General features: G+C 37.5%; 1 protein-coding gene and 1 non-coding gene across 2 annotated transcripts; one reads left to right on the top strand and one right to left on the bottom strand.

Annotated features, from left to right (window-relative positions):
- The first annotated feature begins 49,587 nt into the window (after window positions 1–49,587).
- On the top strand, window positions 49,588–267,216 carry PRDM5 (PR/SET domain 5). The gene is made up of 16 exons (XM_004747989.3): window positions 49,588–49,712; window positions 75,806–75,889; window positions 128,724–128,846; window positions 154,249–154,423; window positions 156,705–156,879; window positions 158,518–158,610; window positions 158,879–159,000; window positions 162,662–162,741; window positions 167,914–167,998; window positions 169,405–169,562; window positions 188,891–188,984; window positions 193,364–193,524; window positions 196,597–196,690; window positions 222,203–222,288; window positions 255,720–255,824; window positions 266,457–267,216. The coding sequence occupies exons 1-16, from the start codon at window positions 49,620–49,622 to the stop codon at window positions 266,619–266,621; spliced, it is 1,893 nt and encodes a 630-aa protein (XP_004748046.1). The 5' UTR covers window positions 49,588–49,619; the 3' UTR covers window positions 266,622–267,216.
- LOC123393044 lies at window positions 163,971–164,074 on the bottom strand. The gene has a single exon (XR_006607746.1). It is a non-coding gene; the product is annotated as a U6 spliceosomal RNA (small nuclear RNA).
- Window positions 267,217–282,805: the final 15,589 nt, after the last annotated feature.

Below are 282,805 nucleotides of genomic sequence, written 5' to 3'. Positions count from 1 at the left end.
GGAACCTCCTACTAATGGCCTGGGAAAATCAAATAAATTCAAACATTTTTTGAAAGAAGCAGCACAGATCCTATGAATTATACTATAAAGGCAACTGAAGCAAAGAGGCTCAATTTTTTCCCATAGATAATGAAGATTCTCCTAAAAGTATTGTCACAAAACTGATGGACATTGTAACCCACTGTCCTACAGAAATTTTGAAAACTGATAGAAGACCACACAGAACATATATACCATAACTGAGGGAGGAGACAGACACATGAAGGCATTAGACTACAACTGAAGTGGACCTGGAGACTACAGGTGATTTAGAAAATGCAGGAACTCAAGAAACCACTAGAATGAAAACACAAAGTTTCTAAGACTTGATACTATATTTTTTACAAGAACAAAGAGGGTCGCTGAGGTGGCTCAGTTGGTAAAGTGTCCAACTCTTGATTTCAGCTCAGGTCATGATCTCAGGGTTGTGAAATTGAGCCCCATGGTGGGTTTTGCACTGGGCATGGAACCTACCCAAGATTCTCTCTCTACTTCTCCCTCTGCCCCTCTCCTTCCATTCTGTCTCTCCCCTCTCTCATTAATAAATAAATAAATAAATAAATAAGCAAAGAGTTCACATAGTGAAAAACATTTATTGACAGAGAAAGTAATACAAAACTAAGGGCACCTGGGTGGCTCAGTGGATTAAGCCTCTGCCCTCAGCTCAGGTCATGATCCCAGGGTCCTGGGATCTAGCCCCTCATTGGGCTCTCTGCTCAGCAGGGAGCCTTCTTCCCCCTCTCTCTCTGCCTGCCTCTCTGCCCGCTTGTGATCTCTCTTTCTCTGTCACCTAAATAAACAAAATTTAACAAAAAAGACTAAGATGAGACATATAAGTATAAATGTTTATTCTCACTTTTTTTTTTTAGTATTTAACAACTGATTTAGAAAAACTAAACAATATCAGCAAAGGTTAAAAAGGTAAATACAAATCAAAATAAATTAAGAGTTAAGATACTGTTATTTGAAGAAAGCTTTACAAGACTCTTGAAGGACACAAAGTAGATCTGAATAAGTGAAAAGACATGTGTTTTTGAGTAAGAAATTTTAATGGTATAAATATGTGATTTTTTCCTTTGGTTAATTTATAAAGTCAGTGAAACCTCAATTAAGTTACAAATGTTTGCAACCAAATAAGTTAATCCTGAAGTTATTCTGTAAGAATAAGTGAAAATATCTCAGAAAACTGAAAAATAAGTAAGTGTAACAAGAATGGACTAGACCTGTTAGTCATTTAAATGAAGTATAATGTCTTAATAAATAAAGTAACATGAGACTGGGGCCAAGATGGTGGAGGAGTGGCAGACTGAAATGATATCAGGTCCCAGAAGTTCAGCTAGATAGTTATCAAACCATTCCAAACACCTACAAACTCAACAGGAGGTAGAAGAGAAGAAGAGCAGCAATTCCAGAAACAGAAAATCAATCACTTTCGGAGAAGGAACTCCGAAGTGAGCAAAGATAAACCAAGAGGGGAAAGAAAGTTTTTCTTTCTTTAAAATTTTGGGAGGTAGTCTCGTCTAAGAGACCAGAATACACCCAAAATCAAGTGGATGGCTCAGCTCTATTCATCAATCTAATACATATATTTTTTAAAATTTTATTTCTTTTTCCCCATTCTTCTACCCCTGTTTTGGGTCTCCTCTGAACTGGTTAGCACACATTGTTCTGGGGTCTTTGCACCCTTTAAGTATTTTATTCTTTCCTTCATATATTCTTATCTGGATAAAATGACAAAGCAGAAAAACTCACACAAAAAAAAAAAAAAGAACAAGAGGCAGTACCAATGGCAAGGGACCTAATCAATATGGACATTGATGTCAGAACTAGAGTTCAGAATGATGATTCTCAAGGTTCTAACTGGGCTTGGAAAAAAGCATGGAAAATATGAGAGAATCCTTTTCTGGAGAAATAAAATCCCTTTCTAGAAAACCAAAAAAATGAAAATCTAACCACGTCAAAATAAAAAAAAGCTATTAATGAGGTTCAATAAAAAAATGGAGGCTCTTACTGATAGGATAAATGAGGTAAAAGAGAGAATTAGTGATATAGAAGACCAAATGATGGAGAATAAAGAAACTGAGCAAAAGAGAGACAAACAACTACTGGACCATGAGGGGAGAATTCGAGAGATAAGTGATACCATAAGACAAAACAATATTAGAATCATTGGGATTCCAGAAGAAGAAAAAAGAGAGAGAGGGGCAGAAGGTATACTGGAGTGAATTATAGTAGAGAATTTCCCTAATATGGCAAAGGGAACAAGCATCAAAATCCAGGAGGCCCAGAGAACCCCCCTCAAAATCAATAAAATATATCCACACCCCATCATCTAATAGTAATACTTACAAGTCTTAATGACAAAGAGAAAATCATGCAAGAAGCTTAGGATAGAAGTCTATAACATACAATGGTAGAAATATTAGATTGGCTGCAGACTTATCCACAGAGACCTGGAAGGCCAGAAAGAACTGGCCTGATATATTCAGAGCACTAAATGAGAAAAATATGCAGCCGTGAATACTATATCCAGCTAGGCTATCATTGAACATAGAAGGAGAGATAAAAAGCTTTCAGGACAAACAAAAACTGAGGGTTACTGGGGGGAGGGGTTATGGAGAGGGTGGTTGGGTTATGGTCATTGGGGAGGGTATGTGGTATGGTGAGTGCTGTGACATGTAAGCCTAACTATTCACAGATCTGTAACCCTGGGGAAAATAATGCATTATATGTTAATAAATGTAATTAACAATAAAATAAAATAATAAAGTAACATGACACTTGGGCAGGAACAGATGGACAGAACAATACTGCAAAGTAGAAAAACCCAAAATAGACTCAGATATGTACAGATGTTTAGGATGTGTCAAAGGACGTATCTTTAATTAATGGCATAAAGAGAGACATGGTTTGGAACAACTGGGTAACCATCTGAAAAAAAAAAAAGCAAGATTTAATTTTCTTCATAGGATTCTATGGAATAAATTTCACATGGATTTTAAGCGTAAAATATGAAACTTGAAAGTATCCTATATAGTAAAAAATAGGAGAATTGGAGAGAACAGAGGAAAGGAGGGGAGGGGAGGGAAGAGGAGAGGAGAGACAGGAGAGAAAAGAGAGGAGTATGGTCACTTGCTTTTTACAGATATGGAAAGATTTCTAAGATATATTGTTAAGTGAAAAGAGTAAGATAAGGAACCGAGCACTAGTGTGCTACCTTTTGTATAGGAAAGAGGGAAAATAAGAATATATATGCACAACTACTAAAAGGATATATAGAACATATAAGTAACCAAAAATGATTAGCACTAGGGAATTATGTGAACTGAGAGCATGGAAGATAGACTTATCCACGTAAATCTTTTTATAGCATTCTGATTTTGAAACTTGTGAATATAGTATCTGTTCATAAAATAAATGAAAATTGTTAAAAGAATAGGGAAAACACTCATTGGTGTCATCTATAAAACACCAGGCTATACAAATCTTCCAAATTTACTCTAGATCCCAATTCATACAAAGAAGGAAAGAACTCATGGTCATTCTCTACAAATAGTCAGTGCTAGCCAGGAGGATTATTTAAGTAATGTATATGCAAAGAAAACCAATATTTCAGGCGTCTGGGTGGCTCAGAGGGTTAAGCCTCTGCCTTTGGCTCAGGTCATGATCTCAGGGTCCTGGGATCAAGCCCCACATCAGGCTCTCTGCTAAGCGGGGAGCCTGCTTCTCCCTCTCTCTGCCTACTCATGTTTTCTGTCAAATAAATAAATAAAATCTTTCAAAAAAAAAAGAAAGAAAGAAAAAGAAATCCAATATTTCAAGAGAAAACAACCAAGTTGAATTTATTTTTTAAATACTTATTTATTTAGAAAGAGAACACAAGTGGGTGAGGGGCTGAGGGAGAGGGAGAGAGAGAATTTTAAGCAGACTCCATGCTTGCACTCCCAACAAGACGCTCAGTCTCACGACCCTGAGATTACCACCTGAGCTGAAATCAAGAGTCAGACACTTTGACCGACTGAGCCACCAAAGCAGCCCTCAAACTGAATTTTATAATTATGCCCTGAGGACCTGCTGTATGGAATTGTCTGTGGTGCATTGAAATAGAACTAAAGGTGTTCTCTTGGTGAGGAAGAAAATTTAATATACCGAAACATACATACCAAATCTCACCTCCCATAGAAAGGCAGCAAGGGGATTGAAGTATTATACCTACTGAACAGGAATAAAAATGGTAGGCAAATCAGTCCAAATCAACTTAGAGACAATCATAAGATAGTTTCATGATTAACTATGAAGGGAAGCTAGAGTCTATGGGTCACAGAAAACCCTGAGTTGGGAGTCAGGCTTGAAGAGAAATTCACACTTAATCTACTTCACTCTTTTATATCTGAAGAATTTGTAAGTTAAATTTGACTGGAAAGAATGACTAATATTATCAATCTTAGAAGAGAAAGAGACCTCCAAAGAGGATGAGTCAGAAGGGCAGCCCCCCATCTAAGAAGGGTAGGAGACATAGACAAAGCTTTGTAAATGGGACACTTTATGTTTTATGTGCTGATTGCATGGACATCAGTCCCTAAGGTCTTCTGTTAACACCAGCTGCTTGATCACTTACTTTCTTCCCATGTAGTGTCTGGCTGGTTTCTATAGCAGCCTTGCTTCCCTTGTCTAGCAAAGAGTATATGACCCTGGGAAGTTGCCCCAATTTATCAAACCGTAAGCACAGAGCTATCTAAGTAAATCTTGAACCTTTCATGAACACCCTAAGAAGAAACTTGGCCTTCTGGGGCATACCCATTGTTTCTTCTCTAAGGAATGGGATAAAATATTAGCTGCAGCATTTTCAAAATGGTTTTATGTTCTTTATAAGTCAAAACAGCATCTTGTGTATCTCAGAAATTTGGATGCCATCAATGTATATGTGAAAATGTATCATTTTGCTGTGGGTATAGATGCCAGAGACATAATTTCCAAAGAGGGACCAGATTTCAGCATCAAGTAATTGGCTTTTGCTGAGATATGGTAGCTTCTTGGACACAATCTCACGTGAGAGGGCAGTAGAGAACCCAGGGATTAATACCATTAATGATGAAATGATTTAAGATAACATTCCACCCTGATTTGGAAAGGGGATTGTGTACCTGTTTCATGTTTGTTTTAATTCTGATCTCCTCAAATGGACTTCCACAAAGGGGGACCTTCTGTTTTCCAGATCTTACAGCAAAGGAGATCTGGTCATCATCCTTCTTCTTCTCCTTCTTCTCCTTCTCCTTCTCCTCCTCCTCCTTCTACTAATAAAGATTGTTTAAAATAAACTATTTTGGCTGCAGTGCTAGGTCTGGCTGTGAAAGATTTTCAAAAACTGCAAATTAGCACCAATTTCCTAGCCCAAAGCCCAAAGGCATCTCACCTCTGAAAAACCTAAAAATTTATAGTCATTGCAGGGATGAGGCCCACTCAGCCTGGCACCATTGGGTTCTTCTATACTAGATCTGTTCTAGGTCCTTGGGAAGGTAATGTTCTTTCTGGGTGAGGAAGGGGATGAAACTTTATGTAGAGCCATCCAGAAGTAACTTTTCAAAAAGGGCCATTCAAATGCCTATATATAATTAATTACATACATGTGTGAAGCAGGCCAAATGTGAGAGAAGAATGGTAACCATATGTATTTTAGAATGAGGAAGATAAGAAAGTGTTTCAGGCATGGACACAGCAATGTGATCAAAGATCCTGGGGTAGGAAAATCTTCAATTTAATGAAGGTGCTGAAAGAAGGCCAGTATGAGCTAGAGCAGGGATTGGCTAGGGAATGACTTTGCACTTTGACTGAAGAGTGAGCAATTGCAAAGGAGACTGTATGGCCTGGAAAGCCTAAAATATTTATTATCTGGCCCTTTAGAGAAAAAGCGTGCTGACTCTTGACATAGAGAATGGAGAGGCCATAGCTAGGACATGACTGGTAAACTAGAACCTGAATCTGAATTAAACTATTTGATTTTAGGCCATGGGAAGCCACTGATGTGTTTTAAACAGAGAGTACAATAACCAGGTAAATGTTTTTTTGTTTTTTTTTTTTTTTTTTTTTTCAGGTAAATATTTTCAAAAGAGCACACTGGCTCTTTTGGGAGAGGTAGACAGAGACAGAAATGGGAATGAGGAGACTGGCTAGGCAGCTTTTGTGGTAAGGCAGAGATGAGGGTACACTGGGCTGGGGTGGTATCAGTGGAATGTAGTCTAAGAATAACTAAAGGGGTGTCTGGGTGGCTCAGTCAGTCACACATCTGCCTTCAGCTCAGGTCATGATCTCAGGATCCTGGGATCAAACCCCATATCAGGTTCCCTGCTCAAGTGGAAGTCCACTTCTTCCTCTCTGTCTGCCCCTCCTCCCTCCACACCCCCTCCCATTTGTGCTTGCTCCTCTCTCTCAAAATAAATAAAATCTTGAGGAGGAAGAGGAGGAGGGGGAGGGGGAGGAGGAGGAGCAACAACAACTAAGGGAACTCATACATACAGAGAACGAACTGGTGGGTGCCAGAGAGGAGGAGGATGGGACAACAGGTGGAAGGGGTGAGGGGGATTAAAAGATACGAACTTCCAGTTACAAAATAAATGTTATGGAGATAAAAAGCACAGCACAGGGAATATAGTCAATAATATTGTAAAAGGTTGCATGGTAACAAATCATAACTACTCTTATCATGGTGAACATCTCATAATATATAGAAATGTCAATTCACTATGTTGTACACCTGAAAGTAATGTAACATCTTATGTTGACTATATTTCAAAATTTAAGAAGATGGGAGGGGCACCTGCCTGACTCAGTCGGAAGAGCATGCAACTCTTGATCTCATGGTTTTGAGTTCAATTCCCATTTTGAATGTAGAATTACTTAAATAAATAAATAAACTTTAAAAAATAAAAGTTGGGAAGGAAAAAGTATTAAGGGGGTAGGATATCCAGAATTTAGGGATTTATTTGATGTGAGGATGGGGTTAGAAAGAGATATAAAATTTTTTTTCCTCTTCTCAGTTATCTTGCCTCAAGAATGTCAACTGAAATTAGGAAAAATGGAACTGCAGATCCTTGAGGTCTCAGTTCCAAATGTTCTACTTTTGAGGTTTTAGGTTTACACACTGCTAACTTTGTTAGTTCTGGTTATTATTATTATTTTGAACTTACAATTTAGGGTATGTTAAATATAATTATCAGTTTACAATTATACTCTTAGTCAAACATAAAATGAACATGTATCAAATATATTATTTAACTCATTAATAAATGAAGGACCAATAAAGAGTTGTTATTGGCTCAAAGGACATTTAAGAAATATCTATCTGAAATTTCACAAAGAAATGTTGGAAGAAAATTGCTACACTAGATACTCAACTGGTGATTATCTTACAGGGTAATTAATGTCTGTGGTTATCAGTTCCAGCAGACAGAAACTGTTTGTATCTCTAATGGACAAAAATCTGTAAATTCACCTTTGCTTCTACAGAGTTGTAATATACCCCAGACAATCAAACATATCAAGCCCAGTACTACAACAAAAGAACACTCAATAATCTCTTTTCAAGTCTCATATAACTTTTCTGTTATGTACATTATGTTGTTCATGGTGAAATAAATGGCATTGCTCCTTTCAACATAATTTAGATTCAGAATAATTCTACTTCTGCTCGGATTTCTGTCATATTCAGATCCAAGTAAAGGATAATCAAGACATCTTGACCATAAGAACAATAGCAGGTGAAAAGTGAGCTTTATGTAGAATGATGGTTAGAAGACTTCTTTCTGACTTTAAGTACAAGTTTTCCATTTCTGGGATAGTCACTAAAATCTTAAATCCAAGAGTCTAACTTCAAGTACATAAACTTGAATTTGTAGTAAGGAAAAAAAACAAAACAAAACACCAAACCTCTTCTTAAAACTTAGAGCAAAATTAATGATAACTGATTGCAGCCAAAAACAAGATTTAAGGATATTTTCTTTACTTGTTTCATATGACCTTGGCTTGCCTCATTGGCAACTTCATAAATTGAACATGGCTGACTGTGAACCAAAAAACTGACCAGAGGTTTTTGAAGAGAAGATTATCAGGATTGCAGTTTCTAATACGTATATGGAAGCTTCCTGTTCTCATCTAATACTTATGGAATGATTTTCCTTCATAGGACTAATTATGAAGCATATATAACTAAATGCTTTAGTACTCCTCCATATTTATTTTAATCCTGTATGTTTTCTCAAAGCAAATCTTTATGGACAGTAACTTGTATCATTATTCATCTCACTTGCCAGTGGGAAGTCTGAGCCATGAGAAGGAACCGTCATGCCTGTGATGTCCCACTAAACAATTTGGAGAAACTAAGAATGTGTTTTCCTGGGAAGTTGAAGGAATCAAATCATGAGGATTTAGAATTGGCCTGGAAATGTATTTTGAATGTCAAAAATAAAAATTCTTAGATGAATAATTTTATAGAGGAATTCTAAGAATCTTTGGCTTTTTAATAGGTGTTGTTCATGACTTATGAGGTGTTCTATTGTGAACTTGGATAAGGTAACTCCCAAAGGTGCTTTCATGCAATAAGGTGGGAAGGAGGCCATATCACTTGTAGGATCAGACTTGGGAAATGAAAATGGAATTGCTCCCAGGGCTAGGATTTGTCTGTCATTTAGTACTAAGTAAGCTCAAAGGCCCAATTCCCTTTCTATTCTTGGTAAACCTAATGCAAAAGGCAGGAGAAAATTAGCTGTGTCTTACTGAAGTCAGACAGTTCTAGAAATAATCCAAATGGTCGTATGATTTCTTTAGCTTGTGGCATGTGTATCAGTTGCCTTCACAAGTTCATTCATTGGGTTATAGTCCTATGTCTTCCTCATTTTCCACTGGCCATTTAGGAAAACAAAATGGGGCTTTTTCACAAGTGCTTGGGAGACCAGGCAATTTGGAGCAATCCTATACTGACCAGGATTCGTGCTGCTTTAATATCTATCACAAAGGTAAAAAGTAGAGTTTTCAGTAAAAAGCATTTCCATTATCTAAAGCTAATTTAAATTCTTCATTCAAATGTAGAAGGTGCTGATTAAATAAATAAGACACCTTCAAAACAATTTGTTTTAAAATGCCATGGATTTTTTTCAAAGACTAGAGATACCTATGGAATTCAATTTCACATCTAAGGAGGAACTTCAAAAGCAACTTCACTTTCTTCAACAATATTCATACCACATATATGTAAATATTTCAGCATTAAGGCATGCATACTTTTAGACAACAGTCACACGTGTTAACTTGACTTCATTTTCCTGGATATATTTACTAGGGAAAGTTCTCTTTACTGTTCTGAGGGGTTAAGAGAATACATACTTGGATCTTTCCAAGTTTCCAAGATATACCACCTATTGTGATATAGTAAATTCCTACTTACTCCCATTTTCTTCATCTTAGACAGTTGTGAGGTATTCTAAGAAGTGAATAGCAAATCTCAAAGAGAATGGAAACTTCCCTCAAAGGAGACAGAGGAATGACCAAATCTAACATGCTAAAATCTGCCTTGGAATTACTTTTTTCTACTTTGAGAAATCAGCAAAGATGATGATGATGATGATGATAAAATTAATAGTAGTAACAGCAACAGTGACTAAACTTAACCAGGTACAGTACTAAATACTAAGCATTACCTCATTTATTCTTTACTCTTTATTCTACATAAAAGAACACTCTGGTAAGCACAAGTTATCAAACACAAAAACAAGTTATCAAAAACAAACAAACAAACAAACAAACATGTTAGGGAGACTTACGGACATACTCCAAAGTGGTTCATTATGTTACAAAAAAATTTTTATGTCCTGTTTCATCATAATCATATAGGTTAATTTTACATTCTACTTCATAATATATATGCTTTTTTTTTACTATTAAAGTAATACATTTTTAAAAGTTAACAATAGAATATTTACATATGTAAGTATATATATAAAGAGAAGATTTATATATATATATAACCTATAATCAATATTGCTTATTTGATATTTGAACCTCACTTTCTTTGAAGCAGTCTTGCTTCATGAAGTTAAATATCATCAGAGATTTTTTTTAATGATGTTACATCAGCTTAATAAGTTAGCCATTTTTGTTCAGACAACAGCAAATTAATTCACCTGATCCAAGATTTTTGTCCTTTTCTTCTACCCTTGAAGCTTTCCCCATTAGCTCAAAAACTTTTGATCAGTATTTTCCACAGCTGAATCAAGAGAGTAGCCCAAGGCTAACAAAGCAGCAAAGGATTTAAGGCCAGTTCTCCATCTTCTTCCAAGTACAGTTCTTCAGGTCATCTACTGTCTGAGTTCGTTTGGTTAATTCCTCTCTTAGGCCTTGCAAATAGAGTCATCCTGGACGCGAAATAATTTTGGTCATTCTGACATTCACCTTTTATTGCCCTCAATTTAGATGAGTGGAAGGAAAGTGAGACTGCAAGACAAAGGCTGTGCACATCCAATTTTAAAGTTCATTGTCTTCATTTACGTATTCACAAAAGTAAGTCTTCAGGTTCACGCCGCAGAGCCCAGGAAGGGAAAATATGTAGATGTGCTTGTACTAAAATTTCTTGGGAAGTCTCTAACATCAAAACAGTTTTTCTTCAAACCTTTCAATGAAAGTGACACTACAGAAGGATCTGGAATGTTCCATTGACTTCTAGTATCCCAGTGCATCGCTGCAGTGTCTTGAAGGTTCTAACATGCAAATTAAGAAGTCTTAGTCCAAATTCTGTTCAGAAAATTGTCAAAAACAGCTGCCAAGCCTGGGTCAGTTGGAAGGTAAGGATATGTAGTATTTAGCCTATGGCCATACCACCCTGAACGCACCCAATCTCATCTGATCTCGAAAGCTAAGCATGGTCAAGCCTGGTTAGTACTCGGATGGGAGAATGTGTAGTATTTAAGAAAGAAAGGAAGGAAGGAAGGAAGGAAGGAAGGAAGGAAGGAAGGAAGGAAGAAAAGAAAAGAAAAGAAAAGAAAAGAAACAAAAGAAAAGAAAAAAAAGAAAAGAAAAGAAGAAAGAAAAGAAAAGAAGAAGGTAAACAAGGTACTTTAGGAGAATTCAATGGAATAAGAGCACTTACATTGTTGAACTATTTCTTCCTAGGACTTGGGACAAACTCAGCCACTTAACAAAGTGAGGACCTTAGAAATGGCCACCTTAAAGCCTTTCATCCTCTTGCAGCTGTTATGCTGTAGAGGACTATCAGAGGATCTTACACTATGTTGACTTGTTGTCATATGTGAACTTCCTGCCTTCAGAGACAGATCAGATAATAATTAGTGAGGTGACAGCCCCTGGAGTGCTTTGGAAAAAGTGGTTCTAGTAAAGAAGAGTAGAAGGAAAGACAGAGTAGGGTGTCCTGTAAAAGACCCCTACATGATCAGTCAGGGTCAATGACCTCTCAGTCAGGTCACAGCAGAAGGAACCTATGTGAGATGAGAAACATTGCCATTCCATCAAGATGATTTTCCATTGTTTTGAAACATTCCTAGTCTTCTTGGTGGGTGAAAAATTTTCCCTGTTGTCATGGAAAGAGGGAGAAGAATGACCCAAGGAAAATAGAGGCAATGTGACTTTAAGCTGTGCTTGGTCCTTGATCAAGTTTGTGAGCAAAGCTAGAGCAGAATATAACTATTTCCCCAGTCTCTCCTTTCTCCTCACTCCTCCTCCCATTGACTGACAATTTTGAAGTCTGTGCTCCAAGCACATGGACCGGACATCCTGGTCAAAGGATTCATTACAACTAGTTTTGCTGGCATAATGCATCAGTCCCTGCCACTGTATGTTTGTTTTGTTACCTCTGTCTTTTGAACTTTATAAATAATGAATAAGACATGCACGAGATGGTTTAGAGGAAAATTGCAGAATAAATTTGTGTAGCCACAGGTTTTAAGGCACACCATCCCAGCTGAAGACGTATTCCATGCAGATCCAGAACAATGAAAAGCTGTCCTCAACCCTGTGCAACTGATAAGCTTCCTTTTCAGTTTCAATTCTTTTTAGAATTAACAACCACTGCAAGGTTGATATGGAGATATGTACTGTGTTTTCAAAGAATTTCATTTTGTCAGGATGCAGTAACTCTTACACTTCATCTATCATCAGGAGAAATCTGTCTTGGGGTCAATTTTGCATGATACTCTTCATCATGTATAGACAGGAATGCAAAGTTGTGAGGTAATTTTTTTTTATATAGAGTACATCCTTGAAATATTTCTCCCAGTGTACTGTTAGTTCTGAAAACACTCAGAATGTGTCCATTCTTCTGCCAGTAAGAATATTACCTCCCTGGCAATTACTGACTATAGTCTCTTAAGAGTTCTAGCTATCCTCTGTAGCTATCCATCAACATTCAAATATAATTTAATAAATGTTGTGTTGATTGAAATACTTAACACTTCACATCGAACATAGGTCAATTGGCAATTACCCATTAGGAAAGCTTTAGTTATAAGATCAACCCACTTCTCCGGGAAATTACCAGCATGGAATTTAAACTTCCATGTCCTGTTCAACAGCATTACAAAAACACTCATGAGTGTTAAAGCTCTTTCAAGAGCTCATAATTAATTTATTGTACAGTTATGCTGCTAAAAGTAGAGAGTTAATTGATAGACCAAAGTAGTCCCTACATCAGAACCTAATTTATAGAGTTTTGCAAAAGGACACTCCCTGCATAGGGGGAAATAAACCAAGGCTTCAAAGACACTGGAGTTACTTAATCACTTGGTTAACTCTCCTACACGGTGAATAACTTCTGTGACTTTCAAGATCGCATGAGCTCTTCTTGTGACTTTTATCCCCTTGCCTGCACCTGCACTTCTGTTGTGCTTGGATGACAGAGCGGACAGCTCTGATTCAAATCATCAAGAGCTCTGTGCAGTTTGGAGTTCTCTTGTTTTCTTTTCTACTCAGTTTTGTTTGGCCTCAGTGACCCAGATGTAAGGTAACACCAGATTTAACGTACTTTATTAAAATTCAGTTCAACTGAAAGAATAACCCTGCTAAGCTTGACTCCTACAGATGTATTAAGAATTTGAATAACCTCTGATCATTGCTCATCATCCTCAAAGTTATTGTATGGGAACTGTTCATTTTTAAAAATATTTTATTTATTTTTTTAACAAAGAGAGAGCACAGGCAGAGGGAGAGGGAGAAGCAGGCTCCCCTGCTGAGCAGGGTCCCTGATGTGGGGCTCCATCCCAGGACCCTGGGATCATGACCTGAGCCGAAGGCAGATGCTTAACCCACTGAGCCACCCAGGCACGCCTATATGGGAACTATTAGAGCCTCTGTTAGAGCACTTGCTTTCAAATCTCATTCTAAAATACTATCCATCCATTTATCCCTCTATCCATCCATCATACATTGGTGAGGCATTGCTTCTGTTTAAGCCATGGTGTTAAGTGTTATGGGTTTTACTATAATGTGGAAGATAACCGAAGAGAGTATGAGTCTCAGTTCACAAACTCAAGTAAGCAAAATACAAAATTTTATTTCTTTATTTTCTTTAAAGCCCTCATCCCGTCAAACTGGAAGATAATTCAGCTTCAGTCATTACTAGGTTCCCTGTGCAAAGGTCCTGGAGTTTTATAGATGCTCTGATATCTCAGAGAGGTCCTTTGGTTACAGCGGGTTATCTTTTCACACTGGTCACTGAGAAGACACTGACGGTTATGGCCTAAATAGACCCAAAAGGACTGCTCGTTCTGACGCTCCTATTCTACCCTTGGCCATGGACAGTCTAGTGGCTCAAAACTGACCTCTTTCAGCGTACCACGCACACATTGCTTTCAAGGGCTATGTCAGGGAGCAAGTGCTGTTCCCCCGTGCCCCATAGATCCCCATTTTCCTTCAGTCTAGAAGGATCACTTGCTCTACTCTCCACCTCTCCAAGACACTGTTTGTTGGCTTAGGCTTTAGGAAAGCGGAGCCACAAAAGGAAGCATGGAGTGGACATCTGTTTTTTTGCCTTATGACATCAATCACAGTCCCCAGGCAAGGAGAAATGCCAGAATCCCCAGAAATTTTCCTGACTTTTGTGCCGATGAGACCATCTTTGAAATAATCTCCAGAGTCAGGCAAATGTCCCACATTCAGCTGAACTGAACACAAGTTACCTGCTCTATGGCAAAAGAGATCGGGAATCAGCCTGATTGATTTAGAAATTAGGATTCACTGCTGGAGTTTGAAGGTAAGCCCCTCCAAACTGAACATCTACTCCGTAGAGAAGTTGTGGAGGGTATCTTAATGTGTTTCATTACATGGTTTAACAAATTATTTTTATCCTCAAACTTCAGATTATTTTCTGGTGACTCTGTATATAGAACATTTAAATGTCAGTTTCAAATTTGGTAGTTATCCCAGGATACTGAATGAAGTGCAGGAGACAGCAGACCTAAAAATCAAACATCTGATTACCAACTGCTCCATTACTGACCATGCCCATTGCATTTATTCGCCATTCACTGGACACCCCACCGGTGCCATGTTCTGTGCTGGACAGAGAAAATAAAAAAATAAAATAAATAATCCCTGCCTTCAAAAAGCCCGAGGTTGTTTTCTTCTCACTGATGGCCTCATATTTAGCATACTGATTAAAAATATTCCCTACGTACCTCTCTCTGAGTCTCTTGCACTTGAAGCAAATAAAAATGTGAAAAGGGTAGTACAATTGAAGACTAGGAGGATATTTAAAAGCTTGCATAACATCCTTAACATAACTTCTGGCAAATGGATTTTCAAATCCCTTTATTCTCAGTGCTTAAAAGCACAGCATTGCAACAGTGCTGACCACTTATTAAAAGAATTCGAATGTCTGTTTCTTAGTCCTCATCTCTGATTCTTGTTAGGCATTTGGATCTTTGGACCACTTGGACTTTCTTGAAATTTTTCGTGCCTTGCCTTGGCTTCCAGTTCTCACCATCTGAATTTCTCCTTGTCATCATTCTTGGTCTTCTCTCCTCTTTACTGACACTTCCTCCCCACCGTTGCCAGCTCTGGTTCTGCCTCCCATCCTGGCTTTGTACCCTCTCATACCCGGAAACATATCTCCATCTTTCTGGAACCTCCCAAATTTGATGAGCTCAGCTAATTGCAGGGGTTCAACCATTATTTATTCACATAATTCCTAAATGAATATCACATTTCCTGTTCTTAGCCTATATTCCAGGTCCCTAGTTCCTGAGCACTGATGGGACATCTCTCCCGAATAGTTTCAGTATTGCCCGGACATCACCGCAGCCCGAGAGCTGACAACTACTCTTACCATTTGATAATTTTGAATAGGTCATTCCACCTTCTAAGTCTCAGTATCCCTCCACTGCAGCCTGAGGAGGTTGGACCAGATGATCTCAAATGCTTCATGCAATTCCAAAGACATAATGCAAATTCATTTTTGAATCTCTACCTCAAATTGATCTCTACCTCAAAAAGCACGTTTTTTTATCCCACTGTCTAGTTGCTGTCCATTTTACTTTTGAATTCTTTTCTGCCTTTCATATCAACTATCAACAACATTTTTCTCTCTTCAAAATGTGTCTTTCTTTTGACTCCTACTGTCCTCTCCTCTGCCACTTCAACTACGCTTTCATTTAGCCTTGTTTTTTTCCCCAAACTTCTTTAAGCCTTTCCTAAAACAATATTTTTTATAGATTTTACTTATTTATTTATTTGACAGAGAGAGAGAGAGAGAACAAGAGTGAGGATGCACAAGCAGGAGGAGCAGCAGGCAGAGAGAGAGGGAGAAGCAGACTCCCAGCAGAGCAAGGAGCCTGATGCAGGACTGGATCCCAGGACCCCGGGATCATGACCTGAGCCGAAGGCAGATGCTTAACAACTGAACCACCCAAGAGCCCTTCCTAAAGCAGTATTTTTATCATGTCATTCCCTGTGCAAAAATCCTCAGTGCTTTTAGAGTCAATGTCCAGTTCCATAGATAAAAATAGTGTGTGCTTACCATTTACAAGAGATCTAAGCTCCAACTCTAAGCATTCTCTGCAAGTACAAAAATTCTTTTAAAATATTTTAAAGTGGATTTGTGGTTTACTTCATAATATTTCCACATAATAACCATGTATGACATAAGAATATTGTGTGTGGTGGTTGCTGCTGAAGGTGTCAAGTGTGTGGATTCTATAGAGAGACACACATTTAAATCCCACTCCACTTCTTACCAGCTGGGAGGCCTTGGACAGATGACAATCTCGTTGCTTCTTGATTATCCCCATCTGCCAAATGGGGATAATAGCAATACCTATAATATAATCTTGTTCTGAGGATTAAGTAGTGAATGTAAGTGCTTGGTGTAGCTCCTGGCCCATGATGAACTGTCAGTTTTGTGTTTGAGCTCCACACTCAACAATTAGGATTAAATTCTGGTTCTGCTTCTTGCTAGCTCTGTGACTCTGTGCAAGTTTCTTCATCTTTCTGAATTCCCTCATCTGGAGGGAATGATAGTACTTACTCTGTAGGACTGGCCTATAGATAAATAATCTGAGGTGGATTTACCATGAAACTAATGAAGCTTAAGCTTCAGAGCCTCTTATGTTCCCAGGTTCCTTCCAAAACCCTAATACTTTTTGCAGGGTACATAGGGGTTGGTGGGGAGGGTTGGTGGCTAGAAATCTACTTGTATGGTTATATGCTCTTATAAAATTTACAAAAATAAGATGTTGCATCCACACTTGGTTATGACTTGTGGTGCTTTCTACTTCAGCTTCACTTCCATCACAGTTCCCTTCTGGGTGGGTCAGGTTGGAGCCACCAATGGCATTTTGGGAATGTAGCCAAGGTAAAACTGAGTTGGGGATTTGTTTAGTCTAGGTTTATGGGGATATTTTTGTTTGATTCACACAACTTCTTGTATAGTGAAGTTACTTCTAGTTAAGTTACTTCATGTAGACGTGATTTCTGAAAACACTGTTGTCTCAACCTGTGGCATGACTAAACACTGTAGGGTCAGAGGTCATGGTCTGAGCATGCTCAACTGTGTCCAGTGCTGACGTGTGTGGATAATGGTGGAGAAACTAGATGCAAAATGCACAGAGCCAGGAACCGATGCTTACGTTTTGTTTCTGATGCCTATGGCATACTCAATGAAGTTCTAATATATCATTTTAGCTGTACGTTGGAAAGACACTTCAGAATATTTCAATAGAATAAGCGAAAAATTGTAGACTTTTGATTTGGTCATATCTTTTGTTGTCTTTAAATCTACTTATTAAGGAACTCAGTGAAAATTCTGTAAAAATTAATGAAATTCGAAGGGAAAGTATTAAGTTGAGTGATGAAATCAATGGAGATTATTTTGCTGTTAGAAGAAAATTATAATAAAAAACAGATTATTTCAAAGGCTGCAATTAAAAGGAAGAGACAAGGTTTGAAAACAACAATAAATAGGCTCTTGGATTGTTTGATAATCAGTTCATGAAGAGAAGTGAATCATTTCCATGCTAGAAAAAGATTTGTGTATTTTTTTTAAGATTTTATTTATTTATTTCAGAGAGAGAGAAAGAGAGAGCATGAGGAAGGGGGAGGGAGAGAGGGAGAAGCAGACTCCTCACCGAGCAGGGAGTCTGACACAGATCAATCCCAGGAACCCTGGGACCATGATGCTTGTGAAGGCAGTTGCTTAACCCACTGAGCCACCCAGGTGCCCCAATATTTGCATTTCTTCATGATTGCATGTTAAATAAGGACAGTGACAGATATATATAAAACACTCATAACCACCGTGGCAACCAAAGATAGCAATTAAAAACTATCAATTTAATGAGTGTGATCTCTCCCTGCATGCACACCCACCCCCACCACACGCATAGAATTTGAAATGCCCCAATGTCTTACAGTTTATTAAAAGAAAAAAAAAATAGTAGGATCCTTTACTGAACTTGACAAAAATCTGGACTATTTCTGTAACTTTACCATTAATGATCTGTGAAGCTACAAAATGCTTTTGTAAACTGTTAGTAATAAAAATAAATCTTAAGTAGGGCTAAATTTAAATTAACTTCCTCTTCTCTATGGAAAATGATATCACTAAATCTTTATCATCGGAAATGCAATCAAAAGGAATACACCAAAAATGAGGCAACAAAGCTATTACAGAAGTGTGTCCAGCATATTATGTATTTCTCCCCTGGATTTTGGAATGGATTGTGGTTTCATTAGCTTTTCAAAATTTGTTTTGGGGTCTAATTTATATACTGCATAATGCACCTATCTGTTTCTCAGCTATTAAAAATTTATAATCTATTATGTATTTTTTTTTATTCTAAGCAAATTTTTGCTTTCATATTCAGTCTTGTGTCTTTTTATTCTTTTTCTTTCATGTATCACCAACCCCCACCCCTGCCAAAACACACACACAAACAACTGCCTAAGCTCGATATCCCACAAACCTGGATCCTCTTCTGGCATTTTTTGGAGGAGTGCCTGACAAAGAGGAAGTGCTCAGTCAGTGTTCACTGTGATTGCTGTCTCTCGTGTTTTTCCTTCTGAGCTTTGGGAGAACTCATGCACTAAAGGATGGGGGCATTCAGGTTTGTGAGTGAAGTTTCACTTATCAAACTCAAATTCCTTTGCCCTATATTCAAAGCCTTCATCTCCTTGGTTCTAGACTATCTCTTATGAAAACATTTGCTATTGTCCTCAGGTTGTATCCTTGGTTCTATCATGATTATTTTCTGTTCATTAATGACACTTTGCTTTGCTTTAATTGAGGAAAAAATTAAGCTGACATGAAAATGTTGTGTATATACTGTATATTTTAGTGAAAAATCATTTTAAATCTCAACTCAAGCATACTTGTAACTGTGAAATGAAAGTAAATTAATGTACAGAAAACATACACCTACACACAATTATACTACTGGCTATCTCTGAGTTATATGTGGTTATTATTTTATTCTTTATATATTTCTGTAAATGCTGACTGTTCTATTATAAACATTTATTCAGAAAGACTTACTTAAAATGAAGTGAATGAAATAGATTTTATTCAGTTATTTTTAAAGGGAAGAAAGTGTCTTGAGTAAAATGTGCCTTTATTCAGACTTTTCAATAGGCCATTCTTATGAACGTGCTATTCTAATTGGAGCTTAAAGGCAGGAACCTGGCATTCCTGTGATCTACTCCCAGAAATGGTATTAACTTATTCAGTAGCCTTAAGCTCTTCACTTAACCTTTTAGTTTACCCCTTTATGAAGAGAGGATAATAGCCATTCTTGGCGAATTACAATGGCAAATTAGCTTAGGTTTGTAAAGGGTTTTAAAGACGAGTCTCTGTATTAAATTGCTTTGTAATTTTTGGAATTAGTCAAAGAAATAATGATGATGGTAATTAATTATCTTAAGTGTCTACGTTCCCATAGTAAAAGAAAACAGAACTTTATAATAATGTATAGCGTAAAAGCTTGGGATGGAGGCAAAATGGCTTGCGGAATGAAAGCAGGCAGTCTGGACAATAAAAGTCAGGCGAAAGCATTAATGTGTGTCCTTTCTCCAGGACCCACAGAATTGGTTCTTTTTAAAATTTTATTTATTTATGTACCTTTGAGTCTGAGTGGTAATCAGGAAATCTGCGTCGAAAGACAAAATTCTTGGCAATATTATTTTGATATATGAATAGAATGGAGGGAAAAAAACTCTATAAATTTGAGAAATGAATTTAAAGAAAGCCTCTTCCATGTGAGGTAGAAAACTGAGAGCATAATGTCACTTTCCTAAGCTGCTTTCTGCTGATCAAAAATAAAATTCTTCAAAGCTTACTCAACCTAAACTTAACTTAGTGGGGGGTGATGATACTCCTGTAATTTCTGAGGTTTAAGAAATTAATGGACTAGATTGAAATACTGATTAAAGTCAAACGGTTTTGAAATAACTTATAGAGGCAAATGTTACCAATTTTTATCTTTATAAATCATTTGCTCATAGCAATACGTTAGAGGAGAAAAAACATGTTTTTTTACATCGAAAGTGTAGGCAAAGAAAACAACATTACAGAATTGGGGAGGAGGAGGGGTAGCATTTTCCCTAAGGGTGGAAGGGCCTTCTTAAATACTGACAAAAGGCCTGTTTAATTGTTTAAGAAAGTAGATTATGTCTTTGATTTCTTTTGAGGAACACAAGTTTGAAATCAGTAGTGAACATGTGGTTTGTGTTGAGTTCATGTCAATGCGATTTGTTCCAGGTCTTATATCTCTAACTGTCCTGGTCCTATCAACACCAGACTGTGAAGGGAAAAAGGAGTCATGAGGCTAGATCTTTCAGAAGCAGAACGTAGTACAGGAGACATTATATGACCTTGCCCAATCCCCTGCAGTGAGACCACATCCTCGCCTTAATCCTTGTCCCTCCCACCAGTGTTGCAAGGGGAGGCCTCCCACCGCCCCCCACCCTCCCACTGGCCCGCCCTGTGCGAAGCTTTGCTGTGCAAGTACAAAAGCTGTCAAAGGCAATTTTTATAAAGTAAGGTGTCACCTTCCAGACCCGAATCCTAAGACCCAGCCAAAAACTGGCCCAGCCGTTTTCCATACTCTCAGCAGCACCCAGGGAAACTTGTCGCCTATTATAAAAGCTTAGTGGGGGTTGGTCTTCCAAGTTCTGGCTCAAAGTTTGTTCTTTTGAACATTATCTCAAACCTTCCAGGAGTTCCTTGCAGGTTTACAGTTTTCTGATTTTATTTGCTTTGCAGTTCTGACAAACATGAGTAAAAACCTAACTCAGCGCTGGGAAGTATTATTCATGGATTTGTTGAAGTCATTATTTACGTTGTTCTTTTAGGTGTCGGGAAAGAACAGTGTTTCAAAAGTCATGGACTTTTTGTTGTGTTGTGAAAGAAACACACATATCCAAGGGTCTCTGCCTCTGTTTCAAGAATATGAATCAGATACTCCTTGTCTGATTTTCCGTCTGTAACGTCTCAATCACTAAAATAAAAGGAAAACGTAAGGTATGGAAGAAAGGTTTGATTCTGAAATTTCTTATGGCTCCTGCCACTAAATGCTTTGTCTCTGGGGTAGATTTGTGGTGATTCAACAAAGAGTCATTATTATATAAGGAATATTAATAGTAGTAAAAGATTACATGTTGTAAGTTAAGATGTATATTTTAACAACCTAACATCTTCCACAGTTTGGCATTTACAGTAAAGATCTTCATCTGAGATTTTGATATTATCATTTTCAGAGTAATTTTTATGTGTTTTGCATAAACAAATAAATTTGAATAGCAATTTAAAATTGAAGTGAACTCTGGAAATGCTTCACAGTTTTCTTTCATCACTAATTTGCATTTACTAATAGACTCCCTAAGAATTGGTTGGGAAGTTAAGGAATTAGAATGATTCAGTTGCCCGAATAGAATTCAGCAAGAGAGGGCATCAAGAGACCTTGGTTTTAACATGAACTTCCTCAGTTTACTTTTGAAGCAGGGGGGTTGGGTCTGACAACCCACGGGAGGGTCCCATAGGACCAGCTCAAGGGTCTTTGGCTTCTTGCAGGAAAGAAATCAAACATGAGCTGGAGAAAGTGAAAACAGAGTTTATTTAATAGCATGAGTGACAGACAGAATAGCAGGCAGAGTGCCTGGGAGACTCGGAAAGGAGAATGAGTCTCACCATCATTTGGGGCTAGGAGTGTATATTAGAAAGAGATCTAGGGTTTGTATTCCTTCAGGAGTCCAGGGTAGGGTCCAATCACAAGTGAGTGTCCGGTGAACAGTGAATATTAATGCATAATTTACCCAAGGCAGGGATATTGATGAGAGCATCCGTTTTGTTTGAAGCTGAGTTTTGTTTGAGGCTAATGTCCTGGAATATGTTCGGAATCTGGCTCTTCTTAGGTGATAGCAGGTGTTTGAAGCCTAAAACAGAACTCAGAGAAGGATTAACTTTCTCACTCTCTTCTTGAAGTGGGAACACAGCTCCTTTGGCTTATTCAGGGGCAAACTATGGGACATGAGGAATTGGGGCCTAGCAGAAAAGCAGTAGAGATGGAGCCCTTCTAAAATGAAGTCCTTTCGGCTTCCCCATCTCACTTTCCCTGGCTCGAAGATGACATCTTGAGACTCTTCTCTGTACCTTATTAATTCCCATAATGTCATCGTCGCATATACATATAAATGGACTCCATTGACCATAGATCCTAAAAGGAGCAAGAAAGTTGAGATTTCAGAAGTTTTCATTTAATTCAGCTTCCAGAAACATCTTTTGAAGACAGGCATTAAGTATTGTGCCTTATTGATCTGGAGCACACTTTTCAAAGTGTTGACCGCAAATTTGGAGACCATATGCTTCTTCTAATTGTCTTCTGCAAAAGAGGGATCAGCATATACCCATCACACTTTCATCCACACCTAAGTCAAGCTGGACTTTCCAAGGGAAAATTACACATAGTTTTACATTTTTCATTTTGTTTCTCATTTACCTAGGTAGGGTATTAATGATTACCCATATCTCCGTTGAGCTCTAGCCAGTCACTCTCCTGTCCCCTTCCCTGTGTAACTTGCAGTGGACAATGTAAGTAAAACAATAGGCCACTCATGATTAAAGTCCTTGAGATTTTTCTCAAGTAAATAATATAAATCACTTTTGAAAAGAGTACAACGCTGTCACAGTCATATATTCTTAGCTGAAATACAAATCTTGGCCATTGATTTGCCTTATACTTATAAGTGTTCCTTGGGTAACAGTATTTTAGGAAATAATAATAAATAGCATTTATTGAACACTTAGTACATACTAAGCTCTTCCTCTCTGTTTCATATTCGTCATCTCAAATGCTTTCTACCACAACCTCAATAAGTAAAACTTAGGTTAAACAGTTTAACATTCTACTTGAGAATCAGAGTTTACTATGAAGTAAAACAATAATATGGAAACTCCCAGCAATAACAAGATTTTAAGGCAAAATTTTGTATTTTATTACTATTTTGTACTTTATTAAATTGTAGATGCATGCGTATACCTTTAGAAGTGTTTAGATCATTCAGGTAGTGTTCTGGTTTAATTTTTTGTATCTGAAGAGCTTTTTCTAAGTAATCTAAAAGTTTCTTGCCTTCGTTAGGATTAATGAGAAAGTCCCTGTGGGAATTCAACCAGTGTTTTTCTATTAAGTGCTTCATAAATATTAGACTCTCTTGTTGCTGTTGTTTTGTTATTCATTCACAAACTTATTCAATAGTACTTAGGGAGGACTTTTATGTACCAAATACTGTTCTAAGCAGTAAGAGTACAACAGCAAGCAAAACAAACAAAAATTCCTGTCTGGCCATGAATAATGAGAAAAAATTTTGTAAGATAGGACTAGGCTGGAACTGAGTTTTATAATAATAGCAACTTCTAAATAATGCTTATTGTTATTTCTTACTATTATATTCCTCTCCTGGGCATTGTGATAGTTACTGAGATGTCTGTAATTTTAGTCAATTTGACATTCCTTTTAAAATTTTTACTTTAAAAAAAAATTCATTTGGCTATGGGTGCCTGGCTATGGGTTAAGCATCTGCCTTCTGCTCAGGCCATGATCCCAGGGTTCTAGGATCACCCCCATGTCAGGCTCCCTGCTTGGCAGGGAGTCTGCTTCTCCCTCTCCGACTCTCCCTACTTGTGCTCGCTCGCTCTCTCTCACTGTGTTTCTCTGTGTCAAATAAATAAATAAAATCTTTAAGATTTTATTTATTGTGCAGAGATCACAAATAGGAGAGAGGCAGGCAAAGGCGGGGTGGTGGCGGGGAGCAGGCTCCCTGCTGAGCAGAGAGCCCCATGTGGGGCTCCATCCCAGGACCCTGAGATCATGACCTGAGCCAAAGGCAGAGGCTTAACCCACTGATCCACCCAGGTGCCCCAATAAGTAAAACCTTTAAAAATATATTCATTTGGCTATATTTATAGAGTGCCTCCTATGAGATAGCTATTCCTCTGAAAAGGTAACTAAGAGATATTTAGTACTGAAGTGCTAAAGTTTTGCATTCTCCATTATTAAATACAGAAAAATCTTGCAGACACACAAGTGAAATATTTAGTAAGGGGAAAGTATCCAAAATGTTAATACTAACAAGTAACCATCAAAGACAGAGATGGTGACAGCTTTTCACACTTGTCACCTATCGTGGGTGGGATAATAGCTTAGGTCAGGTATTTATCCATCCAGGAATTGTAAGGAGTTGAGCAGAACTCCTGGGGAATCTGTGGTGCTGCCTTCTTTTGGATCACTGAGCAATGCCTCTTGACCCCCATCCTTCTGTTCTTGAAGGAGTGAAGTTCAGAAAAGGCATCTTACAGATTTTGACAAAGACTCCGAGCCTAAATACCTTGATATCTCAGCAATTGTTTTGATATTAAAATAACTTGTGTGTAAGGAAGGGGATGTGGTATGATGAACTAAGGAAACTTCAATGTTTGGACTGGCACAAAGAAATGGACAGATTGTTCCAGATGGATGGATTTAAATGAACAAGGGCAAGAAGAAAAGAAGGAATACATACATGACCATAAGAAGATGGGTTTAAGAAAGACAAGAGAAGAAATGGCAAGTGGGTTGTTGAGAATCAATTATAGGAGGGCTATACCTTTTATCATATTAATGTATGAATCCTTCAAAGTATTAATATTTAATATTTATAATTACTGTTTGTAAGGGTTTAATTGAAGAAGGATGGATTGAGTACTCACCATTGATTGAATAAAAAGGTTCATATAACAGATGAATTCACTTTTGCAGTTAATTTTCTGCAAAATTCTTATACTCGACTATAGTGGAAGCTGTGCTCTCCTCAGGTTCTGGGAAGTTTATTGATATTACTGAGTATGAAAGCAATGTACAGTTCCAGAAGACCTGTGCTTCCTAGGGGAAATAACCTAGAATGGTACACCATGATGTGAGCCTTAAGGAGAATCTTTGGGGTGAATGCTTAGACACACAGCCATTAAGTCCTGTATTTACTGAAATTGTTTCCTTTTGCCTGGAAGGAAAATGAGGAAGAATTTAGCTTTAAAATGATAAAATCTTGTGTAAATCTAGTCTAAATGACCTAACCTAATGAGTAATTTACTTCTAAAAGAAGACCTTTTATATTTGCTCACTGTAAAATCAAATGTAACAAAAATTTAATCACTGCTTTTGTACATTACCAAGTAATATTTATTTTATTGAAGTAAATATAGAACAACACATATCTATAAACAGTTACTATAAACATATCTAGAAACAGTTACTCTCTGCAGTGTACCATTTCATCTAGGGGTGGGCAGTTTCTGTAGTTGAATAGTAAGAAAAAGTTGACTTGTGTTCTTCCGGAAGGGGAAGGTACAATTTTGTGTTTTACCACTTCTAGTAATAAGAAGAAAAGAAGTTTGAAGATGAGTAGAAGAGAAAGCGAGAAAAATTATGAGTAGATTTACATGTAATTAATAGAATTGGCAATCACATTTAAGTCCTCTCTTTACCAATGCAGAATGGAAATGAATTTTAAAACTGTTACGCATTATGTATTTTGCAAGGTTTTAATTAGCAAAGAAAATCAGCCTTAAACTTGTCTTCAGCAAGTTAAGTGTATCATTAATTAACCACTTGAAAATAGATTTGGACAATGATCTTTAAAAGTCTAGTTGATACATCTCACGAATACTGAGATTTTTATAATTTAATATTAAAATAAAATACATTTGCTGGAAATACAGCAATTTGAAAAAAAGCATGTGTTTTGTTTTGCTTTATGATTTTATTTATTTATTTGACAGAGAGACAGAGAAAAAGCAACAAGCAGGGGGAGTGGCAGGCAAAGGGAGAAGCAGGCTTCCTGCTGAGCAGGGAGCCTGATGTGGGGCTTGATCTCAGGACCCTAGGATCAGGACCTGAGCAGAAGGCAGAGGCGTAACCGACTGAGCCTTCCAAATGCCGCAAAAGCCTATGCCTTTTTACATTTTTAGTTACTCCAAGTAATGGGCCACTTTTACACCATTTCAAAAGATCAATACATATTTAGATGTTTTATGAAATCTTTGAATCCAGGGCAAAATGATTTAATAAGGACAGCCTGAAGGAATACTGACATCTTGGCCAACCAGCGAGAGGATAGAGTTCTATCTAACTTGTGTGGAATTTGGCAAGAAAGCACCTCTTCGTTTTCTGTGGGAAAGTACAGAATGGGGGTGGGAGGTAGGTGGGGTGTGTGATGAGGGGCAGGATTCAAGGAAAGCGCAACCCTGAGTCACAGGTTAGACCATCGAGGTCTGGACCCATGCTAGTCCATATTTGTGGAACCCAGCAACCTCTCACTGGTCTTATCTAGTCTCTCTGGCACCTCAGAATTCCTGAGGAATTTTTAGAATTGGACTATTTGATTCAGAATGCAGATTCCGCCCCCCCCCCCTAGGAAATACAGGCAAGCTGTGCAGGCTTCAGTAAGAGTTTCATGCCACTTCCTGAATTTGACATCAGAATGTGCCCGTGTTGTTACAAAGGTTGAGGGCTGTAGGAGCGCTGGCAGACACCGGTATGAGTCTTGACTAGGTTTCTCTAGATTTAGAACTTAATGTGGATTTATTAAATCCGCCATCTCAGAGATAGGCTTGAATGATTTAGGAAGGAGATGAAAGACAGAAACCATAGTATTCTGACAATAAGTTTATTAAAAATCCATCAATGTTACATTTATTACATGAGAAATGTACTTTATATTTGGTTTAAACCCACTTTCCAATCTTCATCACCAGATTAGCTCCAAAAGATATTGCATTTTACAAATTCCAAGAGATTAAAAGGGGCCAATCAACTTGGAAAGAGAAATGCAATAACTTGACACTTGCTTTTCATAGAGGATCAGATTTTCAAAGGGATTTTGATATTAAGTATCATTAGGGTTAGGCTTAATATCAGGATCCATATAACGAGCCCATGTTACATGCACATTATTATGGTCTGAAAGAGCCAATATGTTTTTGAAATGTTAATAGTTTTTCTCCTATTTATTGGTAGGGCCTGATAAATAGCCCCCAATGTGCTTTAAAATCTTTATTATATTGTTTTCATGACATTTTCTTGAGTCGAGAGATTACGTCCAACTGTCAATTATACTTAGGTGATAGAAGGCAAAGGTAGCAGAAAATTGTGGTACATTGTTATGTTAGCCCTACTAACTTAAATACAATGAGTAAAGAATATGAAATCAGGAAATAAAAACTTACAGAGTCAGGTATCAATATTTAGAATTCAAAGGTATTTTAGAGATTCATGAGCCCAATTCCCTTGGTCTGCAACTGAAGAAATTGAGTTACAGAGAAAACTTTGTAGCTCCTAGAATGTGAATAAGACAGACTCCTTCCATAAGACCCCCATTCCTGGTCCTCTTCTCGCAATTGCTTGCTCTGCTTGGAGAGAAAGGACCTATAACCAAAGTCCAAAAAGCTGAAGGAAAAGAGACCACAGGGACGAGTGCGCCTGATGTTCAGATTACACAAACATCATTTCTTCTGGGACCATCAAGGAGGGTCTCAAAGAGGAGGTGAGGGATATATGTGTGCGTACCTGCCTGTAGTGTTGTCTGTGTTTGTTTTTTTTTTTTTTTTTTTTGTTTTGTTTTTTTTTTTTAGGTTTGAAAGATAAACAAACTGGAAGGCAGGGCGGTGAATGGAGAAGTTGCAGTCAAAGCAAGTAGGCGCACCCTGGATGTATGTAGCATGAATGCAGTGGGTGTGTTTGGACAAGGTGAAGGATAAGTTTGATTGTTGGAATTCAAAAAAAAGTAGAACAAGGGCTCCTGTGGAGGTTTAGTAGTAAATAAAATTAGAAAGGTGGCAGAGGCCACGCAGCCAAGAGTCAGCATGGCGAAGGAAGGCCATTCTGTAGGGACAGTGACATTAGGCCTTGCTGGGTGAGGGAATTTGCTTTGATTCGGGGCCCAGGTGTCCCATCTGTCAGGATTCATTACTCTTCTCCCTGGCAGGAGGTCCTTGCCGATGGGTAATTCAGATCTGATTATAACAGCATCTGGAAACTACTATAATTTTCTTCCTGCTTTTGTTTCCTCAAACTTGGTCATTTGAGTAAATGCATGTGTGCTTTCTGTATATATGCACAATAGAGGGACCCCCAGTTGAAGCCCCAAACTATTACACATTTGTTCAAAAAGCAGCAGTCGGGACGCCTGGGTGGCTCAGTTGGTTAAGCAGCTGCCTTCGGCTCAGGTCATGATCCCAGCGTCCTGGGATCGAGTCCCACATCGGGCTCCTTGCTCCACGGGGAGCCTGCTTCTCCCTCTGACTCTGCCTTCCACTCTGTCTGCCTGTGCTCGCTTTCGCTCACGCTCTATCTCTGACAAATAAATAAATAAGATCTTTAAAAAAAAAAATAAATAAAATAAAAAAATAAATTAAAAAAAAAAAAAAAAAAAAAAAAAAAGCAGCAGTCTATTCTAGCTGATCTCATGCTTCTTGGGCATTAGAATGCCATGAAAATCCCCACAAGAAAGTGAACCAAAGCCCTTAAGGCCATATGTATTTTGAGATAGAAGGTTTGTAACTTGCACTATTCTCAAGACGTAGAGTGTGTCTTGAGGGGGATTAAATCTATTTATCCCTGTACTTCTCTGAGGGGAAAAGTGTTAAAAGAAATTTTATATTGTGCAAATACTCATTAATTACCATTTTTATTACATATGTATTCTGAATTCTTGCAATGTCAATAGACAAATTTGTATATTTAGTGTACTATTCTTGCAAACATTCCTTAAAAGCCATTTACATCATGTGCCAGTTACTGCAGAAAGATGGTACCTTATTTTTTCATTTGTATAGGTTGTCACAGGTGAAGTGTTAATGACTTTATGATACCTTAAGTTGTTGTATAAGGCAAATGACTAATTCTTGAATCAAGGACAAAGCAAATTCAAGGTGATACAATAACACTTCATCTTTATAAGTAACACCACTATCCCGCTTCCTCCCTCTGACCCCAAATTGTTAAAGATTTTACAAATATCACCTTATGCTCATTCTTTTCAGACTATTATCCTTTTGTAAAAAAAAAATATACAGGTTGACTTAAACCATTTTTTTTTTTTAAATCTTGCTACAGTAATTGCATTTGGACATACAGTTCTTAAGGTCAAGTATTTTTTTTAGACATATTATCACCATTGCTACTTGGGCACTGGCACATTATATTTTAAAGGTAGATTTTATTACTCTGTGGAATTAGGCACCTCTGTGTTTACATCTAATTCAACTTAAAATAGGTCACAAATAACTAAGAATCCATTTAGTCCCAAATGTTTATTTCTGAGTTACAGATGTTTTCTTTCTTCATTATTCTACATTAGGTGCATTAGATTCCTTTTTAACTTCATAAACGAAGTTAAATAAATAAATGTTTCCATTGGGAAAATTGGAGAAAAGAATTTCATCAGCTGCAAGCTTCATTGCATTGGTAAATTTATGTTTATTCTGTAGTAAAACAATAATGCATGGCCCTGGCCTGAATTCACAGCTAAAATTTAATCTGTTTAATTGGGTGAGTTCAGTCTGAGGTCCTTCTGTCCTTCATAAAACTGTACTCTGGCAGTTTACGATTCTAACAAACCTCGAAGAGTGAGTTATAGTTTGGTGCTCAAACTGGGAATATCCACAGGATTATTCGGAAAGTAATATCCCAATTGGGGGCACTTTATCTTTTTACAATGGGATATTTAATTTTACTGTGCCCAGAAATATTTGTCAAAGAGGCAAAAAAAAAAAAAAAAAAAAATTTTTTTTTTCAAAGACCTTTGGTTCTTTTCCCTCATTTTCTAAAGTAATTAGTGTAATAATGTTTTAGTTCCTTTGGGGAAAATAAAGTGTTTCAAAGCTGTCGAATGAGTTTTAAAAAGAAGTCAAGGCTGTATACAGGTTAATGAATCATGTGTGAATTTAGGGCTTGAGTTCTCTCCCAACCCCTTGGTCAAGTGTTTTTCAGATAGATTAAATATGGACTGTGAGCCCACAAATTAGGTGCACCCTTATGAAAAACTAGCACCATGTGTATGCTCCGTTGTCATTTAATGGAAAGAAAATTGGCATTTTTTGAGTACCGACTATAAACACAGTGCTCTGCATGTTATAAACATTAAATCATCCAATAGCCCTCATGCATATATCTCTATAGACTTTACATGTGCATATATATATATAGTAGTATCCCCTTTTAGTTAAAAAGGAAACTGATTTTCAGACATTATATAATTTTTCCACATGGACCTGGAAACTAAAGCATCATTTTTCAGTCTCCAAAGTGTATTCTCCTTTTAGCTTCATTTTTATTTTTGAAAATTAAGTATTTCAAAGATCAATTTTCTTTGTAAAAAACTAGAACACTGTGTTTAAAACTAAAATACCTTTAAAAACCACCTCTGATCCCAGTTTCCCCGACTCTGCTGAGACAAGCCATTTTATGCATTTGTAATGCGTGTTGTTAAGAACCTCAGTATCTTTTACTTACATATAAGTATCCGTAAAAATGTATAGCATAGCTTAGTATGTTGTTATTTTTATGTAAATAATACGGCATAAAAGTTATACAGGTTGCTTTTATTGCTGAAAATTATGTATTTGAGACCCACCCATCTTGAGACACACAGATCTAGCTGATTCACTGTAACTGCTCTGTGACTGTATCATATTTGAATTTATCATTGCAATTACAATGAATATTGTGACAACAGTCTTTTGCAACTCTCCCTGAACATATGGGCTAGTATTTCTGTAAGAGTGGGAACTTCCTTAGAAGTAGCATTGCTGAGTAACAGAGTATGTACATACTTAGGTTTAACACATACTACTCAATTTCTCCCCAAAGTGGATTTCACACTTTATCTTTGTACTGTGGTGAGAGCACCCATTTCCCCATACCTTGCCAACTTTGGGGGCCTTGTTCAGCCTTTAGAGCTTTGCCTCACTGATGGGACTAAAAATATGATCTCACGGTGGCTTCAATTTGTCTTTCCCTGAGGACTATTGAAGTTCACCATCTTTTCAATGGCCATGTACATTTTCACTTGTATTTACTTTTTCATTTCTGCCCACTTTTCCTTTAGGTATTTGTCTTTTTCTGCCAGTATGTTGTGTTGCCTGTATTGCAAATGTTTTTCTGAGTCCACAGCCTTTGACTTTGAACATTATAATGGTTTCTTGAATGGTTCAGAAGTTTTACATTCTGATGTGCTCCATTGTTCCAGTGTTTTACATTAAAAAAATATTCTTTCAGAAGTTTTCTCCACTTTAAAGTCATGGAGATAGTCTTCTATTTTTTCCTCTTGCAATGTTAATGTTTCCATTTTTATGCATAGTTATGTTAGATGATTAAAATCTATCCTGTCTCGCTGAGGGTTTCCAAGTAGTGTAAGGCTACAGTGGAGACAGAGCTCTATGGAGAACAAAGTTACTAATTTCTCCAAGGTCAAGTTCAAAGGGATCCTTGGCAGAAGATTCCCAGTCTGACCCTAGATGCCAGTAAGGTTACCCTGCTTTGACAGTCTTTACCAATGAGAGAAATAAGGAATTTGGAAACAAAGGGTACTTGTTAGAAAGTGTTTCATATGCTTACAAGTCCACCATTCTGTTCTCATTCCTAAAGGTTGGGGATAGTGAAAGGGATGTACATCTTTAGAAATGTAAGTGTGTGCTTAAACATAAAGATTAGAGCCAGATTTTTGTCTGAAGATTTCTGAAAAGGGGATAGCTATAGTAGTAACTCATCCTTGCTGGTCATGAGGGGACCAGAGTTAATCTGTATGAGTCCAAGGTTATATTCTAGAAAAGCCACACTAACACCCTATTTCCCTATAAGCCTTTGAGTATCTGGAAGAGGACTCCAGGCGTTCCCTGTGACTTCACCTAGAAGAGCATGGAGAATAGCAAAGGGAAACTGAGGCCCTGGGACTGTCCAGCTGGTCCTTCAGCTGAGCTGTTGAGCATTACACCTGGGGATCTCTATTGGCATGTGAGAGCTGCAGGGCATAAAATTGCCCCTCAGTAGGGAGGGGTTTGTCTGCGATAGAGGTAACTCAGGTAAAGAAGAATTAGTCTTTGAAAAAACCAACCCCCAAACAGACAAATCAGAGTACAGACACATGGATGGAATTTCTGCTCTCTCCTCTCCTCATTTGCTATATGGAAAGAAGCTATTGTGAAAATTTAGAGTGAGGGTAGGGAGAAAAGAAGTGTATTCAACTAGAGAAAGAAAAGGGGAGAGTAAGGAAGATGATCACATCCATTGTTTACCTCCCTGATGTCCAAGATGCAAATCCAACGGCTAGGAAGTGGGGCTGTTGGGTTCAAATTCCAGTAGGCAGACTTCAACATTGACCTCTTCATGACTCTGCTAATGTTTCTTCTCAGGTATGGTATTTGCTCCTAATTTCTGGTTTATGTCCATTTTTAGATTCTGGACTTTTCTTTTGAATTCTAATTTGCCAATAATTTTCTTTTTTAGAGATTAATAGATGGGACACCTGGGTGGCTTAGTCATTTAAGCAGCTGCTTTCAGTTCAGGTCATCATCCCAGGGTCCTGGGATCTAGCCCCACATGGGCTCCCTGCTCAGTGAGGAACCTGCTTCTCCCTCTGCCTCTGTTGCTCCCCCTGCTTGTGCTCTCTCTCTCTCTCTCTCTCCGACAGATAAATAAAATATTTTTTTTAAAGATTAATATATGTAAAACTATTTGAAAACTTCAGGCCAAGTGTTAAATTATTTTTCTGTTAACTTGATAATATAGGGAATCAAAACAATAGGTTTTCTAATACTGAATCTGATCTAATACTGAATCACCCTTGCAGCCTATTTTAAATCTGGCATGTTTTTAGATATTTTCTTAGTACACTGTGGAATTTTATTTGCTAATGTATTAACATATCATGAAAGCCTTTTTAATTCATGTTCAAAAGTGAAATAAAACTATTCTTTTCTTGTGGCATTATTTGTTCACTTTTTAATTCAGAGTATTATAGACTATAAGATTAGATGACTAGATTTAGACTTAGACTAAATTATGTATCTGTTCATGCAAATGAAGGATTGTGGGCTCCCTGATCTTAAATTTGTCTGGAGCCAGGTGCCTTTTGTAATTTATCTATTGAGCTTATGTTATTGTTGTTCTATTGGGTTTTCCATTATTTCCAGTTTAGGTGATTTATAGCTTCCCAGAAAAATGATCCAATCCATGTAGAGGATGTCCGAATTCGCTGGTGCAAGATTACTGATGGTAGTAACTACAATCTGGTAATTTTATAAAACTCTTTGAATCCCTAATGGTCCCTTTTATGGCCCAATTATTATTAGTTGCATCCTCACATCTTTCTTGATTATAATTGCCCTTAATTTGTCTTTTTTATTAGTTTTTTCAAATACCACTTTTTGTTTTAATCAATTTATTCATTCTTTTGTTGTTTTCTTTTTTATTAATTTATTGTTTTACTATAGTTGTATCTGTCCTTCCACTTCTTTGGACTTGTTTTGCTTTTTCCACCCCATTGTTTTTTGATTAAAAGATATAGTTCATTTATTTTTAATACTTCTTATTTTTTTTATATAGTCAAGGCTGTATATCTTTTCAGTTAAGTACCACTGTGTTTATACCCTGTGGGTTTTTGTTGTGTAGGGCTTCCTTTCTTGTTGGCAATTTCTAAATACTTGGTTATTACTCATTTTTAATTTTATTGTTCTATTCAGTATGTTTAGTCTTTGTGACATAATTTCAATTTTGGTTTTTTTTCTTAATTAGTATACATTCTAATCAACTTAGCTTGTGTGTCCTTGCAAGAGGGATTCTGGGAAGTTGTGCTGTAGAGGACTCTGCTTTGGATTTTACTTTTTGAGTCCAATCAGTGCCTTTATCTCATAGTTTTTTCTTCTTTTTAATAATTAAAAAAATTAATTGTGATAAAAACACGTAACATAAAGTTTACCATCTTAATTGTTTATAAATCTATAGTTCAGTAATGTTAAGAATATTTACATTATTGTACAACAAATCTGTTGAATTTTTTGGTTTTTGCAAAATGAAATCCTATACCTATTGAACAAAAACTTCCCATTTCTCCCTCCTCCTAGTCCCTGACAACTGCCTTCCATCTCTAGAATTCAATTATTTTAGTTAGGTCGTATGAGTAGAATCATATAGTATCAATCTTCCTGTGACTGGAGTATTTCATTTAACATAATGTCCTCAAGGTTCATCTATGTAGCAGTTGTCAGAATGCCTTTCCTTTTTAAGGCTGCATCGTATTCCATTTTATGTTTATACCACATTTTGTTTAAACATCATCTTTTGGACATCTGTGTTGCTTCCACATCTTACAGTTAATTTAAACCCATTTATATTGATGGTGATTATGTCTGTGTTTTGACTTTTTCCTCTTATTTTGTGTTTTCTCCTTATTATTATTCTCTCCTTCTTTATTATTATTATTTTTTTACTTTATACTTCTTCAAAATAACCTGAAAATTTTAACACATTACTTAGCTTTTTCTCTGACAATATCTAGAGCCAATTAATCAAAATTAGGTCCAAACCTTAACATGCTGTCACTCACCTCTGCTTTCTTCTGCATTCTCCCCATGCCTATGTATACTTCTTATTTGCTGTGTCAACAATGTTGAGAATTATGGGTCTAGGTTGATATATTAACTGATTTTTGAAGTTTTATAGTCCAAAATGATGTAAATTTACTTATTTTTTGCTCATTACTATTAATTATATCATTGACTCCACTTATTTTCATTTCCCTTCTTGCTGGATCACATCTTTCAGAGTCTTTCAGTTTTGGAGGCAACCAATGTTGTGAATCCATCTGTATTTGAAAATGTTGTTATTTGCCTTTAGGTTTGAATGGCAACTTGGTTGGCTATACAATTCTAGGTTTGGTTCTCTTTTAATCTTTTCCTTCATTAGTTACATGTTTTAAGGTTTTGATCATTATTTTGCTGTGTGTGATATTAATAAGAGGACTCATGAGAATCTGATTCTTGTTCCTTCTTGAGCTTTGTATTCTGTTCCTTTTTTAAGTATTATTTCTTCATTCACTTCCTTCTGAATTTAACTATGATTGATGGTTGCAGGTACTCAGAGGACCCTTTTGATGTGAGATTCTGTGGCATTTACAAGATCATCCTGTTAGCTACTGACAAAATCAACTCTCTCAACTCAGCCGTATGCTTTTTCTAAGAGTCATATAAGGGTGGAGATCTTATAGATTTCATTTAAAAATTTTAGTTATCAGACAGGTACAATAATAAAAAATACTCACTAGTTTATAAATAAAGAATAATTAGATCCAAATTGTGTTTCAGGCAAATTAATTAAATTGAAATTACCTGCTCAGATGACTAAAGCTTTTTACAGTATTTGTGGAGACCTTGATTTTCCATTTATTTAGTTTCCAAATAGCCCTTTCCTCTTTTTCCCTTCCAATGTGAACCATCTCCCTAAAGTTTGCATTTCCTAGAGATGGTTCTCAAGTCCTAGAGAAGACAGTAGGGAATTTATTTCAAAGGCACAGAGAAAGGATGTCGTTTCCTCCAAAAAAGGAGTTTTGGGGCATATTAGCCCATTATCTGAGGTTTGGGTAATTACTATGTAAATTTTCCTTCTTTTTTTCACATGTTGGACAGTTCTATTTCCAGTGTCCCGTTCTTCTACAATATCTGCAGTCTGAATAATATCAAAGGACTGACTCACCCACTCAACTACATTTTCTTCAGTTTCCTTCTTTTATAAGGCCAAAGATTTCCAACTAAGATGGAAATCAAAAGATTCTTATTGTAGGGACCTATTTTATATTTTTATATTTTAGCAAGAAGCTTTCATTGAGGTTAAACAAAAACCTTGTTGTTTAACCCTTAAACTGTCCCTGCTCCCCTTCCCCCTGGGGATTCACTTAAAAACAAGTCCCTGAAACAAGCCTCAGGTAACAAAGCCCAGATACAAGGGTGGGTCAGGCCAGGTGGAGACATCAATCAGTGGGGGGATGCATACTGTCTCCCTCTTTGGGAGCCTTTTGGGTGCCAATCCCAACCAAGGTGATAGGCTGGGTCAAATGTCTACTAGGGTAAATTGTAACTCAGTTGGTCACCTAGCATCACTGTGGAGTTTCAATCTCATTGGTCACCTGTGTGTGGCCACGCCCGACCGCATGGCCTTTACCCTTAAAAGCTAGACTGTGAAACAGAGAAGGGTCGCCCTCTCTTGTAAGAGGTGTGTCCCCGAATGTTTGGTTAGATTCTTGATGCTTGGCGTGAAACAAATCTTTGCTTGACCTTCGCTTTGTATCAGTCTCGCTCCTTTAATCATGGACCTGTTATTGGGGCATAACACTTATGTTTTAGATTTAGAATTGCAAATTGCGTGTCTTTGAAATATTTCAATAAATCATTCCACAAGAACTTCAGACTGTTCTCTTTCCTTCAGTTTCATTTCCACTTGTAAGAGAAGCCCCCTTCCTACTTCCCCAAAAATTCCTATCAGGCTCTAGTTAGGCCAACTTCTAACCATAGAGCTTCTTATAAAAAATCCTTTCAAACATTTTATTATCAATAAATAGGGCCCCTGGGTGGCTCAATAGGTCAAGCATCTGCCTTTGGCTCAGGATGTGATCTAGGGTCCTGGGATGGAGTCCCGTATCAGGCTCTCTGCTCAGCAGGGGGCCTGCTTCCCTCTCTCTGTGCCTGTCTCTCTGCCTACTTATGATTTCTGTCAAATAAATAAATAAAATCTTTTTAAAAAACAATAAATATTACTGATTAGCCAAGACCAACAATAAATATTCCTGATAGCACTGAACCCCTTTTGAAAGTTTTTTTTTCCTTTTATCTTTTAAAACAGAACTCAAAATCAAAACCAATAATCTTTTTTTTTTTAAGATTTTTTTTTTTTTTTTTAATTTGTCAGAGAGCGAGCGAGCGAGAGCGAGCACAGGCAGAGTGGAAGGCAGAGTCAGAGGGAGAAGCAGGCTCCCCGCAGAGCAAGGAGCCCGATGCGGGACTCGATCCCAGGACGCTGGGATCATGACCTGAGCCGAAGGCAGCTGCTTAACCAACTGAGCCACTCAGGTGTCCCAAAACCAATAATCTTTTTATGAATTAACCATGGATGCAAGAGGCCTTCCCAAAGAAGGTACAAAAGATGCAGTCCTCCCATGATCCAGGGCTACTCTCAAGGACAGCCAGAAGAAAGCAAAAAAATTTCTGAGCTGGTAACAGTTGGGAGGACACAAACCTAGACAAACAGGAAACCAATAGCCATCCCTGGGAGAGAAAGGAGCAATAGCCACTGGTCACCCCAAAACCAAATTCAGAAGACTCACAATTCACAGAGCTAATTCTTACACATGTTTTTCTCCTGCTAATTAGAATTTGAAAAAGAAAATTCAAAATTAAATGTAACCTTTCTCTGGGGACAGCACCCTAAGACAGTGATCTCCAAGAGCTGACTTTGGTAAGAATTCTTATCCTTCACGGACTTCTGCTCATTTCCCAGGATCGCATTGTTAAATTAGTTAAACAAGGAGATCATTAGACTTATGTGGCTCCAGTGCTGTGGTGGCCTCCATACAAACCAAACTCTAAGTCTGTAAATGCCTCAAGCTTATGAAGTCAAAACACCGAAGACAAGCAATCATGAACAGCCAAATGGGCTTTAAGTTATTGCCAATCAATGATTTCTTTACTTTGGATCCACCTTTTCTCCATAAAAAGTTTCTCTCCACCTCCCACCATTGAAGAGCTGCTCATTACTTCCCATTAGAGGCTGCCCAATTTGAATCGATTTTTGGCCAAATAATGTCTTAATAATTTTAGTATGTTTCAGTTTATTTTTAATACTATCTCGAGGCTTTGGAACAAGTGGGCTATACCCTTCCTTGTCACCAGAATTATAGTGGAGGAAAAACAATATTTTTCTGAGTTCTTGCTCTAGACTCCTCAGTAATAAAAGACAGGACAGATTAATAAAAGAAAAATAAAAAGAAGTTTATTAACATAGAAGTATCTCACATGTGCATGTGGCCCAAGCCACCGTCTTTTTATTTTTTAATTCTTTTTTATTTTTTCTATTTTTATTTTTTCCAAGCCACCATCTTAAATACCATCTTCAGCTTAAGACAGAATATGTTGAGGGAAGAGGGAAGAAGCCAGTTAAATGGGAGGTTAGCAGGAAAAGCACGTTAAAGAGTAAGGTTCCTTATGTGGATTTTAGTCACTGCTTCTTCATAAATGAGCTTCCTGTGATTTAAAATTATCTTTGTCCTCCTGCACCTAAAAGGAGACATCTTACAAATGAAGATTTCCTTTATAAATGTCAATTTCCCTTGTAGAGAATAACTTCTCTATTTTCAGATCTTCTTCTGGGTCTGCTGTTTCTCAAAAACTATCAGCTCTTAATAATTTTTTATGCCCAAAACACATATTTTGAGATTACTTATTCTGCTATTCCTCAATAGTAAGAAGTCAAAGGAGTCCATCAACTCTTGAGAAACTTTTGTTATAAAGAATTAGAGAAATGACACAAGAAAGGTAGAAAAACATGTGTAAAGCTTACATGTATTCTGTATACCCACCAGTTGTTGTTCATAGCCACGCAAGTTGCGCAAGACACAACCCCAAAGGGAGCCATTGTCACCGACTCTGCTCCAATCGAAGCCCTTAGAGGCATGTCATGTATGATGTGGCTCCTCTTATGCTAGCACTACCTTTAAAGTAGGTGTGCCTGGGTGGGTGGTTCAGTTGATTGGGCTTTGGCTCCTGTGGTGGTCCTGGAGTCCCAGGATTGAGCTCTGCTTCCAGGCATCCAGCTCCCTGCTTGGTGGAGAGTCTGCTTCTCCCTCTCCCCTCTCATGCTCTCTCTCTCTTAAATAAATACATAAAAACCTTAAAGGAAAAATAAGTGGGATGCTAGACAAATAAGGATAGAAAATGTAAGACATGGTATCCCCCTTTGGAGAACTTAAAAAATTGGATTAGGTAGATATGAGAAAGAACCCCCCCCACACACACACACCATACACACCTAACGATGTAAGATAGTGATTTTTAAATGCCAAATTGAAAATGAACAGACAGCAAAAACTATGGCTCTATAAAAGTAGGAGAGATCACTTCCAATCTGGGTGATCAGAGATGGTTTCATGGAGAAGATGAAACATAAATTGGACAGGGAAGGATGGCTGAAGTTAAACAAGAAGTTTATAATGAAAGAACATTTCAGGCGATAGAAAAAAGGTAAGCACAGCATTGAGCTAGGGGTGATAAAATTTGAGGAAAGAGACAATAAGTGAAATTAATTGAATGAGGAGTCTAAAAGATTAATGGGAGTTCATGTTGGAAGGATGAGACAGAACAAGGCTGTGGACAACCTTTTGACTTCAGGATAAGGATTTTTGGAATATCCAGTTGGTATGTGGAACTATTCAAGTTATTGAAGAAAGAGAACTTCAAGATAATATTTAAGGAATATAGCAGTGATGTCTACAAGGCATTCAATCAAAGAGAGTAGCAAAATCAAATGTAGGGCTTTGAGGGTCTAAACTGTGGATAGTTCCAGCCCTATGGGAAGAGGCAAGACAAGAAAGAATGAAATGAATCTGAATCAAAAGCATGTGTTCATCAGGGAGTCAGTATTTCAAGTGCAGATGCTGGCAGAACTGCTTCCAGAGTAGGAAAATCAGTGATAAACATATTGAGGTCATGTCACTAAAGGTCTAAAACAAACAAGCAAGCAAACAAAAATAAAGCCAGTTTGTTTTGGTTATTTAGTTATTTTAGCTATGTACTGTTTGTCACTTTCTATTCTTCCAAGAACCAGTGTTTGACTCCTATGATTGCAACTAAATATCTTACATGGATCAAAAAGTTTCTTTCTTAATAAAGTCAGTACTTAGAAATTTTTCAGATTTTACATTAAAGCTAATTGTCATATGTAATATTATTGGGATAAGAAATATTTATTCTTTGAAAGAGGTGATGGTATGAATGAATTTCTTTTTAAAAGATTTTTAAAATTTATTTATTTGACAGACAGAGATCACAAGCAGGCAGAGAGACAAGCAGAGAGAGGGAGAAGCAGGCTCCCTGCCGAACAGAGAGCCCGATGTGGAGCTTGATCCCAGGACCCTGGGATCATGACCTGAGCCGAAGGCAGAGGCTTTATAATCCATTAAGCCACCCAGGTACCCCTGAATGAATATTTTTAAATGAATGAAAAAGCCCTCTTTATTCAGTGCGTTCTTTAAAATAAGTTAAAACTCTTCAAAGCTAGTTAAATTAACAATTTTTTTTTTCAAGTAGGCTCCACACCCAGCATGGAGCTCAATGCAGGACTTGAACACATGACCCTGAGATTGAGACCTGAGCTGAGATGGAGTCAGATACTTAAGCAACTGAGCCACCCAACAACTTATTAATTAAATTGCTGTATTATGCTATATTTTTAGTTAAATTTATTTAATTATATTATGCTATGTAGTTAATATAAAATTGCTATGTTTTAAATTAAATTTGTTATATTATAGATTTTTAATGTCTTCCTTTTGGAAGTTCCACAGCTACTATATAACCATAAGCATAAGAAATATTGTACTTACCCTACAATCATTTTAAGTTTCCTGGGCCAAATTCTTCTTTCAGATGTACTTTTTATAACTCACCCTGAAGTGAGTGGAAATTTAGTTAGACTATCTGAGGGCAAAATTTGGAATCACATTTGCAAAGATATTGACTTTTCCTGATTCATGTTTTATTGAGAAATTGGACATTTAAATTGGCTAGGATTATCTGTAATAAAGGATTTGAACTTGATGCCATTTAGACATATTGGGAAAAGAAGAAAAATAGTGTTTTACTGCAAGTTGCTACTTTTCAGATTTTGACTTTCATTTCCCATGAAAAAAATATATAAAACTGGAGAATTAAACACCTCCATATTTTTCCCTACTGAGCTTGAAAGTTAGAAAGCATTGCAATTGCATGAGTAAAATATTTTTTATAGCATACAATAACACTGGAGCTGCAGGAGACTGTCAGGAAAAGGGAAAGGAAATAGAAGCGTGGAAGAGGAGCATACATGTGCAATATTGGACCCAGGAATCCAGATAAGTGAACCAAAGAGCTTTAAGATTAACTTATATTATTTCATCTCGTAGATGCTGGCAGAACTGCTTCCAGAGTAGTTCTCATTGTGCGATCATTACAAAGATCTCATATGGTTCCGGTTTTTTGGGTGTTGACCTTAATTATCTTGGCTAAATATTAGAGGGATGCAGTATACCCAGACAAAATCAGTCCAGTGTAGACAGAATTCTGCCAGGGACTGGCTTCTTGTGCCTTTGCCCACTCTGGGCACCAGACTTTTGAGGGCAAAGCACAGAGAGAAGTCATTCAGTTCTACCATTGATATTTAGTTAATTTGTGAGTAACTTTTTCAGTTCTTAATGAAAGATTTGTTTAAGATGATCATGATCATCCCTTTTATGGGAACAACCTGCAGTTTAGTCCTCACACCAATTTATAATTTGCTATGTGCACAGTTTACTACATGTACTCTCTGCATGTGTTGGGTGTCACTATTTGGGCTGTGTCTCTCCATTTCCCAACCTTGTGTGTAAAGAATCACTTCAGGCCTTGCAAATCCTCTTCTGTGTCTACCATGTTTAATATGTCCCCACAATTGTTCTTCCAGGTTAAAAGGTCATATCAAGTTGTACCTTCAGGAACCTTGATGCTGGGGTTCATATTCACTTATGCACTTCCTCAAACATTTTGTCCATAGATTATCAACTGTCATCAGATGATGTCTAGAAGAGGCTTTCTTTTCTCCCGTGAGCTCAGCAAGATGATTTGTGTGTTCGTGCAGGGCCATAGCACTCTGTCTCTAAAGGGACTGCTTCATATCTCTGTTCCCTTCCTATTTGTAATATAGATGCTAGCATGACAGAAATACGATTAAGTCCTCCTTGTAAGAAATACTTCATTTTTTTTTAAAAAAAGAAAGAAATACTTCATTTCTCCACAAATTACACAGCCTCCAACTGGGCAAAAACACAGGTTGTATGGGACAACCTTCGAAATGCATTAAATAAGACTCTTTTTCTATTCTTCCCATCCCAAAGTAGTAGTATTGGCTACTACATTATTTTCATGTGCTGCTGAGTTTTCAAAGTCCCATCGCTTGTACTGCTTATTCTTTGTGCTTGACACATCATGAGTTCTATAAACCCTTCTTGCCAGGAGTCTGTATTTTGAGTTAAAAATTGAAGACCTTCTACAAAGTTTTAAGTAAATGGGAAGTATAATCAAGGACTTCAAACTGATAAAATTAATATCCTGTAACTTCTGGAAGGTTTATTTCCTCCCCCATTGGGAGACACAAGTGGTCTATGAGCCCAGAGAAGAACTGTTTCCTTCAAGTTCTCACTGGAAAATTTTAGTATCCTGCTTATCTCTATGGAAGTATCCTTGTCCTATAGTCAGTATCATGCAGACATTAAGGACACTCTTCTTGTCCTGGAAGGCTGATCGGGGGCTGCCACGTGCCATGTTGCAGATAATAGACTCACTTCTGGGTAATTAGAGCAAAGCCTAGAATGCTTGGTGAAAACACTAGAGTACAGCAATGAGACATAGTCCTAATCCAAGATAATAATAACAGTAACAATAATTTCTGTTGCTTTTGAACCTGTCGTGTGTCCAGGGTTCTGCAAACTTGGCAGTGTGATCCTCACTATAGTTGTAGAGTGACTACTAACCTTTCCTATGGTCTCATGTTAATACTTCTCAGCTCTGTGACTCAAACTCAAACTCTGATTCCCAGATCCTTACTGTTTTCATGACTCCCTACTACTCCAGCAGAGACTGGGAAGCACTCCTAACAGAAAGGAGTTCTCCATGGTAGAAACAAAGGAGGGAGACTATTTTGGCAGTTGTGTCTGAGGAAAAGATTTCCAGAAGCTATTTTTGTGGGTAGCCTATATAATTTACCACAGACTTTAATATGGTCTGTGGGATTTTTTTTTTTTTTAAACTCTTTTTGCTTCCTTCAGGCCTAAGATTTCTTATGGTGAAATTTTGCAGAAATATTCAGAACTGATGACTTGAAGAATCAGCATAATGCCATTTTTTTTTCCAAACTGCATAGTGACTTTCAATAAAGAGAGACTTATAATAACTGAATTCCTCAGGCGAAGAGAAGAGCAGGGCAAAGTCTGGCTGGATTATAATTCACAGAGGAAACATTGGACCCAATGGTATAAGAGGATGTGTTATTTTTGCCATATTATGGTTTTTTGGTATCTTCTCTCCAGAGAATATGTCTGTCACATAGCCAGAAGTCTTCCAATTTGGTTTTCCATATGTTGACAAGTTTCCTAAAACAATAGGTTTAAGTTACCTTCAGGGCAAGCAGTATTGGTAACTTTCAGAATAATATATTGTTTCTTATTTCTGTCATGTATACAACTTAAATACTTCTCAAATTAAGTTTGGATATAAAAGCTTAAGAGCTATAGACCCACTTTAGCACAGAAAATTTTGTTGGTGTTTTAGAAATAAGTGACATTAATATACTGTGGACTAATTACAAAGACTTTTTAAAACACAGGAAAATAATGTTAATGAACTCTACTGTCTTGAACTCGCCTGTTGGACTAAATAAAGAACAATATTCTTTGTCCGCATGTAAAATATGTTAATATAGTCCTTGGTTACAATTAGAAACAACTGAATTTTTTTTTTTTTTTAAGATTTTATTTATCTATTTGTCATAGAGAGAGAAGCAAGAGTGAGCACAGGCAGACAGAGTGGCAGGCAGAGGCAGAGGGAGAAGCAGGCTCCCTGCCAAGCAAGGAGCCCAATGTGGGACTCGATCCCAGGACGGTGGGATCATGACCTGAGCCGAAGGCAGCCGCTTAACCAACTGAGCCACCCGGCGTCCCAAAAGAAACTTTAATATTAGTGATAGCCAGTGTTACTTCGCTATGATCACACACTCAGCCAGAGAGGATGGAGTTAGATTACCTTTCTAATGATGAAATACTATGTGAAACTTCAAGCTGTTGAGCATGAGAAAGAAGCCGTAGAGAGGAGGCCAGATGGAGACCCCGATTCAGTGGGAATTACATCATTGGTTGTGTATGTGCCCCTTGTGATAGAGAGATCACCAAGATATTAGCACTCAACTGTGATGTTTATTTGAAATAACATTTTCTAAGGAAAAGGATGGTTCATGCCTCTCTGTGATAAATAATTGGTAAGATATTACTACAATAATTATTGTTTCACTCTCTATATAGTTTTAGAGAGTTCATAGAAAATGATTACTTTAAGATTTCTCATGTCTCGTTTTGAATGGTATGCTATGAGGTGCCCCCCCGCAACAACCCATTGCCCCCTTCATAATACTTCAGCTCTGAAATCACCATGTTATTTCAATAAGGGAAAAGGGAAATCAGAACAAACTGTGAGGTTCTGACGAACATGGGAGCATTGGTATTGTTTTTTGGTAATTACTGATTCTTCTTAAAATTATCACTTCTGTGGATTAGAAATGTATGGATAAGCTAGGCTATGTTTTTAAATAGGCCAAGCCTCAAAATATGTATCAGGTTCAGGGAAACTTTCTTTAAAACCAGTGTCTTATCTTACAGTCATTCTCTGCAGAAGAAATGTCCTTGGAGAATCACAGGACTTGATCTTCTCTTCAACACAGTTGATTGAACCCAACTGGAGCATCTGACTACAGAGAAAGTATTTTATGGACTTTGGCCAATCAGATTTTCTGCCCAGTTCTAAGGGAGGAGCTGGATGGGGCACTGGGGAGGTGGGGTGAGATGAAAGAGGGAAAGAGAGAGAGAGGTAAGTGGAGTGTTCCTTCTCTCCTAAAGCCTCATAGGAAGTGTAACTGGAAAGTGAACCCGACTGAATCAGCAGGAGGCAGAATCAAGGACATAGGAATCAGCCAGTCCTGGTTTTGAATTACCTCCAGCACTTCACGGATGTGTGAAATTGATTTATGATTGATCACTTCTCTGGGTTTCAGTTTCCTGGTGTGTAAAATGGGGCTAAGAAAATTTACTTTGCCAGACTGTTGACAGTAGGACTGTTAGGGCTTTAAAATAGTGGATACCAAGAACCTAGTCTCACTTCTGGCATATACTAAGCTCAATGCATGGAAACCATTATCCTTGGTTTCCTTGCCTTACTTTCCTTCTGCTTCCTTCTACCCTTCCACATGCCGCTCCATGAACAGCATTGACTTTTGAGGCTATGACCACTGATTTATCCTTTGGCTTACCTTTTTACAACATTACTCACTCTAGTCCCAATAGCTTCTAGGTTTTTCATGGTTTTTGTTTTTTTTTGTTGTTGTTTGTTGTTTGTTTCTTTTGTAAACTCTACACCTATGTGGGGCTCAAACTCATGACCCTGAAATTAAGCATTGCATGCTGTACCGACTGAGCCAGCCAGATGTCCCTAGGTTTTTTCTGGTTAAAGGATTTTATGATGATGTTCTGGTACTGCATCCAAGTCTTTGCTATCATCACTTAAAACCAAGAGATTAAAGAAAATTAAATATGCAGACTTTTTCAAGTTTCAAGGTCATCTTTTCATGGTGCTGTTGCTATTGTAGAATCTAAGGATAAATGATTCTAGAGCAAGAATCCAACAACCACACTATAGATTTTATTTTCAGAATTATTATTATTATTATTTTTTTTTTTTGAGTCACACCAAGTAAATCTTTATTCTTTTCTTCTCAGGAAACTTGGCTTCATATTCGTTCACTACAAAATCCTTCTGACTCTAAAGAAACTAAAGACAAATAACCCTCAGTGATTTTTTTTTTCCTATCAGGCTTTTATTCTATGATGGTAGTTGGAAACGTCATTAATAACCAAGACACAATCAGAAGAATTCTGGTAAAATAATTAATTAATATGGAATCATCATTCAGGTCTTTCCTTGTAATAAAAAACAAAGCCTGCACCAGCACAGAAGTTTGAATTCAATAAGTAGAGTTTGCTTTAGGCATATCAATTAAAAGAATTTCCTCTAGAAGCAAATTTGAAAATAAGGAGAAATGTTTATAGAGTCATTTCTCTTGCATCAAAATAGTGCAAAATTTTCTGGAATAAGTAAATCAGGTGCATGGTAGTACTTTGATGTCAATATTTTGATTTTCTTACTTATTTTTTTTTAAAGACTGGATTTAAACTCATGATATAAAGCAGACTTTTAATTTCCCGTTTTTCAAAGTTAATATTGAAAGGTCACTTTCTAGCTTTTAAAGTTCTAAGAAGTGACTCATTGTACAACTACTGTCTTACAGGCTTCAAAATCAAATTTCCGGTCAGTATTATGCATTTTGATTTGGCAAACATGTATCCTTTTTTATGTGTTGTAATAGGGATTATTATTAAGAGCTTTTTATTACTGTTTTCCATCTTTTAGGCAGATCTTCTGAACATTCCCATCATATAGGTAAAAAGAACATTGTAGTCTTTGATGAAATCTACTGTTTGTGCCAGTTGTAACAAAACCCCTGACAGAGATTCATAAAAGATCTGGAAAGTTTCTCATTTTATTACTTTTAGACTTATCTTTACAAACTTTTTTTTTAAAACTATTTATTAATAAAGATACGTACATTCAGAAAGATGAGCATTCTCAAGCTGACAACTTTGCTCCCCAGAAACATAACATGCAACAAAAAGGGAGATATGCCAAGGGAGATATGGTCATCAGTGAATGAGGGTTGTGTCAGACCAAAACCAGAAAACATTTCTTTTCTAATAATCAAAAGCTGTGGAAACTTCTGTGCCCAAACAGACATGGCAGAGCATTTGACTGAAAAGCCAGTGTGCCTTCAGGGCCAGAACTGAAAGGCTGTGTCTGACAAAGGACTGAGTGCTCTGGGGTAAACACTATGGTCACCCTCTGGATTGTGATCTGGTTCTATTTGCACTTAGGGGATCTGGTCTGGCTTGGGTATAGCACTGGCTTAAAGGACCCCAGGAAAACTGATTTAGTCCAGATTCTTTGGGGGCACTAGTGAAATTAAGGCATATCATTTAGTCAGTGGTTTGAAAACCTCAGATTAGCCTCAGAATTGACTTTTAATCAAGAAATATTTGCTAAACACCTATATTATGTAGATTTACATAGTACGTATTACATAGATGTTATGATTGAATGGAATTCCATTCAAATAAACTGTACTTATTACTTAGAAAATTGTATTTATTTATTTTAGAGACAGAGAGACACTGTGTGCATGCATGTGAGCAGGGGAGCAGCAAAGGGATAAGCAGACTCCACGCTGAGAACGGAGCCCAACAACAGGCTTGATTTCAAGACCATGAGATCACAAACTGAGCTGAAACTAAGAGTCTGATGCTTAACTGTTTGAGCCACCCAGGTGCCCCAAACTGTATTTATTGATTCATTTCTTCTCTATAGAAGGTTAAATAGTATTTTCAGTGATGGGTTAAAGCGATGGAAACTCCCAAGAATAATTAAGGCATCGTCTTGTCACACCTGACAAAGCTGCCCTTACATTTTCCAAAAAGAGAATAATTTATTCTATTCTTTGAAATCTCCAAATATTGTTATTATGTGATTTTAATAAAATTTTTCTACTTAAGAAACGAGGAGCTATTTTCATTCCAAGGCTTCTCTAAGTCAAGAAATAGAAATCATTTCCATGATGTGTGTGTGTTGCTGAAAGCAAGACAACAGGCTCAAAATGGAGTCACTTATGCTAAGCTCCATGTTACCAAACTGAGATTCAACTTAATTTCTTTTGGCTCTTGTAGAAATGTAATTTTAAACCAGTCAATCAGAGTTGCCTGATGAGCACTAGACAGGTAATCTGCCAGATGGATACCTGCCATCCCCTAAAAGAAAGTAACCTTCAACAGCCAATCTGCTTTTTTGTCGAGTATAATTTCCTTGTTTCTGCTATTTTCTGCCCCAAAGTCTTTCATTTAGTGCAGCTCCTCAATGCTCTTTTCTCTTTGCCAGATTGAATGCTGCCCCATTCATGGATTGTTGAACGCAGCCAATAAAATCTTTAAAATTTATTTAGTTGAATTATATTTTTTAAGTGTGGTCTTTAATGTTGTCAGAATTACTATTTTTTAATGGTTTATAAGGAACATCAAATGTTTATAGGACCATCAAATGAATTCCAAAAGACCTCAGAGTAGAAAATTATCAAGAATATCAGGAGACATGAATAGAAAGCTCCTAGCTTGTCTTAAAGGAGAAAACAGCCTTTTAAAATTTATTCTGAGGGGCGCCTGGGTGGCTCAGTGGGTTAAGCCGCTGCCTTCGGCTCAGGTCATGATCTCAGGGTCCTGGGATCAAGCCCCATATGGGGCTCTCTGCTCAGCAGGGAGCCTGCTTTCCTCCTTCTCTCTCTGCCTGCTTCTCTGCCTCCTTGTGATTTCTGTCTGTCAAATAAATAAATAAAATCTTTAAAAAAAAATAAATAAAATTTATTCTGAGCAGTACCAAACTTTATTAAAACGACTAAAACAAGACTTCTGTTGTTTCATTGCTGTGATAGAAGATTCTATTGTTCGGGCGTTCCCTCCCAACTCCCCCACCTCTCCTGCTTATGTCTGGTGATCTATGACAGGTCTGGTCATTTCCAAGCAAAAGAGAACTCAGAAATGGTGTTATCTTGGGAACTGTAAGATCTTTCCCTGGGTTACAGCACCATCCAAAACCTAGTTTCTGCTGGATTTAAATAATAAATTGTTAGCGACAAGTTTTGAATTAAAACGGATTAGTTGCAGACTGTGTACACCCCCTTTCACTGATTCCTATGAATTCAAATCCCTGAAACAAGCATTGTTAAACAAAAAAAACGCAGAACTTAGATGTGAGAAGCACCCAAAGTTCCGAAATCTCAGGGTTGGCTTTCAGTGGCGGGGCAGTAAAAATACTTTCAGAGTCTGGAATTCCATAAGATTGTTTTGGAGGATGCCCCCAGCTATGTCATGGCCCATTTCGTTTTGCATCTAAAAAGAGTAAAATTCCCCGCCTAGGAATACTGCTGGTTTAGTGGGCCAAAATCCCAAGCGGGACTAGGGCGGGTTCGTAAGCTGCCGCGCGGAGCACGGGGAGCAGGCGGGTCCTCTCCTCTCACCGGCCTCTAGGTTTGAGGCTCCGAGGTCACTCCGAGGTCCGAGCCGCCAACTTCGGGCCAATCAGAGCGCGGCGTCTCTGCGCCCGCAGCGCCCCGGCCCGCGCCCCCCGCGCCCCCGCGGCAGCAATGGCAGCAGCGGCCGCCGCGGCTCCGGGTTGAGCCAGACCCGGGACTAGGAGGGGCTGAGCCGCGGGGGATCCTGGAATCGCCGGGGAGGTGGGGATTCTGGGAGGAAAACTCCATTTCCTCCTTTCCCGCCGGCCTCTCCCCTTCACCCAGCACCCCAAATTTCGATGTGTCGCCGCCCGGGCGCAGGGAGCTGGTGCTGAGCAAGCGGCGGCGGCCGCGGCGGGGAAAATGCTGGGCATGTACGTGCCGGACAGGTTCTCCCTGAAGTCCTCCCGGGTTCAGGACGGGATGGGGCTCTACACAGCCCGCAGAGTGAGAAAGGTGGGTGACCCGGTGGCAGCCTGCGCGCCCCTGCTCCTACCGCGCTCTGTGCGCCTCCCGGGGTCGCCCTTCCGCCGGGCCGGGGGCTACGCGGGCGTCGCCCTTAGCCGGGGTTGGCCGGGGGTCCCGCGGGGAGGCCGGGGCTGGCGGGGCGGCCTTCGCCTGCCCGCGCCTCCCGAGCGGGCTGCGCCACGTAAGTGCCTGCGGGGCGCGCTCCGCTGCCGGCTGGTCCGGGGGCGGAACTGCCTCGGGCCGCCCTGCGGCAAGATGTCTTTCCTTTCCCCTGCAGGAAGTGAGTCCGGATGGAGCCTCCCTCTTCCTCGGTTCCGGGAGGGAGCTGCGTCTTTGCGTTGGCGGAGCCGCGTGGGCGGGTGTCTTCCTAGGCGCGCACGCAGCCCCGTCGCCGCTTTTCTTCCTTTAGGATGAGGAAATGTGGCCAGAAGCGCCTCGCTCTCCCTGTAGGGATTGGAGGCGGCGCCCGGAGCGCAGTTCTGCACAGGCCTTAGGATCTCATTCAGGCATGCAGAACTGCTTTCCCTCCTTTCAGAATGTGTTTTGTGGATTCTGGGAGGTGCCAACTAGACAATCTTAGACTCTCTAATCTTTTTTCTCTGCCATAGGATTTTCTCTTGCTAGATCGCTCCTTCCAGAAATTTAGCGGCAAATGAGCAAGGCAGGCACATTGCACTGTACATACGGAAAGGACCAGGAAATGTTGGATGTTGAAAGCAAAGGCCTAGGAGGAGAGATTGCTGGAAAATTCCAGACCTTTGGAGTTGATGAGACCTGTGTTACAGCTGCGTCACAGGATATGTAAAATTTGGAACCATGAAGGCAATGGTGAAATGCTCAGGGTAGTGAGAGCCACCGTTTATTGAGCAGATACTTTGGGCCAAGGTCAGTACTTGGAGCTTGACCTACATTAAGAAATGTCACCCCTGCAACTCCCTTGAGAACAGTAATCCTCCTGTAAGAGATGAAAAAACAGAAGTACTGCAAGGTTGAATATCCTGCCGAGTTAGTGAGTTAGGCTTCAAATCCATGGCTTCTGGTTCCAAAGCTCATGTTCTTTTCAGATCTATTTCTGCTGGGTACTCCCTCCTCGGGCCCTCCCCCGCCCTTTCCCGGCAACAGGGATTTTGAAAAATGGAAGTTTGGCGGCTAGAGCAGGCTTGTTTAGGAGAGGTATGCTAGCAAGAGGTTCACAATGCACTCAGAGACTCTAGGATGCCTTTCCTCTGTGTATAAATCTCCGTCCACCCCCTCACCTGAAGAGCAGAGGGAGGAAGATCGACAGGTGCTGCGGGACTACCTTGACAGCATGACCCACTCTAGGTTAAGAGTGGAAAAAGCAAACCCCGTATTTACCTTTTCAAATGGGAGTTTGGACGAATGCTCAAAGGTGAAAACAGGGAATAAACAATTTATCTGAATTTGAGATAAACCTATGAATAGGTGTTTTGCCAAAGAAGTAAATGTCAAAGTCAACATTCCTTTAAAGTAGAAGTTGAAATTCTGCTACTCACAAAAGAGAAATCTTTTCTCACAGGATATGAAAACTCCCAGATGGGTTTTCTTGAAAGTCTCAGGTCTAAGTGTACTACTTAAAAAGCAAGCACAGTTCTTAAGCACAGTTCTTAATTTTTTATTGTTATTAATAGTTATAATTAAAAAGTTATACAGCTATTAGAATTATTACATAATCCCTAGTTTTGGTCTTATATTACTGTCAAGGTTTTTAGAAACAGCTGGCCAATGTACTTTCTTTTGATACGTTTATGAATTCAACTAATTTTTCCATGTACTTGTTTATTTGGAAGTTCTAAAATTATTTTAGGTATAGAATGAACTGCTTCCAAAATCACCCTATATTATTCTGTTTTATTATTGCAGTACTAAATAGACACTTATCTTTTCCTGGCTCTTGTAACTTCAACATATAGAACACATAGAGATTTTAATCCAGAATGCTTACTTATACTTAAGATGAATATGTAGATATTTGCATTGAATTCAGATGACACACTAGTAGTGACATAATTTAGTTATGATCACAGGATACTCAGTCATTAGGTTATTGATCATGGAGAGGTTCATTGATGCCAGAACGACCTGGGGTTAGGCTTTAGCTCCTTTGCCTTCCAAAGGCCAAGGTCCATGCTGAAGATGAGGAATAGATTTTACCTGAGTGGTCAGCCTGAAACTAAATGTACATGCATCCCTTACCTGTTTGCATGTAGTTTCTTGATTCTTAAATATTTTCCAAGTTACCTTTAATAGGCCTACTGGGATCAAGGGGGCTGAGAAGACAGTATTTCAGCAGTTAAAGACCTTACTTTAAAGTTTTCATATTTTCTATTCTAAATAATTTTGGAAAATATCATGTTATATATACACACACACACACACACATTGGAATTACAAATTTTTGTCACACTTTAACACATAATCTCATATAACATTTCTGTTTTTTAAAAAATAATTGCAATGCAAATCATCTATTGATTTCAAATTCAGAGAATCTAATCCAGACTGGTACTGATCTTTCTAGATACTCCACTCCCACTATATTGATCAGGTCCATTTGAGATGTCCTTAACAACGGGACTCCTTAATTCTTTTTTTCATCCACGTCCTCGCCCTTTTTTTGCAGTGATTCCTAGAGTGGATTCCCTGCAGCAGAATCACCTAATGTCCTGGCTCCACCTCAGCCCTACTAGGTTTTTCTTTGGCCATTATCCTTTTTTTTTTGCAGGCCTGGTGCCTCTCTTGTGTTCTCTCTCTCTCTCTCTCTTTCTTCTTCTTCTTTTTTTTTTTTTTTTGGTAGAAAGTCTGCATAGTGACAATAAAGTGAAAAGGAAATGATCTCCTTTCCTTTTCTTGCCATTATAAAAATTAGAGGTTAGATGAGGAGAAGGTCCTTTGGTAGCGATTTCTGTGTAAGCCATGAACTGTCCTTGGAGAAAGAATGGATGAGACTGTTGGAAGGCCCTTGAGTAGAAGGACGCCTGAGTTTCTTCATGGTTGTATTCATTGCGGTGCTAATGATGAGGATAGGGTGGACACTTGCCTGCCATGTGTCAGACCTGTTCTAAGTGTCTCCTATGTGTTATCTCATGAGCACAGTTTTTTTTTTTTTATAATTTTTTTAAAAAGATTTTATTTATTTGTTTGACAGAGATTACAAGTAGACAGAGAGGCAGGCAGAGAGAGAGAGAGGAGGAAGCAGGCTCCCCGCTGAGCAGGGAGCCAGATGCTGGGCTCCATCCCAGGACCCTGAGCCGAAGGCAGAGGCTTTAACCCACTGAGCCACCCAGGTGCCCCTCATGAGCACAGTTCTAATGCTTTAATGAAGATGTGGAATTTTAGATTATAAAGTACTATACAGATCAAAATTAATATTATTACTCAAAGGGTAATACATTAAATATGCATACAAAAAAAATTAAGCAAATACCTTATGACATTACATTTTTTATATCATGACCATTATTTATTTCCCCTCATGGCTAATGAGATTAATCAGTGAGTGGTGGTGGTTGACATGCTTGGAACCCAAAATGTGGAAAGGTGAACCACCTGGTAGCTTCAAGCTCTCAAATTCTCTGGTTTTATGGAAAGGATTAAGGCAGGAAATACAGTACTGCCAGTCTTCCTTTCCTTTAGGTCTGTTGCAGGCAGCTGGTTTTTCTTCTCAGACTTAGCCCTTTAGCCATTCATATGTAGCAGGCACTGTGCTAGGCTCTGAGGGTACACAGGTGAGCAAGACAGACATGGTCGTCTTCTCCTTGTGCAGGGAGATAAGCAGTAAACAAGTAAAAAAGTACAAATTATCATGAAGATTATTACGATAATTTTAGCCTGTTTCTCTGGATTGATTCTCCCAGACATTATATTAGGCAATGGAATTGCTCAATCAGAGTAGTTTTTAGTCTGGTCAAGGAGACAGTGAAGGAAATAGTTTCCATCCGATCTGGCGCTATGATAGTCAACCAAATGAGGCTTGAAACTCTGGGTAAGAGGTTCTGCAAAAGTTCAGAAGGACAGACCTACCCTGCCCTCCCCCCGCCCCCCCTTCCCCTGCCACTTCATCATTACAGTAAAGTGATCAGAAAATGCAGAGAGAATCAAAGAGGGCTTTATGGAGCGGTTGAATTTCTTGGAGTCAGTCAAATTATTATTGTTAAAATATCTGTATTACTGAGCATTTTAACTTCACACATCTGTTGCTGTGACTCCTCCAGTATTACCTGGGTGACACCAGACTAAGAGGTGGACCCATGATATACTGATTGCTGTGAGTCTGATCAGATTTTGTGCTCTTAATCCATTTGGATGCAGTTGAACAGTTTGTAGGTAGACTTGTTGGGAGTAAAACAGAAGTGGTGTGTTAAGGGCTAGTAACCCTTGTGACAGACTGTATTGCAGACGAAAGGAGTTGTTGAAACATTTCCACTGAAGTACCGTCTTGGAAACTGCAGCATCCTGAAAGGGTCGCACACAATCACCCCTTAGGAAGTCTGGGTTTTCTGTTCACTGTGTACTTGTATACGTTTTCTCATTTTATTGTACAGTGGTCTTCGAAGGTTTATTATTATCCCCATTTTGCAGATTAAATACTTGCTGGATCATTACTTTTTGTCAGAAAATTTGCATTTGTCTTTTAGGCTGACCTTTAAAAGTTTTTTTCCTTTCCAATTCATTCTTTACTAGCAGGCTTAAAGCCTTACCTGATTAGATGTGTAGTTATTTTCCCTTCTGTCTAGAAGTTCTTTAACTTGCCCAAGCTGAGCTGGGTTTGTATTTTTATTTTTTATTTATTTTTTATTTTTTAAAGATTTTATTTATTTATTTGACAGAGATCACAAGTAGGCAGAGCGGCAGGCAGGGGTGGGGGGAGGGGAAGCAGGCCCCCTGCTGAGCAGAGAGCCCAGTGATGTGGGGCTTGATCCCCCAACCCTGGGATCACGACCTGAGCCGAAAGTAGAGGCCTTAACCCACTGAGCCACCCAGGTGCCCCTGGGTTTGTATTTTAAAAATAACCAAAGACTAGCAGGAACGCTGAAGCTGAAAAGGAAATAACTAAGTCTAAATGAAATAAAATTATGTCTCTCCCAGATTTTTGGTCCCCCAGTTCCAGAAGAAGCAGTAAAGAGCATTGCCGAGGCCTACTTCTACACCACCTGTAGTGAATTGGCCCCACTGGGGTAGTGCTATTCCTGGCCCCCTTCCCTCTCAGCCTTGTGCTTTATTGCCCAAGTGGCCCCTAAGAGGCATCCTGTGCCCATGAACCCTAGGGCAGTGTCCCACTCTACTTTGCCTTTCTCATGGACAAACGTAGGTTCCTAGTTCAAACTTTGTCCAGATGTCCTGGGATTTTATACACAGCTACTTGTCAGGGCAAAATTTATTAACAGTGCGGGTTATGAGTTTCTGTTACTACTGTGACAAATTATCACACACTTCGTGGCTTAAAGCAATACAAGTTTATTATCTTATGGTTCTGGAATATATAAATCTAAAATGAGTGGGCAGAGCTGATACCTCCTGGAGGCTCTAGAGTCTACCTCCTTGTCTTCTGCAGTTTTCCAGAGGCTGCCCACGTTCCTGTGCTCATTCCTTCACCCCATATCATTCTGACCTCTGGTTTTGTGGTCATATTTCCTTCTCTGACTCTGACGCTTCTTGCTTCTCTTATAAGGACCAAGTGGTTAGATCGGCAGACCCAGGTAATTCAGGGTAATCTCCCCATCTCAAGATGCCTAATGTAATTACATCTGCACAGTCTCTTTTTATCAGGTAAAGTACCATACAGATTCTGGGGATGAGGATGTAAACATTTTTGGTGAGCCATTTTTATCCAATCTGGGCTCCAAAGTATAATTGTTCCTTGCCTAGTTTATGTGGAACATTATATGATGGCTAGTGAATGGGTCCTTCCCCACATACTGGTCCTGATTGCAAATCTGCCACATTGATGAATATTCTGCTGCCTCTTTTCAGTATTGATTCTGGAGAAGATCTTTGGAATTGCCATTCTTGTAATAAAACCTGGATGAGTGGTTTTCTTATAAGGGGGAGGAAAAAGTATATTCATATTAGTAGAAAAGGAACTTCAGAAGTAATTAAATTTATCCATTCTTATTTTACAAATAATGACACCGGAGCCCAGAGAAGCTTTGCACGGAGGCTTGCAGCTAACAGCTTCCTCTCAAGCTCCTGTGCCTTCTGTAATGCCAACTCCCTCTCTTCCAAATGAAGGCAAACACCTTGCTTCTCTTTGAGGGATTTGCAGTAAAGACATTTAGTGAGGTCAAATCCCAAGTGAAAAATACCTGAAAAAAAGGTTCAAATCTGAGTTTATGAAAAGAAAATAAGCAGAAAAAAAAAGTGCAAGTTGTGTAGAGTTAGAAAAACATATGGGAGAGAGGTACCAGAAAAACATATGGGAGAGAGGTACCCTGAAAAGAAAAATAAGTAAAAGCATAGGAAAAATCACCATGCATAAATGTTAATATAAAAAGACTGGATTTTGTGGAATAAAGTGTTTTGTTGATCAGCTTGGAAGGTGAATCTAGTGAAGAAACAATGGATCTTATTGCTAGGGCTAAAATTCTGCCAATGAACGTTTGCTTAGATTTCCTGGTGGCTGATGATAACTAATCTGGAAACATAATCAGTGGGAAAATCATCACCATTGATGCCTGCCATATGTGCTATCTCTTTTTTATGTTTGCACATTGACCCTCTAGGATAGTGACTCAGTGCAGCTTTGTATTCCCTGGTGTTATTATAGATTTTAAACTTTGTAACTAATCCACTTAAAATGTTTTTTTTTTTTCTCAGAAACTTCATATTTTGTTTTGTTGTATGTGATAATAATAGCAACTGTTAATTTTTTCAACAAATATTTATTGAGCATCTGAAGTTGTTAGGCACGGGCCTAGTTGCTAGTGACAGAAGGGAGAATGACTGACCCCACAGTCACTGAATGCGTCCCTTAGTTCATATGCAAGTCCTACAACAAGCCTGCAAAGTGGCCATTATTATCCTTGTTTTATAGTTGAGGGAATGGATTTTGAGAAAGGCTGTATCAATAATAAGTGCATTAATCAGAATTTGAACTCAGATCATTCCATATATCCTTCTCACTGAAAAAAAAAGTTTTTTTTCCCCTATACTGATAAACTTTGTCCATGCTCATAAAACACAATATGGACACACATCCACTTGTACACTTTCAAAAAATTACGTTTTTTACAAAATGAGGACATTTTTTGAGTTTTGAACAAAAATGGGAAAAGAGTAAACTAATTTCATCATGGAACATTTCCTGTCCAATAGTATCTTATGGGAGTCCCTTCAAATCATCTACTTTGGCTGTAATTTATTATTTTTAATGACTGAATATATTTTATGCTCGCAATATGCCATAATTTCCATTTATGCAGATCGTATTTTATATAGTTAATTGTGATCAAAGTCTGTACTGGCCATTATGAGTACAGTAGTGGATAAAATAGAAATTATGGCTCTTGTGGAGCCTGCATTCTACTGAGAAGAGAAACTAAACAGTGAACATATTAGATGAATTTTATACTACGTTACAATGTGATAAGTGCTATGGAAAAAAGAAAAGGTAGACTTGGCAGGAAGACTTGGCAGAGTGCATGAATATGGGTTTGGGGATGTTAGTATGAATAGGTGGTCCAGTGAGTCCTCACTAAGCAAGGGAGGTTTGGTTAGTGACTTAGAGGATGGGAGAAAAGTAGACTTCTAGGGGAAGTGCATTCTAGGCAGCAGCCAGAGCAAAGGCCATGAGGTGGGATTTTGCTTGTTGACAAGGAGGCCAGTGAGGCCAATGAGGCTGGAAGGGAGTGAGCAGAGACCACGTACTAGGGGGAGGTCAGAGAATTAGTGAAGGAAGGTATAATAAGCCACGTTTCTTTCTTTCAGCCATCATGACGATGTCAACTTTTCTTTGAGTGAAAACAGTGAGCCCCTGCAGACCTTTGAGCAGAGGAGTGACATGATCTGGCTTGAGTTTATCAGGAGTCCCTCTGACTGCTATGTTGAGAATAGCCGGCCACAGGGCAAGTGTGTACCTGCAAGACTTGCTAGGATTCTGCTGCAGTGATCTGGCTGAGAGAAGATGGTGGCTTAGACCAAGATAGTGCCTGTTCTGGGAGGGTAGTTTGAAGATAGCAGTGACAGAATATGCTGATGAGTGAGGGAGACAGAAAGGGCAAGATCGAAGATGAGTCTAAGAATTTTATTTTATTTCTTTTCAGCATAACAGAATTCATTGTGCTCCATGCAATACGTGCCCTCCCTAATACCAACCCCTTCCCACACCCCGCCCCTTCAAAACCCTCAGATTGTTTTTCAGAGTCCATAGTCTCTCATGGTTCACCTCCCCTTCCAATTTCCCTCAACTCCATTCTCCTCTCCATCTCCCTATGTCCTCCATGTTATTTGTTATGCTCCGCAAATAAGTGAAACCATATGATACTTGGACTCTCTCTCCTTGATGTATTTCACTCAGTATAATCCCTTCCAGTCCTGTCCATGTTGCTGCAAAAGTTGGGTATTCATCCTTTCTGATGGAGGCATTATACTCCATAGTGTATATGGACCACATCTTCCTTATCCATTCGTCTGTTGATGGGCATCTTGGTTCTTTCCACAGTTTGGCGACTGTGGCCATTGCTGCTATAAACATTGGAGTACAGATGGCCCTTCTTTTCACTACGTCTGTATCTTTGGGGTAAATACCCAGTAGTGCAATTGCAGGGTCATAGGGAAGCTCTATTTTTAATTTCTTGAGGAATCTCCACACTGTTCTTCAAAGTGGCTACACCAACTTGCATTCCCACCAACAGTGTATAAGGGTTCCCCTTTCTCTGCATCTTCTCCAAAACATGTTGTTCCCTGTCTTGCTAATTTTGGCCATTCTAACTGGTGTAAGGTGGTATCTCAATGTGGTTTTAATTTGAATCTCCCTGATGGCTAGTGATGATGAACATTTTTTCATGTGTCTGATAGCCATTTGTATGTCTTCATTGGAGAAGTGTCTGTTCATATCTTCTGCCCATTTTTTGATATGATTATCTGTTTTGTGTGTGTTGAGTTTGAGAAGTTCTTTATATATCCTGGAAATCAGCCTTTTGTCTGTACTGTCATTTGCAAATATCTTCTCCCATTCTGTGGGTTGCCTCTTTGTTTACTGCTTCCTTTGCTGTGCAGAAGATTTTGATCTTGATGAAGTCCCAAAAGTTCATTTTCGCTTTTGTTTCCTTTGCCTTTGGAGACATATCTTGAAAGAAGTTGCTGTGGCTGATATCGAAGAGGTTACTGCCTATGTTCTCCTCTAGGATTCTGATGGATTCCTGTCTCACGTTGAGTTCTTTTATCCATTTTGAGTTTATCTTTTTGTGTATGGTGTAAGAGAATGGTTGAGTTTCATTCTTCTACATAGAGCTGTCCAATTTTCCCAGCACCATTTATTGAAGAGACTGTCTTTTTTCCACTGTATATTTTTTCCTGCTTTGTTGAAGATTATTTGACCATAGCATTGAGGGTGCATATCTGGGCTCTCTACTCTGTTCCACTGGTCTATGTGTCTGTTTTTATGCCAGTACCATGCTGTCTTGGTGATTACAGCTTTGTAGTAAAGCTTGGAATCAGGTAACGTGATGCTGCCAGTTTTATTTCTGTTTTTCAACATTTCCTTAGCAACTCGGGGTCTCTTTTGATTCCATACAAATTTTAGGTTTATTTGCTCCAGCTCTTTGAAAAATACTGGTGGAATTTTGATTGGAATGGCATTAAAAGTGTAGATTGCTCTATGCAGTATATAGACATTTTAACAATGTTTATTCTTCTGATCCAAGAGCATTGAATGGTTTTCCATCTTTTTTTGTCTTCTTCAATTTCTTTCATGAGTGTTCTGTAGTTCCTCGAGTACAGATCCTTTACCTCTTTGGTTAGGTTTATTCCCAGGTATCTTATGGTTTTTGGTGCTATAGTAAATGGAATCGATTCTCTCATTTCCCTTTCTGTATGTTCATTGTTAGTATATAAGAAAGCCACTGATTTTTGTACATTGACTTTGTATCCTGTCATGTTACTGAATTGCTGTATGAGTTCTAGTAGTTTGGGGGTGGAGTCTTTTGGGTTTTCCATAGAAGTATCCTGTCATTTGTGAAGAGAGAGAGTTTGACTTCTTCATTGCCAATTTGGATACCTTTTATTTCTCTTTGTTGTCTGTTTGCTGTTGCTAGGACTTCTAATACTATGTTGAACAAGAGTGGTGAGAGTGGGCATCCTTGTCGTGTTCCTGATCTCAACAGAAAGGCTGTGAGCTTTTTCCCATGGAGGATGATATTTGCTGTGGGTCTTTCATAGATAGATTTTATGAAGTTCAGGAATGTTCCCTCTATCCCTATACTTTGAAGCGTTTTAATCAGGAACGGATGCTGGATTTTGTCAAATGCTTTTTCTGCATCAATTGAGAGGACCATGTGGTTTTTCTCTCTTCTCTTATTGATCTGTTCTATCACAATGGTTGATTTGCGAATGTTGAACCATCCTTGTAACGCAGGGATGAATCCTACCTGGTCATGGTGGATAATCTTTTTAATGTGCTGTTGGATCCTGTTTGCTAGGATCTTGTTGAGAATCTTAGCATTCATATTCATCGGTGATATTGGTCTGAAATTCTCCTTTTTGGTGTGGTGATCCCCTGGTTTGGGGATCAGGGTAATGCTGGCTTCATAAAAAGAGTCTGGAAGTTTTCCTTCTGCTTCAATTTTTTGAAACAGCTTCAGGAGAATGGGCCCTATTTCTTCTTTGAAAGTTTGGTAGAATTCCCCAGGGAATCCTTCAGGTCCTGGGATCTTGTGTTTTGGGAGGTTTTTGATCACTGCTTCAATCTCATTACTAGATATTGGTTATTGAGGTTGTCAGTTTCTTCCTTGTTCAATTTTGGGAGTTTATAGTTTTCCAGGAATGCATCCATTTCTTCTATATTGCTTAACTTATTTTCATATAACTGTTGATACTAACTTCTGGTGATTGTTTCTACTTCCTTGGTGTTAGATGTGATCTCTCCCTTTTCATTCATAATTTTATTAATTTGAGCTTTCTCTCTTTTCTTTTGGATTAGTGTGGCCAATCGTTTATCAATCTTATTCTTTGAAAAAACCGGCTTCTAGTTTCATTGATACATTCTACTGTATCTCTAGTTTCTATCTCATTGATCTCTGCTCTAATCTTGATTATTTCTCTTATGTGTGGAGTTGGTTTAATTTGTTGTTGATTCTCCAGTTCTTTAAGGTGTAGAGACAGCTGGTGTATTCTGGCTTTTTCAATTTTTTTGAGGGAGGCTTGGATGACTATGTATTCCCCCCTTAGGACCGCCTTTGCAGTATCCACTTTGGACCAAAGTGACTTCATTCTCTTTGGTTTCCCTGAATTGTTTAAGTTCTTCTTTGATCTCCTGGTTGATCCAAGCATTCTTAAGCAAAGTGATCTTTAGTTTCCAGGTGTTTGAATTCCTTCTGAACTTTTCCTTGTGATTGAGCTCCAGTTTCAAAGCATTGTGATCTGAGAATATTCAGGGAATAATCTCAGTCTTTTGGTATGGGTTGAGTCCTGATTTTTGACCCAGTATGTGGTCTGTTCTGGAGAAGGTTCCATGTGTGCTTGAGAAGAATGAGTATTTTGTTGTTTTAGGGTGGAATGTTCTGTATATATCTATGAGGCCCATATGGTCCAATGTGTCATTCAATTCTCTTGTTTCTTTATTGATTTTCTGCTTGGATGATCTGTCTATTACTGAGAGAGGCATGTTAAGATCTCCTACTATTAATGTATTCATATCAATATGACTCTTTGTCTTGATTAATAGTTTTCTTATATAATTGGCTGCTCCCATATTGGGGGCATACATATTTACAATCATTAGATCATCTTGGTGGATAGTCCCTTTAAGGATTATGTAGTGTCCTTCTGTATCTCTGATTACAGTCTTTAGTTTAAAATCTAATTTATCTGAGGGGCGCCTGGGTGGCTCAGTGGGTTAAGCCTCTGCCTTCAGCTCAGGTCATGATCCCAGAGTCCTGGGATTGAGCCCTGCATCGGGCTCTCTGCTCAGCGGGGAGCCTGCTTCCTTCTCTCTCTCTCTCTCTCTCTCTCTCTTCCTACTTGTGATCTCTGTCTGTCAAATAAATAAATAAAATCTTTAAAAAAAAATCTAATTTATCTGATATTAGAATAGCTACCCTGGCCTTCTTTTGAGTCCCATTGGCATGAAAGATGCTCTCCATCCCTTCACTTTCAGTCTGGGTGTATCCTTAGGTTCAAAATGGGTCTCTTGTAGACAACATGTGGATGGGTCCTGTCGTTTTATCCAGTCTGCAACCCTGTGTCGTTTTATGGGCGCATTTAGGCTATTCACATTGAGAGTGATTATTGATAGATAAGTTTTTATTGACCTAGTGTTACCTTTGGAGTCTTTCTTTCTGTAGATTGTATCTATATTTCTGTTCAATGATATTCTTAGGATTTTTCCTCTTTTATAGACCCCCCCCCCTTAATATTTCCTGCAGTGTCGGCTTGGTGGTAGCATACCCTTTTAAGCCTTGCCGGTCTTGGAAACTATCTCTCCATCTATTTTGAATGTCAGTCTTGCTGGATAAAGTATTCTTGGCTGCATGTTCTTCTCATGTAATGCCCTGAATATATCTCTCCAGCCCTTTCTGGCTTGCCAGGTTTCTGTGGACAGGTCTGATGTTATTCTGATGGGCTTTCCTCTGTATGTAAGGAGCTTCTTTGTCCTAGCTGCCTTCAGAAGGGCTTGTCTACAATTGTAATTCTTCATTCTTACTATTAGGTGTCTCGAGGACTTTTGAGAATCTATAATCTTGGGGGGAGACCGTTCTGCCTCTAGTACATGAACGCGGGTTCCATTCGTGAGATTGGGAAAATTTTCATGGAGAACTTGTTCTGCTATATCTTCTAGACTTCTTTCTTTCTCCTCCCTTTCAGGGATTCCAATAATTCTGACGTTGGAACGTTTCATGGCATCATTTATTTCCCTGATCCTGTTTTTGTGGATTCTAAGCTGTTTGTTCCAGGCTTCCTCCTGATCCTTTCTCTCTATCTGTTTGTTCTCCAGATCACTAATTCTATCTTCTGTCTCAGTTACCCTAGCTTTTAGAGAATTTAGACTAGTTTGGAACTCATTGAGAGCATTGTGAATATCATCCCTGGTGGCTTTCAGGTCTGCCCTAAACAATTCCGTTTGGTCATCCATGGCTTTCTCCAACCTAGCCATTGCCTGGATAATTGTTAGCCTGCATTGCCTTTCCGACATATTGTCTATGTCGATAGCCATTAGCTCTGTTGCAGAAGGCCTATCCTCTGTATTTTTCTTCTGTTGGCATTCCTCCTCTTAATCATTTTGGTGAGAGATGGCTGAACAGATGTAGCTGGGTGTATTGACCGTGGTGCAGTCAAGGTGCACCCTGGAACGCTTCTGAGCAAACAGGAGTCCCCACCCAAACGAAAGAAAAAAGAAAGAAATAAGTAAAGAAAAAGAAAGAGAGAGGAAAATAAAAAGAAAGATAAAAGAGAAGGCTCAGCCCAAATGGGCCCCAAAGTAAGATTTATGATGTATACAAACAAAAAAGACTGATAAAATTATATGACAAGAGGAATATATATATATATATATATATATATATATATATATATATATACAAAAAAAAAACAAAAGAATCTGGTCAAAAAGAACCCTAAGTATAAGATTTATATACTATCAGGACAAACACAAATACACAGAAACACAGGCGGAAGAAAAAGGTGGGAGAGTGGTTATAAATTCTCACTGTGGGCGAGGAAGGTTATTTTGATTCTTCCTGGATGTATCTTGATATCTTTGTTGAAGGACTCAACTTTCCTAAGTTAAAGGAGGATTAAAAATTGCTTTTCCTATAGGGGTAGCATTGATTGGGGAAAGGGGATTATCTTGAAGTTTAACTCTATATGAATATTAAAAAATAAAAATAAAAAAGAATAAACTAAACTGAACTAAAATTTTAAAAAAATTAAAAAATAGAAAAACAAAAGAAAAACATGGGTATATGTATTCAGATTAAAAGGTTATTATGGAATTTGATGTACTGGACATCTCACTGTGATGGTAAATAGGTTAAAAAATTATCTAGGGGTGCCTGGGTGGCTCAGTGGGTTGAGCCGCTGCCTTCGGCTCAGGTCATGATCTCGGGGTGCTGGGATCGAGTCCCGCATCGGGCTCTCTGCTCAGCGGGGAGCCTGCTTCCCTTCCTCTCTCTCTCTCTGCCTGCTTCTCTGCCTACTTGTGATCTCTGTCTGTCAAATAAATAAATAAATAAAATAAAAAAAATTATCTATATATATAAAAAAAATGAACCAGAATAGTGGGAAGGAATTAAAAATAAAAGTTGCATCTATGAAGTAGTGATGGTGGTTCTCTTGTCATCTCTTTTTTTTTTCTTCTTTTTTTTTCCTGGTTGGCTTTCTGGGGGAGGGGCCTGCCACAGGGGTTTTCAGGCAATGTTCCCTGAGTTAAGTACTCCTGCTCTCCTCAAGGGGGTGGGCTCTGAGGAAACCAGTTTTTCAGGCTTTTGTTCTCTGAAGGTTTTTTTTTTTTTTTTTAATTATATTTATTTATTTGACAGAGGAAGATCATAAGTAGGCAGAGAGGCAGGCAGAGAGAGAAAGAGAGATAGAGAGAGAGAGAAGCAGGCTCCCTGCTGAGCAAAGAAGCCGATGCGGGGCTTGATCCCAGGACCCCGAGATCATGACCTGAGCTGAAGGCAGGGGCTTAACCCAGTGAGCCACCCAGGCGCCCCTCTCTGGAGGTTTTTTTGTTGTTGTTGTTTAAAGATTTTATTTATTTATTTTACAGACAGAGATCACAAGTAGGCAGAGAGGTAGGCAGAGGGGGCACGGGGAAGCAGGCTCCCAGATGAGAAGAGAGCCCGATGTGGGGGCCCGATCCCAGGACCCCGGGGATCATGACCTGAGCCGAAGGCAGAGGCTTTAACCCACTGAGCCACCCAGGTGCCCCCTCTCTGGAGGTTTTTATGTTTGTTTGTTCGTGTTTTTTTTTTTTTTTTCTCTCTTGCCTTGGCAGCTTTTGATGTTTTTTGGAGGTTTAGAGGAAAGCAAACTGCACCCTGACCTCCCTCTCAGAGAGAAGCATCAGTCTGTTGCCCTCTGGGTGCTGCAGAGCACATAAATTCCCCCTCGGTTGCTGGCAGAGCACATTCCGAGTCGTGGACCCTGGGGACACAGGAACTCCTGCTTGTACCCAAAACCACAACAGCGGTGGCTGTCTGGGCAGCTCCGGACTGCCAGAGAGGTTCCAAGCAGTGATCGCACACTGTGATTTTCCCTCTGGCCTGGGGCTGGGAGTGCCTGGTCTTTCTGGATCCGAGAGCGCTGGGCTGGTGCCTCTCTCAGGGGAGGGTGCACGGTGTGACTCGGACTCTGATAGCGTGGCTCAGAACTCGCGTGGGGACTGCAAAACGGCTGTGTTTCTGCTGGCTGGCGAGGCTCCCATACCCTCAAGGGAGCCGGACCCCAGGCGCTCTCAGGCTCTCAGACACGCCGGCGGCTCAGGGACTAAGACCTGGTTTCTCAGCCGCACTCTCTCTGGCTCAGTGCCAGGGGTGGCTGTCCTGAGTCCCGGGACTTAAACCCCTGTCCCTGTCCCTAACCTCCCCGGAACCGATTCCCACAATCCCCCCCCACCCCCCCACCCCCCCCACCCCCCCGCCAAATCCTTTGCTCTTTTTGAGTGCTTTCAACCAGACTCCAAGTTAATGCTGGTCCCCAGACGCAGGGCATTCTTGTATTGGGGTATTACTTTCCAATTGGTCGCCTCAGGTGGCTCCCTCCTCCTTTTGTTTATCTTCTGATATCAGTCCGATGTTCCCACTCCACTTTACCTGCCTACGGGTGTCTTCTGCCCACATACAGATCCAGAAGTGTATAATTCTGATCTCAGGCTGATTTCATGGGTGATCGGAGTTCTTTGGTAGGTAATCATCTCACTTTAGGGTACAGGTTGAACCGGTGCCTCCTCCTACTTCCCCGCCATCTTTAAGGATTTTAACTTGAGAAGTTGGAAGGGTTGGATTGTCTGTCAGCAGCTGAGACTGATCTAGATTGTGGGTGGAGCAGACTTGAAGGGGGCGGATCAGGAACTCAGATGAAGGCAAATGGATTTTAAGGTTTCTGTCATCAGTTGACTTTCAGAGCAATTAAAAAATAAGAGGAATTGTTTTCCTTACTTATCTATATATAAATTCTAACATTTCTGGAGCTCTTAACTATTTTGTTTTGAAATAAGTTTCTGTCTGGTATCATATTCTTTATGCCTGAGCCATATTCTTTGAACATTTCTAATATCACAGTTTGTTGGCAATTAATTTTCTGAGTTTTCAGTTGTCTGAAAAAGTATTTTCCTATGTTCCCAAGGTTGACAGTTTATTTTTTTCCCCGTTACATTATAGATGTTGCTTATTTGTTTTTGGCTTACATAGTGTTTGATTAGAATTCTGCTCAAGTCTTACTTTGTACATAATGTCTTTTTTTTTCCCTCACTTTCAAGATTTTTCTAGTTTTCTTTGTATTTTAGAAGTTTAAATATGATGTGTCTGTGATTAAAAAAACTTTCTTAATATGTGGTTTGATGTCTTTTATCATTTATTGGCCTTTTGTATTATAGTTTAGGAATGATACTCTTTTTAAATTCTTGGGGGATATTTAACTTAAAATAGTTTTCAAATGACTGGCTTTTTTTTTTTTTTTAAGATTTATTTTTAAATAAATAAGAGGGAGAGGGAGAGAGAATCTTAAGCAGGCTATGCACTGAGCATTGAGATACACATGGTGCTCGATCCCACCACCCTGAGATCATGACCTGAGCTGAAACCAAGAGCTGGAGGTTTACCCACCTTTGTCACCCAGGTGCTCTAAAATTAATGGTATTTAAAAAATAGTCTTACTTTTATTTTTATTTTATTTTGTTTTATTTCAAGTTCTTACTTAAATTCTAGTTAGTGAACATGTGGTAAAATTGGTTTCAGGTGTAGAACTTGATAATTCATCACTTATATATAATACCCAGTGCTCTACACAAGTGCCCTCTGTAACAGCCATCACCCATTTAGGCTCTCTCCTGCCCATCTCCCCCCATTAACCCTCAGTTTTTTCTCCATAATTAAGAATCTCTTATGGTTTGATTCCCTCTATCTCTCTTTTCTTTTCCCTTCCCTTATGTACATCTGTTTTGCTTCTTAAATTCCACAGTAAGTGACATCATATAGTGTTTGTCTTTCTCTGACTTATTTCACTTACCATAGTGCCTTCTGCTTCCGTCCATGCCGTTGCAAAATGGCAAGATTTCATTCTTTTTGGTGATGGAGTAATATTCTGCTGTGTATATATGTTTATACATATATGTATATATACACATATATATACCACGTCTTCTTTATCTATTCATCAATTGATGGAAATTTGGGCTCTTTCCATAGTTTGGCTATTGTTAATAAGGGTGCTGTAAATATCAGGATGCATGTTCCCCTTGAATGTTGAAAACCCAAAAGACTCCACCTACTATTTTTATTACTTAATCTGTCCAGTTTTGAAAGAGAGATTTTAAAGTCTTCCACTTTAGTTCTTCATATGTATATAATATACGTATGTATTATATAGTAGATATGTATCTTTTTTGGTGAAAAGTTGGCTAATTTTTAAATTATTTTGATAAAATATACATAGCTTAAAACTGGCCATTTTAACCATTTTTTTATTGAACTATAATTAACATACAATCTTTTATTGGTTTAAGGTATACAACAGATTGATTCAGCCACTCTGTACATTACTCAGTACACACCACAATAAGTGTTATCATGTCAATACATCATTATTACAATATTATTGACTGTATTACCCATGCTGTATTTTTTACCTTCATGACTTATTTTATAACTGAAAGTTTGCACATATTTAGTATTCTTATACTTCTGTTTTCTTACTCTTATATCTTCTTCATAAATAATGTTTTTTTGTTACTGTATAATGATTACTATATAATTCTGTTTACTGCATTCAGCAATTAACTTAATTCTTGTCTGAAAACGACACTGTTGCCTTTGTTTGTATCTCTATTCATTTAAATTCGCTTTTATCATTTTCTTTTATATTTTATAATCGTGTAGCTAGATTATATTTCATAATGCAGTATTACAGTCTCATTTAATAAGAGAATTTAACTCCATATTTAGGTTAATGGCTGCAATAGTTGATTTCATTCTTGTCATCTTTATGCTCATTGCTTATTTTATATTGTTAACTTATAATTTTCCTTATTTTGCTATCTGTTCAAGTCACTGTTCATTCTTTTTTCCCCTCTAATTACTTTGTTAGTTCTACTTTTTCTTTAGTGATTTACTTACTCTTTCCCTCTTTCACAGTCAGATGGATGATTTTTTTTTTGGTCTGATAGGTAGAGCTTAGATATTTTTCCCACAAAAACACACAATTTCTTCAAAGAGATGTTCTGTTTCCCTCTCTCTTCCCTCTTCTTCTTCCCTCCCCTGCTACCACACATGGTGTGCAACTTTTGGGATGGTTTTGCCTTCTTGCTGTTCTTCCCAAACAATCCTTAGGTTCTCATGAAATGGTGTGTTACTTAATAAAATATCTTTGAAAAGTACATCCCTGTTGTTTCAGGAGTTGTTAGTTAACCCTACATAGTCTAAATACTCTCTTGTCATTTATTTGTATGCCTATGCCAGCTACTCATATATATTTTTTTCCTTGTCATTTTCTTTCCTTTGTTCTGGTTCATTTGTTTATTTGGAGACTTTTTGTGATTCTTTTTCTCATCATCATGTGGCTAATATTCTCTCTGAATCTGTGTATATCATCAAGTAGCTCTTCCTCCACCTGACTGTAAAGGATTTCCTGACTGGGTGAGTGATTTTCAGGTTAGTCTATTTCTCTTTCAGCTCATTCTCTAAAAATATTTGGCTGGAAAATCATTGTTTTTGTTTGTTTTCCCACTCTTAAAAGTGTGCATGTGTGTGTGTTTGAATACTCTACTTGAATTTCTTTAAATTCCCTTCTTCTCTTGAGGTATTCTTATTTTTTTTTTTAAGATTTTATTTATTTATTTGACAGAGATCACAAGTAGACAGAGGGGCGGGCAGAGAGAGAGGAGGAAGCAGGCTCCCTGCTGAGCAGAGAGCCCCATTTGGGTCTGGACCCCAGGACCCTGGGATCATGACGAGCTGAAGGCAGAGGCTTTAACCCACTGAGCCACCCAGGCGCCCCTTGAGGTATTCCTTTTAATTAAAGTATTCTGTCTCCTGAAGAAGTTCTATTTTACAGAGTGTGGTTCTCATTCTCCTCCCTGATCTTTCTCTCTCAGGCAGCTGGGCTTCTTTGTATAGGCAGTCTGCCTCGGTTTTTTTACTGAAGCCCAAGATCAGGTGTTAGAAAACCCTCTGTGGTGTCAGTCCTTCCTTATATGCAAAGGGGTCTGTATGACCATGAACCTGCTCTGGCAGACAGGCTGTCTGGTCTTCTTGTACTTTCCTGCACTGCAAGCCTAGAGAAGACTGGGCTGTGGCCCCCTCTCCCATCTCTGGCTTTCCAAAATTTTCTCTGCATTCTCTAGTTTCCAGCCCTCAGTGCTGGCTCTTCTGCTGTTTTCCAGTTTATTATTAGTCTACTGGAGAAAATGCCTCACACATGTTCTTTGCCGGAACCAAGACTTCACTTAGGTTCGGTTGACCAGACATGCTAGTAGCAGTTGTTTTGCTCAGGAGAAGCCAGTAGCTTAGGGTTGGAGTTAACAGGAAGGTGCTCTATGCAGGGCACCATATACCCAGGATCTTCCCTTCCTCACAATTCTCTGGCATTTCCCATTTCATTTTTATTTTATAAGGGACTCGTTTCATAAAGAATGATTCTGTTATGTCTTGGGCATTTCTTTTCCTTGACATTTGTTCTATCAGCTGAGAGTGATAGAGACAACTTAAGTAATCTAAACCTTGGGGTTATGTTCTCCCTGTAACAAGAAGTTGGCATGTAGGCATTTACTGCTATCAGTTCATAATATGTTGGGGTGGAACTGTTTGCATTCTCTTGGCCTCCAGGTGGCTGCTTTAGCTTCAGCTATCGTGCTTTTATTCCAGGTGGGGAGAAAGAGGTAGGAGCCATGGCCCTAAGGTATCCTTGCCAGCTGACTTAGCTCTCCTGTTAAGAGCTTTTGTGGTAGTTCATATAATGATTTCTGCTTGCATGTTGTTAGCTCTCTTCCCTATTTAAGTGGAAGCGGGTAAATGTAGTTTTTCTACCTGTATACATTAGTACCTTCAACAAGGTCAGCATTCCCATACTAAGGATATAGTGAAGCGATTTGTCTCTGCCCCGATAGTCATAGTAGAGAAAAAAGATTGGATATTTTTCATACTGAACTTTTTAGAAACACACTTTGCTGAAGGGCTAATTGTACTGCAAGAGTAACACATGCATAGTAGTTTAACATTGAAATATAATTATGTTCCAAGTGGGACCCTAGACTTCTTCTGTGAAAAATTACCGTTATTTCACATATGAATGATTCAACTGCAATTGATTCACTTTAATATAATTTATTTCATTTATAGGTATATTTTTTTATTCGCTGAGCCAATTCAAAGTAAATTACAGACATTACGATAATTTTTTCCCTCAATATTTCTGTATGAGGACATTCTCCTAAATAGCCATAATATCATTTTAACATCCAACAAAAATAACAGTAATTTCCTAACGTCTTCTCATTCCAGCCCATATTCAAATTACTTCAGTTGCCTCCAAAATGTTTTTATAGCTGTTTGGTTTTTGAACCAAGATCAAATCAGGGACCACCGATTACATTTGGTTTTGGCCATCAGATCTCTTAACTGTCTCCCTTTTCCTCTTCCCCTTTTTAATAATAGTGGCTTTCTGAGGAGATCAGGCTAATTGTAGAGTATCTCAATCTGGATTTATCTGATTGTTTTCCCAGGACTTTATTTAATGTATTTCTCTCTCTTCTGTATTTCTTGAAATCTGGAAGTTAGGTATAGATTAATGTGTTGATGTGTTTCAATCAATTACTGTTTTGTTCTCTTTGATTCTCAGATTGTTTTATTTGGGACTGGGGAAGCTCTTTCTAATAGTATTTAAGAGTTAGAAGGAATCTTAAAAATCAGGTACTCTAAATCCCTACCTTTTATAGGTGAGGAAACCGAAGCTTAGAAGTTCCTGACATCCTGATGTGTCACAGCTGATTAGCTGTGCAGAGCAGGAATCAGGGTCCAGATCTCTAGAAGCCCCAGCGAGTGCTTTTCCCACTGTTCTGAAAGAGAGCTTTGCAGTAAATCTTGCTTTCAGCTTCTTACCAATATTAAACAAAATGAGAGAAAATGGCTCATGTATAATCATACACTTTTGTTTATTAAAAGTTATTGTCTAGTCCAGTGGGCGGCCTATTGGGTAGATCCATTAACTGCCTTGTTTAGAAACAGCAAAGAAGCACCATTGCAGGCTGGGAACTGGGCAGATCTGAGATGTGAGTTTACCTTGACCATTTTGCTGTCTACAGGTTGAATTTGTCTTGTGGTCATACTTTGATCTGCAGAGTTTTGACAACTTGGAATTCATTGCCGACTTAGAAAAGTAGTGATTTCATGTACATGTTTGAGTTGTCAGTGTCTCCAAAATACTTGTAGATTCCTAGCAACATTGTGATACAGCAATATTTGGTTGCAGTGGAAAAGCTTGAGTGGTCCTGCCTTTCTAGCTTGCCTCCCAGTCCGAGCCTGACCTTGTAAGCATTTGAGATAGTGACCCCTTAGAGAGAGTGATCCCTTAACATAAAGAATCCTAGGAAAATTCTTGACAATGAAGGTAACATCAGTAATGTTAAAATCATACATGAACAGCAAGAAGACAGTACTACTGACAGTTTTCCTGCTGCTAATAGATTTTCAACAGCTTAGTCACAGAGAGTAAAACCAATCATGTCAGCCAAAAATTTTTGAATTTTCAAGAAGATATAGTTTGATATACTGGTTTTCTTCCTGTCATTGGTTGTAAACCTCACTTTTGGTGTTAGTTATGCTAATGCATATGTATATATAGTTTAATTATAATGAATCATATGAAAAATTTTCATTTTGTAGGTTGAAAATGTCAAATATTGGTAATTTCATATGGTTCAACTAAAAAAACATAATCACATATAGTTGGGGTGTGTACCCCAAATCTTCCTTTTACAGGTGGGTTACCCAAGCAGATTTGAAGCCCACTAAAGTAGAAGAGGCTTACTCTTAGGTTAGACTTCACATGGGTAATGGTAAGTGAATAAAGCAGAATATGCAATAAAATTACAATTAGAAGAAAGTGCTGTTTGTATAGTAGAAACAAGGATGAACAAGGAGTTAGAAAAGGGGTGGATAGCATGGTAGGATCCTTAGGGAGATCTTCAGAGTGAGAGTGGGTCCAGTAAGTACAAAATTTTCCTCTAAAGTCAAATATAAATTGTTTTAATTATTTGTACTTTTTTCATACCGTAAGCACTAAGGATAATTAAGAGTTGGCTATTTACATTTTTGTAATCTTGGAGCTACAGGAACTCAAGTTTAGTTGATCAGATCATGCTAATATACTCACTGGCCTACTTAGAAATTTGCCTTCTCTTTGTATGTTTTTTTTTCTTTGTATGTTTTTATGTCATTGTTTCTCAAACTGTATAGCAAGCTATTAATGAGTTGTGAAGTTGACTTATTGGGTCAGAGCTGGTATTTTTGAAAAAGTGAAGTGAAAGTGCATAACATAACCAGAAGAGTAAGAGTAGTATTGTTTCAAAAAATTTATATTTTAGTTTTGTGTGTTTCAATGTGTTCATGTGACTATGCCAGGTTGCTATACAAAATGTATTTCTTAACTGTGGGTTGAAGAAAAAAGTTGAAAGCCATTTTATTCTAGTTTGGTATTTTGAGTTTAGGATAGAGTGCTTGTTCATTGTTAATAGTGAGGCTTTAAAATCAGAGTCCTGATTCTTATTTTGAATTTTCAGATCTGTAATTCTTTTAATAATCTTCCTAGAACGCAACCAAGCAGTCTTTCTAACTGATTCCAGTGCACTTATTTGGGTTCCCATCCCTCCTCTTCAGTCCTTTGAACACTGCTGACTTGATTTTTTTTTTTTTCCCTTCCCAATGTGTACTGCAGGGAGAAACTGACTGGCATGGGTAGATCAGTTGCATTAGAAAGTGTGTACTTAGATTATTATCTTCTGTAATGATTGATAAACACTAAATATGTGGTTAGGTGTAGTGAAAAGGTGAACTACCTGCATTAATACCAAATCCTCAAATTTATAACCAAAAACACACCTTATTTTTTGGTCTGTCTTCCATGTTGGCTATTTATTTATTTATTTAAAAGACTTTATTTATTTATTTGACAGAGAGAGATCACAAGTAGGCAGAGAGGCAGGCAGAGAGAGAGGAGAAAGCAGGCCCCCTGTAGAGCAGAGAGCCCAATGCGGGGCTCGATCCCAGGACCCTGGGATCATAACCTGAGCCGAAGGCAGAGGCTTTAACCCACTGAGCCACCCAGGTGCCCCCCACATTGGCTTTAACAGCAATCCGTCAGTTTCGTCACTCAGTACAAGAGTCCATGTATCGAGTGACTACTATGAGCAAGGCAAGGATGGCCCATGTAGTTGTTAAAGGTTGTAGTTAATGGAAAGTAAGAAGAGAGGGGTGAGCTGCCTGGGGATTGGGTCATCCAATTATTGTGAGGGTTTTGAGTGGTGGTGTGGTGAAGCAGACAGTGTCTGAGCAGAATAAACCAGTGGTTCCTAAGCTTTTCTCTGATCTTTGCTGGGTGGTTGATCTTATCAAGCAGGTTACTTAAACTGTTTGATTCTCCATGTCCTTCACTGTTAAATGGGGAAATTCCCACATAGTGTTATTTGGAGTGTGACCCATAGTAGTTCAAATATTATGTATTAATTGTATTAAATGTATTAATTCCCTTCCCCTATTCTTTCATTTCTTTTTTTTTTTTTTTAAAGATTTTATTGATTGATTGAGAGAGCACTTGAGCCCACACAAGTGTGCCTATGTACGAGGTGGGGGTGCAAACATAGGGGGATAGAGAGAGGGAGAAAGAATCTCAAGCTGACTCTACTCGGAGTGCAGAGCCTGACACAGGACCCTATCTCACGACCCAGAGAATGTGACCCGAGCCTAAATGGGGAGTCAGATGCTTAACGGACTGAGCAACATAGGCGCATCATTTCTTCAATTACTTATACAGCTTTTCTTAACTGCCATTAAATACTGATAAGGTCTCATGTTGAGGTGAAAAATGACTACTTTTAAAAGGAAAGCATCTTTGGGGCCATGGTAGCTGCTTGAGAATTGATGCCTAGTGCTTAGTCTTAGCATGAAGTGGTTAGTGAGGCAGGAAGAGTGGAAGAAGCAGAGCTGGCTTTCAGCCTCTGAAATTTGCTTGCTAAACTTTGTATCAATAACTCCATGTTACTATAAATAGCAGTCTTCTTGTTTCTTTGATGTGCTTGTGCCTGGGTTATATTAGGATTATAATCTTGATTTGAGGAATATTTGTAGCTATTTTTTAATCCCTAAATTAACATTAAAGAATGTGTCTTCTGGGTGCTACCATTTTGATAGCTTCTCAGGACCTCTTGTCTTTAGTTGTAGAATGAAGGGCTGGGTTAGTTAGCTGTAATTCCTTTAAGCTTTAACATGTTACTATTTCCAGGAGTTGGGTTTTCTGTTGTTCATTAAGTAATTTCTATTCCTGAAAGCATTGCTTTGGTTGGTGGTTGCTTTTCCCTCCAACAGTGTTTATCAAGTTCCCCGGAGATTTTTTTTTTTTTTTAAGATTATTTATTTATTTATTTGACACAGATCACAAGTAGGCAGAGAGGCAGGCAGAGAGAGAGCGAGAGAGAGGAGGAAGCAGGTTCCCTGCTAAACAGAGAGCCCGATGTGGGGCTTGATCCCAGGACCCTGGGATCATAACCTGAACCAAAGGCAGAAGCTTTAACCAACTGAGCCACCCAGGTGCCCCGCCCTGGAGATTTAATTGGAGTTTTCTTTGTCTTAGGAAGGGAAGGGTTCCACTGAAGACTGGCACAGGCGGGCTTGGAGGTCTCTCAGGAAGGCACACGTGGCTCAGTGTTCTCTGCACACATTTTGCAGAAGGTGTGGCTGGACAAACCCAGCCCCACTCCGTGTCTCTACAAACTCTGCTTTGGTTGCCTTTGTTGAGAATACAATGTCTCTTGCCTTGGAACCCTCCTCACAAGCAACTGCAGGAGCCAGCCCCTGTGCTACTCACCTGGGAACCTGTGAAAACGCTGCTCCCCATGCCCCACTCTGAGCGATTCTTATTCTAATAAGCCCAGGATTCTGAATTTGAATTAAGTGTCCATGTTGATTCTCTTGCCAGGTGGGCTCTAAAGCCTGCCTTTTGAGAACCTCTGGTTTCCAGTGTGCTGCCTTGGCTGTTGGAAAGATTGACAGGGGAATTTTAACTTTATTTATGAACAATCTTCCTCTGAGAATGGCAAGCCTACTTCTTTCTTGTTCATAATTGGGATGAATTTGTGATTTTTATGGAAACCAGGTGATTTTCTGCCTGGTGGGCTTGTCTCTCAAGTCAGACAAAACTCAGTGCTTGTCATTTTAAGACCACTTGCCAGAGGCCTTGTCATAATTTGAATGTTATACAATTTAACCCTTTTATGTTGGCTCCTGTATTGTGGATTCAGGCTCTTAAGCTAAAAACAGATTAAGTTGGATTTTAATATGTAAATATTTTGTGTTGTATAAATTAGGTAATACTTTAAATGTATCTCACTCATTGGGCATGCAGATTTGGAGGAAAAAAACAAGTTTATTTTAGTAACTTGATTATTGCACTAATCCCTTTTCAATGTAATCATCACTACTCAGGGTGAGAAGTTTGGACCCTTCGCTGGAGAGAAGAGAATGCCTGAAGACTTGGATGAAAATATGGATTACAGGTTGATGTGGGAGGTAAGGATGACCTTGTTATTTTAAAATTTAATGTTTTTCTTTATACTATTCAGTGCATTTACAAGGCTAAATTAATAGGTATTGATTCCAGTTGACTACTTAAATGCTGGAATGTTTCACTTTTAAGGGACCCGAGTAACTTTAAAGTTTAGCATTGAAAAAATACTGTTGAAATATCTTACTAGACAATTCTTCTAGAACTCTGAAGTTTACAGTTTATCATTGAAAAAGGAGTTTTCATGCATAAGGATGTTTGGATTATAAAATAAGCATGTTCTTGGACTGGATTAAGAATTTAATTTCTGTAAATGAAATTATACCTTTCCTTTAACTTTTATTTCCCAGTTGTAATTCTGATTTCTTAGAAACAGTTCTGAGCTCTGTGTTGGAATGAAAACACCACTGTATTTCAAGAACTGTGATTTTGTGGATAGTCTTTTTCAATCTGAAATTTCCCTAATGCAGGGATCTGTATATGCAAATGTACATCTGTATAAGAATTTTCATCTTAGTTTATGCCAAGTATATTTGTTGCTGTTCTTTTCTAGTCATTAGAAAAAGAAGGGCCTGAGGGAGAGAAATAGAGAAGTAAAGGTATAGAGATTGTTGAAGCAAACACTTGGAAAAAACTAATTTCCAAGAACTGTATTTGGTGGGTTCCATGAGTAGGGTAGGGCTGAGAAGTAGGATCAGTAAATCAGAAAGGGATAGAATCAAGAGGTAGAGACTTACACATAAAAAGTGAAATAAGTCAAGCAGAGAGTCAATTATCATATGGTTTCACTTACTTGTGGCGCATAAGGAATAACATGGAGGACTTTGGGAGATGGAGAGGAGAAGTGAGTTGGGGGAAATCTGAGGGGGAGACAAACCATGAGAGATTATGGACTCTGAGAGAGGAATGGAGGGTTTTGGAGGGGAGAGGGAGAATGGGTGAGCCTGGTGGTGGGTATTAAGGAGGGAATGTATTGCATGGTTCACAGGGTGTAGTACATAAACAATGAATTTTGGAACACACACACACAAAAATAAAATAAAATTAAAAAAAGTCTCTGAATGTGTATTTGTCACTTTGAGTCTGCAGAGCAACAGAACCAATAGGTTGGAGATATATAGATATAGATATAGGTTTTTTTTTTCAAAGAATTGGCTCACACGATTTTTGGGGTAGCAAGTTGGAATCTATAGGGCAGGTTTTCAGGCTGGAAATTCAGATAGGAGTTGACTTTGCAGTCTTGAGGCAGGTCTCAGTTGACAATTAAGGCCTTTGATTGGATGAGGGCCCACCATATGCAGCATTGGTGGTAATCTCCTTTACTTACAGTCAACTGATTGTAGGTCTTAACCACATTTGCAGAAAACCTTTACAGCTACAATTAGTGTAATAGTTGATAAATAACTGGTTACTATAGCCTAGCCAGTTTGACTCAGAAAGCCATCGTAGTGTATTACCTGCAAACAAAATACATTTTTAATATTTTTAATCATCATCCATATTGCTAAAACTGCTGGTGGTGGGGAACGGTGCTTGAGGAAGAGATTCTTGAAAGATTTCTACAGTGCGGGTGATGGAAAATGGAAATTCATACTATAGTCCTCACTAGAAGTGGAAAATGTTTTTGATTTGCCTGATTTAACAAGCTGTTTTAGTTGTTTATTTTATAAATATAAACATATTTTTGGCGTCTTTCACTATTTTTCTATAAGGTCTTAATTTTTTCAGTAAATTTTTTTTTTTATTGTGAAGGTTTTCAGAAATCAAATCTATGTGACAAAAAGATTGCCTAAATAAGTCATAAACATACCAATAGCAGGTATTTAAGAGGTTGTTAATGGCTTTTGAGGTTTGTTCTGAAAATTTTAGTGTGATGAGTTCATGTTTTGCACAGCTGGTTATGAATTGTGAAGCAGATAATGATTGTAATTTTTATTTTGAAAGAAATCCTTGCCTATAGGAAATGCAGGCAGGCTGTTTGTGAACTGGTCCGTAGCTGACAGTGCAGCAGCGGATCACCCTTCTCCTGGGCCGTTAATGATTTTACATTAGTACTTGTTTTCACACACCCCTACCCCTGTCCTCTCACTCTGCTGCCCAAAGAACTATTGATTTTATACATTGTAGGTTCAGGTAATGTTACATTCACTTAGTGATTGCTCGTCTCTGTTTTATTTTACTTGCTATTTAATGTCCGGATTTTGAATAAGTAATATTTGTACTTCTTATGCAACTCAGAAGAGTATTGATAAGAGTCTCCCCTGGTGAGCCTGTTCTTTTCACCTAAGACCTTTGATCCTTTTAACCCCTTAGTTCACATGGCCTTCTACTCCTTCCTCTAGTTCTTTCTCTTCCTAGTCTGGTTTTCAGTTTAGATAGTCAGCCAGTCTTTGCTCTGCTTCTGGCGGCTTTGGGGGTGGGGGGTGAGGGGGTTGGGAGCTGGTGGGTTTGGGGGCAGGACAAGGGAAAACCTCTCAGTAGTTTTCCTTCTGGGGGGGAATATTTAAAAAACAATTAACATCTTTTGAATTCCTAGCCTTAATACTATTACTTTTAAGTTAACCGAATGAGTTGCTTCTCAGCCTTGATTTTTCAAGTGAAGTCCATTGTTGTTGTTTGGCTTTGGAGGTGCCAGACTCAGAAGGAGCAGAGAGAAAGGAGAATAACTGCTCCTTCTTCAGTTTTCCCTTCATGGAGCCATTTGAGTCTTTTCAGAGGGAAGTAGTGAGCTTACCCTCTCCGATGGGTGCTTTGGGACTGGTTATTTAAGTCATTTCTAATTTGGCAGATAGCTACAAAGTGAACCGCCTGGTGTTCTCAGACAGGTTGTCCTTCTCCAGCCAGTAGTTAATCTTGTCTAGTGTGGTTATGGGACATGAACCAGATCCTTAGGACAGTCTAGAAAATGGTGTCATGTGAAAGAGCATGTAGCATAGCCCTTTCTCAGTCTCTCTTTACACTTGGCTTATGGCCAGCAGTTCTGGTGGAGAAGGCCAGGAACCCTTAGGTGGCCATTTCATGCCAAAAAACTTGGAAGGCCCGGTTAGGAATGAGCCTACATGTGTATGCGAGCCCCTGTGGATATAAAGGGATCGAATGGGATCAGTTGATACTGTCTGCTGCAACCTCCTTCTCTTCCTCCAAAAGTACAGGTTGGAAATTTATTGATGCCCACTGCTTCAGAGAATTCACCAGCACCTCAGCCTCGTTCTGTGTTGGCCACCAGAATTTGAAATTCAGGTCTGAAGAGACTCAGTCTCATCTGTCCTTAAGGCTTGTTGGTAACCTCAGATTTTTGCTTTTCATTTAGAATTAAGTGCATTGATAGAAGATTTCTTTCTTTCTTGGGCCTGAGGGCAATCACAGAGCTTGAGGTTGGAAACCAGTGCCTGATAGTAAATACTTCCTTCCCTTGGATCATATAGTGGCACGAGCCCAGGTGTCTGTATTGCATTCTATTCTGTAGAAAGTCTTTTCGTCTACTTCTTTCCAGGTCATTTGGAGCTTGAAGTATATTTCCTTCCAGTCTGTACCTGCTCAAACTTGCTCTAAGACCAAAATCCATTCATGTATTGTGGCTAAAACTCAATCATCCTTTGTTTTGTAATCTCTAAGAGCTCTTTTTCTATAATACCTTCTTCAGTATTTCAAGGTATAGTGCAAATACTTCCTCTTTAGGCTCTGGGTTATTATGCTTCCTGCACATACATACCTTTAAATTTTGTAGAATACAATACAGATTGTACTTTTTCCTCACCTGTCTATTATTCAGGTATTCCAGAGTGGCTGCTGGTGAATCCAGTGTTTGCTTGAATCCTCCACAAACACCTACGTTCTGTTTTCAGTGGGTCTTCCTTTCCTTTTCCAAGGCATCCCTTTGTATTGCCTATAGGAAGTTTTTGTCTAGAAACTGGTTTGGTAAGTTCTCAAAACTCGGTGTCCTCCTGCTATTTCCGGTGGAGTCATTTGTTCCTATACTTTGCATCTATTGTGAGATCACAAAGGACTCAGTCCCATCCCCCTTCTCCTACTCATGCTGGGTGCATGTTCCTCTCAGTCTTTGAACATTTCAGCAGGTGTAGTTGGGTACTCAGTGGTGTGATCTGATGCAGGTTGAGCCAGAAAACGTGCTACAGTTTAGTACTACTGATGGGTAGTCATACAGAGGATGGGCGTCTGGACAAATTGGTCTTGCGGTTAGCTAGTTAAGAACTCAACATGCAGAATCCCAGAGAACCAGGTAAAACCTGGAGAGTCAAGTAAAATATCTAAATTCTGGGTGATGTTTTTATAGGAAAATATAAAATCTCTCTGACTTAGATACGGGTTGATTTCTTGCTATTAAGCCTTAGAAGAAACGTGTCTACAGTTTGGTAGAAAAGTAATCTCTCTGCGTTAAGGAGACAAGCAACACAAGACTTAAACTTTGCTTTTTGAAAAGTCTGTGCTCCTACTCTTAAGGAGCTTGTGGTTTTGTAAGGATTCCAGAAGTAACACATTGTAGGGTGCATGTATGAGAGGACTCAGCTTTACTTGTATGATTGTGACTTAATGACATTTAAAAAATTTTACATTTGTTTACTTTTCTAAATCTATTGCCTTGAGGATTGATGAGGAAAACTACATTTTTTACATCTGGGCCTAGCGGAATTACCAGGGCTATTAGTCATTACATTCTGCTTGGTAGCTGTATATTACAAAATGCAAAATATCAAATAATCGTAGTTTTATTTATTTTTGTCAGTAGAAAAGGTTTTGTATCTCTGGGTAAATAACATGCTTTCAGCTAGGGAAATATGATGACAAGATTTGTGTTTATAAGAATTGTTAATGTCCTACAGTTAGAGTAAATTATTATTTCAAAATAAATGTATATACCAGGTGAACTGGGGCCCCTTCAGTGATTGCTCTTTAAATATGGTTTTTTGGGGGGAACTTCTTTCCCAACCCCCAGACCTTACACACTGGCGATGTGTCCTAATTAATAACCCTTCTGTTTCTCTTTGGTTCTAGCCAAGGAAGAATAGATAGTAGCCAGTTGAAGATTAAAATATCTACCTCATTACTGAGCATTGAGTAACTTCTAAGTTCTTGGCTCCAGAAGACCTGGATTGGAGAATATGACTGGAACCCATGGTCAGAGTGGGGACTTTGTATTCTGCTTCTTAAATCCTGGTCTTTGCAGGCAAGAGGGGCCTGCGGAGTAGGTTCTGAATATATTTGCCCTTCGACTGAGATGAGAAGTGTGGCCTGACTCCCAGGCTTTGTTTGTAGCAGAGTCAGAATGTGGGAGACCAGAGAGAGAGCCTGGATAGAGACAGACAGGTCTGCAGCCTGCTGTAGAAGGCACATCCTGAGACTGAGGGTAGGTCTCCTTACTACAGCAGGGAGTCAGACAGAGAGAGGAATGACCATCAGGGTCTCAACAGTCAAATGAAGGCAAGGAACCATGGAGAAACCCGAGGAAATATAGCTCCCAATTTCTCTCTCTTATAGAGGAGAAAGTAAGGAAACATGAAGAGAGGGGAGTAAGAGTTTTTGACTAAGAATATGTAAATGTAGAATTCATTTTTTTCTTCTCTCATACTGAAAAACAATAAGGACATTTAGAATATTTACAGAGAAAAAATGGGCATTGTCTTTTTTTTTTTTTTTTTTAAGATTTTATCTGTTTATTTGACAGACCACAAGTAGGCAGAGAGGCAAGCAGAGAGAGACATGGGGAAGCAGGCTCCCCGCCCAGCAGAGAGCCGGACTCGGGGCTTGATCCAGGTCCCTGGGATCATGACTTAAGCTGAAGACAGAGGCCTTAACCCACTGAGCCACCCAGGCACCCTGGCATTGTCTTTACATGACAAAAGTAGTCATGATAAGTGAAGCATGATAGCGTAAGTAAGAATACCAGGGTCAGTCAATATTTAGCCTGATTTTACCCTGAGGATTCAGTAAAGCCCTTGTTCTCTTGGGACTTGTGTTTTAGTAGGGAAAGTTAGACATAAAACATCCTTAATATGTAATATGATATGAAGAAATGAAATGATATAAAGAAAATAGGGCAAGAAAATGCATGTCAGATAGGAACTTGAACACATCAATATTACTGCTGAGATCTATGAAGACAGATTCAATACAAAGATGATTTGCATAATATCAGAGCTGTTGTAGCAGGGAATACCAGAATGTCTAAGGTTCTAGAGGGAAAATGTGGAGAGGTAAAATGACAACCTGCAGCCTCTTTTCACTTGGGATATTGGATTCTGGATTATAAACAAGAGTATGAACATCTGATTTCAGCCCATGTAGAGCTGAGTTGTTTGAGCATAGATGAACAGGTAGAGATTAGAGCTCTAAAGGAACTAAAAACATTGCTGATTCCCCTTCAAGACATTTGCAGAATTATGAAACTGCACAGCAGAATGCTAAAGTTCAGTCACACACTTTCAAAAAGTGGAATGTATCGGTGCCTTGGTGGTTTAGTGGTAGAATTCTCGCCCTCCAAGAAGTGGAGTGTCCTGCAATCTCATGTTGCTGAGGAGGGGCTCTCTGCACAGCGCTTTCAGTTGGAAGCACTGCAGTTCTGTGTTGTAGGAATGTCCTTGACTCAGAATGGCTAAAGCCCGCCACACCTGCAACCCAGCCTCCAGTGAGCTCACTCCCTAATTAGTTTGTGATGAATGCTTTCTACTCTGCCTGGCAGAAGTCAGAGTAGACCTACTCTGGAGAAACATATTACCTGGATTCTCCAAAGTTTCTTAATATACAGCATCCAGCACTTAATTAAAAATGACTCAGTGCTAAGAGGGGTGCCTGGGTGGCTTAGGCACCCGTGAGCCCAATCTGACTCTTGGTTTCAGCTCAGGTCATGACCTGAGGTCATGAGATTGAGCCCTGCGTTGGGCTCCATGCTCAGCACAGTCTGCTTGAGATTCTCTCCCCCTCCCTTTGCCTCTCGCCCTGCTCTCTCTTTCTCTGTCTAAAATAAATAAATCTTTTAAAAAAATGACTTGATGCTAAGAGATAGGATCATATGACTAAATCTGAAAGAAAAGCTGGACCATGGAAACTGACTTAACACATTTCAGATATTGTATTCAGATATTGATTAGAATTAGCAAATGAGGCCTTCAAAATGATCATGACTGATATGTTCTAGCAAACGAAGGAAAGATGAAACAGATGAAATAACGAGATGGGGAATTTTGCCAAAAAAATTAAGATGTATAGATGTCAAGTGGACATTCTAAGAGAGAAAAAATATAATAACTGAAGCTGAGAACTCAGTAATTGAATTAGATATTAGATATGACAGAGCAAATGATAGGTTTAATGAGAAAAAAAAGTCAATAGAAAATAATGAAAAGGAAGCACAGGGACTAAAAATAAATACATGAGACAGTGAACATATCTAATATATCTGTAATGTTACGACTTTTTAGCATTTGAAGGGCAATAGGAAGAAAATGGGACAGAAGCAAATTTGATGAGATAACGGCTGAGAATTTTCTAGAACTCTTTAAAAACCTTATCTGAAGAAGCTCTGTTAGTCTTAAGCAGCATCAGAGAAAAAAAGCAAAAACAAAAAACAATCTACCCAGATGTATCTTAGTAAAACTGTTGAAAACTAAGACAATCTTAAAGGCAGCCAGGAAAAAAAAAAAAAGAGAGAGAGAGACAGAGAACTTACCTTCGAAACACCAATAAATAAACCAAAAGGTGATTTTTTGACAGAAAAGATAGTATGATGATAAATACGATCAACAACTATATAATATCTTTAGGGTGATAGAAAATAGTTGCCAATCTAGAATTATATACCCAGCAAAAATATTAAAAAGTGAAGGCATAGTTATTTGAGCATCTTCAAATATAAACATCTCCCTATGTGACTGGTGTTTTGGATTTCTCTCACACCATTAGTCCTAACCTTAAGTCTTTACCCTCTCTTCAAATGAGCAACCCAAGACCACTTCCAACTCCTGGCCAGGGGAAAAATTTGCCACTCTAGACTCACTGAAGAGAGGGAAAAAACAATAGGAGGCATTTATATACACAGATGTGTAAATTGAAATAGACTTTATAAACAAACCAGTGAGAAAACTTTCAAAGTAAAACAAAAGTGTAACAAACTTTGCAGACAGTTAACAAGAGGCCATAACTGATTTCCCAAATCCCAAATTTTGGGGTAATGTGTGTCAACTGTGTGCAAATGACTACCTTCCTCAGGGAGAAGAAGGAAGAGATACTGAACTATTTCTGAAAACTGAAGTGACAGAATTTGAAGATTTTGAATCATAAATTTTTAAAAAAAATTTTGCTGAAAATCTTTACTTTAAAATACATTCATCTCAGTAAGAGTGGGGATCCATTTTCAGTGTTGACTGAAATCAAATGGGAATCTAGGAAGTACTTGATGAAATATTCATGTCAGATATAAAATAAAGTTTTTTTGAAGAGGTACCATGAAAAATCTCCAACTTTCTTCACCTTGTTCACCAGTGATTTGGATGCAGGAGCAGGTGAATTAGGAGACTTCATAAAAAGTGCTATTTGGTCAGATTAAAGGACAATTATTAAAGAACAGTTTAACTTCTTATATGGATGATAGAGGAAGGGAAGGAGAAGAAGCTGATTTTCATAATAATAAATAAAACTTGTAACATATTGATGATGAAGGGGATGAGGATAAAGGGAGAAGGAGGTGAAAATGGTGATGATGTGGAAGAACGAGAAATACTAAATAGGAAGACCGGAAGTGGGTTAACAGAATACTAATAGATTCCAGCCTTCCTTTTATTTCTCAAAATTTTATATTTTCTGAGAGCAAGTTACCACCTTCTGTATTTTTTGCTTTTGTGTTCGATTGCTTTGTTTTAATGATTTTTTAAAAATGTTTTTCTTCTCTTTATGATATGACTCTCTACTTATGGGAAACTATCTTGAGCAAAATATAACGGGAAAAAGTGTCTATCCATTTCTGATCCAAGTTACTTGTTATCCTTTTTTGTCTCAAAAATGTGAATGCATTGGTGTGGAAATAACATATCATGCGCTGTGGGAAAGAAGAAAATTTTCTCTGTTTGCTCTCCTGAAATCTAGAGAGTGTTCATCCTTGTGCTTAAAAATCCTTGACTTCTACTTTTCTCCAAAGGGCTAGGAGCATATTCTATGTCTCTATATAAATATGGACATTTGGCATTATCACCCTATATCCTATACCCTATATCCTATCCTATATAATGTATATACCTATACATTATCACTTTGCTAAATTAAAAAAAAAATCCAATGAAATGGAATTATAGTAAACAGGGAAAGGCTAATTTTGAGGTGTTCAAGTATTTAATGTTAAAAAAAGGGAGAGAGGATGGGCAACTGCAAATTTGAAAAGAAGTGGCATTAAGTGGGTATTTAGACAACATGACTTGTCTTTGGGCATGCCTAATTAAATTTATCATGGTACCTTTAAAATAAATTTTTTTCTAATGATGACGAGTTCTGCCACTTGATGAAGAATCATCCAAATTGTGTAAGATTTTTTAGAATTGACATTTTCTGTTGTAAATTTCTTCCTGTTTATTTTTAAATTGTGTTTTTCTTTCATGGAAAAGGAAAGAAAATAGCTCTAAATCTTAAAAGTGTGTATAAATTTCTCTGTTAGAGTAAAACTAATGTATATTATAAAGGATTTGAAGTTTTTTCCTTCATAAATTTAAGAACTTCCAAATTTGATTTGCTTAATAAGTAGTTTTGATTTCCAAATTTGATTTTCTTAATAAGTAGTTTTTGTCAAAAAATTAAAGGCAAATAAAGATGTATTCAGATAGGCAAAACCCAACTTAGCCACACCAAAGAAATCCTAGAAAATGAATTCCGATGGAAGCATAGAAATGCAGAATAGAGTAAATAGCAACAGAGGGTAAATATTTGGGTGAATAAATATAAATGTTGGTGATACTAAACAATTATAATATTTTAGGGGTTTAAAAATATGTACAGTTTATATAATGATAAGAAAAAAAATTGAAAGGCAAAGGGAAACAGAATTTAAGAGTTACAAAGTTCTGGCACCATCAAGTAGATTTAACTAAATTTTCTAAAATAATAGTAAAAGATTATTTAACTAAATTAAAGGAAAAAAATTGGATAATAAAAGAATTCTCTTAATGCAGAAATCAGGCAAGTAGTGAGAAAAAAGAAACAATTGGGTCATATAGAAAGTAAATACTAATATGGTAGCTATCAATCCAACTAGATCAATAATTATGTTAAATTTAAATGGACTAAATACTTCAATTAAGAGAATTAATAATGATTAATGGATTGAATGCAAAAACCAACGTGATATTCCTAATGGACAATTTTAAAATATAAAGACACAGAAAGCCTGAAAATAAAAACATGAAAAAAGATATATCATGCGTATGAAAAGAAATCAGATGTAACTTCACTAGTATTTGACAAGTAGACTTTAAGGAAGTGAACATTACTAGAAACGAAGAGGGTTAGTATACTAAAAGATATATATATATATATATATGTATGTATGTATGTATATGTGTTATATGTATATAATATATATAACATATATATAATCAAATGGGAAAGCAAAAACTGAAAGAACTAGCAAAAGACATAGACAAACACAATCCTAATGGGAGACTTAAACATATCTGACTCAACTGCTAAGAGCATAAGCAAGAAGATAAAACTGGAAAGGCAAAGAAGTAATCTGGTCAATGTAATTAATAGACATGCCCTAACTGACATACATAGAATACTATCCTATGACAGTTGATCAAATGCCCATGGGATGTTTACCACAATTAACCATATACATAAAGCATAAGTCAGTAGACTTCAAAAGATGCAGTTTCATTAAAAATTCTAACAAGTTTTGTTGTTTGGTTGGTTGTTTTGGTGGAAACCGTTTGTAAAATTGATGTGAAAATCCGAAGGGATATGAATTACCAAAGCAGCCTTGAAGTGAAAGATCAAAATTGGAGGACTTACACTATTAGATATCAAGACTTAATATAAAGGCATTCTAGTTTAATACTGTAGTGTTGGCACAAGGATAAGACAAGTAGACACTGTTTTTCACGAAGATGTTATCAATACGGTAGGGAAAGGATGGAATTTTCAATAACAGTGTGGGGTCAGAATGATATCCTTATGGAAAAAGAGTTATCCCCTAACTCATGTTTTATATGAAAAATCAATTTAATGTGATTATAAATGCGAACCTGTAAGGTAAAAACAATCAACCTTTGGAAGAAAATGTAGAAGAATGCCTTTATGATCTTAGGGTAGGTGGAGGTTTCTTAAATTAACAATAAACACTGTAAAGGGGAAAATGACACATTGGAGAGCAGTGAAATTAAGAACTCTTCATCAGAACATGTGGTAAAGAGAATGAAAAAGCAAATGACAAAGGGGGAGAAATTTATAATGCATATGCCTGAAAAAGAATTTGTATCCTGAATATATTAAGAACTACAATTTGATTTTAAAAAAATTAAAAATGGGCAAACACTTGAATAGGTACTTCACATAATAAGTTATCCAAATGGCCAATAAACATGAAGTGATGGTCAGCTTCATTAGCCATCTAGGAAATGCAATCTAAAAGCATAATGAGATGCCATGATATATTCACCAGAAGGACTAAAATTAAAAAGACAGATCATGTCAAATATTTGCAAGGATTATCTGAAGCTCATTTACAGTATTCTGGTTTATTTATTTTAAAGATTTTATTTATTTATTTGACAGACAGAGATCACAAATAGGCAGAGAGGCAGGCAGAGAGAGGGGGAAGCAGGCTCCCTGCTGAGCAGAGAGCCCAATGTGGGACTTGATCCCAGGACCCTGGGATCATGACCTGAGCTGAAGGCAGAGGCCTTACCCACTGAACCACCCAGGCGCCCCAAGGTTCTGGGTTTTTTAAATCAATACGATCACTTTGGAAAACTAGTGGTATTACTAGAGCTGAATATGATACAATGTGGCAATTCTATTAAGTGTATTCCCAGTAGAAATATGTTCATATATTTACTAGAAGCCATGTACAGGAATTTTCCTGGCAGCATGATGAGAGGTTGTCCCAAACTGGAAATAACCCAAATGTCCACCTGTCAATAAATAGTCAAATGCAGTGTATTGTAAAGGTTTACTGTGCTTAAACAACATGGATGAGTCTCAAAAACATAACATTGTGTGAAAGAAGCTGGAGACAAAGAGTCTACATGATTTTGTTTATATAAACTTCAAAAAAAGGTAAGGCTAATCTATGAAATTATAAATCAAGATTGCTGTTACCTCATTGTGAGGATAGTGACTTCGGAGCAGGATCCGGAAGGTCTTCTGGGTGCTGTTTCTTGATCTGTCTGCTAGTTACGTTGATGTGTTTCCTTTGAGAGATTCGTTTATCTATACACTTAACGTTTCTGCATTTTTTTGGTAATTATGTTACATTTCAACAAAAAGTTTACTTTAATAAATAGAACAGAACAGTGAGCTAAAATGCCCAGCACATGAATGTCTAGTTTCTCACTCTAGGAGGGCTGACGAGTTGTGAGGAGACCTAAACACTGAGAACACAGCTGTATGAATACCTAGATCAGCAGCCTGGGGGAGGAGCAGAGATGGCAATAAATTTGGGCTGTTTCAAGACCAGAAACAAAGCCAGCATGGCTAGTGGTTAGTGCATGAGGGGCCCCATGTAGGGCATCGGGTTTGAGAGGAAGGTATAGGTCAGATCACAAGTTTTATTCCAGTAGCTGAAGGACTGGACCAGGAGAATGATGTGGTCCTTTTCATGCCCTTAGAGGAATACTGTGTCTGCTGGGTGGTGAACAGGCTCCAGGAGGGCGAGGCAAGAGTGGAGCAGGGACACTGGGTCTGTGACTGTGGTCCAGGAGTGATTTGCTGGCGGCAGGGACCTGGATCTTAGCAGTCGGGAGTTGGTGAGAGGTGATAGGCTTCTGGGATATGTTGTTGGAGGTAACTAACACTGATAAGGCTTGCTGATTGATTGTGTGTTGAAAGGGAAGAATTCAGAATGACTTTTGAGTGTTTTAGCCTGAACCATATGGATGGAAGGTGGTGATGGATGTGAGATCAGGCATGTGGAGAGTGAGAGTGAGGGCGTGGGGGATGGGGAGATTACTACATTGTAAACTTTGGAAGACCTGGCATTGTCTTATTAATCTGTACCCCTTAGGTCTTAGCACAGATCTAGGACATTAGTATTATTGAGTAAAAGTTAAAGTCATTTAAAAATATTGAATAAATCATTCACATTCCATAAATATTTTTTATTGAGGTATAATTGATATATAACTTTATACTAGGTTGAGGTGTATGGCATAATGATTTGGTATTTTTATAGAATGCAAAATGATTACCACAATAATTTTGGCTAACATCGATATTCAGAAATATATTGAATTAATGTATACACAATTTTACCATTGGCAGTCTTAGAAAAGATGTAACTTAAAGGTTAAAAAAGAAGAAACTTCTTTATTTCTCTGGTCTTTTACTGTGTTGTAGATATTTTTATTTTGTACATATTTTTATTTTTTGTGAAGATGATGATTTGACCAAAATATGGTTTTTAAAGGAGCTGATTGATTGGATATTAAACTGGACTTTCTGTTTAGATGTTTTTTTCTTTCTTTGCAGTTATTTTGTGATTACAGCTGTTCTGATGTTTGGGAACTTGATTCAGCCCCAGCTTTCCAATGTGTTTCAGTTTTTGGAAAAAATGTTTTCAATCTTTTAAAATCTTTTATTTTTCTTTAATGTTTATAGAAGTCCTTTTAGGTGCTTGGAACAAAGAAGTCTCTTTACCAAATGTTTTTCTTTTGTGGACGATAACATTTTGTTTTAGGTTCCAAATGGAACCACTTAGTATAGACATTAGTGGGAGGATACCACCTAGGAAGCCTTGTAGAATGCTGGAATCCTAAAACAAATGTTATAGTGCATCCCTCCTGACACTAGTCCTCTAATAAGAGATAAAGCAAAGCAATTGAATGTTACATGTCTTTTGGAAATTCTACTTCTGGAAGTTTGTTTTGTGGTTGTCTTATTTTATTTTATTTTTTTTTAATTGTCAGAGAGAGAGCACAAGCAGGCAGAGTCGCAGGCAGAGGCAGAGAGAGAAAGTAGGCTCCCTGCTGGACAAGGAGCCCGATGCGGGACTCAATCCTAGGACCCTGGGATCATGACCTGAGCTGAAGGCAGCGGCTTAACCGACTGAGCCATCCAGGTGTCCCTTGTGGTTGTCTTTTGTCTGCCCTTCACAAGCTGATTCCTACCTGAGTTTCTCAAACAACTTATGGTCATTCAGCCAAACCTGAAGTATGATTAGAATAATATTCGGAATCTAGGCAGAGTAGTTTGGTTAAAAAAACAAAACAAAACAAAAACAACTCATTATCTGTATTGAAGTATTTTCACCGTATTTGTGATTCTGATCAACTTAGAGCACCAAATGGATACATTTGGCTGTAAACAACAGCAACTCCAACTTATTTGAATATAATGAAGGCATTTCCTCAAATAAGAGGAATTTCAATAATTAAACAGGCTTCGGGGATGGTTGATTAATTAGCTTACTGATGTTACCCAAGTTCTTTCTACCTCTTGGCTCTCTACTTTGCGGACCTTCATAGTGGCTTAATTCTCAAGCTGATGGCAGGTACCAAGCAGGTTTCAGACGAGATAGCGTCCATACGAAGCAAGAACACCTTTTTTTTTTTAAATTAATTTTTAATTTTTTATAAACATATATTTTTATCCCCAGGGGTACAGGTCTGTGAATCAAAAAAAAAAAAAAAAAAAAGAAGAAGCAAGAACACCTTTTCAAGAACCTGCTTCCTAACATGTCACATGCCCATTCTTGAATTGGCACAAATGCTCTTACCCAGTCAGATATAACCTGGAGCTGTTGTAGGTTAGCTTTTTGATAGACTTTATAGGTGAGGGTGGATATTGGAACAAGTTTAGTGTTCTTTGAGGAAGGAGGGTGGATAGATTCTCTACTCCCCATGAGAGTGATGTTACTGGTTCACTCAACAACTCTGTCTCAATGCTTATTCTGTTCCAGATGATGGGTTTGGTGGGTTTACCAAGAGATACCAAAAATACCTGACAGAGAAGGTAGAACTCAATATCTGGTAAGGAGTGCAGTATGTGTATTTTCCACTATTTCTATATTCTCTAATTTTTTAAAAAAGATTTTATTTATTTATTTGAGAGAGAATGAGAGAGAGAGAGAGAGCAGAAGAGGGGGGAGGGTCAGAGGGAGAAGCAGACTTCCTGCTGAGCAGGGAACCTGATACGGGACTCTATCCTGGGATTTCAGGATCATGGCCTAGGCAGAAGGCAGTTTTCACCCAACTGACCCACCCAGGCACCCACCCTCTCTAAGTGTTTTGATTGGGGAGCATAGAAAGCATACTAATTTAAAGTCTTTGGTTATTAGGACTTTAGAGTCTTTGGTAATCAGGTTAAAAGTATAATTCTAGATTTTAGGGCAAGTATTTCAAGTAGAAAGTGTACAGGAAGGGAGGGATAGTGTAAATGAAGAGAAATGCATGTATCAACCAGATTATTATGTTTTCAAAACATTTATTATTCATTACACAAGTCACATGTGACTACATGATATAAAAAATTAGAGCAATATACATGCAGTTAAAGTCCCACATTTTCTTTTTTGTGTCTTTTTTTGTGTCTTCTCTTATAAATCATTTTGTGTGCATTTCCATATGTAATAGTAGTAGGAATTACATGAATTTTTTATGTCTGTTTTATTTCAACATATGCAGCAGCGAATATTGGACATCTGAGATGTGATTACTGAGAAAGCCTTGTCTTCTTCACTAATAGTTTACATATAAAATGTTTACATATAAAATGTAGGAGGCATTTGTGAATGCTTTTATATAACAGCTTTATTGAGATATAATTCACATATCATAAAAGTCACCATTTAAAATATATAATCCGGTAGTTTAAAGTATGTTGATAGAATGTAGAGTCATCAGCACTATTTGATTTTAGAATATTTTCATCACCCCAAAAAGAAGCCGTGTACCTATTAACAATCATTTTTTAATATTTTTGTACCCATCAGTATCTTTTATAAAATTACATTTTAAAGAGCCTTATTTCTCTAAATAATTTACTGAACACTTTAAGTCCTTATAGTGAATGTTCCATCAACTTCTTAGGACTAGTTTCAGGGAAAATATTTCAGATCCTTAGAAAGATCTCTGAGCAATGAATATATAGAACCTGTAGCAGTCCTGGGGATTTTATTGGGACTTGTTAATATGTTTTGGTTTTTATTGCATAAGTAAAAATAAAGAAATTACATGAAATCAGTGGCAGTCACATTTCCTGTGTTTTTAGATTTCTGGCTGCATGATAGAAAAAGAAGGCATTTAGAAAAATAAGAGAAAATCAGTTTGAAGAAAGTACAGTGCTAGAGCATTAGAGTAACTGGTATTTGTTACCTCCTAACCCTGTAATAGTTAATAACTTTGTTTCTTTGTACTGAGAGCTAAAAGGATGAGGGCCAAGGGAGACAACCTGAGTATGTATTGACATTAAAAGATTTTAAAAGATCTTCTAAAATAACACTTTAATAATACATATTTTTATAATATATGTAAATGTAAATATATTTAATAATAAATATTCTAAAATAACACTTTAAAAGCACCTTATTTAACCTTAATTGTACAGACCTCCACTGTCCAGTATGATAGTAACTGGCTACATGGATGGGGCTGTGAGCACTTGATATCTGGCTAGTATAACTGATAAACTGAATTTTTAATTTTATTTACTTTTAAATAATTAAAATTTAACTTAAAAAACTAAAGCAGTGTAAAATGCTTTTCAGTTAAGCAATGCTTTATTTTTTGGTAAGACTGCATTTTACTTTTTTGTTGCATCATGTGAGATATCATCGTACTGTGGGTGTGTGTCAGGCCTGTGCATTGTTTTTTAATATTTTATAGAAAGATAGCACCAATTTATTTGGTGTCAGCAGAATAATTCAAATGGTTTTCTGAAACTAAATCAAATGATTATATTTTACTCACCCATGCAACATTTTAATGTGTTTATTTTAATATCTTATGTAAACAGTATGAGTTGCAGTACTTTTTTGATTGGTAACTTTAATGGAACTATTTGTTGTACGTTATGTGGTGTATGTATTTTATACGTATTTATAGACATTACAGTGGTTTAGTTACTATATCATTAGCTTTCTAGTGTAAAAATGTACAGAAAAATATTTAAGCATATGAAATACACAACTGATGCAAAATTGAGTAGAGATGTAGAAACTAGAACACGAAAAGATAGAACAAGAATGGGAGAACATATGCCACAAATTTCACAATAATGACAGTTTTATTTTCTGTGATTGAGTAAAAAAAGCTGTTTTCTTATTAAAAAAAGAAACAAAGATAGTGAGGATGACTATATGAAGACGTTTTTTCAGCAAATACAGAGTGAATTTGATAAGTTTCTTCTCAATATTAGAAAAAGAACTTATGAAATTGGTTGCCAGAAATCAGATTTAAATGTATGATAAAAACATGTTTGATTTCAGCAGTTGGCAGAGTATAATTCTGGCCACCTTTATTCTCACTCTCAGGAAAAAGAAAAACATTTTCAGTTGGGGAGATTATAGGAGAAATTATTTCAGTTATCAGATTTTTTGGGAAAATTAAAAGGAAAAGCCTAGCAGTGAAAGCTCGAGGAATTGCCTGTAGAATACATGATCATTCTGACAATAAACATCAAATTGAGCCAAAGTTTGAAAAATTGCACATATTTTTCTTTGGTTTTAGATGAGTCATATGACATGAGGTACCACCCAGTTCATACTTCCACATAGTTTGTTTCAAAGGATTTCCAAATTTACAAAGAAGTATCAATATGTGGCCTACCTAAATAAATGAACTTGGGGTATAGATTTTTAAAAAAATGTTTATGTTGTTAGTTTTTCATGGAGGATGGTACTTCAGGTATGATAGATCAAAATATCAAGATCTATGGAATTTTTTAAAAAGATGTTTCCCATATAACCTAATTCTACTATATGATACCTACTGAAAATACTTGCATTCAGTTTTCTGAAATAGAGTGTATGAAAAGTATTATGGATTCAGTTACTAAGTTCATTGATTTATGTGCAAATGATTTTAATCATTGCCAGTTTGGAATTGTTAAAAACAATAGAGGACAATCAATTTAATGATTTTGTGCTCTTTGCCAGTACTCGGTTGTTGAGTTATGGAAGAGTTTTACAAAGATGACTGTACTTCTAACTCTTGAAAAAAGAAGAGTTGACATATACTCAATAATCAAAGACAAAGAATAATTTCATTGTGATTTACGTTTTCTCACCAATATCACACTGCATATAAGTGAGCTAAATTCGAAGCTCCAAGGAAAAGAAAAGCATTTTTATTACCTAACTGGTTGTTGAAATTGAAAATTTCAATACAGATCAATAACAGTGTCTTTATGTGTCTTAAAAATGGATAATTATATAGATCATTTTAATTATACTCTGTTAAGTAGAGTTTCTGTAAAAAAGTACAAGAACAATCTGATGAATGGTTTGTTAATAATGATAAATGTAGACTTTCCCATTTGTATAATCTCTCTGAATTCAATTTAATGAATACTTTGTTGATATAAAAGAAAATTAATTTACATAACTTGGATAGATGTAGTTTTGAAACTGATATGCATTTTCTTCATAGTCAAATCAATTCTTATAAAAATGTTGAACCAGTTTTGTCAGTGTGGATGTGCACATATAGTTTCATTATTGGGAAAATTTTAAGTATCTTTCAAACAATTTCATGAACTTTTTTAAATTATAAATTTTATGAAATCTAAATGGAGATTAAGTATTTCTGATTTAAAATATAGTATACAAATTGTTATGTGGTGTGCTGTAAGTGTAAAATACACCCAGATTCCAACGAGTTTCAATGAAAAATGTCTTATTAATGACTTTTATGTTGATTACATGTTGAAATAATATTGTGAAAGTTTAGGTTAAATAATATATTATTGCAATTAATTTAATCTTATATTGTTATTCAATGTGACTACTATTAAAATTGTATATGTGGCTTATAGTATATGTCTGTTGGATAGTACTGGTGTAGATCATGTCAGGAGTAACCTGAGTTTCCTCCTTGGGGCTTAGTTCAGGACAGAATTGGATAGCAGCAAAGGTCATATTCTTGAAGAAAATCTTACTATTTTAGTTTGTGTATCCTTTACTTTAGGACATACATTTGGTGCTTGATCTTAGCTTCAGCTTATTTCTTTTTCTTTGTGTGTGTGTATGTGTGTGTTTAAATAATAGACCTTACATTTTAAGGAAGTTTTAGATTACAGTGAAATGGTCAGGAAAGTACAGAGAGTTCTTATGTAGTTTCCCTTGCCCTGCCACACACATAGTTTTATTATTCACATCTTGCATTAGTGTGGTTCATTTGTTACAGTTGATGAACAAATATTCATACATTATTATTGAGCTCTGTAGTTTAAATTTGATTTCTTTGCTTTTTACATTTAATAAGTGTTCTGAAAAAGATGTATATCTTTGTATTGTAGATTCTTTGTGTTTTGACAAATCTATACTGATGTGTCCACCATTACAGTGTCATATAGAATAGTGGCATTGCTCTAAAAATCCTCCATGTTCTGCTTATTCATCCCTCTCTTCCTTCACTCAGTCATAATAGTTTTGTTGTATCCAGAGTTTTGCTTTTTCCAGAATGTCATACAGTTGGAATAATATGGTAAGTAGCCTTTTCAGACTGGCTTCCTTCATTTGATAATGTGAATTTTAGGCTTCCTTCATTTCTTTCTGTGGCTTGATAGCTCATTTATTTTTATTACTGAATAGTATTCCATTGTATAAATGAGCCACAGTTTGTTTATCCATTTACCTCTCAAAGCAACTTCCTAGGTTGCTTCCAAATTTTTGCAATTATAAATAAAATTGCTATAAATATTTGTGTGCAGATTTTTGTGTGGACATAAATTTTTGACTCATTTGAGTAAACACCTGGTAGCATGATTCCTGATTGTATGATGAATATATTTAGTTTGTTTAAAAGCTTCCAAACTGTTTTCTAAAGTAGGTGTACCATTTTGCATTGCTGTCAGCAATGAGTGAGAGTTCCTGTTGCTCCACATCCTTCCAGCATTTGATATTGTCAGTGTTTTGGATTTTGGCCAATACGTAGTCCTATCTCATTGGTGTCTTAATTTTCAATTCCCTAATGACATATGATGTTGATTATTTTTTCATATGCTTATTTGCAAACTGTACATCTTCTTAGGTAAGACATCCATTGAATCTTTTGCTCATTTTGTTTCTTATTGTTAAAGTTTTAAGAATTCTTTGTATCTTTTATATACCAGCAAAGAATTTCTCCCAATCCATAGTTTATTTTTTAATTTTCTTCACAGTATCTTTTCAGTGTGGGGGTTTTTAAAAAATTGTAATGAACTTTACTCAGAATTTCCTTTCATGGGTTGATACTTTTTGTATTGTATTTAAGAAAGCCATCACCAAACCCAAGGTCACTTAGGTTTTCTCCTATGTTATCTTCTAGGAGCTTTATAGTTTTGCTTTTATATTTAGCCTGTAATTCATTTCAAAAAATATTTTTTCTGGAAGGTGCAAAGTCTATGTCTATTTTTCTTGAGTGTATGTCCAGTTGTTCCAGCACCATTTGTTGAAAAGAGTATCATTCTTTTCCATTGAATTACTTTTGCTCCTTTTTTGATCAACTTATTTTTTTTAATGAAAAAATAAGGGTTTTTTGGGAAAGATTTTGACACAGAGAGAGCATGAGTGGTGGGGCAGAGCGAGAGAGACAAGTGGACTCCCCGCTAAGCAGGGAGCCTGACGCAGGGCTAGATCCCATGACTCTGAGATCATAATCTGAGCTGAAAGCAGACACTTAACCGACTGAGCTACCCAGGCGCCCCACAGACTGCTTTTTAAATCAAGAAGTGACTTCAGTGAATTTGTTTCATACAGAGTCATAGATACAGTAAAGTACAGAAATAAAGTTTTGTAGATGTTAGCTGTTCAAAAATCAAGTTACTTTTGCTGAAAAAAATTATACTACTCTCTATGGAATGTTTAGTTACCATTATGGGAATTATAAATAATAATAGTATAATATAATATGGCTTAATATAACATGATACAATAATATAAATATAATTATTGAAAATAGGTAATATTTATTTGAGATTTCAGATTTACCTGGGTGACTTCACTGACATCTGATCTGAAAGCAAAGTTGTCAGTTTTTTAAAAATATTTAAAGACTATTTCCTTATTTTATACTGTGTCTTGTCATGTGGCCAGAGATCCGTACATACCACATTTTATGATTTCTTGGGCATTAAACATGAAGTTTGTATAAAGATTAGGCCATTTTAATTGAAATAATTCAGACAGCCTGGAATTAACTTTGGTACCAGGAGTGGAAAAACAACTGAATTGCTAAATTGGAAAGTTATCCCAGGAACAGAATATGGTTATCACAGCAGCTGGCCGCATAAATGTCTGCTAAGCTAAACAAATGTTAACTTGATTAGTTTACTGGCAATTCCAACTTGAATGATGTGGCAAATGAAAGAAGCCACGATCAGAAATATGGGTGTTTGGGGGAGAATACTGTTTGCTATTTGTAAAGGTCATGTGTGTTTCAAGAACAGAGTTTTCTGTTTATTTGGTGCTATAAAAATATAGGTGAACTCACCTCATGCTCTTTTATTTATTAAGCTTACGATTCTGAATTCTGATTCGTGGAACCTACCTTGTCTCAGTTAGGATTGGAGTCATTTCCAGCAAGCAAGTCTTTATGCTTCTTATAAAATATTTTTCATTTATAATAAATTATATGTGATACTTCTCAGATGAGGCTTTTCTGGATGAGTCTCAATGACACAACTCTTTTGAGTCTTAAAATGAATGCCGTGTAAGAGTTTGTTTTGTTTTTAAGGATTCCTGTGGATTTGGCTGATTCTATATGACATTATAAATTTCTCTCCAGTATTTTACTTAAGTTACATAAAACAGCATACATCCTAGTTCCTATAGCAATAGAGAATGAAGGTGGTTTTTATTTTTCTAAAATTTGACACGCATTCCTTTGTGTCCTGGGGATTCCGAAGACTTGTTATAAGTAGAATACTTGGATTCTTCATCAGATTTATCTCCACTAAATAAAGCTTATAAAATTTTAATTTTTTCCTGAAATATACATCAGACCTGGGATTTATTTCATGGTTGGTTTTTGTGTTTTGTTTTGTTTTGTTTTGTTTTTCAACTTTTTTACTCTGTAGGGTCTTTATGTTTTTGGATCTTGTTTCTCTTTAGCTATTTGGCTATATAGTCAGGCCTGCTATAATGTGATATGTGTGTTCCCAGAATTCAGTGTGCTGTGCAAAAGTGCTTAGTAAAATCTATGAGATTTATGGGAAAAATGGGGTTAGGGACATGATGTGAAAAAATTCTCCAGTGACATATAAAATAAAATATAAGAATCTAGTAAAAACAGTAGTAGTTTTACACATATTAAATGGTTATGCAATATGTAAATACTATTATAAATATGTCATTTTGCTTTTAAAAAGACCTGAACTATGTTTGTGGAAGTATATGTCAGGAGGGTTGCAACTTGTGAGTTTTGAAGATGTGGTGGAGGGAGGATTATCTGAAATTGGATGGAAGGTTGTAAAACCCCAAATGGGTGGGTATGTCTTATAACACAGATGGTAAACTGAGGTAGGTGGTAGATATTTGAGGTGAATGTGTTTTGTGTATTTCTTTGCGGCTCAGTTCAACTAGGTGCAGTTTTCTTCATCCACTTAGTGTTTCTGGGAGACAAAATTTGCACAAGCAGTTGCAAAATTTGTGTTATGCTGAAATTTTTCTGTAGTCACACTGGAACCCAACTGATACTTTCTGAGCAAACATCATAGCAGAGTGAACTGTATACTCTTGAAATATTGATGGTTTTATAGCTTCATAAAAATGCTTTAGAAATAACTTTACTTAAATTACTTATCCAGTCCAACATGGTACCTACTGTTTAAACAGCTATTCCCTATAAAAAAGAAATACCTGGAAGCATTTTCTTGTTTAAGAAGTAGCTACCAAAATGCTCACCCATTTGTGCTTTGCTCCTTGTTTATTGCTTTTTACTGAATCTGCCACTAATTTCATTGCTTTGTCCACATTACACTTTCCCCTTGCCCTTAGATTAATCATTTTCCAGCATATTTCCTTTGACATTTAACTCTGGCTCAGTCTTTCTGTTTGGCCAGTTTTCTCATAGACACTGTGGCGAGTCCCATTCTAACTTGGCCTGGCCCTGAGAAACCATGCTCAATCTTCTTAGTTGCTTGGCCTCCTGGGCACAAGTGAAACCTATGGCTTCAGGGTTGTCCCTGAGTATTTGAAGTGTTGGGACTGACCGACAGTGGTTGGGGAAGAAACCCCTGACCTATATTTCTAATTCTGTGTCTGGTGAAGGCAACCTGGCTGCCTTCTCTCCAGATCATCGTCAGCACAGCACTCCAGGAAGGTACCGTGGAGCAGCTGGAATTGGCATGCAAGCTGAAAGCTTTCCCTATCTTTGTTTCAATCTGTTTTCCGTGTTCGTGTGACATAGGCTTTGACTTCCAGGGTGGCCTGAGCCAGGGTCCTGGGTTGATTAATAGGGAGATGCAGAAGGTTTGGCCACATTCCTTCAGTCACCTGATTTGGCCACGCAGTCTCCTTCAGATATCCCCATCAGTTCTTCAGGGGGGTGCCTCTTGACGTCGCCATAGGCAAAGAGCACTGTCCATCCACTGCCTGCTAGAAGAGAGCCCATCCACAGTCCCATGTTGTGACCTGCTGCCTGAGAGCAAGGCAGATGATTCTGCTGCCTGCCCCACAGGCCACACTTATGGCAGGAGCAGCCTTCTTCCTCTTCCTTACAAGACACTGCCATTGCCTCTCGTCTCAGGCCTAAGGCAGTAGGCCTGGAGGCTCTTTTGCTTCAGAAAGACATAGAAACCTATAGCCAGGGACTAGCTTTCTCAGATGTACCTACAGATGCTTCAGTATTGGACAAGAATAAGGAAGACATTTTCGGAACAGTGTTAACTAATGGTGGTGTGAAAAGAAATCTTGTCTTATTCCTGATTTTAATGTCAACCTTTATGTGTTTTACCATTAGGTACATTGGCTGTGATTTTAATTGGCTATTATTTTCATATTGAAATAATATCCTTTATTGTCAGGAAGGCGGTGACAACTGAGACCAGTCATATGGAGTTAACTCAGATGTTTCATTTTTAAAATCTTCTCTTGAGATTTTGAAGCAGACATCCTATTTTAAATTCTATATATTTATCTCTTTTTCATCTAACAAGTAAAGACAAAGAAAAGATAACATTTTACTACCTCCACTTCCTACTCCCACTTTCCAAGTTTTGTTGTTCTGGGTTGAAAATCATTAGTATGGACTTCATATATTAATCTTCTGATTCAAATAATGGAATTTTTACTGTTGGATTTTTGAGTTCCTGATTTTGATTACTTGGTCAGTTGGGAAAATCTTCTTTAATGACAATAGCCCCAAATCTGGATAAACATTTTATAAAATGTAGATAATATCCCAAGATGCATGAGGAGCTAGTAAAAAAGCACCTGTTTAAATTAGATTCTCTCCGCAGTTCCAGAAAAAATAATATACTTGGTGCTGAAAGAAAAGCTGTTCTTGAAGAAACTGTTTATTATTTTTTGAGAAGTCATGGAGAATAGGGTGAAGAAGTCCCCACTGGGGAAAAGGTAAATTTTGGAAATGATCAAGTTCTTCAATTACAGAGTTTTGGAATGAAACGCCAGACACATTGCTTGGAAGTAGTTAAGTTAGGGAGGTGGCAAACACTAGAAACGGGTAGTGTATGATAGAGCTTGAGTTAGGTCAAATACTTAATGTTGAATGGTTATGTAAACCTAGAAGAGACTTGCAGATCTGAAACTCTGTACCCATTAAACAGCTCCTATATCTTCCTCTCCCCAGCCCCTGGTAACTGTCATTCTACTTTCTGTTTCTATGAGTTTGGTTACTTTAGATACCTCATGTAAGTGGAATCATACAGTGTTTGTCTTTCTGTGGCTGCCTTCTTTCAGTTTGCTTAATGTTTTCAAGATTCATCCATGTTGTAGCATGTGATGGGATTTCCTAACTTTTTAAAACAATTTTATTTCATTGTGCGTGTACACCCTATTTTGTTTATCCATTCATCTGTTGATGGACATTTGGGTTACTTCCACTTAGTTATTGTGAATTGTGCTGTTATGAACATGGACGTGCAAACCTTTTTTTTTTTTTTTTTTGAGATCCTGCTTTCTATTCTTTTGGGTATATACCTAGAAGTGAGTTTACTGAATCATACTACTGGATTTATTGTTATTATTATTTTTTTAGTCTTTTTAAGGAACCTCTATAGTATTTTCCACAGTGGTTGTGCCATTTTACCCACCAGTGTTGCACAAAGGTTCCAATTTTTCTGTTCTTGCCAAAACTTGTTAGTGTTTTATTTATTTATTTATTTATATTTATTTTTAATTTTTATTTATTTTTTAATTTTTTTTTAAAGATTTAATTTGTTTATTTAACAGAGAGAGATCACAAGTAGGGAGAGAGGCAGGCAGAGAGAGAGGGAGAAGCAGGCTTGCTGCTGAGCAGAGAGCCCAATGCGGAGCTCGATCCCAGGACCCCGAGATAGTGACCTGAGCTGAAGGCAGAGGCTTAACCACTGAGCCACCCAGGTGCCTTTGTTAGTGTTTTCTTTAGCAGTAGCCATCCAAGTGGGTATGAGAGATAGTGTTTTAAGATATATAGTTGATATTCAAAGGCTGTTAGTAAGTAGAATGATAGACCAAATGCTTATGTGATAAAGTATGGCTAAATGTAAAGTCAATTTTTGAAGTCTAAGATGGGGATACCAGACTTGATATTGACTCAGATGTGTTTTAAGGGTTTACTTGATTTATATGGACATTTTGGTTAGCAGTATTACTTAGCAGCTAGATCAAAAACCTACGCTGCAATAAAAGTAGTAGAGTGTTGAGATCAATGCAGAGAATAGTGCTTTTGTACTGTGCACTGGTCAGACTGTATCAGGAGTGTTGTGTCACGTTCTGCGTGTTAGCTGTGGATCCAGAAATTGGTAAATAGCTGACGTTCAACGAAGAGCAGCCATACACAGGGTTTGGAAACTGTGACCTTTCAGTCAGTTGAGAGAACTGGGGCTCTCATCAAACCTGTCTTCTTGTGATTTAATATGTTGTCATGAGGAAGATGGTGATGGTTTAGCTTTCCTGTTGAGGACAGAGCTAAAAAACAAAACAAAACAATACAACACAACACATGTGGGACTGGAGGGAAGTATGTTTCTAATGAACATGAGATAAACTTTTCTGTCAGAGGAGTAGAGTTCCCCTTTGATGGAAGGGGAGGGAACTTAGGCCAGGAGGAGGTAGGAGGCAGCTGTGCAGGATAGTCCTCTGCTAGATAGAAACCCGGCAAGATGGAGCTGTACAAGAACTCTTTGTGCCTTCTCCTATAAGCAAAAGAGACTGAGAAGCTAGAAAAATACCAGTTCCAGCCACAAAAAGCCCGAAATCTAGTAGTGTCCGTTTTTGACTGCCCAGTCTGAATCCTGCCTAGAACTCTGAGCTAATAAATTTTTCCATTAGGAAGAGTCTGGACTGCCAAGGGTCTACTCTGGGTTGATGGTGAGCTACATACACTCTTTTTCCAAAGTGCATCCAAGTGCCCTACAGAGCCTAAGAACTGGCCCACCGCTAACCTCTCCATACTTGTCCTCAATATTTCCTGCTTCACATTTAACTCTTTCATTATACTTTTATAGTGCTTTAACCCCCTGCCACCTATCTGTGCCTTTGCTAATCGCTTTACTTGGACCTTGCGCTTTTTCCCCTTCGTTCCTGCCCCTTATTGCTGCCTAAGAGCCTCTCCTTACTGCTCTCTGAATACCTCAGGCTATGGTTCCTGACTTCACTGCACTTTGGAATATATGTCTCCACATGCTGGACTGTGGAATAATAGAAGGATATATGTATTTTTTTCAGTTTTAGTCAGAACATCCTATTGTTCTAGAAACCTCAGCCTTAATCTGGTTGAAATGTGTAGGCTGAATCTTTGAGTCTGAGGCTAGTTGAACCTCTCACCTCTTCTTTCTCCTCGTCTTGCTTCACTTTTTTCCCCTTTGCTCCTCTACCCACTGGTTGTTCACCCTCTCCACTTCTTCCTTCCTCTTTTGTCTTTCCTTCCTCCCTCCTCTTTGTTGTTAAAAAGTGTAGTCTCCTTACACGGTGTTCTCAGGCAGTTTGGCAGGCTTTTTCTGTTCTGTAATTCACACACCCCTTAACCATGCCTGTGTATTTCCAAGACCTCAGATGTGTAGATCCTGACAGAGATTCCAGATCACTTTTGTGTTGACATGAGAGGTTTATTTTTTTCAATATGGCAAATGAGGTTCAGACATACCTTGTTCAATTTCTACACATTTGTCTTTTTATTTACTTGTCTTTCTAGTTTTTTGTATTTGTGCCAGTCTCCTGATGCCAACCATCTGTTGATTCTTTAATATTATGGTGACACAGGCTCTGTTTGTATTCAGGATAGTTTACATTTTTGTGTTTGCCAAGACCTTTTGCTGTTACTATGTGGTAAATTAAACGTGAGAACAACAGGCAGGCTAGGAGTCTCTATTAGCAGCTTGATAGATTTGTATCTGAGTATATAAGCTCTTGCGTGGTTACTCACTTTTTGGTCTGTTATAGTTAACAAATTATGGCTCTAATTTATGTTTAATATAAAAAAGTAGACTTATTGAATTTTTCCTTAAGTTAGGTGTGGTATTTTCTACAAGTCAAGAATACTAGCTTTCATGTAACTTCTTTACATACAGTGGAGGCTCTCCAAACATTGTTGAAAGTTTGCATAAAATTCTACCTGAAGAATTCCATGTTTTCTTTTTATATAAAGAAGATTAATGTTCATGGACTAGAGTAAATTTCATCTAATTATTTGGCCTATAATTTCTTTACTGTATGACAAATGACTATTCTGAAAATGCTTTGTTCTTTGAAGAATTTTTAGGACAGCCTAGATAATGCTTTGATGTGCATATTTGTTACTTTTTAACTTTTGATTAAAAAAATCACATTTTTCCAAAATCTTCCCTTCGGTTACGCCCTAGAAATCAGTCGAAACACATATTCTTTTGTCCACATTTAAGATGGCTTTGTATTTTACGAATCTCATAGAAATTTTGAAACCCAAAAGAGGGCTATGTTGACATATCACCAGGATTTGGAAGTTGTCTCTAATTTGCATATTAATAAGTAGATTGCAGGGGACCGGGAGAGGAGTATGTTCTCATGTTTGGAAGAGACTGGATCTTAGTATTATGTCCTATTTTTTGTCTATGGACACTCCCTTCTAGATGAAAGGGAGTGTGGGAGTAGTCCTACACAAAGAAAATCTGTTTTCTTAAGAGTTGTGGTGCTAAACAGTGCTATTTTAGGGTACCTATTATCCATACAATCATGTACAGATTTAGCATGTTCAGAATCTCTGTTCCCACATTTCTTTAATTCTGTAGCATTGCATTTTCCTTTGGTACCATTGCCAGAGCACCTGCCATCATTCTGATAAATTTATCATATCTCTCTAGAGAAAAAGGACTCTAATGGGTTGTCTAACCCCCTTTTTTTTTTACCTCTAGGTTTGTAGACCTTTATCTGGAAATCTGAACTCCAAAAAGCTCTGAAAACCAAATTCCTAAAAACCAAATATAAAATAAGATATATATCTTATTTAGCAGCAAAACCTAACTTGAACTCATGTAAGGCTCTTTGTAGCCTTTTGTTTTTATCCTATTTAGCATGACTGTTCATACATTTAGTGCAGAGACGTGAATGTGTCTGATTATGGGATGCTGCTCCACATTCTGTAGAAAATGTTATGTAAACAGTATATGCACTATATTATCTTTCTAAGATAAATTAAAAAAAATCAGATGTCTGAAACATCTGGTTAAAGAACTGTGATGTTAGATAGGAATATTTCCAATTTTTGTGTAGGTAAAAGCTCAAGAGCTATAGGTATTTCTATAGGATAAAACCATTAAGGTAAGTATAGTAGGCTAACAATATTGAGTAAAGCAGTAGATTTTAGAGTCAGTAAGGGACTCTTTGTTACTGAAAATAAAATGTTATGTATATTCGTGAGATAAAACATGATATAAAACATGTTATGTATATTCGTGAGATAAAACATGACCCACATGTATAAGGAGTTCTGTTTGCGGGAGTTCATTGCTTCCGACGTTCTGATGTTGTTGCTGTCTTCCCCAGTGAACACATTTGGAAGGTGATGTCATGGGTCTAGTGAGCTGATCATTAGAGTTTAATATTAGAGCTTTTGTGTATGCATAGAATAAGTTTTTCTCACTTTGTGTTAACAGCTGCCAGTGAAGCGATATTTCTGGACAAAGAAGGTGTTGTTACCACTTTGTAATTTTAGGTGACTTACCTTTAAAGGTCGTTTGTTGCAAACTTAAAAACACTCCCTCAAGGAAAGCCCTAGATTTGTAAGCACAGGTTTAAAAACCTCAAACCAATATTATATAGTACCCTTTGAGCATCAATCTCCCCAACTTCTTCTCTTTATTGTGTTTTACATCTGTATTTTTAATGGTTTAGTATGTCTTTACAAGGTGTAAAAGTAATAGAAAAATATTTATGGTAAGTGGTTTCCTTATGTGTTAAATTCTTGATGCAAGTTTGATATCTGTTATACTAATGGAAGTATACTGGCAGCTGTATAATAAATATAAAAAAACATGATTGAAGGTTTAAGATTTGGGAAAAACTGATGAAATGGGAAATGTAGAAACTTTTTTTTTCAATTAATAAGAGAAACTGATTATCTCTGTAACCCAAGAATTAGTGTTGAAATTTATAAATAATATATTGTTGGTCCCTTCTCTATTCTTTTCCTCCCTTCCTTCATTTAATATAAGACTAAATCCCTTACATTAAACATTTATATTCTGCTTAAAGGCATTTGCATTATTTTTATGTAGCTATTATAATGTAGATTGTAAATCACCATTTATCATCTCATCTGAAGTGAAAAAAGCAAGACAGTGAGGATCTTCCTTGGTCAGACAGCTTCAAGGAGCTGGAATTTGGCCAGCCTCTTGAAGGGGCTTGGAAGCCGATCCCTACAGTCTTCCCCAAAACTCCAAGCAGAGAATCCAGCCATACCCACTGAGACTTCCAACCTACAGAACTATGAAATAAGAAATGAGTATTGTTTTAAGCTTTTCTGTTTGTGGTAATGTTGGTGCGGCAGTAGAGAACGAATCCCAAGGTTTGGTACCAGGAGTTGGGTATTAGTTTTCTGCTTTTGCCCCTAACAAATTACCATACCCTTAGTGGTTTAAGACAGCACCCTTTTTAAAGTTTTACTGTTCTGGAGGTGAGAAGTCTGCATTGAGTTCTCTGCTTAAGTGTCTTATGAAGGCATATCAAGGTGTTGCAAGGCTGGGCTCTCGTCTGGAGGTTTCAGTGATCAGTTTGCTTCAAGCTCATTCAGGTTCCTGACTGAATTCAGTTCCTTGGGGTTCTAGGACTGAGTTATTTGTTCTGTTGCTGGCTGCTGGTCAGAGGCAGCTTTCAATCCCTAGATCTCTTCAGGTTCCCTATCAGGCGGCCTTGGAAGATGGAAAATCCTTCTCATGTCAAATCCTTCTCACGCTTCCTGGCTCTCTGGCTTCTCTGCTTACCAGCCAGAGAAAATCTGAGGGTTTTAAATAGCTGTGTGACCAGTGAGGCTCCCCAGGAGTATTCTCCCTTTTATGAGATAGCATGATCATAGCAGTGATATCTCACTGCCCTCACAGGTTCCACCTCCACGCAAACTGGAAGGTGTTCTCAACGGTCATGAGGAGTGATTCTTAGAACTCTGCTTATCAGCTGGCAACTAGGGACCAAGGTTGTAAGGATATTGAGTTAGTATAACGTGATGGGCTCTGGAATCAAGCTCTCTCTATTTGAACCTGAACGTCAATATTTAACGAGCTGTGAAAACTTAGATAAGTTATTCTGATCATGTCTCAGTTTCGTTATCTTTTAAATGTGGTTAATATGTCACACCTACCTCATGGGCTCGTTTTGAGAAATATATTGTATATTATGTGTAAAGGTGCTTATTAACCAAGTGTGCGACACATAATAAACACTCAATAACTGTTAGCTGTTATTACTATTATTATTTGTTCTTTAAAGCAGGATCCTTTTATGTTTCAGTTTTCAGAGAATGAATTTGACTAAATACAAAGCATATGTTCGGTAAAAGTAACATGATACTCATCCAAATGGGAGACTTTCATCATTATGGAATCTGACTCACGTGAGCATCTCAGATGGAAGCATGAATGCCATTCCCTGCTCCAGACAGGGGGATGTGTGCTTTTAGACAGCCTGGGACAGGGTGTGTGGGTGTGTGCTTGTGTTTGGGTCAGTCTCAGCCTATGGATAGTAGTGCCGGGTATCCCGGAGGAATTCCTGAGGGCACTCACCTGGGTCCATGCTACTTTTTGCCTAGCCTGTGGAGACATTTCCCCAGCTGGGGACAATGTTGTGGCTGGACTGGTCCTTACGGTTCTTATTATGACAAGATGAACCTCAGCAACAACCATCAGGGAACTTTGAAAAAATGTTTATTACTTGTGGGTCCTGGGGGTACATGGCATGCCTAGGACCACACAGTGAGGTCTTGGGAGAGAGAGATTGGGTATGAAAGCACATGGAAACTGGGGTTCTGCCTTTATTGGAGTTAAGGGTGGGGTGTCCTGGGTTTTGTGGGTTCATTCTTTATGAATTTAAAATATAAGAGTGGGGTGGGGAATAAAGCATGGGAAGGAAAAACAAGTGGTCAGAAGTTCAGTTATCTATGTCTACCAGAGCTCTCTAAAAAGAGAACTTTATGAATGGGGCAGCCAGGCTCTTAAGCTGTGTGGTGGTCAGTGTCGTCATTCAAGATGGAGGTCTTTGAAGTAGATGTTGGAGCAGTCAAATCCTTTTTTTTTTTTTTTAAACTTATGAATGTGCCTGATTTTATCTTTAATGACAAACATCTATCATTCTTATAAAAACAGTATATCTCTTTATATAAGTATATCAATAATTTATAATTAATAAAGATATATTTAAAGTAAGTGAATAATTACTATTTTGTCTTAGATACAGAGAAAAAGTTAGGTTTTACTGAAGAGCTCATGATCCCTCATTCTCCCAGTTATGAAGCCTTCAACATAGTGTGATATTCACTCTTTCATATTATAGAACTACTACTAATGCTGCAGGAAATACCTATACAGTTAATACCCCTCCCTAATCTCCTGGCTGAGGTCCAGGAAGTATACTGGAGAGCACAGCCTTTTTTTTTTTTTTTCCTTTTAAATTTTGCTTTATTTATTTATTTATTTATTTTCCCCAGTGTTCCAAAATTCATTGTTTCTGCACCACACCCAGCACTCCATGCAATACATGTCGGGGCAGCCAAATCTTAATGTCAGGTATTTACATTACAGTGAGAAAAACTAATTGTCAAGTGCTCACACTGAGTCCTCAGTGCAGTGGGAAGAAGGTAGAGTGGCTTGAGCTGAGAAGAGACAAGTCAGCTTGCGAAGGCCTTGTATATCACACCAAGGAGTTTGGACATTTGATGGGCAATGGGCAGCTTTGAAACAGGCACTGGTATGAGGAGATGTGTGAATTACAAAGAGCGCTGAAGGCAGGGTGAAGAAACTGAAGATAGATTTTGAATCAATTTGGAAGAATACTCAATTATGAAGATATGATAAGAAAAGTTTAGGAAGCTTTCCTGGAGGTGAGAAGGTTCAGACTAGGGAAGTTTGGATCCGGTGGTGGTCCTAGTGGATGCTCTTGGCCAGGAGATATGAGCATCTGAACCAGAAACAGGTCCAGGTGTAGTGTAAGATTTGAGTTCAAGGGTAGATGAGAATCCAGGGGATTGGTCTATGAGTAGGGTCTAAATTGATGTGTGGGGAGTATAATCCACCATTCTGGTTACGCACCCCAGAGAAGTGGGACCAATGGCATGTAGAGGACCAAGGAATTCCAGTTGGCAGGGCAGGACTGACCTTCCTCTTCTGGCCTGGGGCAAACCCAACAGTGCAGGGCTGCAACCCTGTCAAAAAAAAAAAAAAAAAAAAGTTGGATTTAGGAAAAGGAATCCAGTGACTAGAAGGACTACACAGGCTATAAAGCAGGCAGAGTAAGAGCCCAGTGATTTAGGGACTAGATTGATAATAAGAAATTGTGCCATGAGAATAATAAAAAATGTAATTTTAGGATTTTACGATAGAGAGTTGAAGCAGGGTTGAATGTCAGGGTTCAATCTGCAACAGCAAACTGAAAATTTCAGTGTCTGTCCATGTTCTTAAATAGTCCATGAACTGGCCTCAGAGGTGAGGGGAATTGGAGAGTGAGGGGCTCGGAGTAGAGTATCTAAGTAGAGTCGGAGGGCCCACCCAGGTGGCCCAGTTATAGGCCTGCATCTCTGGAAGGGACGACACTTCCTGAAAGATCCTCTGGAGTGACCAAGAGTCCTTTTCTGAAGGGCTTCCCTCCAGGGTGAGTTCTTAGTTCTATTGACTCTCTGGGCCTCTGGATATATAAGACCAGCTGCAAGAAAATCTGATCAACGGAAAACCCCCAGTTGTTTTGTTTTGTTTTAAAGTCAGAAAGCATCCTCTACTGCTATATTTGTGTCCATGGTTTGGATGGCATTCCTTGCCAGGTCTTTTGTTGCCAGAGCAGTTATGGGTGCCAGATGCAGCTTGGTCTGTAACAGGGAGATATCCCAATTCCAGTGATCCTGCCTCTTGGCAACATGAGACTTTTGGCAGAATTCTTGAAAGTGAGCTACAGTAAGACAGAAGCATGTACAACATAGATGTGTGGCTCCTTTTGAGCTAGTTCTTTTGTTTATGTTTGGATGATAGGAAGTAAGAGCCTTCGCTAGAAATTTTGAGTGAGGAAACTAAATGTTTCAGGAACAAGTAGACATCAGCTTCTTGGAGAAGACTTCTTTTTCTAAACACTCCTTAACTCAGGTGGCATGCTGCAAATCTCTCTTACTGGTACTGTTCTGTGTCATATAAAGACCTTCTGTGAATTATATGTGAGGGTCATAGTTTGCCACCTTTCCACTGTGTTATTATATGACTTAAAGATGGAGAGTTGCAAACTGTTGGCCAACAAACCTGATGGACTAGATGTGCCTATCTCTATGGTTTTGTCTGCTTTGGGAATCAAAGCTTCTAGAGGGTTAGTCTGTCAGATTTTCTCTTTCTATACTCTTTTTTTTGGATATTAGGTACCAACATTCAGGGCTTCCAAATCAATACTTAACCACTCATCTTTCATTCTCTCCTTAACTCTGGTTTTTAATTCCAAAAGGACATTTCTTTTCAGGTCTCTTTTTTGTATGTGAAAGTTACCAAGTTGGTTTACGGTTTCCTTCATGTAGACATTGGCTTTTCAGTTCTTGTTAGTATCCATGGGACTGATCACTCAGGCGTACAGTTTTGGAGTATTTGCAACTTTCCTTGGGTTCTACCTCACATCAATTTCGTAAGTATATTATACCCAGGTATTTATTTTGCAGTTACTCATTGCTTTTATTTTTATTTATTTATTTATTTACTATGATTATTTTTTAAATTTTTATTTATTTGACAGGGAGAGAGACAGCAAGAGAGGGAACACAAGCAGAGGGAGAGGGAGAAGCAGGCTCCCCGTTGAGCTGGGAGCCTGATGCGGGACTCAATCCCAGGATCCCTGAGCCTATTGATTCACATGAGAATCAATCATTGGGGGGCGGGGGAGAGGATTCAAGATGGCGGAGAAGTAGCAGGCTGAGATGACATCAGGTAGCAGGAGATCAGCTAGATAGCTTATCTAACCATTGCAAACACCTACAAATCCAACAGGATATTGAATAGAAGAAGAGCAACAATTCTAGAAACAGAAAATTGACCACTTTCTGAAAGGTAGGACCAGCGGAGAAATGAATCCAAAGCGACGGGAAGATAGACTGTAGGGAGAGAGACTGGCTCCCAGCAAGCAGCAGAACCACAGAGCACAAAATCTGGACTTTTAAAAGTCTGCTCTACTGAGGGATATCGCTCCAGAGGCTAAACCAGGGTGAAGTCCACGCGGGGTCAGCATGTCGCCAGGTCCCCTGGGGTCACAGAAGAATCGAGGGTGTCTGAGTGTTGCAGAGCTCATAGGTATTAGAGCGGGGAAGCCGGCTACACAGACAGAGCCAAGGAGTGAGCTCTCAGCTCGGGATTACCTTAAACCGGTCACAGCCAGAGCTCGGAGCGCAGCCAGAGGCCAGGGAGACGGGAGTGATTGAGCGCTTTTCACCGAGGGCGCACTGAGGAGTGGAGCCCCGAACTCTCGGCTCCTCCTGGCCAGAGGTTGGGAGGCTGCCATTTTCATTGCCGTCCTCTGGACTCTGGAAAGCGTTCAGGGAACAAAAGCTTCTGAAAGCGAACCTGAGCAGAATACTTAGACTGCCCGGTAAGGGCGGTGCAATTCTGCCTCTGGCAAAGACACTTGAGAATCACTACAACAGGCCCTTCCCCTAGAAGATCACAAGAAATCCAGCAAAGACCAAGTTCACTTACCAAGGAGAACAGCTGAATTCCAGAGGAGGAGAAAGCAAAGCATGGCTTTCTCCCCATAATTTTTTAGTCTAGCAGTTAATTTAATTTTTTATTTTATTTTATTTCTTTTTCTTCTGCTAAATTTTTTTTATTAACTTTTACCCTTTCCTCTTTTAACATTTTTTAACTAGTTTATCTTAACTATACCTTTCCTAAAAAAAATAACAATCTTTTTGAACCTTCATTATTATAGTCATATTTTATCCTTCATTGTATTTAACTTTATTTTTTGTATACACATAGGGTTTTTTCTTCTAAAAAATTGGGGGTACAACTTCTTCTAATAGATCAAAATATACCCTAAATCTAGCTCTGGGCTTGTTCTAGCCTCCAGCCTGAGCAAATTCTCTCCACTTTCTTTTCCTTTATTCTCCCAACCAACTTACTTTATCAACTCCTTTTTTTAGAAATTAAAAAAAATTTTTTTTTTCATCTTTATAGGCATATTCCATCCCTTCATTGTGTTTACTTTTATATATGTTTTTCATTCTTTAAAATGTTGGGAGGTAGTTTCTTCTAAGAGACCAAAATACTCCCCAAGATTAGGTGGGTGACCCTGTGCTAGTCACCAGTCACCAGTCACTGTGTGTGTGTGTGTATTCTTTTTTATATTTTTCTTTATTTGTCTTCATTAAAAAATTTTTTTTTCTGAACTTCTTTTTGCCCCCCTCCCCCACGATTTGGGGTCTCTTCTGATTTGGTTAAAGCACATTTTCCTGCAGTATTTGCCACCCTTTTAGTATTTTATTTTCTCCTTCATATATTCTTATCTGGACAAAATGACAAGGCAGAAAAACTCACGACAGAAAAAAAAGAACAAGAGGCAGTACCAAAGGCTAGGACCTAATCAATACAGACATTGGTAATATGTCAGATCTAGAGTTCAGAATGACAATTCTCAAGGTTCTAGCTGGGCTCGAAAAAGGCATGGAAGATATTAGAGAAACGCTCTCTGGAGAGATAAAAGCCCTTTCTGTAGAAATAAAAGAACTAAAATCTAACCAAATTGAAATAAAAAAAGCTATTAATGAGGTGCAATAAAAAATGGAGGCTCTTACGGCTAGGATAAATGAGGCAGAAGAAAGAATTAGTGATATAGAGGACCAAATGATGGAGAATAAAGAAGATGAGCAAAAGAGAGACAAACAAATACTGGACCATGAGGGGAGAATTCGAGAGATAAATGACATCACAAGATGACACAACATTAGAATAATTGGGATTCCAGAAGAAGAAAAAAGAGAGAGGGGAGCAGAAGGTATATGGGAGGGAATTATTATAGAGAATTTCCCTAATATCCAAAGGGAACAAGCATCAAAATTTAGGAAGTACAGAGAAAATCAACAAGAATAGGTCATCTGTCATCTAATAGTAAAATTTACAAGTGTCAGTGACAAAGAATATCCTGAAAGCAGTCCAGGACAAGAGGTTTGTAACATACAATGGTAAAAATTTTAGATTGGCAGGGGGCTTATCCACAGAGGCCTGGCAGGCCAGAAAGAACTGGCATGATATATTCAGAGTACTAAATGAGAGTACTAAATGAGAAAAACATACCGCCAAGAATACTATATCCAGCTAGGCTATCATTGGAAATAGAAGGAGAGAGAAAAAGCTTCCAGGACAAACAAAAACTGAAAGAATTTGCAAACACCAAACCAGCTGTATAGGAAATATTGAAAGGAGTACTCTAAGCAAAGAGAGACCCTAAAAGTAGTAGACCAGAAAGGAACAGAGACAATATACAGTAACAGTCACCCTACAGTCAATACAATGGCACTAAACTCATATTTCTCAATAGTTACTCAGAATGTTAATGGGGTAAATGCCCCAATCAAAAGACTCAGGGTATCAGAATGGATAAAAAACCAAAACCCATCAATATGCTGCCTACAAGAAACTCATTTTAGACTCGAAGACACCTCCAGATTTAAAGTGAGGGGGTGGAGAACAATGTACCATGCTAATGGACATCAGAAGAAAGCTGGGGTTGCAATCCTTATATCAGATCAATTAGATTTTAAGCCAAAGACTATAATAAGAGATGAGGAAGGACACGATATATCATACTCAAAAAGTCTGTCCAACAAGAAGCACTAACAATTTTAAATATCTATGCCCCTAAACGGGAGCAGCAAACTATATAAACCAATTAATAACAAAATCAAAGAAACACATCGACAATAATACAATAATAGTAGGGGACTTTAACACTCCTCTCATTGAAATGGACAGACCATCCAAGCAAAAGATCAACTAGGAAATAAAGGCCTTAAATGACACAATTGATCAGATGGACATCCCAGATATATTCAGAACATTCCATCCCAAAGCGACAGAATACACATTTTTCTCTAGTGCACATGGAACATTCTCCAGTAGTAGTAGACCAGATCACATCCTGGGTCATAAATGAGGTCACAACCGGTATCAAAAGATTGGGATCATTCTGCATATTTTCAGACCACAATGCTCTGAACCTAGAACTCAGTCACAAGAGGAAATTTGGAAAGAACCCAAATACATGGAGACTAAAAAGCATCCTTCTAAAGAATGAATGGGTCAACCAGGAAATTAAAGAAGAATTGAAAAAATTCATGGAAACAAATGATAATGAAAACACAACGGTTCAAAATCTGTGGGACACAGCAAAGGCAGTCCTGAGAGGAAAATATATAGCGAAACAAGCCTTTCTCAAGAAACAAGAAAGGTCTCAAATATACAACCTAACCCTACACCTAAAGGAGCTGGAGAAAGAACAACAAAGAAAGCCTAAACCCAGCAGAAGAAGAGAAATCATAAAGATCAGAGCAGAAATAGATGAAATAGAAACCAAAAGAACAGTAGAACAAATCAATGAAACTAGGAGCTGGTTCTTTGAAAGAATTAATAAAATTGATAAACCCCTGGCCAGACTTATCAAAAAGAAAAGAGAAAGGACCCAAATAAATAAAATCATGAATGGAAGAGGAGAGATCACAACCAACACCAAAGAAATACAAACAATTATAAGAGCATACTATGAGCAACTCTACGCCAACAAATTTGACAATCTGGAAAAATGGCTTCCTAGAGACATATAAACTGCATTCCTTGAGACATATAAACTGCCAAAACTGAACCAGGAAGAAATAGAAAACCCGAACAGATCCATAACCAGTAAGGAGATTGAAACAGTCATCAAAAATCTCCAAACAAAAATCCAGGGCCAGACGGCTTCCCAGGGGAATTCTACCAAACATTTAAAGAAGAATTAATTCCTATTCTCCTGAAACTGTTCCAAAAAATAGAAATGGAAGGAAAATTTCTAAACTCATTTTATGAGGCCACGAAGGATCACCTTGATCCCAAAACCAGACAATGATCCTATCAAAAAAGGGAATTACAGTCCAATATCCTGGATGAACACAGATGCGAAAATTCTCATCAAAATACTAGCCAATAGGATCCAACAGTACATTAAAAGGATTATTCACCACAACCAAGTGGGATTTATTCCAGGGCTGCAAGGTTGGTTCAACGTCCACAAATCAATCAATGTGATACAATCCATTAATAAAAGAAAGAACAAGAACCATCTGATACTCTCAATGAATGCTGAAAAAGCATTTGACAAAGTACAACATCCCTTTCTGATCAAAACTCTTCAAAGTGTAGGGATAGAGGGCACATACCTCAATATCATCAAAGTCATCTATGAAAAACCGACTGCAAATATCTTTCTCAATGGAGAAAAACTGAAAGCTTTTCTGCTAAGATCAGGAACACGGCAGCGATGTCCATTATCACCACTGCTATTCAACATAGTACTAGAAGTCCTAGTCTCACCAATCAGACAACAAAAAGAAATTAAAGGCATCCTAATCGGCAAAGAAGCAGTCAAACTATCACTCTTTGCAGATGATATGATACTTTATGTGGAAAACCCAAAAGATTCCACTTCTAATCTGCTAGAACTTGTACAGGAATTCAGTAAACTGTCAGGATATAAAATCAATGCACAGAAACCAGTTGCAGTTCTTTTCACCAACAAGACAGTCAAAAGAGAAATTAAGGAGTCAATCCCATTTACAATTGCACCCAAAACCGTAAGATACCTAGGAATAAACCTAACCAAAGAGGCAAAGAATTTGTACTCAGAAACCTATAAAGTACTCATGAAAGAAATTGAGGAAGACACAAAGAAATGGAAAAATGTTCCATGCTCCTGGATTGGAAGAACAAATATTGTGAAAATGTCTATGCTACCTAAAGCAATCTACACATTTAATGCAATCCCTATCAAAATCCCATCCATTTTTTTCAAAGAAATGGAACAAATAATCCTAAAATTTAAATGGAACCAGAAAAGACCTCGAATAGCCAAAGGAATATTGAAAAAGAGATCTAACGTTGGTGGCATCAGAATTCCGGACTTCAAGCTCTATTATAAAGCTGTCATCATCAAGACAGTATGGTACTGGCACAAAAACAGACCCATAGGTCAATGGAACAGAATAGAGAACCCAGAAATAGACCCTCAACTCTATGGTCAACTAATCTTTGACAAAGCAGGAAAAGAATGTCCAATGGAAAAAAGACAGCCTCTTCAACAAATGGTGTTGGGAAAATTGGACAGCTACATGCAGAAAAATGAAATTGGACCATTTCTTTACACCACGCATGAAAAAACAGTCAAAATGGATGAAGGACCTCAATGTGAGAAAGGAATCCATCAAAATCCTTGAGGAGAACACAGGCAACAACCTCTTCGACCTCAGCCGCAGCAACATCTTCCTAGGAACATCGCCAAAGGCAAGGGAAGCAAGGGCAAAAATGAACTATTGGGATTTCATCAAGATCAAAAGCTTTTGCACAGCAAAGGAAACAGTTAACAAAATCAAAAGACAACTGACAGAATGGGAGAAGATATTTGCAAATGACATATCAGATTAAGGGCTAGTATCCAAAATCTATAAAGAGTTTAGCAAGCTCAGCACCCAAAGAACAAATAATCCAATCAAGAAATGGGCAGAGGATATGAAGAGACATTTCTGTAAAGAGGATATCCAGGCCAAGAAACACATGAAAAAATGCTCCACATCACTTGGCATCAGGGAAATACAAATCAAAACCACAATGAGATACCACCTTACTCCAGTCAGAATGGCTAAAATTAACAAATCAGGAAACGACAGATGTTGGTGAGGACATGGAGAAAGGGGAACCCTCCTACACTGTTGGTGGGAATGCAAGGTGGTGCAACCACTCTGGAAAACAGCATGGAGTTTCCTCAAAAGTTGATAATAGAGCTACCCTTTAACCCAGCAATTGCACTATGGGTATTTACCCAAAAGATACAAATGTAGTGATCCAAAGGGCACATGCACCCGAATGTTTATAGCAGCAATGTCCACAATAGCCAAACTATGGAAAGAGCCTAGATGCCTATCAACGGATGAATGGATAAAGAAGATGTGGTATATATATACAATAGAATACTGTGCAGCCGTCAAAAGAAATGGAATCTTGCCTTTTGCAAGGACGTGCCTTTTGCAAAACTATGGAAAGGACCTAGATGCCTATCAATGGGTGAATGGATAAAGAAGATGTGGTATATATATACAATGGAATACTATGCAGCCATCAAAAAAAATGGAATCTTGCCTTTTGCAAGGAGAAAAGGCCCAGGAGTCTAGAGAAACCCATGTGTGGATTTCTTTATGCTCACTCCCTCCCATGAGGGATCACACAGAGCACTCTCTTCTCTCAGTAGAGAGAAGCCGCACATGTGGAACTAGGGGGTATTATGCTTAGCGAAATAACTCAATTGGAGTAAGACAACTATCATATGCTCTCCCTGATATGAGGAAGTGGAGATGCAACACAGGGTTTTGGGCAGTAGGAAAAGAAATGAAATAAGATGGGATCAGTAGGGAAACAAACCAGAAGTGACTCTTAATCTCACAGAACAAACTGAGGGTTGCTGGGGGGAGGGGGGTCAGGCGAGGGTGGCAGGGTTATGGACATTGGGGAGGGTATGTGCTATGGTGAGTGTTGTGAAGTGTGTAAACCTGGCAATTCACAGACCTGTACCCCTGGGGATAAAAATTCATTACATGTTTATTAAAAAAGAAAAACAAACAAAAAACCCTAATGTAGGGTGTTTAGAGGGCTTCCAGATTGCTGAACACACTGAGGTGCTGGGAAGAAGGTGTATCCAGAGGCACAGATGCTTTGTAACTCTTCTGCATACCTTTCCCTATGCATCTCTTCCAGCTGGCTGTTCCTGAGTTGTATCCTTTTGTAATAACTGGTTTCTAGTAAGTTAAAAAAAAAAATCAATTATTGGTTTAATTTTTTCTATAGTGAATCTTACCTTATTCAGGGCTTAGGTTCTGAAACCAGTTTTTAGGGCAAGAACCTCCTATAATTAAAATTATGGGCTGTGAAAAGGAACAGTCCTTACTATTCAAATTTGTTTTCTTTCTTTGATTTTTGATTTTATTCTTCTTCATTTCCTATTTTTTTTGGTTGAACAGATATAGTTTAATTTGTGTAAGTTAAATATGTGTGCGATGAAAGTGTTGATTTTGAAATGACTTTCTGCATCTTCTATTGACAAATTTGTTTCCATTCCTTCAGCAGCTGGCCTGAACTCATCTTGTGTGCAGGAGTGTGTGGGGGTGGAAGGGTGCAGGGCGTTGGGGGTCTCCGGGACCACTCCCACATTTGGAGATTTACTAGAAGCATTCATGGGATTCAATACAGTTTTACTCTTGGCTAAAATTTATTGCAATTATCCAGGAAGGCTATATAGCCAGATCATAAGGAGAAAAGGCCCAGGAGTCTAGAGAAATCCATGTGTGGATTTCTTTATGCTCACTCCCTCCCATGAGGGATCACGCAGAGCACACTCTTCTCTCAGTAGAGAGAAGCCACACATGTGATATTTCTGTACAAGGAAGTCTGTTAGAAATTTAGTACCCACAATTTATATTGGGGACTTGTGGGTATTTTCTGCCTCACATGTTACAAAATCCCATATTTGGGGCACCTGGGTGGCTTAGTCATTAACATCTGCCTTCAGTTCAGGTCATGATCCTGGGGACCTGGTATCAATCTTGACATTGGGCTTCCTGCTCAGTGGGAAGCCCTCTTCTCCCTCTCCCACCATGCTCCATGCTTGTGTCAAACCTCCCCCCCCTCAAATAAATAAGTAAAAGCTTAAAAAAAAATAAAAAGCTAAAAACAACCCAGATTTATAGAAGAAGAGCAGGTGTGGAGTGTAAACTAAATTGTTTACTCAGTGTAAGCACAGTGAGCCACCCTTGTCCACTAGTGTAGACTAGGGACACTCTGAGAACCCAAGTTCCCGCATGCCAGCCAAGGGCCAGTCTTAAAGGGTGATGGTCTTGGGCCTGCTAAGTTTATTCTTTTTGTACATCTACTTGATTGGAAGGTTTCTATAATGTACTCTTCTCTGCTCTGACATTGACTTTTCATGTTGGTCCATTCTTGGGACCTGGCAATGTATTTTGCTCTACACCCATGGGTACTAAATGATTTTGAAATGAATGAAGTTCATATATATATGCCACCTTATAATAATCAGTACACATTGCTTTGTGAGTTAAAGAAATATTTGTTTTCTCTTTCCTCATTAATACTGAAGATGTTGAGGAAAGAAACTGTCTTCTCTAGTTTAATTTCTGCCTTTCATAGTACATTTTAAAATAACTGACAAAAAATGTACAATAAATATTGTTTACTGATAAATGTCACTTTTTAGAATCTGTTCATCCCAGAATTATGAAAAGGGAAAGGATAAACCTTAGTAATGGGAAACATCATCGTAAATTCATTCTTACATAAAAACAACTCATTTGGCCTGTATTAAGTTATGTACATTTTAAAGATGTGTGAATGAAGAGAATATAATTAATTTAAATGGATTGGGTAAATTTAATTTTAATTGCCTGTAGAAAAAAACCATGTACTTTAGAAAAAAGTCTGAAAACCTGATGACTATAGCAGTGGAACTTGGGTTAGAAGATCAGGATCAAAGGAAAAGAAGATTTTTTTCTTTCATTTTTTTTCTCCCTCTGGACTCTGCTCTTTGTTATTCAGTGTTTCCATAACCTTTGCCTGGAAGTTCAGATACAAACCATCTTATGCTACCATCAAACTGTGATCTCTGAATCTTGGAAATTATCATTGTTCTTTATACAAACTTTCTAGTGATTTCATGTCTGATGATTAGAATTTTGCTATTCAAATTTGCTTATTTTTATTTGGCACATTTTGTTTACCCTTTTAATATGCCACAGAGAATGTTCTCCTGAAGCTGACTTCAAGGCTTTAAGTCTGTGTACGTTTTAGTTAGATATTAAACAATTGAGCAATACTGTAGTCTCATAAAACTAATTAGATTTGAAATTTTGTGAATTGTTTCTGATGGATCTGATGGATGTTACCAAACTGTCAGGAGACATATTGACTTTATTAATATGGTTTTCTAATTTGTCAGTGAAATAACACTTTAGTTATAGAGAAGTCATTTGCCTTATGATATTGAAAAAATTAAAAAGTAAACAAATAAGCCACTAAGTTGTCAAAATAGATGCCACAGTATTCACACACTAACCATTACATATCATTTACAGAAAACCCCTAAAGTAATCAGCTAATATCAGCTGAATTTACTTTATTCTTTTTTATTAAGATTTTATTCAGTTATTCATTTATTTATTTATTTATTTACAGAGTGTGTGGTGGAGGGAGCTGTGGGAGGCGAGGACAGATGGAGGGGCAGAGGGAGAGGGGGAGAGAGAGAACCCGAGGCAGGCTTCACGCCCAGGATGGAGTCCAGCATGGGGCTGGGTCTTAGAGCCCTGACATACTGCCCTGAGCCAAAATCAAGAGTCAGACACTCAACCGACTGAGCCACCCAGGTGCCTGTACCTTATTCTTTATGCATAAAGACTTTTCTATCCAAAATGTCATTGAAATTGGAATATCTGAACATGTTTGTAAAACCATAGAAAGGGACCATTGCTACAATGTGCAGGCTGTCTCATAAATTCACGGTGGAAAAGATATGCACTTTTGACTGTATTTTCCAGTTTATATCACTTATTCCTTTAAAAAAAAAAAAAAAAAAGCTCAATTTTCAGAGTAACTTTGAAAGGCAAGCCGTGACTCAAAAAAGGAGTGCCTTTAAAAGTTTTACATTAAGGGGCACCTGGGTGGCTCAGTAGTTAAGCGCCTGCTTTCGGCTTAGGTCATGGTCCCGGGGTCCTGAGATGGAGTCCCTGCTTGGCAGGGAGCCTGCTTATCCCACTCCTACTACCCCTGTTTGTGCCCCCCCTTTCTGTCAAATAAATAAATAAAATCTTAAAAAAAAAAGTTTTACATTAAGTCTCTCATTACTCTCCTTAGATATTTTTGAACTTTAAAAGGAAATAAAGGTGGGGCGCCTGGGTGGCACAGTGGGTTAAAGCCTCTGCCTTCAGCTCAGGGCATGATGCCAGGGTGTTGGGATCGACCCCTGCATCAGGCTCTCTGCTCAACAGGGAGCCTGCTTCCTCCTCTCTCTATGCCTGCCTCTCTGCCTACTTGTGATCTCTCTCTGTCAAATAAATAAATAAAATCTTTAAAAAAAATAAATAAAAGGAAATAAAGGCAATGGCAGTTTTTACAAAAGACTTAATGTTTAAAAAAAATTAGCTGAGCTTTTAGTGAATAAAATACTTATCAAGACCATCCCCAAATAAAAAGTTTCCAATCCGGAATGTTCAGTTGCCTACTATAGATAGGATTTACTTACCTACATAAACTTGACCAAGGTGCTCAGTTAGACTTGTCTTTGTGTCTACTGTATCTTGAGAATGTGCTTGATACAGTTTAGTTGATTATAAAGGCAACTTTAGTTAAATGTAAGGTATGAAGCCAAAAAGCCTTTGTGATTTTAAGTTGCATCGGTAGATGTGATGCCCCATGATGGGTCATCTGGCTATTTGTATGCCATATTACGTCTTGTGTTAAGAGAGCTTTGGCAGATTCCTGTGCATCCACAGAGGACAGCCAGGATAGCGAAAGAGCCTCAGTCAGATCAGACAAGGGAAGTATTACCTGTCTTGCAGAAGAGAAAACAAAGAGAAGGAGGGACTCTGATCTTCAGAAATTTGAAGGTCTGTAAGTGTAAGAGGAATTAAAACTACTGAAGAGGACCGGGTTGGAGTTGATGGCAGTTGGTCACAGAGCAACACGTGCCACTTCGGCTGATTCAGCTGAGGTGGTATCTGGATTTGTTCCCCCCTTCTAAAGGCACCTGCTCTTACTTCAGGGGTTGAGGCAGGGGTTTGTTTGAATATGTGTTTGGATCTGAATCGTGGTATTTAGGATGTCTTTCATGTTTATTCCTTGGAAGAAGTTAGGACTACAGAAAAATGGTTTGGATGTTTCTGGATGTGCCATTGGAAAGTGGCGTTTGTGTTGAGGGTGTCTGTGAGCCACCGTGAGCCTCCATTTCCTAGTACTTTGGGATTGTAGATATCTGCTGGTGTGCAGTGCTGTCCTGCATCTTGCTTCATTCGGTGCTCGCATGGTTTCTGTGAGGTCCTGGAGGAGGGACTGTCAACCCCATTTTGGAGCCCAGGACACTGTGGCTCAGCTCCGTGAGAGGAAACAACTCACCCGCAGTGATAGAGTCAGAACTTGTGGAACACCAGCATTTTCCCCACTCCAGAGTACTTCTCTGACGTTCCTTTCAGCTTGACATATTTAGGGCACTAATTATTTCTAATGAACAACAGACTTAATTTTTCACATGAATCCTTTTAAGTTATTTAACTTCCTGTGCATTATGTTCTGAATGCTGTTCAGTTAAAGAGACTGGGATCTGTAAAAATCTGTTTTTCTCTCTGTCTGCTTTTCCATCTGAAGATGGGGGAATCCATGTTTGGGGTGATTAGATGGTATGGGGGTTAGATATAAGCAGATACGCCTCAGTGATATGTGTGTGTTTGTGTGTGTCCGTGTGTGTCTATATATGTGTGAGTGTGTGTATAAGCCCAAAGCAAGCAAGAATTTTAAACAGAATCCTTCGAAAAATCAACAGAAAACAAAAACAAAAAACCCATTCCCTTTGTTTAGGAACCCTAAATCACTAGTTTCCTAGGATAGTATTTGCTGATTTCTGAAAGTGGTAGCTTAAATCTGACAAAGTGGGGCACCTGGGTGGCTCAGTCAGTTAAGTTCTGCCTTCGGCTCAGGTCATGATCCCAGGGTCCTGGGATGGAGTTCCACATGCGGCTCCCTGCTCAGCGGTGAGTTTGCTTCTCCCTTCCCTCTGTGATCTCTGTGATTGCTCTTGCTCTCACTCTCTCTCAAATAAATACAGAAAAATCTTTTAAAAAATGACAATATTATACTGTCAGAATTGATTAGGTGAGCAAACTTGTTTTTTTGTGCTTCTGAAGATATCCTGAAACTGTTTAATTAGACACTGAAGGCAGGGCATCTGACCTAACCTCAGTTAAAAACAATCACAGAAGAAAATGCCTGTATTTTAAATATAAAAATATGATGACATTGTATACTCTAAAGATATCCGTACCTTAAATCTTAGTACTTAAAACTAGTTTTTTTGAAAAGCCTTGTTGAAAGATAGGAAGGGAAATATATTTTATTTAAGAGGTAAACCTATAACATGCTGGGACTTCTCATTAAGGACATTATTACTGTATATTTTGGAACTGACTGTACTTCACTGCCATTACATTTTACCATATTTTAAATAAAATTCACTTAGTTACATTTGTCCATGTCTGGGGACAAATATGACTGATTAGCTTTGCCCTGATGTCCTATTATATAGTCAGTAAAAAATTCCCCAGGCATTCAGAATAATAGAGAAGGAGAATAGTAGAGTAAATAACACTGTGGATTTTTTCTTGTGAAAATTAATTATCCCTATCCATATAATAAATAAGCTCGTCTGTCTATAGTTGATCCAATTTAACACAGAAAATATTTAAATTCAGGAGAAAATATTTGTACTGGTTACCTATTGCCATTTTTTTTTTTTCCTTTAATTTACAGGTTAGGGGGCGCTTGGGTGGCTCAGTGGGTTAAGCATCTGCCTTGGGCTCAGATCATGATCCCAGGGTCCTGGGGTGGAGACCCTCCTTGGGCTCCCTGCTCAGTGGGGAGCCTGCTTCTCTGTCTCCTTCTGCCCTCTGCCTCTCCTCCTGTTGTGTGCTCTCACTCACACTCTCTGCCAAATAAATAAATAAAATCTTAAAAAAAACAACAAGTTAGGATTTTTTCTTATTGAGTTGATTTTTGTTTGTTTTTGTTGTGATTTCGTCTGTTCTTTACTGGGTGGGAAGACAAAATCAAGTGTGACTTATGTTTAATACTACTAATCTCTGGTATAAAAAAAGGGAGAGAGCCATAGTAGCGTGTTCTCTTGGACACTTAAAAAGTGATGTCAGTAGCATTTAACAGAAATTAGAACCTGCCAAATTCCTACATAGTTGTAATTTACACTTACTATTAAGTGGCAAATTCATCGACATATAAACAACTATGTGGAAGTATGAATGTTTTCATTTTTATATGAGGATTTCTTTTCCCTTCCCTTCCCTACCTTAGCTAATTTTTTTGTGTAGCTGGCTTATGAAGTCTGTGCAGATCAAACAGTGTTTGAGATTGAGATGGTTTTTACTTCAAAGGAGAAAGTTTACTTCATTATAGGCCCCCAGGCATGCAGAAGATGATCCTCTTAGGACAGTAACCAATACACTTCATTTTCATGAAAATTCAAATGAAAGATGATGGTATTTGGAAGACCAGTTTCGACAGGAAAGAAAATACACTTTTGGCTCCAGAGCTTAGTTATATGTTAGAACATGATACTAAGGAATATCTTCTTCATTTGTTAGACTTTAAAAATGTTCAACTTATTACCTCAGCGTTCAGTATTAAATTAGAAATAGATAAATGGAGACTTTAATAGTAGCCATCTGTCTGGAGAGTTTTTACTTGATTTCTCTGGAGAGGAAGGATGGTTTAGATGATCTTTGAATGTCTCTTTTAGATATTTCATGAGGAGAATGCTGTGGTTAGTGTGGGAAGTTATAAGTCATGTGTGCAGATAATCTAAGAGTTTCAGTGAAGTGTTAAAGACTGGGGTAGGGAAATGAGGCCTTTGAAAGTTGGAGAAGACAGGTGGCCTGCAAAGATTGTGGAGGAACTTCTAAGTCATTTGGGTAAGGGTGTTCAGAATAAAATAAACAGGCAGTGGGTCTGTTAGTGACCAAAAAAATTATTTCAACTATGAATATGTAAGCAACTATAGTACGTGATAGTGTTGTTATGAGAATATAAGTAAAAGTGAATCAATATATAATTTGGATGTATTTAGGGACGCATGGGTGGCTTAGTCGGTTCAATGACTGCCTTCGGCTCAGGTCATGATCCCAGGGTCCTGGGATGGAGCCCCGCATCAGGCTCCCTGCTCAGTTGGGAGCCTGCTTCATCCTCTGCCTGCCACTCCCCCTGCTTGTGCTCTTTCTCTCTCTCTCTGAGAAAAAAATAAAATCTTAAAAAAAAAAAAGACTTTGGATGTATTGAAAGTGACAGTTTTCATTGGGATTTTAATATGAAATTAAACTATACTTGTCTCTTAAGGTGTAATATGGTGTGAGAAGGTTATAGATAACCAGAGAGTGCTGGAAGCATGCTGGGCCCATAACCAGAGAGTGCTTACTTACATCTAATGGACTGGAAATGAGTCACTAATACTGAATAATTGGACATAGTTGGAGCCAAAGGGCCTGGGAGAAAGCTGAAGTACACAAAGAACAAATAATGCCCCTGGTAAAATGTGCTTACTATAATTCATGGAGAAATCTTTGTTATATTTCACATCTTTGAAGAAAGAATTCCAAATGTCAAGCACATCTGATATATACTGTACTTCATACCAGGCGACAAATGTATGACTTAGAAGGACCATTGACTGTTTTGTGTAAGTAGTGCTATCCTCTCAAACTGAGATATGTCACTGACAGAGCCATTGGTGTTTCCCAACATAAAATTAGCTGGATTGTGTGGATTTCAACAGTAGTGGTGTTAAGGGTGAGAGAGAGTCTGTTGTGTGAATGGAGGTCTCAGTCCTTGGATTCCCCAGAAGATTTATGTGGGGATCTGCACTCCAGTAAAGACAGTCAGAAGGAAAGCAGCAAGCACAAAGCAGTTCAAAGCAGTTCGTTAAAGCAAACAGACACTCAAGGTGGGAGAGGGGACATATTCTGGGAGATGAAATCCCGCCCTGGGTTGTTTTGGGATTAGGTATTATTGGGTCTCTCTGGGTGGGGAGGAGCTCTGACTTACAGTGGGCTGATCTTTAATGATTAAAGGCTGCTTCCAGTCATTTAGAAAACTCCTCCCACAGGTTGGGAGGGAGAGTTTGACCCTGTGAAGTTTGTGCCAGAACCTTCTTGGCAGCCTCCTCCTGGGAGTAAGGGTAGGTTGTACCCATAGTGAAAGTGAGTTGGGATGAGTCTAGGGGTTACCCTGGGGCAGAGGTGGAAGAAGAGAGGGCATGCTCTGCACTTTGGCTCTTGATCTGTCCGCCCCAAGGTCTTGGAAGCCACAAGGTCAGGACATTTGTATTCCCAGGCTTTTATTGTGTAGTTTATTTACCACCCCAGCTCCTGTCTCTGTAATTCCCCTTTAGGGATTTGGGACTCTGCCTTGGGGTAGTCCTTTTACTGCTAGAGTCTAGCTTCTGCCTGACAGTTGGTTCTGAGATTTTTCTTTCAAGTATTTAATGCCTTTGCCATTCCTTCTTCTTAATTTAGCTGTCAGTATAAATAATTTTGTTATTGTCGCTGTGGAGGAACCAGGAAAGGAGACTTTATACTGAAATATTTAAAGTAATTTATTTACTCTGCTTAAAGAAAGTTGAGCTGATGTCCTCTTTGAGGAGAGGTTCAGAAGGTCCTTTTGATCTATCAGTGGGCAGTGAGGGTTCCACTTCAAGGGGGAAGCAGGAACAGTACAATTTTCACTTGCCGCCCAAAGGAGATCTTCTCAACATGAGTTTTTTCATGAGAAATTACAAATTTCCATAGCTTCACCTAAACATGCGAGAGATAAATAGTAGGTGTTTATAGTCCTAAGTTCTTCTTTTCGCAATTATAATAACAAAAATTAAATTCCTCCTTCTTAGTGAGGTCTGGCATCTCATTATCGAGATCTTCAAATGATTATCGAGGATCGTTTGGCATTGAAAAAAACAGGAATTGTTTGAGAAACATGGCAGTGAATGTATAAGGTAGTAGGAACAGGCAAACTCCTTTTTCTGGACAATATATGCTAAAATCCTGATACACAAGTTTTTGTAATGTGCAGCAGATTTTTCAGTGTCTAAGTTTTTGGGGGATAATATGTTCTCTGTAGATGGCTTCCTAGTCTGTGCATCAGTATGTGACTGGGCCTGTGCAATCTGTCTGATCTCAATGCCGTGCGTGTTCTCCATGGCTCATTCTGTTCCACTCACAGAGCCTTTCTATTTGCCTTTTCTGTGCTGTTCCATCTGTCTGGGAGCACTTTCTCCAGCTCTCCACTGGCCGCTGGCAGTGCCTGCCTTCATTAGAACTCTTCTCAGTTTCCTCTGAGATCGTCGGGCTCGCTCACTCTGCTTCCTCTCTCTCTGCATTCATTGTCTTCACAACTCTTCTCTTTACCTGAAGTTATATTCTGTGCTTGTTTGTCCTTAAGTGCTGCGATGTTAAGCTTCAACTGTCTTGTTCACTGGAAGATTCCCAGTGCCCGAAGCTGGCCTGTGGTAGGAATCAGTAAATTATGTCCATTGACTGCATGATTGGCCAAATGTGTCGTGAAAATACATAACCTTAGTAGGCTGATTGTGCTATATGTTATCAAATAAGATTCTGGAAATGTAAAATTTGTTTATCCCCACCCCAAGTCTGCAGAGATGAATTTTTGTTCTTATATTTGCATTACTTGGTGTTAGAGATCTGGAGTGCTGATCACTCATTCCTTCTTTCCCCCTCCCCTGGATTCCAGTTGAATATAAACACAGAGTGATTTGGATGGATATTGACATATGCATTACTGAACTGAGCAGTGCCTGATAACCTACAGTACAGAGGCTTTGGAGAAGCTCCATTTGAAGCAACTTGGAATCAAGAATCCATTGGACTACCCACTCCTTTCAAAGTTTCCTCCCTCTCTCCAACTGAATCTTGAGTGGGCCTGACCAGGAGGGTTTGTGGCATGAAACAAAAGGCAGTGGGCCGACTGTCTTCAGCAAGCCATGAGCAGGCCATGAAAAAGCAAAATGGAACCTGTTTTATTCATCAGCTAGTTAAAAATGTGAAAATGTGGCTCAGTGGAGTCTGCTTCCACTGGTTTCATTAGCAAGTTCTCATCATATGGAAATGATTCAGTAAACAGGTGGAGAGAGAAATTGAAAGGATTGCTCTAGCTCCATCCCCTCAACTGGGAACCAGCCTCTTCTGTGGAAAAAAGGGGACAGGTCGCAATTATGGTTATCCCCTGAGTGATTGCAGTTGCAACACGTATATTAAAATATACCTACAAACAAATAATTTTAACCAGAAAAGAGCTATCAACACAGGATGTTTCTGAGAGTTGCTTACAATTGTGAGTCATCTAGACATCTGCCAAATAAAATAGGAGACTCTATTTGTACACATTTTTAAGGGGAAGACTGGATGTTAATCCAGCATCTATTCAACACCTGTCAGTAACAAAGGCATATGCTTATGAAAAAATATCATATCCTGCCCTTAATATGTTTAGTATGACCAATACTGACTTCAGGTACAAACTCAGCAACTTTTTATGTTTCAGGTTCGTGGGAGTAAGGGAGAAGTTCTATACATTTTGGATGCCACCAATCCACGACACTCCAACTGGCTTCGCTTTGTTCATGAGGCACCATCTCAGGAACAGAAGAACTTGGCTGCCATTCAAGTGAGCTTATTTGCTTATTTGTACTCTGCACTGTGAGGGGAATGAACTAATTTATAACTGCGTTCCCTGTTTTAAATTTATTCCCAATGACCTGCTTCAAATAACAGTAACTAACTCATAAAGCAGAGAAATCCCATCCATTCAGCTTATGCAGGAAAGGGGCATGTCTAGTTGTAAATTGACACCAGATCACTCTCTTTATGAGAATTCTTGAGGGAATGAATTATATGGTCTGATATTGTCCTTAGCAGATCTCATTTTCAAGTACTTTTAATTCATTCAGTGAACATTTATTGATAGTTTCTTTATTTGATGGTTTATTTGGCTCATAGTTCAATATTCTGTGTTATTTTTGGGAAAGGCTTCATGGAGAAAATTTACGTGGATATATCCTCATGAATGGATTTTGAGCGTTTTGAAGATAGTGTATTAGTCAGAGTTTTCCAAAGAAATAGAACCAGTAGGATATCTATATCTAGCTATTCTTTCTATCTATCTATCTATCTATCTATATCTATCTATCTATCTATCTACCTATAGAGAGATTTATTATAAGGAATTGGCTTATATGGTTACGGAGGAGGCTGGCCAGATCCAAACTCTGCAGAGCTAATGTCCCACTTTGAATCTAGAATCCACAGGCTGCTGTAGAACAAGGAAGAACCAATGTTCCACTTCACATGCTGTTGGGCTGGAAGAGCAGGTATTCCAGTGTGAAGGTCATCAAGCAGGAGAATTCTCTAATTTGTGGGGGGGTGAGAGGTAGGGGGGTGGTTTCAACTGATTGGCTGAGGCTCACCCCCACTGTGCAGGGCAATTTGCTTTACTCAAGTCCATCTACTTAAATGTTAATTTCATGCCAAAACACCATCACAGAAACACTCAGAATGAAGTTTGAACAACTATCTTCGAATCCCATTGTCCAGTCGAGTTAACATGTAAAATTAACCATCCTAAGTAGGAACCATATTTTATTGAATTCTGTATCCCTGTATTCTAGTATAGTGCTTCATATAACATTGGGCTCTGATAGAAACTATATTTGAACTTAGGTGATTCCTCAGTAGAAATTAAGCCAAGAAGAGAAAAAGTTAAGACAGTACATTTTTAGAGGGGTCCTCTAATTAAAACTCTTTGATCAGATGATTGGTAGAAAAAGAAACATTGTATTTTGGGGGGGGGGGAATTGGCTGATCACATGGAAAACACAGCTTCTGGATCCTAAACTGCAAAAGAAGAAGCAAAACTATGGTTGGTAGAAGTAAGAGAGAAGGAAAAGAATAAGGTATTTCGTTAAGTATTTCCTTAAGTATTTACCATGAGTACCATTCTAGAAGCTTCATAAACATCATGTCATTTACTTAGATCAGAAAAACTCTAGGTTTAATATTTGCTGAGGGTTATGCTGATTCCATTCAAGTGTAAAACCAACAGTCACACGAGGGAAAATATGCAGAATTAGGTTTTAAAGTAACCAGAAAAGATGGTCATCTAGAATATTCCATTTTCTGATGTTACTAGCTAACCACATTTTTCTCAGTATAAATAAGTATTGGATGACTAATGTGATTACTGTCTTTTTTGGTCTGGATTAATGAGAGATGCCTCTTACCAACAGGCTAGGTTGGGCTGGAAAACAGGATCTTTCGGCAGTTAGAGATATTCAAGCCATTTTTTAGATGACCCATGACCTACGTTGATCTAACCACAGATTTCAATTGATTTTTTAAAATGTGTAAACATTTTTTTTTCAATTATTTTATAGTATATATTTTGTGGTTTCCTGATGCAGTCCTCTCACAGCATCTCTAGTTAACTCATAATTTTAATTTATAGACTCAGTTTTAGTATTTCCTTGTGAATGTTACAGCTATCAGAAAGCCTACAGACCCATGAAATTTACTTTAGGCAAACCCATTGTTTTGTGTTCTTTCTTTATTACTATTTTAGAGACTGTTATTCTATTTAAACTAGATTCTTTTCTCCTTATGCTTAAATAATAACTTTAACCTTTGTTCAGATGCCTTTTGTTTGAGACATTTCTTCCTATTGGCTGTTATTTCTGTAGCATCGGTAACTCTCTCCATTTGCCCAGACTTCCAAGGTGTTGCCCTCTCAGCTTTGAATTTTGTGTCAGGCTCTCTCAGATAAGGCTTGTTGGAGAGTTACCTTCCAGTGTACATTTTGCTTGTCATGATCCCTTCAGGTAGTGGAATACTATGTCAGTAGGTATTTATCTCCATCTTCCCTTACCCACATTCATGACTCCACGCCCTGTTTATTTCATGATATGGGACCGCCCACATATCTCTCTTTTTGAGTAACCACAGTTGCTAAGACACACAATTTTCACATTCACTGGGGCCTTCAGTCCAGTGTTCTTGTGCTGTGCTTCTTTCCTTGAAAGAGAAGAGGAATCTGCAAAGGGATGACTGTTGCAACTTTGATATTCCCAGAAATTATTTGATTTAGAGGAGGTGAAGCAGGGTGGGATTGGAATAGGATTCATAAACTAACTAGAGGCTCTGTGAAGTTTCACCCTTGAATTTAATTAGAATCTGTTCAGAGGCCACTGGGGGAGTCTTTTAGTGCACACGTGATGACAGTGCCTTTAATTCCTTTTAACGTTGTTTTGGCCTTTCCTTAGAGGGGGTTGAGTGCACTGTAACCATGTTACTTGCCACAGAGCTCAGTGTGGATCTTCGTTAGCTCCCTTGGTGGAATGCCTGTTTTACTTGAACGGTAGCTGGAGTAGCAGAGTGTTCAGAGTTCAAAATCACATCTGAGCTAGGGGCAGAGGACATAATAGTTGGGTCACAAGGCTGACGGTGATGTCAGCCTTCTGATTCATTGGGTTAATCTCCTGTGGGTTACATTCCAGAAACATTGAGTTGGTAGGAGAAGATCATAATGTTTCCTGCATAACATTATGAATCATTTACATTCCAAATTGTATCTGAAATTTGGGGTATTCAGGAAATTTTTTATTTGAGCTGTATGTCCCAGGAGTGGAGTAAATGAGAAACATTTGTGGCTATGTGGCTTGCTTGGTGGAAAACGTCAATACTTGGTCCAATTTTTTTGGACAAGGGATTAAGAATTTGAGGTCTGTTTTGGCAGAGGATTGGAACTTCTTTTTGGAGACTTAGTTTACTTGTAGTTTTGCAATTTATTTGATTTTGGAAAATTTGCTTTGGAAATGATGATTTAAATGTATGAATTATTAAAGGCTTTTGTAAGCAACAAAATTCTTCCCACATGCACACATTTCAGAATCATTAGTTGAACTATATGTTCAGGCTTCTGAAAAGTATTTCCAACTGAACCAGAAAATTCTAAGTGTGAAAGACGTGGCTTAAAATGAACTAAAGGAATTCTTAGGCTACATAAAAAAAAAAAATGGGTGACTCTTATTAAAAATTAATTTTGTTACACCAAAGGAAAAAAAGTAATAGTTAAAAAAATATTTGACCTACTGAGGGTTTTATAGGCTTTTATAAAAATTTCTTATCTTTTCATAGAAAATTATTTATTTAGGTACAGAATTATGTTATTCAAAGTTGAGACTGTGAATTCTTGGGATATTTTATTTTAAAAGATTTTATTTATTTATTTGACAGGCAGAGATCACAGGTAGGCAGAGAGGCAAGCAAAGAGAGAAGGGGAAGCAGGCTTCCTGCTGAGCAGAGAGCCCGATGTGGGGCTCCATCCCAGGACTCTGGGATCACTCCCTGAGCTGAAGGCAGATGCTTTAACCCACTGAGCCACCCAGGGGCCCCAGTGGGATATTTTAGAGACGTATTTAGGACATATTTCTTTTTTTTTTTTTTTTTTTTTAAAGATTTTATTTATTTACTTGAGAGAGAGACAGTGAGAGAGAGCATGAACGAGGAGAAGGTCAGAGAGAGAAGCAGACTCCCCATGGAGCTGGGAGTCCGATGCGGGACTCGATCCCGGGACTCCAGGATCATGACCTGAGCCGAAGGCAGTCGTCCAACCAACTGAGCCACCCAGGCGTCCCAGGACATATTTCCAGGCATCCCTTCCCTGGGACTTTTTTGCAGTATGTTATCAACATAAATGAATAGGTGGCTTGGTGTCATAAGAAAAAGGAGCATATGGAAAAACATTTGAGTTTTGGTACACCTCATGAGGGATGTCAGGTTGTGTGGATTGCCTAAATAAGTTAAGAGAGCACCACGTATTGAGCCAAACTTGTGATGTCAGCATAGCTTTTTCCCAATTCTGATGTCAGTTTAGTTTTCCCATTACCAGGAGAGCTATTTTATTACATACTATTTTCTCTCCTTCCTCTGCCTTGTTGCGAGGTCTTAGGCAGCCTATCCTGGAGTCTTCTGGTGACATGTGATATTTCAGAATGGTGGAGCTGGGAGATCAGATGTGGATTCCCTAAGAGAGAAGCAACTTGAATGTTATTAAAGCACAGACAAGACTTTCTCCATTGTCATCGAAACAAGATCCACAGGCTTATTGAATGGTGATGCAGCACTCAAATCACAGTGGTACCAACCTAGCAACCAACCAAGCAACCAAAAAAAAAATTGAAAGGATTTTTCATTTATAAAAATTTTACTTTTTAAAAATTCAGTTTCTTCTCTATTTCTGTTTTTTCCTATCAGATTTTTATGTAAATGGTATTTTTATAATATTTTCTAGAATTGGTTATAGAATATTAAGGTGCAACTGTCTAATGATTTCTTCAGTTACACCACAGAAATATCAGTTAAATAACTTGCAGATCTTTTAATGGATTATCTTATAGTAATGTATGTATTTGTCTCTTATTAGGTAAAAGTTTAAACTGAGCTACAATTACAAGCAGTTGGTCCTATGAAGTTTTTTTTTTTTTTAAAGATTTTATTTATTTATTTACAGAGAGAGAGAGAGAGACAGTGAGATCACAAGTAGGCAGAGAGGTAGGCAGAGAGAGAGGGGGAAGCAGGCTCCTCACCGAGCAAAGAGCCCGATGTGGGGCTTGATCCTAGGACCCTGAGATCATGACCTGAGCTGAAGGCAGAGGCTTAACCCACTGAGCCACCCAGGTGCCCCAGTCCTATGGGAATTTTAAGTACTATTCCTAATGTGGCCACATATTCTCATGAGAAGTATTGGAATTAATGTATTACTTGTCAACTTATTCTTTTAATTCAGTCTGTAGTTTATCGGCAGGCCAAATGAGTATTTATAGAAATATCCTTTTTAAGTTATGTGTAGTGATAATGTATCAGTTGATACTTGAAATGTATCAGTTAATCCTGAATAATGATGATGGCGATGGCAGCTAACTGAATACTTACTGTGTGCCAGTAAGTGGGTAGGTGTGTTATAACCTTAATACTTACCATGATCCTATGAGGGAGGTGCTATAACTGTTGCCTCCCTTTGCCAAATGAGGTTGTTGATTTTCAGAGTCTAAGTAACCACCTGAGGCCACTGAGTAGCTGGGTAGGAATTGAAGCCAGGTGGTCTGTCTTCCCTGCCGGCCTCTAAAACCACTGTGCTCTAATACCTTAGAGGAGATGATTTACAAAGGAGTAAATGCAGATTTCAAAAACCTGCCATGTTTCTCAACTTACTATTTGGATATTTTTGAAACTACTGAACATTTGCAGAACAGTTTAATTTAAAGATATACGTATTTTAGAGTTATTTACATCAGGTATTCCTTGATCTTAATGTTAAGTTCTCAAACTATCCTGAGTTTATTCAAAACCATTGCACCTTCTTTTCCTTTATACAGAGGTCACGCTTAGGCAGTATCTGTCCTTGCCTCTTTTTCCATTTGTTTCCTTTTTCCTCAGCTGCTAGCTAACGCATTAAAAATGTGTTAAAGTTAGCATTTAGATCTCTTGAAATTAATGATAGGAAAATTTTAGGATCAGAGCATGTCAGTTTGGGTGTAGGGAAAAGTTTTGAGTAGGCGGGACTTCCTGAGCGTCTCAATCCAGAAACCATACAGGTGGTTTCTTCTGCTACCTCCACTCAAGACCAGTTCTGCTTCCTACTGTCCATGTCCCACCCAGCAGCAAAACAAACTGTGCTGTTGTCTTTTGACTATGAGGATTCTGTCAATCACTTTTATCAGAGCATGACTTTTGAGTTATTTTTTAGAATGATTTTTATCTAGCCTAAATCTTACCGGTATCTTTTTTGTGATTGTATTAGTTATCTATTGCTGCATAACGAAATCCTCTCCTCCAATTTTGACAGCTTAAAAACAGCCAATGTTCATTATTTCATACATTTTCTGAGGATCAGGAATTTGGGAGCAACTTTCCTGGGTGGTTCTGGAGTTTTAGCTAAGGACTGTTTTAATCAAGTGTCATCTGGGGCTGTTTGAAGCCTCTCAAGACTTGATTGGGGTGGGGATTCTACTTCCAAGATTACTCACATGGCTCTTTCCCATGTGAAGCTATCCTCATGACGTGGCAGTTGCTTCTCTGAGAGTGATGTGTGTTAGGTCCGTTATTAAATAAAACGAGACTGAGACAAAGTGAAAGTTATTTAAAGCTTTATTTTATGCCAAGTATTAGAAGTCAGACTGATTGGCCAGGGGAACAAGACTGAAACAAAGTTAAAGTTACGCAAAGCTTTATTCTGTGCTAAGCATTAGAAGTCAGACTGACTGGCCAGCGCCGTCTCCAAAGAGAGCGACCAATCCCCGCTTACAGGCTTAAGAATTGACTATATCAAAGAGCGACCCCTTTCAGTCCCACAGACTAATTTTTATAGAGCAAAAGCTTGGCCAGACGTAGGTGGCCAATGAGATTGTAACATACACAGAAAGTTGCATGGTCATGTTAGGTCATGCTCAGGTGGCCAATTGAATTACACTTTACCCTATAGTAGCTGTTTGAACTAACCTATTACTCTGGTTAGAATTGGTGCTCAAGTTTGGCCCCCAAAAGGTGGAGTTTACATTCTTTGGTGGTTAAGGAGACAGTATGTGTACTTTCACTGATTGGATGTCTCCACCTGGCCTGACTCGTTCTTGTATTCTGGGCTCTGTTATCAGGAACTGGCCGACCTGGCCTTGTATTTTGGGCTCTGTTATTAGGAACTAGCCAACCATTTTTTACTGGTTTCCCAGACTTGCTTCTTAGTAAGTTTCTCTGGGGGCCAGGGCAGGGTCAGTTTAAGTTTTACTGCACAAACAACAAAATGGCTTTTAACCAAGATGGAGTCGCTCTGGCTCAATAGGTCCTTACAATGTGTGTGTGTGTGAGAGAGAGGCCATCTTTTATAACCTAATTTTGGAAATGACATACTGTACCATTACTGCCGTGGGATGCTGTTAGTCACATAGACACAGACCACAGTATAGTGGAGGGGTGTCAGTCCCAGGAGGTAGGGCATCATTGGGTGCCATCTTTAAGGCTGGCTCTGGCAATGGTCAGTGAGGGTAATTTGTTTTGTAGGAGGATGAGGGAGGCTAAAGTTAGTGGACAAAACAAGCACTTGATCTAGAATCAGAAGGAATGCCGAACTGAGCCTAGTTTGGATACTATTAAGAAAGGCAGTTTAAACAGTAGATTCCTGGCTCTGAGCCTTGTTGGCTCAGTTAGTTCACTTGATGCATTTGTTCAGCTGATAGCTCTCAAGCATCTGCTTCATGCCAGGGCCCGTGCTGAACACTGAAATACTGTAGTTCATGAGGTGTCCTGTCACTGTCTCCATGGGGGTAAGAATAATCTTGAACTCCTCCTTTTTGTAGGGGGGAAAAAAAAATTTAGAGATTTATTTATTTATATATTTATTTGACAGGGAATGAGAGAGGAAAGAGAGAGAGATAGCAAGAGAGGGAACACTGTCAGGGGAAGTGGGGGAGGGAGAAGCAGGCTTCCCATTGAGCAAGAAGCCTGATGTGGGGCTTGATCCTGGGACCATGGTATCATGACTGAGCCACCCAGGTGCTCCCCTTCTTGTGAATTAATGATCACTATACCTACCTCACTGGATTTTGTGGCGATTAAATTAAACGAGATAACATAAGTAAAACACCTGGACCTTGTGTGTGCCAATATAATTTAGCAAGTATTTTTATCACAGCTCTGTCACATTTATGGTTTTTGTCTCTATAGTTTTGTTTCTATATAGAACTGAGCAAAATCTGTTTTATTTAGTCTAAAATCTTCTAAGGGTAGCTAGTGTAAACACCAAGCATGTCGGAGACGTGCTAGCAAATAACCACTCAGGCAACAGCCTGCTGTGCACCATGACTAAATGCTGTTGGACCTGCCCCAGACCATGGCAGCAGCAGCCTGGTGCCCTGCCCCTCAGCTCCTCAGGTGTTGGATGCCCAGGAAACCATATGTCCTCTTAGGCCCCTTGAATACTGTTTACTGTGCCCTTTTACAGGCTGTGGTTCTGTGACCTGTCTCTCTTTGGAAAGATTGCTAGAGGAGTGCCCTGTGGGGATGGTGGCTTGTCTGTGCACAGACCTTTATTAGCAAGAGTGGTTTGGCAACCTCAAAGACAGGTTTGAGATCCTTATGATGATGCTAAGCCGCTTTTCAGCGTTTGTAGAGAAGTGGGTTTTGTGCAGGCCGATTGTTTCTTAGAGAACACATAGACTTGCTTTCTGCCTGCTCTCAGCTGTCTTTCAGAATGCAGAGTGCTGTGGGACGCCTGAGTGGCTCAGTCCTTAAAGTGTCTGCCTTCAGCTCTGGTCATGATCCCGGGGTCCTGGACTGGAGACCTGCATTGAGCTCCCTTCTCTGTGAGGAGCCTGCTTCTCCTTCTCCTTCTCCACCTGCAGCTCTACTTACTTGTGCTTTCTCCCTGTCAAATAAATAAATAAAGTCTTAAAAAAAAAATAGAATGCGGAATGCTGGTTGTGAGTAGGTAGGGTGTCTAGAAATCATTTCAGAGACTCCCATGCTTTCATAATTCCTAAGCCAGCAAAGTCCACCTCTGTGACATCAACCGAAGAGAAGCTGTAGTGCTGGAGAATGTTCGTTTCCTGATTGATGTGGGACCTTTGTTAACAGGATTGGTCATTGTGAAAGTACAAAGTAGAATTTAAAATGGGAATTCTGTGAAATTATTCTTCTGGGAGGGAAAGTGCTGACTCTTCTATTTTATATTTAATTTAAATTTATTATTACTATTTTAAAGTTAAATTCTATTTAATATTTACTTTAAAATTTTTAAAATTTGAAACAAAATTATTTCAAATGTTCCCAATATCTCCAGAATAGAAATCCCAACTAAGTGATATAGTGGTGGGCTGACTTAGAGAAATGATTAACTTCTGTATGTGTTTCTGTCACTGGGCTGAGTTTCTCAAGAACAGTCCATTTCGGCTCTTTGTTCCCCCCACCCCGCCCACGTGAGCAGGGGTGTATCCAGTTGGGGCTCAGCGAGTGCCGGGTGACCTGGCCTCCTCTGCTCTCTGTCGCTTCTCTCTTGATGTGGGACACCTGGCTGAAGTTGCCTTGTCAATTTGGAAGAAAGCTATGTCTATTTCCTTTGAAATAACAGAAGGCAAATGCTTCCACTTGAACTCTGGTCTGTAATTTAGGGACGTGAGAGTATTTGGTCTGGCAAAGTGTTGCATTTTTACTCTGTGAGTGCAGGATATGCACTGTGTGTACATGGTTCAGTCTACTGTAAGTACTTTGTCTCTTAGCCAGATAACTGTGTGGCCAACAGCACCTTGTTGTTAAGTCCTAGATCTTTTTTATAGTTATTACCACCAATAATCAGAGCCTTAGATTGAAGATAATTCCATTGACTAAGAACCTAGAAGTCCAGCCTGGACTAACTTGGAAGCCTGGATATAGAATAGTGAAATGGCAAAGGTTCATGGGAAAGATGGTATTTGCTGTGAACTGGTAGTTTCTTTTGAATTACCTAATAAATAATAATGATGAAAGATTAGTATTTAAAAATTAATCAACATTGCATTAAATACACTGGGATTGTGCTATATCATTACAAGGTTTAAAAAGAGATATGGTAAAGACTAAAAAGAAGAAAGTTTAAAATTTTTTAGTTGCTAAAAATGTAGTGAAAAGAAGAGGCATTTGTATTAGATTCACTAAAGCAAATAACATGAATACCCCATTTATCAGAGGAGGAAATTAAAATAACACACACACACACACACATACACACACACACATCTAAGTCTTAAATCTAAAATTTAGACAACTAAAACCAAGCATACATACCACTCGTTTCCAGGCAAGATTTTTTTTGTGTATGAACATAAAGAAGAACATGGCTTTTTTTTTTACAAAAAAATGGAGATACATTTTATGATGAGTTTTACATTTTTTTAATGATTGGTATTAAAATAGTCAATAAACAAGCTGCAAAGTGAGGTTAATTTAATGCATAAACATAAAACACTAGAATTAGTGACAGTTCTTTATGAAGGGAAGTTGAGTTTTCTAGGGAAATTTTTATTCAAAGAAAAGTGTACGTCATTCAGTACATGAATTCTCATAAAAGGTTCAGCCACTACTTAGCAATACAAAAAATATATGAAGTTTCATGTTCCATCACTGGATTAATAAAATATTCAAAAGAAGGTGTAAAATTTGTCTTAGAATTTGTATGTCTTTCAATTCAATTCAACAAAGATTATAGTAAACAATAAAGTTATACTGTATTCAGCTAAGTATATTAAATTCTGAGAATTTGAGAAACCGGCTCACAAAACCTTAGGAAACATGTTTCTTAGAACCTAATCTAGTCATCCTTAATTGTGTCTTAGTCCTCTTGGGAAGTCTCACATGATTCCAAAAAGACTGCTTGAGGAAAGGGAAAAAGGAAGATTCATTACTTAGTTGTAGGCCACTCTTTGTGGTGCTTGATTGCATCGGGAAGGTGCAGAGTTGAATGAAAGAGGAGTTCTGAGTTTTGAGTTGTGGCCTTCCCTTTTCTGGAGTTTAACAAGAGTTTAGGAAGTAATTAAATATATCATCATCATGGCTGACTTATGTCAAAACTATACACACTTTTTATTATACTTAATTAAATGCATAATCAAATGACTAATGTTTCATTATTTCTTAAGTTGGTATTTAATGAACGTTTTATTGAATTCTTCTCAATGAAGATAGATTAAAGCACCATTTCCTGGTTTCTTTTCCTGTGGTTAAGTCAGTCCTTTGACATATGGCTACGCACAGTTAATGGTGGTTTACATATCCGTCTGTTCTATTAGTTTGTTTTCTTTCCTTCTTTCTTTTTTCCTCCCTCTGTCCCTCCCTCATTTCCCCCCTTCCTTCCTTCATCCCTCCCCTCTTCAATCTCCCCCCCCCCTTCCTTCCTTCCTTCATTCTTTCTTTCTTTCTTTCCATTCTATTAGTTTTTCAGGATGGAAAAAGGAACATGGTCACTCTTGCTGAGAGTTAACCTGACTCCTCTTCTAGCAATAGCGTGTAAACCAACGAGGCTTCTGAGAGCTTTCCCTATGTGACTCAACCCCATGTGCACATTTCTAGACTTTGGAACGCAGTGTGCTTGTAAATAGCTTTTCTGCTCTTGCCTCATTTTTTTTTTCTTTATTAGATTTAAAATCATATTATTGGGCATTTTATGCTTGTATTAAAATTCTGTAAATATATTTTGCTTTGTTTCAATTCATGGTATGACCAATGCCATATTGTATATGAAGGTGATATATAATAGTCCCTGAAGATACTTCACATCTTGCCATTCAATAACACATATGATTTTTAACTTTTCCGACAACATCTAAAGGCCAGAGGAAACCCTATCATAATTTCAACCCCTAGAAAGTCAATCAATAACTAAAACCAAAACAAAATAAATAAAAACTGATTATCTGTACTTGTGAAATGAGATTTCAAATTGCTGTTTTGGTCCATTATAAAAATTTGTCATATTTTTGCATCAGCATTATCTCACTTAATTTCTTGACAGCCTCTCTCCCTGCAAAGGATTAGTATCCCCATTTTGCAGATGAAAAGGCTGAGCTCAAGTTTATCAAGCCTGGAAGTAGGGGAGCAGAGCTTTTCATCTGTTGTGAAGTACTCTCATCTCCTTGCCACTCATTTTCATTCTGTTTTTGCAGCTTATACTCCTTTTTACCCAGCTATTAAATGTCCCAGCTCTTTCCACTTGTTCCACACATGCATTTTCCCTTTTCCCTTTGCTACAGTCCTCTGTTTGTATCCTTCAAATCTGAGCTAAGTCATCATATTGCCAGGAAACCATCCTTGAACTCTGGTTGAGATCAGCTCTCTCCATTATTTACTCTAGAAGCACCATGTTCTCACTGTCTTTGGATTCATCAGGTTATTTTCCATTTCTTTGATTTCTTTTGTGGTTGATTAATGGCATACACTTAGTCTATAAGCTCTGAGGGTGAGTGCTGTGTGGGGTTTATTTCCCTGTGGTATACTTTGTCCCAGCATACCTCTTGGCACATACAGGCTCAATTCTTTTTTTTTTTTTTCTCAAATGAGTTACTTATCTCTATTAGAAGTACTTCTATCTTCATTAAAATGAAAAGAAGTAGAATTAAAAACTATTGATATTGAAATATTATTGCTCTGAAATTATCTGTAGGTTATTTAATGTTACATTTTTGTCTAGGTTGATGTTGATATGTTTTCTTTGACTAGAAGTTATATCAAATGTACTTTAGTTTTTTATCATATAGATTGTATTGTAGCAATATAATAGACATCTTAAATTTCAAGTTTGATTGGATTCGTCAGGGTTCCCCAGAATAACAGAATCAGTGGATATGTGTGTAAAGGGACTTATTGTAAGAATTGGCTCACATGATTATGGAGACTGACAAGTCCCAAGATCTGCAGGGTGAGCCAGCCAGCTAGATACCAAGGGGAGCTGATGTAATAGCCTGAGTCTGAAGGCCAAAGAAACAGGAGAACAGAGGCTATGGTTTAAATTGGAAGACTCTCAGGCTTGAGACACAACCCATGTTTCAGCTCAGGTCCAAAGGCAGGAGAGAGCTAATATCCCAGTTGGGGGAAGTCAGGTAGGAGGAATTGTCTTTTACTCAGGGGAAGGTCACTGTTTCGTTCCGTTGGACTTCAACTGATTGGATGAGGCCCACCCATGTTGGGGAGGGCAAGCTCCTGTTTTCAGTCAGTGAATTCTCATGTTAATCTCATCTGAAAATACTCTCATGGATATACCCAGAATAATGTTTGGCCAAATATCTGGACACCCTGTGTTCTAGTCAAGTTGATATATAAAATATACAGTCATATTGATTGGATGAACAAAATTTCTTCTAGGTTTCTACTTTTCCACTTTTTTTTTTTTCCTGTCTCACTAGTGTGAGGTGGTTGCCTTATAATTTTCTTCAAATGTTGCAATTCACAGGGCACGTTCCATCTGTGCTTGACTTCTTGGTCACTCCACACATCAAAGCCACCTTTTCAGTGGACTTGTCTGCAACTTTTCTGCAATACCTAGGGTTATAGCTAGGTTTGTTGCTTGCCATAACCTAAACCACCCTTCGCAATGCTGTGACTTTGCCAACATCGTTTTCCCTATGTTTTTTTTAAAAGATTTTATTTATTTATTTGACAGAGAGAGATCACAAGTAGACAGAGAGGCAGGCAGAGAGAGAGAGGGAGAAGCAGGCTTCCCACTGAGCAGAGAGCCCGACGTGGGGCTTGATCCCAGGACCAAAGGCAGAGCCAAAGGCAGAGGCTTAACCCACTGAGCCACCCAGGCGCCCCATCGTTTTCCCTATTTTAATAGACCCATTCCTCCTCGATCTTATCTTGTCCAAAATTTACCTAGTTTACAGTGTTCAGAGTGAATTTTAAATGCTATTGTGGAACTGCCTCTAAAAATTGCAGAGCTGCTGTTCTCTGTACAACTGTCTTGGGCCCTTTTTGCTTTGTGGTAATTTAACCAGTTTCTATTCCTTTTCCACCAGGAGCATGAAAAGTTCTACAGAGTAGTAACTGGCTTGGGCATTCTTGTGAGTGGGTATCTGCAGTCCTATGTGCATTATGTGCAGCAATAGATGTGTTGAATGGACATTCAGCTTCTCTCCTAGGTTTTTGAGTTGACTTTTAGTATGTTGAGTGGAGTGTGCTTGGCCTGATTCTGGTTCTCTTTCCAGGAAGCACATCTGCTTGTCTAATCTGTTCTCTTATTTCCAGTTAGTTAAAACACTCTCAATTGTTGGCTAAATTTTGAATTCTTAAGAATTAATTGGGAAGGGGAAGTTGATCCCCCAACGCTTTTTGTAGCAACTTACACTTTCCTGAATGACACCCTTGCATTTATGGTCTTATAAATTCAAAAGGAAAGGACAGTTATTTTTCTCTTACTTAGTTCAGTTTAGTGGATCCTTTGTGGATCGCCTCAATGAGCAAGGTGTTGAGTCAGGTACTGATATTTCTACGTAGGTGAATATGATGTAGGGCCTGCCCACAGGGAACCAGCGATCTTTGGGGGAAGGAGAGACCTGTGTTTAGCTAATTCTGATCCCATTTAGAATAACAAATATTTTGGGAATGATAATTTATATATAATTTGAGGTTATAATCTCTTCCCCCATAGAGCCTTTAGCTCGGTTAGGGGATAGAGCAAAATAAATACAGATCAGGATGGTAAACACTTTGACAGGGACAGCATAGATGGTTAGGGAGGCATGTGTGGGGAACTTTTGCCCAGACTTGGTTCTATGATAATTTGGTTGAAATTCTCTTTTCTGATATTTTATGGACCAATACTTGGTCAGGTAATAGAAAAAGTTTGTGCTAGTTAGGGATCATAGAATTAATATTTTAACCATTTTATTTTAAGTTTTATAAGTATACATTGATTCTTTAATTTTTTTTGATTTATGACCAAAGCCATCTTGATTCTGAGTATAGGTTTTCTCACTAGTGTTTGCTTTCATATTTTTTTTCATAACTACTCCTTAAAGTATTCAGTTTTGCTATTTTTAAAGTAGTATGAGTAAATCCTCTTTCTTGTAAAGCAACCTGAGTGCAGTCCAGAGTTATGATTTTCCCCCATCTTTTAGATTTGCTTTACCTTCTGTATCTTGACAGTTTTTTTTTGTTGTTGTTGTTTTGTTTTTACAGCCGTATGTTGAGTCTTTTCAAAATGCATAACTGATTTTCTTAGAAACAATTGCATTTTTCTTACTCATGTCTTTGGTTTATGTAACATTTAGTTAAGTTACTAATTAAATAGCTTGTACAAGTGACATAAACCTGTGGGACCAAACACAACATACTCTTGGGATGCAAGCACACAAGTCAAGTAGTGAGGGCAGAGGTGTGTGGGCAAAGCAGAGAGCAGGCTGCTCGCTGAGAAGACTTGGGGCATCGTTCGGCAGATTTGATGCGAGTGTTGGGTAAATCTGGGGATGTGTTAAGTGGAGGTTGGTTAAAAGAGACTCTGATGTAAAATAGAGCACATATACTATGCAAACACAATATGTTCTTTAATTGTTTGTGTATAACATAGCCACTTGGTTCCCTGTAGCATAATCTTATTTTAAAGTGTCTTGGTCTATCAATATTGAGAACTTTTATCTAAATAAAATAGCTGAGTTACAGGTTTTTTTCTGTGAAGAACCTCCGTTTCCCAGGATCAAATTATGTGTTTTCTATGTAGCAAAATTTTCTTTTTATTCTTCTGGTCTTTTCTGTTCACTTTTTTCTCCATGATGTCAGATTTGTTCTGTAAGATGCTTCAAAGATAACTATCTTTGCTTGAGCCCCTCAGAGAAAGATAGCATATATGTTAGTGATTAGTGATTGTTGTTTTTTATTTATGGACTTAGTTTTTTGCCTAATATAGTATCTCATTCCTGGGAATCATATTAAACAGTTTCTTTGCTTTGTGGCTGATTATGAGCTGTGATTAGAAAAGAGACCATTTGAGCAGCTCCTGGGTGGCCCAGTAGGTCAAGCATCTGACACCTGATCAGCTCTGGTCATGATCTCGTGGGTCATGGGATCGAGCCCTGTGTAGGACTCTGTGCTCAGCGGGGAGTCTGTTTCCGCTCTTCTCCCTCTGCCTTTCCATGTGCTTGTTCTCTCTCTCTCTGAAATAAATAAATACATCTTTTAAAAAAAGAGGGGGGACCATTTCATTTATATTTGTTTAAAACTTCATTTTTATAGGACCTAATTAATGCACCATAAACATGAAATTAAAGTACTTTACACAGTTCACTCTTCAAAATACACTTGTCATTTTCCTGCTGCATGTGATTTGCCTTGATTTCAAGACATGTTCTTCTTATTCACCAAGAAAATAATTTAAAAAGGTATTATTTTGTTGAAGTCATTATATCAGTCAACTTTTGCCAAGAAGACTGCTCTAACACGTAACCTTGAAGTCCTTGTGGTTTATAGCAACAAAGATTTAGTTCTTGTCCACACAAGTGCAGGCTATTGGAGGCTGTGACTTTTTCCAGTGTTCGGTTCCACTTGGTTCTCGAGGAACAGCCCTTACCAGAGACCTGCGTTTTCCTGGAGGAAGGGAAAGAGCAGTCACCCAAACGTGATGACTCTCTTAAAGCTTTCTCTTGGACATGGCTCACCTTGCTTCCAGTCACGTTTCATGGGTCGATAGGAGTCACGTGGTCAAGCCTGATCCAGTACCCACCTCCCACAGACACCACTGCAAGACTCTGAGCTACCTGGCTACTTGGTACAGTCCTCCTCCCGGGATGCGAGTGAATAAATAAGAATGCGATGGTCTATTACAGTTAGACCTTATTTTAAAGGTTTTTGGTTTTATTGTTACATGAGTATTAATATATTTTGTGAAATTTACTGTGGAAATGAATTTTTACTGATATTTTTCAGCTTTGTACATTGAGCTCTGCCGAAATGATACTGCTACACAAGTGGAGACGGAGTTAGAGTTTTTGTAAAGAAGAATTAAGTGAGAGGAATAGGAATTCTTCCTATTTCATTACATTTTGTTTTCTCCACCTTCGTCACTTGTCTCCTGCTTCTATCGGTAACTGGGTTGGAGTCCAAACTTTTCTTTTCATCCACGCTGGTAGAGTTTCAGTTTGTAACCTCTAGAAGTTGATTTCCTATTGTGTTGATTAGTCATTAGTCATTTTGGCTGGAGAATCTGAATTCTCACTACTTACTACCTTTTTAATACAATGAATTGTGTCTTCGCCAGTTTCACAATCATGATTTTTTCTTACATCATCCACATGTGCACAACAGTCTGCCAACAAGTAAACAGAAACCAAGTTAAGTCAGACAGGCGCAGCTAGAACACCGAATCACGCTTGGCCTCTTCTAGAGTTTTATTTATTTGCACACAGTGGGGATGACATTTCCTTGCAAAACAAGAGTCATTTACTTTTGCTGTTTTGAAATACAGAACTGAACCTCAAATGCATGGGTTCTCATGAAGTCTTTCCTAGTGGGGCATGGTACTTGAGAAGGGACAGTGGGCAAATTGTCAAAGAAAGCTGAGGTTTTTGAGATTTTGGGTATTGGAAAGAGATAGGAAATTTGAAAAGTAGGTACACCTGTATATCCAGGAGTAAATGATTTGTGATATTGATAGAATCAGAAAGAATTAGACTGGAAGACATTGTGAGTTTATTTGGTTCTAGCTACTGCCACAATACAGAAGCAGTCACTTTGAGAAAATCTTATTAATTGGTGGCTTTCATTATTCTGTGTAATTTCAGAGAAGCCCCCTGCCCCAGTTTTATAAGGTTGTGTACCCAGCTTTCCACTCTTAATTCCATACCAGCATTCCTCTTCACAGGGTGAAATCTGAGAGGAACAGCAATGATCACATCATTCTGTATGCATGCTTCTCTCTTTAGCTTTGTTAACTAGTGCTTCAAAAAGAAGTTATTTCACTTGTGATTGAATCTAGCTCTGGAAGGGATAAGATAATGAAGTCTACCTCCATCCTTTTGCAGATGAAGTAAAAGAGTTCCAAAGATGGCAAGAGACTCGCCCAAGGTGAAAGGGCCCAAGTGGGAAAGCCAAAGTCAGAAGAACCATCTTGACTCCTAATTAAGGGTTCTTACTTTGTATATGGCATATACATGGCTATTTTAAGAGTATATTAATATCAGATCTACATAACAGGATGTAAGGTTTTCCTGTGCATGAGATTGAGGCAACATAGTAAATAATAAGTGTCTGATCTTTTCCTAAAAAAGGAAATTATTTTGTGAGTCATTGAAAAGTAAGCAGCAAAAAAAAAAAAAAAAAAATTATGTGAAGACAAATTCCCTTTAGCCCTTAAATGCATTGGGTTATTTTGGGCTCCGTTAGGAAATATTTTATCCAGTAAAATTGAAATTGTAGCTGTAATGATTAACTAATTCTATTTCACTCCTGACCTCATCATGCCAGTACTCACTTATCTAGTTCTAGACTGGCTCTAGAATTTACTAAGTGTGAACTTTGCAATTCATTTATCATCTATGAGCCTCAACTTTCCCATTTGTAAAATGTGCACTGGTTGGAGGAGTTCTTCTGGGAGATGGGCCCTGATGCTGACCATCTCTTAGGTGCCTACTGTCTATCACGCTTCCTTTATATACTCCTTATTTTTTAATCTTTTAGGTAGGTGCTATTGATCCCATTTTGTAGATAAGGTAATTAAATGAAGTTAAGATAACTTTTCCTAAGGATACATTGCTAATAAGTCGTGTGCTAGAATCCTAAGTTAGTTTATATGATTCCAAAGTAGAATTTCTTTGTCCAGTGTCCTAGGAAATTCAATTGACATTTCCATCTGTATCTTACAAGGTTACTGTGAAAATCTGATGAAATAAAGTAATTGAAATCTTTAGAAAACTGCAAAGTGCTTTACTGGTGTGAGGTATTATTTCTTTTATGTGTTCTTAGCCACTTACCAGAAATTAACAGTAAGATCCAAGGCATAAATAAATTGTATTTTTTTCTGCTGAGGCCCATAGGGATAAGGAAGGATGCCTACATAGGCAGAAAGTGACAGAGTTGTGTCAGTTTGTAGTCTGATTCTAAAGCCCTAAAGCCTCCTCATGTTCCTCTCTAGATCTGAGTTTTTACTCTGGCATAGAGGCTGATTTCATCACCCCTGGACTCATTCCTGTGATGGAACTTCCCAGCCGGTGTGCTAAGATACCCAGTGGGCTAAAAGTAGGTTACTAGTATGGAAAGAGATAATGACATTGATGATAGTATTTGTTTTGGGGACCATATCCATACAGTTACTCATTCAGACTACATGACAGTTGACTATAACAATATTTATATGGCTGCCGTTCTCTACTTTATGAATTCAGAAATAGTTGTTTTGGTGCATTAGGATTTTGGTGGAGCACCTGCCTCAAGAGAATTCTCTGTAACAGCTCTACCACATGGCACCATCTCCAGCTTTCCTGTTGAATCATCCTGGCCAGGTTACTACCTTTTTTCTGGATTTATTTATCTTCATTACCTAAGTTTGTTTAAAAAACTCTGACGATGAAGATATCCAGAGAATCTCTTGTGTGTGTAAGTTTGTCTCTAAATTTGAGTTCTATATATGATGTTACCAAAATGATGACTCTAATAAAATATAAGCCACCATTATTTTTTTTCAGTATCATTCAGAGAAACAGATAATTTTCTCCTATACTTTACTTATCTGAGTGGATTGTCTCTATTCAAAGGAAGAGCTTTGAAAGTAGTTTATGACCTAAAATATTATTTTTTCAATTGGGGATGATGAACCACTCTTACTTTGCAGATTTGTTGAAGAACAGTAATTAACTTTAAAAATGGCTGCATTGGGGATGCTTGGGTGGCTCAGTCAGTTAAACATCTGCCTTCAGCTCAGGTCATGATCCCAGGGTCCTGGGATTGAGCCCTGCATCGGGCTCTCTGCTTAGCGGGGAGCCTGGCTTCCCCTCTCCCTTTGCCCCTCCTCCAGGTTGTTCTCTCTCTCTCTCTCTCTCGTTCTTTCTCTATGTCTCAAATAAATAAATACAATCTTTAAAAAAATGGTTGAATTGGGTTATATTCTTGGGCACCTGAGTGAAGGACCATGTGAAAATATATTTACATCTACAGAGAATATACAGATTCAAAATAAAAATCTAAAGTTGGTGTTTTATTTTAGACCTTAAGAAGAATTGTTATTAAATAGAGTAACATCTGTGAATGCTTGAGGGAAAACTGTAACACCGAGGACTCATCTTTGACCCTTCTACTCTCATACTGCATGTATATTCTGTCAGGAAATAGCATCTGCTTTCTCTTCAGATCATACTTAATACTCTCACCATCTCCGTTATTTGTCTGCCATCATCCTTCCAAGTCACCACTATCTGCGACCTGGTTTATTTTAATAGCCTATCACCAAAGGCACATAAAAGAAAGTATCTGCAAACAGTTTACTAATAAGTGCTTTTCTTCCATAGACACAAGCCTTTTAGTATTCTTTTGTACTTTTCATTATTTGTAAAATGTTGAGCAACTGTTATGAGTACAGCTTACGCTGTGGGCGACACATGGTAATTCTTATTTGCTGCCTTGAGGAAATTATCTTTGGGAAGATAAGATCAACACATATTAGAATTTCCTGATCATATGAATTAAATGACGAAGCCCAGAGAAATAAATTATAAATGCCCCAAAACGTTAAAGCATTTCGTATAGAGAAAACCCCTGGAATCTACGTGCATTTAGTAGATTAGAGAAGGTTTCATGGAGAAGGACAGAAATGGTCTGTGCCTCAGACGATGCTAAGGGGTTGTAGCAGGGAGGCCAAGTGGGGTTTTTGCAATTGTACTAAGCAGGAATGAGGCCAGTGTTTTCTGAGAGGAAGTATGCCAGCTGGTCTAAAGAATAGGATGCGGTTTCGTTTGCAGGATAGTTGAAGAAGAGAGGACAAAGTGGGTTCAGATGATGGGAGTCTATTGGTTAAGACTTTGGAGCCATATTTGGAGATACGACTCATTCTATATGTTGAAAACCCTCAGTTGGAGATTGGGGGATGGACCCAGTCAATATTATTGGGAGGACATCTTAAGTAGAGTTCAGAATGTGGTTTTGGAGAATATGATGGTGTAGTTAGGGTGACCAACTGTCCTGGTTTGCCCAGTCCTTTTTCAGTTTTAACTGTGAAAGCCCCATGTCCTGGGAAACCCCTCAGTTGCAAGCAGAGCAGATGGCTGGTCACGTTAGGAACAGTTCAGACGGGTGACTGAGATCGAAGGTCCAAACCAGAGTGACGCATTAGTGTGTTAACAAGAGAACAGAGCGTGACAACCAGAAACCCAAAGTAATTCAGAGCTCTGGTAGGCAGTCAGTGGAATTGAATTATATTTTGGCTGAGAGCAATTTGGCCAAATGAAAGTTAGTCAAAAGCAGCATTGTCATAGCAACTTTATGTGGCACTTGGGCTGAAATAAATTTTGAAAAAAAGGACTCTTTTAACCACTGTCTTTCAAGTTATATATCATGATGGAACAACAATAATAATAATAATAATAGCAGAGCTGCCATTCATGAATGCTTATCATATGCCAAGCACCTTACCCGATTTTACAAATATTCTTTTAATTCTTATAACCAACCAGCCTGTGAGATAAGCATTGTTAATTTTCTTCATCTTGCAAATGAAGAAACTGGTGGTTTGAGACTTTGAACCCTGGCCAGCCCAAAGCCTGTGCTGTTTAGTCCCTATGAGGTACAATTCAGGGTATCAAGACCCGGGTCTGTTTATTATTTATTGTAACACCTGTTAATTCTAGAAATACTGTAACGTATGGACTAGCAGAAGATTCTGCAAAATACTTAAAATTATCCCTACTTAGAGATAAGCTCCATTAATATTTTTTTATATCTTTTTCTTTGTGGGGGCACATTGTATTTTGTGTGTATACACACACACACACACGTATGACATATATTTTTTCCCTTCAAAATTACATTTGGTAAATTTTAAAACCAATTGCTAGGTATTTAATTTATTCCAACTTCTGTTGTTGGACATTTAGGCTACTATAGCTTTTTGATGCTACAAGCAGCTTGCAATACAAATAATTAGCTGAAAATGATACACAAAAATAAAGCAAAATGAAACAAAACTAAGAAAGAAATTCAAAATAATGGGCAGTAATGCAGGAGATGGAAAACAATTGTAACACCACTCACTCTGTGTTGTATCCTGATTACCCACACAATGAAAACCACTGGCTGAGGAATATTTGCTTTTGGGGTCCCTGAGTGGCTCAATTCGTAAAGTGTGGGACTCTTGGTTTGGCTCACGTTGTAATCTCAGGTTGTGAGATTGGCTTCCCATCCTGTGGGGCTGTGAGCTCAGTGTAGATTCTGTTTGAAGGTTCTCTCCCCCTCTACTCTTGTTCCTCCCCCTACTTGTGCTCACACACACACTCTCTGTCTCCCTCTAAATTAAATAAGTTTTTTTTTTTTTTTTTTTAAGGAATATTTGCTTTGGAACAGATCATCATGTTGAACAGCCTTCTTTCAGCCAAAGCATTTTTTAAAAGATTTTATTTATTTATTTGAGAGAGAGAGCATGAGCAGGGGGAGGAACAGAGGAGGAAGGAAAGGGACAAGCAGACTTTGCACTGAGTGTAAAGCCCTACCTGGGGGCTCAATCCCAGACCTCAGATTGTGACCTGAGTGGAAGCCAAGAGTCTGACGCTCAACCGACTGAGCCATCCTGGTGCCCCCAGCTCAAGCATTTTCAGCAAAATCACCAGGAACCCATAACAGGAACCATAAGCAGGACCCCAGACCCCAAGCAGAGTCCAGAAAGGTGCTAAACCCTAACATGTAAATGTAAGGAGTGATTTTCTTATGGAGGGATCTATGTTCAGGGGAATAAGCCACAAACCCAATGACCAGAAATGATGGCTATAAGAAGTAAATTTCAGGATCTGAATATTAGAATAGTCACCAAAGCTGAAACGCAAGGTCAGAGCCAGGATAATGACAACAGGGAGTTGATGCTGAGTCCCAGGACTTTGGGTCAACACCTTTTAAATCCTTCTTGCCAATGGACATGGAATTGGGCTTGGGGCGAGCCTACAGGTGAGGAATATGCCCTAAGAGCTCAAGAGAGCTCCAGTGATTAGGAGTCTGGCAGGTTCTGGCAATGGAAACTTTTGAAGAAGGAGAACAATATTAATGAAGAGTTGTTTTGCAATTAAATTAGTGAGGTGTATGGAAGGAAGCCATCTAAGAGGATACTTCTTAAAATTATTATGGTAGCAAATGAAAGGAAGAGATTCTTGGACTGGGTAGTGGTAGGAATTATACATAGAAAGGTATCTATATTTCTATAAAATAAATAGATTGAATTAATACCTGTAATGATAATACCTGTAATGTAATACCTCTTTGTACCATATCTTGGTATACAGACAAGACATGTAGTTGGCCCTTGGTGGCTATAATGCTATTGCTTTTATTGAATTGAGGTTTTAACTGGTATATTAATTTTTTAAAATTATGGAGTTCCTAAATAGGCATGCTGTGTCTTATGATTGCAGTTTAAGTGAATGTTACCATGTTTTAAAATTTAAAAACGTTGTCTTTTCTTGGTGCTATTCAGGCCATCATGAAATTGATGATTAATATTCTGGAGAGATGGTTCAATTAAATTTCTTGCCTGTTGATCAGATAAGCACTAAAATTTATGATTGTATTCTGAAATCTTCATTTGTTGCTTTGGGTAACTCTTGGCAAGTGGTTTCCAAACTCTGGAAATTGCCACTTCTGAGTTAATTTAAAAAGAGACCTCTCTTTTGTTGAGTGTCTCTGTTGTTTTTCATTTATTTTTGTTGCACAAAGAGTAACAATTGTATAGAAGTTAATTGTGTTCTTAATTAGAAATAACTTTTTTATAGTTTCTGCAGGTTTGAAATTAAAAATCTTCCAAGGATGCGCTAAATATTATAGAAACATCTTTTAATTAACTGTAGCTGATGGTTAGATTTGTTCAATAACTCGAACTTTTGCATCAAACCTTTCTTGACCAGAAATGATGACTATGATCATCATTTCCATTTCCTGCATGGAATTTTCTAAGATACACTGTTTTAAAAATTACGAAGATTCTTTTCATTGTAAAAACCAAAACAAAAAAATGTAAAACAGTATTGAATATAGACTACTTTTCCTCCCAGCCTCTAAACGATAACCATGTAACAGTTTTATGCATATTTTTCCCGACTTTTCATGAGGGTTCTGCTTATGTAAAAATGCATACACACACACATACATGTCTTACACGTTCTTCTCCCTCTCCTCTTCCTTCTCTCATTCACCTTACCTCTTTTTTCTCCTCTTGTCTCTTCCTCCTTAACAAGAGTGGTGATAATGACAACAGAGGGAAGGCTTTGTTCTTTGTTCTCTCCGTTATTGAATTTCACTCTTTGGTGGAGCTTATTGTCCTTGTCCTTCAGTCCCCTTGCCTACCACCAAGGTTCAATAAATTCAGGCTATGCTTTGCTTCTCTTTATCCTTAGCAGCCAAACTAGGAGCCCTCCCAGAACAAATCCTCAACTATGTAAAAGACAGCAATTCTGGGTGTTTCTCCTGGGGACAGCGAGCTAAGCAGCCCCAGTTCTGGCCTCCCTGGTGATTGGCCGAAGGCCCAGAGGGGCTTTTTGTACCAGTTCATTCCAAGTGTGAAGTTTCTCTGGGGTTTCCTTGGGAAGTAGGTTCTTTGTAACATTTTTCTTGTGTCTGTTATGGGTTGAAATTCCTTCTGAGTAGTTATCTATCATTTCAACCCTGATTTCTAATCTTCTAGAATTTTGAAAAAAAAAATTGATGTATTGATATTAGAATTTCCTTTCTTTTCTGCTTTCCTGTCATTTCAGTGGAATTTAGGTACACAGGATGATTTAGTCAATTCTTTGAACCTCTCAGGTGCCTCGTCTTTTTTCTGTTTCTGGTCTAGGTTTTTTGGAAATTCTTTTAGGGTTCATTTGCTGTTCCTCTGGCTTATATTATAAATTGTAATTTTTTTCCTTCCAGTTTTGGATTTAATATTAATCATAATTAGGTCATTGATAGCACTTTGTTCTCTAGGCGCAGAAATGATGCCATTACTTAACAGATTTCTTCTTACTGCATTTACGGACCTCCACAAGGTGTTACTGCATTAGGCAAATTAACAATGTGAAATTCACTTTTAGAAATATAAATAGACTTTCATTTGCTATATATAAATGTCACTATCAGTAATATATATTTGTATTTTATTTGCCAGGTGACTGAATGTTGTCAGTTTCCTTTTTCAGTATCTAAATCAGTTGGAGATATAAAAAACGGGCACATGGTACTCAATGTATCTTAAAATGATTTCTTCATTACTATTAGAAACAAATGAGTGGATCAACATTTTAAAAATTATTTGTCATACAACAGCATATTTTTTAATTTTGTCTCAGGAAGGAGAAAACATTTTCTATTTGGCAATTGAGGATATAGAAACAGATACAGAGCTGCTGATTGGCTACCTGGACAGTGACATGGAGGCTGATGAGGAAGAACAGCAAATTATGACAATGATCAAAGAAGGGGAAGTTAAAAATTCTAAAGGACAATCAACAGCTGGCAGAAAAGGTATTGCCTCTAACTGGTGATCTGAGAGAATGGAAGTTGTAGGAGAAATACGGTTTGAACTGTGGGTGAATTATAGTTGCATTATCGTAGGGTGTTGTCAAAATAGTTGTGGTTAGAACGACTCTCAGAGGATATCCGGCTGTAAGCCCATCTTTATTCCAGCAGGAGGAGAATGGCGGGCGTGGGTGATAGATGTACCCTATAGGACTGCTAAGGTCAGTGCCAGCTCCTGGCTCTCACTGCTCTCCCTGGTACATCTGGGGTGGCGAGCAATGAGGAATTTTGTACTCCAGCCCTGAATCTGCCACTAATCAGTCTTGTAACTGAGTAAGTCACTAACTCTTAGAGACGTTAACGTTCTCATCTGCACATGGGGAAGGGCAAGTGCAGAGGTGTCCAGAGGGCACTGCTAGATGGAACCTCTGGGATTATTCCTTGGCCTCCCTCTTGTTAGAGATCCTTGGAGAATCTGGAGCTTCTGGAAATCTCTTTCTGTTCTGACTGTAGAAGCCTGCAGAACTGTTAGATAGCTTCAGCTGGGTAACCAGAAACTGTGTGTGGACTGTAGGTCTGACCTGCTTTGATCAGGCCTGCAATCCAAGGATGTCGCTTGTTTGCCATCTGCTGGGGAATAATCAATTATTATTGGAACTTGTTTCTGTTATGTTGTGTTTTACTCCTGCTGGGGTTTGAAAGAAATATGAATGATGTTATAGGTATTCACATTTTGTAATGGGCTGAAATTTACCAGAGGGTATTTTTCCATTTTGTTTAGCAAAGCCATTTCAGAAGTGACACTAGTTTCTTTAGTCACCATGGTCATAATGTCTTTCATATGAATTTCCTATTCGAACTGTATGTTACTGGCTGAGAAAGTATAAGGATTCCCAGCATTGCCAGCCTCTGCTTGTGTTTTTTTATTTTAGGTGGATTATTTAAGGGGAAGATGAGGACAGGCTTTCTGTTCTATCTTTCAAATATGCATTTTGCAGTTTTGCATTTCAGACTTTGGGTGACTATTTCTGATTATTCTGTGTTTTCTTTTTGAGGGGTATTTATTTATTTATGTGAATTACAATATTACTGACTATTCCCTCTGATGTACTCTTAGTATATACTTTTTTAATGTCACACCCCCGGGCACGTTATTATTATGTCCACTATTTTAGCTTAAAAATGAGTCTCCTGCTTATTTATTATCATCCTGATTTTTCTTCAGTTAACAAATACCAAATTCCATTACTTTTGTAAAAATAATCAACAGAAACTTAGAGACTTAAAAAGTATGAATCAGTTAATTACATTATTAATATTATTGCTATTTTTTTTTAGAAATTAGTTTTTATTAATAAAAGCAACTCTCCCAGTAAAAACCCAGAACATAGAACAACAAACCCATAACACAAAAGAAACAAATAATCTACTCAAATATCAAACCATGGAGAGTTTAGTTAAATAATACGGTACACTATTTTTTTTAATTGAGAAAATGTTGAATGGAAAAAAAAGAGCAACAGACGAGATTGCATAAAAAGTATGATCATAAATGTAATTATCAGACTGTGTGGAAGATATGAATGGACAAAAGACAAATCAGACTTGAGAATTTATTAAGTGGTTTTCTCTTCCTTACAGGATTCTTGGTCATTTTTACTTTCTTCACATTTTCTAAATTTTCTAAATCTCATTTTATTTAATAAAATTTTAATATAAGAAAAAAATCTGTAATGTAAATAATGTACTTTGAGAAATTTGGGCGGATCTGTGACAGTCCATAGGGACTGACAAGCCAGAGACGCAGTGGAGCCTCACTATACCTACCATAATGAGTGCTGTTTTTATGACCTTGGTCTTTTTCACATGTATGTGAGATTCCCCTTGGTGATTCCACGTAGTTTGCCTTGGTTGGATTTTTTTCTCCTTGTGCACTCAGTGAACTCAAGATGACCTGTCTCATGGAAAGTTTTTGCTTTCTCATTCAACATTTGTAAAATCTCTTTAATGTGAAAAGTGAATATTATAGGGTAAATTAACAATTGATTTTGATTTTGATTTTGTATTAATTTGCTGGAACAAGAGAAAGGAATTAAATGATAATGTATTTCTCTCTATTAACACTTCCTATTATTTTTCATGGACAATATTTTTAATACTCATAGAGATAAGCATTTATTATTCTGATACTGTGAAACACAATTTTGATTTTAAAGTGAAACTAAAATTGAGCAATTCTTGGCTCTTAATTTTTGTCTTATAAATCTGTTTCCTTGTCAATGTGTAGATTGCCTTGGCCGTAAAGAGGACTATGCTTGTCCCCAGTGTGACTCGAGTTTTACCAGCGAGGAAATTCTTGCTGAGCATCTTCAGACATTGCACCAGAAACCTACCGAGGAGAAAGAATTTAAGTGCAAGAACTGTGGGAAGAAATTCCCAGTTAAGCAGGCTTTGCAAAGACAGTGCGTATAGCAAAGAATATCAAAATTATAAGCTAATACTTCTTTAACTATTCCATTTGATTTGTTTTACAGTTTTTAACTTGTGCATGTGCGTGTGTATGTGCATGCATGTGAGAAAGAGATAGGGAGGGAGGAAGATAGTAAACGTTCTATGTTGTCATTGTCATTAACTTATGTTAGTTTAGTATGTTGATTTTGAAACATTCTGACTATGAACTTCACCGAATGAGCATTGTTTATGCTAATAAGTCCTTGTCCATTTAATTTTTTGCCATTAAATATCAAGCTCATTGGCTTACTAAGCTGAAATTCAGTTATGCATAATTCAGTGCTCTGAGGTTACAGATCAAGTTTCAGTTGTCTACGTTTGATCTTCTTAGAAATCAGTAAAAGAAAAGTTTAAGAAATGGAGAGAGTTCAGAGTATCAAGGAAATGGACATTTTGGAAAAGAAGCACTGTTTATTTCATGACAACTTAAGGGGAACAATTTAAAGATGAATAGGTATAGGATATGACATTAAGATCCATTAAATGATCCCACACATTGCTTTGCATCCTTTATTATTTTGACTTTATATTAATAGCATATTGTCTTTTTACTTAAATATTTTACACTCATTAAAAGTGAGAGGTAGGGTGCCTGGGTGGCTCAGTGGGTTAAGCCGCTGCCTTCGGCTCAGGTCATGATCTCAGGGTCCTGGGATCGAGTCCCACATCGGGCTCTCTGCTCAGCAGGGGCCTGCTTCCCTCTCTCTCTCTCTGCCTGCCTCTCCATCTACTTGTGATTTCTCTCTGTCAAATAAATAAATAAAATCTTTAAAAAAAAAAAAATAAAAAAATAAAAGTGAGAGGTAGATACATGTATTTTTATTTTAAGAATGTCACTTCGTATATGAGCAAGAAATCTGTAATAGAGATGTACTATTTCATTTTTTTATTCATTGAAGTAAAATTCTGAAGCGTGCTATATTTTATATTAAGATAATTTTCACATATTATATGCATCCATGTTACTTATGAAATTTGTGATGAAGAATTTCTGCTCAAAACTTAAAAGAAGTTTTATAATAGCAATAGATTAAACATTTGGAAATTCTGTTACAGGCTTTTGGAAAAAAAAAAAGCATGAGCTATATACTTTTTAGTGAATAGACTTTAAAACTGTAATCTGGGGGTACCTGGGTGGCTCAGTGGGTTAAAGCCTCTGCCTTTGGCTCAGGTCATGATCTCAGGGTCCTGGGGTCAAGCCCTGCATCGGGCTCTCTGCTCAGTGGGGAGCCTAACTTCTCCTCCTCTTTCTCTCTGCCTGCCTCTCTGCCTACTTGTGTTCTCTGTCAAATAAATAAAATCTTAAAGAACAAAACAAAACAAACAAAACAAAACAAAAACAACAAAAAAACCTGCAGTTCGGTCAGCTTTTATTGAATCTATACCAAATATATTTTTGCTGAGCTGGTTCTTACAGTTAAATAAGGTACTGATCAAAATTTTACAGGGCAAAAGACAGAATGAAAACAGAGATCACAAATAGGACTTTGTTTAAAGTAGAGAGATTTTCTTAAGTTTTTGTCTTACATTTCCAGTTTTTATTTATTTATTTGTTTGTTTCTTTTTTTTTTTTTTCTGTCTTCCCTCAGTGTTCTTCAGTGCCCGGCGAGAAGCAGTCTGAAGGATTCTTCACGAAGCTTTCAGTGCTCCGTCTGCAGTTCTTCCTTCAGTTCAGCATCAAGGTTTTGTGTCTTGAGTTCTCAGATGGCTGTTACTTAATTGTGGGTCATTTTTAGCATGCATGTTTTCCATGCTTTGTTGTGACTTAGTATCACGAGGCTGCAGTGGGATTTTAAGTGTTTCCTTTTTACCTGCCCAGGTAGTACGTGAGATGACCCAGAAACTCTGCTGGAGAGCTCGCGTTGCAAAAGCTTGGCCATGATGTAAGAATTAGTTAAGTATGGCCTCACCATCTCTTCTCCCTTTTCCTCTTGCCTGGTTGTCTTGCAGTTTTGAGCAGCATCAGGAGACCTGCCGGGGAGATGCCCGGTTTGTGTGCAAGGCCGACAGCTGTGGGAAGAGGCTGAAGAGCCGGGATGCTCTCCGAAGACACCAGGAAAATGTCCATGCTGGTGAGAAGTCCCTGCAGGGTCGTTCTTAAAGGGGCCTTCTCTCCCTGGGCTGCAGTGATCTGTTTTTAATTCTTGCTCTCAAGGAGAGAGCTTGCTTTTCCATCGGACTCACACAGATGTGGAGCTCTGGCAGGGGACTTTTTTCTTTCACTGAACACTGTTTCTTGTTCAAGTTGATTTCGACAGTATTTGTCATTTTTCCTATGTCTAAAGTAATCATAGCTGGAAACCTAAGCTAGAACCTACTGGAGCTTGGTAGGGGGGGTGTATTAAGAATCAATATTGTGACAATTTACAGGTGAAATACAAAATTTCTCTTTACAGAAACATATTTTAAAACTATTGCGTAATGCTCTCATGCCTTAATATTTTTACAGTAAAATTCCATTTTTTAAATTTATATTTCTTCTGTATTGGAGAAAATTACTGCATTTTGACATGGGAATTGAATGTATTTGAATTAATAAGGCAGATACTATTTGAATGCCTTCTAATGGGCAGCTAAACAATAAAACAAAGACAACAGTTGACTGTCACTTAGATTGTATCTGTTTAGCACATGGTAAATGTATTTTGGCTCAGGGACTAAATCTATGGCGCCGAGTTGAACAGATGGCTGTAATGTCAGAGTTAACTTTTCACTTCCTCGGTGTCTTTTCCTTAAAGGAGGCCAACCTTCGTGGAACTCCTCATATCCGCCTGTACTTACGCTTTTCTCATGTGTTTACATTTGCCCTTGGCTTCTGGAAATGTGTGGAAAGATGTCTTTCTGGATATGGGGAAAGTGGATTTCTCTTCTCCTATCTTGTTTATTCTCACATGTGTGAGAACAGGATAATCAGTACTCAGCCTCCATATCCTATGTTCATTGTCCAAAAAGTATCTCCTTTAATGTTAAAGTTACATAGAAGCAACTATGAGTGTGATTGCTGGCTCCCACTTGGCATCCCTGGGTGGGCCTCGTACTATGTCTGAGCTCTGTATGGCAGTTCTAAGCGGTAGAAAGGATGGCTTGCAAAATACAGCTTCAGGATGCTTTCAGTAGGACTTTACAGTGTTCTGACTTCTTTTTTTTCCTTTTGAAGAATATACGGGTGATTTAGGGAAGATGGCATTTTCCTGAATTCATTATACTTCGGCCTTTCCTGTGCTTACAAAAGGCAGGCATAACTTTTTGATAGACCTGTCTTCGTAGTTTTTTTTTTTTAAGCTGTTATGTTTAAAATGCTGTTCTTAATTTTCTCCATCCTTGTCTGCTATGTATTATAACAAATCTTTCATGTCATTTTTAAAGTTAACTTTGCTGAACTAAGTAAAAAACCAGATGCATACTGAAACTCTGGAAACTTGCATTCTTGTCATTGGGCATGTGGTCTTCAGGCTGTGCTATAAGCATAATTTCTTTGAGGCTTCTTGTAATTGGCCTTGAATATTATAATATTATTGATTCTGGAAATTCATGTTGACTTTGTAGGAAATAACTTATAAAAGAAATTATTTTTATATTTCTATGTTGTGGAAACATACAAAATATGGAATGTACTATTATTAATCAGAGGTTACTATATGTACCTTTTGTTGGGATCAATACATAACAGGTCTCTCATGCATAGCCCCTCTTTTGCTTCTCCCCTTTCTTTGGTGTGATACACAAACATTTGGAGGAAGAATATTCCACATTCAGAATAGCAAAGCAAAGCAGTGTTCACACACATGATTGTAGAACGCCTGGCAGAATACCTAACCCATATTGTACTGAAACTCACAGTACTTAGATGACTATGTATTCAGTACGGTTGTATTAATTTCTCATACATCTTCTACCATCATAAATAATGTGTTCCTGAATGTTTTTGAAAGTTGAATCTGAAACTCAAAAATCAGACTTACCTGAATATAGCAAAACTAAAATAGTATAAAGTGTAGTTACAGTTTGGTAGATGCTCTTGTCCTTCAACCTAGGGAAGCTGGTAGAGTGGTGAGGACCTTCAAGTTATCCAAGAGGAAACCGATGAAACATAGAAAGGCTGGACTTCCTTAACCCACTTCCATTATTTTCTTCTGTTTAGGTTCTGTGGATACTAAAACCAAGAGGTTTTGTATTTATGGGAGATAACATTTGTCTGTACTCTCAGGCAAATTGTCATAAGCTTTAAAATTTTTTTTTTTTTTTCTCAAAAGAACTGGGATTTTAGTCCTAGGATGAAGAATAGAAGACATGAGGAGGAAAGGTTGCAGGGTAGGGATGAGGTACGGTATACTGCCTATGATAGCTGGAGGGACAGTGGCAGGAAGATGAAAGTAAAGTAAGAGGTATGGTTGGGGATGTCTCACTTCTTTTTCTCTTCTCTCCCTCAGCCTCTGACCTACCTATATGGAAAGGATAGGATCTAGTATCAAGGGGCAGCTGGTTTGAGGGATAAGATAGAACAATAAAAGATTATGGATTGAAGGAGGGAAATGCCAGCTAGTAGGAGCTGGAAAAGAAGGAATATTCTTTCTCAGTTGACCTTCATGTATTCAGTCTATATGTACAGAGAATACTGATTTTGTTTGCGAGGATTTTCTCCCTCAGTAGCCAAATTACTTGTCATTCACTAAGAAAAATTTTCTTGGCTATAATATTCAGCATGCTAAAAATAGTGCTATTATTTTTGAAATAAGTAACTTGAAGAATAAGACCAAAATTCATATTTTTCTTTTTCTAAAAGTGTTTTTCTTTCATAAATATAGTCGGATGATAAAATCATTCTGTAAAACTTAAAAAAAAATTTTTTTTTTCCCCAAAATAATGGATAATGGGGGAGGAGATGGAGTTGCGGTTGAGGTGGGAATAGCCTGGGATTTGTCATTGCTGGGGCCAGGTGATGGATACATGGTAGTTCCTCATACTATTTTTTACTTTTTGTATATTTGAAATTCATTAATTACACATTAAAAAAACCCACTCCAGTTATTTGTGGTAGTGCAGATAGTACTATTATTACATCATATTTGAAAAAATGTTTTATTGAGTCTTCAATCCTATAACCACTGTGAAATTTGAAATATGAAATGAACTACTATAATCACTATGTAGGAAGACAAAATTGGGCTTGTTTTGATTTGTATATTAATATGAATGCCAGTATAATGTCTTATTGTACTTGATTTTATTTTCTGGTTCTTAATATTAATATGAGAAAGTATATATTCATAGATTTTGCAGGAATCTAGTTCTGGAAAGAATAATCTATGAATTCCATCTTAAGAAATCCATATGATTAAATGAAATATTCTGTTAAAATTTAAAGCAAGTAGCAAAATCAACTTATGAGTTAATAAATCCCATAAGTTTTTTTTTTTATAAACACATGTGATTAATTTCAAGTACAATTTTCCATGTAAGTGTGCTTTAAAAAATTTTACATTAGTTTATGGAAAGGTGAAAGACTATTTAATTTATGTAGAAAGTGGTATATCATGCTGAATATTTTTCAGATTTAAAAAGAAAGGGTTTAAAATGCAGTTTAATGGATGTAACTATAACACTGAAAGTTTTAAAATTCTAAGTTAAGATGAAATACCTGTTTAGAAATGATGTATCACCTAGAAACATTGTATCTGATGCTCCTTCTAATTTTCTCATTTAAATCATGACAGCATCTTATTTTCATTTTAGGAGATCCTAAGAAAAAGCTCATATGTTCAGTGTGCAATAAAAAGTGTTCTTCGGCATCAAGCCTGCAGGAACATAGAAAGGTCAGTAAGATAAAGATTAATGCTCATCAGAATATAAGATCTTTTAGTCATTTATAGTGTCTGCCATGAAAATTTTTAGTTGATTTTTTATACTTATAGAGACAGAGTTTTGTCATTAATTTATATACTAACATATTCTAAAATGCAAGGCCAATAATGCAGAAAAGTAAGCTCTTGCAAAAATAAATTTTGAGTTATCACTCAGAATTAGTAGAAATATTTCTCCAGTACAAAGTGTGACATCTAGTTGAGCCTGTCACTGCAACACCTCATCCTGGTTTCAAGCTTTGTCAGTTGCTGTTTGCTCAGGAAATACCATATAATTGATGAAAACATGTAGTTTTGTGCATTTATAATATGCACCGTAATAACACTTAGCTGTTTAAATGGATGCATATTATGCATATTATGAAGAACTAAAAATAATGTACAAGTATGTCAGAGGGTTGTTACTAGGAGTGAATGGTTATATTTGCAGAAAATAAATTTAATACATTTTGTAATAAGCATAAAACTTACTAAGTTACTCTTTTTATGTGGAAAATTAACCGGAAAAATATACTGTAGTTATTAACCCTAACAACAGTAGCCCTCATTAATAGAATTTACAATAGAATAGAACTAAAGTAGAATTGCAATTTTTGTTTTTATTATAGCAAAGTCTAGAAAAATTCATACTATATCATATTGTCTTATATTGTAATAACAAAGAGAAATGATTTCTTTAATAATTTCACATATTGTTTTGTCAGAATATCTAAGAACATATAATATTTTCTTTTAGTGATTTAATATCGAAGAAGAAAAGAGATGGTACTAGTGAATATAAAATTTTACTTTTCTTGTGGTTTACAAAATTAATTTATCTTTTTATTTGTATATTGTTATATTCCAAAGTAATCTGACAGACATTAAAGTTCATATGATATTCAATCTGATAGCTCTAACCATGTGCCATGGATTAATCTACAAACATGTGAGATAGTTAGATGGAAAAGATGTATGTTATATGTTGGGTGATTGTGATCCTCAGGGAGAAATAATGGAACAAGCAGTGGACTGAGACTGAGGACAGTGGGTGTCATCTTCTTCTGTCCCTAACACTTCATGTACATGGGGTCTCTGTTCTCTCTTTTATTAAATGTGACTTGGAACTTTTTTTTTCTCTGAGTACCATGAAACTTTTTTTTCTTTTCACTCTCCAAATGGTTTTCTTATGGGATTGTTTAAAAATTATAGAACACTTGAAGAATTTGTACATAATTCTTGTGCACGAACCATGCTTATCTTCACTGTATCATTCTAGTTTTAGTACTTGTACTGCTCACTTCACTGGCATGACTTCTGAATAAGAACCTGGTCTGAGACAAAAAGATTAAATCCAATTGAATAGATATTTTCTAAATATCTTTGTACTTATACGTATTTCCGGTCTGTTTAAATCATAAGAAGTTGAAGTGTAAGATATTTTGCCAAATTAAAGATTTTTCCCAATAGAATGTTTCAGCAAAGTTGGTTGTAGGGTATATTTCTGAAAAATGTTCTACTTTCCATTTATTTTTTTCATAATATAAGAATCTTTTCCCCAAGGAATATTTTGGCAGATCTAAATACTACCTGGTGGTGGTAGTGTTGTGCCCAAATTTCGAGACCCCCCAAAGACGACCACCAGAGTCCAGAGTCAAAGCCAAACAGCAAGGGTCGTTTATTACGAGTTCAAACCTGGACCTCCGCGCACTTGTTGCCAGTGACACTAAGAGGTCCTGAACTCAGGATCACAGCACTTTTTATACACTATTTTAGGGGAGGCAGGGATTTGGCATACATCATAGTATCTCGTAACAAATCACTACATACCACGGGAAAATCAAACAGCAACTCCATAATATGACTGGCGTGCTACAGAGCAGCAAAAGGGCTGGGAACAGATTCTTGGTTAGGTCAAAGGGCTGTCATTCTTCAAACTGCTTGGTTGGCACCGCTAGGGTATGTGTCACCTCAGGACTGGCTGGGGTCTCCCTGTCAAGCTACGGGGTGCCAGATGGTTATTATCTCCTGTACCCAAAGCTGGGTGGGGGGGTCTGGGACCAGTCACTTTGTCATGTCCAGTTCTGGGTGGGGGTTTCTCTGGCGCCAGATGGCTGTTATCTCTTGGCCCAGAGCCAGGTGGGGGTCCGGGAACGGCCACTCTGCTAGGTTTCATTCTGGGCGGGGGTTGTGTGGTTACAGAGTGCCTATAGAAAGTTTGCTGGTAATTTTCCATCTCCTCATGGGTTAGCAAGCGAAGGTACAGAAGCAGAAATAGTGGTTATGGTTATAATTTAGGCATCTCAGTAGAACACAGCACCCAAGTTATCTCTGCAAAATGCTATTAACTTACTAGGTGAATGTGGCACTTCATTCTAGCATGGCCCCTTTAACTTAGCCTTTCAGAATCCACAGGCAGCTTTTACTGACTACCATTTTTGACTCTTAACAGCAGCTATGTTGAATGTCTAATAGAGTTTGGTTGCAGTATTTTCCCTTGCCAGTAGAGGGTGCTTTATGAATATGCCAAATTACATCATAATCTAGACTGGTACCTTAATTTCTGTATACTATCCTGTGTTACAGTTAGACATATTATGATCCTTCTTGAAAATTATCTAACTAGGGACTTCAGATTGTAAATTATTACCCACCATATCAATTACTAAGCTGGAGATTTTGAAAATTGTGCTTTATTTAGCATTAGGCATAAATAAATAGTGTTATTACTTGTCGTTTTCACTTGAAATCTGATTGTTTTATTCAGCTTTTTGGGGATTTTTAAACATAGTTTCAACCTGAATTTTCCACTGTAAGTAAGATAGTCAATACAAAAATGCTTTCCTGTACAGTGAAAATTCTATTTTGTGATTGTGGAAAATCAGTTCAATTGAACCTTTAAAAATACTTCATTTCAGGAGCCACTGGAGTTAAGAAGTGAACAAGTATGGGTACTATGCTGCAGTATTTTATTTAACAGTTAACATTTTATATATGGATGACTAATTTTAAAAATTTAGTTATTAATATGAATTTCATATTAAAATGAAAATAAATATATTTTCATTTATGTGTGGTTTAGAAGGCACATCATCATTTTTAAGGGTATGTTGTTATTATAAAAGGCACATCTTACAGAAACAAAGAGTTTAAGCATAAGAATCTCTTCATACTGTCTTTAAATAGACATTACCCATAATATCATTGCTCCTTAAACATTGTTGTTCAACCAAAGCCATGGTGAGGGTCTTTGATGATTGAAGAGGCTGTCTTTAAAATGGTTCAGCCTGAAAGTTTTTTGTCTGTACTGCATAGTTCTTGCTTTCTGAGTACTTGTGCAGAGCCCACATTGTTTTCTGAGGAATCCTAGAACTCTCTGGACTCCATACATTCACTGACTGAGATGAGGTGGCACTGTATGTAAGTGGGGATGTAAGTTAGACTCCAGTGGAATGACATCGTTCTGCCTGTGCCTTGTTTATCTACCTTTTCTCTGCTCTTCCCAGATGAGGTAACTGACTAACCAAGAGTCAGGGCTGACAGAAGCAGGGGGTGGGTAGGCAGTCTCAGACCTGCCGTGTGATTGAGCACAGAATTAAGGTATAGACTGCAGACCTGGGATCTGTTAACTTTCCCCTAGCTTTTGTTTCCCTGCCTTATCCTTTTTTTTTTTTTTTTTTTTTTTTTTTTTTTTTTTTTTTTTTTTTTTTACTCTCTCTGTCTTGAGCTCTTCCATGGCCACTTAGATCATGGGATCCAGTCACTAGAATGCAACCCAAGCCTCCCCTCGTGACTCACCGCTGTGCCAGTTCATGGTCCTCTGCCTTGACTTCTCTGCAGGGGCCCTACTTATTCTACAGGGATAAGCATAGTACCCGGCTTTCTGCAGAAGAGGCTTTGCTTCTCTGGTGTTTAGTATTGTGAGCTCTACCTTTCCTGAGGTTGAAACAAAAGCACTATTTTTGAATCTTTGGCAAAACAAGTGATGCTTTTGTTCATTGGGGCGGTTGATATTTCTCATACAAGACTTCTGGCAATACATTCCTTTTAGAACTTTGTGCATTGATTTTGATCATAAACTGGGCTTCTACTTTTCATACTACCTATATGATTTCTCTGATGTAGTGTCTGGATGGGAAAGAGCTAAATTTAATATCCAATTATAATAATTATTTAGCTAGTTGTTTGCTAAGGTTATGCTCCTCCTCTTCTTACTCATTATGGTTTTTGAGCTTTTCTTCTTCTTCTTTTTTTAAAAGATTTTATTTATTTATTTGAGAGAGAGAGTGAGAGAGAACATGAGAGGGGAGAAGGTCAGAGGGAGAAGCAGACTCCCCGCAGAGCTGGGAGCCCTCTGTGGGACTCGATCCCGGGACTCCAGGATCATGACCTGAGCTGAAGGCAGTGGCCTAACCAACTGAGCCACCCAGGCACCCTGAGCTTTTCTTTTTATTGTGGCCTTCCTGTCATGTAAGAACCTCACTGTGAGCTAAATGTCTTTCAGAATCATGTATCTTCTTGCCTTTCATGGTAAATAATGTTTTGTTCTGTACTATACATATTTAAATATAAAATGGTTTGACTATTGTAAAGGGAGTCTTATTACCTATAGGTTTTCATATTTCCAAATCTAAATTTGTGCATAACAGAGAGTTAATGGATATTAGGTATAACTTTTTACAGAGTGTAGAAATGTAATATGCACTAAATGGGTCAGCTATTTAACATATTTAAATAGTGTGCTGCAATCTTGTATTTTATTTCCTTTTTTTAAACTTTTATTTATTTATTTGAGAGAAAGAGAGAGGGTGGGGAGGGAGAGGGAGAGGGAGAAACAGACTCCCGACTGAGCAGGGAGCCCAGTGCAAGGATAGATCCCAGGACGGATCAATGACCTGAGCTGAAGGCCAACACTTAACCAACTAAGCCATCCAGGTGCCTCTCCAATCTTGTATTTTCTTTTAATGATGTTTTTACTTGGTAACATGTTCATTGCATTTTTAGTTTATATAAGACACTGTGAACAAATTAGGGCTGAATTATAATACATTGATATTACGGTAACAGCTATCCACATGTTTATACTTTTGTTCTAATTTATTTGGCTTTGACAGTTGACTTAACTGTCCACTTAACCTTTTGCAGATTCATGAAGTATTTGATTGTCAAGAATGTATGAAGAAATTTATTTCAGCTAATCAGCTAAAACGTCACATGATCACTCACTCAGGTAAAATATATATTTTCCATTCAAAATGAAATCACTGTGAAAGATTCACTTTGTCATTTTCAGGAGCTCTGAGAGTAGTAATCAGGAAACCTGGCTCTTAGTGCTAGGTTGGTCATTAACTAGTCAAGTGATTTTGAACAAGTTACTTAGCCTCTCTAGACCTGTTTATTTATAAAGCCAAGGTGGTTGGACTAAATGATACACAAAATCTTCAGAGTCACCATTTAATTTTTAATCTACTCCTGTTAGAACCTTAGATTCTGTTCTTTATCTGTGAAAAGGTATCCTACCATTCAAATTTGCTGTGAAGATTAAATGAGATCATCATGTATTGTGCTAGTGTAGTGTTTGATTTTTCAGAGGAATTCAGCAATTATGGTTTCTACCTTTCTACATACTTTTATATTCTAACTAAGGTACTGATAAATGTTAATGAGAAATTTATAAATGCATTTTGAGAATATGTTTTTAAAGCTACAGCTTCATTTTAAGCAAGTTTGAGTAATAGGTCTGTTAAACAGATTTTTCAAAAATTAGGTCTGAGAATAAATTTTGTTTTATGAAGTATCTTTCTGTGGTTTAGAATGTCTGTCATTGGAGGCTATTGAAGTCAGAATGTTTTTGAATATCCACTTTGCTTAGAGACAGATATAGATATTTTGACAAATGAAAATAGGAGATCAGACACCCGTGGTCTGTTCAGATATGCTTTGTTTGAAACAAACAGTGGTTTTTAAATCTGGTGATCAACATTACATGAACATGGCACAAATATGAATTTTATACAACAACCTAAGTGTGTTGTTTCTGCTGAGAATTGAAGCTGTGCCCATATGGGGTCCTCTTGTTTGAGTAGGAGGCAGGTCTGTCTTTTACTTTTATCACTGTCAGGCTACTCTTAACATTTGGAATTTCAACATTACATGAACATGGCACAAATATGAATTTTATACAACAACCTAAGTGTGTTGTTTCTGCTGAGAATTGAAGCTGTGCCCATATGGGGTCCTCTTGTTTGAGTAGGAGGCAGGTCTGTCTTTTACTTTTATCACTGTCAGGCTACTCTTAACATTTGGAATTGTGACTTTGGTTTAAACTCACACCTACTAGTGGATTTTTCATCTGGAAGTAGGGTTTTTTCTTTGAATTCAAATTTTATCCTTAGATCTCAGCTGTTTTATGCATGTAGTTTACAATATGAGTCTATAAGAGAACTAGCTCACATTTCTTTTGTGAATAGGCTCCTATATCTAACAGAAATGGATTGGTACGTAGATTTTTTTTCTCAGTTGTTTCAGTCATGTTTTGGTCGACCTTCCCTCAGAAGTAGTATAAGGTAAGGCTATTTCCCTTTTTATCCTTTACCTTTATATAGATATGAGATTGTCTCCGCTCATTTTTCACAGAAAAACGACCCTACAATTGTGAGATTTGTAATAAATCTTTCAAGAGACTCGATCAAGTGGGCGCCCACAAAGTAATACACAGTGAAGATAAGCCTTACAAATGCAAGCTTTGTGGAAAGGGATTTGCCCACAGAAATGTTTACAAGAATCACAAGAAGGTAAAACCTTATTAATATTATTTTTGCTGAGTTGCTGATTTGATTTCTAATCATTTATTTTTTAAAGGGTTTTTTTTGTATATCTGGACATGATGTACATGTGGAATAGTTAGAGGACGATGTTGCTTATACGTTGTACCTCCTCACTCATGCCATAACCCCACCCCGGCCTTGTTTCTGTCTTCCTCCTCCCACTGAAACTGTTCGTAGAGCAAAGTGTCATCCAGTGTTTCCCAGTGTTGTATTAATTGCAAAGTCTTTTCTTCTTTTCCTTTTTTTTTCTCTAAAATTCTACACCCTTGTTCATGGTAGCTTTTTTGAAATTCTCTTCATCTTTGGTGTAGACTTGGCTAGGTGTTCTGTCAATTACTCTGGACCCTTTCATGTCTCCTCCCTCAGGAGGTGGACTTCTTCTAGGTTCTCTGTGTCAGCTGTATCCGTGACTTCTGCCATCGACTCTATTTCAGCAGATCCCAAATGATTTCTTTCTTTAACCCAGTCTTCAGACTCACATTTATTTTTCTTTATTTGATACATAACTGGATATCTTTTAACTTAATGAATTTAGCATGTCCCAGAATGACCTTTTCGTTCTTTATGCCGCTGATAACATCTCTTCTGGAGATTCTCCTTTCTGTTAATGAGAGAAGCATATACTTACTCCTGTCTGTTTCTTTAGTCTTAGACACTTTTTAAAATTAGAAGCCAGCTCTTTTTTAAAAATTGGTTTTATTTTTATCTATGTATGTATGTATTTATTTTTTTTTATATAGAGAAAGAAAGTGACCAGGGGAGGGTCAGATGGAGAGGGAGAGAGAGAATCTTTTTTTTTTTTTTTTTGAGATTTTGTTTATTTATTTGACAGAGAGGTAGAGAGAGAGAGCACAAGTAAGCAGAGCAGCAGGCAGAGGGAGAGAGAGAAGCAGGCTCTCTGCTGAGGGCTGAGGACTCTGCTGAGGGGTCGATCCCAAGATCCTGAAATCATGACCTGAGCCAAAGACAGCTGTTTAACCAACTGAGCCACCCAGGTGGCCCAAGAAAGAGAATCTTAAGCAGGCTCTATTCCCAGTGCAGAGCTTGACTTGGGGCTTGACCTCATAACCCTGAGATTTGACCCAAGCCAAAATCAGGAGTTGGAAGCCCAACTGACTGAGCCACCCAGGCACCCTTAGAAGCCAATTTGTAAAGATTTTACCCTCTGCATTGGCTCATCACCCTCATGGTCATTCATTCCTTTGCCATCCTGTCATCCTGATTATTGCTCATCTTCATTACTTTAATACCCATGTAATTAGATTCTTACTACATGTCACTTTCCACTTATCCATCCTTGTAGATAAATTTTCCATAGCACAGCTCTATCACTCTTGTACTCTAATATTAGGAGTAGATTTCCAATGGCTATGTAAGTTATGGTACATGCATGTTACCCTGTCATTCAGAGTCCTCTACCCATGACCTTAGCTTATTTTTCTAGATTTTTTTCTTTTCTCTGCAGTAGTAATACCTAAGACAATTTGACATTTGCCTTCAGTCAGCATGACCTAACTTCCCCTTCTTCTTTTCTTTCAAGTTTTTATTTTATTTTCTTTTTAGCTAAACTCTTCACCCAAAGTAGGGATTGAACCCATAACCCTGCAGTTAAGAGTTACATGCTCTACCGACTGAGTCAGCCAGGTACCCTACCCCTTCCTCTTTTCTGATAAGACTCCAAGTTATGATCTCTGAGTTTCCTTAATTAATTTTTCTTTGCATTTCCTGCGCTTTACCTTTATTCTGGTTCTTATTTCAGAATGTATTAATCTTATCTTATCTACTCTGTGTTGATAATAAATAATGTTTTAGCTGAATTCAGAAAATTTGTCCAAAGACATTCAACATCTTAATAATATATATTAAGATGTATTTATGATGTGATAAAAAAATTGATTTTTAAAAAATGGTTTTATTGAGGTATAAATGGAATACAGTATTATTAGTTTAGTGTATACAAATAATGATTTAACATTTGTATATATTCTAAACTGATTACCACAGTAAGTCTAATTATCATTTGTCATCATATAAAGTGAATACAATATTATTGACTGTATTCCTTATACTGTACATATATCACCATCACTTACTCATGTTATAACTGGAAATTTGTGTCTCTTGATTCTCTTCACCCATACTACCCCTAAAACCCCCTCACCTTTTGGCAAGCACCACTCAGTTCTCTAACTATGAATCTGGATTTTGTTTTGTTCTGTTTCTTAGTTCTTTCTTTCTTTCTTTCCTTCTTTCCTTCTTTTTTTTGGATTCCACTTATAAGTGAAATTATTAAGTATTTTGTCTTTCTCTGTTTGATTTATCTCATCTAACTTAATACCCTCAAGGTCTATCCATGTTGTCACAAATGACAAGATTTTATTCTTTTCTGTGGCTGAGTAATATTCCATTGTATAGACATGTACTGCATGTTCTTTATACATTCATCTATTGATGGATACTTAGGTTGTTTCCATATCTTGACTATTGTAAATAATCTTACAGTGAATGTAGGGGTACCTATATATTTTTTTAAATTAGCATTTTGTTTACTTTGGATAGATACCCATCTGTGGAATTGCTGGATCATAAGGTAGTTTGTAATTTTTTGAAGAAATTTAGTACTGTTTTCCATAGTGGTTGTACCAGCTTAAATTTCCACCAACAGTATGTGGGGTTTTTTTCCTACATTCTTTTCACCACTTGTTATTTCTTGTCATTCTGATGATAGCTATTCTGGCAGGTGTGAGGTAATATATCATGTGGCTTTGATTTGCATTTCCTTGATGATTAGTCATGTGATCATCTTTTCCTGTTGGACATCTGTATGTCTTCTTCGGAAAAATGTCTATCTGGATCCTTTTTCCATTTCTGGATCATTTTTCCAATTTTTAAAGGGATTTTTTTTGTTGTTATTGAGTTGCATATGTTCATAATATATTTTGGATATTAACCTTTTATCAGATACATGATTTGCAAATATCTTCTCCCCTTCTGTTCATTTTGTTGGTGGTTTCCTTTGCTGTGCAGATGTTCTTTAATTTGATGTAGTTTTGTTTGTTTATTTTTGCTTTTGTTACCCTTGTCTTTGGAGCCAGATTTGAAAAACATGGCTAAGACTGATGTCAAGGAATTTACTGCTTATGTTTTCTTTTAGGAGTTTTATGGTTTCAGGTCTTACACTCAAGCTTTTAATCCATTTTAAATTGATTTTTGAATATTTGGTAGGATAGTGGTCTAGTTTCTTCCTTTTGCATGCAGTTGTCTAGTCTTCACAATACTGTTCATTGAAGAGACTAGTCTTTTTTCATTGCATATTCTTGCCTTCTCTCTTGAACATATACGCCTGGGTTTATTTCTGGGCTCTCCATTCTCTTCCATTGATCTATGTGTCTATTTTTTGTTAATATCATACTGTTATGATTATAGCTTTGTAATATAGTTTGAAATTTGGGAATGTGATACCTCTGACTTTGTTCTTCTTGATCCAGATTGCTTTGGATATTTGAGGTCTTCTGTAGTTCCATACAAATTTTAGAATTATTGTTTCTACTTCAGTGAAAAATGTCATTGGGGTTTTGGTAGCGATTGCATTAAACCTATAGATTACTTTGGGTAATATGGACATTTTAACAGTATTAATTCTTCCAGTCCATGAGCATGACATATCTTTCCATTTATTTGTGTCTTCAGCTTTTTTCATCAATGTTTTACAGTTTTCAGAGTACAGGTCTTTCACTTCTGGTTAAATTTACTCCCAAGTATTTTGTTCTTTTTGATACGATTGTAAATAGGATTGTTTTCTTGATTTCTCTTCCGGATAGTTTCTTATTAGTGTATGAAAATGCAGTGGGTTTTTTGTGTGTTAATCTTGTATCTTGAAATTTGATTGAATTCATTTATTAGTTCTAACGGTTTTATTGTGAAATCTTTGGGTTTTTTTATATATAGCATCATGTCATTTGCAAATAGTGACAGATTTACTTCTTCCTTTCAATCTGGATGCCTTTTAGTTCTCTTTCTTACTAAATTTCTTTGGCTAGGACTTCGAGTATTAAGTTGAAAAAAGGAGAGAGAATAGACATCCTTATCTTGTTCCTGATTTTAAATGAAAACTTTGAGCTCTTCATCATGGAGTTTGGTGTCAGCTGTGGACTTGTTATATATAGCTCTATAATGTTGAGCTGCATTCCCTCAATACCCACTTTGTTGAAATTCTTATCATAAGTGAATGTTGAATTTTGTCAAATGCTTTTTCTTCATCTCTTTGGGATGGACGTACGATTTTTAACTTTAATTTTATTAATGTGGTTTATCATGTTGATTGATTTGTGAATATTGAAACCATCCTTGCATCTCTGGAATAAATCCACTTGATCATGGTATATGATCTTAATGTGTTGTTAACTTCTGTTTGCTAATATTGTGTTAAAGATTTGTGTCTTTTTTTTTTTTCCTGGTATATTGGCTTATAATGTTGTGTTTTGTTTTGTTTTCATCTCCTCCACTTCCTCCTCATCTTCTTTTTCTGTGGTGTCATTGTCTAATTTGGGTATCAGGGTAATATTGTCTTTGTAAATTGGTTTGGAAACATTCCCTCCTAAACAATTTTCTTTTGGAAGAGTTTGAGAATGATAAGTATTAAATCTTCCTTGAATGTTTGGTTGAATTCACTGATGCCATCTTGTCCCGGACTCTTGTTTGCTGGGAAGTTTTGATTACTGATTCAGTCTTCTTAGTATAATTTGTCTATTTATTTTTTATTCATGATTTGGTCTTAAAAGTTTATTTCTGGGAATTTTTCTATTTCTTATAGATCATCCATTTTTTTTGCATGTAATTTTTTGTAGTTTTATGATGATTTGTATTTCTGTGGTATCAGTTTCAACATCTCCTCTTTCTGAGTTTATTTATAAGAACCTTCTAGTTCACTGATTTCCATTCTGATCTTTGTAATTTCCTTTCTTCTACTAACTTTAGGTTTCATTTCTTCTTCTTCTTTTTTTTTTTTTCCTAATGGTTGGGAAAAATGTGTGATAATGATTTCGGTCTTTCCAAATTTTTTGAGATTGCTTTGTGACCTAACATATGATTTATCCTGAAGAATATTGCATATGCACCTGAGAAGAATGTCTCTGTATCTGCTTTTGGATGAAATGTTCTGTATTTATCTATTAAGTACATCTGGTATAATGTGTCATGTAAACCTATATTTCCTTATACAGTTTCTCTCTATATGATTTCTACTTTCTGTCTGGGTGATTTATCCATTGGTATAAATATGGTGTTAAAAAACACTACTGTTTTTTAATGTTCTTGATGTCACATTTCACATCTTTTATGTATCCCTTAACTATTGAGTTACTTTTATTACTTTTGTCTTTTAACCTTTATAATTGCTTTATAAATGATTAATTCACTGTTTTTACTATATATTTCCCTTTTTCAGTGAGATTTTTACTTTCATATGTTTTCTTATTACTACTTAGTGCCCTTACTTTTCAGGCTAAAGAAGTCCCTTTAACATTTCTTTTAGGTTTTGTTTAATGGTGTTTTGCTTATCTGGAAAATACTTTAGCTCTCCTTCTATTCCAAATAATAACCTTGCCAGGTAGACTATTCTTGGTTGGGAGTTTTTTCCTTTGCAACTTTGAATAGTTTATGTCACTGTCTTCTGGCCTGCATAATTTCTGCTGAAAACTCTGCTTATAGCTATATGAAGTTTCCTTTGTACATAACACATAATTTTTCTTTTGCTATTTTTAAGATTCTCTCTTTGACTTTTGACATCTTAATTATAACATGGGTTAGTGTGGATATCTCACTGGGCTTCCTGAACCTACATGTTTGTTTCCTTTCCCAGATTAGCAAAATTATCAGTCATTATTTCTTCTAAAAGTTTTATGTCACTTTCTTTTTATTCTCCTTCTAAGACCCCTATAATGTGGATGTTATTCTGCTTGATGATGTTCCATATGCTGCTTAAGCCATCTTTACTTTTTTAAATTCCTTTTTCTTTTTGCTGCTTTGAGGAGAGTTCTGTTGTTTTTGTCTTCTAGCTTGCTGATCCGTTCTTCCATTTCATCCAGTCTGCTGTTGAGCCCCTCAGTGTATTTTTCAGTTCAGTTATTATATTCTTCAGTTCTGTGACTTCTGTTTGGTACTTTCTTATATTTTCTATCTTGGCTTTGGTGTTTTCATCCATTCTTCTGAGTTCAGTGAACAGCTTTATGATCATTACTTTGTTTTCATATTTTCACTTCCAATTTTACTTGTTTTCTCTCTTTTTTTTAAATGGGTCTGACCAAAAGTTCATCAATTCTGTTAATTTTTTCAAGGAACCAGCTCCTGGTTTCATTCATCTCCTTTATTGTTTGTTCTCTATTGTGTTCTCTATTTCATTTGTTTCTCCTTCAATCTTTATTATTTTCTTCCTTCTACGGGCATTGGCCTTTGTTTGTTCTTCTTTTTCTAGCTCCTTCAGGTGGAAGAAAAGTTTGTTTTTTAGGATTTTTCTTGCTTCTTGATTGTAGGCCTGTATTACTATAACTCTTGGGCCCAGAAGTATAATCCCCAGTCATGAGATTCCCACCAGCTCCAGACATTGGAGAGATGTACTTTTTGAGGGCCTTTTTTGCTCACTGGCTGTGGTGGGATTGCAGTTGAAGCTTGGGGGCTTGGAGTGCTTGCCCAGCTGGCTATGGCACTACTTGCTTATTGATTTTGGTTAACACGTTTTAGCATGCTGTTAAGTAATATGTATATAGTATCTTTTAAAATAACTTGTTGCTTATTTTTCTCTTATACCAGTCCATTGGAGTTATAGTTATTTCAATATTTATTGAGACTTCAAAGCATCATTCTTTCTATTTTAAATCATTTAAAAGTTAGTGACATAATTTTAGCTTTAGCCTAAAAAGGAAAAAAAAAAAAGTTAGATTTACCAGAGAATAAAAAGAGTTGATTGATAGTGTCCCAAATTGTCTCTGCCTAATTTCTTGCTGACTGCCCTTAGGTTTAACTCAAGCATTAAATGATCAGGGGCAGGACCACATTCATTACTGCTGCTTTGGAATTGCATGACTATAAAAAATTATCTGGCTAGTTTCCTGCTCAGTTTCTGGAACTCTCTTGCTCCATTCTTTGATGAAACTGATCTACCCACATTTACGAGTTTTTCAGTTTGGCTTGTGTTATATGCCATATGGGAATTTGGCACAGGATTTTTGCACCATCTCACATACATTAAGCCATAAATCATATGAAAGTAATAATGATGTCTTGGGAAGGATAGAAACAATGATGCCTATAATTTCCAAAGTGGAAAGCACATTCAATCCTTCTGCTATAGACAAATGTAATTCTGACTGTATGATCCTAGCATGTATTTGGTATGGTTAAGTGAAAAAGTCTAAAATATGCTTCAAAAGAGTTATGTAGAAAAAGCAGATAAACTTTTTCTTCCATCATTATTCATTAATGGCCAGTTAGGAAACTGAAAAATAAGGATATGCAAGGAAATTAGGGGGAAAAAAAACCAAACATCTGAGTCTAACTGATCTCCATCATATAGCACAACCAAAGGTGGTTATTTTAAATAAAATAATTGTTCTTTTGGTTTCTTTGGTTATGTAACTTTTGTATTTTTATTATACTTACTTTATTCATTTTAGCGTCATTCTTCTCTTAACATTTGGATTTGCTTGAAAAGGAAATACTATCTTTCAGTGTGATTATGGCAATATCAAACTTTAAAGGGGTAATTTTTGTTTCTAAAACTTAATAACTTCTTCCATCATTTTGCCAATTGTATTGGCTCAGTAGGATAAAATTAGTTTTTCCTCTCCCTAATCCTTTTTGACAATTATTTGACCTGAATACTAATTGAATTTTTTGGATCTAGTTAAAATAATGATTGTTCATCTGGATCAAACTAGATCTATAAATCATAACTGGACAGTCACTTCAGAACTTGTAGTTCTAGTCAAGTACTCTTCACCCTCCATTTTGTTCCTTATCAAATTTATTGCAAAGCAAAATGAGAGAAGGTGTATAGTACTCCTCTCCTCCTGCTATAGGCGGGACCTCTAGATGGACTCAGTCATCCTGGATCATGAAGCTGGCACTACATGCTTGATGATGGAAATGAATACAGAGAGGTTTTGTCCTGATGAAGTCATAAACAAGCTTCAGGGGACAGAGGAATGTCTATTCAAATAAAAAGCCTTTTCTGACCCTTTACATAACCCTCCAGAGATGAACTTTAGAAGCCTGTGAGGAACTCTGGTCACACCCTTTCATGGAATAATTCCATTGGGCCTTCTATATTAATATCTCATTGGGATTTCCAAACTCTGGGCCATGACCACTTTGCGTTTTGAAATCAATTTACTGGGTCATGAATGGACATTAAAGAATAGAATAGAAGATATAAGAATAAGGGCAGTTTAATGAAATAATACATTCATGTCTGTATGTGTATGTATGCTGAATTTCAATATAAAAAGTGTTTTTTTGGTCATGGTCTGTTTGACAGACATTGCAGATCAGATTTTGCCCATGTAAAATTTTATTAAGCCTTCTTTAAAGGAAAGCATAAGTCTCTCCATAAATGAATCATGGAGTAGATTCTAAAACTGTATAAAATATGGCATAAATTTTATATAATAAAAAAACTCTTTGAAAATCTCTAAGGAAGGTGTGATGTTGTAGACTGAAAGAATCACTCAGTAAGTCCATCACAGTCACTTTTTCCTTTGACTTTGTACCACATTTCTCCCCCACATTTCTCTCCCACATTTCTCCTCCTTGGTACCACTGCTATAGGTAAAGCCGTGGGTGGTTCATTCAAGGTGCTCAGTTGTACAAAATTATCTATTTTTGTTTTCTGGAAGCACATCAACAATGACGAGATGCTCACACTGAGAGAGGCATGCAGGAATTGAATCTGACAGAGAGAAACAGGAGATCGATGTTTGTCTGAAGCTTTTTTAGCTAATGGCAAATCACTTACCCTACTAAAGCAATTTTTTCTGCAGTGCATGATGAGATAGCACTGTATACTTTCTAACATAAGCACTTTATTTTCCAGATTAAACTATAAGTTTGAAGATAGGTACTGTACTTTAATTCATAGCACTTACTGGCCACATTGTGCTTTGAATGTGACATAAATAGTATGGATAAATAAAATCCATAAATAGATCATAGCCAATAAATAAGATTTAATGTTCTTAGTAGTTGTTGTAATATACGAGATGTGATTTAAAACATACATATATTTGCAGTACATTTTGCCACATTTGCAGTGCTGTTTGTATACTCTTCTTCTTTCTTGATTTTAAGAGGGTATTAGTGGTCTGGTGATACACTGGGAAATCCTTGCTGTTTTCATTCTACACTAATTGAGTTTACACAGTCTGAGATGCCTAAGTACTAATCTTTCAACCTTTAATTTGAGCTGTTGTAATTTTGAGATAAATACTTGACTTGGTGTTTACTTACTGCCAAATCAGTGATTCCCCTTTATTCTTGGATGTTAATAGAGAAACCTCCGTCCCAGCTTTATTCTACTCCCTCCACTCTCCCCACCCCCAGATATTAACTTAAGAGTCACTGACTAGAGACCGTACCTCCTGGTGTTTGCCAGAACCAAATCATTGCTCATTGCCCTTCAGAGCTTCCTTCATCTGTGCTCCTCTGGGAACAGGGCCTCAACTCCTAAATCTCTGGCCTCCGAGTCTTGTCTCTGCCTTGAAGCTTCAGACTAATGCTTACCTCCTGAGCTCACCTTAAGTGGGATATCAGCTTTATTCTCTGCTGTGCTTTTTACAGCCTAGCCCAGCCCAGTCCAGGATTTTGAACTTCTCACTTAAGTTGCCTAATCAAGTGTACATCCCTAACCCTCTTAAAACCTCAAAGCTGGAAATATTGAAAAAGAGGAAGATGAATTTTTTGGATTATTTTATTTTTAAGATTTTATTCATTTATTTGATAGAGAGAGACACTGCAAGAGAGGGAATACAAGCAGGGGGAGTGGGAGAAGAAGAATTAGGTTCCCCACTGAGCAGGGAGCCTGATGCAGGGCTCCATCCCAGGACCCCAGGATCATGACCTGATCTGAAGGCAGCCAAAGGCAGTTGCTTAATGACTGAGCCACCTAGGCACCCCTTTTTTGCTATTTTTTCAATTTGGTTAACATTTTTTTTCCTTTTTTTTTTGTAGTAGATATATTAAGAAAATAAAATATCAAAACCACACATGAATGCATGGGTACTTAGTTATGCAACTTAGGTCATGATCCCTAACAGCACCTACCTTCCCTGGTCACCCACAATTCTAATTCACTCCCCTGTGTATACTTTTTGGGGTTTTCTTAAATATATTAAATCTGTACACATTGTGTCTACAAATTGATAATTATGACCACATTTACTACTATATCCGAAGGCTGGTGGTCCTCATAATTAGAGGTTATTTTATACAGAGTAAAATGTAATTGTTATCCTCAGTATAATGCCTTTGACATATTTTCTCACTGTTTATAATGGATTAGAGTGTGGAAGATTAGAAATGAGAAGGTGAGAGCTGTGTTTGGGTAGCAGAATTGGAAAGATAGTCTAGGAACAGGGAAAACCAACTACTGGAAACAGATTCCACAGTGTTAGATAAGACGTGAATTTTTCAAGTGCAATGCATACCAGCCATCTCCTTCATCTCCTTAGTCAGATCTTCAGTAACTTACACATGTCACACTGTTTTTGTAGAAGAGAACATTCTTCTAGATAGAGCTTGGAAAAAAGCACAAGGTTTTAGCTGCCCATCTGGGAGATAAGTATATTTAAATGTAAGTGGTATTAGGACATAGATGTCATCTGGAACTTCTTTGCCTTAACATGACTTGGAGAGTTTTTCAGGTAGATCCATATAAAGCTACTCATTTTTTGTTAACTATTACTATTTTGAGCAGTACTTCAGTGAACATTCTTTTACATGAAACTTTATATGTATATCAAGAGCATTAGTGCAAATAGATCTTAGTTATGAAATATATGAATAGTAATAGCTTTCTTTAAAGTTTTTCTTTAATAGAATAGTAAGTTTTGCTCCTGCCCAACTGCCTTCTGAAAAAGCTCTTCCTCTTAGCAGTAATTCAAATGCCCCTTTAGCTGTATAGTCAACGTTTGATTTGGTCACGTTTTTATTTCAGTCTGAGGATGGAACAGTGATATTTCATTGCATTTAAGCAATGGTTAGTGAAGTTGTATTCTTTTTATAATTTTATGTTCCATTCACATTACTTTTTAGAAATGCTTATAGGTTTCTCTTCATCCACTTTTTTATTGGACCATTTGGCTGTTTTCTCATTGGTTTCTAGGAGCTCTATAGGTATGAATGTTAATGCTTTGCTATTTTTGTTTCTAATATTTGTCTCCATATATCAACTTGCATCATTTGAATAAAGAAGTTGTACATTTTTATGTTTTGAAGTATGACACAGGTTAATGGGTTTTATGGCTTCTGAGTATAGACAGCTTCTGAGTTTTAGGTTTTACTCAGAAAACTTTCTTATTCCAACACTACACAAGCATTTATCAATGCCTTTAAAAGTTATATTACTTTTCTTTTTATTACTGTTTTAATCCACGAAGAAATTGTTTTTAGGTATGGAATGAGATCCTGATTTATTTTATTTATTATTTTCAAAGATTTATTTATTTGAGAGAGAGAGAGAGAGAGAGAGCCAGTCAGGGGAGAGGCAGAGAGAGAGAAAGAGAGAGAATAAAGAATAAATCAAGCTTCTGCTCAGCACAGAGCCTGATGTGGGGCTTGATTTCACACCTCTGAGATCATGGCCTGAGCTGAAATCAAGAGTCAGCTGCCCAAGCAACTGAGCCACCCAGGCACCCCTGAGATCCTGATTTATAACCACTGCTCTCATATTATTCTCTAATGAATTTTTAAATGATATCAAAATTTTGATTGTAGGTAATATAAATTTGGAAGCTAAGTTAAATGCAAAGCCGTATATTTTTGAAAAATGGATACTCTTCTCATATAACAATTTGTACCACAAATCAAAACCACAATAAAATACCATTTCAAACCTATCAGAATGGCTAGTATAAAAAAGACAAGACACATGTTGGTGAAGATGTGGAGAAAAGGGACCCCTTGGGCACTGTTGATGGAAGTGTGAATTGGTGCAACCACTATGGAAAACAGTATAGGAGCTCTCAAAAATTATTAAAAATGGAAATACCGTATGATCCAGTAATTTCACTACTATTTACTGAATGATTACAAAAACACTAATTCAAAAAGATGTATGTGCCCCTCTTATTTACAGAAGCCAAGATATTGAAGCAAACCAAGGGTACATCGATAGATGAATGGATAAATTAGATGTGGTATATGCACAATGGAATATTATTCAGCCATAAAAAAGAATGAGATCTTGCCATTTGTGACAACATGAGTAGACCTAGAGGGTATTATGCTAAGTGAAATAAGTCAGGCAGAGAAAGACAAATACCATATGATCTCACTTATATGTGGAATGTGAAAAACAAGACAAATGAACAAAAAATTTGTATTATACCAGCAAATGTCATAAATCTGAATCAATGAAAACTAAAAATGTGCAAATAAGGACTGTATGTTATAATTAAAATATGCTGAAGTACACTATTTTCAGTAGAGAATAGACTTTGAACCTAATATCCCATCTTGGATGTTTTATATTTAAAATTAGAAACTGAGTCTAAACTGTAATTTTTTAAAATTTAGTTTATATCTGTATTAGGTTGAAAAATAGATTAGTTTTTATGAAGGTTTCATGGAGAATATGTCCTCTGGTGATGTGACACTTAGATAATTGGATGGAACACACAAACACACAAACATATCACACACACACACACACACACACACACACACATTTTAGCATCTGTCTGTTTATCTATCTATCTTGTCTGGCCAACTATTTGAATCCTATTTTTTTTTATTTATTTTTTTATTTAATTTTTATTTTTTATAAACATATATTTTTATCCCCAGGGGTACAGGTCTGTGAATCACCAGGTTTACACACTTCACAGCACTCACCAAAGCACATACCCTCCCCAATGTCCATAATCCCTATTTTTTAAATAATTATTTTTATTAACATATAATGTATTATTTGCCCCAGGGATCCAGGTTTGTGAATTGTCAGGCTTACACACTTTGCAGCACCCACCATATCACCTAGCAAGAGCACTATTGGGTATTTATCCTGAAGATACAAATGTAGGAATCTGAAGGGGCATGTGCTCCTGAATGTTTATACCAGCAATGTCCACAATAGCCAAACTATGGAAAGAGCCTAGATGTCCATCAACAGATGAATGGATAAAGAAGATGTGTAGGAGATACATACAATGGAATACTATGCAGCCATCAAAAGAAAGGAAATCTTGCCATTTGCAGCGACGTGGATGGAACTAGAGGGTATTATGCTGAGTGAAATAGGTCAATCAGAGAAAGACGATTATCATATGACCTCCCTTGATATGAAGAATTTTAGAGGCAGAGTTGGGTGTTAGGGGGGTAGGGAAGGAAAAAATGAAACAAGATGGGATCAGGAGGGAGACAACCATAAGAGACCCTTAATCTCAGGGAGGGGTATGTGGAGAGAATCCTATTTTTATCTTATTGTTAGTTTTTATCCTATTTTTACTATTATTTTCCTATTACATGTTAATGAAAACTTTCTTACCCAACAACTGGTATTAATTTTTAGAGAGTATAATTTTATATAAGATTAGAATCCTATGAAATCCAAAATCCATATTTGTTTGTTTGTTTGTACTTTAGGTATCTGCACTTGTTTATTTTTGGATGGCACATAAAGTTCATGGCAGAATTACTGGTTTATTTAGCCATCTTGCACAGCAAATGAGCTACCCACTAAAGGAGCTGGTATAATTGCTGTGAGTTGTTCCATATGAGTTATAAAAATTAGAATGCCTACTTCTATTCAGAAAGTTCTGCTTTACAATTCCTGTGGTGTGCCCGACAGCCATATTTTCATGAATGAAGTTATTACAAACGTTTGTGAAGGGATATGGTTGCTGTTTCCATATATTCAAAGAGCTTCCTTGTGGGAAAGAGAGTAAACTTGTTCTGTATGGCTCTGGGCTACCTGTAATAAATAGTGGCCATTGCAGAGGCAGAACTTTTAAATTAATGGTCAAGTCAGCTAGCCTGAGGGTCATGTATTTGAAGCAGTATTTGTTAGAAATGTCCTTGGTTAGAAATATGAGAAGCCATGTTTTAGCAGTGTTGTAGCGGGGAGAACTCCCTGAGTGGTAGTCTGAGTTGCTGTCCTCCAAGGAAGACTTTTACAAGTCTGTGATTATTCCTTCTTTTAGCAAATTCCCTTTGTCCTGATCAGGGTATAAACTTGAGGCTTTAGTAGTTGGCTCCATGGAGTTATGGCTTTGTACTAATGGAATTATGGCTTTTCAAGCAGAGGAAAGGTTGGACTTGGTCATGAAAGGCTATACTTCTGTAAGAGCATAACCTCCGTTTTATAATCTTAACTTATCTGTGTGAAATGAGCTACCTTTTCCTGCGCTGAGCTGCTTTTTTTGATATCTCTCTAGTTTCCATTCATTTTTGCGAGGACGAGGCCCTTTAAGGAAGCCAGTTATAAAGCTGACAGTAAAAATTTAATCCACGGACCTTGTAAACAGCCAGATGACACACATTTTATGCAGCTTTAGGTTTATTATGTGACCCAGTGGGATCGTAATATGCTTATGATACGCAGACTTGAGACTTCAATAACAAAACTCTTTTTTTTTTTTTAAAGAAGAAAGAATAGTTCTGACACATGTATCTCAGGAATATTTTATACAAATTTATTTTATCTCTGTTATTTCCCCTGAATTTTAAGATAGTTTCTTGCTTTGTACATGACCCAAAGAAGAAATAGCATTACCAATAATACTGTTACTACAGAGCAATATATATTGGTGATAGTCCAGTTATAATTTTTAATTGTGAATGGGCCCAAAGAGAATTTTATTCTGTTCTCATGAAATTAATATTTGGTTTATACAGCTAGAAATGTGCTAATTTGGTGATGATTGTATAAAAATTATGTTGAAAACCTGAAGCATTCTTGAGACATTTTATTAGGTGTTATAAATAGTGGAACACATTTTCTTATGTGTTTTCTACATCTGCAACAACAATCATATTTGGTGCGTAAAAAGATGTATGATATGATACATAATAAGATATATGTACAGTTCATGGGCAAGTTCATTTGTTATGTCATCAGTGACTTGGCATGTAAGTGGGGGAAGGATAATGTAATTAATAAGTCAGTGAAAAGTTTGGCACCCTTTAGTGATGAAAAATGGAAGCATAAGCAGCCTTTAAAAAGTTGAATTTTATCTGGTACTCGTAAAGAATATTATGCTGAGATTTTGACAGGTCATGCCATCACAACTCTGTTGGTGGTATTGGCATCTTTGACAAAAATATTTATTCACCTGGCTGTGAACTAACGGCTTAACTACGTAAAATAGCTCTTGACTTCAGACCATATCTAGATGTTGTGGCTTCGGTTTGGTTAACAGAGGTGTGAGCCTTCATGCTATCCCAAGTTATTTCATCATCAAGCTGCTAAATCATAGCCACACGTCATATTGGCCTAGATTTGGAAAAAGGGAAAGAATTGGTTAGGGCGGAATATCATACTTTTGGAAGACTAAAGCAACCCTTTGTTCCAATATGGATGCTCTAAAGACAAAAGCTTCTTTCTTTTTGTAATAATATTATCTACCCTTTGTAGAAAACTAAATATCAAAGAAAGGTATAAAGAAGAAAACAGAGGCTCCATCAAATACCACTCTCTGCTTTACTATGAAAACCCTCCTCAGTGTTTCGTAGGACATCTTCCCACACCCCATCCTACATGTTTGTATGTTTGTGGCCTGTGGTATTCTACCTATAATAGTTTGCATTGTTCTTTTGACACTCAAAATATGTTCTAGTGGGTTTTCCATATCAAAATAAATATACAGTAGCCACTCAAATTTAGTTAACCAGGTTTATATCTGTCAGTAAGCATTTAGCTGTTTTTTTCTCTTTTTAAGTTTTTGTTTATGTAAATAATTGCCAGATCTATGTCTGCCAAGGGAGTTGGTTAGTCAAAGACTGGGCCTGTTTGTCATTTTGGGTCAATAGAGCCACACTGCCACTCAGAAAATGTATGTTCCTGGTAACAAGAGATGAGATTGCTCGACCTTTCCCTTTTGTCAACAATGAGTAATAACCATTCTACTTACCTCTGCCAATCTGATATACCACAGAGAGTTGTTTGTTTTTTTTTTTTTAACTTTCATTCTCTCATTATATTTATGGGTTTAAATACTGAAACTATATAATTTTTTTAAAGATTTTATTTATTTGACACAGAGAGAGATCATAAGTAGGCAGGCATAGAGAGGAGGAAGCAGGCTCCCTGCTGAGCAGAGAGCCCGATGTGGGGCTTGATCCCAGGACCCTGGGATCATGACCTGAGCCAAAGGCAGAGGCTTAACCCACTGAGCCAGCCAGGTGCCCCAAAACTATATAGTCTGACATCTCCAAATGTTCTACACTATGATGCAGACTTGAAATGGTCCATTGTCTACTAGCCATCTTTGACTAGTCATTTGAACCCACCCCAAACTGAGCCCCTTATCTTTCAGCAAACCTGCTTCTTGCTTGCTCTTCTGGTGGCTGATCCATCCTACCATCGCTCTGGTCACAATTTTAGATCTTCTTTCCTGTGCCTCATGCTTCAGATTCAAGTCTCTCCACAAAAACCTGTTAGCTTTCAGCATATATCTGGAAATCTACCACTTCTTTGTACATTGGTAGCTACCACTCTGATGGAGGACTTGATTATCTCTTGTTTGGTTTCTTGCTGTTACTTCTCTGGGTTCTCCGCTTTCCCGTGTCCCCCTCTCTCCTGTTCTCAGCACACCCACCTTAGCATCCTATGAAATGCCATCGGTTCAAGACTCATTTGAGATTTTTTATCTCTTCCAGTAAAAAACAAAATTCCTGCAGTGCCTGACCAGATCTTACACGATTTGCTTTTCCTTCTTTTCCCATTTTTTTACAGCGTCATCTCCCCACTTTTGTGCTTCTTCCTCTCACTCCACCACACTGGCGTCTGTGGTGTTTCCTGCCCAGAGGCCTCAGAGGGAGACATGCCCTTGTTCCCTCACTTCCATCAGTTCTTCTCTTGAGTCACCTTCTCAGTTAGAATTTCTGCTTAAATTGCTACCCCTTTCTTTGAAACTTTTGCTATCCCCTTTCCCTTCTTTATTTTTCTCTATAGCATGTACTTCATGTTTTATGGTTTGTTCATTGTCTTTTTCTCCTTGCCAGTGGGAGAGCTCCGTGATAGCTAGGACTTAGTCCTCTGTTTTTACTGCTGTCTCTCCCGTGTGTAAAACAGGACTGACATATAAGGGCATGAGGTGCATAGCATGGCCTGGGCACAAAATAAGTAATGGAGATTGCAAGAGTGCTACTTGGAGGAATCTTTTTGCCTTTTTTTTTTTTTTTTGAGTTTTCATCTTTTCCTGTAAATGTGCCATAACTTTATATTAGCAGCTTAAAATTTTTATTTCATATTGCAAATATTCTTTGCCACCAAACATTTTTGCCTTATAATTTTAAATTTAATGCCTTCTCTCATCTACATATTTGAGCTTCTGCCGTGCTTAGAAAGCCTTTTCCTGCTCAAAATGTATTTAACAATTCACTCATATTTTCTTCTAGTATATTGAGGATTTGTTCTTCACATTTGGAAAAAAAAAGCTGAATCGAAATGGGACTTATTGAAAGGGGTGAATGAATAATAGATCTAGTTTAAATTTTTCCTAAATATCTATACAGTTGCCTCAAAACAATTTACCAAACTGTCCACTGTTGTTCTTTCAATTTGAAATGCCGTGTTTTGCTATATTAAGTGTCCATATATTTTATGTAGTGAATGAAACTTACTCTTTGTTTTATTTTTTCCCAGTTATCATGTTCATTTATAAGGCTAAATAACACACTTGAGTTTGTGTAATTTTTCCCAAGTTTTAAATATTTGCTCCCCTCATCCTTTCTCTATATATTTTACAACTGAAAACAGACATGGTAATCCCTTTTCACCAACATTATGTTAATAGGTAATATGTACATCTTGAATATTACAATGTACATTAAACTAAGAAAATTTTTAAATCTTTATGCTGTGAATAAAGTGCTTTATTTATTCCCTTTATTTTTATGCCACATGTATCATAAAAACTAATGAATTATATGATGTGCTTTATTATATCATAAGAGAATATAGTTCAATTTTTGGTTTTTAGATTTTATCTTGCCATCCATGGTAGAAATAAGATTTTATATACTGGCTTGTGCCAAACAGGTTAATACTGATGTGTGATTAAAAAAACAGGAGAAGTGAATAAGCATACTCTTTTGTTGTTTGCTTTGTTTTCATTCCTAGTTTTCTGTTGTTTATTGTTTCTCAGTGTATTTCTGTTTGTTCTGTGTTTAAAGGTACTTGCTGCGTCTACGTTGTTTGATCTCTGGCAAGTTATTGAAACTCTTTGAGTTACTAGTAATAGTATACTGTCCATCAAATTAATGTTAGAATTAAGTGAAAAAATTCATGTAAAGTGTTGAGTGTAGCAGTGACACAAAATAAATACTTAATGAATGTTACTTGATTTAAGTATGAGTAAATGTTCTAGTTTAATTTAGGGGGAAAATGGTATCTAGGACTAAAAATTATTGGAACTTATTCAGTGATGTTGAGGGGAGAAGGTGGAAACTGTCTCCTTTTACCGGTTTCCTTTGATTATTTTGAAAGTGTTGTACTACCATAGTGAAAGCCTGTCCAGTAAGAATGAAGGTTTAGTCTTCAGAGAAATTATAAATCATTTTACTCTGTAGTATAAATCCTGAGAAATTTGGATATATTCAGATTAGCATTTTGAGATTAGAGGAACAATTTCCTTTATTATTTATCAAATATATAATTAATGTGAGAATTTAAAAATAGAGTTGTTTTTCTCCTGTGAACATAGTGTATTTGTGTTTACGGTTTTATGGTAAAAGAACGTCACCAGAAGAAACAAGATATTGTCTACCTTCCCCTTCCTCTCCCGCATCATGAATACAAGTTCCAATTATTGTCATGACTAGATGATTCTAGACCCTCCTGACTCAGTTTCTTTCATCTGCAGACGCATTCTGAAGAAAGACCATTCCAATGTGAGGAATGTAAAGCTTTGTTCCGAACCCCATTTTCTTTGCAGAGACACCTGCTCATACATAACAGTAAGTCACAATACAAGCAGTTGAGGGCAAATTGAATTATCTCAAACTGCGTTCTTCTAACTCTTGAGAATGTTGGCGTCATAAAAGTGGACCTGTATATAGTTACATGATCTGCTTTTGAACGTAAAAAGGGCTGGTAATTCTGCCTTTCTCCTTTTCTTCCTTTATTCTTGCTTTATTTTCCCACATAAAGATAAATTGTCTTATGAGACATTTTATTTTATATCTTTTCTTTCTTTTATATCTTTTCTTTATATCTTTTCTTTCCACTATTTAAGGTTTGTATATAAAATCTTATCTTATGTTCAGTAAAGTATCTTTGAAATTTGTCTGAAATAGACATTTTTGTTCCCTTTTAAGAATAATGGTTAAAATATGCAGATGTCTGTCATGATTTTATTAGCTCACAGACTTTTCAAGGTGGAAAGGATCAGAGTGCACATCTAATTTAACCTATTAATGTGAGGGGAGTAGAGAAAATGCAGACCCAGAGAAACATGGTGACATATGCAGGGTTCTAGCTCTGGAGACAGCATCCAGATTCAGTCAGGTGCTTTCTCTTCTTACTATATGCTGCCTCTGACTTCTTAACTTCTTTTGGCAGGAGCACTTCTTTTTCTTTTGGGAGAAGTTATACACATACATACCATGCAAAGAGCTATTTTTAGAATACAACACCTTATACCCACATTGCTGAAAGGACACTTTATATTATGTTATTTCAGAGAAAATGCTATTGCTAAGCTGAGTTTTAAAGTGAGTTCTGTGTTCAGATATAGAAATAACCAGACATTTGTTACATTACTGTATCTAAAAGTAAAGAAAAATGGCAAAATGTAGGCGATATTTATATTATTTGCTTTTGAGTTTTTTAATCTGTGGAACATCTTCTGAAACAAAGTTAATACTGCTGATTAAATTTTTAATATTTCTGAGGAAAGTAAAACAATTAATCAGTTATGACAACAGTACAGATAAGACAGTATCTTGGAAGAAATTTTCTCTGGTCAAGTAGAAGTGTCTACAGTTCAAAATGCCAAAGATAATAAAGTTTTTTAATTTAACTTAATTTAATTTAATTTTTTCATCAGTGTTCCAAAATGCATTGTTTATGCACCACACCCAGTGCTCCATGTAATCTGTGCCCTCCTTAATACCCACCACCAGGATCACCCAACCCCCCACTCCCTTCCTTCCCAAACCTTCAGTTTGTTTCTCAGAGTCCACAGTCTCTCATGGTTTGTCTCCCCTGCTCGGATTTCTCTCAACTCACTTCTCTTCTCCATCTCCCAATGTCCTCTGTGTTATTCCATATGCTTCACAAGTAAGTGAAACCATATGATAATTGACTCTCTCTGCTTGACTTATTTCACTCAGCATAGTAAAGTTTTTGAAAATACTAAGTGTTAAGATCATGACTAAATGCCTCTTTTCCTACAGAAAAGATAATATTTAGGTCCGTGCAACTCTGCATTTGACCTTACAGCTCTGGAGAATTGGTCAACACAACTTTCTCTTTCTTTATTAAGGACAGCCATGCATTTAAGAAATAAAATTTAGGGTGTCTGGGTGGCTCAGTTGATTAAGCTGCTGCCTTTGGCCCAGGTCATGATCCCAGGGTCCTGGGATCAAGTCCTACATTGGGGCTTCTTGCTCAGCAGGGAGCCTGCTTCACCCTCTCTTCCCACTCGTGCTCTCCCTTGCTATCTCTGTCTCTCTCTCTCAAATAAATGAATAAATCTTTTAAAAAAAAAGAAAAGAAAAGAAAATTTGCCCTGTAACAGCAGTAATTTCCATCCCATCACACTCTCATTTGATTAAGAAAAAAAATCATTATGGGATGAATGGATTTTTGAGTAGGAATTGGGGTGAGTGAAACTCATTCATACTATTAAGACTTCTGTGGCCAAATTTGGCCTGTGTGCTCAGGAAATTTTTGTTTGGATAGATGAAAATTAGTTTCAATAAAAACAAGGAGTTTTTATTATAAGGAACCTACTAATTTTGATTTCTGCTGATTGGTTCCCATACACTTGAGGCAGAGGATTGAAGCAGCGGTGTGGACTGTGTTGGCACATTCTGTATTTAATATAATGTTGGTCAGCATATTAATCATAGGCTTTATGAAGCTGCACTGACATTTGGCTGGAAAGTCAGCTTTGTAGTTGACTGAGCAAGTGGGTTATTGAAGGTAAAATTAAACATCAGATAAGGCAAATGAGCTAAAAGGATGGGAAAAACCAGAAGGAGACAGGGTAAGACAAAATATTAGATGTTATCTTACACAGTATGAAAATGAAAGCCTATTTAACTTCAAAACATGCAGGCTGTTTTAGAAACTTATATCAGCATTCTGGCTCAAAATATGAAGAATAACGTCATAATTATTTTGGAAATTATTGCTATTTTCTAACATATGGAAAACCAAAAGGCAGGTTACTAGCTTGCTTCTTGGTTTTAAGATAGGAAAGATCCTATCTTTAATCCTATGTTTATTTCTTTAAGGCAAAGAAATCTGATAACATCAGATAAAATCTCTTCAGAGTTAAAAAGTTCTGATAAGCTTAAAACAAAGAAATCTGGAATTAAAATTTGAAAGAAGAAAGGTAAGGACTACCCTTGGTATAGCTTGATGAGGTCTTTGTATAGGAATCAATATTTTGATTTATGTGATAGTTTAATGGAAATGCTTTAATAGGAGAAGTCTTGGAGAACTACTGTTTTGTTTTGTTTTTTATTTACTTAATTGTAAACATTTACTCATTTATTTTGAGAGGAGGACAGGGAGAGGCAGAAGGAGAAGGAGAGGGAGGGAATCCTAAGCAGACACCCCACTGAGCACAGAGCTCTAAGACACAGGATTGGACCCAGTGACCTTGAGATCATGACCTGAGCTGAAACCAAGAGTCTGAAGCTTAACCTACTAGGCCATGCAGGCCACCCTTGTTTTTGTTTTTTAGTTGTTCCTGAGTTGCTTTGCTTTATTTATGATCTTATGTCATTGCTCATTTCTTTTACTATTACTGGTTATATATTTTATACCAATGAGGTATTTAAATCTAAAATGATATATAAAGACAAATTAGATTATAGTGACAGTACCCAGCAACAAAAATGCACAAAGGCAACATATAAACATAGCTTTGAGAATCTACACAATTCTTGCACGGTTTGGATGTAACTTTGTTCCAAGCATCAGATTCCATTAGGACTCTCCAATATTTTAAGTTAAAGAGCCATAATTCTGTTTGAAAAGCGTCATTTGTCTTTTTCTTTTCTTTCTTTTTCACCTCTTTTTGTCCTTCCTTCCTTAAATTTGGTATGAAGAAATAGTAGGATCTTCACATTTCTAAGTCTGTACTGGTTATAATGGAGGGAAATAGGAAGAGTTTGGTCGAAATTGAGGTAATCTATTTCAATGTAGAAAGTTATCTTTTGTCTCATAGTGAATATAATATGTAAATCTGTACTAATATAATTGTTAAAAGGGGAAGATATATTCAAATACTAGTCTGTGTTTCTTACATAATCATGTACTTCCATGCATATGTAAGTTTAAAAATACCATACCATACATCCCGAAACAGAGTTTGTGGAGTTGCTTTCCCTGTGGGCAGAGGCTATAAAATGAGAACAAGGTGAATATCCTCACAGGTATCCAGGGGCTCTAGGGTAGAAAAGGATAGTTGCCCCAATCCAGCTGCCTTTCTGAGAGGCGACCCCCCAACCTGTCTGATGAGAGCCTGGAAGGTAATTAAATTAATTAGCAGACCAAGGACCATGTTAGGGAGCCTCTAGTCCAAATTCCTGAGATAGTGCTGAGGAAGGAAGGGGTGTTGTAGCCCTCTCCTGTCTTAGCAGGGGTCTGGCTCTGACCCATTTTGTGTGCCTGTGGGGGCTTCCCTCCCCACCTCGCTACATGACCCTATTCTGCCCTGTCCCTTAAAGGCCATAAGGGCTGTGGTAGGAGTGAGGGGAATTTAGGAGGGGCCCCAAAGGCCACTTACTCTGCTTGACAGAAGCCTTTTGTCACCATGAGAATCTACTTCAACCCTGAGCCCCTGCCCGAGAAAGACCTACTACTTCTAAAGAAAGTTCATGGTTCCTTTAGAAAGTTAGCTAATTGAGTCTCCACCTTTTCCAGTTAAAGAGTCTGAGAGTATAAGAGGGTTCAAGCACTTCCTGCTGGTCACACAATGAATGAGCAAATGTGGAATTGAAAGATGTGAAACATTACCTTTTCTGGCTATGATAAATTGTTAGTAATAAGACTAAATTTTTGGAGAAAAGAACACTTTATCTGGTACCCATGAGGGGGAGATATCATCATTCGGCTCTTGCATCTGATCTTTCTCTTATTTCATGTTTTCATTTCTAAGGTGAGAGGACTTTCAAGTGCCATCACTGTGATGCTACCTTTAAAAGGAAGGATACCTTAAATGTGCACGTCCAGGTGGTCCATGAAAGACACAAGAAATACAGATGCGAGCTCTGTAATAAGGCATTCGTTACACCTTCAGTGCTTAGAAGTCATAAGAAAGTAAGTAGAAGCCTTCTATGAGTTTGAATGAATTACACACTTCAACAATATGGGCATGCATGCTAGTTATAATGTGATAATCAATTTTATATTAATTAATCAACATATTTCCTCCAAATGACAAGGGATGCATGGTTTATATGAGCTCTTCAGAAAATGTCTGTTCTCTTTACTTTTTCAGAAGAGGTATATCATTCGGATGAAGGTGAACCTATATTGAGGTGTGAATTCTTCACCACAGCACTGAGCTATGGTGATAGATGGGTCGTACAAAGTATTTGATGAGTGAAAGCTTGTCAGTTTTTGTATGTTTTTGAATTAATGTAGGTTTTTACTTAAAAAATGATCAGTGCCTTAATTTTATTTTTCAGAGCTGATTCAGGTGTTTATTGACAAGTTACTGGATTGAGCTCTTTTCTAGGATTGGAACTGTTCTTCATCTTGTATCTCTAGGCCTAGGGAAGTTCTGGTACAGAAGAGGGACCTGATAAGTATTTGCTTAACTCAAATAAAATGAGGTTCTTACAGTGATTTGGAGGTTATCTTTTTCATGTTATGCTAATTAAGCAAGTCAAGAGGTTATTTTTATTTGGTTTGTAAGTACATTTTAAGGGTATTTTCAAAAATAGCAATGTTCATATGTAACAAACACCATTATAGGTTTTAATGTTGACTTTAGAAATGACTATGAAGTGTCATAGATACGGCTGTTTAGTGTGCACTGCTAAGTGAATATGAGCAAGTGACTCGTATTTCAGTGTGAATTTTATTTTGGTACCTGTCTTTAGTGTGGCTGTGTCAAAGGACTGAATTGTTCATTACCTGTTTCTTTAATGTTCAGTAATAATATTGTCTCCTCTTTTCAAATTTCTGGAGAGGATAGTCTTTCACCTTTCTTTGCTTGAATTATTTTTTTTGTGTGAATTTAATAAATTTGTGTCTTGTTGAATCAACCTGGGAAAAAATAGTGAGTTTTCAAGAGAGATAATAGTTGTTTGTCCACAATCACAGATTGTCGTGGCAGAGCATTGTTTGTGTTTGTCTCATACATTTACCAATATTGTCATAGTGATCTGTTTCCATGCTTTCTTATCTATATTTAAGATATTTTAATGTTATACCTTAAGTGTCTTTTAAAACCAGTTAACCAAATTCCATACCTAATAATAAGATATATTTTTGAATTAAACCAAAGAAGCATTTTAGTTCTTTTCACTATTGTTGACTGAATGTTGTTTGGTTTGAAACTTGTACCAGGTCATGTAAGTGAGCAATGAAATACTTATGTAGCAGCAAAAGAAATTCTGTGGATTTTATAAAGATACAATAAATAAATTGGTAGTTGCCTCTTTGGAATAATCCAATGTTTTAATAATAGATATACACAATTTCTAAGCAACCGTACACTAGTCAAGAAAGAATTGATGTATCTTGCCCCTTCTCTCAGGGAATGAGAAGAATATATAGGTCTGCTCTATGTTAAAATGCTATACCATTTCCTTTAAAATGAGCCATAATGGGAACCATGGGAGTAACGGCTCTTACTATAAAGAATGTATAACTGTTTTGTATAAGAACTTAGAGTGAAAATGGAAAGTTAAGTGCCTGCCAAGTGGAGAATCAAGGAGATGTCTGTTGTAGCCAGTGTCATTGGCTAGCATCGCAGTTCTGAAATTTGAATATAATGTAAATCATTTTCAATGGAAAAATATTTAAAAGGACACTGATGTTGACTAAGGTATTTAGTTTATAACTGTTTTAAAAACCACAAATACAATAGTGTCTATCCAAATGCATATTATAATTCAAATGTGGAAATTTCCAAATTAAATACCAATAAGGCTATGAAACTAATTATATTAAAGTTAGCAATTAATATGGAGAATGTTTTGCTACATTGGTGGTTTTCTGAGATGAGACTGCCCTACTCCTTTCACTCTATCCTTGCCAGTGTGTCCCTTCTGGGAACATATTTAAAAAAAAGAAAAACAAAAAAACTTTCCCATTCTTTTTACATTAGCCCATGGCAATGCCAGTAATTTGCACAAACCTAATGCAAACACAGGCCTAGAAACTCTGTGTTGTGGTAGTAACCCAGTTGATCTGCTGTGTGCTTTCATTAATGTGTAGGTCATCATTGAAATTAAAAAAAAAAATTAAAAAGTGTCACTGACAGTGTGCAGATATCTGAAGTAATTTCCCTCTTCTCCCTTCTTTTCCCCTTCTCCTAAGTTTGAAAAACAATGTGACTTGAAAAGTAGCTCTGACCTCTCATTTATTGGAATGACCTGTTTTGGATGCTGGTAGAATAAGGTATCCTGATGAGATTGCGAGACAAGTTTAAAAAGCTCCATCTGTCTCCTTTTTTTGGGAGAGCTTGCTCTTTTCTTTAAACTCTCTAACATTCTGTCAAAATTCACTTTTGATGATACATATTCACCTTTCCTTGTGTGGTTGTTTTATGCTGAGATTAAAGGTATGTTGAGGGCAAGGATGTTCTTTCAAATTGACTGCTCAATTAACACCTGCTGATTTTCAAGATCAAGTCAGATTTATATTTCTTTCTGCTTTGTCATAAAATCAATCCAGTCAGGCAAGCGTAATGCAAATAACAGATTACTTTATTGAGATTAATTCTGTCCTCAAGAGCTAAATACACACAAAGAATGTGAAAAATGCTTCTAAGGAAGTGTTTCTTGGCAGCAGTCAAGGGCAGCTGTAACCCCATTTTGATTATGTGGTTTTGCCAGCATATACTGGTTTTGTATAACTTAATTGTTTTTACTTGGGGGCTCCATAAAGGCTTAAAAAGTAAACTGCAGAATTATTTTCAAATTAGCACTAATGCATGAGTCTAAGGTTTTGGGTTTTTTTTTTTTTTTTTTTTTTTTTTTTTTTTCTGAACCAGTGGGAATACTCATGATAAATTGTTTAAAATCTCATTGTGATACTAAATCATTTTAATGAAACATAATCCTGGAAAAAAAGGATTTACCATTGTCAGAGGCACTTAATCATTTTTACCTAATTCTTTATATTTATCCTCGACCCTTTTTATTCCTTTCCATTTAGACACATACAGGAGAAAAGGAGAAAATCTGCCCATATTGTGGCCAGAAATTTGCCAGCAGTGGTACACTGAGAGTTCATATCCGTAGCCACACAGGTATGTAGATTGTATTTGGTGATAAAAATAACTTAAATCACATTCTTTTAAAACCAGAAATATAGTCTTAGCTGTTTTCTCTTCCTTCAAATTTTATAGAATCCCGTCCCTTACTGGAGAAAAATTTTAAATAAGTTTACTTTCTCAGTTAAGTTAAATATCTGAAATGGAAATAATTTGGCTAATGTCTGGTTGTGATATAATTGTGATTTACTGTATATTCTGTTCTAATAGAGGAATAGGGAATAGCAGTTTGACTTTTTATAGAAGGCTAAGGGCCTCCTCTCAAAATTCCTTCCTTTAACTGACATCAAATGTGGCTTTTTTAAATTTAGAAAGTTCTTGGAATATTGCCTGGACGCTGTAGGATTTTATTGGATATGAGGGTGATGCAACCATGATGTCCGGTATGCCATGGATTACTTCCTAAAGGGATCCTCCCTTGATTTCTTCTGACATTTTGTGCAATTTCTCCCATGAAAGAGGGCTGTGCCCTAGTGAAGCCTGAATAAACAACTAAATATTCTTTTTAAAAATTTTAACTGAAGTATAGTTGACATAGAATATTTGTTTCAGGTATACAACATAGTGATCTGGTAATTATATGCATTATAAAAAGCTCACCATGGTAAGTCTAGGATAAGTCTAACATACCATCTGTCACTGTACAAAGTTATTACAGTATTATTGACTATATTCTCACACTGTACTTTTTATCCCTGTGATTTATTTTGTGACTGAAGTTTGTTCCCTTATCTTCTTCACCTATTTCACCCATCCCCCACTACCTTCCTCTCTGGCAATCACTAGTTAGTTATCTATGAGTCTGTTTGACTTTTTGTTGTTGGTGGCGGTATTTGGGTTTTTTTTGTTTGTTGGTTTTTCAGATTCCACATATAAGTGAAATTGTAGGGTATTTGTCTTTTAGTTACTTAGCTTAATATCCTCTAGGTCCATCCATACTCTTGTAAATGGCAAGATATCATTCCTTTTTATAGTTAGGTCATATTCCATCGTGTATATATACCACATTTCTCTTATCCATTTATCTGTCAATAGATATTTACATTGTGTTGCCTCCATATCTTGGCCCTTGTAAGTAATGCTGCAGTAAACATAGAGGTGCATACATCTTTTTGAATTTGTGTTTTCGTTTTCTTTGGGTTAATACCCAGAAGTGCAATTACTGGATCATATGGTTCTTCCATTTTAAGTTTTTTTGAGGACCCTCCAAACTGTTTTCCAGAATAGCTGTATCAATTTACATTCCTACCAATAAGTATACGAGGGTTCCCCATTCTCTACAGTCTCACCACCACTTGTTATTTCTAGTCTTTTTGATACTAGGTATTCTGACAGATGTGAGATATCTCATTGTGGTTTCGATTTGCGTTTTCCTGACAATGAGTAATGTTGAGCATCTTTTCATGTGTCTGTTGGCCATCTGGATGTCTTCTTTGGAAAAATGCCTGTTTATGTCTTCTGCAAATTTTTTAATTGGATTATTTGTTGTTTTGGTCTTGAGTTGTATGAGTTCTTAGCATATTTTGGATACTAATCCCGAATTGGATATGTCATTAGCAAATATATTTAAACAATTAAATATTCTTGACAGAACCTTGTCTGGATTTTGTCTATCATGTAGAGACATACTTGAAAAAACTTGAAAAAATACTCTAAATATTGATAGCCAGATTATTTTACCTGAATCTTAATGGTTTTCAATAGCTGGACTGTACATGATAAAATGTAACTGGATTACATTGCTGAAGCTTCCTATTCAAGAGGGAGAGTATTTGACTTTATCACTGTACTCCCAGAACCTCAGGCAGTAGAAGTCTAGCATAGTAACTATTTTGTGGGTGAGGAAATGTTAGCTTACTTAGGCCAAAGAATCAATAGTACAGTTATTACACATAGGCAGAGGAAAGGACAGCAGTGGAACATGATTTCTTATTCTGGAAATTTTTTGGCTAAAGCTAAAAGACATAACATCAAAGCAGTATTTGTAATCTTAGCGTGGCCTCTTCAATACTTTTAAATGAAACCTATAACCTAGAACATATCAAACATTATACAGGATGGATGTAGAATAATGGATATCCTAATGAGATAAGGGAGGTCTTCTTGCTTAGAAGTATCCAGGGAAAGTGAAGTTTTGGGGACCAAAACAGAAGCAGAGAAAAACAAAAAGAAAAGAGAGAAGCAAATGGAAAAGAGTGGTAGAGAGCCATGTCGAGGGCCGGTGGACTTAAAATCATGCCAGAGACTTGGCACCATGTCCTGATTGTATAGAAAAAACAAGTGATTGATATAATTTCTTATATTATTGTTCTCTCCTTTTCTTAGGTTTTTCCTTCTTACAGGATATCATCCTGAGAATATTATGTTCAATATCTTTCCTTTTCCTTTCTTTCAAGTTTATCAAGATCCTAAATCATTAAATATACTGAAACTTTAATAATTTATAAACATAATCTTGATTGACTGTTGATAAGAAGCTAATTTACTATCGTGTTGTCTGGCATAAATAATCACGGGATTTTTAAAAAATGTATTACCCTGAAAAATGCATTTTTGTTGGAAAAAATGCATTTAGGTGTCTGTGTTCCTGATTAACCAGAACTTTTTGGTTAATAAATGTTGAAAGAAGGACTTGGTTGGAAAAATTATTTTTAGTGGTGTTTTAAATTCTGAACTATGTGTTTCTCACCAACTTCTTTCTTAAAATTAAACTGTAATATTCTCCAGGATAACCTCTTAAAAGTTTAATTTACCTTGTCACATCAAAAGTAGTCCTTGGCTTTTTATCTTCCTTATTAGGCATAAACCCATAGTATGTCTGATTTCTAAGTCCATAAGAAGATCATAGGCAATAAAATTTGTTTAAAAAAAAGAACAGTCTCCTGTTCCTTGAAGAGCTGTTGATAACAGTGGGGAAAAAAATGGAAATAGAGCTTACAAATTCAACATTGAGAAGACTGGTTAAATAAATTACGGTATATCTATAAATTAGAATATACTGTAAGCAATAAAAGCAATATGATATACTAGTACATCATGTATTAGTTACCATGAAAAGAAATATAAGTTACAAAATCAAAATGGTATATTTTTGTAAGGATAATATATTTATATATAAAGGCCTTAGAGGTTAAATGCTAAATCATTAACTGGTTATTTCTTCTTATTATCAATATGGACAACTTGAATTTTCTTGAAGATTTTCTGTGTCTTCACATAATAAGTTTCTTGTCTAATAAGATATTTAAAATATATTAACATTATGATTATACAGGTACCTGCTATTATTAGATTTATGCTAAATTATTTAGATCTGGGATGTCTGAGTGGCTCAGTTGTTAAGCGTCTGCCTTTGGCTCAGGTCATGATCCCAGGATCCTGGGATTGAGGCTCACCTGGGCTCCCTGCTCAGTGGGGAGTCTGCTTCTCCCTCTCCCTTTCCTGCTCCCCCTGCCTGTGCTCTCCTGCTTTCTCTGTGTCAAATAAATAAATAAGATCTTAAAAAGTAAATAAGAATAAATAAGAAAAAATAAATTATTTAGATATGACATGTTTCTGCGTCTGATTCTCAAATGAAGCAGCAAAAAAAGTGCAAAAATATATTTTAAAAAGGGACAAATGAGAGTGAGGAAGCAAATATGGTGACATTAAACCCAAGTGAGGATATATATGGCTTATTGTACTATTTTTCCAATTTTTCTGCCTGTTTAAAAATTTTCGTAATTAAAAGTGGGAGTGTTCTATTCCAGTAAGAACAAATGAGTGTATGCATATGCCAGCCAAGTGCTGCTAAGAACTGTTTCCTGAACATCCAGCTTCACAGCTTACATCTTGTTTGAATGTCCCTCAAAGCCTAGTTCTTTCAACAGGAAGATTTCTATTTTTTAAATATAAACAGACTTTCTATTGTTCTGTTTCATCACTTAGAGTCATGTCACTCAGAAAACTCAGATTCTTCTGAAGAAGCAGAACTTCATTACGGCATGCTTAGTCATCTCAAAAAGAGAATTCCATGAAATTTGCTATTGGCGTAGAGTCTTTAGAAGTTTTTTTTTTTTAAATACATTGTAAAGTATATCTGTTTTTTACAGAAGAAGGCTTAAAGAGTTGGTAAGGCTTACGCAGTCACGCTGTTATCTGACTATAAATCTCGTGGTTTACCCTGGCTTTCTACAAAATGAGTGTCCCTTACCTATCATGAGACTCATCAGTTATTAATTCCTCTTCCATTTGACATTCCAGGCTCACTTATTAGGCTTCTTTCACTTTTCCCAAGTCTACAAGTAAATGTAACTTTCTCCATGATATGTCACGTGACCATCCCTCACTCCCACCACGTTAGGTGGGTATGCTCTGTCTTGTACTTCTCTCAACACAGCGCACTTCCAAGTGCTCATACTTCTTCAGTCATTCGTAAGTTCTCTGCCCATATCTGATAACTCGTTTACTATGCCTGGCATGGAGAAAGAAACTAGCAAATACTTCTTGAATAAATGAAAGAAACTACAAACAATTATTGTACCTGTGGGGTGGTGGAAAGAATGCTGGCTTCATAGGGAGAAGTCCTGGATTTTAATCTAAATTTAATTGACCATAAAATCATTTTTTCATAAATTAACTATACAATCATAGAATTCACTTTGAGAAATGTTACAATCAAAGACATTTCTCAAAGTGAATTCTATGATTGTATAGTTAATTTATGAAAAAATGATTTGCTCTCCTTTCTGTTCTTTACCCCATTGCTTTATCATGCTATCGGTTGTAAACAGTTGTATAATAAATAACAGTTAATGTCATGGTTAACTAATAGTTAAGATTTAGCTCACCAATATATGTAAAATTACCATGCTTAAATGAAGGAATAAAGAACAATATTTGGCCAACCACCTCTAAAAACTTACCATGATTCTTTTTAACTTGGACTTGCCTAGTTTTTAAAATTCTTATTAGAAAAAAGGTAGAGGAAATTGGTCCTGACAAATACCCTATCCGTTTTGTTTGACAAGGTCCACTATACAGGAACTGGAATAATTACAAACAATTGTGTAGGATATTATAGTCTCTTGCTCTCCATAGCCTCTCATCTAGTAGAGATTTGGGGATTCCATTGCTTACTATATATAAACATCTCTTTTCAGTTATGATATCATACTTACTTTGCATATCTGCTCCATGACTGGATTCTGAGCTGAAGGGCAGGGCAGATCAGTCTCGGGCTTTTAATCAAGTTTATTGAAGGAGAGACACTCTTTCAAATATCTGAGTTAATCCTTCACAGTAAGTGTGATAGGTTTCTAAGATCATTCTCATTTTCTAGTTAAGGAAGATGAGATTCAGAGAAGTAAATGACCTATCGAGTCAAGGTAGTAAGACCCAAATCTTTTGACTATTTTATTTTATTCTGTTTTATTTTATACTTGTATTATCTCTTCTTTTTTGCTAAACAGCCACTACACAGTTGTTATAATTACAAGGATTACACACATTCTTTAAGTCTCCAGTATAAAAGACCAATGGAATTCTAAAAGTCACATATTTTAGTAGTATGAAAATTTTATCTTTTAGAGTGAAATGGAAGGGGTATGTGTGTGTGTGTGTGTGTGTGTGTGTGTATTTTGCATTCACGTGTTCATTTTCTCCTGAGTCACCTTTATAGGGGGCAATAACATACAGAGAAAATGATAATTAAATTTAATTCCAGATTTTTTAGATTTGCCTTATTTTTAGAATATATTTATCTATAAATGGATATAAATATATTTAATATTATTTATTTACATATATAAAAATATATATAATTACATATTATGTGTATAATTATAATAATATAGATATAAACATCTATATATTTTAGAGTTTTAGGTTCACGGTGAAATGAGGGGAAGATCCAGAGATAGTCCCACCTACTCCCTTCCTCCACATGTATACCCTCTTCTGTTATCAACATCCCCAAAGTGATATGTGTTATAATTGATGAACCCACATCGACACATTTTAGTCACCCAAAGTCTATAGCTTACATTATGGTTCACTCTTGATGTACATTCTGTGGGTTTGGACAAATGTGTAATGTGTCTTCATCAATATGATATCATACAGAGTACTTCACTGCCCTAAAAATCCTCTGTGCTTTGCCTATTTATCCCCCACCCTCAATGCCTGGCAGTCACTGATCATTTTACTGTCTCCATAGATTTGTTTTCCAGAAAACCATTTGATGTTTATATAGTTTGACATTTTTCAGAATGTCATCTAGTTGGACGGATTACTTTTTTTTTTTTTAATTTCTAGGAAATGATTATTGGTAGTTGGGATTTTTAGTGAGTGGATGTACATTGAATACAGTGCAATGTGATAGGATTTTTATAGAGATAATATTCTTTTTATGATTTTCCCATTATGTTGAAGGTGCCAATTTCATTTTGTTTTTGTAGTATTCAAAGTGTCCAACAATATTTTGGGAAGGTAATTCTCTCTTTTGTATAACATCAAATAACATTACATTTTATGAAGAGAAAACAGGACTCCTGTCTGTGTTTCTTCCTTCCAGTTTGCCAATTGGTATCTTTTATCATTTCCTATTTAGTATAGTGATGGTATTGCTTTGTGGAGGATTAAAGGCAGTTTCCTTCATATGAATTTTCTCAGAACAGGTCTTATTTTATTGGTTCCTGACTAATGGCCATTCTATAAGACAGTGAGAACATAGCTATTGGCTTACTGCTGTTAGTTCTGGGAGGAGTCTTAGTATTGATATCTCTATTGTAATTTTTTGTTAAGAGTGCTTTAAAAAAATTTTTAAAAACTTCTCCAATTCACATTTTGATTGGTTTTATCCTTTACTACCTTAAGTAATCAACCAGTTGTATCCTCACTTCACCTTCTTTCCCTCCTTTTCTCTCTCCTTCCAATTACCTCCATTTTGTACTGCTATGGTGAAGTCTGGCAAAACTTTGCGGGGTTTTTTTCCACTAACTTTGAAAATGTTATCTCTTACAAACCCTGTATTTACCTTCTGAAGTCCATTCATTCTTCATGATTAGATGACTAGAATAAGAACATGCACTGCAAGTGTGCTCAAGGCTTTTCTCTAAAAGCGTTTGCTTTTATAGATTATTAAAATACAGTACTCTTCACTTTTAAAATAGAAAAGAATTTCATAAATTTCTAGTTCATGTCTCTTCATTGAACCCACAAAATGTAGTGATTTGCTAAGGTTACACTACTTGTATATTGTTCCTTTAGAGCTAAACTAAGGCTTCAACTTTGTTCAGTGTACACTTTCCTAGTATTTTTAGTTCCATTCTGATTTTTACTGTTACTCTTGAACTTACTGTAGAATTATATACATTCTTTCCATAATTTTTGATGATAGTATCTTACTGATATAGCAATCAGTTGAGGTTACTAATCTTGACTTGGAACCCTGAGATCTGTAGTTTGTTATTTAATTCCACTTATGGAGAAACTTTCCCACTACAAAGTCAGCTATCTCCACTTCTCGGTATTTAATACCTAGTTTATATCCGAAGTGTGGATCCTGGAGTCATAAGCTAGGCTTTCAAATTCCATTTTACTCATTTCCTCCCTGTGTGAGCTTTATAGTAAATTGCTTAACCTTTCAAAGCTTAGTTTCCTCATCTAAAGAACAGGGGTAAGAACAGATCCAGTGGGGATGCCTGGGTGGCTCACTTGGTTAAGCATTTGCCTTCTGCTCAGGTTGTGATCCCATGGTCTTAGGATAGAGCCCCACATGGGACTCCCTGCTTAGCAGAGTCAGCTTTGCTCTTTCCTTCTGCCTGCTGTTTCCCCTTGCTTGTACTTTCTCAGTGTCAAATAAATAAATAAAAATCTTGAAAAAGAAAAAAAAAAGAAAAAGAGTCCCAGCATCATGGCATTGCTTTGGGGAACAAATGAAAAGTCTATGTCAAGAAACCTTGCCAGTGCCTAGCACAGTATGTGCATGTGATATGTGAGCTGTTGCTGCCACGGCTGCTGTTTGCTTTGTCTTCCTTATTCCTGCCCATATTTAACCACAGTTATGCAACCTCCCTTGATATATGGTCTGACCTTCTGTTCCCAGTGTCATCATCATCATCTTTTTATAACCTTTAGCAGCAGAATATAGATCATCTGTAGAACATAGAGGAGGGTTTGCTGTCAGACATGGCTGGTTTGGGGTGACTGAGGATGCATGTAGTGTGTTTTGCTGTTGCTATCATTGAAGGTGAAATGTTTAGGTCTGTGCCTGGCAGGCAGCTCTGTAATTTATCATCCGATTTCCTCTGCTACAGTGACAGGGATGGCACTCTGTGGGTCAGCCGAAATAGTAGAGCACATTCTCCTGTTGGTTTATAGCTTCTTAGGGTCATTGAGAGCTGGGGTTAATTCCGCAAGGGAATCCATGCACTGTGACATAAATTCCATCAGTTGTTCATAAATTATGAAAGAAATTCTAGGAACTGCTTTTGGGGTTTTAAAGCTCTGGGCCAGAAGGTTAATTACTTGCCTACAGTTCCAACCAACTTTTCGTGTTAATAGATACCGGCTGTGTTGGCCCTTCTGTTCTAGGCTTGCTTGCACACTATTGTTTGGCTATAGTAATAAATCATTGTCTTAAGAAATAGTTAATTTTTTTTTAGTAAATATGTGTGATCAGCTTAGAAATAAAGAATAAGTATAGTATAATTTGGTTATACTTGGATTTTAGCCATTGTTTTTCTAATTCTTTTTCTAAAGGAATTTATTCATTCTTCTTAGAATATTTGTTCAAAATTATAAAAATGGTAGCTATAATTATAAACAACAATAAGACAATATGACAATTATTAATAAATAAAAATAGACAATTACCAAAGTCATTGTGAACACAAATGAAAATTTAATGCATGTTTATCACATTTTTATAAGATAACTTGCCTGTATTGAGAGGAAGCTTATTTTGCTATATTTATTTTCTAAATGGTTAATTACTAACATTAGGTCATATTGAATGGTCTCTTACCTGCGGATAAACTAAGAATTCACAGAAGAGTTGAGTGTAGAATCTTCACAGAGTGTAGAATCTGATGATAGTCTCAGCATCACACTTTCAGAGCCTTACATTTTCCCTAAGAAGTCATTTGTAAAGTCTTGAACTACATGATTTTTGTTCTTCATGTTATTTTTACATTTCAGATAATTTTTGAACACTGATCACATCAGTGTGAATGTAGTGTTTCTTTCCTATTCTTTTTTCTCTTTCTGTACTTTGCTCCCCTGGTTGATTTGGGAGGTTAGTGACAAGTGCATATAACAACTTAAAAGAGAGAGAGGGAAAATATACGTTTTGATTTTCATTGACAGTATTATAATTTACTTTTAAGTATTTTTTTCAAAAATATCAAAGACCCTAGTTTCTAATGCAAAAGCTATAATGGTTATGTCAGGGTTTGTCAGAGGGTGGATAGAGGCACAGAGGGAAGAATGAGGGAGTGACATTGGTCTTAGAATGTAGTATTATGAACCAAATGAAGTAGTGAAATAAAGACTCTAAAAAGAGGGATCATTTAGAATATATTAGTGTTGGAATAGCACTAAATTCCTATCTTTCAAAAGTTTCCCTGAAGGTAAATGAGCTAAATGTTCCAACAAAAGACTCAGGGTATCAGATTGTATAAAAAGACAAGACCCATCGATATGCTGTCCACAAGAGACTCATTTTAGACCCAAAGACACCTCCCAATTGAAAGTGAGGGGTGGAAAACAATTTACCATGCTGATGGGCATCAAAAGAAAGCTGGGGTGGCAATCCTTATATCAGACAACTAGATTTTAAACCAAAGATTATAATAAGAGATGAGGAAGAACACTATATCATACTTAAAGGGTCTATCCAACAAGAAGATCTAACAATTTGAAATATGTATGCCTCTAACATGGGAGCAGCCAATTATATAAACAAATGAATAACAATATCAAAGAAACACATTAACAGTAACACAGTAATAGTAGATGACTTTAACCCCCATCACTTAAATGGACAGATCATCTAAGCAAAATATCGACAAGGAAGTAAAGGCTTTAAATGACACACTGGACTAGATAGATATCAAGACATATTCATAACATTCCATCAAAAAGCCACAGAAGACACATTCTTCTATATTGCACATGGAATATACTCCAGAAGAGATCACATCCTGGGTTGCAAATGAGGTCTCAACCAGTACCAAAAGATTGGGATCATTCGCTGCATGTTTTTGGACCACAGTGCTTTGAAACTAGAACTCAGTCACAAGTAGAAAGTTGGAAAGAACTCAAATATGTGGAGGCTAAGGAGCATCCTACTAAAGAATGAATGGGTCAACCAGGAAATTAAAGAATTAATAAAATACATGGAAACAAATGAAAATGAAAACACAACTGTTCAAAATCCTTGGAATGCAGCTAAGGCGATCCTAAGAGGAAAGTACATAGCAATACAAACCTTTCTCAAGAAACAAGAAATACAAACCTTTCTCAAGAAACAAGTCTCAAATACACAACCCAACCATTCACTAAAGGAGCTAGAGAAAGAACAGCAAAGAAAGCCTAAACCCAGCAGGAGAAGAGAAATCATAAAGATCAAAGCAGAAATCAAAGAGCTATAAACCAAAAGAACAGTAGAACAGATCAATAAAAATAGGAGGTGGTTCTTTGAAAGAATTAATAAGATTGATAAACCCCTGGCTGGACTGACAAAAAACAAAAGAGAATGTACGCAAATTAATAAAATCATGACTGAAAGAGGAGAGATCACAACCAACACGAAAGAAATACAAACAATTATAAGAACATATTTTGAGCTACTCTATACCAGTAAATTCGATAATATGGAAGAAATGAATGCATTCCTAGGCACATTAAACTGCCAAAAATGAACCAGGAAGAAATGGAAGACCCATAAGCAGTAACGAAATTGAAGCAGTCATCAAAAATCTCCCAACAGACCAGAGCCCAGGGCCGGACGGCTTCCCAGGGGAATTCTACCAAACATTTAAAGAAGAATTTATACCTAGTCTTTTGAAACTGTTCCAAAAAATAGAAATGGATGGAAAACTTTCAAAATTGTTTCATGAGGCCAGCATTATCTTGATCCCCAAACTAGACAAAGACCCCTTCAAAAAGGAGAATTACAGACCAATATCCCTGGTGAACATGGATGCAAAAATTATCACCAAAATACTAGCCAGTAGGATCCAACAGTACATTACAAGGATTATCCACCAAAACCAAGTGGGATTTATTCATGGGCTGCAAGGTTGGTTCAACATCTGCAAATCAATCAATGTGATACAATACATTAATAAAAGAAAGAACAAGAACCATATGATACTCTCAATATATGCAGGAAAAGGCATTTGACAAAGTACAGCATCCTTTCTTGATCAAAATTCTCCACAGTGTAGAGATATAGGGTATATACATCAATATCATTAAAGCCATCTGTGAAAAAAACCACAGTGAATATCATACTTAATGGAGAAAAACTGAGAGCTTTCCCCCCAAGGTCAGGAACACAACAGAGATGTCCACGATCACCACTGCTATTCAACATAATATTAGAAGTCCTAGCCTCAGCAATCAGACAGTAAAAAGAAATAAAAAGCATCCGAATCAGCGAAGAAAGAAGTCAAACTCTCACTCCTTGCAGATGATATGATACTTTATGTGGAAAACTAGAAAGACTTCACCCCAAAACTGCTAGAACTCATACAGGAATTCAGTAAAGTGTCAGGACCTAAAATCAATGCACGGAAATCAGTTGCATTTCTATACACCAACAGCAAGACAGAAGAAAGAGAAATTAAGGAGTTGATCCCATTTACATTGCACCCAGAACCATGAGATACCTAGGAATAAACCTAACCAAAGAGGTAAAGAATCTGTACTCAGAAAACTATAGAATACACCTGAAAGAAATTGAGGAAGACACAAAGAAATGGAAAAATGTTCCATGCTCATGGATTGGAAAAAAAAATATTGTGAAGATGTCTATGCTACCTAAAGCAATCTACACATTTAATGCAATTCCTATCAAAATACCATCAACTTTCTTCAAAGAAATGGAACAAATAATCCTAAAATTTGTGTGGAACTAGAAAAGACCCCAAATAGCTACGGGAACATTGAAAAAGAAAGCCAAAGCTAGTGGCATCGCAATTCTGGATTTCAAACTCCATTACAAAGCTGTCATCATCAAGACAGTATGGTACTGGCACAAAAACAGACACATAGATCAATGGAACAGAATAGAGGGCCCAGACATAGACCCTCAACTCTGTGGTCATCTAATCTTCGACAAAGCAGGAAAGAATGTCCAATGGTAAAAAGACAATCTCTCCAACAAATGGTGTTGGGGAAATTGGACAGCCACATGCAGAAAAATGAAATTGGACCATTTACTTACACCACACACAAAAATAGACTCAAAATGGATTAAAGACCTCAATGTGAGAAAGGAATCCATCAAAATCCTTGAGGAAAACACAGAAAACACCTCTTTGACTTAAGCTGCAGCAACTTCTTCCTAGGAACATCACCAAAGACAAGGGAAGCAAAAGCAAAAATGAACTATTGGGACTTCATCAATATCAAAAGCTTTTGCGCAGCAAAGGAAACAATTAACAAAACCAAAAGACAACTGACAGAATGGGAGAAGATATTTGCAAATGACATATCAGATAAAGGGCTAGTATCCAAAATCTATAAAGAATTTATCAAACTCAACACCCAAAGAACAAATAATCTAATCAAGAAATGGGCAGAAGACATGAACAGACATTTCTGCAAAGAAGATACCAAACTTTCCTCTTGTGATTGAGTTCTAGTTTCAGAGCATTGTGGTCTGAAAATATTCAGGGAATGATCCCAATATTCTGGTACCAGTTGAGACCTGATTTGTGACCCTGGATGTGATATCTTCAGTAGAATGTTCCATGTGCACTAGAGAAGAATGTGTATTTTTTGGCTTTGGGATTGAATGTTCTGAATATATCTGTGATGTCCATCTGGTCCAGTGTGTCATTTAAGGCCTTTATTTCCTTGTTGATCTTTTGCTTGGATGATCTGTCCATTTCAGTGAGGGGGCTGTTAAAATCCCCTACTATTATTGTATTACTGTTGATGTGTTTCTTTGATATTGTTATTCATTTGTTTATATAATTGGCTGCTCCCTTGTTAGGGGCATAGATATTTCCAATTGTTAGATCTTCTTGTTGGATTGATCCTTTAAGTATGATATTGTGTCCTTCCTCATCTCTTATTATAGGCTTTGGCTTAAAATCTAATTTATCTGATATAAAGATTGCGACCCCAGCTTGCTTTTGATGTCCATATGCATGGTAAATTGTTTTCCATCCCCTCACTTTCAATTAGGATGTGTCTTTGGGTCTAAAATGAGTTTCTTGTAGACAGCATATCAATGGGTCTTGTTTTTATATCCATTTTGATACCCTGTGTCTTTTTTTTTTTTTAAGATTTTATTTATCTATTTGACACACACAGAGAGATCACAAGTAGGCAGAGAGACAGGCAGAGAGAAGTGGGGAAACAGGCTCCCCGCTGAGCAGAGAGCCTGACACGGGGCTCCATCCCAGGACCCTGAGACCATGACCTGAGCCGACGGCAGAGGCTTAACACTCTGAGCCACCCAGGTGCCCCTACCCTGTGTCTTTTTATTGGGGCATTTAGCCCATTTGCATTCAGGGTAACTATTGAAAGATGTGAATTTATTTCCATTGTATTGCCTATAAGGTGATTGTTACTGTATATTGTCACTCTTCCTTTCTGGTTTACTGCTTTTAGTCTCTCTCTTTGCTTAGAGGAACATTTTCAATATTTCCTGTATGTGTTGGTTTGGTGTTTGAAAATTCCTTTAATTTTTGTTTGTCCTGGAAGCTTTTTATCTCTCCTTCTATTTTCAAAGAAAACCTAGGGGGATATAGTATTCTTGACTGCATATTTTTCTCATTTAATGCTCTGAATATATCATGCCAGTTCTTTCTGGCCTGCCAGGTCTCTGTGGATAAGTCCGCTGCCAATCTAATATTTCTACCATTGTATGTTATGGACTTGTCCCAAGCTGCTTTCAGGATTTTCTCTTTGTCACTAAAAATTGTAAGTTTTACTTTTAGATGACGGGGTGTGAATGTATTTTTATTGATTTTGAGGGGGGTTCTCTTGCCTCCTGGATTTTGATGCTTGTTCCCTTTGTCATATTTGGGAAATTCTGTACTATAATTTGCTCCAATATACCTTCTGCCCCCCTCTCTCTTTCTTCTTCTGGAATCCTAATTATTCTAATATTGTTTCATCTTATGGTATCACTTATCTCTCAAATTCTCCCCTTGTGATCCAGTACTTGTTTGTCTCTCTTTTGCTTAGCTTCTTTTTTCTCCATCATTTGGTCTTCTATATCACTAATTCTTCTGTCTCATTTATCCTAGCAGTAAGAGCCTCCATTTTTTATTGTGCCTCATTAATAGCTTTTTTTATTTCAACTTGGTTAGATTTTAGTACTTTTGTTTCTCCAGAAAGGGCTTTTATTTCTCCAGAAAGGGATTCTCTCATATCTTCCATGCCTTTTTCGAGCCCAGTCAGCATCTTGATAATCATCATTGTGAACTCTAGTTCTGATGTATTACCAATGTCCATATTGATTAGGTCCTTAGCCATTGGTACTGCCTCTTGTTCTTTCTTTTTGTGGTGAGTTTTTCTGCCTTGTCATTTCATCCAGAGAGGAATATATGAATGAGAGAATAAAATACTAAAAGGCTGACAAAGACCCCAGAAAAATGTATGTTAACCAAATCTGAAGAGACCCCAAAACTGGGGGGAGAAGAAAGTGGGAAAAATAATAATGAAAAAATTAAAAATATTTATAAAATATGTATGGATATATTTTAGACTGTTGGATAGAACAGAGCTGCCCACTTGATTTTGAGTGTATTCTGTTCTCTTAGAAGAAAGTATCTCCCCAAATTTTAAAGAACAAAAAACACATATATACAACAATAAGGGTAAACACAATGAAGGGATGGAATACGATTGTAAAGATAAAAATTAAAGAAAGATTCTAAGAAAGAATTGATAAGTTGGCTGGAAAAAGAAAAAAAGAAGAAAGAAAAAGGAAAAAAAAGGAGAGAATGTGATCAGGCTGAAGACTAGAACAAAGCCATGTGCTAGATTTACGGTATATTTTGATGTATTAGAAGAAATTGTATCCCTAAATTTTAAAGAAAAAGAAGTATATGTATATCAAAAATAAGGTTAAACACAATAAAGGGATAAACTATGTGTATAATAATGAAAATTTCAAAAGTTTTTTTTAAGGTATTTTTAAGATAAACTATTTAAAAAAAAACATTGAAAGAGGAAAGAGGAAAAGTTAAAAAAATAGAATAAGAAAAAAATAAAATTAAAAATATTTAACTTTGCAAGACTAAAGGGGAAAAAGCTGTGAATTCTGTATGTGGTTTTCCCCAGCTCTGGCATTCCACAGTTTTCATTAATCGGTGAACTTGGTCTTGGCTGGATGTTCTTGCTGATCTTCTGGTTGAGGGCCCTGTTGCAGTGATTCTCAAATGTCTTTGCCTGAGGCAGAATTACATTCCCCTTGCTCAGGGCCAGGCTAAGTAATCTGAGTGGGTTCACTCTCAGAGCTTTTGTTCCCTGAACACTTTCCATTCAGCTTTGGAGAATGGGAATGAAGATGGTGGCCTCCCAGTCTCTGGCCTGGAAGAGCCAAAAGCTCAGGACCCCAGTCCTCAGTGCACCCTCAAAAAAAGCAGTCAATCCCTCCGGTCTCACTGGTCTCCTGCGCACTCTGTTCTCACCCAGCCTGTGACCGAGTATTTCTGTCTCTGGCACACTGCCCCATTTGGAGTCTCCAAACCCAGCAGATTCCTGCCTTGTGCTCCTGTGCTGCTCCTCCTGGAGGAGGAAGGAGGAGTCTCTCCAGATCTGCCACTTTTGGGGTTCTCTGCTTGAAGTGCAGTGGCCCACTGTGCCTTCGATCATAGTTTAAGGTAACCCCAAGCTGAGAGCTTTCTCCTTGGCTCCTTCTCTGTAGTCAGCTTCCCCTCTCTGATACCTGGGAATTCTGGCACACTCAGACACCCCCGGTCTTTCTGTTAACTCATGGGTCCTGAGACAACACTGTCCCCACCAGGGCTCTACCCCAGCTTAGCCTCTGGGGCGATGTCCCTCAATGGAGCAGACTTCTAAAAGTTCTGATTTTGTGCTCTGCTTCTCCACCGCTTGCTGGGAGCTGCCCCCTCTGCCAACGGTCTATCTTCCAGTTGTTTCAGATTCACTTCTTCGCATATCTAACCTTTCAGAAAGTGGTCTATTTTCTGTTTCTAGAATTGCTGCTCTTCTTCTCTTATATCTCCTGTTGAGTTTGTAGGTGTTTGAAATGGCTTGATAACTATCTAGCTGAACTGCTAGGACCTTGATTTTATTTCAGTCTGCTAGTCCTCTGCCATTTTGTTTCCTCCCCCCCCCTTTTTTAAACTGAGTTCCTAAAAAATGGAAGTGGCCCAGTTTCATGAACTGTATCTCAGCAGCTTTATCTATTAATCCATTACTACCTAATATTATATAGCTACCTCTGTTAAATTTGGAATACCAACATTGTCCTTTAGTTTAGGAAAAGTACAAGAGTTTCCTCTGATACTAGCTTCCTCTTGCCATTGCTACCATTTTCTCCCCTGAGACCAACTTTTCTGTGTGTTGTTTTCCCACGACTCCAAAGTGTGCATCAGGGCTGGAGAAGGTTTTATTCCTTTTCTAGTTTGGAGGTAAGGAGAGTTCAGGGCTTCCTGCTGCTCAAAGTTATATACTCTTGATTGTTCCTTGCCTGCACTGTTAACAGAAAGCCCCTCCAAATGCAGCTTCTGAGAGAACTTCACCCCAGGATCACTGTTCCCAAACTATGCTCATAAATATGGGGCTAAATAAAACTTCTGGTAGAAATTCCTAAACACGGGGAACTGCTGGGTGAAAGGATTAGTTTTCCCACTGAAGTCTGACTGCCTACCAACAAAACCAAATCAGTAATTACCTTCCCTTTCTCTCCTTACCTACATTACAGTGTCCCTGTACACAGTATTAGGGAGAACTCATGTAGGAGTTTTTCTTTCTTTGTCAGAACATTAAAAACTTTGCTAGTGTATGGATCGTTCAGATGTTTCTCCTGTTTGTGAAGCAGTCCCCTTTGCTTCTGTTGGTGTGCTCATGAAGGACTTTGTGAAGATGGTGTGCTTCCTCAGACAAATCACATGTGATGGGTATCATTTATAAACCTGGTCGACTGAAGCCTTGAGTCAGGAGTCTTTGACTTTCTTTTCCTAGCTAATTATATATTTCTTTTTTTTTTTTAAGATTTTATTTATTTATTTGACAGAGAGAGGAGAGATCACAAGTAGGCAGAGAGGCAGGCAGAGAGAAGGGGAAGCAGGCTCACCGCCTAGCAGAGAGCCCGATGCGGGGCTCGATCCCAGGACCCTAAGACCATGACCTGAGCCGAAAGGCAGAGGCTTAACCCACTGAGCCACCCAGGCGCCCCTAATTATATATTTCTAATTATTCTTTAACTCGTGTCCTTTTTTATTCTGTGTAATGTATTCCATTTTGTTTACATCTATAAAACTCAGTTTTTATTTTACCTTCAACCCATAAATAGTTATGGCTCTTTATTTGAGCTTCTTTTCAGAAGTGAGGGGTGGATACTGTTAACTGTAAGATTCTTAAGGAAAAGACTGCATCTTTTACTTTACTTTTTTTTTTTTTGTAAAAAAAAAAACCTCATAGAACCTTGCATTAAAAAAAAAAAAGACTTGATTTGTTTTGATTCAGGTGGCAAAAGTATTTTGAGAAGTAAAGATCTCCGCATTTAGTAAATTTTACTCTTTAAACTTTTAAAAATAGAGTATCTCTGTAAATACTCAAGAAGAAAATGTCAAGTTCAGACTTTGTTTTTCTTTCAAAGACAGTGTCCTTGGACTTAATTTCTTCAGATCAAGTGAGATTTTTGCAGGATTTGATTAATAGGAGAATTCTAAGAGTTACAGTGTGAGGTTCAGTGAGGTGAGTGGGGTTTCATGGCTCTTTTTGCTACAGAAGGAAAAAAGAAGTATTTCAAATGATAGAAAAGTGCCAAGAAGAACTTGAGCTACTCCCATCTGTCAGGGTAGCATTTCACTTCTCTCTGTGGTGTAGTTTTAGTTTATTAGATGCTCCATAAATTGAGGGGATTGGAATGGTGGAATTGGAATGGTGAAATTGGAAAAGTGATTGGTTGATGCTTGCCCCATTACATTTTTATTTCATTTTTATTTAGAATAAGTCACTTTGATATCTTGTAACAATTTCCTTAGTCCACAAAAGCAAAACAAGCCAGTCTCATGATATTGTGGAAGACAAATTTAACGTTGTAAAGAATTCCTATATAAAGCTTGTATTTTGAAGTTCAACAACATGGAACCGTCTTACTTTTCATGAAACACACACTTTCAAGGTGAAAATTGCCCTCTCCAAAATTGATTTTTGTTGGAAAACTCAATGTAAAAAGTAAAACTCTGGCTCCAAAATATTTAAATATTATTTAATTAATTATTTAAACATTATTTAATTTGGAGTCATTGAAAGTGAGAGTTTAATTTTATTCCATCTTAAATTATGTTTTCTGTAGTATATATTTTTTTCTCTTTTTAGAAAACTATGAGAGCTTTCTGAAATCTTACAGGTTTTAAACATGTGTTGACAAAATAAAAGTTAAAATTATTTAACTGTTTTCTGAAAATAATCCATTTTATTTTAGTCAAAATCTCTTAAAATGTTTACATTACATATCGAAGCTTTTCTGCTTGTACAAAGTCTTTCAAAGCATAGGGCTCGTTGGCATTACACTTCTCTTTTAAAACTGTGGTAAAATAAGCAGAACATAAAATTTATCATTTTAACCATTAGTCATTTTAACACTTTTTAATTTTCAAGGTTGATCATGGTCATTATTGCTAAATGTGTTGTATTCAATATGTTTAGTAGCTTGAAACAAAATTTGATCTCTGATCCCCTTTATAGAGTGGTCAAGTTTATTTCTAAATCAAATCCAGGTGCTAATTTAAGAATATCAAGGTTTGCAAGATTTTGTTTTATTAATTTCATATAACATAAACATAGATCTTAAGAAAAAATTTGGGTGAAGATGTTGAACGTTGAATTAGTTTGGAGCAATAGATGGGTAGTCAATGATGCTTGGCTTTAAGATCCTTTTCTCATGGAGATGAATGCTAATGTGTACTCCCTTCATGCATTTTAAGATTCTGTTTCAAAATTAATATGTTAGTCCCTTGGTGAAGGTTAGAGTGCTTTCTGATGTCTTTAATTGAAATTATATTTCATAAAACAATGCTAACATCAATAAATCATTGTTCTAATGGCATATATTAAACTAGAATCTGCTTTTTCCAATTGTTTTTAGTTATATTTGCCACCAGATGGTTGTTGTTGTAGTGCATTTTCTTCTACAAAGACTCAAGTTGGGTAACTTGTTTTAGGGCCAGCCTGGACTCTATAAGTGTTCCATGTGGCATCCTGGTGTCCCCTCTCATTATCACTAGCTGCATCTAGAAGGCCATCTCCAGTTGTCTGGAGCTCTTTTCTGGACATTTTTCACACTCCTCCCCACACATTTCAAATACTTTTAAGCTACTCCCATCTCAGGTATGCCAGCAGTGAGAATTTGGATGTGCTTATTTCAAGCCCAGTAAGCTTAAATAATTCTAATTCAAATATGAAGAGTTTAAAAAAAAAAAAAAGTGTGCTGCAGTCATATGAAGTTAACATCAAGGATTGGCATTGGTATTCACTTACTGTTTTTGCCTTTCACAACAACCTTAGCTCAGTCCTTAGGCCCACTCCCTTAGAGGTCTTCCTTAAACCAATCTCCTTGTTTTATTTTCTTCATGTAGTTTATCAGTATCTGAAAATCTTGGGGTTTTTCTCTACTTTTCTTGTCTTTCTCACTACACTAGCAAAATCGAAAACGCAGTGACTTTGTGGTCTATTTGCAGCTGCATTCCCAAAGCCCAGGACAGTAATGAGAAGAGGATATGTGCTCAAAAAATATTTAATACATGACTAAAGTAGCTTCATGGAGTATCCACTCTGGGGTATCTTTGGAAATCAACTTAAAATTAACCTTCTACAATCGCCATCAGTGCTTCTGTTTGTTCCTTGGTATGTTTGAAGAAAATACGAGTGGATTTTAATGCTTGGTGTCAGAATGTAATTTAAAGAAAAAAGCAATTGCAAAGAACTCATCTATTTTCCTTAGTTAAGTGAAAAATATTTTGCCATTATGTACACATCAGTATTATTTGTGCTACTATGGTCATTAAATTTGACTATTGGTAGTTAAATCTCATAGATATTTGCCAGTATTGTATTTACCTTCTAAATATTGAAGGTGTCTACCTATATATAGTTCTCAATACACAGCTTTATATTGTGTTAGTATTTGCATTCACTTGGGACCTGCTTTGAGACAACACACATTCCTGACCTGCCCCCTATTTTTTCTTGAAGAGCTTTGATAAGTAAAATGATGCTTGAATTTACCAGCCAGAAAGATCTGGTTAATGTTAACTGCTATTACAAGAAGCCGAGTTTTTGTCAAAAACTTTAGAAAGGCTAATCTAATTTATGCAAAATACTAGCCATATTTTTAATTTATGTAATGGCATAAGAGTTAAGGGTTAAAACTCTGATTTTTTTAATTTATGTAATGACATAAGAGTTAAGGGTTAAAACTCTGATTCCACCACTTTATAGCTATGTCATCCTGAGCAAAGTACTTATCCCTTCAGTGGCTTACTTTCTTCATTTGTAACTAGGAATAGAATACCTAGATCATAAGGTTGCAAGAATTAAAATTGCTAATGCACATTAGGCATTCTGAACAGAACAGAGGTTCTATATGTTTCAGCTATTATTTCCATTTAGAGTGTTTTTTAGCTATAATTTTTAGCTAATTCCTAGATTAATTAATATTCAGGTTAGTCAAAATTTGAACATTTTAATTAGCCTGAGAAAAATGAAGACAATATCTAAATCTATCAGAGATATTAAAAAAATAGTAGTTTTTAGGGGCACCTGGGTGGCTCAGTCAGTTAAACATCTGACTCTTGGTTTCAGCTCAGGTCATGATCTTAGGGTCATGAGATCAAGCCCATGTCAGGCTCCTTGCTTAGCAGGGAGGCTGCTTCCTCTCCCTCTGCCCCTCCTGTCACTCACATACACAAACACTCTCCCCATCTCTTAAATAAATAAATAAATGAAATCTTTAAAAAAAATAGTAGTTCCTTGGATTTGCTTCATATTGTACGTCAGAACCTATATACTGGGGGTGTTCAAGTAAGAAAGAAAGATTTATATTCTCAGGGTTAACTCAAATTGAAGATTGGTCACTGTTTGCTCCAGAATAATTTTATGTGTAGACAAAAGTGTTTCCCAGAGATTATTCATCACAGTAATTTGAAATAATGAAGGAAGGTATCATATGCATAATGTGAAAAAAAAGTAAGAATAACAGCTCCTTTTAGTATAGGAAAATTAGGCGAATGACTTTATTAGCATGTTGACTTACACAGGTAACCTGCAGCTTCAGATTCTGTGGGACCGAGAATCTGTCCTCAGAGTCTTAAGGGCAGGATTCCTGCAAAGGTGCTCCAACCAAATGGGTAAAGAATGTAGCAGTTTCATGTACAGTATGGGCTGATTTTTAAACCACACACTCTAGATTTCAAGTGCATTTTGTTTATCAAAGCCATTTACCCAGGGACATCCTTTAAAACTGGAGTTCTGTTCTGGGAGAGTAGAATGAATGAGTAAAGTTGGACTTCCTCAAGTTTCCCAAACATACCAGCTCAGTGTCACTGGATCTCAGAGTTGGAGTAGGGATGGGGCAGAAGTTCAGTCCTCTAGAGGTACCAGTTTCCCTCTGGGTAGTTTGCATAGGCCTCATGGGCAGCAGAGAGGTAGACATACCTTTCTGAAAATAATAATAGCTAACATCGTGAATCGGGTGACTGTATTAGTTTGCTACAACTGCTGTCACAAAGTACCACAAACTGAGTAGCTAAACAATGGTTTGTCGTCTCAGGATTCAGAGGACTTGAAGTCAGAGATCAAGCTGTGGGCAGGGTCACACTTCCTCTGAAGGCACTAGGGAAGAATCTGTGTAGGGCCTGGCTTCTGGTAGTTTTTTGCCTTGTGGCAGCATCGCTGTGCTCTTTACATGACATCCTCTGTGTGTGTCCCTGTCTTCGCATGGCCCTCTTCCTATAAGGATGCCAATCAGATGAGAGTAGGGAACTCCATTACTCATTTCCAGGGACACATTTTGAAGGGAGAAGGTTAGGATTTCAACATATGAATGGAAGGACATAGTTCAAACCATAATAGTTAACTGGGTATTTTTATTGTCCTAATTGGGACACTGGTGAAAGTGAATGGAGTACTGTTAATCATTTTTCTGGGATAACCAGCATAACCTGACTGCCTTAGGCAAACCTGAATATATGGTCACTGTCCCTATGAGATAGATACAATTTATCCCATTTTTCAGAGGTTCAGTGAGGTTGAATAACTTCCCCAGAGTTATAACTAGAAAGAGGACAAGTATTATTCAAATTCAGGACAATCAGATTCTAAAAAAAGGAGAAAATCTATGCTTCTAACAAAAGTTAACGTTTTCATGTCTATAGAGAAAATTTCTATATTATGACACTAGGTAAAGTAGGGAATGGATTTGTTATGCTCCTTTCTCTAAAATTTCTTAACTATATCTCTTTCCTTGCTTAATCATTTTAGCTATTATGAAAGAAAATAATAACCTGGTATAAGGCTTAATTAACATAAAATTCACCTGATGACTATGAGTCTTTGATTTTTGTTTGCTGGCTATTCTATTGGTATTTGGAGAGCAAGAAAACACCTAAAGCTTTACAGAGAGAATAGCCATGAATATTAGATTATATTAGGCTTGCTAGAAAATTTTTTGAAATGACTTTTTGTAGTGTAAACCACTTTACTGTTTTTAGCATGCTTTATTTGTAACCTAGATTTGATTTGTTGATTGACTTATTAAATAAACATTTAGTATTCTTCATTATCACTAGAATAAAACAAACTTTGAAAATGTAAAAGACTACTTTGCTCTTCATACTTTATGAGGAAGGAAGTAAAAAAAAACTATTTGGAATTCTGTGATTCAGGAGTTACCACCATCAGCATTAGCATTTAGCTGTATGTTTCAGTTCTTTCTTTGTGAGGGGGGTATGCATGGTAAAGGTTAGATGGTCAAGAATTCAATAAATGAGAGTTGTTGCTACTACTTCTACTGTCAATGCTGTTGCTACTGCTGTTAATATTATTTTCATTTTTATCACATCCTCAAGGAGAATTCTAGAAATATCAGAGAAAGGCAGTCAGTGTGACTTAGAGACTGCAATGTAGAGGACAGTGAGTAAAAAGAAGTTGGAGGGCTAAGTGTCTTATTTGGTAATTGGGTGAGTGTGGTATAACTAATCAGGGCAGGATATGCAGGATATCCAGGATCAGAAGTTGAAGACATGAATTCAGAATGCTGTATTTCAGCTGTTTATGGAATATCCAAATGAAGATACCTGGTTGACATATGGCTGTCTCAAGACTGGGTCTCAACAGAGAGGTCTGAAATTAAGATAAATATATATTATCAACTCAGTGTTAGAATAAGATTATACTTTCAATTTTTTTCAAATAAGCTGGACTCTACACACCTTATTCTTCTGACAATGAAGAAACACCTTCCTAGGGTGGTGATTATAATAAGGTCAAAATTTCCAGTTCTACTGACCTAGTATAAATGTTGATTTTTATATCATGAAGAAGTTGGCAAATCTAGATAGTTCTTTAAGGAGTCCTGTATCTATACTGCCATTGTAACTTTATTTGTTTATTGGTTTATTTATTTCCATTTTGGGTAGTTGTCATCATTTTACAGTGCCCAGTTCAAGGGGAGAGTCCTGGGTGCTCCCTCTCAGGGAGAGGCTGGGAAAATGCAGCTGTGCTGGGGCCTCTGTATAGTTGCTCCCCCGTGATGTTACTGCTGAAAACACACAGTTCATATAGCAAGGCTCCTCAAGAATGGCACTGTCATCTTATGAAGCAGTGTCAAGGACAAGGGAGAGGTCCAGGAAGACTGCAATGAAAAGTGACCATTGGAGCAACAAGGAGTTCATTGTTGACCTGATAGGGGAGTTAGCTGGAGTAATGTGAGTGATACCCAGATTGAACAAGAATAAGGATCAAATGGGACCCGAAGGGATAAAGGACTAACACCTGCTGCTTGTGAAAAGCCCTGTCCTGGAGGGAAAGGAAAGGCATACAGGAAGTTTTACGTCTTTGATTGCAGCGTCCAGCGTCCTGCAGTGTTAAGTGCATTGCTAAATGAGAGAATAAAGAATAAGTAGTGACTTGAGTTACTGTTCTTCCTAAGTAATTAGGCTTTGACTAGAGGGTAACTTCAGATTCCTCCTAGAGACTAAATTTTGTCACATTTTTGCTGTTTCATAATAGAATTTTTTTAATGTGATGTGTATGTTTACTTGTTTTAAAAAAAATGGCATGGCTCTTTTCTAAATAATGACCTCTAGATGCAAGAGACTCAGCTACATTAGCAGATACGGATCAATTATTAAACTGCCAGTGGTTCTGTTTAACCTGCATCAGTATGTGAAATTCTTTTGAAACTCATCACCCCAACTGAGAGAGAATATGAAGTCTTTGTTTTTAAAACAAAGAATCAGTGAACCAATTAAAGACCCCTGAAGTGAGTAGTACTGTGACAGAATGAATGGATTAATGTAAAATCCTTTTAAGAGATTCTAAAAATCAGGAGATTTAATTTGGGCTCAAGTATTGAAAGGAATATGCCAGGGCACCTGGCTGGCTCAGTTGGTTTTGCATCTGTCTTCTGCTCAGGTCATGATCTCAGTGTCCTGGAATCAAGCCCAGTGTCAGACTCCCTGCTCAGCAGGGGAGTCTGCTTCTCCCTCTGCCTCTCCTCTGCCCTTGCTTTTGTGCTCTCTCAATCACTCCCTCTCTCAAATAAATAAAGTCTTTTAAAAAAATAAATAAAAATAAATAAAAGGAATACGCAGGAAGCCTGCTCCTGGCCAATATTGAAACACTCTCTGGGCTCAGTCCCTCTCTGCGGCTCAGTCTCTCTCCACAGGAGGGGAAGGCATGGTCCATTACGCCGAAGCCCCCATGGTGTGTCAGCCCAGGTGTGCAGGGAGCCTCTTTTTGGCAGTGCCAAGAGTGTATGTGGTGATGAGGCTACAAGTTGAGGGAGTGATGGCAGTGCTTGCTTTGCTGGTTTACTTTTTTCTGACTTGAAGACTTCCTTTGCAGGTGAGCGTCCCTATCAGTGCCCTTACTGTGAAAAAGGATTCAGTAAAAATGATGGACTGAAGATGCATATTCGGACTCACACCAGGGTAAGATGATTTTCTGTCTCATTAATATTTATTATAAAACTATACTTAGTTTTTTTGAGAAGACATTTAACTTGAGAAAGTAAAAATGATATATCTAAAATTATATGTTTGTATTTATGATGGACATTTGGGGATCAATTCTAAAAAAAGACAAAATAATGAAATAAGCAAAAGTCCAAACTCCAAATGGGTCCCCATTGTTTGGATTAGGAATAAGTGCTTAGGAGTAACAGGAATTATAAATGGCAAACTGCAAATAGATCGCAGCGTTTTAAGACGGAAAAGTATAAAAGATGCTGCCTCACAGAGCGTTTGCCAGTAATAGGAACATTCTTGAATAGAGGCGTCTGTAAGCACGTGACCACTCTTTAATACCCATGAGCAAATACATTTGCAAGAAAGATGTTGAAAATAATGTAAGTTCTTGGAAGAGGCAGAAAACAGGAAAGGACAACTCACTGCTTCACAGCGTGCTGCCTGGTATTGCCTTCCATTCTTTTCCGAGGGTGCCCTGTGTTCTTGAGCTTGTCAACACCTCTCAGTGCACTGTTGTTATTCTGTTACATACGGCTTTCCCAAACTCAAGCATGTGCCTCCCCGGCTACGTAAAAACCTGGGAGCAGCTTACCCTCCATCCAGCTACATTTCTTAACTCACTATTCTGTTCAGGGCACAGTGAGATACTTCATATGAACTTTCCACTTGGAAATTTGATGTTTTGAATAGTTCTTGATTTTGCTTTACCCTTCTTTTCACTGCATTATCTTCCACCCGATTCCTTCTCAGTCTGGCCTTTTAAAGGTGCTTATTGTCTGTACATAAATGACATGTTTTCCAGCTTTGAAGAGACTTGCTTCATCCCCTAAGAGCAATTCTAATTTCAGCCTTTCCTGGATTTCACTTTTTACCTTAGCTATAAAATAAAAACGTTAGAGAAAACACATAATAATAATGGACTTTCCAGTATAATAATATTCTGGCCTTCCACTTCAGTTCTGTAGGCCATAAAAGATACCCCCAGAGGTCTTGTGAAGAAAATCACTCTTTTTGTCTTTCTGGTGGAGGACAGAGGCAGCTTCTCTATTCATTAAACCAAATCCATAGCAGGTTTCTCCTTCTGGTTTATAACATCATATTTATATTATATGAATATTAGTAATTGGAATACTTACTGAATATAAAATTACTTCATAAACAATAAAGAATTAGACAAGTATGACTGCTTATAATGATATGACTTAAATATTTATTTCACCTTGAACATTATTAAAGAGATTTAAATTACTTTTAGTTCAGCTTGGGAAGTTATCTTATGTGTGCAGTTTTCATAGTGGTGTTAATAAGATGTTTTAAAGATGCCAGCGCACAAACTAAGGGACCCTGGTTCTTCTCAGCCAAACTAGTGATAGTAACCAATATCTGGGTTTGATGGGGTACATAACTATATTATCGCACATGATTACTGATGATAGGATTCTACGACAGAAGAAAATCACTGCAGGAAAAAATTACCTTTTGGGTCCTCTCAAGAGAGTGTGATATTTCCAATTCAGTTAATTAGTTTTTTACTTTGTTTTAATATAAAGTTTATTAATGAGGCCAATACAAATAGTTATAAATACAAGACCACTAATCCCATGCTAGATACTTGTCTGGATCCTCATATTCATTTAAGAAGCCTCCCAAAATTTAGATCTCATAACAACCTGTTAATAAATTTAAAAATTCTTTGAGGCCTCTATAGGGTAGATATTATTATGATCCCTCTTTTAAAAAGTGAGAAACTGGGGCACAAGTCAGTAAGGAGCCCAACTGACATGGGAACCCCCAAGCAGATCAGCTGGAGAGTCAACCCCCTTACCTAGTACATATGTTTGCCTTTCATTTACTTAAATATTTTGACTCTACTGACTGGTATACTTTCTTGTGTATTTTTAAACTAAACAAACTACAGTAACGACCCCAAATTTAAAAGCCTCATGTTCGTTTGAATATTTGAGCATTGACTCAGGATCCTGAAACTGCCTGGAGGTGTCCAGGTGCAGGTGGTACCTCTTAACAGCTTTCGAGCACTAAAGAAAACAAATCCCAGCCTTTGATTAAGGGAACACCCGACAGGGCCTCAACTAGAAGCACCCAGATTTTAGACAGAATCCCATACAATTAGTGGAGCACTCCAGAGGAACAGGGTAAGTAGATCTGAGCCTTTCAGGTTTTGCCTCAAACTCTTCCTTAATTCTTTTTCATGCATTATTTGTATATTATCACAGACAGCTTTAGTTTTGAAATTACATTTCCTAAACATTGAATGGATACAGATATTCTTCGCATATTAGTGCAGCTTTCCAAAAACTGATTATCAACTGATACAATCTAATTAATATCAAGATCCAAGAGACTTTTTAAAAAAGTTCTAGAGGAACAATCTATGCAAATTCATACTTTTCCCAATAGTACTTGGGTTTTATAGGACCGAATATAAAAATGATATTATGACATTTGGACCGTAACACAGATCAGTTTCAGTTTTGTACTCACATTACATTTAGTATTTAAATAGTTCTAATTCTGGGATTTTTTGTCTTATTTCAAAAGATCATTTTAATTCCGCTACAAGAACAGCAACAAAAACTGTACTATTGAGCAAGTTACATCTCTGAGAAGTTTTGGTTAATCTGCACAAGATGCCATGCCATGACTTCATCCTCAGATTCACATTCTGTGGTTACTGCACGGATGCCTTAGCGAGAGCACACAAATGCTTTTACTCCAGTTATCGTTTAAGTGGTCCAGTAAGGGCTGCAAGTGTGGGAGACAATTTAACTAGAATCCACATTTTACTAAAAGGCTAAATAGTCATTGGTCTTTTATGGAGAGGCCGCAGCATAAGTCCTTTTATCCATTTCTTCCAATGTAGTATATATTCTCCATATTTTTGGTTTTTAATACTATGTTGGGCTGGATGTATTTTTCTTTGTATCCATCCTGCTTGTATCTACAGTTTGTTATTAATAGCTGTGTTTTGGAAAACTCTCTTCATGTTTTAAATATTACTTCTTTGGTCCCTTTCTTTCCTTCTTCTTCTTCTTAGATTTTGAGTACATGTGTTAGATCGTTTGATGTTATTCCATAGCTCTTGATAGTTCTCTTCTGGTTGCTTTTTGCTTTGTTTTGTTTTGTTTTGTTGCTTTTTGATTTTTAAACATGGTTTTCTTCTTCTTGTGTGTCATATAATTTCAGTTTCACTGCATCTTTCCTCTGTTGTTACCAGTCTGCCTGTTGAAGGAATTCGTCTTCGATACCATGTTTTTCATTTCTAATATTCCCATTTGGCTTTTAAAAAATTACTTCCACATTGCTGTTAAAATTACCCATTTGTTTGTGCATGTTGTCCACCTTTTCATTGGATTCTTTAACGCATTAATTATAGTTGTTTTAAATTGTCTGAGAGTTTCACCCTCTGGGCCATCCTTTGATCTTGTTGTGTTATCTGTTCTGCCTGTTGATAATGGGTTTGGGTGAGTTGCTTTTTGTATGTCACACAAAATTTTTATTCAGTGCCTAATTACTGTGTGTAAAAGAATAGTAGATACCAAGCTAAATATTATTTATACCTAAAAATAGGTATACCTTTCTTTCTTCCAGGCCATTAATGTAAGGGGTTGAGCCAGTCTAGTCAATAGTTGAATGAGCTTTGGGTTTTATTGTTGCTATAGGTACTGTGGGCTTTAAGCTTCTCTCGTGATGGGCTGCAATTTTGACATTCTTACTGGGAAGTCTGGATGTTCAGGGGTTTTCTACAGTAATTCTCCTCTACCAAACAGATGCTGTATGCCTTTGCCACAGTAGAGGTTTCTCTCTCTGTGTCATTGTCCCTTTACTAATTGCAGTCTGCTAGTATATGTTACTCAGCATGAGATGTGAGTGGGACAGAAGGCTCTCTTGGTTCTCTTGCTCAAGCAATAGAGTGAGGCAGGTGCGATGTACCTAAGCCTCTGAAATGGAACTTTCTCAGCATTCCTGCCCTTGGCCAGTGGTGGGCAAATTCTGCCTCTGCCTTTGTTCAGGTCTGGAGCTGTGGTGTCCCAGGCACAAGCTACATATGGCTATTGGAAATGTAATTGTAATTAATTGTAAATACATGGAATTGGAATTTAATCAAAATTAAGGCTGATTCATAGAATGCATAACTTGTGGCTCCTGTATCAGACAGCACGGTTTTAAAACATTTCTGTCATCACAGAAGAGTCTATAGCACAGGTCTGAAAGGGCAGGTGGCTGAACTTGGCCTTGTGTCAGTGGAGAGTTTTAGGCATATCTGAGGTTGCTGCTCCTCTTCTGGCAATGGTAGACCTCTTCTCCACATCAGTGTGTATCTCCGGCAAAAGCAGGTCCAAGAGTGCCTCCCCTTTGAGTTCCTGCAGGGTGCAGGGTGTGGGCAAGTTTCTGTTCTTCCCCAGAGGCAAAGCCCTTCACCTGGGACCAGCGTGTACAAGAGGCTCCTGCCTCACCCCCAGTCACTGATGGCCTTTGCCTCCTGATGGAGATAAGAAGTCTTGGCAGAGACTGAAGTTGCTCATTTCCTGAGTCAGAAGGGTCTGTGGCCTTGTGCTTATACCCTGGCAGCGGCCAGTCACCACCTCATGGCCACACAGTGACCAGAACACAGATGAGTGCCTTTTGGTGGGCCTGTTTCACCCTGAAACCATGTCAGGCCCTGCAGCCTGCATCATGACGGGGCTCTCCAGTCCTCCCAGCCTGCCTCTCATCTTTCTTACCAGCACCTGTTGGAGCCAAGGGAAAAGAAGCTATGGATGGTGTGGACTTCCAGTGTTCTTGGGGTCCCCCCCTACCCCCATTCTGATCTGAACCATCCCGATAGCCCACCGTGGACGTTTAAGAATCCTTTAAAGTTTTACTTGTTTTCTTCCTACCCACTGACTGAGCTAACAGCTGCCTCATCCTTGGTGCTGTGACCAAGGGGAAAGAGTTCTCGCGTTCTTTCTCTGTGGCCTTCAGTTCACCTTCTTGTCTGGGGACTCAAAAAACATCCCTTGACCTTAGGTTCAAAACAATGATATAGATTATCCAATGGGGTTTTTTTGTTTATTTGTTTTGTGTTTTGTGGGGTTTTTTTTCTTTTTAGGGTAAAAGTGATGTTCTTTGTGTTTTTTTTTTTTTCTTCACATTTTCAAAGCAGTAATTTATCTTAGCTGTCTAGGTTTGTTGGGATAACTTCTTGTACTTAAAGTCTCTAGATTAATTTTCTGCTTGGAAAGCAGAGGGAAGCAGAGTCTTATACTCCATGACTAGTTAACACCTCCATTTAGTAAGGGAAGCATCCCCGTTTATAGGCCCATGTGGTTTAGGCCATTGTGTTAGGTTTGGACAAAGGGATTCTGTTTCCCAGGATGTGGTGAGGTCAGTCTGCCTTAGGGCAGGGCTTGGCAGGCCTCCCACGGGGCAATGCATTATGAGCCATTTCTCATCTCTGTCTAGGTTCTCTCCTATTTAACTTCGTTCCTTCCCATTCATGGGCTGGTTTCTTTGCTTGGGTGTTGAAGGAGACAGCTTTTTGTGGGGAGGAAGACTTCTTTTGCATGTGGGTGGGAAGGATTCTTTAGTTTGGACACTGTGGCTTCAAACCAAGCCTTTTTAGTGAAACAACCTCAGAAGGCAGTGTTAATTTCCCCAGGGATTTTAAGCCTGGAGGTGCTCTAGGCACTCTGGCCAACCCTCCCCTCCTTATCTCTGTAGTCCTTTTGTCTAAAAGGTCTTCTTGATCACCCTAAATTATATCTGAGGTAGATATCTTTATGTGTAATGTCTCAAGTCCCAAATTAGTATATTACACTTAGGAACAAAATCATCTGGAAATTATGGACCTTAGGTTTTTATTGCCTTGGACACATTGAGCCAAAACACTCTCACTGAAGTGTGGCACATTGCTCATAAATATCCATTTTGTAAACATTAGGTTCAAAAGGAATTGTTTTTGTAATTATTTACTACAGAAGGCTTCACATCTTACTTAATCACTTTTGAATTCCAACATGGAAAGCACCTGGACCAATTAGAAAGTTATTTCAGAGAGTCTGCCTTTTGAACACCACATAGAAACCTAATTAACTTACATAAGCTTCAAGATCACAGCTGTCTGTCCAGTCTTGTTTGTGGGAATAGCCAGATTAGTTCTTACAAATAGGAAAACGCAAGTAATTGCCAGTGGTTAACAGTAACAGCAAGTCTTTTATGTCGTTTTATATTTTGTTAATTTTCCTTCATGAAACGTCCTGTCCCTGATCCTCAGGTAGTTCAGGTTTTGGGTGGGTTAAACAAACATGTGCACTTGGCACTTTTTTCCGACACCATGCAGTGAGACCCTGGGCCCTGAGACCAGACCAAAGTGGGACGTCTCAGAGTCCCTGGGCATCAGGCACTGCTGAATTTATCTGGAGGCTGTAGGGTGATATGCCAATGAGGCAATTTGGAAACTCTACAAAAATATCCAACCAGAGCATTCATAAGCCACACCATGTGGATGTAATGTAAGCATGACGTTGAAGGAAAGAGAAGCGTTCATTCATTGTGGGTGCCAATGCTAGAGAAGGAATGAGAAGTGAACACTGAGAGGAAGAAGAGGCAAGAATTTTCCCAGCTACAGGAACATTATATAGGATTTTTGTAGCCTTGGTGGAGAACAAAAAGAGGTCTTTTAAGGGTAAAAATCAGCTTACAATCTTCATGAACGCATGATGAGGCATTCCTTAAAAACCTAGAGGCATGGGGCGCCTGGGTGGCTCAGTGGGTTAAAGCCTCTGCCTTCGGCTCAGGTCATGATCTCAGGGTCCTGGGATCGAGCCCCGCATCGGGCTCTCTGCTCATCGGGGAGCCTGCTTCCTCCTCTCTCTCTCTGCCTGCCTCTCTGCCTACTTGTGATCTCTGTCAAATAAATAAATAAAAATCTTAAAAAAAACAAAACAAAACAAAACAAAAAAAACCTAGAGGCAAATGAAGAAGCAAGCCTGTTGAATCAGGAAGGGGTGGGTGAATTCATTCCAGGAAATGCTAGAGAGAGAGAGGGTGGTATGTGAATTGAGCTTTGAGGAATAGGGAGGAGGGCATGCTAGGCAGATGTAACCATGGGGAGAAAGAGAGAGAGGTAGTAGCTCCAGATCCGGTAGGGTGGCCTCTCCACCGTGACTGAGTGTGAGGATACATGTCAGAGTCCGGCTGCAGTTGCGACAGGCTGGGACTGAGGAGCTTGGATGGATCCTGGAAGCGAGTTGTTTTGTGTGATATGTTTTATTTTGAGTAGAGGGATGACATGATTCCCTCTCTTTTAGAAAGACTGCAGAGAAGGTGTCTTCAAGTGTGAATGAAAGGAGCCATCCTAGAGGCAGGGAGACCCAGTCAGGAGGCCGGAGGGCGCCAGCTGTGCTAGACAGGGAGCCCACACCAGGTGGCCATTGGACCTGAAAGTAGGAACATATACGAGAGACACCTTTGAAATAGTATCGAAAAATATTTGAAAAAATATTGACAAAGTATTAAAATAGTATTGAAAAGTACATATAGACATGTACTGTATAGGAGGTGAAGAATAGGGAGGAGTCCCAGATGAATCTGAAATGCTTGGAAGGGGCACGTCAGGATATGGTGATGTTGCATGTAGAGAAGGAAGAGTAGCTAGTAGATTTAGAAATTTAGATTTAGAGTGTTTTTATATCTAGAAAAGAGGAAGATGTTAAAAACAAATTTAATAACCTTTTAAAAGTTTATTATGACTTGAGAAAAAACATTGAAATGTGTTTCTATTTTGGATTTTTCTAAATTTCACCAGCTTTTGTGCTTGTGGGGACAAAAGGGTATGGCTCGTTGCCACTCTTCTTGAAAACATCTTTAATGTGGTTTTGGAATTAATAAATCTTTGGTTGCTTCCACACATATTTCTTGGGGAATTTTAGAGGCCTTACAAATGTATCATTTAAGATAAATGGCTTTGAGATACTGTTGTATTTTATTTGGCTCAGAAAATGCACCTGCATGAAATTGAACATTCTTATTCTATCGCAGTAAGCTGCCTTTCCCTTTGTAAAAGGGAAATCAGACCATGTGAAAAATAACTCCCCTTTCAGGGACTGACAGCATCATTTTCTCTTTCTTTTTCCCTTTTTCTTTTCTGTGAAAATTCTTTTTGATGGTCATCGACCCACTTGGCAGAGCGCCTCTTTTTTTAATTCTCTGGGCAACTATGCTCAGGAGCTAGTCAGCTCTCTTAAAATCCCCAGCAAAGAAACATTTCGGTTCCCTGGTTAGGGATACTTTTCTGGCACATCAATTGATGTTCCCAATTTTAAATAGGACTTCTGGTCTAGGCATTCTAGAATGTGATGATTGGTTCCCTGAATTTCTGTAGGCTTTGATAGTAAGAGATGAAAACTTAAATTGCATTTCATACTTTTGACAAATTTATTCAGTAAGTAAATTATCCTATAGGAAAACAGACAAAAGTCTTTTGTGAGTTTTAAATTCTTTTTATTGTATTTAGGGTTACAAGAGTAGAGTCATATTGATGTGAGGGACTGAACTGGTTGCAGGCATCAAATGTGATTTTTATGCAGAGGTTTTTTTATTTTTATTTTTATTTTTTTTTTATTTTTTTAAAGATTTTATTTATTTATCAGAGAAAGAGAGGGGGAGAGAGCGAGCACAGGCAGACAGAATGGCAGGCAGAGGCAGAGGGAGAAGCAGGCTCCCTGCTGAGCAAGGAGCCCGATGTGGGACTCGATCCCAGGACGCTGAGATCATGACCTGAGCCGAAGGCAGCTGCTTAACCAACTGAGCCACCCAGGCGTCCCTGTTTTTTGTTTTTTTTAATGGTACTTACATTATCATTTAGTATTTCTTTACTTAACTTGATACTTTGGAAACAAATGAACAAGCCTAGAACCCTTCGCCTGAAACATAATGTATGTTAGTGTGGTGATGGTGTCTTCAAGATGGTTGCCATCACTCTTCCCTTCTTGCATGCGCATGCTACTCTTTATGTCCCCACAGGTAGAGTCTAACTTCCCTCCCTTTGAATGTGGGCTGGCCTCAGTGACTTGCTTGACCAATACTCGAATGCAGCAGAGAAAATATTCTAGGAGTTCAGAGCATCCATCCTGAGAAAGTCTGTAACTTTTGCCTTTGTCTCTTGGAACGATGCTGTGAAGACCACAAGTCCTGTGGTGACATCACAGATAGGCATTCCACACAGCAGCCAACAAGAACTGCCAGGCATGTGAGGAAGTGATTTTGGACACCTTGTCTAATTGAAACTTCAAATGACTTTAGCTGCAGCCAACTGACTGCAATTATTAAAGAGACTGAGAACTGATGTCTCTGTAACAGTCAGCTCTCAAAACCATGTCCGCCCACAGTCAGTCCACAAACCCAGTCCACAAAACCATGAAAATAACTACTTACTTTATGTCACTAGGTTGGGGGGAGGCTGTTACACATCAGTAGGTAACTGGAACAAGTGCTAAATGTTGCACAATGCTGAGTAAGTACAATCTTAATTGTATAATATGCTTCTGCCTTTTAAAGTGGTTGACATTTCTGGACAAAGTGCTAAGGTAAGCACATACAAGCATGTTCCTAAGCATAAGTTAGCTGTTGGATTGTAATATCATCATTTAGCAACGTTTAGCAATGTTTTGCAATTGGGGAAATACAATTTTTAAAATATAGTTTAAAGAATAGTACTAACAGTTGTCTAAAAGGTATATGGTGCTCTGAAAAGGACTCTAGAGATCAAGAAACGTGTGACCACTAAGGCTTTCCTGATTCTTATGTACTACTTCAGTACTTTGCATTCAAAGTCTGATGGCAAATCTGCTTATGCAATATATAAATTTATACAAGTGAGCTTATTAAGACCTTTCCTTTAAATAGTAGGCCCTATAATATGTGTGATATTGGGATGGCTAAAGTGCATAGGCTCGTCACCATCATAAATTTTCTTTGCAGTGCTTTTGAGAAAATGACATGATGACTGTAGAGTGTGAAACTGGGTTACCTGGCAGTGTTATGATTGGGAATGCTATCTGTTTGGGCATCCCAGATGTAAATCAGAGTAATTCTTGCCTTTGGGGCTGGTGGTCTGGCAAACACAGTTACGGATAGTCCCTGCTCCAATGTAGTGATCATGAATAAACAGTTGGAACATCTTCTGTTTGGGACTTTTTTCCTGATGAGGACACTTTCTGACCGAAGCTGTTTAAAGTACACAAACCACACACACACACACACACAAAAACCTCTCAGTTTTTTTAGTTTAACAACTTACTGTTATAATTTGTTTATATGTTTCTCTTGTTTAGATCTTGACTTCCATGAAGACAGAAATCTTCCCAGTCCTTTTTCCTTAACATCTCTGTGCCAGACTCCTAGTGGTTATCAGGCTTTTGAATGAATGAAGTAAACTTATATCAGAAGTAAACTATATTAATTTACCAACAAATCTATAGCTAACTAAGATATATGAATTCACTCATTCATTTATTTAGCAAACATTTGTTGAAGGACTACAGGGTGCTACAGACTGAGAATACAGCAATAGACAATTCAACCATTATCCCTACCCTCAGTGTTTGGAGCCCGTCTGTGATAGGAAGTATAATTCTTGCTTAATTAGCCATTTCTCCTCATACTCAAAAGGTTCAAGAAGACAAGAGCATGTGTATTTAGCAGACATTTGTGATAGTGCCCACTGTGTGCCAGAAACTGTTGTGTCACAAGCCCTGCCTTGTGTCCATCAGGAAAAATAAGCCTCATCTCCCGAGGGTCATTGTTCCTTTAAGACAGCATTTGGATGGAGATCAATGAGAACAGTGTTACTAGGGAGTAACATGAAAACCCATCTCATTCGCAGAAAAGAAAGTAGGTAATTTGCAAGGTTTAGTACTTTGTTAGTAATGAGAAATCATTTTACAAATAAAATATATCACTGTGCCAAGGAATTGAGGTTGTGACCATCGATCTAAAGGTTGTCTCTCTGAAATCCCAGGATTTAGGAGAACTTATTTCTTCTGCCCGTGTTTGTTATATATACTGTGTGCCAGAGTTATGCTTGGTGCGAGGGGTACATGGTTCAATCTATAATACAAGGTGCCTGAGACTGTCAGGTAATTTTATGTGATTTTTTATGTGATGGATCATGACATAATAATAATAATAATAATAATAAAGGAGGCTTCCAGAGTGAATAGAGGGAATGGATGATGAGACCATGGAGAAGCCCTGGGAGGTCTGTGGCCTTAGAATGTTGGCTCTGGGGGCGCCTGGGTGGCTCAGTGGGTTAAAGCCTCTGCCTTCGGCTCAGGTCATGATCCCAGGGTCCTGGGATCGAGCCCCGCATCGGGCTCTCTGCTCAGCAGGGAGCCTGCTTACCTTCCTCTCTCTCTGCCTGCCTCTCTGCCTACTTGTGATCTCTGTCTGTAAAATAAATAAATAAAATCTTTTAAAAATATAAATAAATAAAGAATGTTGGCTCTGTTAGATTCTGCTCAATACTTTGTTTCTGATTATTGGCGAGTACCGGCCCCACTCGGATTATCAAATTACTTTATTCTTAAATCTTAGAGATCTCTTTGTTCTCTGATTCAGTGATCCCTTGGACTCACTTCAGCTTGCCAATACACTTTGATTATTCTGCACAGGGAGTTTTGGGTAGAGATAAGGGAGTGTTTTAGGAAAATACTCCCAGGCTAACCATTCCTAGAGAAACAGCAAATCCTTTTCTAGTGGCTTTTTCCTAGGATCCATGTGGTCTCCCTTCTTTTTCCCACTGCTTTAGAGCAAGGAACAAAACAACTGTGCCTAAAATCAAAAGGCCTCATTCCCTATCCTTCCAGACCTGATGGGAGAGCTCTTCTTAACATCTTAAGTGAGCAACTCTTTCCTGTCCCAGCAGGGTACACAAAGACAGATCTAAATGCCTTTTTTTCCCCCCCAATCTGTCACATAACCTTCAGTCTGGGACTATTCCCACAGCTGAGACGAAATTTTAATTGAGGTAATGATGAAGCTTTGAGCTTGTGAATAATGTAAAATTTAGATAGATTTTTATTTGAAGGGATTATTTATGGAATATTTGGTTAACTGATTGACATTAGTGTTATCCTGAATGATGGAAATAAAATCAGATCCCTGTGTGTAAGTTGCAAATACTTGTGATGACATGTGGTTTATTTTGATTATCTCACATAAAGCCTTAAAAATCAAAAATGAAAAGAATTCATCATACAGGTTTCTGTGATAGTTTCATTTTAACTTTGCTTAACAAAGATTCAAATATTAGTTGCATATATAGAGGACTCCTGATTAAAGAAACGTCCTTTGGCGAATGTGGTAGATTTCTGATTGCAACTCTTTAAGATTTAGGAGAGCCTATGTTTAGTCTTAGTTGGCCAACTGAATGTTGTTGAGCCAGCTTCTGTGTTATGTACTGTGTATTCAAGGAAGGGTTAAGAAAAAGTCCTAGCCCTGAAGGATTCTGGACAGAGCATCTGAACGAGATGACCAGCTAGAGCAAGGCAGGGCCTGTGATAGAGTGTCCCCAGGGTACAGAAGAGGGGCACCTACCTCACTCTGGACAAGAGTGCAGGCCAAGAAAGGTGTCAGGAAAAACATGGAAATTTAGTCTGGGAGTAGAAAGCTCATTCCTGAAATCTCCATGGATTGAAAAGAAAATGACTGAGCAGCAGAACATTTTCCAAAAGGAAACCGAGGAAGAGCAGCCAAAGTAGCTGAAGGAGAACCAGGAGAAGAGATGGCATTAAAGCCAAGGGAGAAAAGTAGTAGCCATATGTGCGGTCATCCTCTTGGAATTCTATCATCTCCGGAAGCCTATTACAGGTTCTGGAAAGCCCAGCAGTAAAGATACCTTTTGTGGTTTGTTTAACCAGCATTTGCCAAGATGATTTAAGCAGAGTGAGTGAGAGAATGAATGTGTGTGGGGGGAATGTATGTATGTTCTACTGTATCTCACTGGGGCTAGTGTTCGGTAAAACACAATTTGAGAAATGCTGGTCTAACCCATCCCATGTATGGCTGCCACAGTCATATTTACAAAGGTCTGATTTGATGACGTGTCTCAGTTACCAAAGAAAACACAACAGACAGAAGCAACCCGAAAGGATCTCTCACTACTTTCAGGCTGGTCCACAGGGTAGCCCAGGGTGCCCTGTGCCCCACTGGTCATATACCTGCAGCTCCCCAGTCCAGCCCTCCTTCCCTCTGAGCATGTGTGTGCACGCGCGTGCACACACACACACACACACACACTCACCCTGAACTTTGGCTGGTCTGGACCAGGCGTCTTTATCCCGAGGTTCACAATGTTTTCTGCTTCAGTGTTTCTTGACAGTACAGATAGAATAATCCTTGTTCCCTGGCCTCTTTGTTCCTCATCCTCTCCCCTTCTCTTACTTCTGTCTGTGGAGATCTTAGCTTCTTAAAGCTCCTGGTCAGAAACCACTTTCTATCCAGCCTTCTCTACTACCTCTGCCATGGACATACTTTAGTGATACATTATATTACATTTGTTCCTTTTTTTTTTTTTTCCAGTTTTAGAGCCTAGTTTTCCTTTTCTTTCTTTTTTCTTTAGAGCTTATTTCATTTAATCATTCAACAATATAATTTTATGTCTTGTAACTTTATAGCTAACCTAGTATTTATATATCTTTTCTGTAAAAATGGGCTTTCTAAATAGGTCTTCATTAGTGGTGAAGGGACACACTTTCTAAGATTTGTTCTCAGCCACCAAGAGTTTTCTGTATACCTGGAGGGGAAACAGACTCTCACATTATTAAATGGATCTTCTTCCAAAGAGAGGATCCATGTGTAAGAGGAATGTTGGAATGTACAAAATATAGCAGCTCACTTTGCCTGAGGGAAACCAGATAGAGTTCACTGAAGAAGTCTGAATTGGGTCAAAAACAGGAGTATGAGCTTTCTTGGGAAAGAAGCAGAACTGGGGGGTAGGGCATGCCAAATCAACGGAGCGCTGTGTGCAAAATCATGAAGTTGTGCTTTGTGAGTTGTTGAGAAGCCCAGTGGGGGACCCCGCAGTGTGTGTTGAAGAGAACTGAGCATAAGGTGGGAGACTAGGCAAGTTCCCCAAGACCATGAGGAGATTTCTGTGCTGAGACAGGAAAATACGATTGATTCCATAGCCAGTAATGAGTCAACACAGGTTTTTTTTTCCCCCAGTGAGGAAATGAAGGAAGAAGAGAAGCAAGCATCCTAGAGGTTTTCTGCTTACAAATTCAAAACTGTGAAATAAAGACAAGTGTTTCCTCCAGTTAACTCTATCCCTTAAACTAACATGTTGTTCATCTTTTGTATCAAATTTTTTTTATACAAAAACTATTTTTCATATTAAGACTAACAAAATGTAACTCAATTGCTAAAACTGTAGTTACTACTATTTCTACTGTGAGAACAAAACATAGGACACAACTGTCTCTTCATTCCCCATGGTGCCCTCAGTGGAAACCTGGCGTATAATCTTGGGGTTGCTCTCTCCAGTTGAACTGGTTTCTATAACATCTGGGGCAGAGTGGTGTCAGAGAAAAACTTTATCCTCCTGGCTTGGGCAGCCCCTTTGCAATAATAATGTCATTATTTCAGAGAAATCTACTCAGTTCCTTTGTGTACGTGCTGTATCAACAAAGAGTATATGTATGGCAGTTTGCAGATTTAGCTAAAAGAAAACTCTATAAATATTTAGCATTTCTGCTAAATGATGATTGCTGCCTTGCTACCACTATATTATCTTTAGACTTTAATAATATACTTCAGGATTTAAAGGAGAGTACATGCTGTGTGATGTGTATAAAGAGAATTTTTCTTTGTTTTTGAGATAGGCAATATACAATTAATTTTTAAAAGAAATGGGGCCATTATTCTTAGAAAAGTAACACATTTTCTATTCTAGTTTCTCTCTGAAACAGAATTTTATATTCATCTTGCACTCTATTCAGGGACTTTAATTACTAAAGTATCATAGGAATCTTGAAATAAAGGACTATTTATATGAAGGTTCCATTAATGGATTTCAAGAACAATGCTATATCGAGGTTCATACATAATTTCCTTTCTTCATAAAATCACCCCAGGTATATCTTCATAATTTTTGTGCCTTTTTCAATTTTGAATTACATTATTTATGTGTGTATTTTAATAATACATAGAAAAAAGCAGGTTAGTAATATGTAAAATACCCTATTGAATTCTTATTATGAGCCAAACATGACATTAAGCAAAATCCCGTGACACGGTATAAAATCTCATGTTCCAAAGAGGAAAGTAAGGTTTAAAGAGATTAAGTAACTTGTCCAGTCATATGACTAGTGGACAGCACAAAGATTAGAAATTAGATGCCTTTATCACTAAAAATCTTTATTCTCTCTCTCTCTCTCTCTCTCTCTCTATATATATATATATATAAATAGATAGTTATCAAGATGTTCTAAAGGATTAACTGCCAAGTTGTATGAACCCATCTTTTACAAATACTCCAAGAAAGCTGGTGCTGAGTTCTCCTTCAGTTCAAAAACAACTTGTTGCTGCTAAGTACCTTTTAAGTCCACTGCTGTCCTTTCCTCCTTCTGCATTGCAGAGTCCCCAGGGTTCATGGTGTGAGGATGTTCCAAGAGGACTCTCACAAGGACACTCCTCATCAAAAATTATTCCACAGTACCAGTATGACCTCTACAGGCATTTTCTTTTCACTTGCATATTTTAAGCTGTTTTCAGTAAAAAAAAATTCTTAATCCTTTAAAAGCCATCAGGGAGGGATGTTTCATGCCCCTTGTAATCCATCTTAATAAGTGCAGTTTCAACGTAGGAAGATTTACTCCTCACATTTTACTTAAATTCCTCATTTGTAGTTGCTCTGCATCATTGGAGATTAAAACAGCATTTTCAATGTAAGAACCTTTCAGATCTTTGAGGGTCGATTTTCGGCATAATATTTTAGACTATTTTAGATATATTCCTCCAGGAAAATACATCTAGGCCAGAAATGACTCCCAGTAGGACATATGGTAAGTTGATATGAAGGCCAGTGGTCAGGTTGAGTGAATTATGGTTTTGAGGGATGTATTGGGCCTCTCAGCCATGCTGCCTTCATCTTAAGGAGGTTGTGAATATTTTTTTAAAGCCTTGATTTCAGTAATTCTAGGTATTTAGGGTGAGATTTATTCTTAAATTCATGATGGAAGGAAAGGGCCTTTAGGATAGAGGTCATTTATTCTGGTTATAGTTTAAATTATAGTTATATCCATAACTTTAATATATCTATAACTTTAATCTAGTTATATCCATGACATAACCTTATTCTCCATAAAAGAGGTGTTATTCTTTGATTTCTTTATTTTTCACTATAATCTATGAAGCAGTTAGTGGTTCCCAGAATATATCATTACAGCCTGAACCAAACCATATTTATATTGAAGTAAAAATCTGCTTTCCCTGAGAAACATTAAACCTCTGGCTATCTCTTTCTTGTCTTTATGCTTCAGATTAAATCCTTATCCTCTCTATCAGTTGTGATTCAGTAGAGTGAAAATCTCCTTCTGGGGTGTGAGAGTCATAGCTGGTAGACAGGCTTCAGCCACGCTGCTCCTGAAGAATATTTAAGTGTGCTGCTTGACAAATCCCATTTTCCATCAGTCCTAATCTCAACTTCAGTTCTCAATTTTAAATTATCTTTTTTGGGGGCCATAGATTTGGGTATCTTCTAGTGAAATGATATTTGTTGTGTATTTTTTCTATGTAGTTAGTTTACTCATTTTAGGAAATCTATAATGCAGATATTATCCTTTCTTGTGACTTCAGTTCTTTCCAGAAAGTATTTAAGTATGAATATTAAAAAGCTAATGCCATGGGGGAGCCTGGATAGCTCAGTTGGTTAGGCATCCAACTCTCATTTTGGGCCCAGGTCATGATCTCAGCTGAGGATCGTGAGATGGAGCCCCAGTGTCGGGCTTCACACTGGGCTCCGCACTGTGCTTGGAGCCTGCTTAAGATTCTCTCCCTCTCCGTCTGCCCCATCACCCCTGCAGGTACCAACTCTCTCTTAAAAAAAAAAGTTACAGGACACCTGCACCCCAATGTTAATTATAGCAGCAGTGTCCACAATAGCTAAACTATGGAAAGAGCTCAGATGCCCATTGGCAGAGGAATACATAAAAAAGATGTGGTATATATGTATATGCAATGGAATACTACTCAGCCATCAAAAAGATGAATTCTTGCCGTTTACAATGACAGGAATGAAACTAGAGGGTATTATGCTAAGCAGAGTAAGTTAGTCAGAAAAAGACAATTATATAATTTCACTCCTATGTGGGATTTAAGAAACAAGACAAATGATCATAGGGGAAGAGAGGAAAAATAAAACAAGATGAAATCAGAGAGGGAGACAAACCATAAGAGACTCTTAATCTTAGGAAACAAACCAAAGGTTGCTGAAGGGGAGGGGCTGGAGGGATGGGGTAACCGAGCAATGGACATTAAGGAGGGCATGTGATATAGTGAGCACTGGGCATTACGTAAGACTGATGAATCATTGACCTCTACCTCTGGAACTAATAATACATTCTATGTTAATTAACTGGATTTAAATTTAAAATAATATTAAAATAGTAAAACAAATCAGCCAACAAGTTAACAAACAAACAAACAAAAATAATACCGTGATTCTAAGGTCACACAAGGCAGAATATGCAGGTGGGCTGGGTATTGTTTGCTGGAAAAGTAAAAGATAGGAGTTTCTACAAAAGAAGGACTATAGCAAGCCCTATGATGTCATGTGCTTATAAAACAAAACCAGAATTCACTTAAAGAATAAGTGAATTGGTCTTTTTCTTTTTATGAGTGTTTGGAAACCCCTAGTGTAAGTGTTCTCTGAAATCATCGTTGCATGGAGTCAGAATATATATTCTGATTCTTTTACATATAACAAATATATATCAAATAAATATATAAATACATATATAATGTTTATAATTTTCTAAATATATGAAGACAAATATAGACTTTTAATAATTTTACAAATATACAAATAAAATACAAGTATATATATATTTTTCATCTTAGTTCCCTATATGATTATATGTTCAAGATTATAAATAGAAATAATAGGAACCAAAATCGAGAGTAATTTTTCAATGAATTTTTGTTGTGAAATGTTATTTGTACTTTTTTATTATTTTTAATATTTATCTGCATTTGAAAGACCTATCAAACAGAGGTATTGTTTTTTCTAAAGTTTTTCCTTTGCTTTGTAAAACTCTGCTTTACAGTGATTATGATGGTGCTCATTGTTTGTGGTCTTGCTGCCAGATTGTAACAGATGCATGGGACAGATTACTGATTTGAGATTGGGTGTTCTGGAAATCGTGAGGCAGGTCAAGAGATTTTGGAGTCTGGTAATCAGACCTGCAGCCCTTCTCTCCAGGGTTAGTGGTTGAGCTAGGCTAAAGTTGGGAGTGATAGAAGCCACTCATCCAAGGACTGATTGTTATCATGCCAGAAAATGGATGGTCTGAGGTTATTCAGTGGTACTTTCAGAGTGGAAAGTACCTTCCGCCTTACCAAACAGTGTCACATGCTTGAAAACCTCCTTGAGATTGATGACTACCTTGAGGTTGAGTCTTGAGGCTCCCTGACTGCCTCGCCGCCCAGCCTTAAAGCCCTAAAGCCTGGACTTCCTCCAGGTCTCAAACATCCCAGAGCATTCATGCCAGACACAGGTGGATCCCAGTGCCAAAACTCAGCACATCAGTGAGGACAATTCTAGAGGTTTTCCTAGGAGTAGCCTCAAGATGCATTACATTGAATTAATTTGAATTAATTCTATTGAACTCAAAACTTGTCATTATCTGTCCATCGTATTTATATGTATCGATCTCTGCATGACTATACGTATATACAGACACCTTTGTTACTTACGTATGTGGCTGCTGTTTCAGCTCCTCCTACTCAAGGAGTGAACATACTTGGTTTACTCTCCAGTACAAATTAAAAGCAACGTTTTGCTGGAATGTGACGTGCATGACTGCTTTAGATCTATTATATATATTTGGCTTTGTAGAGGTAACAGAAGTGAAGGAACAAAAATTAACATGTGTTTTTAGACATGTAAGTAGCATACCAAGTCATTGCCAAAGAAATGACATTCCATCGACAGCACAGTCTTTAACATGCGGGACAGTTTATCACCAAGTAATATATGACTCAATGGCTAAATTTTGAATTTTCAAAATATTAAATTCTGTTTATATTTCCCCGTTGGCAGGACATGAATTAGTTCTTCAACATGTCTCCTATTAAGAGCTGTTGCCAGAGCTGTGGCTGCCTCATGCTCAATGGCTGTTCCTTTTCATGCAGTCCTGAGTCTGGAGCCCCAGAGGCCTGGCCTCCTGCCCATCCCCACCCTCATTTTTGTGTCTTCAGATGACCAGTGTATGTTCTTTGACCCCTCTTTGGGGAGAGGTCTTTGGAGATCAGTTCTGTACTTAATCTGAGAGGAAATTCGTGCACTCCCTGACCTCTCTCTGGAGATTTGGGCCTCTTTGTGGCTCAGTTCCTTTGTGCACATAATAAAAATCATGGTATTTGAATCTTCCACCAAATGTATTATTTACATTGATTTGATTTAGAGGATATCTGGCTACCAGTAGAAAAACGAATGCCACTGCAAGGATAAAAAGAGAGAACAAATTTCTAAGAGATTGTTCTGGCAATTCTTTTCTTAAATGCTAGCATCTTCTGAGGGGACTGGTGTATGTAAACCAAGGATCAGTTACAAAGAATGAAAACATTAAACAAGATCATCTCAGTGTGCAAAGGAATGGGTCAGAATTGAGATCTGCAATTCTATTAGGCTTTCTGTGCCTTGCAATTTAGTAAAAACAAGGAAATTGCCTCAATTCAAAGTCTTTTCTTTTACCTAATATGGGCTGAGAGAGAATGTGTTGGATGATTTCTGACTAACTCTGACAGCTCATAAGTAGCTCTCTCTGTCAAAATGTTCTTTCTTTAAACAAAACAACAAAATGAAACCCACCTTTGGGGGGAGGGCATTTTGGTTGGCCCAAGCAAAAACTTGGCACTTCACCCTGAAATACTGGTCTCCTTACTCCTCAGCCATCCTTTGTTCTTCATCCTCCAGCATCTTAACTTATGGCAGCTGGGATGAAAAGCCACTCTTCTCATCGGGGACAGTCAGTGCTTTTCCTGAGTAGCTGAGTTCATCCTGCCAATGAGGTGACAGACTTTGACTATTGTACCTGGAGTGAGAGAGCAGGAGAGAGATCAAGGAGGAGCATAGGCAGGCCTTGTGTTACAGAATCTTTCTGTTTAGGGTACTGTCCTATCAAGTGACAGCAGAGCACATCTGTTGGGGTGATTCCTAAAGTCCCTCGATGGTATGTAAATGGGCCATTACAACTGGCCATTATTCCTAAATGCAGGCAGTGGTGGTGTTTAATGTAGAAACCGACTTGGCATCATCTTGCACTCTGCCACACAGAGGAGATTCCTCAGGTGTGGGGCTATAGGGCTGAACCCCAGCTCGTCCTGGGTAAATGGGGACAGTTGGTCATACTAGTCAGAGTTCTTAAAATAAGCTAACGAGAAGTCTCTTCTCAAGGAACATACCAAACCCCAAACAATCAGAAGCTGGTGAGTGAGGTCACCATTATCTTAAAAAAAAAAAAAAGAGAGAGACAAAATCAGATTTGTTACTGGTTACTGTTGATGATGGTAGGTCATTTTGTTTTGGCGGTAAGAATGGTATTTTGCAAAAGGTAGGAAGTATCTATCAGCCTGTAGAGTCTGTGTAGTACCACCAGAGATTACAAAAACTTTTCACAAGATACTGAAAATTTGTAAATGTGACTGAGTAGATTTGACTGAGCTCAAATTTACCTGCAGAACAAAACCATTCAGGTGAAAAGGGGAAAGAGTGAAGATGCTAATTTTATGAGTAAAAATAATGTTCTGTGGTTGCCTTTGGGTTAGAAATGTTTATGATATTTAAATTTGGGAAACAAAAATATTCCCATTTATTATAGTAATCCTGTTCTCTCTCCCATCTTCCTTCCTTCCTTTCCACCTTCCTCCCTTCTCTCCTACCTGTCTTTCCTCTCCGTCTTCTCTCCTTCCTGTCTCCTTGCTCTCTCTTTCCTCTCCTTCCCTCCTTCTTCTTTCTCTCCTCTCTTTCCCCCTTTCTTTCCCTCTCTCTCTCTTCCTAACCTTATAGACGGACTGACTTTTTGTCAAAACAGTGTATGACTTGAGCACATTCAAATCTAGCAAGATCTTTGCCAGGACAGCCTTGGAATCCTCACCTGTGCAAACAGACACTGTTTTTTTTCAACATTTTTGAGGTTTGAAGGGGTGGGTTTATGCTACCAGCTCTCTGCCATCTGTGGAGTGTGTTGATTCAGAGATGTAATTTATATTGATGATAGGATTTCCTCTGACTTCTGCCTGTGCCTTGGTGGTTGTGTTCCACCTGTTGACATGAACTTGGCTGATATGAATGCTCTGTTGGCCGTGGCCGAATTAGTTGCATGTGTGATAGCACCTTTCTGCTGTGTTCTTATTACTTTCAAAGTTGTGTAATGGGAGAAGTATGTTATTCCTTTAAAATTAGATATCCCTTTTCTAGGGCTTTGCATTTACATAATTCCTTTCTCCTGTAGACCTCTGAATAAAGTTTGTAGTTTTGTCCAAAGATGGATTACACTTGCCACCATCACATAAGTCAGAAAGCAATCTTGTTATTTTTGGAAGTAGGCAAGTTGAATTAAATCTCTTCTCTGTGGACGAATAGGATCTGCTTCTTAAATCTGAGAGTCTGTGACTATATTGTGTTCTCATTTCACATTTTTCTTTGTAGCCCGTACCACTGTATTATGGCCCCTTAATTGACAGGGATATTTGGTATTTGCTGCATATTATATTTCAAATTGTGTAGCCACAAAAATTGAAGGTTGGTGGACAAGTAAACCTCGACTCCATCTACTGCCTCTGTCCTTTTTGCAAATCTGTTAGAGTCTTCTTGAGAATAAGGATCGTGTCTCAAAGCTTGTGTCCCCCACAGTACCTGACACAGTGTCTGGCTCAGTACACAACAGAGACTTTTGCTGATGAATTTACCCTCAATTACCCCACCATCTAATCATGGGGGTTATTCTGATTGCTGTCAGATCACTTGTAAATAGAGCTAGAAACATTTAAATTAATGGGTAGGTAAGTTTAAACTACTAGTCTAAATATAGAAAAGGATTTTTTTAAGGAAGTAATTAATGTTTTTTTCCCTAAGTTTGCTTTTGGTGGTGCATTATTGTGTCTTGAGACCAAATTTTTCAGAAATATCCCATAGGTAAATGAAACAACCTAGAACAATCCTCCCAGCCAAAAAAATAAAAAATAAAAAATTGAAGCTGTTTTAAAGTTCTAAGACTTACTTTGATTTTCATTAGCAAATTTTTAGGATACAACAAACAAAAATGTTGAAGACAATACTTAACGAACTAATAAGGCAGTCACATTAGCGTCCTATGTTCTCACAGCTCTAACAGCTTGTCTTGTCATGACTGACTTCTTTTCTTTTTCTTTAAGATTTTATTTATTTATTTGAGAGAGAGGGAACATGAGCAGGGTGAGGGGCAGAGGGAGAAGCAGACTCCCCACTGAGCAGGGAGCTTCATTCCTGGCTCCATCCTGATACGGGGACTCCTGGATCATGACCTGAGCCAAAGACAGATGCTTAACTGACTGAGCCACCTTGGAACCACTGATTCGCTTCATTTCTGATTGTTATATGAAACTCAGTATTTTTGTACACTATATGTATATTTATCAAAACATATAGATATAAATACAGATGCACATGCACATTTATCTTTTCCATACATCCTTTATATTTTTATATTTATTTCCCTTCTACTCCATTCTACTTCTTTCCCTAATATATTCTCATATTTTTGTTATAATTTGCATTTATATTTCAGAGTTTCATTTATAATTTTGTAAGATCATGAGAATAACTTTTTCCTTATTATAAAATTTTTGTGTTCATATGATTAGTCTTCTTTTGTAAGATTTTTGAGAAAAAAATCTAAATAGTTATTATGCAGGGAAAGGAGTCTCTTCCCTTTAGATAATTTAAATAACAACACTCTTTCACTTAACCAGCATTCCTTTTCTTTCAAGGACTACAAAGAACATCCTTTACAATGCCCAAACCTCACATTGTTGTCAGACTTCTTACCAGCACATATATTTTCAGTTCCTTTCTAACTTTCTTCATGTGTATCAGAAAAGTGCTGCTGTCCAAAAGAACACTCACTCCCATCTTTAGAGCTGAGGCTCTTAAACTAGGTTGTAAATGGTTATTTTTAATAGCCAGCCACTGATTTTGAGTTTTTGATTTACTGTTGTAGCATTGTACTTCAGTCTGAGCAAGAAGTTTCGGTGTCACTAGCATAGGGCTGTTAGAATATGGCACAATGATGAGGAAGAAAGGGATGGTAGAATACTTTCATTCCTAAGCAACCAAAAGCCCCACTGAAAAGGTCTTAGATGATAAAAAGATTTTGTAAGTCACATAACAAGAATTCAGAGTCAGGGCCGCCTCCTGAGTTGGCGAAGACGGTGGCTCCACAAGGTCTTCAGTGGCTCAGGTTCCTGTCATCTCCTGCCGTCATCGGCCAGCTCCTCTCCTGCTATCTTGTGGATGCAGCAGCCCATGCTTCACATCCGTACCTGGTCAGCTTCAAGAGGCCAAAGAGCCTCTTTCAGAATCCCCCATCAACTTACTTCCTCTGCTCAGGAACCACAGTGGCGTGACCTGCTCCCATCTAAACCCATCCCATCACTGAAAAGGAAATGGAATTGCCGTCACTATCTTAGCCCAGCTGTTCCAAACGTGCGTCCTCACTAGAGTCACCTCTGATCCTCTAAAAATGCCAAAGCTCAGGCCACACCTCAGAGCAATGAAATCACACTCTGCTGGGGGGTGGGTCCCAGGGATCAACATTTTTGGAAGCTCCCACATAATTCCACGTGCAGGCAGCTCAGCCTTATCAAGATTCTCTCTCCTGGTTGGGCTCAGGAGCCTCCTCTTCCGCAGTGCTTGACCTGGAGGAAGGGGTTCGATGGGGAGGAAGCCGCAAGACAAAGGCACTACAGACATTGGTGCTGAAGTAAGCATGCTGTAATTTGAGTTTTGCCCTCCCTACCCGAATATGTAACCTTGGTCATATTTTAAAACTAATACTCCTTCATCTGCAAGTGAGAATAACTGTGCCAAATGTGTGGCATTGCTTAACAGTTTAATGGAAAAAAAGATGCTTCAAGTTCCTAGCACTTTACCAGCCAACATGAAATAGACATTCTATTAACATACACAGTAGTGCCTTGGTAGGAGAGAACCATAGGAAGAGGAGGGGAACAGAATTATTGTTGCTGCTGTTGTATTTATTCATAGCAGTACCATTATTACTTGAGAGGATGGTGGATCTAATTGGAAGTTCTCACTTCTGGTTGCCCATTAGAAGCACCTCAGGAGCTTTGAAAAAGGCCCCAGATGAGCCAAGTCAGGCTTTCTGAGACTGGAGCCCAGGCATCAGTGTTTTTAAAAAGATTCCCTGGGTGATTGAGGTGTGCAGGCAACCACAGTCCACAGGCCAGAGACTGGGAGAATACAAGGGAGAAATGTAGTTAGGTCCATTTGCCTCATAATTCCAGATGACCAGTCCAAGTCACCAGTGCAGCCCTAGGAAAATAAGGTTTCTGAGCTGGTTTATGCTTCTTTGCTTGCTTGATGCCAGACAAGCTCTTCTGTCACCTCCGTGCAAGTGATAGGACTTGTTCTAGCCATTTAACGTATATACATTATTCATTAGGCCTCAAGAGTGGGTTAAAAAGGGACTGAGTGCCGTCTTGTTTCTATTTAAAGTTTGTATACAACACTTTAATATAAGAATTATATTCTATTTACTGTGCTTATTTTTAGTTTTCTGTATGTGAATCGTGCAGTCATTTTCCTAGTTTATAGGAAGTGTGTTTTCCATTAGCTCCAATGCAAAACCAATTATGGATGTGTTATGTAGAAACCTGCTTTAAATATTCCCCTAGCTTTCTGTAGGCTTCCCGAAGAGTTACAGTTTCTAGGTGCATTGTTTACTAGGCCATGGGTATGTTTTGTCATATGTTGAAAGATCACACTAGCTATAAAAATAAGATGGTGAATAAAAAGCCACGAAAGCTATAAACATCTGTAAAAGAAGTTCTCTAGGCAAGACTGCTCGTTAGAGGGAAACTCGGGGCATTTTGATTGTGTGCAGCTGGTGGCACATGAACTTCCAGGAACGGGGCCATTAAGGGGAGCTGTTAGATATATGGCAGCCGCCCTGTGGGCCATAGATCTGTCCCCTCAGCTGTGTGTAATAGCAGCCCGTGGGGCTGCTCTCATGAAGCTTCCCCTGATTCCACCTGCGGCTCTGTCGTGAACTGGATGTTTTATGGAATAGGGTAGTCCTCTTTTGGTCACAAAACCAGTCTTACCAAGAGAATTAGCTGGCTCCTAGTAAAGTGGAAAAATCTATAAATATCAGCATGGGCTTCACAGTTTCTGCCACCCTGAAGAGCAGGTGTCCAGGCTGACCTCTGGTCCATGTCAGGGCCACCGCAGGATGCTTGCTGCCTGGAGCTCTCATTTATTTTTCTTGGAGGACCTTTTGTGTGTAATACCATGTAAGGTATGATGCTGAGCCAACTAGACAAGAGCACAAGAGACCCCCTCCTCTGGACAGGAATCTGAGTGAAGAGCACGGGTGTGCAGGTCTCAGGGGAGAAGAGGTGGGTGTCAGGAATCTACTTGTGAGAATGTGTATCTGTGGCTGGCAGTGGGACCGGGCCTTGGAGCACTGGTCTTCTCTGAGCAGGCATTTCTGAGTGTTTCTGACTTCTGAGATGATTAAATGTTTACAGGATCCATCTTTGTGATACCAGAAACAGTTCCCCCCCCCACACACACACACAAGATCTTTGAAGCAGAGGGAGAACGATGATGTTTTAAGTTTTAGAATAAAATGAAAACAACTTTGTAGTTTCCTTTAACTTTTTGTAAGGAAATATTTAAACCCACAGAAACAGAGTAGGAGAGAGAATCAACATGGAGCCTAAATCAGATACAACAAACATTTTTTTTTTCCATTTATAACCTCTCCACTACCCCAACCATAAGATTTAGAATTTGTATATATAATACTAAAATGACATTTAATCCAAGATTTAGATGTAATTCTCTTGGTAGTTATCTTTTGTATAAGTTGTATGATATAATTTGTTCACTTAGAAGATGATACAACTGAATCATGGGGATCTGTGATCAGACATTTTTGGTCTAGACCCATGCTAGCCAACATGTGGCTTAAAGACTGGTACCGACACACAAACTCTTTGTTTCTGGCCCATGGTGAGATAGGCATAGAAATTGTGAGGAAGTACCGAGGACTTTTGTAACATTTTGGCATTGTTGTACATCCACGTGTATGGTCTTTTTTTAGTAATTCAATTTCATCCTACTTTGCCACAGTATCAGTCAGCAACACACTGAGAGAAATACAATCTTTCACTGCAAATAATTCAGAAAGTACTCTTCTGTATGGCACTTCTGTGATTTTGCCTTTGAGAGGACATTTGACAACATCTGGAGATATTTTGAGTTGGCACCATTGGAGAATAAATTTGGAGGGGAGAGGTATGTGCTACTGACATCTAGTGGGTACATAGGACAGCTCCCTAACACAAAGCATTATTGTACCCTAAGTATCAGTGGTACTGAGGTTGAGAAATCCTGCTCTAGACCACTGTGGAGGGCTTAGGCTGTCTGTGCCTTGCCTAAGGAAGGTTTGGCAAATGGGTCTTACCAGGCTGACAAGAGTCTGAGGCTGTTTGTAAGTGACCTGCCCTTACATGAGAGTCTCTACATTCTGCTTTAGAAATTAGCGAGACCTTTTGCAGATGGAAGAGTTTGACGGTTAAATGATTTTGTCCCAAATGTTATAAAAATATGATGCTTTTACATTTAGTCACAAGTTGTCCATTTCACCTCTTCCAGGGTTTGTAATGTGCCCAACAGAAGAAAGTCAGCCACTGCTGCAGCAGCTGAGAAAATGGGGAACTAGAGATTTATTAAATTTTTGTTTATTTAGAAATTTCATATTTAAGAAATTTACGCCAAATCCCTGTGTTATGAGGTTTTTAAGATTTTCTTTTAAATTTAGAAACAAGAAATAATCATCTGACAGAAGACATCATTTTTCTGAACTCTGATAGGGGAAATATTAATAGCTAGAAATATTTAGTCTAGAAAAGATAATCAAATGAAGTTAATTTGGAACAAAAGATAACTTTTATATCCAAATATACTTATGTGTATGTGTTGTGTGTGAGAGAGAGACAGAGACTTATTTCCACATCTGATTCCTCTTCAGTGAGTTTCTTCTCTCAGATTGTATTTGATGTTCAGGTTGCTCATGCGTGGAAGTTATTTCATCAACAGCATGGACACTCTGGCCTTAGTATAGCTTTGAGTAAGACAAATAGAGGAAAGGTTTGTCCATCAAGTATATCCACATACTGTATAACAACCAAGAAGCCAGTGTTTCGCTCATAGGTTGAACCCTGTCATAAGCCAACTGTGTTTATGTATGGTCAAAATACCACAGGTTCTGCCTGTCCTTATCATCCTCACTCGTTGGCCTGTTTTAATTGCTTACTAATTCTTATTTCTCAATTATCAGAGTCAGGCCACCAGGGTCATGAAAGAACACTTTTTAACCATCATTCTATGACTTCCTTACACCATTTACCTGACCTTTGACTACAAGGGGAAAAGCTCACTTGTTATATTTTCTGTTTCTATTTGATTGGGCCTAACATAAAACAATCAAGGTAATAGTCACAATGCCTACCTATGGCATGCAGATAATCTACCCATGATCCATCCTTATCTTTGTTAGTCTGTAGTGGGGGGCATGCTTCTTTATCTCCTGGTAAGCAATCCTTAGCTAAACTAAGAGGAAGACTGATAAATTACTATTTTAAAGAACTTCAACATTCAGATCCCTCCAAGATTTCTTAAAAATGTGACTTTGTTTCTAAAATGGTTCTGAGATTTATTAATTCAGTTCATGTTGGGAAAAAAGATAACATTTGAAGTTATTTTTTTATATGGATGGTCATTAGCAATACAAAAATAGGACTTATTATTAGCTACATAACAAGGTACAAGGTGTAGAGCTCTATAAATCTTACCTTCTGAATGAATTCTGCCAAATGCTGTTTGATTAAAGAGAACTGATTAGACTACTGATTAATTCTGCTTTTGACAGATTACACAGTTTAACTGACAAATAGATTGCCTCCGTTTAGTAATGATTCCCCAGTTATGATGACAAAGGACAAGCTATTTGTCAGTTAAACTGTGTAATCATTCAGAAACAGAACTAATCAAGGACCTAATCATTTTGTCTCCAGTTAAATCCAGCTAATGAGTTAAAATATGTAATTTATACTACATATTCCCCTCAGAAACAGTGTTACAATTTCCGTGATATTTTATTGAATCAGATTTTGTGCCCATATTAAAGATTTTTGTAATGGAGGGAGAGATGGAGGAAGAGAACTAGTGGAGTTAGGAGAGGGTTAATGTTAAATGCTGCTAGTGTATGGGTTCTTCGTGGGGGAGGAGCGACAGGGCCTTTGGAAGTCCATTGGTATCCGAACTTGCTTAAACACTTCAGCCACACCAGCCTGTAGACTGTCGAACAGTGTGTACTTGGGAAGGTGGCAGATACCTCAGCCTTACCTCTGCTGCCTAACCTGACTATAAGAACTCAAAGATTTCTTAAGTTTTCTGTGTCACATGGTCTCTTGCTGCATCCACCACTATGTAGCTGTCTAGTCCCTGTCATCCTCAGTGAACCTTATAGTAAGGGCAGACAGCGAAGATTAGAGACTGAAGTTCTCTTCCTTCCTTGCACACAAGCGTGGATTCTTCTAGACTGAGAAGTTAGGGGTAGGAATATTTAGGAATGCCCTAGAGGTGACATCGATTTTTTTCACAATTCCCAGAGAAAAACAGAGGAAGAACAGATTTAGGTGTCTTTGTACCACTCAGCTTACTCTCTGTGCCCAACTGCATTTACCGTAGGAGAGGTGGTATTTCTTTCATATGGCAGACTAGGAATAATTGGGAAGAAATTAATAAAGAAGGGGGATGAGGGTTTTGTTTTGCTTCTCTTTTTCTGAAAAATAAAATGCACTTTTTTTTTCTTCCTCTTTCTGTTCATTTGGTTTTCTTAAATTTGAGATGAGTGACCTGTGATCCTCCGGCTCTGCCTTTGGTATATATGCTGGTTACTGGGTCAGGAATTCCCTCACACTTGCTTTGGTACCATTCTCTGTAAATCTTTTCAGGAATGCCTGAGTGGCTCAGTTGGTTAAGTGTCTGACTCTTAATTTCATTTCAGGTCATGATGTCAGGTTCGTGGGACTGAGCCCTGCATCAGGTTCAAATGCTCAGCACAGAGTCTGCTTGTGATTCTCTCTCCCTCTGCCCCTCCTCCCACTTGCTCTCACACACTTGCAGGCACACATGCTCTCTATCTCTCTAAATAAATAAGTAAAATCTTTAAAAAAAAAAAAAGAAAAGAAAAGGAATGTTTTCAAGGGTGAGCATTAAAGTTCTTTCCAAGAAGCGGTACATGGCATTCTAGCCAAATCTGTCAGGGAATTATAACTTTCTTTGCACTATCTTCAGGAAAACTACAAATTGTTTAAGACTTGGGGATAAAAGAGATGGACAGACATATGAAAGGCAATCATGGGTTCTTCCTACTATACTTGCTATGGCCTAAGGACTTAGAGAACCTTTCTTTCTAGACTGACGTATAAGTGTGATTACAAAGTCCTTTGTGAGTTAATAATCTTAGGACAAAATCCCAGGGAATCTTTGGCTTCAAATGGTTACTGGTAGAAAAGAGTGAATCCAGGCAGACCCAGAACTACTCCATCAAATGGGTCCCTTTTCCAACTATAATTCTCATTTTTTTTAAATTGGAGGAACCTAACATTTTAAATTTCAACTCCACCTCCCTGCCAACACACACATAGAAACACGTGATTGTTCTTTTATAGGTGAAAATGAATAATAAGTGAAGGTAATATAATTTCAGTGGCATTTGTAAATAAAGTGTATTAAAATAATCAACAGTGATTATTTGACAAAGACCAATTTGAAAAATACTAATGTATGAGGGGGTGAGTGTGTGTGTGTGTGTGTGTGTGTAAAGTGTTACTTATTCAATCCGAGCCAATGCGTAATAACACATTTGAGTTTTTGAAAACTTGTGATAACTGCAAAACCCTTGTCTTGCCAGAATCTCCATATGCTGGCTCAGAACCTTTTTCAGCACCCATGGGGCACTGTAGGGTGCTTACCCACACAGTACCTGCTAAGAGGAAATTTAGGAATGAATGAGAAGAATGTTCTTAATCAGTGATGCTCAGACCTTGTTTTTCACTGCCTTTTTCTCCTGGAAACTTCACGTCACTCTCTTAGGATGTTATCCTGATAATTGGTCCTGTCTTGGGTTGTTTCCTGACAGATACTTACCTGTCATTGCAGTTGCCACAGTGATGTGCCTCTTCTTTACAAGATCTTGTCCTGTGGGTAAATTGTGGGTAGGGAGAAGACCTTTCCTTTTTTTTCTTTTCATATACATCATATTGATTTATCTTTATATGTTTTTAAAATATAAGTTTAAGTAAAATGTTTGGATATAATACAAGCCCCAGGAACTCCAGGAAGTTTCTGATTTAAATACTTACAGTTACATTTTCAAGTTTTTCTTAAACAAAAACAAAAACAAAAAACCCTGGGCAATATTTGAAGAAATAATAGGCACCAAAAACTTTGCAATATGTGAAAAGAGATTGTGTTGATTTAGACTAGATGAAAAAAGCAGTAAACATATTTTTTGGACTGCCAAGAAAATGCAGTTTTTCTGTTAACTTTGAACAGTCGTTTGAAATATAGAGGCCCTATACAAAACACCTATCCTTGCTGGATATATTAAAGCAAATAACAAATATCTGAACTTGTGTGTGTAGTGGGGAAGCAGCAGTAAACCCCAGGATCCAACAAAGCAAACTGCAGCTATATGCCAGAGTGATAAGGTGAGTTGAGAAGGAGAACACCTTCGGGGTGTTTGCCAGTATTTGTAAACTCAAGTTTCTGTTTTTAATGGTGATGGAAAAGGAAGCAAGCTCTGGGCTTAGGTTATAGGGCGAAGATGGAACCACATCCCACCACAGTGTTGGGACCTAGGAAAATGATACTCGAAATGAAATCAGGAACTGGAAATAATCTACCTTGGCAAATGGAGGTGCTTTGTACATTTAATTATCTCAGAGTAATTGCTGGCTAGAGAAAGAGTTCTCCTTAGAGTTTGTAACCACAGTCTTTCCCTTAAGTGTGTTTAGAGTTCAGACTTAAAATGCTTCCCTGACCAGAAAACCCTAAGGCAAGAAATAAACTTAAAATGGTCTTTGATTGATAGCATCCCAGAATCCCTGGCAGAAGCAAACACAAATGCTCTCTGGAGGGACTTACCCTCAACCTAGGGGTCACAGAATTTTAACAGATAAAGACCACCAGACATGAGCCCATGATTCCAAATTCCAAAAACACCCAAGGAAACAAGAGCCGTGAGCAGGAGACAGGAGAAACCACAAATAGCAGAATTAAATTTCCAAAAGACTTAAGATAATAATTTATCAGATGAGGCAAATTATACAAATGTCTAGAATATTTTGAAATAGACATAAGCAAACATGAGTAAAAAATAAGATTTTGTCAAAAATTAAGCATAATTGAAAAGAATCAAATAATTTACAAAAGTTTAAAATATAATATAAATTAAAAACTCAGATGAAACTATTAATAAGTTATTCATACCTGAAGATAATTGATCAACTAAATCTAAGGAAATTACATATGGCACAATACAAAGAGATGAAATGGTTAAGGGACATGAAAAATAGAGTCTGTTATTCATCTAATTGGATTTCTAGACTTTCATTTAATAGAAAATGAGAAATAAAGTCATTTTCGATCCAATAAAAACAGAATTTACCATCATCAGATCCTCTCAAAGTCAGATAAGAACGGATGAGAAGTGAAGAAGTTGTTAAGCATATATAAATCTAAACCACATTGATATGTAAAGTAATAATGATTCTGTATCGGGGTTAAAAATCAAGACACAAATAAAATACTGCTACATGTAACATGTAAGACAGGAGCATTCTTCAGGACTTGTTATTCAGTAGGATAAATTTTAAATTGTGTTAAATGTATATGGTAGAATTGTTAAGGATAACCACTAAGAGAAATAGTGCACGTAACTTCTCTGATAATACAGGGGGGAAAATCATCAATCTAAAACATGTAAGAAAATATAGGGGAATCCTGAGATTAAGAGTCTTTTATGGTTTATCTCCCTCTCTGATTTTTGTCTTGTTTCGTTTTTCCCTCCTTTTCCCTATGATCCTCTGTCTTGTTTCTCAAATTCCTGATATCCATGAGATCATGTGATAATTGTCTTTTCTCTTATTGACTGATTTCACTTACCATAATGTCCTCTAATTCCATCTGCATCATTTCAAATGGCAAGATTTCATTTTTTGATGAAAAATCAAAAATATATATATATAAATATCAAAAATATAAACATATATATATATATATATATATATATATATATATATATCTCACTCTCACATCTTCTTAAACTTACCCCTAAAATCTGATGACAGTGTTATCCTGAAGGTTTCATTCCCAGGAATGCCTCTGAGATAGTGAACAATTTGCACCGTCTAGTTTAGGGGTCGCAAACTCTCTTGGTCCATGACGCCCTTAGTATCTCAGTGAAATTTTGCAGCCCACCAAACCAGAAGAAAACCTAAGAGTTCAGTTGTTTTAGTAGTTAGATCATGTCAACCATTGAGAACCCAGCCTTGCAAAGGTATGATGTAATTAAAAGAAATGTGCTACAGTCTCATGCTGGAACTGTGAACTGCCATGAGCAAGTAGTTCGGTTTGTCCAGCAGAGGTGGAGCAGTGCTGTTCCTCACAAGCATTTAAAATAACTCATGATACCCCTCTGGATTTGCTGTGGCACCCTACAGAACTAGATAAAATACCACCCCACTGCCAGCTTACCTTAGTAGGGAAGGCTCTAAGTTCACTCAGATTCATGGTGATCTCTTTCCATTGACTGCAGGAGAAGCCATACAAGTGCTCAGAGTGCAGCAAAGCCTTCAGCCAGAAGCGAGGCCTGGATGAGCACAAGAGGACGCACACTGGAGAAAAGCCTTTTCAGTGTGACGTGAGTTTGGTTTCTCTTTTCTTTCCCCAGTGTCCTCCAGTAACAGATGTGCTGGAAGAGTACGTGTGTGTGTGTGTGTGTCTGCACATGATGTGTGTATGTATGAGTGTGTGTGTGTGTGTGTGTATGTTTTGCAGGCTGGTCTTTCTGTTGAGATCTTGTGCTGCTGGTATGTTTTGATTGTATGATCCATGTAACCACTATGGGGTCGTTTTGTTCATCCTAGTCTGCTGGCAGCAAATAAACTCCGATTTTCTTTAAGGCATGCTTGCATTCTTTTTTAATGCAATTGAGTTGTTCTTTCAAGATATAAGTGTGTGATGATTCAAGGCAGCTTTCATGTGTCTACCCAGAGCTTTGATAGGTTCATGATACTTAAATCAGAGATTCAACTTGTTATAGATACTATTTATTTCATTACAGCCTAACCATCAATTTCTAAAACATGAACAAACTCCTTTGTTTCAATAATATTGCTAATTGTTTAGATTTTCTGCTAATGACATTTGAATTGAAGTGAAATTATAAACACAGTTGTTTACACAATTTATGAAAGGAAAAATACTACCACCGTCAGTAAAATGAATCTGAGTGTTGTTAACTAATTAAGGGAAAATATTGGTTTCTCAATAAACAGTGTCACAATTCTGTATAAGATTGACAACCGACAGAAGATTGACAAAGGCTTTAGGGAAAACACTTGGATGCTTTTTTTGCTAACACAAAAATAGCAAGAAAGCATTAATGTACCTCAGTAGAAGAAGGAACATTAAAGTTGTAGTGTGTGAAATTGCACAGTAGAGAATTCTCTTTAAATGTGGAGGGAAACTCAAGGACTTGGTCCCATTGGCATATCCCAACAGATCAAGTATGGTGTAAGCAGTCCACATGAATGGAAACTCACAAACGCAAGATGTTTTCCTTGTCCATCCATGAAACTTTGGTGGTAAGGTTAAGGCAACAATGTTACTCCCGTTGGGCCTACTCATAAAAATAGCTCTATGAACAGTGAACTTCTTTAAGGCAAGAAGTACTTGCAAAGAAGGAAATGTACACATGTAGCTCTATCCTGAACCAGATGTACAGCCCCAACTTTATAATTTCAATTGGTTTAATTCATTAGTGCTTTTATTGGAAACATTTTCATATAGGCAAAGCCTGTTTAGATTACTTAATTCTACAGCTATACAAATAACTGATGGGGCATAGAAATTAAATATTAACGATATACAGACACCTTCCTACCATCACATTCAACTCAACTTTCATTTTATGTTCAATATTTTTGTCAACTACTTCCTAAGGTAAATGGGACCATGATGTTACTAAAAACAAAACAAAACAAAACAAAACAAAACAAAAAAACTGTAATGTTACAAGCATTATTTTTTTCAATTTACTTCTATCTCATCTATTTCTATCCTTTTTTCAAAAGTCTCTGGTTCTTATTTGTGGCTCAAACTGGTCCACCGAATAGAGATTGAGGGCCTCCAGAACCTCCCTGAAATGCAGCCTGCTCAGTAGAGGCTGTCTTTGTTCCAAAAGCTTACCCTCTTAACCTACTCATTTTGGATAGAAGTCATCCTTTCTCACCCATTCCCCGTCTTTCTTTTTCCTAATTAACACTCAAATCTATTACTTCCTCTTAGTTTCCAGTCCCACTAGCAGTGCATAGCCTGCACCCTCCCTGTGTTCTCCACCCAGCCAACGTAATGTTTTTAAATTGAGATAAAATTCACATAACATAAAATCAATAACTTTAAAGTGAACAACTCATTGGTATTGAGTACATTGACAATGTTGTGCCACCATCACCCCTATCTCGTGCCCAGGCATCAATGTCCCCAAATAAAATTCCCTAGCCACTAAGGAGATATTCCCTGCTCTCCACAGACCCTGACAAATACCAATCTTCTTTCATTTCAATAGATGACCTCTTATGGATATTTCATGTAAGTGAATCATATAGGATGTGACCTTGGTGACTGACTTCTTTTACTTAACATAATGTTTTCAGGGTTTATCTACTTTGTAGCTTGTAACAGTACATCACTCCCTGAATGATATTCCATTGTATGTATATACCACAATTTGTTTATTCATAATTGATGCACATTTGGGTTGCTTCTCCCTTTTGGCTGTTGTGAATTGCTCTGAGACGAACATGTGCCTACAGGTATTTAAGTACCTGTTTTAAATCCTCTGGGCCATATACCTAGGAGTAGAATTGCTGTGTCAAAAGGTGATTCTGTTCGATTTTTCAAGGAACTTCTGTATTGTTTTTCATAGTAGCTACGCCATTTTATATTCCCATTAGCAATGCCTGAGAATACCAGTTTTTCCACGTCTTTGTCAACGCTTGTAATTTTCTGTTTTTTTAAATTATAGTCTCCTTAGGGCATGTGAAGTGATATCTCATTGTGGCTTTGATTTAAAGTTCCTAAAGGATTAATAATATTGAGCATCTTTCTATATACTTGTTTGTTGGCATTTGTATCTTCTCTGGAGAAAGATCTATTCAAGTCTTCCCATTTTAAAATTTTGTTATTTGTCTTTTTGTTGCTGAGTGTAAGTGTTCTTTGCATTTTCTAGATACGTTATCTTTCACTTTTTTAATAATATCCTTTGATGCACAAAACTTTTCAATGTTGGGGGTGCCTAGCTGGCTCAGTTGGTAGAGCGTGCAACTCTTTATCTGGCGGTTTTTTTTTTTTTTAAGATTTTATTCATTATTTGACACAGAGAGAGATCACAGGTAGACAGAGAGGCAGGCGGGGGTGTGGGGAAGCAGGCCCCCCGCTGAGCAGAGAGCCTGATGCAGGGCTTGATCCCAGGACTCTGGGATCATGACCTGAGCCAAAGGCAGAGGCCCAACCCACTGAGCCACTCAGGTGTCCCTATCTGGCAGTTTTAAGTTTGAGCCCTACGTTAGATGCAGAGATCACTTTAAAAAAAAATAAAATCTTAAAGAAAATTTTTTCAATGTTGAAATCCAATTTATTTGGTTTTTTGGTTTTTTTTTTTCCTTTTTCTCAACATGCTTTTGGTGACTAAGACTAAGACTTGTCAATTTTAAGGTCATGAAGAGTTACTCTCCTGTTCCTTTCTAAGTTTGATAGTTTAACTCTTACACTTAGGTTTTTGATCTGTTTGCTTTTTGAATGTAGTGTGAAGTAGGGGTCCATTCTTTTGCATTAGTTTCTAGTTTTTCATCATTCAACGTGATGTTAGCTGTGAATTTTTTATAAATGCCCTTTACTATGTTGAAGAAGCTCTCTTCTTTCCTAGTTTTCAATATTTTTATCAAGACAGGATGTTGGATTTTGTCAAAGGCTTTCCTTCATCAACGGAGATGATAATTTTTTTAATCTTTTGTATTGTTAAAGTGGTGTATTACATTGTTTGATTTTCTTATGTTGATCAATTGTTGCAGTCTGGATAAGTCTGTTTGGTCATGACTTTGAATATGACCTGTTAGAGTTTTTGGTTTTTAGTTTTTTGTTTGTTTGAAGGTTTTGCATCTATATTCAAAAGGGATATTGGCCTATAGTTTTCTTTTCTTGTAATATTTTTGCCTGGCTGTGGTATTAAGGTAATGCTGGCCTCACAGAATAAATTAGGAAGTATTCCCTCTTCTTTGTTATTTGGGAGAATTTGAGGGGATTATTGTTAATCCATCTTTATATTTTTGGTGGAATTTATCTGTGAAACTCTCTGGTTCTAGACTTTTCTTTTGGGAAGTTTTTTTCTTGTTGGGTGGGTTGGTTGTTTGTTTGTTTGTTTGCTTGTTTATTTGTTTTTTTATACAATCTTTTTACTTGTTACTGGTCTCTGGAGTTTTTCTGTTTCTGGAATCAGTTTTGATTATTTGTGTTCTTCTAGGAACTTGTTCATTTTGATGAAGTTCTAGAACCTAGGAGAGGTTCGGTGGGCTGAGGTCTGGAGCCGATGACCAAGAAAGAATTCTTGAGACATCTTTGGTGCAAAATGGTGGTTTATTAAAGCACGGGGACAGGACGCATGGGCAGGAAGAGCTGCGGCTGCCCCGGGTTGTGAGGGATGGCAGGTTATGTACCCTGCAGTTGGGGGAAGGTGAGGGGAAGGGAGGTTTCAGTGGAGTTTCATATGCTAAAGAGGGCCTACAAGGTGCCAGGATGTCTCAGGCCTGCCAGAGGCCTTGCCCTTGTGGCTGGATCAATGTTGTCTTTAGACCAGCCATTAAATTAAAATAGTTGGGAGACTTTTTGGTAGGGTGTCACAATCCTGCTATCAATCATCTTTGTTAGTGAGATTTAGGACATTTGTAAGCCAAGGGAGACTCCTGTCTTGCAGGATTGTGAGCTCTGCAAGTTAACTATTTGCTTCTTGTTCATGGCAGTCAGGGCTGCCTGAGGAATGCTACACATATGACAGAGGGGAAGTGGATAGAGTGGGGAGGTACAAGGCGCCAGCTTTTGCTTTGTCTTCAGCCAGCCTCGTGCTCCCTCATCAATTGCATCTAACTTGTTGGCATACAGTTCATAGTATTCTCTTAAAATCCTTTTTATGTCCCAGTGTGATTGTCTCAAAGTAAACCTAATCATGCGCTTTTTTGTGACAGTGTCTCACAACCCATAGGGTAAAATCCACCTTCTTACTTGACCGAAAATTTATTCTGGTTTTTGTCAATTCTTATTGATGAGGAAGCAGGAGGCTGACTGAAGACAAAGCAAAAGCTGGCACCTTGCACCTCCTTTCTATCCGCTCCCCTCAGTAATATGTGTAGCATTCCTCAGGCACCTCTGACCGCCATAAGAAACAAATAGATCACAATCCTGCAAGACAGGAGTCTCCCTTGGTTTACAAATGTCCTAGAGATCTACAAACAAAGAAGTTACCTTATCAATAGCACAATTTCCAGAGGCAAATATCTCAGTTCCTCAAGCCCTTAGGTCTCCCTCCCCACCATAAACAAAACTGAAGGAGGCTGAGGTAGAAGGAAATGTAAATATAGTTAAATCTCTTCTAAACCTAAATCACACTAACAATGACGCTTGATAGCAGGATTGTGACATCCCACCAAAAATCTCCCAACTATCTTGATGTTAATGACTGGCCTAGACAACATTGATCAAGCCTGGTAGGCCTCCTATATCCTGGCACCTTGTAGGCCCTCTTTAGCATATGAAAACTCCGTTGAAACCTTCGTTCCCCTCACCTTCCCCCAACCGCAGGGTACATAACCTGCCATCCCTCACAACCTGGGGCAGCTGCATCTCCGCCTGCCCATGGGTCCTGTCCCCCTGCTTTAATAAACCACCTTTTTGCACCAGAGACATCTTAAGAATTTTTTCAGAGCCGTCGGCTCCGAACCTCACCCCACCGAACCTGACCTAGGTTCTGGGACTTCATCATTATTACTAAAATTTTAATAATCTCTTATCTGTCAGTAGTCTGCATTTTATTTGTATGAACTCTGAGTCTTCTGAAGCAGTGACGCTTTTCTGCATCTGTCCCTTGTCCCATGTGGTATCATGCACCACTTCCTCCTCCTGGAAAGTCCTCTTTAGTTTTTGTTCACACTTCCTGATTAGGATTTACAAACACACACAAAAAACACAAACATGTAGGAAATTTGAGTGGCATTTGAGCAAAACTGTAAAGAAAAAAGCTGATTTATGTTGACCTCAGTTCTTTATAATATTTCTCAAATGCCTCTTCACTCATCAACACTAGCCCCTTAGATGCCAGGTCATGGTATCTAAGGGGCTTAGATTCCATGTCGTGCAGCAAGCCCAATGTGCCACAGGTATTGAGCTTCTAATATCTTTGCTACTATCCCTAGGGTGAGGACTTCCAAATCTCTCTTTCTCCTGCCTGGGTTTCTCTTCTGAACTCTAGGCAGATACTTTGAAGCTGCCTGGAAGACATCTCTCCTATATTTCAGACTGAAATCAGTATCTCCCCAGCCTTCTCAGCTACTCAACATGTTCTCTTTACCTGTACATCTTTCTGAGGGTCCCACCATCTCCATTTAACCCAAACCAAAGCTCTGAGGCTTGTGCCAGACATTTTTTCCCTAAGCTGTGACCAATAGCATCATCTAGTTGAGCTTCTATTGTGAGAAAGACACAGTGATCTAGTTTATATATACTCTTACTGATCTGCCCTCTACCCCAGAAGTACCCAGGTGTTATTTCCACCTCTGCGAAACAAATGAGGCTCACTGAAGTTGAGTGACCTACCTCTTCCCTACCACTTATAACTGACCAAGTCAGGATTCTAGGGTCCAAACTTAACTAGCTCTCACATTCATTCCCAGCAACTCCTGACAATCTTTCCTTCTGTATATTTTTCAAACTTATTATCTTCTTTAAATTTTCATTGCCACTTTCACTCCTCTTTTTCTCACCTCTGACCTCCAATCCACTAGCAAATCTGATTGGCTGTACATTTAAAATAAGTTGAGAATCGGAACACTTTTGACATCTCCCTAGCTACATCTTAGTCTCCTACAGTAATGCAGTTGTTCCTTAATTTATCTGTCTTTGATCTTTGCTCCTCCCAGTCTGTCCTAAGCTTGCCACACAGAGTGATCTTTCTAGAACCTGATTCACATTTTATATATTTTAGATATAGATTGCATATGTATTATATTTCACTCCTTTGCTCAAACCCTCCAATGACTGTCCTTCCCATTTAGAGTGAAAACCGAAGTTCTACCACGGTCTGAAAGTCCCTACAGACCTGCACCCCCACCTTTCTGCCCCTACCCCTCTGACTTCACCACCACCATCCACCTCACTCTGGCCACATCACTTCCTTGCTGTTTTTCAGACACACTAAGTATATTTCAATGAAGTGGGCCCCTTTCTTTCTTTCTTTCTTTCTGGCTCCTTCCCTGGACTGGGATACCCTTCATGGGTGCCTTTATAACCTTCTCCTGTACTTATTTCAATTCTCTGCTAAAATTCTTCTCTTCCTAATTTCCATTACTTTCTTAACCCTTACACCATATTCTTCTTTGCCTTCATGACACTTACATCTACCTGAAATATTATATGTTTGTTGGTTTAATTTTTTATCATCTATTATGTAAGTTCTATGACAAAAGAGCTTTTTTCTTTCTTGTTCATTGTCATGTCCCCACGCCTAGAACATTGCCTGGCATATAAAGAAACGTTTAGTGAATATTTTTAAAAGCATGAATCAATGAAACAGTAAGTGCTATCTTAGTTGATATCCAAGTAATTTCTGGCTTAGAGTAGAATCAGAGTACTGGCCGTGCTAACTCCAGTGTCATACTCTGAGCTTAGTACTAAATGATATTTTCGTTTTAGTCTCCATTCAGAATCCTTTAATGAATCCCCACAACTTGGAGAAGATCTTTCCAGTGTCTTATTATGATTACCAGGATCTCCAGAGTTTGGCTCCAGCCTTCAACTCTAACTTCTTTTTCAGGTTTTTTCTCTTACTTATTTATGTCAATGTGTTGCTCCAATAATCTATTTCTTCAGCCTTAGTGTAATGTTTTCACCTCTGCACCTAGGCCTTGCTTCTTATACCCCTGTACCTTTGCATGTTCTCTTCCTTCTCCCTGGGATATCATTCCCTACCTTATAACATGACAACCTCCATACATCCAGGAAGACTTGATTATCATCTCTTCTGTTCCTTCTCCTAGTGATATGTTCATGGCATCAAAAAATATTCTCTTTAAGACTATGGATTCCACAGGGCAGGACAGAGTACTCTCTGTCATTCTGTTTCTAACTGAAGTGGCAGGGAACATTTATATTATTGATAAACATTAACTGAAGATGTTTGTATAGAATTCTAATATTATCTCTCAAGGTACTTTGATAAATGTGTTGTTTCACTTCATTTTAAAACAAAATCAGTTTATTGCCAGTCTAGAGAAAGAAAAACATTTTCCTATTCTTTGACAGGTGAATTAATACTAATTTGGAGTAGGTGGATGGGTTGGCTAAGAACTTAAAGTGGAAATAAAGAAAAGGAAGCATTCCTGTTGCACTATTTGAATTCTTTCATGCTTTCCCATAATTTTAAAATGACCATGAATGTCCTTGCATTTGATTTATACAGAACATCAGTTTGAACTCTCTTGGTTCATGAAAACATAGCTTTTAATGTGTAGGAAGTCACTTTCACAACTGTGATATCAGCTACTCTCTGCTGATACTTAATCCTCTACCTGGCCCTCATTCAAAAATCCATTGGGTTGTTCTCATCACAGCTCCTATGTGGAGCTTCTAGGATTCCTTAATTCAGAGCCATTATCAATGACTTCAGGATCTTGCTCAACTTCCTTTCCATTTCTTCAGCTTGCTGCTATTGCAATTTTCCTATGGTGACCATGTAAGTGAACTTGACTTATATCCCTCACAATACACTGGTGGGCTGAACTGAGAACCTCCTTTATTTTTTCAAAGAGGTTTTTATTTTTTAAAAATGGTGTCAGCCAGGCAAATGGAAAAAGTACAGTCAGCTCACATATCTTTGTTTGAAGTTCGAGCCTTTAATAATAGTCTGTCCTTGGGGTTGTAAAAACTCTGAACCCAGACTGCGTGGGTTTAAATCCTGGAAACCACTTCCTAGTTCTGTGACCTTGGGTAACCAGCTTGAGACACTGAAGTGACTGTGTCAGTTTCCTTCTGTAAAATGAGGTTCATAGTACTAATATCTGCCTAAAAGGGTGTGGTGAGGCTATCACAATTTAGTGTTTATAAATTGCAAAGAGTGGTTCCTGGCACATAATGAAAGCTGATGTTAGCCCTTCAACCTAGTCCCTGTGCCAAACATTGAACTGAGACAGTGAACTAGACACTATGTCCCCTCTGCTCACAGAACTCACATTTCTGTGGGGTATAGACATTGAACAAATAAACCTGAATAAATACCTAATTGCATTCTGTGATAAAGACTGAGAAAAATTTTAAAAAGGAGAAGGCGGGCGCCTGGGTGGCTCAGTGGGTTAAAGCCTTTGCCTTTGGCTCAGGTCATGATCTCAGGGTACTGAGATCGAGCCCCATATCGGGCCCTCTGCTTGGCAGGGAGCCTGCTTCCTCTTCTCTCTCTGCCTGCCTCTCTGCCTACTTGTGATCTGTCTGTCAAATAAATAAATAAAATCTTCTAAAAATAAATAAATAAACAAACAAACAAATAAATAAATAAAAAGAAGGGTGAGGCATAAAAGAATATTTAAGGAAGAATTCTCTGAGAAAGTAACTCTAAGTAACCTAAAAGATGAGAAGGAGTCAGCCACAGGGAAGAGAACATCCAGGCTCAGGAACAGTATATATCATGGCCTGTAGGAAGGAACTGAGTCTGGGTATTAGGTAAGAAGGCATGTGGAGCTGGAGCATCGTGAGAAAGAAGGGATGCAAGTGAAGTTGCAGAGCAAATTGATGTGCCTTTTCACCATGGTAAGGAATTTATTTTGAATCTACTTTCAGTGGGAAGCCAGTGAGGAATTTTGTATCTATTGTTCATTAATTGTTCATTACATGGGGCTTAGAGAAGGAACCAGGAAATAGAAAATAGAGAATACATTATAATTCTGTGTTATTTATGATAACAAATTTTGATTATACTTGTAAAGCTGTTTGAAAACTTAGAGTTTCTTTTACTTGAAAATAATCTCTATAGTTACCTTCTTCGATCTCTGGAATTATTCCACAGCCTTTGATGTACTTACATTGCTCATAAGACTTTTACCTATCTATCTAACATCTTGTCTACCTTTCTTTTTTTAAGTCAACAAATATTTATGCAATGACTACTCTTACCCTAATGTTTCTTAGACCAGTAAGGAAGCGATTAAAAAAAAAAATCAGTAATAAGTAATTACATTCAGGGTAAGTGTTAAAAGGGAAAAGTAAAAACTACTATGAAAGCAATTAACAGAGGACTTCTGGCAGACAGATCATATAGGCTTCCCTGAGGAATCAGTAAGAGGAAGCTGCCTCGGGAGAAGTGAGAAAGTACTGACGCAGGAAGACCTTACATCTTCTGTGGTAATTTAATATTTTTATTGGAATGTTAATGTCTGTTAGGCCAGGTGTCAATGTGGCAGAGCTTATATGAAGTAAACATGTTAGATGACTTAGTTAAATGAGTGTATGTAATAAGAAATCAAGAATTAGAGTTGTGGGTTAAAAAACTTCCAGTTAGGGTGCTTAAAACAATGTTAACCTTTTACTTCATAAATGGGACTAAATCGAAGGGATCACTGGTAAGACATGTCTTGTGCTATTTACATCACATGGAGCGATGCCCTCTGGGCCATTAGCCTTTTTGTTTAACATGTTTAATATGAAATCGTCAATACACTCCAAGAAGAAAAACATTGTTCCTAAGGAGTTATATTTCTAGACATATTTAAATACAGTAGCAGAGGGGTATAAAGGACACACACATTAAATGCAAACAGCTTTTGGGAACTATAATTAATTTTCTTTACCCTTTAGTTGGGATGTTAAATTCCATTTATTTCAAGCAATTTTTGTTTTTGTGCCCATCAGTACATACTTAATAATAGGACGATGCATAATGTACATTGTATAAATGATAAATTGGCATATCTTCAGGTTTTTAAGCATAATATGATTGGTATCTTTGGGTCTTTTCTAGGTTTGTGACTTGGCTTTTAGCCTAAAGAAAATGCTGATCCGACACAAGATGACTCACAATCCCAATCGTCCACTGGCAGAATGCCAGTTTTGTCATAAGAAGTTTACAAGGAATGACTACCTCAAAGTGCACATGGACAATATCCACGGTGAAGTTGACAGCTAATGGTAGCAGTAAAGGAATTAAACCATTTAGAAGGGCTCCTAATATGAAACCCAGATTTCTGTCACCTGATTAGCATAGCAGAAGTAGCTTAAAGTAATTCACTGGTCTCATAGTTCTTATTTGCCTACCTTTAGAGTTTGTAGATGCTTATGAAAAAAAGAAAGAAAAGGGAAAGAAAGGAAGAAAGAAATAAAGAACGAATATCCGACTTCTGCCAAAAAATGGTACAAGTTTGTAGTCTTGCAAAATACTACTTGTGCTCTATTTTATAAAATGGAAAAGGGAGTCGTGGCTTTCCTTCTGGGCCACCTCTCTGTAATGAACACATTTAACACACTTTTTATTGGGCCTTTTTATTTTATTGTCATCTTTGTGTATGCACACGCTGGTTATTACAACTGGCTACTACTGATTTAGCCAGAAAGAAATTAATATACCAAAATATTTCATTGCAGATGAGGATAAGGTCAAGAGTTTTTAAAGCATCAAGCATGATAACATGATAAAACTTGCTATTTTGTGAAACAGACCAAAAGTTGATCTTATTTATAGCTCCCTACAATAGTTCAGTTTAAAATAAAGAGATATTTAAGAACTAAAGCATCTATTGAATTATTTTCATTTTAGACTATTCTAACATTATTTCCTCTAATTATTTAGATACAGACATTCATGGTCTGTAGTACTTTCATAAGATCTGTACAAGACCGTACATTTAAATATATATCAAACTGATCCTCCTGAGTTTATACCAGTTATCTTTAGAAATTTACAATATACAAATCTATGTAACTAAAAATTGAAACAAAGTAGGTACTCAGTATTTGTTGACTGACAGTGTCAGCCCATAGTGGCATTACAGTATTAGTTATGATGAACCTAGCCCTTTACCTTCTCATTCAGAACATGTTGGTGTGGATATAATAGAGTCCCCAGAGCATTAACATTCTGTTTTGCAAAAGACATTTTCCAGAATCTTGGCAGTATGTGATTCTGAAACACTCTTGAATTACCCACAGTTGTCCTATATAATTAGGAATCCAGAATAAAAAATACAGATCTGGCAACTGTTATGGTTGAAATTATCACTGATGCATAAGGGAAATTGAAGCAAGAAGCTTAATCTCTTCCTTTAGGTTATATTTCAATAACATACTTGAAAGCAATATACAATGAGCAACTTGTTTTGAGAGAAGGTTTGATAAAATGTAATAGTGATGTCAAAATAGCATGAAGGGATACAAAAACCAGAAGAAAATAAAAATGAAGTCCAAATCATGAATTTTTCTACTTAATACTCAGTCAAAAATAGGAAGTATAGTTTTAAGGGAATTGGTTCTAATGTTTTAAGGCTAGGTTATTTGAAGACACATTTCTTTGAAGTCAGGAATTTTGTTTTAGAATTATATTTTTGCTCAATTCAGTTTTAAAGAAAAACATAAAGATTCAGTATAGAGATTTAAACTCTAAAAATACTAAATTTGAAATTCAAGGGAGAAAACTTTTAAAAAATATAAATCTCAGATTATAATTTAGAAGATATCTAAGTATGGTTGTATGAAGCATTTTTTATCTGAAAATTATAGACTATATTTTATAAAAATAGATTTTGGTCGGGGCGCCTGGGTGGCTCAGTGGGTTAAAGCCTCTGCTTTCGGCTCAGGTCATGATCCCAGGGTCCTGGGATCGAGCCCCACATCGGGCTCTCTGCTCAGCAGGGAGCCTGCTTCCACTTCTCTCTCTGCCTGCCTCTCTGCCTACTTGTGATCTCTGTCTGTCAAATAAATAAATAAAATATTTTATAAAAAAAAAAAATAGATTTTGGTCTTGTTTCTCACTATGTCATTTGTTTCAACAGTATATTTTTAGATCTAAGATGTTTTCAATTTAACATGACAGTGTGCTTCATATCATTTGAATATAAAAGGACAGCTGTAAAATTGGGTAGTGTGTATTATTTAAGCACATTCCTTCCTTTGGATGCTACCTCCTGTGTATGGGAAGCTTCATATCCCGATTATGTGATGAATGTGAAACTTGAAAAGAAGCCAAATCCAATTTTGTATAGTCTCAATGACTCAAAATTGACAGATCTGTTGTAATTGGAAATTACCCTTGAAACAATGTTGTCACCATGTTGCTGAATAAAACTGATGAGGAAGAGGTACTGGGCCTTATCAGACTAAGGTTCATAGTCAAGTAAACTTGAGAAAATGATGTGGAAAGACCTACTTGTCCAGAGTCTTTTCTTTTCAAAGCCCTGAAACCAAAACAAGTCCTTAGAAGACTGTCTGCTGTTACCTTTATCCAAAAGATGATTATTTATAAGCATTTCAGATATATTAGTATTCACATCCTGCAACTTTTAAATCACTCAGCAATTTCAAAAAGATGAGAACTGATTTTTTTTTTTTAAGGCTTGATTGAGAATTAAGAATATAAATAGTCACAGAGGAGAAGTCCTATTGGCAAATTAGAATACAGATACCCACTTGGAAGTGTCTTTTTTTGCTTTTCTGCTATAAAAGACTATGGCTCAAGTACTTTCTTTTTGCAGGCCAAAGTCTCAGGTACGCATGAAGTCAGGGCTACATAATTTTAAGAGGTATTCAATAATATGGGTAGGTTCAGATATCCTCTTATACTCATTGCCTTTGGGTATTAAAATTCAAGATATTTACATATCTTGAATTCCTTCTTGTTTCACAATCACTAGCTTATATTATTTTCCATCTTGGGTTGTTGTTGTTGTTGTTGTTGTTTTGGGCTAGGTGGGAGACTTTATTGATTAATTATGATCAAAAGAAAAGTATTCATTGGTGATTCATTCTTAGGGTTATACAGGATAGTTAAAATGCTACTTTTAAGAAACATGTTTCTTATATCATGGGTTTATGTGCATCTGCAGAGGATCACTTCTATTCAGTGCTTTACAATGCGAGTACATTACTTTGCTCTAATTCTTCTGACCTATTCCAGCCTATGACCCAACTCATTGGGTATATGTGAATATAGATCACAGGTCTTATAAATCTTACTTTGTTTATAAAATTCAGTGTGCTTTTGTGTCTCCCAAAGCTGGAAAGGAAGAAAGGAAAGAGGTTAGGTATTGGAAATATTCACTTTTTTCCTTCACAAATCTAAATATTGCTTATGAAAACTTATCTTATGGTTGTGAGTATACAGAGATGGTGGGTGGGAGGAAATGTGCCTCTTTAAAACTATAAGATTTTATCATTAATATTGAGGTATATGTGCATGTATATAAATGTAGCATTGTAAATATAACAGAACTTTAATAGCATTTTTATTTTTCTATAAATCTATAATAAATCTGTATAAATCACTACCACAGTTGGTATTAGCATTGTATTTTACTATAAAACTAACTAGCACAGTTTTATAGTAAAATCCAAATGAATATTTTAAATTTGTTTTTAATGAAAGGAGGAAATATAGTTGCTCTTACTCCCAGGCTTTTATAGTTTACTTCTAACCATTTCTAAATCTAGAAAGTATCTCTAAATTTACACTAGGTTGGTCTCAGGGCAATAAGAAAAAACAACTTCCTTAAATCTCATCTCATTGTTGGTGTACATAAACAGCAGGTGAAAAGGAACATCACTAAAAACAAAGGAAACTTAGGAAACTTGATTTATAGAACCAACTCTGAGCAAAAATGTCCTGAAGTTCACAAATATAATGTAAGGGTGATAAAAGTTATAGCTAATGTTTTAGGTATTCCTTTTTTCAAAAGTGGTGTTTCATTCTCTTGGTGTTGCCGCAGTCTTGTGAGTCTTCCCTGATACAAAAAATCATCATCATCATCTTCATCCTTCTTATCACCATATGTCTCCAAGGAGTGGATTTGGAGATGATGCATTCATTTAAATTTGTTTTATCAAGAGTCAGTGAAAGTAGTTCTTTGGAGCGGACTCTCACAGCTTTGACTACCTTGTGCTCAAAACTGTGTTATTACCCCAGGTTGTTAATTTGTTGTGTGACAAAATAGAAAACTAACTCTGGAGCCCTCAGCTTAGGCCATGTCAGAATATTCTAAATTCTTAGGCTCATGAAATAGTACAGAGTGCAACAGCTCGCTATCTTAGACTAATGGTGTTGCTAATCCAATGTCCAAGTTTATTTTCTTTCTTTAAAAAAATGCTTAACACAATACTATAAAATAAATGTTTATATTTGTTACAAAACAGTATCCCTAAATATTTGTTGGCATTTACTAATCCTGTAAACATGTAGGCAATTAGAATAAGATTTTATTCCTTGGGCCCATGCCACCTTGGCATATTACATAACAGAGGGAAACTGAGATTTTGAGTAATGTTGATAATTTATATGCTGAAAATGGAGAAAGGATGTGGGACCACTGAAACTTGATTATCTAAATTAAAGTAAAAGAGTTCATATGAAATATCACTGTTTCTGACAAGAAGCGCTATTAACTTACTAGGTAGGAATTAATTCCACTTAGAAAGTACACACACACAAAAATCCATTTGCCTTTACAAAATAGTATAAAAATGAAAAGAATTCCAGCTCGCAGGAGACACTTGAAACATTACATTACTTCATTTTTAAATTTTGTCTTTTTGGATAATATCAAGTAATGCTCTTTTCTTTAAAGTTAATTTTGTCTGACATCTTTTGCATGATGTTTGACTGGTATACCCCCCCCCCCATTTCTTCTACTGAAAACTGTTCTGTTTGTATATGTAAATTGTAGGTGTGTTTCTAATAAACAACCTATGGTAAGATTTCACATTTTTATCCGGTCTGACAATGCTGTGCGATGATGAATTTCCCCTGCCTTTCCCATAGTCCCATGTAGCCTCCATTCGGATGCCCAACATATGAAATTCATCATCACCAATGTGTAAATCTGATAGAAGCCTGACATTGTAGACATAAACCTAGACCCTCCTTTGTGTGGTTCTCACTGACCCAAGGTAGCTACTGATGCACAGCTTAAAGCAAAAGAGATTCCTTAAAAGATACTCCAGAGGCTTTGATAGCTTGGATGCAGGTATAACTGCTGAAGTCTGAACAAATACTCCACCCTTACTGGGTTTCAGTTGTTGAAACAATGTATTCTCTGTTCATTCTTTAATATTTGATAAAGCAACCCATAAAAAAGGGAAGTGCATTGGCTTCCAAGTCTATATATATAAATATATATATATATTTTCCTTTCTAAGGTAAATATTAGCAAGCATCTGAAAAGCTGAAATTGCCTTTGATGAAAAGAGGGCCTGAAATTAACTTCTATGAAATCAAAGCAAAATATGTATTTCCTATGCTAAGTAGGAATATAAAAGTGTAGAGATGGGGAGATACCACATTTAATTGATTCTAAAACTCTCATTTAAATTGGCAGACTGGTGAGTCTTCTGTGGAATGCTTCATATAGTAAAAAAGAATTCCAAAAAATTAAATGTTGTGGAAGTTAACCAGTCACAACTTTCAACAGCCTTCAGTCTAGTTTTATTATTGAAATCTAAGAAATCCTCTCCTGACCTCACATTTTTGCTAATGAGTTTTATCACTTAGTGAAAGAACTAACCGTTTGCAGCTCATCTTCTGCCTGGCAAATAGAGCACATGGCATTCTCCAGGACTAGAACTAAAATAGAGCAGTGTCAAGTACAACAAGCTAAGTGCACCCTTCAGCCCTTCCTGCTCTTTTCACATGGAATTCATTTCTTACGCTGTTCAGCTTCTGCATAACTTTAGTGTACTCTCCAGTTTCACCTTCAACGTGGCTTTGAGAGTGACAAGTTGGTATTGTTCCCGGACTCAAATTAGGATATTTAGAATATTAAGTTGTATCCTTTCTGCTCGGACTCTAAGATATGAAATTGGGGCAGATGAATTTAGTTGATTAGGATATTATTAAAATAATTTGTGAGTTGAGCCAGTTGACTTTATACTGATAAAAACTATTTCATACCCCTGGTCATGATGATTGAATAAAGGGGATGGAGCTTATGGCCTACTAGAGATCCTGAGAGAGAGGGTGGCACAAAGTCATGGGGATTAAAAGAGAAATTCAAAGTGCATGTCCTATAGACAGGAGTATAATGCTCTTCTAAAACTGGATATATTGGAGTTAAAATTTCAGGTAAGAGTATTACAATATAGGATTCAGATGTCTTTCCTAAAGCATATGTGTTATACAGCATAGAGTAAACCCCCATCTCCTGACTTCTTTTTCTCTCTTCTTTTACTGGAGATCAATCACACCACACTCACACAACACCAAATCTGAGTCTGAATTTGATATATGTTAATTTCCTTAACAGTGAAATGGATTTAATAGGATCTACTTGTTGGCTTTCCTGTAAGAAATAAATCAGAAAATGTATTCTGCATTATGAGGTCTCTTCCCACATTGACTCAGCCCTTGCTTGGCCTATCACATACTTTGGTTAATGGGACATATACAAACATAATCAAAAAGCTATGTCTTACTTTTTGGGAATGTTGCCAACCTCTATCATGTAAAGAAAGGCAGGTCAGCATCTTTAAGGTGAGAGAACATCCAAAGAACGAGACCTAGCCATTCTATCCAAGCCAGCTCTTAGTCAACATTGTTGCACACAGTCACAAGAGGAAGCATAGGCAAGACTAGTAGAAGAACCTCTCACACAACCTATTGAGTCGTGAGAGATAACTATTGTTTGAAATTATTAAGTTTTAAGGTGGGTTGTTGAAACAGATAACACATTCAGAAATCAGTATTTATTCGCATGAAGATAGTTTTTACTTTAAGAAAGAACCTATAATACATGGCATAGGCTTTAAGACTAGTCAGTGGATGTATAGGCTGGAAAAAGTGACAAGCTGCTGGCAGAAGCTGGAGGAATGGCAGAAAAATTGTAATGGATTCTGAAAAAATGTTGGGGAAACCGCTCTTGGAACTTTGAAAAACAATGATCTGGGTTTTTTTTGTTTTTTTCATCATAAAACAATTCATGACTATCCCTGTAGTAAAATGGGAGTTAGAAATTTATACCTAATGAACTTGTGGATCTAGCTTGAGGAGATTTCCAACAGGATGATGAAACTGCAGTTGACTTCTTCGTGTGGTAAGATATGAAAAGAGATGAAGTAAGAAACTTAAGATAAGTTGGCAAACAAGATTGAGAAGAAATATCTATTCAAGTCTTACTGGGTTGAGGAAAATAGAAAGGAAAATTTCTAATCTCTCCAGTCATGGCCTTTTTCTTTAGCCAACAGATTCTCAAAGTAAGAAACAGCCTTAGGGAGAAAATCAAATCAGAAATGTTGTCTATAAAAGCCTTCATTACAAACTCAGAAAGATTGAAGGTGGTGCCTGCTAGGCCCCAATTCTACTAGACAAAAAATATTTTTAGGCATGTTAAGGGTGTTGTTCCATGGCACTTTGTCATTCCATGCAAAGTACAGAAACATATGTCTGAAAAAGAATTATTGATGTGGCATTGGGGACATGGAGTAAGTTTCAGTTAGATTCATAGAATACCCAAAGAGCATCAGCTTGGATTAAAAGGGACCGAGTTAGTTCAAAATGAAAAAGCATCTGGACACCAATGTTCTATAGGAAGGAAGCAGACTGGAAAAACTATTTACTTATTCAAAAAATTTCAAACACAGGCCATTTCCTATGGAAAAGGAAAGACCTCCCTCAGGATAGAACCAAGGAGGAGAACGATTGATGAGAACCACAACTACAGACCAGACCTGGAATCTAATCAAGAAAAGTGCCTAGGCCCTGAATGGAAGTTCTGACAGCCTGTGTCCAGCTGGATTTCAGAATTTTCAAGGACTTGCTGTGTGCCTCTTATTCCAAATTTGTCATCTATAAATATAGACAGTTTTATTTTCTTGTAAGACTATTCAAGTTATCTATTTCATCTTGGGTGAGTTTTAGTAGTTTGTAGGTTTTTAATAATTGGTCAATGAGACAATTTTTTATAAATTGTCAAATTTATGTGCATAGTTGTTGAGAGAATTCTTTTGTGATTGAGGTGGCAATATCTTCTTCATTACTAATATTGATAATTAGTTTATTTTTTCTTCTTTTTTTTGGTCAGTCTTACTTAGGGGGTTATCAGTCATATTGATTTTTATTTTTTTTTAAGAACCAACTTTTTTTTTTTTTTAAATTTTGATTTTCTCTATTCTCTTTCATTGACTTCTGCTTTTACCCTTGTTTTCCTTTGGCTTGCTCTGGAATAACTACTCTTTTTTATTGTTTTTCATAGTTGCTTCTGGTAGAACCTTAAATGACTGATCAGAGACTTTTTTTTTTTCTTAAAAAAGCATTTAATGCTGTAAATTTCCCTCTGCATTCCATAAATTTTGATACATTACATTTTTATTCAGCTCAAAGTATTTGCTAATTTTCCTTGAGATTTCCTTTTTGGCCCATGGGTTATTTAGAAGTATATTGATTAATTTCCAAGTACTTAAGACTTCCTGTTACCTTTCCCTTGTTGATTTCTTATTTAATTCCATTATAGCCAGGAAAATACTTTGTATGATTTCAGTGTTAACAAATTTGTAATTTTTTTTTTATGATCTAAGGTATGATATGTCTTGAAAAATATTCCATGTACACTTTAAAAAATGTATCCTATTGTTGGGTAGAGTCAGTTCGATAGAGTTGAGAGTTAGATTCTTTTGTTAATGGTGTTAATTCTTTCATAGCCTTGCTGATTTTTTTGGTGCTAGTTCTATTTATTACTCTCTATTATAAGAGAGGAATGTTGATGTCTCCAGTTGTGGATTTGTCTGTTTCTTCTTTCAGTTCTCTCAGTTTTTACTTTATTTATTTTACATTCTATTAATTGGGTGCATACTCATTTAGGAATGTTATGGGGTTTTGGGTGAATTGACCTTTTTATTCTTATGTAATTCTTCTTTATCCCTTAGAACTATAAAACAAGATTTTTTAAAATTTTATCTATTTATTTATTTAAGTCTCCAATTTACAGCAGATTGTCAAACTTCTCAGCCTCTATAACTGATGAGTCAATATCTTGTAATAAATCTCTTACTAAGTAAAGAGAGGGAGAGAGAATAGGAGAATGAAGTTTCCTCTTGATTCTGTTTCTCTGGAGAACCCCAATTTGTACAATATTCTCTTTATTTGCTGAGCATTACTGTTCTTCCATTGTTTTCAAGGTGTTCACCATTGCTTGCTGTAAGATTATTCCAACATCTGTGTCATGTTCACATTCCATCAGTTCATTTTCTTTTCCCATGTATGTTGAGATTTTCCTGGTTATTTGTTTTGTAATTTTGCATTATATCCTGGAAATTTTGAACTTTGGGTCTTATTTAAATCCTATGTAGAATGTTATTTTTGTTTAAGCAGGCAGTTGAATTGGTTGAGTTCAGGTCACAAGTTCCAATCTTCCTTCTGTAGGCTATAGTTCCAATGTCCATTCCAAATCAGTTTTCAAACTTCCTTGCATTGCCTTTTTGCAGTGCTATTTGAATCTACCTCACATGTGTGCCACCCTGTAGTCAGTCCTTGACCTATGTGGTAGCATATCATTATTTCAGCTCCTAAAATTTTTGGCATGTGAAATAGGATCAGATCAGATTCACAGCTTAGGATTCAGCCCAAGAGTTCATAATCAGCTTTATGAGGTTGCTCTTCTGAGTTTTCCCCTTCCACAGTATTTCTGGTCTTTCCAGTTCCCTAGGGCTCCTCATTTTGGTCCCCAACTCCACATTACTCTGCTGTGCTGTATACTTCTGCAACTTCATCTGCATCCACAGTCAGTTCCCAGAACAAAGGAAAAAGCAGTAAGAGGAGAGTTGGACACTGCTCTTGTATGGAAGCACATTTTTATTCCCTCAGGGTTTTGGCTCCTGCAGTTCTCTTTTTCTGGCTGTGTCTCATCACCATGGGATGACTTAGTGGATAGAGTATGAGAGAACAGAAGAAAAGAAAAAGGGGTGGAATAAGAGTATTTCTGTACTCTCTCAGAGTCTTATTTGTTTCTTTTCCTGCTTTGTGCTCCAGAACTAGCAGGCTTCTATTTGTGGGGCTTCTATGTGCTCCAGAACTAGCAGGCTTCTAATGCCCACTTCATTTGTTCAGGGATACCGGGGGAAAATGTCCTATACCCACCATAGATTTATTCAGACTTGAATTCTGATCTTCTTCCCTAATCCATTTGCCATCATTTACATTTCAGATTTCTCAAATAACTGTTCTATTCAGTCTGTCCAGGTTTGATAGTTATATTCAGTGAAAGAGGCACTCCCCTTCCATTTTTCCCAGAAAATGAACCCCATTCTTCTCTTCGAAGGGGAATGTCTATTGCAGTCATTCATTCCTATCTCACTTCTATATACCAGGTTACTAGGAACAGATAACTTTTCTTTTTGTTCAGATCTCTCGATAAAGAAGAGTTCATGTGGGGATCCTCAATTACACCTGCACCAGATACAGATCATGAAATTATGGACTCAAAGACCAATGCCATGATTGAATGAGACTTTGGAGTCTTGACAGAAATTAAATATATTTTCAATATGGAAGTACAGGAATCTCTGGGGGCTGTGGTAGCCATGAATATGTGCTACCCAGAGCTTCTCCTGTGCGGAGCATAGCTGAATGATGGCTCTAGGGATTGCCCCATTAGGTCCTCCACTGCTTTCATGCTGAAGCCATGCTTTGGATTCTGACTTCAGGAGCAATAGTGGAGGCCCATTCCAGTGACCCTCAGGACACCTCTGTGCAACTTTGGCTTAAAGACTCCTCATTGGCCTGGATGAATCTTTCTTAGAGTCTGAGGCTCGTACTACCCCAAACTCTTACTTACTTCTTTCACAGAGGAAGGAGTGACCTGAATCACAATCTGAAGGTGCTCTGTGCGTTCTCTGGCTATCTCTTCCTCTATCTTTCACATTTTCTCTAATAAATCTAATACCTGTTTAATCCCATCTTGGAAACTGCTTATTGGAAGACAGGAAATAACGCAGGACCCAAGGACGAACTGCAATAGATTGTCAACTGATGTATCATGTCTCTCAGTATCTACTCCCTTGTGTAGTCCCCCACAGTAGTCAGGGTTTTTCAGAGAAACAAGCCAAAAGGAGATTATACACACACACACACACACACACACACACATTATATATGTACTTATTTTATTTTAAGGACTTATAGTTTGCAATGGTAAATCCACAGCTGGACTGCATTCTGGAGGTATGTCTTCTAATTGTGCATTGAATATATATGTGTGTATATGTGTGTGCATATGTGTGTGTGTGTGTGTGTGTGTGTGCATGTGCATACACATGGCAAGCTTTATACAGAAATGTCCTAAGGCAGTTTCAAGGAATTCTAATCATTTTCTTAGATTTTAGATTTCTCCCTTTAGAATCTGGAAAAAATATAATGGTCTCAAAATGAATTTTACTTACTATATTTCAGAGAACCAAGGGTTTAGAGTATCTTTTAAAACAACTGACAAGGTCTAGTTTATAGAGCTTGGCTCAAATTATTATTATTATTTAAAGATTTCATTTATTTATTTGAGAGAGAGAGCATGAGCAGGGAGAAGGGCAGAGGAAGAGGGAGAAGCAGGCTCCCCACTGAGTGGAGAGACCCTGAGATCGTGACCTGAGCCAAAGACAGACACTTAACTGACTGAGCCACCCAGGAGCCTCTGGCTCCAATTATTTTTAATGTCCTTTTCATGTGCTATATGACAATAGATTTTATAACTTGTGAGAATTTGGGTAAAGAGAATTTACCTTGCAGTCTTTAAGTGGGGAACTTCTCAACTGTTTCTCACTAAGGAAATGCAATTTCTTTTTTTTCTTAAAGATTTTATTTATTCGAGAGAGAGGGAGAGCACAAGAGTGGTAGAGGGTCAGAGGGGTCTCCGCACTGAGTGGGGAGCCTAGTGTGGGGCTCTATCCTGGGACTCCAGGTTCATAACCTGAGCCAAAGGCAGATGCTTAATCAACTGAGCCACTGAGGCACTCTAAAAATTGAATTTTTTTTAACTTAATGTAGCATTTAAATAGTTAAAAGAAAGCTGCTCAAGGAGCCATTGGCTTCTAATACTGAGATTCCATAGAAAACAAAACATATACTAAATTCTAGAGCAACTAGCATTATTAGAACTAATCTTGCCAGTGTGTTGAGCAACTGTGGCTAGTTGTAGTTCCATTTCCAGAAGGCAACCTTCAGCACATTCCTGTCCAAGATTTCCTACTGACCATCAACTTGAATATACACACACTACAAACTTCTGTGATATCTCACTTGATGGCTTTTATAGTTTTTAAGCAACAGCTATTTAATTAGTGCTAACTAATTTAAAAGATACTTGCAAATATGACTGGAAGTTTAGCAATAACCTGCAGGATAACCTGCACCCACCTTGAAGAAGTCAAGGGATCAGCCCTGGAGTTTTTGCCTCATGTGGTAGAGCTATGATATGGGCTGCTTCAGTTGCTTCCCATCTGCAGGTGGCATTTAATTGTGAAATGGATTATACTCATTAGCTCTTATATACTTCTGCTGTTCTGCTGACCACCAAATGCCAAAGTCATGGCTGTAACCAAAATGAAAGTTAAACTTGTCCATTTTATTCCAGTCTATCATATTAACTCCTCAAGTATGACTTGAATACATCTTTTAGATACAAGTAAAAATGAGCATAAGTATAATATTCTTGATCATATATTGATCAACCCAATGTTAACTCAGCAATGAGTGAGAACAAGTGGCAGGGTTTACAAAATACCGTAATTCAAAAGAATTCACAATAATTCACAATTATTCACATAATTCACAATCCAGACAAGAATTTCAGTAGGCCATTTTTTAAATTAATAAAGTGATTCTAAAATTCATATAGAAATGCAGATGATCTGGGGTGCCTGAGTGACTCAGTTGGGTAAACCTCTGTCTCTTGATTTTGGCTCAGGTCATGATCAGGGTTCTGGGATTACATTTATAATGTGATTTCTATGTCTGGATACAACTGGATATAGCAAAATTGACTTTGGTGGGAATGGAAAGGGTTAGAACAGCCCCCTAAAATAAGGAGGTCAATAATAGGAGAGGTAGGGAGGGGAGTGATACAGAGAAATTTTCAACAGGTATACTATACCATTTTGAGCATGTCTTAATAAATACTCAGGCCACTCATGTTGTTGTATAGGTTGAAAGCAGCATAAGTAACATTAATACTATGCAGATAGGCAGACCCAGTGACAGGAGTCTAGGAATGGATTGGAGAACAACTGCCTTCTTGGAGTGGTGCTGATCTGCAAGAAGCAGGCTCCTAGATGCTGAGTTAAGGCTCAGGGATGAGATGTTAGGAGCTAAGGCAGCAAAGATTGGCCAGAGCTTATGTAGACAGTGTCCTTCTAAAATGAGATGGAAACCATTTAGTATTTCAGATTCAATAGATGCCATATCAGGCATGAGTCTCTGTGGCCATCTCTCACCTACGCCATGCCAGATATCACAGTCTCTGGGACCTGTCATCCTAAGAATCTGCATGTATCAAGACCACAGTGTCTGAACTGTTGTTCAGAACATGCAAGAGTCAGATATTGCAAATATTTGAAGTTGCCACAACTGATTTCACATAAAGGATGATTCTGTTAGTTGCTAGACTCTCAGAGCATTCATCTAAGCCATGCACTTTCAGTCAATGTTCAAGGTGTAAGTTTCCCAACTGTTTAAATGCTCTATCATATTTTCATCCCTATAATGCTCTGAATCACATGTTCCTAACACAGCCCACACCGTTCACCATCAGCCACCCTGAAGCACTGCTGTTACTGCCTTCACCCTTCTCTTGTATCTTATGAAACTGTCTCTCTGTTGTCAGCAAGCTCTCCTCTAGTTTTCTTTGATGTTGTGCTTCATCTTCCAATTTGCTGATACAAGCCCACTTGAGTTGGTGGATACTTTTTTTCTTATGTCTCACAAACCATAGAGTCTGTGGATGGGATCGGTGCCAAGGAAAGCAAGGTTGGCTTAACAATTGAAAATAATTGTAATTCACTGTATTAGCAAAGTAAAAAATAAAAAATGAAACTATCAACTCAATAGACCCAGAAAAAGCATTTGACAAAATTCAACATCAATATCTGACAAACATTTCTTGCAAACTAGGAATAGAATGGGCTTTTCTGAACATCATTTAGACCACAAGTAAAAATCAATAGCTAGCATCATACTTCTTGATAAGAGGCTGAATACTTTTCTCCTGAGATTTGCAGTAAGATAAGGTATCTGCACTTGCCACTTCTATTCCATACTGTGTTGAAGGTGCTAGTCAGTGTCACTCAGACAGCAGGATCATCTCTATAGTAAACCTAAGGGAATCTACAAAAAGCAATTCAATAATAAGTGTGTTTAGCAAGTTTGTAGGCTATAAGATCATTATACAAAAATCAATGCTATCTCCATATACTAGGAATAATCAGAAATGGAAATTAAAAAATGAAATTGAAAACTGCATTAAAAATACAAAATACTTTGAGATAAATCTAATAAAAGATGTGCAAGATCAGAAAATTACAAAATATTACTGAGAGAGATTTTGAAAGACCTAAGTGAAGAGATATGCTTTGTTTAATAGATTGGAAGACTTAATAATGCTAAAATGACAATTCCTCCAAAATTGATCTATAGATTCCACACAATCCAGACAAAAATTTTAGTAGGCCATTTTTTAAACTAATGAAGTGATCCTAAAATTCATATAGAAATATATATGATCAGGGGCACCTGAGTGACTCAGTTGGTTAAGCCTCTATCTCTTGATTTTGGCTCAGATTATAATCTCAGGGTTCTGGGATTGAGCTCCGTGTCAGCCTCTGCCCTGAGCGTGAAAACTGCTTGAGATTCTCTTTCCCTTTTCTTCTGCCCCTCACCTCTCCCCACTCCCACTCTATCTCTCTCTAAAACAAAACAAAACAAAACAAAATTTTAAGTAAATAAATAGGGGAGGAGTCAAGATGGCGGAGGAGTAGCAGACTGAGATGACATCAGGTAGCAGGAGTTCAGCTAGACAGTTATCAAACCATTCTGAACACCTACAAATCCAACAGGAGATTGCAGGGAAGAGCAGCAATTCTAGAAACAGAAAATAGACCACTTTCTGAAAGTTAGTACCTGCGGAGAAGTGAATCTGAAGCAACAGGAAGATAGACCCCAGGGGGAGGGGCCAGCTCTTGGAAAGCAGTGGAGAGACAGAGCACAAAATCAGAACTTTTAGAAGTCTGCTCTGCTGAGGGACATCACTCCAGAGGCTAAGCAGGGGTGGAGTCCTTGCAGGGACAGTGTGGTCTCAGGTCCCACAGGGTCACAGAAGGATCGGGGGTGTCAAGGGTAGCAGAGCTCACAGGGATTAGAGTGGGGAAGCTGGCTACAGAGACAGAGCAGAGGAGTGAGCTCTCAGCTTGGGGTTACCTTGGACTGTGATCCATGGCACAGTCAGGCCACTGCTCTTTGAGCAGGGACTCCATAAGTGGCAGACCTGGGGAGACCCCCCCCTCTCTCTGGGGAGAGCAGCAGGGATCTGCTGGGTTTGGAGACTCCAAGTGGGGCCATGTGCCAGAGACAGAAACACTCATCACAGGCTGGGTGAGTTCAGAGAATGGCTGGAGACCAGGGAGAGAGGAGTGATTGAGTGTTTTTCTCTGAGGGCTCACTGAGGAGTGAGGTCCTGAGCTCTCGGCTCCTCTGGGCTGGAGATGGGGAGGCCGCCATTTTCATCCCTGTCCTCCAGAGCTCTATGGAAAACATTCAGGGAACAAAAGCTCCTGAGAGCAAGTAATCCTGAGAGCTTAGCTCCTGAGAGCTAAGTAAGCCGGAGCAGATTATTTAGCCTGGCCCCTGGCAAGGGCATTGCAATTCCGCCTTAGGCAAAGACACTTAAGAATCAGTACAACAGGCCCTGCCCCAGAATATCAGCAAGAAATCCAGCAAGACCAAGCTTGCTGATCAAGGAGAACACGGGAATTCCAGAGAAGGGGAAAGCAAAGCATGGAATTCATGGCTCCCTCCCCATGATTCTTTACTCTTGCAAAGTTAATTAAATTTTTTAAATTTTATTTTTTTCTTATTCTAATTTTCTTAACTTTTACTCTTTCCACTTTTAACATTTTTTAACCAGTTTAGCCTAACAATAA

This window comes from Mustela putorius, unplaced genomic scaffold, assembly GCF_011764305.1.
Source record: "Mustela putorius furo isolate JIRA1106 unplaced genomic scaffold, ASM1176430v1.1 tig00000721_pilon_pilon_pilon, whole genome shotgun sequence".
Classification (NCBI taxonomy): Eukaryota; Metazoa; Chordata; class Mammalia; order Carnivora; family Mustelidae; genus Mustela; species Mustela putorius.
Note: the sequence above shows the minus strand (reverse complement) of the source record. Positions and strands in the feature narration are given on the sequence as shown.

Excerpts from the sequence above, each read along its gene's own strand:
- PRDM5 (XM_004747989.3), top strand. The coding sequence starts at position 49,620 with ATGCTGGGCATGTACGTGCCGGACAGGTTCTCCCTGAAGTCCTCCCGG. Across the intron at positions 128,847-154,248 it reads AGAACTTGGCTGCCATTCAA|GAAGGAGAAAACATTTTCTA; the intron begins GTGAGCTTATTT and ends ATTTTGTCTCAG. Across the intron at positions 193,525-196,596 it reads TGCTTAGAAGTCATAAGAAA|ACACATACAGGAGAAAAGGA; the intron begins GTAAGTAGAAGC and ends CTTTCCATTTAG.